Source organism: Podarcis bocagei (genome assembly GCF_964188305.1).
Source record: "Podarcis bocagei genome assembly, chromosome: 16".
Taxonomy (NCBI): domain Eukaryota; kingdom Metazoa; phylum Chordata; class Lepidosauria; order Squamata; family Lacertidae; genus Podarcis; species Podarcis bocagei.
In genome coordinates, this window is record NC_138142.1 from 26024738 (window position 1) to 26267323 (window position 242586).

General features: G+C 46.6%; 10 protein-coding genes and 1 long non-coding RNA gene across 19 annotated transcripts; 5 read left to right on the top strand and 6 right to left on the bottom strand.

The window, feature by feature from the left end:
* The first annotated feature begins 5224 nt into the window (after positions 1 to 5224).
* On the top strand, positions 5225 to 13236 carry LOC308576319 (arylacetamide deacetylase-like 4). The gene is made up of 4 exons (XM_081175557.1): positions 5225 to 5557; positions 9036 to 9252; positions 10514 to 10577; positions 12354 to 13236. The coding sequence occupies exons 1-4, from the start codon at positions 5381 to 5383 to the stop codon at positions 13126 to 13128; spliced, it is 1233 nt and encodes a 410-aa protein (XP_081031683.1). The 5' UTR covers positions 5225 to 5380; the 3' UTR covers positions 13129 to 13236.
* A 9081-nt stretch (positions 13237 to 22317) lies between these two features.
* On the top strand, positions 22318 to 29153 carry LOC308576336 (arylacetamide deacetylase-like 3). 2 transcript variants are annotated; one of them, XM_081175591.1, is made up of 4 exons: positions 22318 to 23016; positions 24194 to 24407; positions 26036 to 26099; positions 27517 to 29153. In XM_081175591.1, exons 1-4 carry the CDS (start codon positions 22840 to 22842, stop codon positions 28289 to 28291), a joined length of 1230 nt encoding a protein of 409 aa, XP_081031717.1. In that variant the 5' UTR covers positions 22318 to 22839; the 3' UTR covers positions 28292 to 29153. The 2 variants fall into 2 exon arrangements, with proteins under 2 accessions (XP_081031717.1, XP_081031718.1); XM_081175592.1 differs by lacking the exon at positions 22318 to 23016 and adding an exon at positions 26254 to 26513 and having other exon boundaries at positions 24344 to 24407.
* A 3167-nt stretch (positions 29154 to 32320) lies between these two features.
* LOC308576324 (arylacetamide deacetylase-like 4) lies at positions 32321 to 167696 on the top strand. Of its 3 annotated transcripts, XM_081175575.1 has the most exons (5): positions 41229 to 42282; positions 43906 to 44122; positions 46626 to 46689; positions 48989 to 49755; positions 167674 to 167696. In XM_081175575.1, exons 1-5 carry the CDS (start codon positions 42085 to 42087, stop codon positions 167679 to 167681), a joined length of 1254 nt encoding a protein of 417 aa, XP_081031701.1. In that variant the 5' UTR covers positions 41229 to 42084; the 3' UTR covers positions 167682 to 167696. The 3 variants fall into 3 exon arrangements, with proteins under 3 accessions (XP_081031702.1, XP_081031701.1, XP_081031700.1); XM_081175576.1 differs by lacking the exons at positions 43906 to 44122; positions 167674 to 167696 and adding an exon at positions 32321 to 34416 and having other exon boundaries at positions 48989 to 49798; XM_081175574.1 differs by lacking the exon at positions 167674 to 167696 and having other exon boundaries at positions 48989 to 49798.
* NAXE (NAD(P)HX epimerase) lies at positions 66441 to 75566 on the top strand. Its single transcript, XM_081175618.1, has 6 exons — positions 66441 to 66648; positions 68031 to 68139; positions 69357 to 69464; positions 70695 to 70808; positions 71914 to 72061; positions 74826 to 75566. The coding sequence occupies exons 1-6, from the start codon at positions 66488 to 66490 to the stop codon at positions 75026 to 75028; spliced, it is 843 nt and encodes a 280-aa protein (XP_081031744.1). The 5' UTR covers positions 66441 to 66487; the 3' UTR covers positions 75029 to 75566.
* Positions 76297 to 81446, bottom strand: GPATCH4 (G-patch domain containing 4). Of its 2 annotated transcripts, XM_081175614.1 has the most exons (8): positions 81303 to 81446; positions 80601 to 80690; positions 80085 to 80158; positions 79525 to 79617; positions 78718 to 78825; positions 78376 to 78482; positions 78152 to 78202; positions 76297 to 77294 (listed from the first exon to the last, which is right to left on the bottom strand). In XM_081175614.1, exons 2-8 carry the CDS (start codon positions 80680 to 80682, stop codon positions 76907 to 76909), a joined length of 903 nt encoding a protein of 300 aa, XP_081031740.1. In that variant the 5' UTR covers positions 80683 to 80690; positions 81303 to 81446; the 3' UTR covers positions 76297 to 76906. The 2 variants fall into 2 exon arrangements, with proteins under 2 accessions (XP_081031740.1, XP_081031741.1); XM_081175615.1 differs by lacking the exon at positions 81303 to 81446 and having other exon boundaries at positions 80601 to 80697.
* Positions 81718 to 88401, bottom strand: LOC308576328 (arylacetamide deacetylase-like 4). Its single transcript, XM_081175581.1, has 4 exons — positions 87632 to 88401; positions 86700 to 86916; positions 85962 to 86025; positions 81718 to 83375 (listed from the first exon to the last, which is right to left on the bottom strand). The coding sequence occupies exons 1-4, from the start codon at positions 87803 to 87805 to the stop codon at positions 82595 to 82597; spliced, it is 1236 nt and encodes a 411-aa protein (XP_081031707.1). The 5' UTR covers positions 87806 to 88401; the 3' UTR covers positions 81718 to 82594.
* On the bottom strand, positions 96212 to 97186 carry LOC308576355. Its single transcript, XR_014003185.1, has 2 exons — positions 96915 to 97186; positions 96212 to 96821 (listed from the first exon to the last, which is right to left on the bottom strand). It is a non-coding gene; the product is annotated as an uncharacterized lncRNA (long non-coding RNA).
* Positions 97851 to 103069, bottom strand: LOC308576326 (arylacetamide deacetylase-like 4). The gene is made up of 4 exons (XM_081175578.1): positions 102690 to 103069; positions 101704 to 101920; positions 100955 to 101018; positions 97851 to 98647 (listed from the first exon to the last, which is right to left on the bottom strand). Exons 1-4 carry the CDS (start codon positions 102864 to 102866, stop codon positions 97867 to 97869), a joined length of 1239 nt encoding a protein of 412 aa, XP_081031704.1. The 5' UTR covers positions 102867 to 103069; the 3' UTR covers positions 97851 to 97866.
* LOC308576327 (arylacetamide deacetylase-like 4) lies at positions 135282 to 162658 on the bottom strand. 2 transcript variants are annotated; one of them, XM_081175579.1, is made up of 4 exons: positions 162370 to 162658; positions 150452 to 150668; positions 149586 to 149649; positions 135282 to 136204 (listed from the first exon to the last, which is right to left on the bottom strand). In XM_081175579.1, exons 1-4 carry the CDS (start codon positions 162544 to 162546, stop codon positions 135424 to 135426), a joined length of 1239 nt encoding a protein of 412 aa, XP_081031705.1. In that variant the 5' UTR covers positions 162547 to 162658; the 3' UTR covers positions 135282 to 135423. The 2 variants fall into 2 exon arrangements, with proteins under 2 accessions (XP_081031705.1, XP_081031706.1); XM_081175580.1 differs by lacking the exons at positions 149586 to 149649; positions 150452 to 150668; positions 162370 to 162658 and adding exons at positions 139546 to 139609; positions 140406 to 140622; positions 145541 to 146716.
* A 1717-nt stretch (positions 167697 to 169413) lies between the features above and the next one.
* TTC24 (tetratricopeptide repeat domain 24) lies at positions 169414 to 189384 on the bottom strand. 2 transcript variants are annotated; one of them, XM_081175538.1, is made up of 12 exons: positions 189235 to 189384; positions 187189 to 187994; positions 182649 to 182864; positions 181092 to 181220; positions 178513 to 178634; positions 176666 to 176785; positions 175815 to 175918; positions 174443 to 174591; positions 173226 to 173367; positions 172667 to 172746; positions 171693 to 171744; positions 169414 to 170487 (listed from the first exon to the last, which is right to left on the bottom strand). In XM_081175538.1, exons 2-12 carry the CDS (start codon positions 187958 to 187960, stop codon positions 170382 to 170384), a joined length of 1992 nt encoding a protein of 663 aa, XP_081031664.1. In that variant the 5' UTR covers positions 187961 to 187994; positions 189235 to 189384; the 3' UTR covers positions 169414 to 170381. The 2 variants fall into 2 exon arrangements, with proteins under 2 accessions (XP_081031664.1, XP_081031663.1); XM_081175537.1 differs by lacking the exon at positions 189235 to 189384 and adding an exon at positions 188430 to 188894.
* Positions 189385 to 190399: 1015 nt separating this feature from the next.
* IQGAP3 (IQ motif containing GTPase activating protein 3) lies at positions 190400 to 232137 on the top strand. 3 transcript variants are annotated; one of them, XM_081175503.1, is made up of 39 exons: positions 190400 to 190655; positions 190857 to 191582; positions 193884 to 193971; positions 194328 to 194484; positions 195857 to 195934; positions 197366 to 197442; positions 197660 to 197727; positions 197916 to 198029; positions 199186 to 199364; positions 199703 to 199790; positions 200672 to 200835; positions 201523 to 201610; positions 202735 to 202898; positions 203584 to 203744; positions 205127 to 205251; positions 206178 to 206341; positions 206525 to 206615; positions 207516 to 207683; positions 207840 to 207982; positions 208558 to 208728; positions 213164 to 213247; positions 213492 to 213563; positions 214506 to 214575; positions 216133 to 216341; positions 217010 to 217162; positions 218214 to 218377; positions 219118 to 219342; positions 219997 to 220137; positions 220561 to 220645; positions 221150 to 221382; positions 222182 to 222314; positions 224278 to 224380; positions 225110 to 225260; positions 226583 to 226670; positions 227037 to 227249; positions 228321 to 228487; positions 229855 to 229947; positions 230361 to 230469; positions 230866 to 232137. In XM_081175503.1, the coding sequence occupies exons 2-39, from the start codon at positions 191216 to 191218 to the stop codon at positions 230977 to 230979; spliced, it is 5262 nt and encodes a 1753-aa protein (XP_081031629.1). In that variant the 5' UTR covers positions 190400 to 190655; positions 190857 to 191215; the 3' UTR covers positions 230980 to 232137. The 3 variants fall into 3 exon arrangements, with proteins under 3 accessions (XP_081031629.1, XP_081031630.1, XP_081031631.1); XM_081175504.1 differs by lacking the exons at positions 190400 to 190655; positions 190857 to 191582; positions 193884 to 193971; positions 194328 to 194484; positions 195857 to 195934 and adding an exon at positions 196375 to 196475; XM_081175505.1 differs by lacking the exons at positions 190400 to 190655; positions 190857 to 191582; positions 193884 to 193971; positions 194328 to 194484; positions 195857 to 195934 and adding an exon at positions 196387 to 196449.
* Positions 232138 to 242586: the final 10449 nt, after the last annotated feature.

Consider the following 242586-nt stretch of genomic DNA (forward strand, 5'->3'; position numbering starts at 1 on the left):
TCTGCTCCTTCTACAGGTTGGGAAAAGCAGGATAGGGGTGGGTAAAAGGTAAAGGGACCCCTGACCATTAGGTCCAGTCATGACCGACTCTGGGGTTCTGGCGCTCATCTCACTTTATTGGCCGAGGGAGCCGGAGTACAGCTTCCGGGTCATGTGGCCAGCATGACTAAGCCGCTTCTGGCGAACCAGAGCAGCGCACGAAAATGCTGTTTACCTTCCCGCTGGAGCTGTACCTATTTATCTACTTGCACTTTGGCGTGCTTTCAAACTGCTAGGTTGGCAGGAGCAGGGACCGAACAACGGGAGCTCACCCTGTCGCGGGATTCGAACCACCCACCTTCTGATTGGCAAGTCCTAGGCTCTGTGGTTTAACCCACAGCGCCACCCGCGTCCCTTACAGAGGGTGGGAGGCTGGCCCAAATCTGAAAACACGATGCTACTGTCCCTTAGAGCAGCTTGTTATTGGTCCTGGGGAAGGCTGAGAGGAGGCGGGGAGGGGAAACGGGGAACTTTCCTTGGGCAAAGCCAGTTTGAAGAAGAGTCCGCCTGCGCCCGGCAGGCAAGGGAAGGGGGTGGGAGTGGAAGCACCCAAACACAGACATGAGGCTTAATTTTTATTATTAGGAGGCATCCGGGGCATAGGAAGAGGGTGTGCGGTGGCGGCAGCCCGCCCTGTGTGTCATCCCTGAGGTGGGGTGACAAAAAGGCACACTGCAGGGGGCTCGCCTTGCTGCCCCATGTGCAGCGGCTTGAGTTGCCACCACTGCCAAAAGCAGATCACCGCGCACGCCCCCCCCAGCTCGCCCTGCCCCCTCCCGGTGCACAGCATGGCTGGTGCTCTGGGCGTCTGTGCAGCTAACTCCACCACTGACTGAAATTGTTGCCCCAAAGCAACGGGCGAGTTTCCAGGTCAGTGTAAAAATGCTCTGAAATGCTGCTGTTTGATTTATTATCCTCTCTTTGAGAGGCCTCTTTCCCTCTCCCCCCACTCTCTATCTCCAAATCCCCGGGCAGGTTGAATCCTAATAGCGAGTTGTCCTACCCAGTACACTTACTCAGAAATGTATCCCATTGGTTTTAGAGTTTACTCACAAGTAAGGGTAAAAGGGTCGCGCTCACATGCACTTAGTTATGTCAGGCATAGGCAACCTCGGCCCTCCAGCTGTTTTGTGAATACAACTCCCATCATCCCTAGCTAACAGGACCAGTGGTCAGGGATGATGGGAACTCTAGTCTCAAAACATCTGGAGGGCCCAGTTTGCCTATGCCCGAGTTATGCTTTACCAGCCTTTTGCTACACTACTCCTTGTCGTCCATACAGGATAATCAAAACAAAAATAACAAGGTAAATTGGCTATAATCCCAGCAATTAATCCGTGTTTTTGTTTTAATTGTGGAGTTATATACAATGGCAAGGGCAATTTTATTCTGGTAAATATACGTTGCTAGAAAGCTAATTACTTTGTACCAGGTTTCCTTTCAACATCTCATTAATTTGACTTTCTGCCTTATTACCTCTGCACCTCTAGGAGCCATATAGCTCCGCTGCTCCTGGGACTTGTTAAGTTGTGGGCGAACATATCCGACAACACAGCAATTCTTCCAAAGCAGCTCTTTATTTGTAAGCTGGAACAGAACTGAACTGAGGAGCTCAAGTCAGCCTGCTTATATAGAGCTCCACTAGAATGCAACAGTAACCATTTTCTGTAACTAGCCAATCACTGAACGTCACTTTCGATCCTTCATTTGCATAACTATCTACAGTATCCCCCTGCTGGCCCAGGGTGAGAACTTCAGTACATAATAGGACTCCCCTCTCCCTTTGGGCGTACTTGTCTGCAGCGGCGGAGGAAGCCCCTCGGGCACCTGGGGTGGCGTGTTCAGGAGCCTGTTTCCTCCCACTCAACCGCCCTACATCTGGGGGAGAGGCAGCGGGCGGACCGTTTGGGCAGCGCAAAGCCTGAGAGATGCATGACTTGGGCGCACTGCAGGTGCCACGATGAGTGCCGCCCGGTATTTTGTCACCCCCTCAGTGGTGACACCTGGGGCGGCTCCTCACCTTCCTTGTCAGCTCCAGGCATCCTGCTGCCACTGGATAGAAAGACGGAGGGGGACAGAAAGAAGCAGCCTGCTGCAGATGGAGGGAAGTGCTGAGGAAGCAGGGGGAAAGGAGAGCAAATGGAGAAAGAGGAGCGGGGTGGGGTTGGGGGGAGGACGAATAAATGCTGGCCTGCAGCTTTATCTTGATCTCAGAATTAACACTGGCAACCTTCCATTTGGATTTCTGCAATGTGTTATGCAAGGAGCTGAATTCTGAAACTTCAGTTAGTACCAATAGTGACTCTTGGGACATAGATTGGCACTTGGCAACAGATCCATATCTCATCTGGGCCTGGCTAGATCCCAGTCTGTTTTCAGGTGTGCATGTCTGATGTGAATGGGCCCACGTGCGGAGTTCCTTCAGGTATCATGGCCCTAATTTGTGAAGGGTATAGATACCCTTGGGACACGGGTGGCGCTGTGGGTTAAACCACAGAGCCGATCAGAAGGTTGGTGGTTTGAATCCCTGAGACAGGGTGAGCTCCCGTTGCGCAGTCCCTGCTCCTGTCAACCTAGCAGTTCGAAAGCACATCAAAGTGCAAATAGATAAATAGGTACCACTCCGGTGGGAAGGTAAACTGTGTTTCCGTGCGCTGCTCTGGTTCACCAGAAGCGGCTTAGTCATGCTGGTCACATGACCCGGTCACACGACCTGTACGCTGGCTCCCTTGACCAGTAAAGCGAGATGAGCGCCGCAACCCCAGAGTCGGCCACGACTAGACCTAATGGTCAGGGGTCCCTTTACCTTTTTTATAGACACCCTTGCCCTTCCCAGCTGGACCTTAGGATGGTGGGTCCTTCTCTGGGAGCCCCCTGCAGATAGGGTGCAGCAGAGGGCTGCCCTGACCACTCACCTCTTAACACCTGCTCTTGATATACTGCTTGCACCTGTTTGTTCACTGACTTATTGGCCTGGATGACATTTCAAGGTTCTCCTTGGCAGCTCAAAGTTTGAATTCAAGTGATCAGAGGATGGTGAGATCCAACGGCATCTTCTTGCTTGTTGGCCTGATATGGAGAGAGCAGCATAATGTCTTGCCTTTTGTGTGTCCGGGTATCTGGGTTTGACTAGAATTCTGTCGAATGTGGGTATAATGAAATGGACCCATTGCACTCCAAAGGACTTGGCTTAGCTTTTTGCACAGATGTTTCTCGTTGCTAAATCTTCAAACTCAAGCAGATATTATGTAGCAACATCTGCCTGGAGTTATGATGTGACAATTTTGGGACTTCACATTGAGAAAGAGAGAGAGAGAGAGGAAGGGAGGGAGGGAGGGAGGGAGGGAGGAAGGGATATTTATTTTTAATATCTTCTGCATATTCAAATTAACTTAATTTATTCTTCCTTTAAATATATACTCTTTTGAAACTGCAGGTTGTAACAATAATCCTGCCAATGTTCTTATCTGTTTACAATGTATCTGTAAATATTCAATAAACCATTTTCATTCTTTTATAAAAAGTTTGTTATCTGGGTTTTTTATTTTTCTGGTAAGTTTTGCCATTTCTGCATATTCCTTAAGTTTTCTGTATCCATTCTTCCTTCGCTGGGACTTCTACTTCTTTCCATTTTGGGGCAAGTAGCATTATTGCTGCTGTAGTAGCATACACAAACAAGTTTCTATATAGTTTAGGTAGTTCTGTCCCGATAATTCCCAAAAGAAAAGCTTCTGGGCTTTTTACAAACATTATTTTAAACATCCTTTTCTATTCATGATATATCATTTCCCAGTAAGCTTTAACCTTACTACAAGACCACCACATGATAAAAAGAACCTTCTTTCTCTTTACATTTCCAACACTTATTTGATTTAGATTTATACATTTTTGCCATTTTTGCCAGTGGTTAGATACCATTGATAGATCGTTTTCTCTTAAACCATAACATGCTATAAATTTTATATCCATATTCCACAATCGTCCCCATGCTTCCATGTCTATATTATGACCAATTTCTATTGCACAATGTATCACTTTCTCACCCTTTGTCTCCCATTCCAATAATATTTTATACATTATAGACAGCACTTTTACATTCCATTCCAACAGGTCTCTCTCCAGTTGTGATATTTGTTCCCCAGTCCCTTGTAGCCTTTCTTTCTTAAATACTCCATTCAAATGATGATATTGTATCCATGTTGTTAGTTTTCCTGATAATTCCTTATTTTTTATAAATTTATACTTTCCTCCCACTTGTTTTAATAATTTTTTGTAAGTTGTCCACCATTCTATCATATTGTAATCCTTTTATGTGAACCGCCCTGAGACCTCTGGGTATAGGGTGGTATATAAATTCAATTATTATTAATAATAATAATATTCTTTTTCTTTATAATTTCCAACATTGAGTGCCAAAGAGGTTCCCCTGTAATAAATGCTTCTATTTATCCCATATTCTATACAATTCCGCCCCCCTAATTATATGATTTATAAATCCTTTATGTACTTTCACCTTTTCATACCGTAATGAAGCATGCCAACCAAAAATATCATCATGGCCTTCTAAGTCTAGAATATGTGAATCCATTCCTTCAACCAAGAAAGTCAGGATGCTTCTATTTTGTATCATTGCAGCAAATAACCAATGGGTCCAACAGCAGAGGAAGCTTTTATAAATAAATGAATGAACTAAATCCCATTGTATTTCAACTCCCCTCTTTGTATCAGTTCAGCAAGAGGCCATCAATGGGTCCAACAGTAGAGGAAGCAGAGGAAGCTTTTATAAGTAAATAAATAAATGGACTTTATAAATGAAAAGAGGAGTTATATGAGCAATAGACTGGATGGGATTGGTTCCCATTCGTCAGCCTGCACAGCGCCAAACCTCTTTCCTCACCACACTGTTCTGGAAAGTTGCAGTGACCCTCCTGTTGGGAGGCTGCCATTGCAGTGTCGTGCCAGCCAGCCCCACCTGCATTGATGTGCCGCCCCTTTTAATTATCCCTGATAAACTCTTCAGGGAGGGAAGAGGCACAATGATTTTGTGTGGGAGGGCAGGCAAACTCCAATGCACGACTTCCCTTGGGAGGAGAAGATAGGCAAATTCACACCCACCAATGCGTATCCACACCCTGTGCGAGGAACAACAGTAGCTTTCAGGAATCCAGGAGAGCTGCAGTGTCTTACTGGATTATTAAACTATTTATTTTCTTCTCAACTGAGAATTATATGGGTTGGCCTAGGGTGTTCTTTTCCGCATGGCATAGATTGTTCTTCCATAAAAGCCACCACCGTTGGCCAAGGCGAAGTCCTTGTCTCTGTGCCTCTGAGTTTAAGGGAAATGGCGTTTGGTGAAACTCTGTGGATGCTGATATTATATACAACTATTTTCATTCATTTCTTGCTGTTAGTGTGGGGAGTTTCTTATCGTCTTACCAGGACCCACCTGCCTCGAGGACTGTCCTATCGCCCAATAATACTGCTTTACGATTTCTTAGTGGGATATGGATTGGCACTAGTAAGTATATTTTATATATATCATGGGGATGAAGACACCTCTATAAAAGGGGCTGCAACCCTTTAGAGTCAATAAAATAATTTAGAATAATTCTTTTTAAAAATGCTCATTAATTTGAAAATATTGAAACCAATCTGATACCCATTCTTGAATTTCTTCTAACTTTTTCATTTTACATGCATTACCAAAAAACACGGTATGTATCTATAAGTACCCCAATTCTCTTGAATGTTTAATTTCCTTAGTGTTGTTGTTTAGTCGTTTAGTCGTGTCCGACTCTTCGTGACCCCATGGACCAGGGCACGCCAGGCACTCCTGTCTTCCACCGCCTCCCGCAGTTTGGTCAGGCTCATGTTTGTAGCTTTGATAACACTGTCCAAACATCTTGTCCTCTGTCGTCCCCTTCCTTAGTGTACTGGCTTCAATAGGAGATAATCATAAAAGTGATTTCCGTTCAAGTAAATTTTGATATCTGGTCCACTTTCCACAGTGTTTTTATCTCCCGCCCTCTGCTACCCACTACTTTCTTTCTCTTATAAAAGAAAATCATCAAGCTTCTTTATTGCTTCCAGTACCTTAACCACATTTTTCATCAGGTTTTCCATGAACAATACCACATCATCCGCAAATGCCCTCCGTTTGTAAGTTTGAAGACTCACTTGGAGGCTTCGTATATCATTTTCTCTAATATCCCCACACAACACTTCTAAAATAAACAATATTGGTGAAAGTAGACAACCTTCTCTTGTTTCCTTGCCAATAATGCATTTTCTTTTTAAATTCTGTTTACTGTTTGCAAATCACTCTGTATATAATGTATTTATTCCTCTCACAAATTTCTCCCTGAACCCCATTTTATCTAGTAATTCCCACCCCCAACTCCAAGAAGCATTACACTGGTCAACAACAAATTTGTTGTCTGCATTTTTTCAGTTGATTTAGGACAAATCTGATGCGCTGAATCCAAAAATCACATTGGTTTTGCTCAATCAGGTCAAATTTTTGAGCTATGGCCACGTGACTTTTTTTATCTTTTTGTTCACATGTACGCTTGTGTGCAGCATTTTAGAAGAAGTTGGTGGGGGTAAAATGCCATGTCGAATAATTGTTTTGATTGGAAATGATTAGTTTAATGACAAGAATTATTCAGGTCCAATAGTTCTGGCTGATTATGTCGAAAAGGGATCAGTTTAAATTCATAAAACCTCGAAATCTTCCATAAATTGGTGCACTGTTGATGTGACTGGGATCAACAGAAAGAACCGGAGCAGCCTCAAGTATCCTGATCTTCAATCAGCACGTCGTCCTGTAGCTCATTGTGATGAAATTCCAGTGCCTATCTTTGGAGAACTTCCTGACATTAGTGACGAAGATGCCTCCAGTGTTGAAGGACATGAAGAAGAAGAAGATGATGCTCCACATCCATTTTCCCAAAAGGAGTTGAATGATCTAGTTCACGACCTCAGCTTGTAAAGGACTCTGCCGAACTGTTGGCATCCAGATTGAAGGAAAAAAACCTCCTCTCTGACAGTGCTTGCATCAGCTTCTTCCGCAACAGGCATCAAGAGTACCTCCATTTTTTCTCAGAAGAGAAAGACGTGGTGTACTGTGCAGATACTGCGCAGCTTCTGCTCAAGCTTGGAGTGCCACAGTACGAACCCAAAGATTGGCAACTGTCCATTGACAGCAGCAAGCGATCACTGAAATGTGTTCTGCTGCACATCGGCAACCAGTTTGCCTCTATACCCTTGGCTCACTCGAGTACACTGAAGGAGAACTATGAAGCGGTGAAGTATGTGCTGGAGAAAATTGGTTATGATCAGCATAAGTGGTTTATTTGTGTTGACCTGAAGATGGTGAACTTTTTGTTGGGACAACAGTCTGGCTTCACCAAGTACCCATGTTTTCTGTGCATGTGGGAAAGTAGGGACCGTGCTCAGCATTACACGAAGAAGGACTAGCCTGTGCGGGAGGAACTGGTACCTTGCAAACAAAGGAACGTCATCAACGACCCTCTGGTGGACAGAGACAGAATACTCTTCCCACCGCTGCACATCAAGCTTGGCTTAATCAAGCAGTTCACCAAGGCTCTGGACAAGGATGGTAACTGCTTCACTTACTTGTGCCAGGCTTTTCCAGGATTGACCACGGAGAAGTTGAAAGCTGGCATCTTTGACAGTCCTCAGATCCATCAGCTCATCGGAGATCCAGAGTTCGGAAACTCAATGAACGAAGTGGAACTGGAAATGTGGAAGGCATTTGTTCTGGTAGTGAAGAACTTTCTTGGCAACAATAAGGCCAGAAACTATGTAGAACTTGTCAACAACATGCTGACTGCTTTCAGAAACCTCGGCTGCAACATGAGTGTCAAGATGCACTGCCTATTTTCACATATGGACCAGTTTCCTGAGAAACTGGGTTCAATGAGTGACGAGCAGGGGGAGAGATTCCATCAGGACATGAAAGAGATGGAGACCAGGTATCAGGGTCGCTGGGACAGTCATGATGGCCGAGTACTGTTGGACTCTGAAGAGAGACCTCCCTGCCGCTGAGCATTCCAGGAGTTCCAAGAAATGGAAGTTTAAGCCCTGAAGTTTGAAAAATGGTGAAGTAAAGCAACATGCAATTTACATGTACTTACCTTTATCAATGCCCACCATTCAGTTTACAGTAAACCTGACCTGATGGAGAGAAATGGATGCCATTTCCTGATTCAGCATTGCAAAAATACCCTAAATCAGCATTGCAAAAATACCCTAAATCAGACAACATTCAAAAAGTAAAAAATTGTTGCCCATTTATAATTACAATTAAGCAAAGTAATAGGTCTATAATTATTGACTTGGGCTGGGTCATGATCTTGTTTTGCTATCAATGTGATATTAGCATACTAGTAATAATATTAATTTTATTATTTGTATCCCGCCCATCTGGTTGGGTTTACCCAGCCACTCTGGGTGGCTTACAGCATATATAAGCATAATAAAACATCAAACATTAACAAACAGAATATCTTTTACAGACTAAAATAAACCTATAAATCAATATATAATAATAATAATAATAATAATAATAATAATAATAATAATAATAATAATAATAATACCCAAATTAAAATAGCTGCCAATCCCAATGAAACATTTAACCAACCCCATCCCAACAAAAACAAAACAGGGGAACTAAAATTAAAGATTTTAAAACTTTATAGCCAGTTGCCACATCCCAAGAGTTGTTCCAGCAATGCCCCTCTGGCCTCCCAGGATCCCCTTTTAGCTGTTCAAGGTGAGTCTGGGCCCTGCCCCCTAGGCCAGGTAGAAATGGGCCTTTCAGCAGGGAATGGTCTTACAAGTATCGTTCTTCCAAGTATTTCTAAAGGCTGGATTAGACAGTCCCAAAATACTTTTTTAAGTATTAAAAAATTGTAAGTGGAAAAATATCTAATGCTAATTATGCATGCTAAATGTTTTGTTTTAAACAGGTAGGAATTCTGGAAAAAATGGGCATCTGCCATAGATATTCCATAATCAGGGCCATGTGCCTATTCATTCCGATAATGAAGGACTCCAAACTGATCATAAAGGACCTGGTTTTTGATGGGGTGCCTGTGAGGGTGTACTGGCCCAAGACATCACCTGCTGGGAACAAGAAAGGAATCATCTTTCTTCATGGAGGTGCTGGGGTGTTTGGAAGCATCCGTAAGTTCTTTGAAATGTGTTTGAAATTGTTAACTGTACAGTAGAACCTCTATTTACAACCGCCACCACTAGCGGACATTCTAAGTTGCGACCAGAAGTAACTGGCGGGTTTGCTGCCGTTCGCGCCTGCACAGAAGCGGGCAATTGTCGCCCGTGCCTGCTCACAATGGCGCCTCTCCCAGCGACCCGTTTCACCATAAGGACGGGTCTCCGGAACAGACTGTGGTCGCTAGTAGAGGTTCCACTGTATTGTCAGAAGAGAATTTGTCATTGTAATTTAATGTAAAGATCCTGAAATGTTTGCCGTGAACGGGGGTGAGGTGGGGGTGATTTGTGCAGCCTATACATGGTTGTTGTTGTTGTTTTCCACAATTAAGTAGCATATATATTTTATGAAATAATAATAATAATAATAATAATAATAATAATAATAATATATTTATACCCCGCCCATCTGGCTGGGTTTCCTTAGCTACTCTGGGCAGCTTCCAATAAAATATTAAAATACAATAGTCCTTCAGATATTAAAAGCTTCCCTAAACAGGGCTGCCTTCAGATGCCTCCAAAAAATCTGGTAGGTGTTTTCTTCCTTTGACATCTGGTGGGAGGGCATTCCACAGGGTGAAGAAGGCCCTCTGCCTGGTTCCCTGTAACTTCACTTCTTGCAGTGAGGGAACTGCAAGAAGGCCCTTGGCGCTGGACCTCAGTGTTGGAGCAGAACGATGGGGCTGGAGACGCTCCTTCAGGTATACTGGACGGAGGCCATTAAGGGCTTTAAAGGTCAGCACCAACACTTTGAATTGTGCTTGGAAACGTACTGGGAGCCAATGTAGGTCTTTCAAGACCGGTGCTATGTGGTCTTGGCGTCTGCCACATTCTGGATTAGTTGTAGTTCCCGGTCACCTTGAAAGGTAGCCCCACGTAGAGCGCATTGCCGTAGTCCAAGCAGGAGATAACTAGAGCATGCACCACTCTGGCGAGACAGGGTCTCAGCCTGCATTCCAGATGGAGCTTGTAAACAGTTGCCCTGGACACAGAATTGACCTGTGCCTCCATGGACATTAAAAACAGACATTTATGATACAGCAATATTAGTCATATCCAGTCCTTTTTTTCTAGAAAGAGAGGTGCCAGTACTCACCATGAAGTTGTTAAGGTAAGTGCCACACTTTTAAACAATAACAAAGAGGTACCGGTTCTAATAGAGCGTAACAAATAATTGCTCACAGCAGGCAGTGTGTGATGTGTTTTTTCCCCCCAGGAACCTCTGAAATGATCTGCCGTTCCATTGCCCACCAAACTGACTCAGTGGTTATGTGTGCTGAGTAAGTATCTTCATGCTTGTTGTAGCAGAAAAAAGAGTACTGTATTTTTCGCCCTATAGGACGCACCTAGTTTTGGGGAGGGGGGGAATAAAGGGAAAAAATTACATCCCCCCGCCGCGGCTTCAGCGCACCCTGCGCACTGGGCAGCAGGCTGCTATCCGCAGCCTAGGGAGCCCTGCGGGAACTCCCGCGGGCTCCCCAGGCTTGCTGATAGCTTCCTGAAGCCTGGAGTGCGCACTGGCCCCTCTCGCTCTCCAAGCTTCAGCAAAAGCCTGCATTCGCCCCATAGGACGCACACAGATTTCCCCTTCATTTTTGGTGGGGAAAAAGTGCGTCCTATAGGGCGGAAAATACGGTATTTCCCCTCAGTTTCTAACTCTTCCACATGAGCCCAGAAAAAAGCTGATTTTGCCAACATAGTGAATTTGCCAACCTTTAGAATGGGTGTTCATCTTTGTATTTTGATTTTTATGCCTTTGGACCCAATCCCTCTGGCTTTAATGATAAGAAGAGCTCTGCTGGATCAGGCCATTAAACTACTTTTACAGAAAACCACCACATCAACCCATAAAAAGCCATTAGGATTCTTCTCCTAAGGCAAAATGGCCCTGTGGTTAAGAGGGAAAGTGCAGCTGGAGTTAAGGTGAACTTCTCTTTGGCAAATAAGCTCAAGCTGTTCCCAACTGTCCCGTCAGCCACACTTACCATCCAATGAGAGCAGCAATGGGCAATGGGAGAAGTGTCATTTGCCAGGGCTTCAGAGCCCTTTACAAGGCAAGCCTTCCTGACAGTAATGGACATCATCTCTCCCAATGGCTGCCCTCACTGCCTTAATGCACCTTTGGTGCATGATCTGAAGCCTCCTGGCCAAGGTGGGTGAACTGGAGTTCTTGGCTTTAAGGCCATATGGTTTAAAGTGGGCAGAAAGAGTGGGAAGCACTGATCTCAGAAAGGCATGGTGAGACATACTGGAGGTGATTCAGAACTGGGGTTGTTTTCCTGGGATGGAAAAGGAAATCAAGGAAACATTCAAAATATAGAAGTTGGTTATATTAGGCATGTCATGTGGAAAGTGGCCTGGGGAAATGTGTTTGTCGCTCTCTCTGACCTCTAGAACATGTGGACATTCAATGAAGCTGAATGCTAGAAGATTCAGATAAAATAAAGTACTTATCCATCCAGTGCAAAGTTAAACTATGGAACTAATTCCCACAGAAAGCAGAGATAGCTTCCAATGTGGATGGCTTTGAAAAGAGATTAAATAACTGGGCAGAGTATAAGGCTACCAGTGGCTCCTAGCTATGCTGGCTATAGTCTGCCTCTATGGTCGGAATCAGATTTGACCAGCGGCCACTGAGAATGGGATGCTGAACTAGCATTATATTTGGGTGCAGAGCATCAGGCACAGGGGCCGAATGCTGCACTCTGGGCCTCTTCATTTCCCCTCTGACCCCAGACCCCACCCCTGCACCATTGCCCCTCTTTTGCACCATCCTTGAGTGGCATCTGACTGGTGTGAATGTGTCTTGCTAGCTTGGTTGGAGAGTAGAGAAAGGTGTGTGGCTGTGTGTAGGAACCAACCTACTTGTCCAGTGGGAAAGTTCGCATTTGCTTTCCATTTTGCTCTCCGGTCCCACCCACAGCTGACATGTGGCCCCCAGGAAGGTTGCATAGAAAGGAATGTGGCCCTAGGGGTGCCACCCTTGCAATATGCCATTGCAGGAAAATGCTGCAAAGTGTATGATGAATGCTGATGACATCTTGCCTTCTCTTTAGGTTTCGTTTAGCTCCTGAGCATCCGTATCCAGTCCCTGTACTGGACTGTTTAACTGCTGTAATATACTTTATGAAAAATGCAAAGGAATACGGAGTGGACCCCAGCCGCATTGCCATTGCTGGGGAGAGTATTGGAGCCACTTTTACTGCAGCCATTTGCCAAGAACTGGTGACCAGAGAGGACCTCCCAAGAGTGCGAGCTCAGGTCCTCATTTACCCATTCCTCCAAGGAATGGACTTCAATCTGCCATCCTATCAGCAAAACCATTCAGTTCCTCCTATGTTCCGGAAAAGAACTGTCAAAGTTGGTTTGACATATCTCACTGGGAAGACAATGAATGTAGATGGAGTTCTGAAAGGCGCCCATGTCCCTCCTGATTTGAGAGAGAAATACCAAAAATGGATAAGTGCTGATAACATTCCAGAAGAATTTAAAGCTAGGGGCTACGTTCCTGTAGCACCTGCTCCATTTTCAGAAGAACTTTATGAACAAGTTAAAAGAGGTAGTGAGACAATGTTTGCCCCCCTTTTAGTGGAGGATGACATAATCCATCAGCTCCCAGAGGCTTTCATTCTAACCTGTGAATATGATGGATTCCGGGATGATGGGCTGTTGTACAAGAAGCGGCTAGAGGACCACGGTGTGCCAGTGACATGGTATCATGTTCAAGATGGATTCCACGGAATAATGGCCTTTGCTGGTTGGGGGCCACTTGAATTCCCAAGCACACAGAAATGTTTGCAGAATGTAATACAGTTCTTAAAAGGTTTATAGAAATGAATGACCTTCTCTGTCTTCCAATGGCTGTCTTCTGCTTCTGTGGAGGGAAATTTTGTTCCTCATTGTGCCAATCCTTAAGTTAAAAGAAAAACTCAGGTCCAAGGATTTGTCAGGCTAATTTATTAAAATCACCATTGTGTTTGTAAGTACATAAGCAAAGCTCTGTTGGACCAGGCCATTGCCCCACTTTGTCCATAATCCTACTCCCACGGAGACCAAGCAGGTGCCTCCTGAGATGCCCACAAACAGGACCTGGGTGCAAGAGAAGTTTCCCTGCTTGTAATTCCTAGCAAAGAGCATTAATACTGCATGCAGTAGTAGAGGGGAAACATACCCATGGCCTCCTCTATGAATTGGCCCAATCCTCCGTTAAAACCGTCCAAATGGGTCACCAACATTGCCTGTTGTGTTTGCTAATTCCAATGAATAACTGTAGTGCCAAAATAATTGGAACATTTTAGAGACTGAGGAGACATCATGCTTGTGACATTTAATTTATCTTATACAGTGGTACCTCAGGTTAAATACTTAATTCGTTCCGGAGGTCCGTTCTTAACCTGAAACTGTTCTTAACCTGAAGCACCACTTTAGCTAATGGGGCCTCCTGCTGCTGCTGCTGCGCCGCCGGGGCCTGATTTCTGTTCTTATCCTGAAGCAAAGTTCTTAACCTGAAGCACTATTTCTGGGTTAGCGAAGTGTAACCTGAAGCGTATGTAACCTGAAGTGTATGTAACCTGAGGTACCACTGTATTTTAAAAACACACAAAATAACAGACTGATGTCAAAACAGAACACCATATCTATCTGTGCAAAGTTACTTCATGACTATCAGTGCTTTTTTCCTGGTAGTACTTAAGGGTGTACACATTACCTGCACATTTTTTTCTTGAAGAAAAACATTGATGGAACTATCCATTCTCCAACCTAGCAGGGCACCGCATTATTATTATTATTTTTAACCAGGCCGCTCATGTATCTCCCAAGAGTGTTTTATTTTTATTTTTTTTAAATGATATTTATTGAGAATTTAAAATTACAGAGAAAAACAAGAGAAAAAGAAAAAAAGGGGGAAAAGGTAGACAAAAATAACAATTGAACAATACAAGTCAATAAAAACCAAAGTCAAAGAAAAAAAACAAACCAAAAACAAAACACACAATACATCAAAATCAAAAAACAAAAATAAACAAAAAATGTAAAAGCAAATCCAATATTCTCAAATCCTTATTTTCCATTAACTTATTTCATCGACCTCCTCACACCTCCCTTTTTTGTATTCTAGTTATTAATTATCTCAGCAAATCCTTTCCATCTTTCACAATATTCTGTCATTAAATTGCCTTAATCTATTTTAACCTTATCTTACCATAAAAAAACCTAAAGCTTAAAACTTAAGTCTTATTTATACCTAGTTCTTTTAAGCATAACATATTCTTGCATAATTCTTTTTAACATTTCTACTAAAGCCAAATAATTTCATTCCAACATTTTTCTAGTACTCATTAATTTTACGGTAATTTCCTAAATAAATTTTTAAAACTTTCTTCCTATCTTCATCCATCGTCTCTTCCCTGGTCTTGGGTTTTGTCAGTCCTTTCTGTCCCATCCATCTAGTCCATCAACCTGGTGACCTTCTATCCGAGGCTCTTAAGTCTTTTCCATGTCCCTTCCGCAGGTCTTCTTCATGTTTGTACCTGTACTTTACTTTGTCTTCTGCTGATCTTATTCTTAAATTCCTTCCTTTCTCTTGGGGAGACTCCCACTTGTCAATATCTTTGTCCCTTCTCGACAAGTCAGCCCATTCTCCATAGTCGACACTGAAATCCATATGATATTTAGAAGCATGTTTCAAAGTCCCTCCAAAGTTAAGGGCCCCCACAACTCCCAACTCCCCCTGGCCCAAAGCCAAATTCGAAAGGTCAAAACATCCCTGCATAGGGGGATCTATCCAGCTTCCCATCTCCAAGCCCAACAGAACTCCATCTCTCCAAATCTGGCTTTCTCCAGATTCATTCGTCAGATCCAACAACTTATGTTCCTGCAGGGCCGCAGCTCTCTCCATTTCAACAACTTGAGGTTCAGGAACAACCTCCTCCTTTATCTTCTTCACCACTTGATCTGCCAAAGCACATTCCTGGATTAATTCCTGAGTAGGTTCTATGTAGGTATTCACTGTTTGTCCAAAATTTCCGACTGCAACAGTCATCAAATCCATCTTCTCATGTAGCTATTCCAGTAAAGCACTTGTCTTGCAAAGAGCAAGCACTATCGCTTGTTCTAGGCACATTCTTGTTCAAGGTCAAAGTCTGGTCCCACGATCTTTAATCTCTACAGCTGCAAAGCTCCCCAGATCAACTCTAATAACAGTTTCACAAGCTCCCTCTAGGGGAAACAATTTCTATTTGCATCCGTCTTTTTAAAAGCAGATCTAGCAACAAAGTTCCATTCCTTTTTCAGATATTTTGTTTCTTTTAAATGCAAGAGGGAACATAGGAATCAATATGTTTCTCTTTTTTAACTATCTGTCAAAAACGTTTGTCCACAGTCAATGAACTTCCCAAAGCGTCCGTCCTGACACCCCACTCCCAGGTTCAAGACGGTGGAAATTTATCTTTCTTTACTCTCTCTTCTGCAGGTTTAAACAGTCTAAAAAGATTCCCCCCTCTTCTCCTGCTTCCAAGGGGGTTTAGTGATTTTAAATGATGAAAAATTAATCCTTTACAGACGACTTTCCAGACTCTAGCTTGCAATGTCTTTGCTTCAATCTATTTACAAAAGCGGAAGGCGGACTTCCTGTTTAGACCTTCCCGCTTCGGTGCCAAATTAAGAAATTTCATAGTCCAATTTTCCGTTCTACTCACAAGCAGTTGTTTAAAATCCAATTGTCCACAGGAGAAAGTCAGCGCTCTCCGGCAACAGCAATGCGGCTTCACTGCGTGAAAAAAGCAGTCGATTCGAAGCACCGCGCCATTCACCCCACGTCGCTCCGGATCCCCAAAACCGGGTTTCCCCGCGAGTAGGGGAGGCCTGAAAGGTGCCAGCCGAATCCCACATCCACAGGCTTCTCCCGCCTGTGGTTTTTAATGGGTCTCCGCCTCGCCGCGGCGGTCCAGACCCTAATTCTCACGAAGCGGATTCCTCCCGATCAGAGGAAATCCGCCATTGCCAGAGGCGCTAACCCGGAAGTCTCCAAGCGTGTTTTAAGTAGTGGGTCCGGCAACTTACTTTACTGCAAGAAGATCTCATCCAAACTACTAACAAACCTGATACCCGAGAGTTGCTCCTGTGAGCTAAAAGATGGGTCAGACGAACAATTTCAGAGGTTAACCCCCCCCCCACAAAGTTCTGTTAAAGGGTAGCTTGGATGAATATTCCCTTTTTTCAAATGCTTTTTATTGATTTTTTCACAAACAAATAAAACTTAATTTTTTACAATCAACATTTTGTGTCGTCTTATTTACACTGCGTAAGTTCACGCCCAGACTTCCTTCCTTCCCTGCTTCGGTTTTCTTAATTCTTAATTCTTCGGTTTTCTTAATTCTTCTCTTGCAGATTCTTATTTACCCTCTATTCACATCACAGGATTTATGTTAACCCTGCTAAAGTTTTTAAACTTCTACAGTTAATTCTTATGTATGCAACAAATTTACTCCACTCTTCTTCAAACTTTGTCCCTTTATGGTCTCGAATTTTATAAGTCATTTTAGCCAATTCTGTATACTCAAAAACTTTGGTTTGCCACTCCATTGCCATTGGGATCTCCTGTGATTTCCATTTTTGAGCCACAAGAATCCTGGCTGCAGCCGTGGCATATTGAAATAGTTTACGATCCTCCTTTTTCACCTCCTCCCCTATTATCCCTAATAAAAAAGCCTCTGGTTTTTTAAGGAATGTATACTTAAAAAGTTTATTCAGGTCATTTTATATTAGATCCCAAAACTCTTCCATCTTTTCACACGTCCACCACGCTTGGATGAATATTCCCAAAAGGGACAGAACCTCCCTCCCTCCCCCACCCTTCCTTTTGCATGTCAAGAGAGGCTGGCATCCTTCCTCATCAGACCCCCTTCACTTGGTCTACCCACTTCCCACACCCCACACTGAGGAGCCGCAGCGCCGCCACCCCCAGAATCCCCCCAAAACCAACCCTGTCACGTGTCAAAGGCAAGGGGTAGACGGGCACCTCCCCAGCCTGCAGCCTCCCTTCCCATCCCCTCTCCCCACCCTGCCCACTGCTGGCACTCAATTCTCACCTACGATGATGCCTTGGTGTCGCTGGCTCTCCTCACATCCCAGGCGGCCTGGGGTCTGCTCTGCCTTTTGGGAGGAAAGGGGGTCTCTTTCAGGGTTCTGACAGACACCCTGCCAGGGGCAGAGGAAAGGGGGTGAGGTGGGGGCGGGCCGACCCCCGGATGTCACCACTGAGGGTGGCTGGACGGTAGTGCACCTGAGCCACACATCCCTTCTGGGAGTGATGCGGTGGCTTGGGCGCCCGCAGGCTCTGCGCTGCCCCAAATGGTCCACCCGCCACCTCCCCCTCAGGTGTAGGGCGGCTGAATGGGAGGAGGCAAGCAGACTCATCGGAGGCCCTGTGGAGCGTCCTGACCCGGCTTGCGCCACCCTGCCCCACGGGCAGCTGCTCCTGGGCGCAAGGCATGTGTGCCACCCCAGGTGCCTGATTGGCTTGCTCCGCCACTGCACCCTGGGAGATCTTGAGCATAAGATCATGGATTGTAGAATTGGGTCATTTAGCCCAACCCCTGCAATGCAGGGATATGCAGTTGGGTCATTCCATGGCCAGTGATCCAGGGACTTTTACCTTACCCTTTTACATTGCTTTCATTTTCAGTTTCCTAAAAGTAGAATAAGAGAAGGTCCCAGATATCTTTTTTTATTTTAAATCCCAGCTCGTTTTGTGAGCTTCTGGGTCATGTGGCCAGCATGACTAAGCCGCTTCTGGCGAACCAGAGCAACGCACGGAAACGCCGTTTACCTTTCCACCAGAGTGGTACCTATTTATCTACTTGCACTTTGACATGCTTTTGAACTGCTAGGTTGGCAGGATCTGTCATATACGATATGACAAACGCTAATCCTAGGTTGGCAGCAGAGTCAGGAACGTTCCCTTCCAGCCTTGCTGGTGCTAGAGAGAGGTTACAGCAATAATGCAAAGCAGGTTGCAGTGTTTTGTACATCTTGCATGCCCATAGCTGTCAACTTACAGATTTGAATATAAGGAACCAGCAGCCTCGAAAATAAGGGATCAGCAGCCAAAATAAGGGATCACAGGTCCCAAAGTAAAGAGCTCAGCTGATAGCAACAGTTCTGCTACTCCTCGTTGCCAAAGTTGCGCTTTGTGCGTGGAGGGAAAGCGGCGGGTTTAACCCTTTGCGTGGAAGCCTGCTCTCATTTCATTTTAAAGCACATAAATATATAACAGTTATCCCCACCTCCTCGCAATCTCCGCTTTTCTTTTTCCCCCAACTGCGATGGATGACGAGAAGGGCAGGATGCCAGCAGCGCAAAAAGCATGGCACAACAAGCAAGCCGCGTGGGAAATGTGACCGGGGGCGGGGGGGAGTGTTTCCAAGCCTCAGCCCCCGCCCCCAAAGCAATCACGGAGAGCGACGGCCGTGAATGAACCGCCACCGCCCCCCCCCAAAAAAACACAGACATTGAGCAGCAGAGGAGAGAGCAGCAGAGGGGAGAGCAGCAGAGCTGGCGCAAGGCCCCAGCCAAGTGGGCAGGGCTCGAGTCACCCGCAGCCCAGAAACTGGACGGGGATGGGAGCAGAGAAGAGAGAGACCCTGTCTGGGCAGAGGCGAGGTCACGTGGCGGGGAGCCGCGCTCACCTCTTGCGAAAGAGAGGGGGCGGCAGAGGGTCTCTCTCTGACGTGTCACACCTCCAACCAAGCTCCCGGAGTGCGCATGGGCGCGCGCCCCCAACACAGTTGGAGCCTCCCTCCTCCCTGGCCGGCAGGGAGGGAGGGAGAGGAGCTGCTTCTTTTGAAACCCGGGAAATTTAAGGGACATTATCAATCTGGGACAGCAGCGGGACATGGCGCTGGGATGAGGGACTGTCCCGCCAACTAAGGGACGCTTGACAGCTATGTGTATGCCTCCTTCCAGCCACTCCTGCTGCTATGCTGGTGCCAAACATATTGCTCTGCTTTCCTTTGGACCATATGAGCAAGGCTGAGAGGTGGATCTTGTTTTCTGGGCAGCCCAGAACCTCCACACACACTGCCTAGGCTTGCGCTCCCGGGAAGTCACTTTAGTGCTGCTGGAAGCCATGGGTGCACAATGACAGGGGTTGCAGTTGAGGGGTTTGGGCAGGACACTTGTTCCTTGTCAGCTTACACTGAAAATGCCAGTAGATAGAAAAAAGGAGTGGTCCCTTTGCCCAGCGACTCCAGCCTCTCAAACCTGAATAGTTTTGCCTTTCTGCTTTTGCCTTTTGTGCTTATGGAATGTCAAGATGAGCTGGGAAGTAGCTCAGTGGCACAGCATGGAGGGCCCACCATGTTGCTGTGATGGGATTTGTGGGAAGGATTCCCTTGCAACTTGTACCACAGGCCAAGTATTCAGGGCATGAAAAGGAAGTATATTGTTGCCAAAAGGAGGATTGACTAAGCATGTGGAGGAGGAGATGACAGGTGCTGAACAAGTGGGCTGTAGCCTCTTCACGTGTCTTAAGGTCTGTTTTGTTTGAGGGGAGGGTGAGTTGCCAAATCACTGAAGTTGCTTCAACGTAAGGAGTTGCATTATGTGACATAGGGCGTAGTGAAGAGATCTGTAACTGGAGGTGTCAGAGACTGTCTACAGCATTTTGCACGATGAATCTGGGGCCTCTTCACATTTTGCATTTCATCTCTGCAGGAAGACATGCCATATTCTTTCCATGGCAACTGGGAGCATAGCTGTCAACTTTCCCCCCTTTTTAAGGGAAATTCCCTTATTCCGAATAGGATCCCTTGCAAGAAAAGGGAGAAGTTGACAGCTATGACTGGGAGCCAGAAATGCCCATGGTGGCTCTGAAGTCAAAATGAAATAAATCTGTGAATTTGATGAAATTCCAAGGCATAACATAGTCTAATCAACAACAGAGCCACCAATTTTTTAAATTTTATTCTTGCAAAATAAATACATTGAGAAACAGAAACTTCAAATATGGGGTGGGGAGTGGGATTCCTGGAAGACTTTGGGCTTTTTCCTTTGGCCTTTGGTGGGTGTCATTTATTTATTTGTTTGAAATATGCATAAAGTACTAAAGATTTGGTGTATGGGGTGTTAGGGGAAGGTTAACACCTCTGGTGGGGACATGTCATGCTCCTTCTGGGGTAGTTTATCCACTTTAGGTCTCTACCCTGCACAGCAATGTTTTCTAGAAGTTGTCAGCATGTGACAGCAACCACTCCCTGGGAAAAGGCTAAACCAGGTGAGGTTAGCCAATGGGTCTCAACCCCTCTGGCAGAGTGAGTGGACGAGACCAACAGTGGGTTCAACAGTCAAGAAGGCTGTAAAGGCACATGCTGTAGAGGGAATGAGGGACAGATAAGGAACTAGGACAGGAGCCTTAGAGAATGTTGGGAAGATAGGGACCTTCAGTCTGGTTTCCCCGAACTCCCCCCCCCCTTAGGCTGTCTGCTGCTTCTGTTTCATTTCATTTGTTCAAATGAAGATATATATTTCTCTTCCCGCTCGTTTCTTCTTTTACTACTAGTGAGTGATTTTAAGGCAAGGGAAGGCACATTGGTGTCATGGCCACTGAGCAGTCTTTAAGTGATGCTCCCTACCACCACTATTGTGGTAAAGGTTGCCATATGTCCAAGAAAACCCAGACATCTCTTTTTCAGGGCCAACATACCCTTCCAAGCATATTTTTATATTTTAAAGGAGATGTCTGGGGTTTTTGGACTCGGGTGGTTCTGGCTCCAGCTACTGTGTACGCCGTGGCTGATGCCAGCCTGAGCTGGGCAATGAGGTGCACAGGGGCAGTGGCGGCAGCCCCGTGCGCCCGCACACCTCTTTCCCTGGCTCAGGCTGGCAGCAGCTCGAGCTGTCCTATTTTTAGCTCTTCAAGATACAGCAAACCATGAGGGGCAGGATTCTGAGGGCTCGCTATTGGAAGTGTCCAGACCCAGCAAACAATCCATATTGCCGTCCCCAAGTGTCACGAGTGGTGCTCCTCAACCATGCTTAGGTATCCCTGCCTTCTGAGGTGTGTCATAGCTGTGATGGCTTTGCCTGTTGCTTCCGCCACCCCAGAACAAGATGGCCGCCCAGGAGGAGACAGGTCAGACTTCTTCTCTGACAGGGCCCAGTGTTCTGAGGCAGGGACTTCTCATTCACCCACATGCTACACGTGGATGAGTAATGCTCCTTTCTGTGTCAACTGAGTTTTTCCTTCTTCTCATGGGTTTACAAAGAGGCAAGGGACTCCTTCCCTCATAGTAAAGACAGAAGGGGGATTTCCTCTTCACAGAAAGCCCATAAGAGAAAGAGTTGGCACCATCCAGGAGACGTACGAGAAGGAGATCATGGCTACCCAGCATGGCCAGTGCTCAAGGATGATGGGAGTTGTAGTTCAAGAACATCTAGGGACCCATGGTTGAGACCCAAAGAACACCGAGGGGCCCAAAGTTCTCCTCCCCCCAAACACTGAAATTGAAGAGTGCTAGTAAGACAATCCTTTCTGATTCAAACAAGGCCTGTCACAAGGGAGCTCTTCTTCTGTGCCCTTTCCCCCACAGCAATGTTGGCTTTCCTTCCTTGCGCTCATCACCTCCACCCTATGGTGTCATGGCATTAGGTGCTGGCCTGCAGCATTATCTTGAGGACTAATCAACACTTGCAACCTTCCATTTGGATTACTGCAACATGTTATGCATGGAGTTGAATTTGGAAATGGTCTGGAATCTTCAGTTAGTACCAATAACAACTGTTGGGACAGAGAGAGAGAGAGAGAGAGAGAGAGAGAGAGAGAGAGAGAGAGAACACCTGAGAATGTGTTCCACATCCATTGAGCTGTATCCAGTTTAGACGAGAATGGGCATGGCTAACTCAGGTCCATAAACTGTATAAGCAGAGGAAGCTTAAATAAATAAATAAATAAATAAATAAATAAATAAATAAATAAACGAACTATATAAATGGAAAGTGGAGCTGTGTGAGCAGCAAACTGATTTCTGCAAGAGCTATAGACTGGGTGGGATTGGCTCCCATTGGTCAGCCTGCACAGCGCCAAACCTCTTTCCTCACCACACTGTTCTGGAAAGTTGCAGTGACCCTCCTGTTGGGAGGATGCCATTGCAGTGTCGTGCCAGCCAGCCCCACTTACATCGATGTGCCGCCCCTTTTAATTATCCCTGATAAACTCCTCAGGGAGGGAAGAGGCACAATGATTTTGTGTGGGAGGGCAGGCAAACTCCTATTTACGACTTCCCTTGGGAGGAGAAGATAGGCAAATTCACACCCACCAACGTGTACCCACACCCTGTGTGAGGAAAAACAGTGTCTTCCAGGAATCCAGGAGAGCTTCAATGTTTTACTACATTACTAAACTATTTGTTTTATTCTCTACTGAGAACTATGTGGGTTGGCCTAGGATGTTTTTCCCCACATGGCATAGGTGGTTCTCTTATAGAACGCACCAGCATTGGCTAAGGTGAAGTCCTTGTCTCTGTGCTTCTGAGCTGAAGGGAAATGGCATTTGGTGGAACTCTGTGGATGCTGATATTATATATGACCATTTTCATTCACTCCTTGCTGTTTGCATGGGGAGCTTATTATCGTCTTACTAGGACCCACCTGCCTCGAGGAATGAACTGCCGTGCATTAGTACTACTCGGTGATTTCTCACTGGGATATGTCATGATACTGGTAAGTTTATTTTACATATATCACGGGGATGAAGGGACACCTCTCTAAAAAGGGCTGCAACATTTGAAATATTTTAGTTTAGAGGAAAGGCGAGCAAGAGGCAACATGATAGAAATTTATTAAATTTTACATAACATGTAAAATTATGACCCTCTCATGAACATATTGAAGCTATGTAAGAGGCAGTGACGGCTGCCAAGTTGAATAGCTTCCAAAGAGGATTAGGCCATGGCTGGTCATCGCTATGTTCTGGCTCTAGAGATGGAGATAGCAATGCTTCTGAACACAAGTTCCTGGAAAACATAGAAAGGGAGAAGGCTCCCGTGCTTGGGTCATGTTTGTGGGTTTCCCATTGGGGCAGCTGGTTGGCCACTGTGAGATGCTGGACTAGATGGGCCCTCGTCCTAATCCACCAGGCCCTGCTTAGGTTCTTGTCCACTCCAATGTATTTATTCTGAGTAGTACTTGCACTGAATACCACCTGTAATGGGAATTGGGGTTGCTTGTGCGTAAACTGCAAACTGCTCCAAGCTAGCCGTATAGCTAAAACTTTCCCTGGTTGACAGCCCTTGAAACACGACTGTCTTAGTCACTGGCAGAATCCGTCAGTGGGCGGGACCTAAATTTCTTCCAACATAAAAGTTGCTTGACTCCAAGTCTCCTCCTAGATTCTCTGCGTGGAAGCCTTCTGCGCAGCGTGGGCGTGCCAAGCGGAGGTCCGGTGCTCTCTCCGCTGATTTCACTGGAAGAGTCTCTGAGCCTCCCCTCCGCCTTACTCTCAGCTTCCCCTTTCTCCCTGGTGTCCCCTGGATTTGTTTCCCCCGTGGAAGCCCTCTCTCTCTCCTTGCTAGTTCCCTCCCCTGCATCACTGGAGCGACTTTCCTCTCCTCTTCCCTCTGATGGCAGTTCCCTGACACCACCCATTCCGTGTGATTCTTAAGGACTACAACAACAAGAAGCGTACAAGGAAAGGGGAGTGGGCAGGGTCTTCACTTCTGTGCTGCCCAGGGTGAACCATTTTCCATCCAAAGAGGAAGGAAAGGATATACGGTTTAGTAGCCTCATATGCCTGGGTTCCATCCCACAGGCAACAGACATATGCCAGAGAGAAAGAGAGAGAGAGAGATAGAAATTATGTAATGCCGATTATAAATGCTAAATGTTTTGGATTAAACAGGTCAGACTTGTGGAAAAACTGGGCATCTGCCATAGATATTCCATTATGAGGTCCATGGGCCAGTTAACGCCATTAATGAAGGACTCAAACTTGATAATAAAAGACCTGGTTTTCGATGGGGTGCCGGTGAGGGTGTTCTGGCCCAGGACACTTGCTGGGAACAGGAAAGGAATCATCTTCATTCATCCAGGTGTTGGAATATTTGGAAGCGTCCGTAAGTTCTGTGAATTGTTTTTGAAATGGTTCATGATGTTCTTTGAGGAGAATCTGGGGTGCTGCTGTAATGTAAAGTTCCTGAAATGTTTGCTATGGAGGGGTGGAGGTTGGTTTCTGCTACCCCATTATTATTATTATTATTATTATTATTATTATTATTATTATTAATCAGTGCTTTTTTTCTGAAAAAATGGTTAGGGGTACTCTCATTTGACTCAAGAAAATCACCATTTTATAGTTCAAAGCGGGGAAGATAAATACAGCAAATGGATAAAAGTACAAAGATTCTCAAAAATGTTTAGGGATATGCGTACCCCTGTGTACCCCCAGAAAAGAGCACTGATTATATTTCTTTTTCTATACTCCCTTGCATGCCATAATAAGAAACAATAACAAACCCTTCCCAACAGACAGTTTACAAGGATGTAGATTGTTTAATTAGCCAAAGGTTTGAGAGAAGAGGAATGCTTTTGTCTGGCACCTAAACATATGTAATAAAAGTGCCAAGTGAGTCTCCCTGGGGACAGCATTCCACAAATGGGGAGCCACCACAGAAAAGGCCCCGTCTCCTGTTGCTGCCCTCTGGGCCTCTCACAGAGGAGACACATGAAGAAGGGCCTCAGATGATGATTGCAGGGTCAAGACTGGTTCATATGGGGTGAGGTGGTCCTTGAGGTATTGTGGTATTGAGCCATTTAAATCTTTATAGGTCAAAAGCAGCACTTTGGAGGCCTGGAAACCAATTGGCAGCCAATGCAGTCGGGCCAGGATTGGCGTTATATGCTGAACCCGTCTTGTGGCCTTGAGCAAATGGGCTGCTGAATTCTCCAGCAGCTGCAGTTTCCAAACTGTAGGCAATTTAAGTTCAATGAACATGGCAAGATAGGATTGCAGGAAATGGTGCTGAGTTCTGTTGTAATTCTTCGCATCTCGGTCAGTGATAAATCCTTATAATGTCAAAGGAGTTTCTCTATGCCTCAAGGGACTTCTATGAAAGGACTTCCAGAGATTATCAGAAATAACAGGGGAGAACAAAATCCACATACTTGTTTTCAGCTAGTGACGCCCCATTTATAAAGGGTTCAATCTAATGTAGATTTTCCAGCGGAGATTCACAATCAAGTGTGTTAAGTTGTGGGCGAACATATCAGACGACACAGCGATTCTTCAAACAGCTCTTGTTTGTTCAGAGGCCAGAACAGAACTGAACTGAAGAGCTCAGTCAGCCTGCTTATATAGAGCTCCAGAACAACGTAACTGTAGCAACTTTCTACAACTATCCAATCACTGAATGTCACTTTCGATCCTTCATTTGCATACAAACTATCCAATCACTGAACGTCACTTTCGATCCTTCATTTGCATAACTATCTACAGTATCCCCCTGCTAGCCCAGGGTGAGAACTTCAGTACATAACAAAGTGTTATATACATTTTGTGACGTAAAAAATTAATTACCATGCCAGAATTAATCATATCTGTTAATTTCAGCAGGTTTACTTTCAGCAGAAGTAATATTGGATTCAACTCACAGTGATTTCAATGTGAATGACCAAGGAATTTTGTAATGCAGTGTAACAAATAATTGCTCACAGCAGGCCGTGTGTGATGTGTCCTTTTTTCCAGGAGTCTCTGAAAGGGCCTGCCGTTCCTTTGCCAAACAATCTGATTCAGTGGTTGTAAGTGTTGAGTAAGTATCTTCATGCTCGTTCTATCAGGAAAAAAGAGCAATTCCCCATAGTTTGCAACCCTTCCTCGCACATGAGCCCAGAGAAAACCTGACAAAGCTTTAAACATAGTGATTTTTGACAACCTGTGGAATGGGTGTTCATTTTTGTATTTAGATTTTTCTGCCTTGGGGCCCACTCCCTCTGAGCATGAGCGCTCTGGCCCAGCATCCTGTTCTCACAGTGGCCAACCAGATGCCCCTATGTGAAGCCTAGAAGAAAGGCGTGAGGCTGAAAGAGGAAGCCAGCGAATCACGCCATGGCTTAAATCGTCCCCGGCCACGCCCCCAAGTGACCCGATTGGCTGCCTGGCAACCTGACATGGCCAGGGTCTCTCCCAGTGGGATGCGGGATGTTAATCCCGCCCCAACGCTGAGGTGAGTGGTTAGGCAGCTGGACCGCAACCTGGCCCCACCAGGAAATGGACCCGATTTCTCATCCCCCTGACCAAGACACTCAGGGAGATCCTGAGATGAAAAATGAAATCAAGGAAGCATTCAGAAGATAGAAGTTTATAATGGCATGGAAGAAGTGGCTAGGGCAGGCATAGGGAAACTCGGCCCTCCAGATGTTTTGGGACTACAACTCCCATGATCCCTAGCTAGCAGGACCAGTGGTCAGGGATGATGGGAACTGTAGTCCCAAAACATCTGGAGGGCCGAGTTTGCCTATGGCTGGGCTAGGGCAAAGTTTTTTTATTGCTCTCTCATAACACTGGAACATGTGGAAAGCTTGAAAGCTGGAAGTTTCAGATAAAAGAAAGTACTCCTTCAAAGAGTTCAAAGTTAAGCTATAGAACTCACTCTTACAGGGGGCAGGGATAACCTCCCACTTGGATGACTTTCAGAAAGGTTTAAGCAAATTTAAGAGTTTAAGGCTACCAGTGGCTTCTAGCCATGATGGCTATAGTCTGTCCGTATGGTCAGAATAAGACTTGCTGGAAATTGCAGGAGGGAAGAGGGCTCTTGTACTCATGTCCTGCTTGGGGAGTTTCTCCAATGATTGACCCCTGGCCACTGAGAATGGGATGCTGAACTAGCATATTCAGGTGGAAAACTTCAGGCACAGGGGCTGAATGCTGCACTCCAGGCCTCTCCATTTCCCTCTCTGAACTCACCCCAGACCCCCCACCATTGCCCCTCTTTTGCACCCTCCTTGAGTGGCATCTGCCTGGCTGGAATGTGTGGCTGTGTGCAGGAGCCAGCCTACTTGTCCAGTGAGAAAGTTTGCATTTGCTTTCCATTTTGGTCTCTGGGGCCCAGAATGTTTCACAGAAAGGAATGTGGCCCTAGAGGTGAAAAGGATTTCCAATTCAAGGGGAAATGCCAAATGCGCTCCAGGAAAATGTTGAATGTTGATGATACCTTATTTTCTCTTTAGGTTTCGTTTAGCTCCTGAGCATCCCTATCCAGTCCCTGTGCTGGACTGTTTAACAGCTACAATACACTTTCTGAAGAATGCAAAGGAATACGGAGTGGACCCCAGCCGCATTGCCATTGTTGGGGAGAGTAGTGGAGGCACATATGCTGCAGCCATTTGTCAAGAACTGGTGACCAGAGAGGACCTCCCAAGAGTGCGAGCTCAGGTCCTCATTTACCCATTCCTCCAAGGAATTGACTTCAATTTGCCATCCTATCAGCAAAACCATTCAGTTCCTCCCTTGTTCCGGAAAAGAGCTGTCAGTCTTGGTTTGACATATCTCACTGGGAAGACAATGAATGTAGATGGAGTTCTGAAAGGCGCCCATGTCCCTCCTGATTTGAGGGAGAAATACCAAAAATGGATCAATGCTGGTAACATTCCGGAAGAATTCAAAGCTAGGGGCTATGTTCCTGTAGAACCTGCTCCATTTTCAGAAGAACTTTATGAACAAGTTAAAAGAGGTAGTGAGACAATGTTTTGCCCCCTTGTAGCAGAGGATGACATAATCCGCCAGCTCCCGGAGACTTTCATTCTAACCTGTGAATATGATGTTCTCCGGGATGATGGGCTGTTATACAAGAAGCGGTTAGAGGACCACGGTGTGCCAGTGACATATCACCATCTTCCAGATGGATTACATGGAATATTGGGCCTTGTTGGTTGGGGGCCACTTGAATTCCCGAGCACACAGAAATGTATGCAGCATGTAGTAGAGTTCTTAAAATGTTTATAGAAATGGCAGTCTTCCACTTCTGTGGAGGGAAATTTTGTTCCTCATTGTGCCAATCCTAAAGTAAAAAGAAAAACTTAGTTCCAAAGTTTTACTTTCTAATTTGTTAAAATCCAAATTTTTACGGTCTAATTTGTTAGAACAGAACACTATTAACAAAATTATCGTGGAAGGAAAAGAAATAGATAATCCGAAAGAAATTAGGAAAGGATTTGTGAATTTTTATAGACAATTATATAAGAAAGCTGGGAAAGATGATGTAAAGAAGTTAGAAGATTTCTTGAGACGAAAAGGGGTGCAACAAATACTGACAGAAAAGAAGGACTGAATGAATGACCTAAATGAAACAGAATAAATTAAAGCTGCAATAAAAGAATTGAAAAGTGGAAAGGCACCAGGACCGGGTGGATTTACAGCAAAATATTTGTGCTGGTCCCAGGGGGTTACCCTGCGGCGTGGTCCGAGTCCAGTCCAAGGTCGAGGGTGTCGTATGGATGCTGTCCATCAAGGCTGAAGCGGGGTCCAAGGCAAGGAGTCGGGTGTGGTCAGGAACTCTGTCAGAAGAGCAGGACAGGGTGCAGGCAGGAACAGGCTAGCAACAACGTTGCTCCTGCAACCTGGGACTGGGGCTGGCCAGCTTTTATCTGCCCCAAGGCATAGGGTGGTCCCGGTCCACAGGTGACTCGCCTCTCCTGGCCTGGAGGCGAGCATTCCTCCTGCGAGAACTTAGTTCCCTCCGCCTCTCTGCCCTGAGCCCCTGCAGCTCAGGAGAGGCTGGAGGGTTACTCGACCGAGAGGCAACCTCACCATCCCCTGATGGGGCTGAGAGTGGAGCACCTGCAGGCAATGGGTTCTCGATCACCTCCGGAGCCAGGGCATATTCAGCTGGTGTCTGCTCCTGAGGATCCGGTACAGGTGAGGGCCCTTCAGGTTCAAGCCCCAGCCCCGGCTCAGCTGGTCCTGGAGGCGGGATTCCTCAGGTTCAGCCTCTGAATCCGATTCCCAGGCCATCACAATATTATAAAGAAATGAAGTACACCCTACTCGTACCGTTGAAAAAAGTGATGAATAATATATTAAGAAAAGGAGAACTACCAGAAACATGGAAAGAAGCATATATTACATTAATACCAAAACAGGATTTGGGCTTAACACAAGTAAAGAATTACAGGCCGATTTCGCTATTAAACAATGATTACAAATTGTTTGCAAGTATATTGGCAAATAGATTGAAAAAAAATATTGAATGAAATAATTCATAAGGATCAAGCAGGTTTTCTACATGGCAGACAGATGAAAGACAATATATGGAATCTCTTAAATATAATTTAGTATCTGACTGCCAGAAATGAAAAACAGGCGATGTTAATTTTTGTGGACACGGAAAAGGCCTTTGATAATATATCTTGGGAATTTATGTTAAAGAATTTGGAGTTAATGGACATTGGACAATTTTTTAAAAAAGGAATAAAAGCGATATACTTTGAAGAAAGAGCAAAATTTATAGTAAATAATATAATAACAGAAAATATTGAGATTACGAAAGGTACAAGACAGGGGTGTCCATTATCACCACTATTATTCATATCAGTACTGGAAGTCTTCCTAAGGACAATAAGGAGCATCTCTTCACAAACTGGTGTTTCTGCCATGTCAGTCCAAAAATCTTCCCACTACAGGCAGCTGCCGAATCCACTCAGTCCAGATAAAATCAAATCAAGGCTTCTGTCCAGCACTTCTCCCAGACCAGATGTCATTCAAACATTTAGCCTTTCCAGGGAAGGTATCACCAGGTAAACCTGGAAGTACAAAAATCAAGAAATAGAATATTAAAGTCTTACCTTCCCCTATGGCTATCTAATTTGATTCAACAAGCTGGTCAGACCCAACTTCTGTTCGTGGCCGCTTGCTGATTTAGAACTGCGTCGCATCTCTCAGCCATAAATCCTGGGCAAACATCCAGCATTCTTTGACGTCTCTCCAGTTGTTAATGAGATGTTGCTTCTGTGGTGATAAGTACTGTATTTTTCGCCCTATAAGATGCACTTTTTTCCCTCCAAAAATGAAGGGGAAATGTGTGTGCGTCCTATGGGGCGAATGCAGGCTTTCGCTGAAGCCTGGAGAGCGAGAGGGGTCGGTGCGCACCGACCCCTCTCACTCTCCAGGCTTCAGGAAACTATCCGCAAGTCTTGCAAGCCCGGCGGGATGTCCCGCGGGCTGGCAAGGCTTGCAGGCAGCAGCCTGCAGCCCAAAAGCTGGGGACAGCGGGGTGACGGAGCGCCGCTACCCCACTATTCCCCGACCTGATCTGGAGGCTGGCAGGGGGGGAGAAGCAAGCTTGCTTCTTCCCCTCCGCCAGCCCCACAAGCTCGGGGGATAGGGGGTGACGGAGCGCCGCCACCCCACTATTCCCCGACCTGATCTGGAGGCTGGCGGGGGGAGAAGCAAGCTTGCTTCTTCCCACCGCCAGCCCCACAAGCTCGGGGGATAGGGGGATGGCGGAGCGCCGCCACCCCGCTATTCCCCGACCTGATCTGGAGGCTGGCGGGGGGGAGAAGCAAGCTTGCTTCTGCCCCCCCACCAGTCCCACAAGCTCGGGGGATAGGGGGGTGACGGAGCGCCGCCACCCCGCTATTCCCCGACCTGATCTGGAGGCTGGCAGGGGGGAGAAGCAAGCTTGCTTCTTCCCCCCCGCCAGCCCCACAAGCTCGGGGGATAGGGGGTGACGGAGCGCCGCCACCCCGCTATTCCCCGACCTGATCTGGAGGCTGGCGGGGGGAGAAGCAAGCTTGCTTCTCCCCCCGCCAGCCCCACAAACTCGGGGGACAGCGGGGCAAGCTGTCCCTGAAGGCAGAAGAGGGAGACGGAGCGCTCCGTGTCCCTCTTCTAGCTTGGGGATGGCTGCGCAAACCTGGGGGGGAAATAATTTTTTTCCCCTTGATTTCCCCCCCAAAAAACTAGGTGCGTCCTATGGGCCGGTGCATCCTATAGGGCGAAAAATACGGTAAATCAAACCGAGGAATATTTCATCCTCTTCCAAGCAAGCCAGAAGTCTTAACTTTCATTGTAAAACCATTTCCACAGAGTTAATAATTATTAGAACCATATTATATCGACAAATGCCAAACTTTCCCAGTCTCATTTGCTTACATAATGTTAAGGAAAAATCTGGGTGTGAGGCTGCTCAGTCACCCAGCTCGTCGGGCAGAGCCAGCGGGTCCCTGCGGAAGGAGTCCAGTCAACCGGAGCAAATAGCTGTAGACCAAAGTTTATTGCACAATAGGTTCAAAGAGCAAATTTTGAACCCCGAGGATGGGCTGACAAAGACTTTTAAAACTTTCCCACCACATCCCAGAATACAGTTCGAAGGGGAGGGGTTAACCTTGGCAAACATGTCAGACAAGTCCTTGGTACAAGATTAGCATAAGCAGACATGGCAGGGCAAGACTCAGGTATAAGATTGGCATAGACAAATATGTCTTAAGTACCCACCACCCAAAAGTACAATAGAAGTTCCTTTGCATGTCTGGAGCCTATGGCGAGTCAGGTGATGAGATTTGGCTTCCTTTGGCTAACAATGAGCCCAGCAATTGTCACCTCTGAGAACTTCCTGGAGTCCTTTTGCAAGGGGAAAATAGCTTTGGAATGGGGGGAACTGGGAAAGGAGATGATTTTATATTATTTTTTAAAGCTAGGTGACTTCCCTGAGCTGTCAAGTTGGAAGGATATATTCAGGCATAATATTTGTAATATTTAACTTTAAAGATGTGCCCCCCCCCCATAATTTCCGTAACACATAATAATCAGGTAGTTGGTCTTTCCAGAGGGGATTTTACCAAGTAATATAGAAAGCAAAATTTGAAAGTGAAACAAAAAAGCCTCGCCCCCCTTTCCATTCTGACAAACCCGCTCCACACAGATGATAATCCTTCTTCCACTCGAATCCTTTTTAGCACCTCAGTGACTGAATTAATTAGCAGAGTAATAATAATAATAATTTATACCCCGCCCTCCTCAGCCAAGACCGGGTTCAGGGTGGCTAACAACCTATAATAAAAACAAGTTGATTGAAATACAACTTAAAAAACAAGATTAAAGTACGACATTAAAAGATTAAAAGATTAAAATGCAGCCTCATCACAGGAGGAGAAAGGAAAAAAAGAAAGAGGGGGAGGGAATAAAATTGATTCCAAGGCAAACGCCAGGCAGAACAACTCTGTCTTACAGGCCCTGCGGAAAGAAATGAGATCCTGCAGGGCCCTGGTCTCATGAGACAGAGCATTCCACCAGCCCGGAGCCAGTGTTGAAAAGGCCCTGGCTCTGGTTGAGGCTAATCTGACTTCCTTAGGGCCTGGGACCTCTAGGGTGTTGCTATTTATGGACCTTAAGGTCCTCCGTGGGGCATACCGGGAGAGGCGGTCCCGTAGGTATGAGGGTCCTAAGCCTGGAAGGGCTTTAAAGGTCAAAACCAGCACCTTAAATCTGACCCTGTACTCCACCGGGAGCCAGTGCAGCTGGAAAAGCACTGGGTGAATATGCTCCCATGGCAGAGACCCCGTGAGGAGCCTTGCTGCAGCATTCTGCACCCGCTGGAGTTTCTGGGACAGTTTCAAGGGCAGCCCCGCATAGAGCGAATTACAGTAGTCAAGCCCGCTGACCATCACATGAATCACTGTTTCTCCCTCCTCACTCAGAGCATGTCCAAAACTTAAATCCAATTTCTCATTTTAAGAGATGACTTTGGAGAGTTGTCTAGAAACGCACAGTGCTTTCCATCCAGTGCCCCATGCCCCCTCATTCATTCCAAACTTGGGGCCAGGTGTTGGACAAACGGCGGATGAGACTGCCACCCCTGACCCTGGGGGAGTAGGGAGGCTGATTACTCCCATCTCAGCCTCTGATATCTTGTGCGTACGGCTGTGATGAAATTTCTAGCCGTCTTCCATAGAACCAAGCCGGAAGTAATATTCTGTGTCACTCCTACATCTTATAATCTGCTCTTGTACCTGTTGCGCTTTCTGTTCTGAGACTTTCTAAGCTTTTATTGACCTTGGGCTGGGTGGAGGAATGCTGTCCAATGTCTGTGAATCTGTTAACCGCCTCCATCCCTATTAATCTTCCAGTGTTTCTTGTCCTAGCTGTTCCCCATTCAGTATTTCCCAGCTTATGCTTTCTGAACTATGTCCCTCTGCAAACCACTGTTCCAAATCTATACTGTCCTCCTGCTCCTGGAAAGATTCAGGATCAGGGGGAGGGCGTGGCTCCCACCATTCCTCCTCTGTGCAGCCCTCCTCAACACGGTCCCTGACAGGTGGTCACCTTTGATATTGTAGAGCAGTGATGGCCAAACCTGGCCCTCCAGCTGTTTTGGGACTACAACTCTCATCATCCCTAGGTAACAGGACCAGTGGTCAGGGATGATGGGAACTGTAGTCCCAAAACAGCTGGAGGGCCAAGTTTGGCCATCACTGTTGTAGAGGGTCACAATGCTGGAACTGTGCATGTCTTGTTTCCCAACACTGCAAGAGAAGGCCATGGAGGTGCATCATGAGAGAGGAGTTGAGGCGTATTTTCAACATTTTTGTTGGGATTCTGTCCTGTCCAGGGGGGTGTTTGTGATGCAGGGGCTGTGATGCAAGCACACCTCAAGCAGCTTTTGTCCATTCTCATTCATGCTACCTATACCAAAGTCACCTATGCAATTGCCCCATGTGTGATGATCACCCCAAACTCCAGCACTGAAATCTCCCAGCAGGAATAGGTGTTTGCAGGCTGGGAACATCCTGATAGCGTGGTCTAGCACCTCACAGAACTGGTCCTTGGTCCATATGTCAGAGCACACAGTGGGAGCATAGATGCTCAAGATGTTAACCAGGAGGTGGTTGAGAGATGAAGGGGAAACAAGCATTCTGAACCCTTGGTCAGTGGTTCTGTCACAGACAGCAAAGAGCTCCCTTTTTTAAGAATAAATTTTATTAGAGTTTATAAAAAGAGATACAAAACTTAAGACCAAATATCTTTTTTATCCAACATTAACCTAAATAAAATAAAAAGAGAGAGAAATAGGAAACGGAAAAGGAAAGGAGGAGAAAAGAAAGGAAGGAGGGGGAATGAGAGAAAACGATTGCGTGGCTATTCCCTCCCCCACCACAGATGGATAAATGAAGACACAGGACACCAGAATTTAGGTTAATGGGCGAAAATGGCCACAACTTTATTGATTACAGCAAGAGTGGTATTGGCTTTAGGCATTGGCCCTACCAGACTAACCGGTCTAACCGGTGAGGGTTAAGCACCAACAGGGGGAGCCACCCGAGATGCATATCCCTAGGCGCTCCCCGAGGGGTTACCACTCGGGGGCGCGCTTTAGGCCCTAGCCTCCGTATGTTTCGGACGAGGCGACGCCCCTCGGAGTCCTTTAACGAACTACTCTCCAAGCCTTGGGGGAGGTGATGGCGCTCCTCCCCCCCGATCTCATCTGCATGACAATACCCCTGCCAATGCCTACCGCCACACGGGCCGCATCAAAGCGGCTCGCCGCCAATACCCTCAGCCTGTAACCAATCCCTAATGCCCTGAAAAATGTCTGCTAACCAGATATTGTTGCCAGCATCAGATAGATGCACGCCATCCCCGCGATAGAGTGGTAAGTTGTCATACTGGATGCACGGGTGCCCAATGACCCGTCCACCTAATGCAACCACTCTACGCGCCACCGAGCACTCCACGATCCTCCTGGCTTTATTCACGGCCACGGGATTCACGCGTCCCGCCAGCATCTCCTTTGCAGCAAAGATGACCAAAATATTGTGATGTTATCGTGGGAGGCTTTCAACCCCTCAAGGTCATTGATAATGTTCCACATTAGGTCCACCCCTTTTCTGTAAGCCAGGTCGTTCTCGCCCAGTTGAATGACCAGAGCGCCGGGAGCGCCTTCTGCCGCGATTTTTCCCGCAACTGCCGGGAAGAATTCTTCCCAGCGCATACCACGCCTAGAGATCCAAGACACTTCGACGTTGCTGGGTAACCGCAGTTCAGCATCCCAGCCCCTGTTCTCTGCACGCTGCTTGGCCCAGTATACTATGCTGTGGCCGATAAACCACAACCGAACCACACCGATACCTGGAATGAGAGAATAAGAGGGCCAGGTCAGGGGAATGTAGATTACTAGTGACAGGTCAGGGGGGAGTTCGGCGTGGGGTTAGGGAAAAAGGCCGGGGGGGTTAGAGAAGCTACCGGATGTAACCCTTGTACGCGTTAGATTTCCAACGCCCCATATCCATTATCCTTTCGGCCGGCAAACCCATGTGGACCGTGGTGGTCGCTGCCCCAATGCGAAAGGAGTGTGCAGCGTACTCCTCCTGTGGAAGACCGATGGCTGCGATCGCTTTGCGCAAGACCCTCGTGAACTGGTGTTTAGATAGGAGGGAACCGTCTGCATGTAAGAAAAAGGGGCCACCGGAATTAGGCCTCACGCGCAGATATTTTGCGCCATCTTTTACCGGGCAAGGACCAGGCTTCTGAGTTGCCTGGAGGCGAATCATAGCCCCCCTGCCGAGCTGGTCGGTCTTAGAGCTGCGGATTTTCAAAATCACGTGGGAGCTGGCTATCGATACGTCCCCCATCAATAGCCCTCTATTTGAACCGGTTGGGCGGTCCTCGCAGACCACCTCTCCGATGCGCAAGGCGCCATAAAATGCAAAGGAAAATGCCGCAGAGAATAACCTGGCTTCGTATTTTGACCAACAGATGGTCCTAAGCTTCATGCGGATTTGTGTGAGAATATCGAGAGTTATGGGCTTTCTCACATCCGGGCCTGGCGGCCGTGACCTGCGCCAGCCCTCCAACATTTTCCGCACCACGAAGTGTGCACAGGGATCAATGGAAAATAGGGCTTTAGAGAAGAAGGATATCGCTGCCGAATGGATATTAAGAGTTTTAGGGGCCCGGCCAAGGTCGCGAAGGTGGACCATATACTCTATGACCTCAGACTTGGAAGGGGCTCTGCCTGGCTTGAATCGCTCCTTTTTCCTGTGAAAAGCTGTGAAATCTAACCAAGCCTTATTGTAAGATCTTAGGGTTGAAGGTGCCAAGGCTGACAATACTCCCTTTATTGCTTCTCGTTGCCAATACTCCAGAGGTGTTCCGGAAACGGTTGCGGCTGCAGCTGCGCATCTGGTGCCAATGAGCGAAAGCGTTCCATCTGGAAACGAGATAGAGCGTCCGCGATGTTGTTATCGATACCTGGGACGAACTTGGCAGAGGCATGGAGATTTAGCTGGAGACAGGAAAGGACAAAATAGCGCAGGAGCGATGCTACTCTGGGAGAATGCGATGACTGCTTGTTGAGAACTAACACCACTGCTCGGTTGTCCGTCCAGAAACACACTCTATGATTCCTGAACTGGTCTGCCCAAATATGGATTGCTACTACAATGGGGAAGAATTCCAGGAATGTCAAATCGCGCAGGATCGGTTTACCTTGCCAAGAGGTGGGCCAATGTTGGGCGCACCACTGACCCCTGAAGTAAACACCAAACCCCCGAGAGCCCGCCGCGTCCGAATGCACCTGAAAGTCAGATCGCAAGGCCATACGGTCCTGCCACAATGAAATGCCGTTATAACCGTCTAGGAAACGCAGCCAGACCTGTAGGTCTGACTTCACCGCCTTAGAGAGGCGTACCCTGTGGTGTGGAGACTGTAGCCCTGCGGACAACTTTGCTAGCTGGCCGCAAAAGGGGCGACCGGGGGAGATCACGCGGCAGGCAAAGTTAAGGTGCCCCAGGAGTGATTGAATTTGCCTCAGGGTTACCTTTTTTAACGGCAGCATCTGATCTATGAGCTATCTAAGGGCGGACAACTTCTCTGCCGGTAGGCGCGAAGTTTGGGCAAGGGTGTCTAATTCGATACCCAGATAGGTCATGGTGGTAACCGGGCCCTCTGTCTTCTTGTTTGCTAAAGGGACCCCCAGTTCGTTTGCAAGGGACTCGAAGGCCTGGAGCAGGGTGCCACAATCGCTCTCGCTACTTGCCACCAAAATAAAATCATCCAAGTAATGCCCCACCCCCTGCATGCCTGTTCTAAATTTTAATGCCCATTCGAGGAAGGTGCTAAAGGTCTCAAAAGCGGCGCAGGCAATCGAGCACCCCATAGGCATCGCCTTGTCGATGAAGTAGGCACCCTGGAATTTAAAACCGAGCCAGCGATAGTCCTTTGGGTGAACGGGAAGAAGGTGGAATGCAGACTCGATGTCGCACTTTGCCATAAAGGCGCCCCTGCCAAATCCCCTAACCAACTTTACTGCTTGATCGAATGACGCATATTTCACCGTGCACATTTCTTGGGGAATGGCGTCATTAACAGAGGCTCCCTTGGGGTATGAAAGGTTATGTATCATACGAAACTCCCCCGGGGCCTTCTTTGGGACAATGCCCAATGGTGAAATATGCAGCTCTTTGATAGGGGGTAATTGAAAGGGCCCAGCGACCCTCCCCGCGGTAATCTCTTTCCGGATCTTTTTAAGGGCGATGTCAGGTCTCTCTAGAACTGATTTTTGGTTTGGAGGGCATCCCGCATTGGGGGTACAAAAAACAGGGATCCTAAAGCCCTGGGAAAACCCTTCATTCAGCATACGGGCAGCTTGTCTATTTGGGTAGAGATCAAGCAGCGCTCTCAACGGCTGTAACTTTATCGGAGAGTGTGCTAGACCTAAAGACCGATTAGTATCGAGACCCAGCAGGCCCTTGGGCGGGTCCTGAAGGTCCGGCGGGGGGACCCCGACTCCCCTGGCTGAGGTGCCCCCTGCCACCACGAAAGGGCTGCTGTTTCCCTTTATAACAGTGAATGGCGGGGTGGCTGCCCAAGCACTTATCGCATTCATGCTAATACTTACATGCGGTGCGCTGACAGGCCCCCTTATTGAAGTCCCAGCAATGTCTCCGGCGTTTTGCCTCCACCTTACCGGATTTAGACTGATCCAGGGGTTTCTTCTCGATATTGGGGCCCACATGCTCCATCCAGCAATTATTGTCCCTTTGGTCCCAGCGTGTGGACGACAGTAGCGAGGCATTCCTCCAGAAGTCCTCATCATACGATATGGCGGCTTCATCTCCCGCCAGCTCCCGCGTCCTCCTGACGTGCGCCAGGTACGACGCAAGGTGCATGCCCCGTTTTGGGTAACAACCTGTCACTACTGCCATAAAAACCTGATAGCCGTTAAGCCAATTCTCAAATGTACGTTCGACTCTGGGTGACCTATATCTTTTCCTACCATAGTATCTCCTTTTCTCCCCTTTTCCCTTAACCTGCACTGGGGGTAGCAGGGAAAACATATCAATGAAGTCACCATTCAGGATCTTATCCCTCTTTCTCTTAGTAAGGTGGTTGCCCGGGACAAAGTCGGTGGCCAAATGAGTAGAGACTTTAACGTCTTCCACTAAAGCCCCGTCTTTCCAATCAAGGGTGCCGTTGAAGGCCTTCCGATGTGAGTTGGCCCTCCTTTCGTGCACCCACAGGGGGACTCCTGTGTCTTCCCCCTCCCCCCAGTACGTCCCCAAAGGCGCGTCACTATCCTCCTCGGAAGAAGAAGTACCTGTCTCCTCGTCGGAATCCGATGTGTCCTGTTTCCTGCTCTTCTTGGACCTGTGCTTCTTCTTCGACTTTCGCTTCCCACTACGTGAACCGGCGTTCCGCGGCGCTGGGTTACCGACCGCCGGGACCGCCTGTTGCGGAGGAAGCTCCTCCTCAGATGTTGACCCGTCCGAAGAACTTTGTTGAGCTGGGTTATCCTGAAAAACACTGGGAACATCTATTACCTCTGGACGGGGCGCAGCACGGGCCGGCACTGAAGGCCCAGCCTTTTTTGTACCAGTCTTAGAATTTTTTTGCGCGGATGCCTTACCCATCTGAGGGCCTGCCTTAGATTTTTGCGCACGCGCAGTCTGCAGGCATGTCTGGGGCCTGCCGGTGGCTTGCTGTTCCGTGCTAGCTGCGCTTGTGGAAGGACCTGCCTGACCCTGCTGGCTGGGAGGAGTATCAGGTATGCAATCCTGAGACACTTCCACTATGTTAGGTGAAGGGGTAATAGGCGACCTGCATTGCGCGTAAAATGATTGAAGTGCGGAAAAGAGCTGTGCCAACGCCTGGGGGTTACAAGGCGCCATTGGCACTAGGGCATTGCCATGCTGAGGCGCTTGAGGATTGCCGTTGCTTTCCATGTTAAAGCAGGATCAGCGGGAGCGTATGTGCGTGTATGTGCGAGAGCGTGTGAGTGTGTGAGGGGATTTGAACCACCAACCTTCTGATCAACAAGTCCTGGCTCTGTGGTTTAACCCACAGCGCCCGCCACCCGCCACTTATTAGGTTCCTGCTTTATTTGATTTCTTTTGTTCTGCTCTGTTCTGTTTTGTTTTGTTTTGTTAATTATTTATTTATTTATTTATTTATCTATTATTGTTGTTGTTATTATTATTATTATTATTAATGTATTATCTCTTTCTTATTTTTTTAATTTTATTTATTTATTTATTTATTTTGCCTTGTGAATTAAACTCCTGAGCAATTAAATCACTTATGCAATTAAATCGCTTGGTTGCTTCTGAAATATAATCCCACTATCTAATTGAAAAACTTCTTTAAATTAGAATTAAATTAGAAAAGTAATTAAGAGGAACAGAGCACTGCCGGTTAAATAAATTTTAGATTAAATGAACACTGGCACGTGAGGCCCTTGATTAAGGCACTGCAAGCCGAGGAAAGAAGCTAATACTTAAAGGGAAGATTTAATTATTGCGTTTTTGTTCTAGCCAAAGGCAGAATCGCAGGCTGCAAAGGAAGGGAATAGTCCCACGGAGCTTCTCTCTACTAAGATGGCGGCCGCCAGGCAAGCCACGTGGTACTCAAAATGGCGCCGGTCGCCTAGCAACGGAGCAGTACGCAATCCGGCAGCACAGCTTCCCACGCACTACCGCCTGTATAAAAATGGCGGCCGTCGACTGGCCAGGAGGGCTGATTAAACGGTCAAAGGCTCGCTACCACGCAACAGCTGTGACTTTACGTAAATTCAATAATCAGGTGGTAAGGGAAAACACGAAGACACAATGCCAAAATACAGCCCCTGCAGCAGCGAACAGAATACCAGCAACCCTGAGATCCCAGCACTGAACCTGCACGCAGCCGCAAACTGCGAACCCACGCCCCCCACGACTGGCTGTATAGGCACTCGCTGAATTAAACTTGAAATTACGGATACGACCTGATCAGATAGATGAAAACTCCGTTTTCCTGGAATCGCAATAACGCCGCGTGGGGAGGGTTGATGAACTGCAGCGAAGTAGGGAGGCTCGGGAGGGAGGCCGCAGAGCGCAATCAGCTGGCCGGCGGGATGCGCGCGCAGCTGGCAGCTCCCGCCGCTGTAGCTGCTGTAGCGGGCTTGCAGGGACAATGGAAGAACCGCTGCTAGCTCACGCCGCTGTAGCTCACACTGCTGAAGCGACCTACGAGAATAAGCCCCCCCCCCAGGCCACCAGCGATTTCTGCCCTCGAACCCTTGCGATGCGAGACGGAAAAACTCTCCGGTAGTGATTTCAGCTCTAATAAAAAAAAGGGCGAGCGGCAGACGAAGATCCTATGAGGCTAAGGCTTGCTGGCAGAAAGGCTCCAGGCTCCACGAGGTGACCAATAGCGCTCCGAAGAATTCCGGTGCACGGAAGGATGCAACCGCGTTGGGAAAGAAGAGAAAAGGGGCGAGCCGAGGGCTGCCCTGACCTTAAATGGCCCATAGAAGGCCCGCCCCCGCCGCCAGCCGATTGGCTGGCGGTGCGTGAGTATGCTAATAAAGGGAATCCCCGGCTCCCGCGAGGCTGGGGCCAGCCCCGCGGGAGTGTGGCGGGGTCGTGAGCCCGCAACCCCACCCCCTCCTGAAATTCGGTAGTGGCATAAGAAGAAACAGATAGAAAAGAACTTAAAAGAGAAAACAGAAAAGATAAAATACAGAAATTTAAAAACTTCCAAGTCTTCAACTGTCCACTATACTGTATATAAACTATAGGTACTTCATTCATGGCAATATGTCACCCAACAAAACCACGTTCTATAACAGAGTATTACCTTCAATCTCCAAATCCATATGTCATTTTTTCTTTTTCATGCAAAAAGTCTATGAGAGTATTCCGATCTTTAGTAAATGTTAACAATGACCTCTCTCTGATTAAACATGTCAATTTTGCCATCTTGGCTAAGTCTGTTAATTTTAACAACCATTCTTCCATGAGAAGACTCAGTCATGTGTCATTCCATCTTTGTGCATACAATAGTCTTCTGCCATAATCATATATTGAAAAAATAGTTATTTTCTAATTGTATATCCCTAAGACCAAGCAGGAAGAGTTCTGGTTTCAGCTGGAACTTAATCTTCATAATTCTCCACATCAATGCATGCATTTGTATCCAATTTTTTTAATTAACTTTTTTACATGTCCACCAAGCATGATAAAATGTTTGTCTCGTTTATATAAGTCACTGCAGCACAATACTGTACTCTGATCTTTTAAACAAGATGCTGGACTGGTGTGAATGCAGGATGACAGCAGGTAGGTATTGCCTTGAAGCAAAGCAGCTCCCTCAGGAGGAGAGGTTGGGCAGATTTACACCAATTAACATACACCCACACCCAGTGATATTCAATTCTTAAGTATTCTCAATTAGGATTTAAGTGGGTTGGCTGGCAATGCTCTCTTGCATGTAACATCGAATGTTGTCCTATAAAAGCCAGGGGCATTAGCTAAGGCGACGTCCTTATGTCTGTGCCTCTGAGAGAAATGGCATTTGGTGGAAGTCTGTGGACACTGATATTATACATGACCATTTTCATTCATTTCTTGCTGTTTGCATGGGGAGCTTATTATCGCCTTATCAGGATGCAGCTGCCTCGAGGAATCAGCTGTCGTGGAAAGTTACTATTTTTCGATTTCTTTCTAGGATATGGACTTATACTGGTAAGGTTTTTTTACATATATCACAGGGATGAGTTAGGTAAAGGTAAAGGGACCCCTAACAGTTAAGTCAGTTAACTGTCAGGACAGTTAAGTCGCAAACGACTCTGGGGCTGCGGTGCTCATCTCACTTTACAGGCCAAGGGAGCCAGCATTTGTCCACAGACAGTTTTTCTGGGTCATGTGGCCAGCATGACTAACCCGCTTCTGGCAAAGCCAGGGCAGTGCACAGAAATGCCATTTACCTTCCCGCTGGAGCAGTACCTATTTATCTACTTGCACTTTAACATGCTTTTGAGAACTGCTAGGTAGGCAGGAGATGGGACCAAACAACAGGAGCTCACCCCGTTGCAGGGCCTAGAACCGTTGACCTTCCGATTAACAAGTCCATGCGGCATGGTGGTTTAAACCACAGCGCCAACCGCTGATGAAGTTACACCCCTATAAAAAGGGCTGCAATGTTTGTAATATTTCTCGAATAGTCTTCAGATAGGCCATTAAGAGGTGACATGATAATATTATGCAAGACAGGGAGAAATTGGATAGAGAAAAGTCCTCCCCCCCCCCTCCTTCTCTCTTGACACTAGAAGTTGTGGAGAATCCACTGGAGTTGAATGTTGGAAGATTCAGGACAGATAGAAGGAAGTACTTCTTCACACCTGACATATTCAAACTATGGAGCTCTCTCACACAGGAGGCAGTGGTGGCTGCCAAATTAAATAGCTTCCAAAAAGGATTAGATAAATTCATGGAAGAGAAGGTATTGGGTGGCTACTAGCCTCCATGGCTAGGCTCTGAACCTGGAAAACATAGGAAGGGAGAGGGCTCTTGTGTTCAGCTTCTGCTTGCGGGTTTCCTATTGGGGCACTTGGTTGGCCACTGTGAGATGCTGGACTAGATAGGACATTGCCCTAATCCAGCAGGCCATATTCATATCCACCTAGGTGGATTTATTCTGAGGAGGACTAGCACCGAACACCACCCACTTAGTGTGGTTTCTCATGGTGTCCATCAAGAAGAAGCATACAAGGAAGTGGAATGGTCAGGGTCTTCACTTCTGTGCTGCTCAGGAAGAATCACTCTCCATCCAAAGAGGAAGGAAAAGAAATAATAATAATAATAATAATAATAATAATAATAATAATAATAATTTTTATTTATTTAAACCCCGCCCTTCCCTGTTCAGAAAACCGGGCTCAGGGCGGCTGACAACAAATTTAAAACACTTAATTGATGCAACAAAAAACAGTATGCAGTGTAGTCACCTCACATGTGGGGATTCCATTCCACAGGTAATAGACATATGTTACACACACACACACACACACACAGAGTGAGGGGGGAAAGTATTTGATCCCCTGCTAAATTTGCCTGTTTGCCCTCTGACGAAGAAATGACCAGTCCATAATTTTAATGGTAGGTTTATTGTAGCTGCGAGAGACAGAACAACAACAGGAAAAACCCCAGAAACCCAGGCAACAAAAGTCAGAGATTATGGACTGGTCATTTCTTCATCAGAGGGCAAATTTAGCAGGGGGGGGGTGTCAAATACTCCCCTCCCCCCCCCTATATATATGAAAAAGATTTGATGCTAATTATCAATGGTAAATGTTTTGGTTCAAACAGGCAGAAATTCTGGAAAAACTGGGCATCTGCCATAGATTTGCCTTACTCAGGGCCGCGTGCCTGTTCATTCCAGTAATGAGGGACCCAAAGCTGATCATAAAGGATCTGGATTTTGATGGAGTGCCAGGGAGGGTGTACTGGCCTAAAACATCACCTGCTGGGAAAAGGAGAGGAATCATCTTTTTTCATGGAGGCTGTGGACTATTTGGAAGCATCCGTAAGTTCTGTGAATTGTTTTTGAAATGGTTCACTATGTTCTTTGAAGAGAATTTGGGGTGCTACTGTAATGTAAAGTTCCTGAAATGTTTGCTATGGAGGGGTGGAGGTGGTTTGTGCTGCCCTCGTATCATTTGAATAAAATATTGCGGGGGGGGCAAGTAAGCCCTGCCCTGCATATTGATCACATGATGTAGTGCACCCACACTATTGGAATGGCAATACCCATCAATTTTGGGGGGACTGGCTCCCCTAAAATATTTTATTGGAGGGCCTGTAGCACCCTGCTTGTGGTTAACGCTTAGCTGGAATGAAATATTCAACGCAGCAATAGAGAAATTAAAATAATAATTTATTTGTCAGACAAATAAATGAGAGACACAGTGGTATATGGATACCAAAGCTCTGCCCACTCCAGCCCTGATGGCCAGCACTTATATTTCCTCAGCCCAGCCCCCTTGCTCCTCCTTTGGCTGCCTCTGTCCAATCAGCCTGGTTGAAATTCCTATTGGCTGTTTGCTAGAACCAATCATAAAAGATACACCCATTTCCTATTACCTTTTATGGGAGACAAAGAGCTATATTTACTTCTATCCATAAATGGCAGACAAGTAGCCATATATCTTACATTTGCCTCGACAAGGCACCTTAATTACCAGATCATCTTTGCCCTATTGCCCTATTCACTCCAAAACAGATGGCTAAAACAGATGGCTCATGGTTTTAAATTTTATCTTAAACAGAGATCTTGGGTTCACCACCTCACACACCATCAATGAAATAAGAATCTAACATTTCTTACTTTCTAAATCCTTTGCATAATTACATTTAAGCCAATATATTTCATACATTAACATATATAGCTTTTTAGAAGGAAAGGAACTTAGTAAAAACAGTTTCCAAAAGCAACCCCTAAAATTTACACCTCCTTTCAAGCCAGCTGCTGTTCCTATTAGCTCTTGGCCTTTAACCTTATGAAAATATGGCTCAAGTCTAATGGGAGGCACCTGGTATTATTTTAACTCTTAATTAGTGTTTTTGCAGCTTGATTGTATTCTGTAATATGTATGGTCAGTATGACCTTTTGCTCCTAGCCTGTAATTTCCTTTTACAACTTTGAGAAGCGTGTCTCCTGCTACTGCTATAAATCAGAGGGGTCTCTGATCAGGAAGACAAACAACTGCCAAAGCACCCAGCCAGCTGCTTTATGCCTGGCATGAAACACACAAACATCTGCAAATATATCTTTTAAGCTCATTTTAAAATACAAGTCTTGATCAGATGCCTCAGGCCGAAGGGACCACAGCCCTTAGGTGTTGGCTCCTAGTCCACTCACCCAGGGTTAGTGCTCCTTTTGAGAACTGAAGATATGGAGGAAACTGCCTTATTCACATATTTACACCGTCAGTCTGCATGGAGGGAGTCCAGATCTTACAGCATGGTCATCTGCAGCACTGGAGTCAAAGCCAGTTGGCGATTGTAGTCCTGAGCCATTTCAGGCTTTATAGGTCAAAACCTGTACTTTGGATTGGGCCCAGAAACAAATTGGCAGTCAATGTAGTTGGGCAGGCATTTTCATTATATACTCAAACTGTCTTACCGCCATGAGCAAGCTGGCTGCTGAATTCTGCATCAGCTGCAGTTTCTGAACAGTAGGTAGTGTAAGTTCAATGAACTTGGCAGAATGGGATTGTAAAAAATTAAAATTAAAAATGAGGCTGAGGCTTCCCGTTGTATGGGTGACCAGTTCTGTGGTAATCCTAGCGTTGTGGCCAACGCTTCATGCGCCAAGGGACTTCTATGAAAAGTATTCCAGAGAAGGTCAGAAATAATGCAGAAAGATGCTCAGAAATGTGGGTTGAGGTCTGTTTGGTTCTGTTCTAATTTTTACCCATTGACACTGCTTGATCTGAGCTACTGATCAGGAGAGAACAAAATCCACATACCGGTAATGGTTTTCAGCTGGCGATGCCCCATTTATCAATGGTTCAGTCCAACTTAGTTTTTCTCAGAGGAAACCCATTAAAGGTGGTTGTTGTTTTCTACAATCAATATTTTTTTAATAAAAAAAAGCAGACCAGAATTAATCATAGCTGTTAATTTCACCAAGTTTACTTTTAGTAGGACTAACACTGGATCCAACTCATAGTGATTTCAATGTGAATTGCTAAGAGCAGGGTTCAGCAAACCTTTTCAGCAGGGGACCGGTGCACTGTCCCTCAGACCTTGTGGGGGGGCCAGACTATATTTTTGGGGGGGGGGATATGAATGAATTCCTATGCCCCACAAATAACCCAGAGATGCATTTTAAATAAAAGCACACATTCTACTCATGTAAAAACATGCTGATTCCCAAACCATCTGCGGGCCGGATCTAGAAAGTGATTGGGCCAGATCCAGCCCCTGGGCCTTAGTTTGCCTACCCATGGCTAAGAGGTTTTGTAATGGAGCCTATCAAATAATCTCTGATAGTGTCTCTCTGTGTGTTTTGTTCTTTTTTCCAGGAACCACTGAAAGGATCTGCCGTGCCATTGCCCACCAAACTGACTCAGTGGTTATGTGTCCTGAGTAAGTATCTTCACTCTTGTTGTAGCAGAAAAAAGAGTAATTCTCCTCAGCTTCTAACTCTTCCTAACACCTGAGCTCAGAGAAAGCCTGATAAAGTTTTAACATAGTGATTTTGCCAACCATTATAATACCTTTGTATTTAGATTTTCATACCTTGGGCCCCAATCCCTCTGGCTTTGAACATCTCTGCTGGAGTAGGCCCAAAGGGCTCAACATGTGATTGTCATGATGGCTAGCCAGGTTGTCAATGAGAAGACCACAAACAGGGCCCGAGCACTAGACCACTACCCCCAGTTGCAATTTACATCAACTGGTATTCAGAAGCATTACTGCCTGTGATAGTGGAGGGCCACCCCCTTGTGACTAGCGGGGGGGGGGGGTTCAGCCAGAACTCACCAGAACTCACTTCTTTGTTGCGTTCTGGCACCTGTTTGGTGTGTTCCAGCAGCTCTGTAGTGTTGCAGTACCCTTGGAAAACCGTATCCTCCATGAGAGGATGGTATTGCTTCTAAATCCATCCCCATTTTAATCTATCACAATTCTCTATATCCTGCCTTTCAGGACACAACTCCTTCCAAGGCAGCACACAACAAACATTAAACTTCATTTGCAGAAACCACCACATCAGCCACACTTACCTTCCCAAGACAGCAGTGGTAAATTGGGAGAAGTGTCATTTGCCAGAACTTCAGAGCCCTTAACAACGCAAGCCTTCCCCACAGTAATGGCCACCATCTCTCTGCCCTTGCTGCCTGAATGCACCGTTGGTGCATGATCTGAAGCCTCCTGGTCAAGATGGGCGAACTCGACTTATTGGTTTTAGAGGCCATAAGGGATACGGTGGGCAGAAAGAGAAGCCTGGTGGAACGGAGAGAACCAGTGGCACACAGTTATCTCAGGAAGGCAAGGTGGGACATTCTGGAGATGGTGTCACCCTGCATGTGAAAAAAGGGCATTGAGTCCAGGAAGCAAGAAATCCCAGAAGAGGCAGACTTCTCCACATAATCATTGTGGGTGGTCATACTGGGTCCCAAGAGGGATTTCGTACTGGGGTTGTGTTCCCATCCTCCTTGTGGCAATCACACAGGGTCCCCAGACGTTTGACGGTCTATTGATCCTTGTGCCACCATTGTGATTGCCTCTTCGCTGCCACCAACCCGTTTCTCTCGGGTACACACGGAGTCCAGACAGTTGTTAACATTAACAAATAATCGAGTTTATTTTATAGGCATGAACAACTAACAACTTCAAACTCATTATCCCACTATCTGACTCCACCTAACAGTTCCTCTCACTCTCTCACAACACAACTTGACCAATCCACAGACCTATCCTCCCTCTTCCTTCTCCAACTCCCAACTCTCAACAACCAACTGACTTCCACACACCTCTGACTCTAACTTTTACTCCTCCCCTCGGGTTCCCACTGGCCAATCACCTCACACACATTTAACCCTTTCCTTATGATCCACCTAGGAGGCAAACGCCACACTCCTGATCAAAACGCTCAGGGAGATCCTGAGATGGAAAATGAAATCAAGGAAGCATCCAAAATAGAGAAGCGTTTTAATGGCATGGAGAAAGCGGCCAGGGGAAAGTTTTTATCCCTCTCTCTTAACTCTAGAACATGTGGACATTCAATGAAGCTGAATGCTGGAAAATTCAGATAAAAGAAAGTATGGCTTTAAAAGAGGGTTAAACAAATGCACACAGTATAAGGCTACGAGTGGCTACTAGCCATGATGGCGATAGTCTGTCTCTGCAGTTGGAGGCAGTGTCCTTCTGAAGAACAGTTGCAGGAAACTGCGGGAGGGGAAAGTACCACTGTACTCATGTCCTGATTGTGAGTTTCTCCAATGATTGACCAGTGGCCACTGAGAACGGGATGCTCAACTAGCATTTTATCTGGGTTCAGAACCTCAAGCACATTGGCTGGATGCTGCACTCCAGGCCTCTCCATTTCTCCCAGTGAACTCACCCCAACCCCCTGCCACACATCATTGCCCCTCTTTTGCACCATCCTTGAGTGGCATCTGCCTGCCTTGCTTGTTTGGGTGGAGGATCGGGAATGGGTGGAGGATAGGGAAGCAGCCCACTTCTCAAATGGGAAAGTTCACATTTGCTTTCCATTTTTGCCTCTTGTCCCATCCACAGTTGGCATGTTGCCCCCTGGAAGGTTACATAGAATGGAAAGTGGCCCTCAGGGTGAGAAAGATTCCCAACCCTTGCAATATGTCATGCAGGAAAATATTCCTTGTTTGTGTTGCTGAATATTGAAGATATCTTGCTTTCTCTTTAGATTTCGTTTAGGTCCTGAGTATCCATTTCCAACCGCAGTACAGGACTGCTGTACTGCTGCAATACACTTTCTGAAGAATGCAGAGGAATACGGAGTGGACCCCAGCCGCATTGCCTTTGCGGGGGAGAGTAGTGGAGGCACTTTTACTGCGGCCGTTTGTCAAGAACTGGTGACCAGAGAGGACCTCCCAAGAGTGCGAGCTCAGGTCCTCATTTACCCATTCCTCCAAGGAATGGACTTCAATTTGCCATCCTATCAGCAAAACCATTCAGTTCCTCCCTTGTTCCGGAAAAGAGCTGTCAGTCTTGGTTTGACATATCTCATTGGGAAGACAATGAATGTAGATGGAATTCTGAAAGGCGCCCATGTCCCTCCTGATTTGAGAGAGAAATACCAAAAATGGATAAGTGCTGATAACATTCCAGAAGAATTTAAAGCTAGGGGCTATGTTCCTGTAGAACCTGCTCCATTTTCAGAAGAACTTTATGAACAAGTTAAAAGAGGTAGTGAGACAATGTTTGCCCCCCTTTTAGTGGAGGATGACATAATCCGCCAGCTCCCAGAGACTTTCATTCTAACCTGTGAATATGATGTTCTCCGGGATGATGGGCTGTTGTACAAGAAGCGGTTAGAGGACAATGGTGTGCCAGTGACATGGTATCATGTTCAAGATGGATTTCATGGAATAATGGCCATGGCTGGTTTGAAGGCAATTGAATTTCCGAGCACACAGAAATGTTTGCAGGGTGTAATACAGTTCTTAAAAGGTTTATAGAAATGAATGATTTTAATAAATTAGACTGAGTAAAACTTTGGATCAGAGTTTTTCTTTTTACTTCAGGATTGTTACAATGAGGAAAAAATATCCTCCCACAAAAGAGGAAGAATCATATCCTCATTTCTCCCTCATTCACTTGAATAAATATCAAATGATATTTGATATGTCATTATAAAATATTGTGGGTCATACCTTGGTTTTTTACCTTGGTTTTTTTTAATCAAATGTTAGTAATACAGTGGTCCCTTGAGTTACAAACACCTCGGGTTACAAACACTTTGGGTTACAGACTCTGCTAACCCGGAAGCAATACCTCGGGTTAAGAACTTTACCTCAGGATGAGAACAGAAATCGTGCAGCGGCAGCGGGAGGCCCCATTAGCTATACTGGTGCTTCAGGTTAAGAACAGTTTCAGGTTAAGAATGGACCTCCAGAACAAATTACCGTAAGTTCGTAGCCAGAGGTACCACTGTACTTGGCCACACCATTTTCCAAAATGCTGTTTCTTTCTCTGATGATGGTTGCTGGTTGCTGTATTCTACCCCCTGGTGTCACATTTTAATTCTCTCTCCTCCCTCCCTCCCTCTGTGTCCTTTGTTACTCCCCCTTGAACATCATTGTGGGTGGGGAACAGAGTTTGGAAGCAGAAAAAAAGAAAAGTAAAACATTACATAGGGACATGTGAGCAGTATTTCACAAACATATCAGCATAAAACAATTAAAAATTAAGTGATTAAAAAATAAAGTAGTAACACGTTATGAATGTAAAAAGTTGTGTGTCCATCTATAATTATCAAAACCATTTCTTAACCCTTCCTTTACGTTAAAAACTGTGTGTGTAGATCCACCCTTAGTTACATCAAAGGAGGCAGTTAGCCTGGAGGGCACCTCGGTGGTATACACTCAGGGTACTGTCAGATACAGCAGTGAACCACTTGGTGTGTAATCTTACAAGACACAGCAGTGATTTTTATTTAACGACTTAAAATATAGAACATCCATGTCCAGCAATGTCGAAACAAAGCTTTATTGCCCCTGAGTCAAATACCCAAATGGCATGCACACACACACACACACACACACACACACACACACCCAGTATTGGTATGAAAGCCCAGTGAGGCCATAAACTTCCACTGCCCCAGATATGGCCACTTCCCAGGCAGGTGCGAGGCCAATTTGGTGTCATGCCAACCCAGGAAAACAACACACCTCCATGTCCCCTACCATACCTTTTTTTCTTTTGTTTAGTCTGTTTTTTATTGTAATGTATTAATAAAGGTCTCAATAAAATCTTATCGGGGGGAAATGATTCCCCATCCTTCCATCTTTCCTCTTGCTCTTTCGAGGAGCAGGCAACACACAGACCACTCCCTCAAAGTCTGCTGCATCAAAGCACCTTTGACTGGAGGACCAACAGCAAGTACTAGGAGTTGCGGCCGGGGAGAGCAAAGTGGAGAAAAATAGCAGATCATATTTTTGGATTCATCAAGGAGGCAGCTTACATTCCAAAGGAGGGAGGTCCCTTGATCCGTTTAGCCAGCATCCCATTGGCCTGATTGAACCCTGCATCAAGGGACCTATCAACTGGGTGTTGTGGCTATCCAATCTTACCCACCCACAACACAGGGTTTGGTTGCCAGGTCCCACTGCAACACGTGCCCTCTTTAAGGGAGGACCTGATTTACCTCTCCAGCATAGATTTGAAGGTAATTTATAAATTTTTGCCAATTTAACCGGGGTTATGTACTACCTATAACACATCTCCATGATATTTCTTTAATAATAGCACATGCAGAAAAAATTGTATCATTTTTCCATAACTTTTCCCACCTCTCAAACCAAATTGCATAGCCCAAATCTTGTCCCCATTTTATCATAAATTCTTTTGTTTGTTCATCTTTTAATTCCCACTCAAGTAACAAATTATACATTTTAGAAAGGTTTTTCTTTGTGTTTTGTAGAATTTCTGGTTGGAATTTAGACTCTTCCTTCAAGAAGCCAATTTTCTTATCATGAGCAAATTTATTGTTTAGTTGGTAGTACTGAAGCCAGCTAGTGCAGTATACTTTTAATTCTTCATACGGTTTAAGTTTTAACTGTCCTCCTTCTTCCTCTATTATCAATTGTCTATATGTTGCTCCAATTTTACCCATATTTTTCTTTTTGAATGAAAGTATATCAAATGGGGCAGCCCACCATGGGGTTTTGAGTTCCAGAAGCCTATGATATTTCCTCCAGACCTTAATTAATGGATTCCTGATAATACGGTTAATAAAACCCTGATGTACTTTTGTCTTGTCTTCCAATAAGTAAGTGTTGTGTATTGAGTCAAAGGATTTTTATCTGTATTATGATTGTCTGTATTTTCATTAGGGTAAAGTAACTGCCTTTTGGTTTCAAAGGGTACAGCTACTATTGGTTCATTTAAGCTGCTGTATTTGGATCCTCTGTCTTATTGGTTTCCTCCAAAAGGCAGGACTGTGATTGCCTGATATTGTTCCCTCCAAAATGTATCCTTTCTAGCTAGTTCCCTGTCCCTATAAATGTAGCTTTCCCCTCCTCAGTCTTCAGTCTTGTTTGCTTTAATAAAGAAGTGTTACTAGAGAACTGTCTCCAGCACATTATGTCAAGAGAGCTGAAATCACAAACCCCACGTCACAACAGTAAGCGTGCCATCCATATCCTATGTCATGCCCCTCAAGGTCTAATATATCGGTATTCTCAAGCCGAATCCACTTCTTAATCCAACAGAGGCAGGCGGCCTCAAAGTAGATCTTCAAATCAGGGAGGCCACTCCCACCCTCCATCTGTAAGTAGTTTGAATCTTATACGAGGTCTTAATGTTTTTAAATTCAGCAATAGCTGTTGCAGGGCGTAGCAGCAACAATCCTTGAGAGGCCCCTGCTTTGATATCGCGGGTTGGAGGGTCCTACAGTGTTAGGATGGCTGGGAGCCCATTTGAGCCCAAGTGCTGTGTTGGGATTTGTGGGCAGGATTCCCTTGCAGCTTGTACCACAGGCCTCATTTGCTGCATCCATCACAAGCATTTCTGTAGGAGTGAGAAAACCGAACATGCCAAGTGGCTTTTTAGATTAGAGCAAAATATATCTGAGGAGGTGGGTGGTAAGAGGTTTAAATGAGCTGATGACAGGAGAGAGAGGAATACTTCTTTCATCATGCTAAAACAGGTTACCCAATGTAAATGATAGAGCAGAAGAAGGGGATTTGGACTTTTAACAAACCATATCATTAATGTAGGAAAAATGTGATATGACCATAATATCAGGGCTGGCAGAAAGCCAATAGCCAAAGTTGACAAATAATAAATCATATAACAATGTGGGTCAATAAAAAGTAAGAAATGAGCAAGCTCTCTGCTTATCTGCTCATCTGCTTTTGTAACTGCAAGCTTCACTTGCACAAAGTAGGCCATGGGTGTCAGACTCAAGGCCCGCGGGCCAAATCCGGCCCGGCAGACCTCCTCATGCGGCCCGTGTAGACACCGCCGGCCGCCAGCGCTTTTTTTTATTCTCGCTTTTTTTAAAAAAAGGAGAAAGCTTGTGTGTATTCATTGAGGGACAGACTGGGGTGGGGCGGGGTGGGGTGGCAGCACCGCACATTCAGAGTAAATTAGGCCGGCCCTGGGGGCGGGCTGATGCTTTTATGTGACTGACTGGCTCGAGGTTGTGCAAACAAGGCTGGGCTTTCCCTCCGCACGAAATCTGGCTGCCGCAGTGCCGCCTCTTTGCTTTATCGCGCAGAAGGCGAAGCGCACGGGAGTCCGGCTCCGAGCAGCAAAGCGGGAAAGGAGGAACGCGCCGTCCCACCCCTTCCCCCCCCCCGGAGAGAAAAATGCCAGACAAGCCATAGTACGTTCCTAAAGGAGGGCTCTCCCCTCCACGCTGCCCAATAGCAAGCCATGACCATTCCTGCTAGCCAATGGTGAGGCGACAGAGGACTTTTCCTTTTCGGGCGGTGGCGTTTTGGCGCGCCAGCCGAGCTGGGGGATCAGAGCGCCGGATTCACGCCTGCTTAGTGGCTCGCTCTGCAGAGCTTTCTCCGAAAAGCAGTTGTTGCGGAGAAAGAGATATCAAGTTATAGGTTCCTCTCTCCGCGCCTCCCCGGTTGGCACCAGCGGCAACCACGTGAAAAAGCGCGCTGGTTTCTAAAGAAGTCTCGTTCCTTCCAAGGCACGTGTTCACTTTTTGCAGAGAGGCAGTTGCAAGGCGAGGAAAGCTCCTGGTAATCATAAAAATCCCATAAGGATAATTAAATTGGGATGGGGAAACTAGCTGGGAATTACATTAGGGCCACGATCCGCAAACCGCTTCCTCCAGAGCAAACAAATAAATCCCAGTGGAACTTCGACCTTGCTTGTCGACATAATAGAGTGGTTACGCCTGTCGCAGGGTCTATTGTTCAAAAAGTGGCAGTTTAAACTATTTGCAGGCTACCGATCCACATCAGCCGCTAACGCAACGTAAGGAGTTTGTGGATTGGTCTGAACATGACCATTTGTGCTCTGCGAGCAACCCCTCGCTGGGGAGAGGCTGTTTAGCCCGGGAAAGACTCTTGCCTTAACCCTTGCAGAGCCGCTGCTAGTCAGCCGTGCTCAACCCTCACTGTCGCCAGATATGGCTGGGAAAGACTCTTGCCTTAACCCTTGCAGAGCCGCTGCTAGTCAGTGCCTGGCAGTGCCGGGCTAGATGGACCAATGGTCCGAATCGAATTGTTACAATACTGATGAGACAAATACACCAGTCGATGGCAAGCCTTTATTCTGAATGTGGCGGTGATTTGGAATCACTACCCTGCTCCAGTTTCACCTTGTCAGTCACTAATGTGGATTAAAATGCCACCCACACACGCGAAAGCGCTTTCGTATTGGAAATCAGGCTTTGGTAGTTACAGCACGTTAACGAGTCTTGAGTAAGGTACCAGTACTTACTGCCTGGAATAAAATTGGTGTGATGCATGTGGGTACTGGGAAGACAAAAGCAAAATACTGCTAGATACAGGACTCACAGGATAAATAATAATAATAATAATAATAATAATAATTTATTTATACCCCGCCCATCTGGCTGGGCTTCCCCAGCCACTCTGGGTGGCTTCCAAAAGAATATTAAAATACATCAAACATTAAAAGCTTCCCTAAACAGGGCTGCCTTCAGATGTCTTCTAAAAGCCTGGTAGTTGTTCTTCTCTTTGACATCTGGTGAGAGGGCGTTCCACAGGGAAGGCGCCACTACCGAGAAGGCCCTCTGCCTGGTTCCCTGTAGCTTTGCTTCTCGCAGTGAGGGAACTGCCAGAAGGCCCTCAGTGCTGGACCTCAGTGTCCAGGTAGAACGATGGGGGTGGAGACGCTCCTTCAGATATACTGGGCCGAGGTCGTTTAGGGCTTTAAAGGTCAGCACCAACACTTTGAATTGTGCTCGGAAACGTACTGGGAGCCAATGTAGGTCTTTCAAGACCGGTGTTATATGGTCTCTGCGGCCGCTCCCAGTCACCAGTCTAGCTGCCACATTCTGGATTAGTTGTAGTTTCAGGGTCACCTTCAAAGGTAGCCCCACGTAGAGCACATTGCAGTAATCCAAGCGGGAATTACTTACATTATTACATTATTACAAAAAACAGTAATAATTGAATGCAGTGGCAATAATTTATGATAATAAAGAGTGGACACATAGTCCTACAGATACAACCGGCCCTTTGAGGGTGACCAAACTGCTGATGCGGCCCCCGACGAATTTGAGTTTGACACCCCTGCCCTATGGGCTTGCTTCGCAAGACGAAACGTCTTGCGAGTTCTTGCAAGTTTGTTTCCTTTTTCTTAAAACCGCTAAGCCGTTAATAGCCGCTAAGCCGCTAATAGCCGTGCTTCGCAAGACGAAAAAACCGCAAGACGAAGAGACTCGTCTTGCGAGGCACCACTGTACACACAACTACCAAACCTAATGGGGTGACATACTATATAAGGTTTAAAGTAAATAGTGGGTAAAGGTCTGCAAAATGATGGTGAGGGGAGATATCAACAAAGGCGGGCTAATTGCTAATATGCTTAACTGTTGCATTTAAGAGGCTATAGGTGCGAAAACAATTAACCAATAGAAGTAAAGGGGTGGGTAAGCTAAGAGCTGAGGTGTGCTTAGCAAAATGTATAAAGATGTGGCCGTCATGTCAATCGGGGCTCTCTCCTACTTTGCAGCATATGCTGAGGAGAGGTGCCCATACAGCGCTGTTTGTGAAATAAAGAAGCTTAGTCTTGCCTGGCAAGTGGTGTTTGGCTCCATCTTTTCACAGAATCCATCTGGGAAAAGATCCGAAGGGGCAAATTTGTCAAACAATTAATTTACAGCATATGTTGCCAAAAAGAGTTATAGTTGCAAAATCACTGGAAATGCTTCACCCAAGGAGTTTCATTATGTGACATAGGGCATAGTGAGGAGACCTGTAACTGGAGGCGCGAGAAACTGTCTACAGCATTTTGCAGGATGAATCTGGGACCTCTTCCCATTTTGCATTCCATCTCTACAGGCAAACATGCCATATTCTTTCCATGGCAACTGGGTGCCAGAAACACCCACAGTAGCTCTGCAGTCAAGATGAAATAATTCTGCAAATTTGATGGAATTCCAAGTCATAGTATAATCTAATCAACAACAGAGCTACCCATCTTGCTTTTCTTGCAAAAATAAATAAATAAAACCAATTGAAAAAGCAGAAACCTCAAACACGGGGTGGGGGTTCCCAGAGGATCCCCCCCCTTTGGCCCTTGGTAGGACAATAACATTTGTCATTTATTTATTCATTTGAAATATGTATAAAGTACTAAAGATTGGGTGTATGTGGTGTTAGGGGAGGTTAAGTACCTCTGGTGGGGACGTGTCATGCTCCATGTGTGGCAGTTTATGAGGGCTGCCATACGTCTGAATTTCCCCAGACATTACTGGGATTTCAAAGGCAGAAATGATGTCCGGGGGGGGGGGGGATTTCTGAAATGTGCTGCTTTGTCTTGTATCCTAGGCAAGTTTTTGTTTTTTTTAAAAAAGCTCAACAATAAAATAAACTCAGAAGGAGCAGCTCTCAGCAAAACATTTATTAGATTTCTTAGCTGCCCTTCATAAGATTATCGGGCAGGTCACAACAAGGAAACCTATAATTGTACAATATCAGTTCCTGCCTACTCAAACTGGGATTTATTTTTGTTGCAGCATCTGCTTGTTATTGAAACCTGTGTAACTTTAGCAGACTATTCACAGGTGCTGAAGGACCTAGTCAGAGCTGCCAAGGCATGGGTAGGCAAACTAAGGCCTGGGGGCCAGATCTGGCCCAATCGCCTTCTAAATCCGGCCCACGGACGGTCTGGGAATCAGCATGTTTTTACATGAGTAGAATGTGTGCTTTTATTTAAAATGCATCTCTGGTTTATTTGTGAGGCACAGGAATTCATTCATTTCCCCCCTTTCATAATATAGTCCGGCCCCTCACAAGGTCTGAGGGACAGGGGACCTGCCCCTTGCTGAAAAAGTTTGCTGACCCCTGTGCCAAGGCATCACAAGGAGATCCCTGCCTATGATGGCAGTGAACTGGCATATTTACTGGGCCTAAGGTGCTGCTTCTGCCACCTCATGACAAGATGGCCGCCCAGGAGGGGACAGGTCAGACCCCAATGGCTTCTTCTCTGACAGGGCCCAGTGTTTTGAGCCAAGGACTTCTCATTCACCCACTTATGCTACACGTGAATAAGGAATGCTTCTTTCTGTGTCAACTGAGTTTTTTCTTCTTCTCATGGGTAAAGCCAGCATTTACAAAGAGGTAAAGGACTCACTCCCTCATAGTAAAGACAAAAGGGGGATGTCCTCTTCATATGGGAAAGAGTTGGCATCATCCAGAAGGCATATGAGAAGGAGATCATGACTACCCAGCATGGCCAGTGCTCAAGGATGATGGGAGTTGTAGTTCAAGAACATCTAGGGACCCAAAGTTGAGACCCAAAGAACACCAAGGGGCCAAAAGTTCTCCTTCCCCCAAACACTGAAATTGAAGAGTGCTGGTAAAACAATCCTCTCTGATTCAAGCAAGGCCCATCACAAGTGAGCTCTTCTTCTGTGCCCTTTCCCCCACAGAAATGTTGGCTTTCCATCCTTGCCCTCATCACCTCCACCCTATGGTGTCATGGCATTAGGTGGTGGCCTGCAGCATTATCTTGAGGACAAATCAACACTTGCAACCTTTCGTTTGGATTACTGCAACATGTTATGCATGGAGTTGAATTTGGAAATGGTCTGGAAAGGTCAATTAGTGCCAGCAATGACTGTTGGGACATACCGTAGATTGGCACGTGACAACATAACAATATCTAATCCATGTCCCAACCTCTTCAGTAGATCCCATTCTGTCAAATGTAATTGTTTATGGAAATCCAAAGGGCTTGGTTTAGCTTATTGCACACATGCTCCTCATTGCTAAATATTCAAACTCAAGCAGATATCATGCAACAACATCTGCCTGGAGTTATGCTACAACTATTATTGTAATTCACATTGAGAGAGAGAATCAGAGAATGTGTTCCACATCCATTGAGCTGTATCCAATGTTAGTCCAACTCAGACATGACCGATAGGGTTCCTATAGCTCCTGCTCCATTTTCAAAAGACCTTTATGAACATGTTAAAAAAGGTACTGAGGCAATGTTTGCCCCCCTTCTAGCAGAGGATGACATATGCCACCAGCTCCCGGAGACTTTCATTCTTGTACAAGAAGCAGCTAGAGGGCAACAGTGTGCCAGTGACATGGTTTCATGTTCAAGATGGATTCCATGGAATAATGGGCATTGTTTGTTGTTGGCCACTTGAATTTATGAACACACAGAAATGTTTGCAGATTGTAATATAGTTCTTAAAGTGTTTATAGAAATGAATGACTTTCTTTGTCTTCTTATGGCAGTCTTCCCCTTATGTGGGGGAATCCCCCCCCCCAAATTGTGCCAATCCTGGTTAAAGGTAAAACCCTGATCCAAAGTTTTACTCAGTCATCTTTCTCCACAAAGCAATAGCTTAACTCCTCAAGAGTGCACTTAATCCTATGGGTGTATGGGTGCATAACCGAAAGTGGATGTGGAGAGTGCTTTTTTTAAAGGAAAAAATGGTGCTGGCACTCACCATGAAGTTGTTACAGTAAATGCCAAACTTTTAATACTGGGGGAGGTGCCAGTACTGCATACTCTTGAGTGCCAACATTAAAAAAAAGCACTGGATGTGGGGAAATGGATTTATCAGTTCACATTTCAACTCCAAACCATTCTTAGTGATCTCTCTCTTCCACTTCATGTGTATTATTCATTTGGGGGATATTCTCTGTATGTAAAAGTAAAAAAAGGGGGGGGGATATAAGAGCAGTTAAAATACCCCAGCCCAAAATCATGTACTGATTCTCAGGAGCTGGTCCTACACTTGAGTAGGACCCTGGCAGAGACACATGCTCTCCCTCCTGGTCATTTGTTCGGGAGCTTCAAAAGCTTTCTTCTGCCCGAACATCACAGCGACCGATGCCAACAGACATTGGCACACTTAGGGATCTGCAGAGTCTTCACAGCTTGCGTAACAGAACTCAGCAACTCAGCATTTTGGCTAATCTACGTTTATTTACATATAAACACACGCGGAGCACTGCAACATGGCTCCCTCTCTCCCTAGCATCAGACAGCAAAGAGAAAGAACAAAGGACAATAGTTCCACTTCACGGAACACAGTTACACAAACATCCTGTCTCCGTCACTTCCCACTCTGTGGAGTCAAAACATACACCGTCATGTGATAGACAAAAATCCCATGACTGCAATCATGGAGCAAGAATTCTAACATCCTCCCCATTTCATGCACTGTGTTGCAGTCATCAATGTAACTGCAACAACCATACAGATGTCATACACACAGTATACCCCTGTATCACCCGTTCCACCCTTGGAACTACCTGCAACTGGATTGGCCTTGGGCCTTGTCACGGCTAAAATGGCTGCTGTTTCTTTAATGCGAATAAAGCTGGGTCAGCATGACTCAGCGGCCTGAAGCAGGTTGTATATATAAGTGAGAAATGTTAGTTTGTGCTGAGGCTGGTGTTTGGGTTGGTTGGTGTGTGTTGGTGTGTATAGTTGTTCAGTCGGTTTTGCACAAAGACGTTTAAGAATAAAACTCTGCAAGAATATTCTCGTGGACTCTTTTATGCCGACAAGGGTCCGAGGACCAGGCTGAGGAGACAAAGGGAGGTCAGAACTCTTTCCTCCTTTTTGCTTTTTACAAACACTGACAGGCCTTACCATCTTGCACTGTTGATTAGTCTTGGTGTCATTGCCCTTCTGACTATCAGGAAGCCTGGCTTTGTTGGGATTCAAACCCTAGCCTCGTTCCTCTCTGAGGAATCAGTGTTGGCACACACGGCCTCTGGACGTGGTCCAGCTTCCTTCTCCAAGGAAACAGTGTCTAACCTTACAGCCTTTGGGCGTGGTTTTCCGTCCCTCGAGGACAAACTCTGTACCCCTTTCAAGACTCCGGGCTTCAAGACCTGTGTCGAGCCACTAACCACAGCTAAATCTGCAACAGCTGTGTTAGCAAACTCCTGGGCATACCTGGTGGGCTTCTCACCCTTCGTAGCTCCTCCTGATCTGTGCATCTGGCGTATCTCCTCCACTGTATCAGTGGAACTCACCTCAGTGCACCTGCTGTTTATAACAGCAACAGACTTAGTATCTAAGTCTCCAGCAATGGGGTAACCTAGGAAAATACACACATTTCAGCAAGTTGTATGTGGATTGGCCGAGCTCTGCTACATACTATAGTATTTATTTGTCTGTGTCTCTGTTACTTGCTGGCAGGCTCTGTAGGAATAGTGAGAGAGATTTGATTAATGGCTTTGTAAAGAGAGTGTACAGTTCTATGTGTTTATTACTGCTTATTTTAATAAACACAAGTTGTAGTATTCATGTTGTTTTCCTTCATTGTCTGGAAGACAATGTCCAGTCTTCAAACGGCTTCCATGATTTGCGTACTCTGCTAGGCTCGTGCTGAGGAAGTGTGTGGGCACAGAGATTTATTAGCAGTCTTCGCTTGTAATAAAACTCTCATAGGTTCTATGCGTGAAAACAGCATATAGTGATATTAATCCCTGTCCACAAATATACTTATGAGGACATGAAAGTCAACTGGGTTTTTAATATTCAAACGAGGAAACTTAACTGTGGTTTGGCACAAAGTCTGGGCAGCAAAAGCAGGACTTGGTGCCATGCTCTATAATCAGTTCGCAATTCAGAAACCATGGTGTGAAGCACATTTCTAAACCAGTGTTTCCCAACCTTTTTTGGGCAAAGGCACACTTGTTTGATGAAAAAAATCTCGAGGCACACCACCATTACAGCCCCGTGACGTCAGCGCGCAGCGTCACGCCGGGAGGGACGCACGAAAGTGTAAGTTTCATTTTTTTCCCCTCCCCCTTGCCGGGGAACCTCCAAGCTTTGGGGGTGGGGGGGGAGGAGGCAGCAAAGTGAGGCAGGAAGGAGAGCGCGGCTTGGCTGGGTGAGCTTTGGCAGGGGCAGGGAATGAGAGCCGCGAGGCGGGCGCTGCGGATGGAGGCGCTGCCCGCCGAGCTCGCAGGCAGCCAGGCAGGCAGATGGCGAGAGCCCCGCGCTGGGCAGCCTCTCCTCGCCGCCGCCGCCCCGCCTCTCGCCGCCCGACTCGCCCGCCTCCCTCCAGGCAACATCTCGCGGCACACCAGGCAACATCTCGCGGCACACTAGTGTGCCGCGGAACAGTGGTTGGGAAACACTGTTCTAAACCATGGTCCATGCTGACTATAGTGTGGCACACCGAGATTGGCAAGCTAAGGTTTACAAAACATGATTTGGGTTGGCTGATTTTCAGTGCCTGGGAAGCCTCGCCTGCAACACTTCCAAAAAGGGGCTTTTCAGGCACTGTTTATCAGCACATAAATACAGATACTGCTTACCTGAAAAAGTGTGCATGCACACAAAAGCTTATACCAGAACAAACTTTTTTGTTGTTTAGTCATCTTAGTCGTGTTCGACTCTCTGTGACCCCATGAACCAGAGCATGCCTTGGAGAAACTCACTTTCCTCTCAAAGCTTTTCCTTTTTTATGTCCATGGAGTTTTCTTGGCAGAATACTGAAGTGGTTTGCAAGTTCCTTCTCCAGGTGGATCACATTTAGTCTAAACTCTCAGCTATGACCTGTCCATCTTGGGTGGCCCTGCATGGCATAGCTCATACCTTCTCTGAGTTATTCAAGCCCCTTCAACACGACAAGGCAGTGATCCATGAAGGGGAGAACAAACTTAGTTGGTCTATAAGGTGCTACTGGACAATTTATTTTTTTATTTTATTTTTTATTTCTACCACGGCAGACCAACATGGCTACATACCTGAATCTATTTATCAGCAGGTCATCAGTGCCTGCAAAGCCCCTTTTCATCCAAGCCCCACCTTTACCTACTTCACACCCGATGGCTTCTATGTCATCAGATGTAGGGCAGTTGGTCATGGCTCGGCCAAAACAGCCTGGAGGACCTAGTTAGGACTGGGCGAGTGCCCTCCCCAAGCCACTAGCCCCAGCAGGAGTGGTCCTTAGTGAGCTGAAGGGTCTTTTTGCCATCAGCGAGTGCGTTGTTGCTGCCTCAATAGTCTTTATTGGAGGTTTGTCTCTTTTGCCAGCAGCTGCAATTCCCTCTCAGGTGCTTGAGCATTTTATGAGGAGAAAAGGCTGCCAGCCTGATGGGGCCTTCGGGGTCACTTTCACTCTCCGAGGCTGGACCGCTTGTATTCCCTTGGTGGCCCTCTCTGGTTGGAGGCTTTGAAGGCCCACATTCAGGAGAGCTCGTTGTGGGGCCGGACCACTCTTCTGGGCTTGCAGGAGGACCAGAAGGCCTGATCTCAGGAGAGTCCCCATTCCCAGCAAGACTTGGAGAACCAGAGCCACCAACCCACCCTTCAAGTGCTGCACTGTAGTCAGGGGAACTGGCGGCGTCCCTCTCCAATCTTGAGGGACCACTTTCGAAACCTAAGGAGCATTCGCTTAAGGAGCTGATGTGCCTAAAGGCTGAGGGCTCAAGGTGCTCCAAGGAACCTTTCACCACCAGAGAAGCTGAGGAGGCGCTCCCGTGTCCAGAGCGCGATGGACTGGTGCTGTCTGAGGTGGTGGTGGATTCTGATTCTGAAGAACTGTTGTACTGAAAGCCAGGAGAACTGGCCGATTCCGTGGAGGGTGAGAGACTTGTGTAGTCATAGAAGGAGGCGCTGCTGTATCCAGACGGCTGCCTCGCTGGAGGGAAAGAAGGCACTGGCTGGGCTGCTCTCCGCAGTTCCTTTTTCTCCTTGAGATGGTTCTGCATCTCCCTCTGTGGTGTGCCTACATGGGCAAAGGAACCAATTGATTAGGGAAGTAAAAATATGGTTAGCCAAGGGAGAGGAAATGCAGGGAGGAGGAGGGGTGGGGTGGGGACATGCACAAATACATGCATGGGAGAACTTGGGGGGTGTCGTGGGTCTAGACCAAAGGCCCCTGTTTTATCCAGCATCCCATTTCAAGCAGTGGCAAGGCAAGAAGGTGATAAACCATGGGTAGGCAAACTAAGGCCCGAGGGCCGGATCCAACCCAATAGCCTTCTAAATCCGGCCCACGGACGTTCTGGGAATCTGTGTTTTTACATAAGTAGAATGTGCCCTTTTATTTAAAATGCCTCTCTGGGTTATTTGTGGGGCATAGGAATTTGTTCAATTTCCCCCCCAAAATATAGTCCGGCCCCCCACAAGGTCTGAGGGACAGTGGACCGGCCCCCTGCTGAAAAAGCTTGCTGACCCCTGTGATAGACCATCCTCCTCTAAAAATGGAGGTCCTATTCTTGGGTATCATGGCTAATGGCTGCTGATTCCACCATGATTCCACCCTCACCCGACATTTTATTCCCAGCCAGAGGTGTCTGGCAATCCCACGAGCAGCCCATGAAAGCAACCGCCCTCCCCAGGAAGTGTGTGTGTGCTTGTAGGTGCTCAGCACAAACACACACTGGTTTTGCTTAGGTGTGCTCCACTCGCCCTCCAAAGTCACAGAAGACACAGGTGGACAGGAATGCAGCTACGTCTGTGCCTTGGGCCTGAAATCCAGGCCTTGCTCTGTGCAGGGGCTCACAAATGGCAACCCAAAGAGTGGCAGGTGATAGGAGCAGCGACAAACAGGTCTGGGATTGGTGCATGTGTGTCTCTATGGGCATCTCATTGCCCATCGGAATGAAGCTGGTCTCCGCTGCATGATTCCATTTTTACTTTAAAAACCAAAACATCTTTTTTAGCCAGTAGACAGCCAGCTGGACATGCACATGGTTGCATTACCCTCATTTTATTACTTATACTTTATATTTTAAAATGTTATTATTTCCTACAACCAAATACTGTAGTCCTTTCCCCCAAGTAAAGGTGATCAGCAGCAGGGCAGCAGAAGCAAACCCCAATTTATTCGTTGGATATAATTGTGCTACGAGTTAAAAATGTGGAACTGCACATGCTCAGAGTATGCCTTTACATCCCCATCAGAATGCAGTGTCTACTGGTGAATTCTCAGGAGGGTATGAAAATGTGCTGAGGTGGGGTGTGGGGTAGACCAGATCAGGACTTCCCCACCCCTCTATCTTTCCCTAGCTGCACCACCATTGGGGCAGCTGGGCAGGTTACTTAATACAGGGAGGGCCATGCAGTGAGCCAGTGTGGTGTAATGGTTAGAACATGGGTAGGCAAACTAAGGCCTGGGGGCCGGATCCGGCCCAATTGCCTTCTAAATCTGGCCTGCGGATGATCCAGGAATCAGTGTGTTTTTACATAAGTAGAATGTGCCCTTTTATTTAAAATGCCTCTCTGGGTTATTTGTGGGGCTAGCCTGGTGTTTTTACATGAATAGAATGTGTGCTTTTATTTAAAATGCATCTCTGGGTTACAGTGGTACCTCGGGTTACAGATGCTTCAGGTTACAGACTCCGCTACCCCAGAAATAGTACCTCGGGTTAAGAACTTTGCTTCAGGATGAGAACAGAAACCGTGTGGCGGCAGCGGGAGGCCCCATTAGCTAAAGTGGTGCTTCAGGTTAAGAACAGTTTCAGGTTAAGAACGGACCTCCAGAACAAATTACGGTAAGTTCTCAACCCGAGTTACCACTGTATTTGTGGGGCATAGGAATTTGTTCAATTTATTTTTTTCAAAATATAGTCCGGCCGCCCACAAGGTCTGAGGGACAGCGGACCGGCCCCCTGCTGAAAACGTTTGCTGACCCCTGGGTTAGAATATCGGACTAGGACCTGGGAAACAAGTGTTCAAATCCTCACTTGGCCATAGAGCTCCCTGGGTGACCTTGGGCCAGTCATTTCCTCCGAGTCTAACCCTTACAGGGTTGTTGAGGGGATTAACTGAGGAGGGGGGAAGACCAATGGACTCATTAGCAGGTTTTGAGTAAACATTTACAAATAAGAAAATTTATATAAATTATAAGATTAAATATAAAAAATGAACCGAAAGGAAATAAGCAGGATTTGATATTGTGTTAAAATAAACAAGAAAAGGAGGTTGAGGGAAGTCTGGGGGAGGAGGGGAGGGGAGGGGAGGGACGGGACAATTTGGGATTGGTGAATTTATGATATATGTTATAATGTAATTTGGGGGAAGGAAAATGTAATAAAAATTATTTACAAAAAAAATTAAAAAATTGAGGGGGGGACGGACCATGTATACTCAGTGCTGAATGACTCAATAGGCAGACCAAAGAAGTGCTTAGGGCAATGAGAAAAGTTAAGGACACCCTCCAAAAATGAGTACATTTTTTAAAAAGTATCAAATCAGCCATTATGTGGAAAACCAGAACTTTGCTAGATTTCCTTATCCTCTGCTGCACACCCGTTCCCCATTTCCTGTTCTTTTAGTTACTTATACCCACCTAAAGAAAGGGTCATGCTACTGATATAGGTAGAAAAAATATTTTTGGGAATTATTATTTTTTAACCATTTAGTACATGGTAGGGTTGCAACCCTAGTATACTGGGGGTCACCCTAATCTTTTCTGTGATTAGGGTATTACTCCATATGCACCCACTTAACCACTTGGATTGGCGAAAATGGCACTGTTGCAGATACCACCTAATACCCATTCCGCCTTTCTTTGTAAGCTCCCTGCCTATTGACATCACCTTCACTTCCCTGTACTCTTTTTGGCGCCTGCTAGAAAAGAGTTTTGTTTAGGCAAGACTGCCTAGGTGTTTAGAAATTTGGTGTGAGATTCAACCCGTGGCTATTTCAGCTTCTCCAAAGTCAAAATTATTAGTAGCAGTATTTTTATTATTGATAGTTTCATTGTCCCATCTTTATTTGTAAACCACTTTGAGGGTTTAAGAAAACACCAATGAAGCGGTGTTTAAATTTTATAAAACAAAGTTCTCACTCTGGCCTTGTATATACACCACCATGAGCTTTTTGGAGAAAAGGGTGGAGAGATAAATAAAGAAGCTAGATTGAATTTCCCATTCCGGCTCGGACTCTGCTGGGGGGCCGAGATTTATTCAATCCAGCAGGAGGAGCAGCAGCAGCAACAGGGCCGGAGAGAGGGCGGCGCTTGGCAGCGGCAAGCCAGAGCGGCCCAGCGAGCGCGGCTAGGCTTCCCTCTCTGTCGGGGCGAATGTCCTCCGGGCTGCGGCGGGCGGCTCTGCTGGGATTCGGCCTGCTCCTCTGCAGAGCGGCTCGAGCGGGGCGCTGCCCGGCCCCGCGTTGGCCGCCTTCGCCCGGAGCCATGCAGAGCGCGGCGGCGTCTGGGGCCGCGCAGGGACCCAAGTACCTCGGGTGAGACTGGAGGGGAGAGCCGGGGCCCAGCGGCTTTTTCCTGGAGGGCCGGGTTCGAGCCGCGGCCCTGCGTACCTCTCGGACTGGTTCGGAGGACCGTCCTGGAAAAAATCCCGGGGAGGGAAGGGAGAGCTAGCAGGAGAAGCAGCAGCACGCGCTTTCGGTTCAAGGGGGATGAAGCGGTTTCGGTTCAAGGGGGATGAAGGCCTGGGGGTGATTTGCAAAGACCTCGTCAGTGGACACGGAAGGAGGCCGAGGTTGAGCCCCACCCGCCGCCGCCACCTGTGCTCAGCTTCAGGATTCCGGAGTGCAACTTGTAAAGGACTGGCAGTGCCCTCGAGCATGCACAGAGCGCACTTCCTGGCTGCAGCCTCGCTCATCCGATTAGCGAGGCTGTGACATCAAGGACCAGGGAATCCTCCATACCTGCCCGCCTCCTGTCCCCCCAAAACAGTACTTCTGTCTTGTCAGGATTCAACCTCAATCTGTTAGCCACCATCCATCCTCCAACCGCCTCCAGACACTCACACAGGACCTTCACCGCCTTCACTGGTTCTGATTTAAAAGAGAGGTAGAGCTGGGTATCATCCGCATACTGATGAACACCCAGCCCAAACCTCCTGATGATCTCTCCCAGTGGCTGCATGTAAATGTTGAAAAGCATGGGGGAGAGGACAGAACCCTGAGGCACCCCACAAGTGAGAGCCCAGGGGTCTGAACACTCCTGGCCATGTCGCCAGCACCTGCCTAAAAGTTGTTATGTGTGATGTGTCGCCAAGGGGGTTTAAAAAAGGATAAAGGGGACCCCTGACCATTGGGTCCAGTCATGACCGACTCTGAGGTTGCGGCACTCATCTCGCTTTATTGGCTGAGGGAGCTGGCGTACAGCTTCCAGGTCATGTGGCCAGCCTGACTAAGCCGCTTCTGGCAAACCAGAGCAGCACACGGTTTAGGATCCCACTTTAAACCGTCATGGCTTCTCCCAAAGAATCTTGGGAGTTGTTAGAATAGTTATTCCCTTCCCAGAGCTGCTGTTCCCAGAGTTCCCTGGGAAGAGAAATGGGATGTTAAACAGACCTGTTCTGTGAGGGGAATAGGGGGTCTGCCAGCAACTCTCAGCACCCATAACAAACTACACTTCCCAGGTTTCTTAGTGGGAGGCCATGTCTGTTTAAAGTGGTACGATTCTGCTTTATATGTATAGTACAGATGAGACCTGCCCCTTCCCTCTGCCTCTGCCTGACCTTCTTCATAAAGCTGTTGTGTACAGGAAAGGTGTGTGGATAAAGGATGAAAGTGGGGATACAAGACTTAAACGTATCTCAGGCAAAAAAAATACGAGGATAATGTTGTGCTAAGAGATTCTGTCTTCTCCTGGTCAGCCAGAAGGAAGCTCAAGCCATAGACCAAGAACTGTTTGATGAGTACAAATTCAGCGTCGATCAGCTGATGGAGCTGGCTGGGTTGAGCTGCGCCACAGCCATTGCAAAGGTAGGGGTTGCGGGCATAAAGAACAAGTCGAATGGTGCCGAAAGCTGGGGCTGAAGGGATGGCCGTGCCTGAGAATGACCTGTGGAACTACTTGCTGCAGGATGCTGCAGAACAGGGATGGGGAAACCTATGATCCTCTGCGTGTTCTCAGACTACAACTCCCACCATCCTTGGCCATTGGCCTTTCAGGATGGAGCTGATAGGAGTTGGGCTCAAAAAACCTGTGGAGGGCCACATTAGGGTGAAAGGGGCACAGCACCACCAACCTCAGCCTGTGCTCTGCCAGCCCCCATTTGCCTGCCTTCTTAGTTACAATGGTCCCAGGGGAAGCCGTGGCTGTCACCTTCCTCCTCTGTAGTCCCAGTGCTGCTTTTGTAGAATTCAACCGCGAGGCGGATGGAGACGAAAGTGGAATTAGCTGGCTCCATGCGCCTTTGGCTCTGGTTCTGACTGCTGTTGGGTTCCTTGGCTTCCACCCCACCAGCCCCATTGCCCTTCCCAGTTTATCCCATACTTCCTCCACAGAGATTCCTGATGCATCTTTGTGAACTCATAAGGACTAGAAGAATGCACTTAAAAAAATAAAATAAAAGTGAGGTGCTTGAGATACTGAATTCTCCATCAGATGATGATGATAATAGTAATTCATTTCTTATACCACACCCATCTGACTGGGGTGCCCCAGTCACTCTGGGTAGCTTCAAACAAAAATACCAATTAAATTGGTGCTAACCTTTAAAGTCCTAAACGGCCTTTGCCCTGTATACCTGAAGGAGCGTCTCCGCCGCCATCATTCAGCCTGGACACTGAGGTCCAGCTCTGAGGGTCTTCTGGCGGTTCCCTCACTGTGAGGTTACAGGGAACCCACCAGAGGGGGTAGTGGCACCCACCCTGTAGAATGCACTCCCATCAGATGTGAAAGAGATAACCAATTACATGACTTTCCAAAGACATCTGAAGGCAGCCCTGTATTGGGAAGTTTTTGATGCATGATGTTTAAGCTGTGTTTTTATATTATGTTTGAAGCCGCCCAGTGACCAGGGAAACCTAGCCAGATGGGTGTCCTGTTGTTGTTATTAAACAAAGCAACAACGAAAAAGTCAAACAAATGAGAATAATACTTCAATTGATACTTCTATCCACGGGTTATTTGCATCATCACAGAATTCATCTCTTCACAGAAAACACTTATGTTTGTCTTCTCCTTTTCCCACAAGGCCTACCCAGTCGGCTCCACCATTAACCAGCCAACCGTCCTGATTGTTTGTGGCCCTGGAAACAACGGAGGAGACGGCCTAGTTTGCGCCCGGCACCTGAAAATGTTTGTGAGTGTCCTGCTCCTTTATCCTTCAGTAGAAATCTAGGGGCCTGTCTGCAAACGGTGCTTCATTCTTACGCAGAATTGGGCTGGGGGTTGAGCTCGTGGATGTGGTTAATGTGGCATGTAATGTAGGAACTGGCTGTTTTCAGTGGAGATAAGAAAAGCCTGCTAGATCAGGAAAATGGCCACCTGCTCCAGTATCCTGTTCTCACAGTGGCCTGTAGGAAACCCACAAGCAGGACCCAAGTACAAGAGCCCTCTCCCGTCCTGTGGTTTCCAGCAACTGGTATTCAGAAACATTACTGCCTCTGACCATGGAGGCAGAGTGTAGCTTTGGTGGCTAGTAGCCATTGATAACCTGAAAGGACATGTTCAGAAACATAGCTCTCTTAGATGATCTAGTGATAAGTCAGTCGACCTTCTACAGCCCTACAAATCACATTTTCTTGCTACGGTACAAGTATTCTACTGGCAGTTGACTGTGACACTATTCCTTCCCCCAGAGAATTCTGGGAGCTGTAGTTTGTTAAGAGAGTGAGAATTAGGAGATTGCTATTCCCCACAGAGAGCTACAATTCTCAATCCATATTCACAGGAACTCTTAAGAACTGTTGCTCTCTGGGGTGAAAAGGGTTCTCCTAACAACTCAGTACCCTTAATGAATTACACATCCCAGAATTCCTTGGGGGAAGCCATGACTATGTAAAGTATCATAGTGCTTAATATGCATTGTCGGATGTGGCCAAAGTATGGACTGTTCAAATCCAATGGTTTGTTGTCCATTAAGTGTCACCACCTTGGGGAGGTGACTAGTGACGTCCCTGCAGATGCTCTCAGTGATCAAGCTACGATACCAGGTGTCAGATGGCTCCTGAGGTAGCTTGGACCTAAGTTGTTTGGGGCTTTGTCAATCAATACAGTTGTGCAAATCTTCGTAATTTGCGTTGAGGACCTCTTCAGGTTATAACCCAGGATACAGTGGTACCTCGGGTTAAGAACTTAATTTGTTCTGGAGGTCTGTTCTTAACCTGAAACTGTTCTTAACCTGAGGTAACACTTTAGCTAATGGTGCCTCCCGCTGCCGCGCAATTTCTGTTCTCATCCTGAAGCAAAGTTCTTAACCCGAGGTACTATTTCTGGGTTAGCGGAGTCTGTAACCTGAAGCGTCTGTAACCCGAGGTAGCACTGTATAAATGTTCCAGATAAATAAATGAATATCATGTCTCTCTTGCAGGGCTATGAGCCAACACTGTTTTACCCTAAACGCCCCAACAAGCCACTTTTTGAAGGTTTAACCACGCAGTGCAAGAAAATGGACATCCCGTTCCTTTCGGAGTTCCCATCAGAAGTAGGTAGACCACCACCTCTAAAACCCAGAAGAATAGGTGTTGGATCAGGTTAAGAAACACCATGAACCCACATCTTTATGGGCAGTAGCCAAAATATTAAGGTCAGCAAATAGGGGAAATAAACTGGAATGCAATGTAAACTTGAGGTGGGGAACCCCGAGACTAGCTTTGTGGGCCCATATGGAACTTACAGGGAATGAAACTCCAACTTGATTGGTATGATATACAGTGGTACCTCGGGTTAAGTACTTAATTCGTTCCGGAGGTCCGTTCTTAACCTGAAACTGTTCTTAACCTGAAGCACCACTTTAGCTGCGCTGCCGGAGCACAATTTCTGTTCTTATCCTGAAGCAAAATTCTTAACCTGAAGCACTATTTCTGGGTTAGCGGAGTCTGTAACCTGAAGCGTATGTAACCCGAGGTACCATGTACTGCTGGCTCAACTAATAGTGCCAGATATATGCAAGAAATGATTTATGTGTGCTGTTGGTAGTTTGTGACTCTGTGCAGGTCAGTTGAGGAGTGACTAGGTTATCAACCTCACAAGTGGGGAAGAAGGCAAATGTCATCCCTATCAGGAAAGGTTTAAAGCTCTCTGCCTACACCAATGTGTGTCTTAACTTTTCATTCCTTTTTTCCTGCTACTGTCAAAATTGGTTGGGTTTGGCAGGAGGGGGTAGGTCTGATCTGCGCCTGGGGTGGGTGTCACAGAATGTGAAGGTCAAGAGTTGAAATTATATTTACGATTCGGCAAAATCTGTATTAAGCCACCTATATAACCTCCTTGATTCTAGCCACATTTCACACACCTATCGGCTCGTTTGTAGCCCTACTTCCCATGTTCCTGTGATTTTTTTTCTTTGTCTGGAATGTTTCCTTGAACTCTTGTTAGTGCCACCTGGTATTCTGGAGGATAGAGGTTTGGGGGAGTTGCACAGAAACTAGACTACTCTCCAAAAGCTAAATTTGCATTGACTTTTTGGACCACTTTTGTGTTTTGTCTCGTCACACACATACTGTTATCTGAATGAGAATTTGGCCTTTGAGGCCATTGGTCACAGCCCATGTGTTATACTAACCTGTTGCCTCTCGTTTCATTGGCAGGCTGCATTCATTGACGAGCTCTATGGCCTGGTGGTGGATGCCATTTTTGGGTTCAGCTTCCAAGGGACTGTGCGAGAGCCCTTTGGCACCATCCTGAGCACTCTGGAGAAGGTCACTGTCCCCATTGTGAGCATCGATATCCCTTCTGGTATGTTGGGCCAAGGATGCTCTCTGAGCTGGGTACCCAAATATTCTTTCAGCTTCCGTGTAATGTAGCACATGGATTTCTTTTTTGCATGCTCCATCTCCAGCCCCCCCTTCAAACTCTGTAGCCAAGACTGAGCCCAAAGGAAGCTGAACTCTTAACCTGCACAAGTTTAGGCAGATTTGAGCTTTGTGTTTTGCAGTAACTCATTTTGTAAATAGAAATAATAATGATACTTTGCATAATGTATATCTAGTTACACAGATAGAAGCAAGGAGTAATTCGCAGCCTTGGGGACTAGAAGCCACCAGCAAGTTTTGTTTTACTTTTTTTAAAAACAGTTCTTAACGAACTCTCCCAGTCCCATATTCTGTGCCTTGTGCATTCAGGGCTGCTTATGGCACTTTGCACCACTCTTTGTGGATGAGTTACCTGGCTTTTATAAAGATTATGCAACCATGTTTGGAATTCTCAGTCGTCAGCGAAGGTTTCCTTAGCCATCGGGCTGCAGCACTTTCATCCCCCTGCCACCATTTTGAAACATTTATTTACAAAATAAATTGGGGGGGGGGGATTAAAGCTTCCAGTCTGCTCTGGGTTTGATGGCAAATGAAACCAATTTTGTTTGGGGTCTCCAATTTGGAGGATGGCCATTTGCTGCTTGAGGGTTGTTGACAATTAATGGATCTAAGTTAGTATTTTTATTTTAGGTAGCTGTATTCTTTGATTGTATATCGAATCTAAATAGTACGGCTTGGGGACTTTTTGGTTTTATTCCAGATTTGTTTTGTTTAGATGCCTTAGGGCATTTTAGAGTATGAATATTTTAATTCAATACAGCAATTGCAGAACGGTGTGCAATTTCATGACACACCCACATGGAACCTTGGTTTGAGCCCTGCCCCCCATCTGAATGCTGTTCCCCAGCTTCCTGGGTGGGACCTAGTTAGCTGCCCTTGCATTTCACATTCCAAAACTGGGGTGGAGAACCTCAGAGAGATAGTTCTTGTATTGCTGATTTCAGGGTGCTAAGCGGTAGTAAGGAATAAATGTTTCTGCAAAATTTGGAGAACATGCTACTACCATTAGGCTGGCTCATGGAAGCACCAGCTGCAACTTCAGAGTAAAAGCAGGCTTTGGGGCTTTATTAAAATGTTTGTATGTTGCTGTGCAGTCATTAATCATAGATTCATATAGAGTTGGAAAGGACCACGAGGATCATCTAGTCCAACCCCCTGCAGTGCAGGAATCTTTTAGAGACCAGAATTTTGAATTCTGCCTCATGATACCGGTTTTGCAGAAATGGGTCCAGCCAGCCGTGGATCAATTTGGCAGCCACTTAACAGTCAGCTGTTGGATTTGTAATTTGGAACATACTGAATTAACCAGGGTTTTCATTTAGACATTGTGACTTTGTATCAAAACTCCCTACGCATTAGATCAGGCATAGGCAAACTCCGGCCCTCCAGATGTTTGGGACTACAATTCCCATCATCCCTAGCTAACAGGACCGGTTGTTAGGGATGATGGGAATTGTAGTCCCAAACATCCGGAGGGCCGGAGTTTGCCTATGCCTGCATTAGATCCTTATTTTAAACATTTGACTCCTCCAGCCCCATTCTTTGTTGTTTCAGTTTCAGTTCTTGTTAAAGAACCTCATTTTTACCCTTCTGTTGAGATCCCACTCACTCAGCCAAGCACAGCCTTTCCCTCCCTACAATACGGAGATAATTCTGACCTACCTTACAAGGTTGTTGTAAGAGAATGTACATGGGAGCAGCTTAAAACATTCAAAAAGCCACTCTATGAATGCTGAGGTGGTGTCAGAGACTTGCTAGACAAGGAGGAGTGGTGGCTACCAGTTGTCCAGGAAGTACCACTGGGGAGGAGGGAGATTTTGAGTTTGACTCAGACTGGTCCACAGAGGGAACCATCAGGAAAGTCTTGGAGCCAGAGAGTAGGGGCGAAGGGGAGAGGCACAGTGTGGGCGCAGACCCTGATAGGGAGAGAGCAGAAGATACATCTTCCGCGTTGCAGGACAGTCCTCTTCCGGCCCCTTCTCCCCCCCCCCCCCCAGCTCAAGAAAGGAGAGCTAAAAAAGAGAAAGGGCAGATAAGAAAAGCTGAATGATGCCAGAAGAATGTACAGAGAGAAACACTTAAAGGACGGGAGGGGTTTCCAGCTTCTGCAACTTTCATACCTTGAGAGCCTTGGTGTCGGGTATCTCTGGTTGCGAAGCAATAAAGTTCTTTGCCTTCAAGCCGCGTGCCTCTTCCTGATTTGCAGCCTGGTCGGCAAGGCTATTCTGGCAACCTGACAGGTGGTAAGCATCTTCCTTCTACGGGAGGCATGGCCAAACTTGGCCCTCCATGTGTTTTGGGACTACAATTCCCATCATCCCTGACCACTGGTCCTGTTAGCTAGGGATGATGGGAGTTGCAGTCCCAAAACATCTGGAAGGCCAAGTTTGGCCATGCCTCTTCTATGGAATAAAGGACTACTTGCACACCAAGGGAGTTACAAAGAAGTTTGATATTGGCTGCTGCGTTGTAGCACATTGATAAACCACATGTCTCTATGTAAACCAACCTTCCTTGACCTGATTCTTCCTAGACGTTTTGGACTGCAACTTCCATCGGTTCCAGCCAGCACACCCCTGGAGTGGGGGCTGATGGGAGTTGTAGTCCAAAGCAGCTGGAGGGCACGCCAAGTTAGGGAAAGTGGCTGTGAACTTATTTCTCAAGCACTTGTCCTTCTTTGATTTCAGGCTGGGACGTGGAGAAAGGGAACCCCGATGGGCTGCAGCCAGACATGCTGATCTCTCTCACTGCACCCAAGAAGGCTGCAAAGCAGTTCACTGGACGCTACCACTTCCTAGGCGGCAGATTCGTGCCTGCAGCGCTGCAGAAGAAGTACTCCCTTAACCTCCCGGAGTACCCAGAGACAGAGTGCGTCCTACGGCTCTCCTAGCCACTGCACCCCAAGCTGGGGAGACATCTGGATCAGAGGAGGAATTGAAATTAGGTTGGGTTAAGGTTTGGTGGTTCATTATTTGGAGTTACAAGTTAGGCCTTAAGAAGTAGCCTTGGATCGTAAGTGGACACACAGCAATTGAGAGCAATATGGGAAGAGATCAGAAGACTTTTGCGACAGCTTTAGACCAAACAAACCAAAAAAGGCTGCCTTCCATCACATTGTAAAGTATGATTAGTGTCTGGGAAAAGGAACAACAGTGCAGATGTGGGGAGCCTTTGGCCTTCCAGATGCTGCTGAACTAGAACTACCACTACCACCTTCCCTGGCCGTCGGCCATGCTGGCTGTGGCTGATGGGAGTTGTAGTTCAGCAACATCTGGAAGGCCCCTTAGGAGAATCTCATTCTTTTCCTTTGTGCAAGGAAGAGACTGTTTTATAGACTGTAACGAACTGAGAGAACTTTCATTTTCCTTCAATAAAAATTGTGTGATTAAAAAACAACTTTGCTTAAAAAAACACACCACCCAACTGTTGTTGTTGTACTTGTGGACATCCTTTAGGGCAGAGCTGGGCAGCCAACTGTGCATGGACCAATCCAGCCCAGCTCCTTAGGTTGGGGCAGCTCCATGGCAGAACTCTACACTTGCTGCACACAAGAAATGGGAGAGCAGAAACACTGGACTTGTGCGTGGAGGAAAGTGCCTCTGCTGGATATTGGCTACACCAAATGTCCCTGTTGGGCTAATGCCCCAATAACCTACTTCTGGGCTTCTTAGCAGCCAATAGATGGCCATTATGAAAAATGGGGGTTGTAGCCAACATTTGTCCCATTCGGAGCAGATTCATTTAAATTAGTAGACTGTTGTGTCTGTTGATCTTACTAGGATTAACACTGGATGGAACCCGTATTCACACGTTTAAAGCACTTTAAACAGTCATGGCTTCCCTCAAAGAATTCTGGGAGTAGTAGGTTGTCAAAGGTACTGCGCGCTGTTAAGAGACCACCATTCCCCTACCAGAGTTCCCATGGAAGAGGGATCGATTGGTTAAACCACTCTGGGAACTGCAGCTCTGGGAAGGGAATCGGTGTCTCCTAACACCCAGCACCCATAAAAAAACCTACAACGTCCATGATTATTTGTGGGGAGCCAGCAGGACTGTATATAGTGGCATTGCAGGGCTTTAACTGTATGATGTGAATGGGACCCATGTTGGGACTTTTGGTGTGATGTAGCAGTGCTGTTTCTTCACCTTCAAGCAAAATTGAGCCATGCACTGTTAAATTTTTAATACCCATTTACCTAACCTCCTAGAGCAGGTTTTGACCAGACCCAGGGGAGGTCTGTTCCCTTTGCAAAAGGGATTCACTGGATACAACCCCCTGCTTCTCTCTGTGTTTTTGCCACCTTACTCCTCCAGCTGCCGATTCTTTACAAGAAAAAAATTAAGCAGCCAGCCTCCACGACACAAAGTGCGCAAATGAGCTTAGGCTAGAGCAGGGGTCAGCAACCTTTTTCAGCCATGGGCCGGTCCACCGTCCCTCAGACCATGTGGTGGGCCAGATTATATTGGGGGGGGGGATGAATTCCCATGCCCCACAAATAACCCAGAGATGCATTTTAAATAAAAACACACATTCTACGCATGTAAAAACATGCTGATTCCCGGACCATCCGAGGGCTGGATTGAGAAGGCGATTGGGCCACATCCGGCCCATAGGCCTTAGGTTGCCTACCCCTGGGCCAGAGGGTGCTGTTGACACAGCAAGTTTCTAATGTGGGACAGCAGCGATGGGATCCAGCAGGAACTGGGCTCTAAGAATTTCAGCGAGCAGAAGACCACCACCACAATTCCCTTTGCTATCATCCCACTTTCATTTTGATTTCCTCTTTGGCTTCCCTCTGTGACTGGCCATTTCTGGCCATTTCTCTGCAATTTCTACCAACGGTCCTTTCTTGCTTTCTCCATCCTCCCGGTGCTTCCTTTTCTTCTTCTTTTTCTTCTTGTTGGGTTTCTCCTCCTCTTGTTCTTCCCGGGGATCCTCATCTACTGTCACTTCCAAGCTCTCATGAATCGCAGCCTCGCCTTCTCGTTCTTTGCGTTTCTTGGCTTTCTTTTGCTGTGGGCTGCTGCCATTCAAGGCAGCCTCAGTTGCCTCCTGCTTTCCTCCCTTTTGCTGGACGTAGCGAGCCAAGAAAGCTTTTTCCTGTTCCTCCAGCCGTGCCAGCTTTGCTGTCATGGTTAAGCCATGCCGAGCCCCTCTGGAGAAAGCACAGAACAGACATTGGGAACGGCAGTAGCAACTCCAGCCACCAAAACATTCTTAAGCTTCTGAACTTTGCTCATGACTTCTCCAGGTTCTCCAACTGGTAGACATGGGCCAAATCTGGCTTGCGGAAAAGTGTCACTTAATCCACCAGTGGCCGGTGTAAGAAAATAGGAGAAGAGCTTCACCTACCCCCATGCACTTAATACCACCCACTGCACATCTAGCTGCAGAGAGGCCTTCATCAACCTGGTGCCACACAGATAATCTGAACTACAACTCCCATCAGCAAAGGGAGGGGGGAAGAAGAGGGTGTAGTAAAAAATATCTGAAGGCCACGGGGTTGGCGAAGGCTGTTCTAAACATGTTATTTATTTCATAATATTTGTATACCACTTGATGGTAAAAACAAAACCTGAAAGTGATTTACAAACAGAATAAAACAATAAAATTATGAGTAGAGCCAGCCATTTAAAACATGCAAACCAGCGGTTAGCTGAGAACAGATTAAAACACATGCAAACATTTTACGTATCTAGGTAGGCTAGTCTAAGCAAATGTGGTTTTAGCAGGCGCCAGAAAAGAGTATAGTGAAAGCGCCCACCTGGTGTCAATAGGAAGAGAGTTCCAAAGTGTAGGTGCTGCCACACTAAAAAAAAATTGATTTCTTACAAATGCAGAATGGGCATTAACGTGAAACCTGTAACTCTGCCAGTTCCGCAGATCAAAGTGGTGGTCAAGTGGGCATATATGAGATATGACGATCTCACAGGTAAACTGGCCCAAGTTGTTAAAACTCAACCCTCCCCATAAAATTGGGGGCGCATCAGCTAACTCTCATACCATACTCACTTATGGGCTGTTCTTCCTCCACAGGCCTGGACCAGCTCTTCATCAGTCAACCTGGGAAAGAGAAAAGCTTGTGTTAAGGAGTGACCAGCCTGCAGCTAAGGAGAATACACACACAGCCCCTCAAGGCAAAAAAAGCGGGGGGAGGGGGGCGGGAAGTGTGGTTAGACCTCTTTGCCAACCAAGTGGATCTAGGCCAACCCAACCCAATCTCAACCCCTGGTTACCTCCTGGCTGTAGATAGGTCCAGTTGCTCATCTTCATCCTCTTTGTCGCTGTCTGAGGAGGAGACGACGTATACAGGCTCTTCTCCACCAGATGTCAATGTAGCTGCCTGGAAGTGGGGCATAGATGGGTCAGAGGTGGCCAAAAATGTATCTTTACTCACTGTTAAGCCACATTCTGAATGGAAATGGCCCTTCCATAGGAGATCCCTTTAAACTGGGAGTGTCTGAGCCCAAAACTTCCTGCATGCAGCGCAGGGGCTCTTCCAGTGAGCTACAAACCATTCCAAACACGCCAAGCCCCACCATCAACACCACAAGTTTGAATCTTTAACATCTCACTACCTTCACAAAGCGCCCATAGACCAAGTTCTTCTCCCCATGTGCTTTACGGGGCTTTTTATTCGTTATCACTCCATCTTGCTCAGATACCTTTTTCACTTTGACACCATCCTAGAGGGGAGGAAGAAGAGGGGCAGCTGTATTCAGAGCTCAAAGCCTGAAAAAGAACAATCACCACATGCTGTTGGGAATAGGCAGTGTGAGGAGGCGCCTCTCTTTGGGGCAGGGGGGCAACTCAGAAACCAGGGGCGGCAGCAGTGGCTGACAGGGAAGAGGGGAGAGGAGGCTGATCAAAAAAGGGCGAGAGGCTGCCAGCTCTGCAGGCAAGGGGTGACATAACTGGGCTCCTGAGGCCCACAGGGGTGATGCAGAAAGAATGTAGTTGGTCAAGGGAGCAGTGGACTCAAAAAAGTTGAAAACCTCTGACCTACTGTACAGTGGTGCCTCGCAAGACGAAATTAATGCGTTCCGCGAGTCTCTTCGTCTAGCGGTTTTTTCGTCTTGCGAAGCAACCCTCTTAGCGGATTAGCGCTATTAAAGGCTTAGCGGCTATTAAAGGCTTAGCGGCTTAGAAAAAGGGGGGGCGGAAAAAAATCGGAACACTCGCAAGACGTTTTCGTCTTGCAAAGCAAGCCCATAGGGAAAATTGTCTTGCGAAGCAGCTCAAAAACGGAAAACCCTTTCGTCTAGCGGGTTTTCCATCTTGCGAGGCATTCGTCTTGTGGGGCACCACTGTATAAGTTTCCACACCATGACAAAACCCTGGGCCTTCCAACAATGCCAAAGCCCAAAGTTGTATGCCCTCGTTACCTGCCCAGTCTCCACAGCAATGTTAGCAGCAGATGAATTGAAGAGGTGGTCCCACCAATGGAAAGTGAATTGCTCAGCTGGGTTGTGGCCCACCTGTGTTGGAATGAAACAGAAGTTATGAGCTGTAGACTCTCCCAAAGTAGTGACAGCAACTTTTGCCCACAAGTTCGCAGGGCCCCAAAGGCTGCCAACACCATATCCCAAACCAAAGAGACGATTACACAGTAGCCCACTGCCTCCCTTTTATGACTCCCTCTCCTGCATTTTGAAGCTATCTGTGTTTTTTAAAATTTTATTCTTGTTTTGGCCAGGAATTCTACACCTATAGACACTTCTCAACCGATTTTAGCTAAAACGAAATATATTCTATGATCAAGCTCCTTATTTAAATCAGTCAAGTGTCCGTTGCCTCTGATGAAGAGTACTTCATACCCATAATATGGAGCACTTTTAAAGACCTTTTTTCCAGCTCCTTCCTTCTCCACTGAACTTGCTGATCAAAGATTCAGCCTCCCTAATCTTTTCTAAACCCACAGGCTCAAGATCATAACCTTCCTTACCCCAGCTGAGTCACACTTGACTTTGACCTTTATGGCTTCAGAGATCCCATTTTCTCGCTTCCCAAGTCCTTTGCCTAAAATAAAGTTTGCGAAGAGTGGAGTCACAGTTAGGAGAAAGAACAAACAGGAGGCAGAGTTCTTTGCAGCCAATGAGTTCCAAATATTATTCCAAAAAAGCAAGCAGCTAGAACAGTGATTAGTATTTAACTGGCACATGGGGTCTGACCATAACGAGAGCTGAGTGCATGCCATAACACTACACACACAGAAAAAGAATATGATACTGGACCGACAAAAGCTTTAAGGTCTTTAGATAAGCACTTTCCTGCTTCTCACCCTGCTAGTGTGTGTGAAGTTGAAACACAGATTTTGACTAGTATTTCTCCGCATCCCACCCCATCCTTTTGCCCCATGCTGTGATGAATCTAAAGTTGCTCCAGTTCTATACATATACATTAATGGGGGGGGGGCTGAATGTATCCAAAAGATCCCCATGAACAAGCCCCACCCACTTACCTTTCTTCCAGCCATGCTTCTTCAGTTGCTTCTCTGCAAATTTCAGCCCTTTGCTTTTATTCTCCTGAGCAGTGTCATTCATGATAGAAGCTGGATAGACACATATGGAACATAAAGAAGCTGTGAAATAAGAGAGTGGCAGACCTGTGTCTAGAAACACGGCACAAAAGGAGGTCTGAATGAGCCCTGACTGGCTGTCCCTCTCCAGGATTTTAGGCAGGGAGTCCTACCCCAGCCCTACTGGGCATGCCAGGGATTGAGCCTTCTGCATGCAAGGCAGATACTGTGCTACTGAGCTACAGCCTTTCCCCAGAAGAAAAAGAAAAATTACAGCCCTCACGGTTCTGAATAAAGGACTGATTTAAAGAGAAGCTGAGGAAGAATGAATCAGACTCTTGGCCCAGCTACCCCAATATTGCCTACACTGACTGGCAGCTGCTCCCCAGGATTTCAGGCAGGGAATTCCCCCCAGTCCTGCCTGGAGCAGCCAACTTGGGACCTTCTGCACGCAAACCAGTTGCTCTACCATAGCCCTACACAAGAAGGAGAATTACTTAGCTCTCAACAACCTTAACCCTGCAGAAGGAAACTCAAACGCTCTCACCAGCGACCCTCCACTCTGCCCAAAGGTGGAATAGCCTCGGACTGCACTCCCGCATCTCTCCAGCAACCCCCGCCCACAATAGAAAGCACCCAGCTCACCAGTCCTCCAGAAAACGAAAAAGCTCCAGTTGCGGATCACTCGGAATTGCGGCGCTTCACTTTTGATGCAGACACGTGATCAACACGGGGGCGGCCATCTTGACCGGAAGTAAGATCCTTCCCCACCCACGCCCTGGCTGCAAAGGATTGTGGGTGAATTGAAGAGAGGGGACCAAACGGACCAGCGAGGAGGGTTAAAGCTGCTTGTTTAGGGGCCGTATTGTATTTAGCGCTGGATTGCTGCGCCGTATTGTATTTAGCGCTGGATTGCTGCGCGTTTAAAGGGTTTTTTAAATAAATGATTTTTGCTAGTGGCTTTTCTCTGATTGGCATTATTAAAAGCTTTATCGCTGTTAGACAGCAGCCCAACCTCTGCAAATATACACCTGTCGGGTGACAGTTGCAAACACAAGCGTTGCTTTTTAACACCTTTATTTTTTATTGTTTCATGAAATCTATATACACCTTGATTGCAAGGGTGAGCCTCAAAGCAGTTTGCAAGAGGAACAAAACAACAAAATTATCAGTAACAACAGCTGTTTAAAAGATTCAGAAAAGAGTAATGAAATCAACAATGAGCTTAAAACATATATCAACATTATTCATACCTGGATAGGCTGGCATTAACAAGAATTTTAGCAGGCACCAAAAAAAGTGTGGTGAGGGACCCTGTTTGCTATCAATAGGCAGGGAGTTCCAAAGTGTGTGTCCTGCCACACTAAAAGTTCGATTTACAAATGTGGAGTGAGTGTTACGAAATGAGTATTTTGCTATAATCTAAGGGTGTAATTAAATGTGTTTATATCACTCCCATGGGCTTAGCTCAGTTTGGCTTAATACACAGAATCGCCTTCTTTATTGCTAAATATATTCAAATATTATGGAGCAACAGTTAATGGAATAAGCTAACCTGGTGACCCGGTAGGATGGCTTTAAGAGGATTAGGCCCAATTCCTGGAGGAGGCGATAGCTATGTTCTTCCTCCACTATTGCAAGCTGTATGCTGCTGAATGCTGCAAAAGTTTTCTTGCACGCAGGTACTGCTTGCTGGCATCACAAGAGGCCTCTGCTTGGTCACTCTGAGAACAGGATGCTGGATGAGGTGGACCAATGGCCTGATCCAGCAGCGCTTTGCTTATGAACTTACAAATGTCATGGTGATTTTAATCAATCAGACTGGGTAGAATTTTGGATATGAGTTTCTCGTATTACTTTAGTATTGGAACAACAGGGGAAGGGGAATGTTCACCCACAACAGGGGAAGGCTGCCAATGGAAGACAAAGACAGTCATTCATTTATATAAACTTTTTAAGAATTGTACCACATGCTGCATACATTTCCTTGAGCTCGGAAATTCAAATGGCCATAAATCAAAAAAGCTCATTGTTGCATGGAATCCATCTGGAAGATGATGATGTGTCACTAGCACACCGTTGTCCTCTAACCGCTTCTTGTACAACAGCCCATCATCCCGGAGAATATCATACTCGCAAGTTAGAAGGAAAGTCTCCGGGAGCTGGCGGATTATGTCATCCTCTGCGTGAAGGGGGGCAAACTTTGTCTCACCAGCTCTTTTAACTTGTTCATAAAGTTCTTCTGAAAATGGGACAGGAGCATTAGGGACATAGCCCCTGGCCTTAAATTCTTCTGGAATGTTATCAACATTGATCCATATTTTGTACTTCTCCCTATAATCAGGAGGGATATGGGCACCTTTTATAACTGGGTCCACATTGATCTCCTTCCCAGTGAGATGTGTCAAACCAAGTTTGATAGCTCGTTTTCTGTACAAGAGAGGAATTGATTGGTTTTGCTGATAGGATGGCAAATCAAAGTCCCCTGATTGTAGAAATGGGTAGATCAGGACCTGAGCTCGCAGTCTTGGGAGGTCCTCTCTGATCACTAGTTCTTGACAAATAGCTGTTGCAAATGTGCCTCCACTACTGTCCCCAACAATGGCAATGCAGTTGGGGTCCACTCCGTATTCTTCTGCATTCTTCAGAAAGTGTATTGTAGCAGTTAAACAGTCCAGCACAGGGACTGGATAGGGATGCTCAGGAGCTAAACGAAACCTAAAGAGAAAACAAGATATCGCCCACATTCAACACCATACACTTCATGGAAAAAGACCATTTTCTGTAATGGCATACTGCAAGTGCTGAGAATCTTTTCCACCCCTAGGGCCACATTCCTTTCCGCGCAACCTTGTGGGGACCACATGCCAGCTACAAGTGGACCTGAGGCAAAAATGGAAATCAAATGCAAACTTTCCCTTTGGACAAATAGGCTGTTTCATTACAACACACCTTTCTCTACCCTCCAGCTCCTTCCTTCTTGCATAAAGGTAAAGGGACCCCTGACCATTAGGTCCAGTCGTGACCGACTCTGGGGTTGCAGCTCTCATCTTGCTTTATTGGCCGAGGGAGCCGGCGTACAGCTTCTGGGTCATGTGGCCTGCATGACTAAGCCACTTCTGGCAAACCAGAGCAGCACACGGAAACGTCGTTTACCTTCCCGCCACAGCGGTACCTATTTATCTACTTGCACTCTGACGTGCTTTCGAACTGCTAGGTTGGCAGGAGCTGGGACCGAGCAACGGGAGCTCACCCCGTCACGGGGATTTGAACCGCCAACCTTCTGATCAGCAATTCCTAGGTTCTGTGGTTTAACCCACAGTGCCACCTGCGTCCACTCCTTCTTGCATACCCCCCATCATTTCTCCGATGAAAATAGGGGCATTCTATTCCATAATGATAATAAATTAGTTATACCCCACCCATCTGACTGGGTTGCCCCCGCCACTCTGGGCAGCTTCTAACATATATAACAACGTAATAAAGCATTAAACATTAAAACACTTCCCTATATAGGGCTGCCTTCAGATGTCATATAATTACTTATCTCTTTGGCTCAGGGGTTGCATAATTCCAAACACTCCCAACATTTCTAAATGAAAATAGGGATGTCCTAAGGAAAAGTGGGACATTCTGGGATCAAATCAGAAACCGGGATGGCTTCTGAAAATTTGGGACACTCACTGCAAATAGGGGCACCTGGAGGGTCTATTCTTGTTTTCCTCTGTCCGTTAGCAGGTTCCTGTAGCATCCTGTGCATCAGTGAAGTTATAATCCCACTACTAGGTATCTACCTGTCCTCCATCCACAGCTCACCTGAGCAGGTTGGCAAGACTCCTAGCAATTGCTAATACCAATGGATACTAGTCACAAGGATGATGTGCCACTATGAGAGGCAGTAATGCTTCTGAATACCAGTTGCTGGAAACTGGACCTGGGGAGAGAGCTCTTCTGCTCAGGTCCTGCTTGTGCGTTTCCCATTTGGGCATCTGGTTTGCCACTGTGAGAACAGGTTGCTGGACTAGATGAGTCCCCTTTGGCCTGATCCAGCAGATTTCTTACTATGTTCAAAGTCAAAGGGATTTGAGCTAGAAATCTAAATACAAAAATGAACACCCATTCTAAATGTTGGCAAAATCACTATGTTTACAACTTTATAAAGCTGGATGACATCTCACCGATTGAACTTGAGTCCCAACAAGACAGAAGTACTGTTTCTGGGGGACGGGCTGGGTGGGTGTGGGGGACTCCCTGGTCCTGAGTGGGGCAACTGTGCCCCTAAAGGACCAGGTGGGCAGCCTGGGAGTCATTCTGGACTAACAGGTGTCCATGGGGGCACAGGTCAGGTCTGTGTCCAGGGAAGCTGTCTACCAACTCCATCTAGTAGGCTGGCTGAGACCCTGCCTGCCTGCACATTGTCTCACCAGGGTGGTACATGCTCTGGTCATCTCTGGCTTTGACTATTGCAATGCGCTGGATGTGGGGCTACTTTTGAAGGTGACTTGGAAAGTACAACTAATCCAGAATGTAGCAGCTAGACTGGTGACTTGGATCAGCCGTCGGGGCCATATAACTCTGATCCTAAAAGAACTACATTGGCTCCCAGTACATTTCAGAGTACAAATCAAAGTGTTGGTGCAGACCTTTAAAGCCCTAAATGGCTTCAGCTCTGTATACCTGAAGGAGCATCTCCACCCCCATCATCCAGCCAGGACATAAGAGATCCAGCTTTGAGGGCCTTCTGGATGTTCCCTTACTGCTAGAACTAAAGCTACAGGGAACCAAGCAGATGGTTTGGTTAGTGGTGTCCACCCCATGGAACACCCTCCTCAGACCCTTCAAGTGAGTCTATTTTCTAGGGACAGTCCCAGATTTACAGAGGCTGTCCCAATTTCTGATTTGATCCTGGAATGGCCCACTTTTCCTTATGATGTCCCTATTTTAATCCGATAAATGTTAAAGAGTATGGTAAGACATCAGCATTTTCATTGGAGAAACATTGGATGCTATGGTAGGAGGTCCCTATTTTCATCGGAGAATTGTTGCTGGGTATGTCAGATGTCAAGGAGATGAGTAACTATGTAACCTTTAGAAGATATTTGAAGGCAGACCTGTTAAGGAAAGCTTTTTAATGTGCAATGTTTTATTACGTTTTTATATATGTTGGAAGCCACCCAGAGTGGCTGGGTGGGGTACAAATAAATAAAATAAAATAAAATAAAATAATTCATTTGGGATCAGGTCTTAGGAAAGGTTAGAAGCTGAGGGGCATTACACGGCTACCAAGAGAGTGAAACCACTTACCCAACACTCACAACCACTGAATCACTTTGGTTGGCCATGAAACGGCAGATCTTTTCAGAGGCTCCTGGAAGAAAGCAAAAGCCCCCCCCCCCAACCTCCATTACAATTTTTCCTGGTCAAGAACACTGATATCATTGTGAGCTGAAGTCTGTGTCAGTCCTACTAAAAGTAAATCTGTTGAAATCAAGAGATCTGCTTATTTATTTATTTTTATGTCATAAAATGTAGATGCCACTTGATTAGAGAAAACAACAACTTTTAATAGAGCTCAGTTGGGAAAAACTCAGTTGAACTCTTTGTAAATCACTAGCTAAAAACCATTCTGTGGGTTTTACTCTCTCCTGATCAGTAACAGAACAAGCAGTGTCAATGGGTAAAAAACAAAACAAAACTTGCACCCACATTTCTGGGCTTCTTTCTAGTTATTTCTGATCATCCCTGGAAGCCATTTCATAGAAGTCCTTTGCGGCATGAAGCAGATAACATCTTCTTTGACATTTTAAGGATATTTCATTGAGTGTGATATAGAACTGGTCACCTTTGTAACAGGGGGCCTCTCAGCCCCATTTTCTTACCACACGATGACATCCTACATTAATCTTAAACTGTCAACAGCAGCAGTACGAAGCACTCCACTTCTATGTAGCAAACATTTTGGGAACTTTACATTAAAGTACCGCCCCAAATTCTCCACAAACCATTTGGTAAACCTTTGTGAGACTGTTTCAAAGAACTTACGGAAGCTTCCAGTGAGTCCAGCGCCTCCATGAAGATAGAGGATTCCTCTCCTGTTCCCAGCAGCTGGTGTCTTGGGCCAGTACACCCTCACTGGCACCCCATCAAAAACCAGGTCCTTACTGATCAACTTTGAGTCCTTCCCTGTTAGTATGGCATTGAACGCAATCCTCCAGATGATGTATCTATGGCAAATGCCCAGTTTTTCCAGAAACAATCCCTGTTTAAATCAAAACATTCACCATACATATATGTACATAAGAATGTAAAAAGAGCCTGTTGGACCTGGCCAATGGCCCATCTAGTCCAGCAGCCTGTTCTCACAGTACCTGTGGGAAACCTTCAAGCAGGATCTGTGCACAGGAACACTCTCCCAGCAAAAGGTATTCAGAAGCATTGGTGCCTGTAGCTTTAGAAGCAGGGTATAGGCATGGAGACTAGCAGCCACCCAAAACCTCCTCCTCACTGAATTTATCTATTCCTCTTTGGAAGCTATTCAACTTTGTTTGATGTATTACAGTATTTTAATATTTTTTTGGAAGCTGCCCAGAGTGGCTGGGGAAGCCCAGCCAGATGGGCAGGGTATAAATAATAAATTATTATTATTATTATCTTGGTAGCCATCACTGCCCCCTGTGAAAGAGACTTCCATAGTTTGAATATGTTTGGTGTCAAGAAGTCCTTTCTTCTATCTGTCCTGAATCTTCCAACATTCAGCTTCAGTGGATCTCCACAAGTTCTAGTGTCATGAGAGAAGGAGAAAAGCTTTTCTCTATCCACTTTCTCCACGCCATCCATAATTTTACAGACCTCCATCATGTCGCCAGTTGCTTGCCTTTTCTCTGAACTAAAAAATCCTGAACATTGTAGCCTTATTGATAAGGAGGGTGGGTCACTCCATCCCTTCGATTGTGATATATTCAAAACAAACTTACCAGTCCAAGTGTATATTCCGTTGCAAAACTGAAAACTCGTAATTTTATGCCCTGGCTGATTCCTGGAGGAATGTGGGTCCTTTTAAAATGATAATAGACTCCCCATGCAAACAGCAAGGAATGAATGAATGAAAATGTATATATCAGCATCCACAGAGTTCCACCAAATGCCATTTCCCTTACACTCAGAAGTGCAGATGTAGGGACTTCGCCTGAGCCGATGCTTTTGTAAGGACTTTGTCTGGGACAATGCTAATTGTATGAGACTAGTCTTCTCCATGTGCAAGAGAGCACCCTCGGCCAACCCACATAGCTTTCAATTGAGAAAATATTTTATTAATCTGTTCAGATTGCAGTCTAGCCTAGATTACTGACTGCTGCGATTGTTCCTCACACAGGGTGTGGCTGTAGCTTCCCATTCCTCCTCCAGAGAGAAGAGGTGCATGGGATTTCCATAGACTCTGAAGGCCAAGCGGATCAGGCCAAGCACCCTTCTCTTATGATAGGCACCACCCTTGCAACACATCTTCATTTTTATGATGCTTCCTCTCCCACACAAAATACTTCAGCATCTTTCATCCCCCATGAATTGGTCAGCTCAGGTGATCAGGGATGGCACATCAATGCAGGTGTGGCCATGGGCGCAGATGCGGAGGAAGGGGCTGCGGTGGGGGCAGACCGCCCGGGTGTCAAGACTGAGGGGGGTGACAAAACGGCACAAAGGCGCAAAAAGTATTCCGCCTTGGCGCTTTCCCCCGCCTTCCCACTCGTCCGCCCGCCCCTCGCGCCTTGTCTAGTCCTTCCTCTCCCTCCTGCGCCCGCCCAGTACGCAGTTCCTACCAGACTCCCCTGCTTTTGCTTTCACGGTGCATCCGCGTGCATGAAAGGGAAAGCAGCGCAGGCCTTGCATCTTGTTTCCTTTTATAGACAGGCAGGTGTCGGGCCGCAGACTAGCCTTGCAAACGGAGAGGAGCTTTCTGCAAACCTCGGGGGACTTTCCATACATCCATACACCCTCCCTCGGGGGCGAAGTTGCCGGCCTCGTTGCCTTAAGGGTTAAAGCTAGAGAGTGCGAGCTGCTAGAGAGAGAGATGCTGGATACTGACTTGGGAAAGGGGGCGCGGCCTCAGAAGAACAGCTGACCCGTCCCCTCTGCCGTCGGATGCTGCGACGAGTCGGGTGAGTGCAAAGCACCTTGGGTTGCAGCAAGCTTTGGGTGTGTTTGGGGGTTTGTGCAATGCAATGCAATGCAATACCCGTGGAATTGGGGTTAGGGGTGGAGAGAGAGCAGGCAGGGAAGCTGTGGGTCGGGGGGGGGGGGTTGCAGCTGATTCATCCTAGTTGCAAAGAAGAGACGAGCTTCTCCCTGAAGGTGCGCCCTCTCTCTCTCTCTCTCTCTCTCTCACACACACACACACGTGCGTCTGCGTGAACACGTGAAGAGCCCTGTAGTTTGATCAGGCCAACGGCCCATCTAGTCCCGCACCCTGTTAGAATCGTAGAATCTTACAGATGGAAGGGGACCCTGAGAGTCATCTAGTCCAACCACTGCAATGCAGGGATCTCAGTATCGTCTCCCCGCGGTGGCCAAGCCTGCAAGAAGGATTGGAGCCCAAAGGCATCTCTCCCCTCCAGCGGCTCCTGGCAACTGGATTCAATTAAGTCAATTAAGTGTAATTAATTCAATTAAGTCAATTAAGTGTAATTAATTAAGTGTAATTAATTCAATTAAGTGTAACAATAATTTAACAACAACTTGGGCAGCTCCCCACAGAATATTTTAAAAAAACCAATGAAACATCAAACATTAAAAGCTTCTCCATACAGGGCTGCCTTCAGATGTCTTGTAAAAGTCAGATACAGTGGTACCTTGGGTTAAAGATGCTTCAGGTTGAGTGTTTTCAGGTTGTGTTACACGGTGACTTGGAAGTAACGGAACGGGTTACTTCCGGGTTTTGCCGCTTGCACATGCGCAGATGCTCAAAATGATGTCATGCACAGAAGTGGCGAATCGCGACCTGTGCAGACGCGGGTTGCGTTCTGCTCAGGATGCAAACGGGGCTCCAGAACGGATCCCATTTGCATCCAGAGGTACCACTGTAGATGTTTATTTCCTTGACATCTGACGGGAGAGCGTTCTACAGGGAGGGCGCCACTACTGAGAAGGCCCTCTGCCTGGTTCCCTGTCATTGAGTTGATATAGAGCATCTATCCTAAACTGTCAGCTTCTCAAAAAGCAGGATCAAGAAGTTTTTAATGTTTGATGTCTTATTACGTTTTTGTATTTTGCTGGAAGCCGCACAAAGTGGCTGGGGAATAATTTATTATTATTATTATTATTATTATTATTATTATTATTATTATTACTACTACTACTACTATTATACCACCTGTTCAGTCTGAAAATTTATTTGTACCAGTGCATTTGGAAGCATCAGAATAACTTGAGGTAATATATTCATACAAAACCTTTGCTCCCAATTCATCCTTTGCAACCCTACCGGCAGAATTTGATCTGAGTCCTGGGATAGCTCAGTTGGTAGAGCATGAGACTCTCGGGGTTGTGGGTTCGAGCCCCACCTTGTCAAAAAGATTCCTGCATTGCAGGGGGCTAGACTAGATGACCCTCTTGGTCCCTTCCAACTCTGTGATTCTATGGTCAATGAACCTCACTTATTTGCAATGAGGGAACCACCACAAATTTTTTTAAAGCAACATTTTATTAGAAGTTCCGCAGCCCACCTTTGCATAATAGGAGTTTGCCTTTGTAAAATTGGAGAGCGAAAGGAGAAGGAATCTCAGGGTGGGAACATGAGCACACGTATACCTGCGCCAAATATGAAATCCAGCATGTGGCCTGCTTGATGTGTGGGGCCCAAAACAAACTGGGAGAGTATTGCCATGGAAGATACCAGGTCCAGAGCCTGAGAGGAGGGAGTGGCATCAGCATGGATGTTGAAGTCCCCCAATACCAATACGTTAGGGAACTCCAAGGCCCAGCCGGCCACTGCCTCCAGTAGGCCTAACAGGGTGGTGAGGCGTTCACAAAGTAAAGGAAGGATTGAACTCTGATTAATAAGAATACACACAGAGGCTTGAACCAGCAAGACTCTGGGAAGGGTGCGTATAATAATCTCTCTCTTTCTGTGTCTCCAGCCCCCGGCCCAGGTCGTTTTATTCACAAAAGAACTTTTTACAGAGTGTTCGTAAGAACCAATCAGATTTCTTCTGAGCATTTCAACAAACCCACGTGGGGAAAAGTTAAACTACCAAAACTTAATTAAGCACGGGGTAAACAAAGAACAGAACTACAAAGGAGAGCATTTGGCACCACCGGAGGTGATAAACAAGCAATATACAGTGGTGCCTCGCAAGACGAAAAGAATCCGTTCTGTGATTCTCTTCGTCTAGCGGTTTTTTCGTTTTGCGAAGCAAGCCCATTGACGGATTAGCGGATTAGCGCTATTAGTGCTATTAGTGGCTTTTAGCGGCTTATCTGCTGATCGGATCAGCTGATAAGCAGGTTAGCGGCTTAGAAAAAGGGGGGAAAGGGGGAAAAAACCAGCAGGAACTCGCAAGACATTGTCGTCTTGCGAAGCAAGCCCATAGGAAATTCGTTTTGCGAAGCACCTCCAAAACGGAAAACTCTTTCGTCTAGCGAGTTTTCCGTCTTGCGAGGCATTCGTCTTGCGGGGCACCACTGTACGTGATAAGGAGGATGGCCAGGAGGACAGCGATCATTATCACCTTCATGTGAGATCTGTTTCCTGGCCCTAAGATTAACATCCTAAGATTAACATATTAGAAAGCTACTTCAAAGAAGCTTGCCCACTATCTTTGATGACCCAGAACGCCTGCCTGGCTGTGTAAGTGACTTGTGAAGAAAGAGAAATGGAACAGGGATGCAGAGGTGCGGATTGATCAAGAATCATATCAAAATAGTTTAAACCCAGTCAACGCAATGCTTTCATTGCTGACACAGATGGCTTACTCTATATTTGTTATAATTCCTCATAGCAATCCTACCTGATCACTACAGGGTGGCTGCTGGTGCGCTAGGTGGCTGGTACACCAGCCAGACAGTCAAGCTCTCCTCGGAACCCCATTAGGCCAACACATTCAGTGCTGGGGATCGATGGCGATGGCAGAGCCCTGAAAGAACAATCTTCCCAGATTAATAATGCAACCCCTCCCCTCCGGCCCACAGTCCGTGACTGGTGGAGGACAGAGAAACCCGGGGGCGCCATCTCTCGTAAGGTAACTGTTTCTCCTTCACACACCCAGGTCTCCATCACACAAGCCAGGTCGGCCCCCTGCGAGGTAAAGAAATCTCGCAAGGTGGCAGTTTTGTTGCCTATAGACCTGGCATTGCACAGCACCAGTGACGGAGGTGAGTAATCCTTGCTCACCCTACCCTCGTCCCTCGGGATGGGGCGCAGATTGGAAGGGGTACGAGCGTATCCTTATCTCAATCCCCTTTGCCTATAAAATCTGCCCCCACTGCCATACCTCCCTCGCCCCTCTACGGTAGCAATCCCACGCCTCATACTAGCCTCCATTGATGGCATTGATGTTGTTCTTTCCCAGCCTAGTTATTCTGCTTATAATATCAACAACTCGATAAACTCTTAATTAGTCGAATAGGACAAACCAGCTAACCATCAGCTACCTCTCTGATTATATGAAAACTATTATATTATTTGTCAACCTATTATTATAATCTTAGACTAACCAATTAATTAAACTGGAGAATAAACCACAAAACATTCCACAGCTAAACAGAACTACCATATAACATACATTCAGGGAAGAAAAACCACCTAAATAGCAGGAAAACAACAATCAAGCATCTAACAGTAGACAAGCAGAACTTAAATATAATCATAAAACAATGGACTATAAAGAACTGAAACAGATGGCAAAGGAAGGGGGGAGGGGAAAAGAAAAGAAAAAATGGTTCTTGTAGCAGACAAGGTTCTTGTAGCATCATGTGCCAGCTCGAGTCTACTCAAATGATCTCCGAATCTGCCAACCTGGACAACCAGGCGACATCGGGGGATGGGCAAAGGAAGGAGGGGCAGGCTCGGTAAATGCCCTGTTCAATGTCGATGCCGTGCCTGATGGTCTCAGGGAACCCTCCCTTGCTGTTGCACTAGCACTTGTAGTGGCAGAGAAAGTGTTCCTCTTAGCATCAGGAGTCCTCAGGTTTCCCCCCGCAGCTGGTGTTCTCAGGGCTACGGGGTGATACTTCCGGGGGGGGGGAGCCTCCGTTACATCATCCTTCTCCATGCCAGGGCGGGAACTGCCAGTGTTGCTGCCTCCAGGACTGACCGTCCCACAGCTGCCACCTGGGTAGGTTCGATCGCGGGTGTCTCGAGACCTGAGAGGTTCAGAATTGGCCTCATCCTAAACTCCAGCTGCCACCTGAAGAACGGATGTCGACTCACCCCCAGGTGGAAGGCCCTCACCACAAAGGCCCCTGAGAGCCTTGGCCTCACATAAGTTCTGTTGGTTACCACCTCTGCTATGGCCAGCTGCCAGCCCTGTGGCTTAACAATCTCTGGTGTCTTGAGAGTGGAACCCCCCCCTCCAACTTCCCTAGGTGCCTTTCAGTTGAGTCATCTGCAGAGTAATATATCTTGACCCAGGCTCCATGCCGAGCATTTAATCAGTTTGTTTCCGTTTAGGAGTACTGCTGGCATGCAGGCAGTTGGATTCACAACTGGGAAGATAGAGGCAAGGTGTACAGGACAGTTGGATCCACAAGCTTAAGAGGGTGGAGGCAAGCCCAAATGGAACACTCTTGTAACATAGCGTCTTTGGTAGCAATAACTGTTCTCCACCTCCCTTAGTTCATATAAAACACAGAATCAAAGCCTGAGTCAGAGTCAGTTCGGAAAAAAGTTCAGAAGATTAATTAAAATTGTTTAGAGTTACGAGTCCGTGAAATAGGCTGGGCGGCGACTGTTAAGCTGTTTGACTTCATGAGATCTGATTTACTGCGCCAATGTCACAAGTTTTCTGATGTAAGATCCCAGGTTGCCAAACACATAAAACATACCCTACTTTCGATAAGAACAGGGTTTCAAAGTTTAAAAAGTGAAAAAGGAGTAGGAGTCCCCAATATATAATTGAGGAGAGCTCTAACAAGCGCATCTTACCTCAGCGCTATCTTCTCCTCTTTACCTTATAACAGGCACTGTATGGAGCAGAAATCTCAGTATGGTGCCTATCTTATTCTGAGATGTGGGCTGAAGAAGTACTAAATACCAGTTTGGGGGCAGCCTGGGCCTATTCATATTTATTTAGGAGTCCCTATATTTTAATGGATTTACACGCATTAGTAACTGTGCATAAGAGTAGAGCATTACCTGTGTTAAGTTGGAAAAGACTTGTTTGTTTATGATCTGGGGTTCAAGGGTGTCAGTGCACTACCAGATTCCCTGCTTATGGAATCGTCCACATGCAGACAGCTCTAATGACAGACACTAGCTGTTATAAATAAAGCCTGATTGGATTTATTCTGATGACTTTTGTAGAGAATACAGAAAAAAGCAATGAACTAGCTGAAAAACTAATTTAATTTTAAGGAAGTCAATCTGTTTCAGGTCGCCTCATCCACCCCTCCCAGACATGCTTCCCTTGTCTCTTTCTCGACAGAGGTCATCATACAGGGCGACCAAAGCAGTTTCTGCGCCAAAACCAGCCCTAAACCCCAATAGAAATGGATCCAGAAAATCAGTTTCTTCCAAAAGCACCTAGAAAAATGACCTTTTAGTAATGAAGTCATACTCTCGCCAGCGGTGCAGGAAGGGGGTGCGGGTCTCCTCAGGTGTCGTCACTGGGGGAGGGGTGACAAAATGCCAAAATATGTGTTTTTAAAATAAAATTTAAAAATTTGGGCTTAAAACGTTTTTTGAAAAAGTAATATTATTTAAAATGAGTTTAATAACTTTGTCTGACAATTAATTAACCTCAACAAGTCATTGAAACCTTTTAGATCAGTCAACAAATGCAACGAAACGTGTCTGAACTCGACGTAGTGGAGAGCGTATGAATAAGGAACGGGAGTGGGTGTTTCTTTCCACCGAAAGCAAAAGGAATTGATTTTGATGATGTGATTCAAAATTTGCAGAGAACAAATTTAGGGGGGAAAGGTTTTAAGTGCTTATGCTCACAATGTTATGTAAACCAGAAAATCTTTAAATCATAACTTTACATCTTACCATTAAACATGTTTTTGTTTTCAAAATGTATTTGGTGACTATTATTGTCATCATTCTTAAGTCAACCTATATTACTAAACACAAATAGAAAAAGAAAAGAAGATGTAATTTTAAAATCATAATATTTTTCATAAATAAATGGCTTCCCTTCTCTTCCATTTTGTACTAATAAACTTGTTGCCTATATTGTCTATTGTCTTTTTATTAACAGTATTGTCTTTTCTATTGTTAACGGAAAAATCCAAGGGCTCCCTTGGACAAAAACAAAGACACCAAAAAGGATAACTTGGAGCAAAACAGCAGCCTGTAGGCTTGGCCTTTATTGAACTGTTGCAACAGGATGTTCCCCTCACTTGCAAGAGAGAGGAAAAGACCCAGAAAGATGGTGTGCAAGACCTTATAAAAACTTTTGAAATTCCCATCCTCTAGGTCAAGCCCACCCCCAGAAACATCATGCATACATTACAGAAGGGGTTGACATCATGCATACATTACAGAAAGGAGGGGTTGAGGGAAGAGTTGTGGTGGTAACCTGAGTGTCCTGTCACCTGGCTTTCCCCCTGCCCATGAGTCACTTCCAGGAGACAAAGGGGAGTTTGCAGTTTCCTGCCCCCAGAGGGAAGATCTGATCATTGTCCTTTGTTTCAGTCCATGCTAAATCCACTCCCATATGCAAGTTCTTTGTGATCCTGATGGTCTTCTGTCTGGGATCATCAGGGTTGACATAGCAACTGGGCAGGGCTCCTGTGGATGTGCTGGGATGGTGAAGGGATTATGGCTGACCAGAACCAAGCCACCCCCCTCTGATAGTCCTTGTCATATGGAGTAAAATAAAAATGGAGCAGTGCAAATCCGATGTATGGTTGATTCTTCTATGAATTTATAACAGAAATGTGGCGTATGTAGTGTGTGAGTGTGAGCGTGTGTGAAGTTTGTACAAACAGAATGATTGGGGTGGGGGGGTTCCTGCTACACTATCAATTTTCCGTTTATATTCAGTGTCTACAGAAATTACTCAAAGGCTGTTACCGTTTTCAGATTGCAACAATTACTTTTTAAATATTCCTTAAAACAATTCCAATTTGAGATAAACTCCTGTTTGGATTTATCTTTAATTCTTTCTGATAAATAGTCTAGCTCCACATGTTCTGTCAGTTTTAGTGTCCAGCCCGATCTAGTAGGTATATATTCACTTTTCTAATGTGTAGCTATTATAACCCTTGCAGCTGTGGTGGCATACAAAAAGATTTTCCTTGTTTTTTTAGGGATATCCAGACCGGTAATGCCCAATAAGAATGATTCCGGTTTTTTCAGAATATTTACTTTTTAAAAAAATTTAAGTTCGAGAGAGATGTCATTCCAAAATGGTTTAATCCCTTTGCATGCCCACCACATATGTAATGTAGTCCCACCAGGTTCTCCGCATCTCCAACAATTCTTAGAGAGGTTTCTATACATCTTAGCAAGTTTAGAGGATGTCAAGTGCCAGCGATAGAAAACTTTTTGGAGGTTTTCCCTTATAGTGCAACCCTTATAGTAAACTTCCAATTAACCCTCTGTAGGAGTGCAAATATCCAGAGTGTGGGGTCAGGTGGGATTACTATGAGGAATTATAAAATATGCATCAAGCCATTGTGTCCACGATGAATGCATTGTGTTGACTGGGTTTGATTCATTGACAATAATTTCTGATCAAATCTCACAACCCTCTGCATCTCTGGCCATTTCCTCTACTGCCCATTTTTCTCTCGTCACAAGTCACATACACAGCCCACTTGCTTAGACAGGCAGGCTTCTGGGTCATCAAAGACAGAGGGCAAGTTTCTTTGATGTAGGATGTTAATCTTAGGGCCAGGAAACAGATCTCACATGAAGGTGATAATGATCGTTGTTGTTGTCCTGGTCATCCTTCTTATCATATGTATTGATTGTTTATCACCTCCGGGGGTGGTGTGCCAAATGTCCTCCTTTGTAGTTCTGTTAATTAGTTTTGGTAGTTTAACTTGTCCCCACGTGGGTTTGTTGAAATGCTCAGAAGAAATCTGATTGGTTCTTACGAACACTCTGTAAAAAGCTCTTTTGTGAATAAAACGACCTGGGGCCGAGGGGGCTGGAGACACAGAGAGACAGAGATTATTATATGCACCCTTCCCAGAGTCTTGCTGGTTCAAGTTCCTGTGTGTATTCTTATTAATCAGAGTTCAATCCTTCCTTTAGTTTGTGAATGCCTCAACCCTCCAAAAGTTTTCGCACTGGGACATCTCTGTATTATGGCCAAGATCTTGAGCCCATCTAATCATAGATTAGGCCAATTCATGGAGGAGGCTATAGGTATATGTCAGGGAACTGCCATCGGAGGAACAGGTGGGGAAAGGGCTCACGGAGGCTGGGAGGGACTCAGCAGCTGAAGCAGGGACCAGCAGGGGGAGAGGTGGGTCTCTGGAGGAAAGTCTCACGGAGGCTGAGAGAGACTCACCAGCTAAAGCAGGAACTAGCAGGGTGAGAGGTGGATCTCTGAGGGAAAGCGAGCAAGAGGGAGGGCTCAGGGACACGTCCAGCGAGAACAGTGGGGAGGTGTCTGAAGCTCCCATAGGGAGACCCATTCCTCGCCGGAAGCTGTCACGCCGCGAGTCCAGAAGACGTGTTTCTGTTAAGGAGCTTTTATGCTGGAAACGCTTCCGAAAGCAACCACTGTCGGAATCTGCAAGTGACTAGAGCAGACATGTCTGAGGAGCTCTGTCACAGACAGAGGTTTGTGGATTTGCACAAACTCTGAGGGACTACGATTTTACGCACAAGCAGCTCATCATCCCATCACAGTATGTTTGCACTATTGTGGGTTGTATGCCGCTGAATACTGCTTGCTAGGACTCACAAATAGGAAGACTTTTCTTGCACCTAAGTACTGTTTGCTGGCATCTCAAGAGGCCTCTGCTTGGTCACTGTGAGAACAGGATGCTGGATGAAGTGGGCCAATGATCTGATCCAGGAAATGACAAAGACGGTCATTTATTTGTATAAAACTTTTAAGAACTGTACCATATGCTGCAAACATTTCTTTGAGCTCGGAAATTCAAATGGCCCCCAACCAAAAATGCTAAGTCCTGCATGGCCTGCATCTGGAAGATGATACCATGTCACTGGCACACCGTTGTCCTCTAGCCGCTTCTTGTACAACAGCCCATCATCCCGGAGAACATCATATTCACAGGTTAGAAGGAAAGTCTCTGGGAGCTGGCGGATTATGTCATCCTCTGCTAGAAGGGGGGCAAACATTGCCTCAAGACCTCTTTTATGTTGTTCATAAAGTTCTTCTGAAAATGGAGCAGGAGCATTAGGGACATAGCCCCTGGCCTTAAATTCTTCTGGAATGTTATCAGCACTGATCCATTTTCGGTATTTCTCCCTCAAATCAGGAGGGATGTGGGCACCTTTTATAAATGGGTCCACATTGTTCTCCTTCCCAGTCATATATGTTGAACCAAATTTAACAACTCGTTTCCTGAACAAGGGAGGAACTGATTGGTTTTGCTGATAGGATGGCAAATTGAAGTCCACTGCTTGTAGAAATGGGTAGATCAGGATCTGAGCTCGCAGTCTTGGGAGGTCCTCTCTGGTCACCAGTTCTTGGCAAATGGCTGCAGCAAAAGTGCCTCCACTACTGTCCCCAGCAATGGCAATGGAGTTGGGGTCCACTCCGTATTCCTCTGCATTCTTCAGAAAGTGTATTGTAGCAGTTAAACAGTCCAGCACAGGGACCGGATAGAGATGCTCAGGAGCTAAACGAAATCTAAAAAGAAAACAAGATATCACCCACACTCAACATCATACACTTCACAGAAAAGGACCGTTTGACTGCATTACATACTGCAAGTGTTGGGAATCTTTTTCACCCCTAGGGCCACATTCCTTTCTGTGCAACCCTGTGGGGGCCTGAGACAAAAATAAAAAGCAAATGCAAACTTTCCCTTTGGAAATCTACACTTGTTCCTACACATAGCCACACACCATTCTCTCCCCTCCAGCTGCTTCCTTCTTGTTTTCCCCTGTCCATATCTGGATCTACACTCACTTTTTAAGTGTTCTTAGAAAGATATTTTAATGTCATTCTAAAATGTAAAGGCATTTGGTTTCTCCTTTGAATCCTTTTCTACAACATATACCAAATTATTTGACAGGAATGACTCTGCACTGCCCCCTGGTGTCATGTTTCAATGGCACATTGTCTAAGTTCTTCAACTGGATATCTTAACCCGTTTAAAACTCATTTTGATTGTTAAAAACCACAACTGTAAATGAGTCCATTAGCAGGTTCCTGTAGCACTGTCCAGCATCCTGTGCATCAGTGAAGTTATAATCCCACTACTAGGTATCTACCTGTCCTCCATCCACAGCTCACCTGAGCAGGTTGGCAAGACTCCTAGCAATTGCTAATACCAATGGATACTAGTCACAAGGATGATGTGCCACTATGAGAGGCAGTAATGCTTCTGAATACCAGTTGCTGGAAACTGGACCTGGGGAGAGAGCTCTTCTGCTCAGGTCCTGCTTGTGCGTTTCCCATTTGGGCATCTGGTTTGCCACTGTGAGAACAGGATGCTGGACTAGATGAGTCCCCTTTGGCCTGATCCAGCAGATTTCTTACTATGTTCAAAGTCAAAGGGATTTGAGCTAGAAATCTAAATACAAAAATGAACACCCATTCTAAATGTTGGCAAAATCACTATGTTTACAACTTTATAAGGCTGGATGACATTTCACTGATTGAACTTGAGTCCCAACAAGACAGAAGTACTGTTTCTGGGGGACAGGCTGGGTGGGTGTGGGGGACTCCCTGGTCCTGAGTGGGGCAACTGTGCCCCTAAAGGACCAGGTGCACAGCCTAGGAGTCATTCTGGACTCACAGGTGTCCATGGGGGCACAGGTCAGGTCTGTGTCCAGGGAAGCTGTCTACAAGCTCCATCTAGTAGGCTGGCTGAGACCCTACCTGCCTGCACATTGTCTCACCAGGGTGGTACATGCTCTGGTCATCTCTGGCTTTGACTATTGCAATGTGCTGGATGTGGGGCTACTTTTGAAGGTGACTTGGAAAGTACAACTAATCCAAAATGTATCAGCAAGACTGGTGAATGGGAGAAGCAGCCAGGACCACATAACACTAGTCCTAAGAAAACTACATTGGCTCCAATGCCATAGTGAGCTCCATGGGGCATGGCAGGTTGCACTTTTTCGGGAAGTGCTGGGCCTGGGGGTGCCCAAGGTGGCACATCCCTCCTGGGCACCCACCAGCTGAGGGGGACATAGTGGGAGTGTGCTGCCCCCATGCTGCTTTTTTGGGCAGCACTGGGCCTGCTGGGCGCACAAGACATGTCCCTTCCAGGGGCCCTCCTTCTGTGGCCAACACATCCCCATTGTTTCTTTCTCAGCCACCAGAGGGTGACGGGGGGGATACAGCAGCTCTGGTGTGCTGTAGGCCAAGCCCCTGGCCGCACTGACTTTCCTAGAGGTGCGCTGGGCTCTTGGGACGCTGGTGTACCAACCCCAAAGGTAAGTGCTTCCTGTGGCAAGTCACCCCGTACACTTCTGCCTAGCTACTCCACTGATTGGCTCCCAATACGTTTCTGTGCACAATTCAAAATGTTGGTGCTGACCTTTAAATCCGTAAACGACTTGGGCCCGGTATACCTGAAGGAGTGTCTCCACCCCCATTGTCCAACCCAGACTCTGAGATCCATCTCCAATGGACTTCTAGTGGTTCCCTCATTGCCAGAGGTGAGGTTACAGGGAACCAGGCAGAGGACCTTTTCCATAATCGCACCCACCCTGTAGAATGCCCTCCCAGCAGATGTCAAGGAGATAAGCACCTATGTAAATTTTAAAATACATATGAAGACACCCCTGATCAGGGAAGTTTTTAGTCTTTGATTATTTATTGTGTTTTTACTATTTTTTTCAGGAGCCGACCTGAGTTGCTAGGGCTTGCCAGATGCGTACCATATAAATTATTATATATATATAATTAATATTCCCTAGGAAAGGTTAGAAACTGAGAGGCATTCCATGTTCTTTCTGATACAATGAGAGTGAAGCCACTTACCCAACAGTCATAACCACTGAATCACTTTGGTGTGCAATGAAACGGCAGACCTTTTCATAGACCTCTGGAAGAAAGCACAAGCCCCACAACCCCTTCATTAAAATTTTTCCTGGTCAAGAACACTGATATCATTGTGAGTTGAATCCAATGTTAGTTCTATTGAAAGTAAAACTGTTGAAATATAGAGATAGATGGATATATCTGCTTATTTATTTATATGTCATAAATTGGATGCGCTTCTTGACTGTAGAAAACAACAATTTTTAATGAATTTCCTCTGGGAAAAACTCAGTTGCATTGAACTCTTTGTAAATGGGGCATCGCTAGCTAAAAACCATTCTGTGAGTTTTACCCTCTCCTGGTCTGTAACAGAGATCAAGCAGTTTCAATGGATAAAAAACAAAAACAAACTTCTACCCGCATTTCTTGGCTTCTTTCCAGTTATTTCTGATCACTTCTGGAAGCACTTACAAAAAAGTCCTTTCGGGCTTGAAGCAGAAACACCTTCTTTGACATTTTAAGGATTTTTCATTGACTGTGATACTAGGAATTAATACAGAACTGGTCACCTTTGTAACAAGAGGTCTCCGCCTGTTTTCTGACCACACAATCCAATCCTACACAAAACTTAAGCTGCCTACAGGAGCAGTACAAACCACTTCCACACCTCACATAGCAAGCATTTCAAGACCTTTACATTAAAGTACCCACTCAAACTATCCTTTTCAAAAACATTCCAGAGAGCTTACGGATGCTTCCAATGAGTCCAGCGCCTCCATGAAGATAGATGATTCCTCTCCTGTTCCCAGCAGCTGGTGTCTTGGGCCAATACACCCTCACTGGCACCCCATCAAAAACAAGGTCCTTTATGATCAACTTTGAGTCCTTCCTTGTTGGTATGGCATCGTACATAACCCTGAGGAAGACATGCTTACGGCAAATGCCCAGTTTTTCCAGAAACGCTCCCTGTTGAAACCAAAACATTCAGCATTTATGATCAGTCTTAGATAATTTTGCATTTTAAAAAAGTGCATACATGCACTGCCTATGGAACAAACCCCTCACTTGTGAGGCACCTACACTGTATATCCTTTCACTCACCACTCTCCACTTAGAGATTGGGATGTTGTGAAGGTATCTATCTATAGATCTAGATATAGGTATACATATATAAACATATATACACATAAGAACGTAAAAAGAGTCTGTTGGACCTGGCCAATGGCACATCTAGTCCAGGAGCCTGTTCCCAGTGCCTGTGGGAAACCTTCAAGCAAGATCTGAACACAGGAGCCCTTTCCCCTTTCCATATCTGGTGTTCAGAAGCATTGCTGCCTCCAGCTCTAGAGGCAGAGCAAAGGCATAGAGGCTAGTAGCAACCCATAGCCTTCTCCTTCGTGAATTTACTGTACCTTTGGAGAGGTATTCAATTTGGCAGCCATCACTGCCCCTTGTGGGAGTGACTTCCATAATTTGAATATGTTCGGTGTGAAGAAGTACTTTCTTCCATCTGTCCTGAATCTTCCAATACTGAGCTTCATTTGATTGTCCACAAGTTCGTGAGAGAGGGAGAAAAACTTTCTCTATCCACTTTCTCCATGTTATGCTAAATTTTATAAACTTCTATCATGTCGCCTATTACTCGCCATTTCTCTAAACTAAAATATTTGAAAGGTGACAGCCCTTCTAGTAGAGGGGCCACCTCATTCCTGTGACATATATAAAATAAACTTACCAGTGCAAATGCATATCCCACTACGAAATCAACAAATATTAAATTTGCACGACCGCTTATTCCTTGAGGCAGGTAGGGCCTGGTAAGACGATAATAAACTCCCCATGCAAGCAGCATGAAGTGAATGAAAATGGTCATATATAATACCAGCATCCACAGGGTTCCACCAAACGCCATTTCCCTTCAACTCAGAAGCACAGAGGTAAAGACTTCGCCTTAGCAATTGCTAAGTGGCTTTTGTACAAGAACAGTCTACAGCATGCAAGAGAACATCCTGTGGCCAGCCCACACAGTTGAGAAGAAAATAAACAGTTTACTAATCAGTTCAGAATTTACAGGCTGTCCATAGCCTCTGAATTTTCATATCCTCTGAAGGATAATCAGATGGGCAAGCACCCTTCTCTTAAGTCAGGTGTTGCCTATGCAACACATCTTCATTTTTGTGGTGCTTGCCCTCCCACACAAAATACTTTGGCATCTTTCATACCTCATGATTCAGAGAGCGCACGTTATCAGGGATGGCACATCAATGTCAGCGTTAACCTCCTGCCAACAGCAGTATCACTGCCCCTATCAGGTCAGTGTGTTGAGCAAAGAGGTTGGCACTGTCCATGCACACAATGGGAGCTAATCCTGCTCTTGCACAGATTTGATTGCTGCACATGCAACTCCACTTTTCATTTCTTTATAAAAAGAGGCAGCATCCAGCTTTTCAGTTTTCTCTGTGGACAGCTGTCAAGCACGGCACAGCTGAGGACTGTGTAACTCTCCTCACTCTTTTTCTTGATGAGGAGCGGGAAATCGTTGAATGGGAATGATTAGGTGTTCTCACACTGTAAGACATTTCCAAAGAAATCTCCCTCTTCTGCCAGGGGCAGGGAGGGTCCCTCCAGCAGCCACCAGAAGTAGAAATCAGCAGGACGTTCTTGGTTTTTCTGAAAGCCACCTGCTTCAGAAATGGGCACATTTATTTTGTCTTCTAAATTGTGATGGAGTTTTGATACAAGCCCTTCTCTTTCCTAACGAACGAGAGGCATTTATTGAAGTTCAAGGACACATTCTAGTCAGAAAACAAAGGAGCCAACGCCTAGGGGCCAAGGGGTGTTTCCCCCACCGGGAAAATATTTGAGGAAGCCTCCCTCCCCCAAAGTTGACAGGCATTGCCATTCAAATGGTCTATATCTTCAAACATTGCCCTGATAAAAATTGGGATGTCCTGTTCATCATCAACAACAACAACAATTTTGTAACAGACACTGCTTCTGCAACACATCTTCATTTTTGTGGTGCTTGCCCTCCCACACAAAATACTTTGGCGTCTTTAATCCCTCGTGATTCAGAGAGCCCAAGTTATCAAGGTTGCGACATCAATGCCAGCGTTGGCATCTTGCCAACAGTGGTGTCACTGCCCTTGCCAGGACAGTCCTTGGAGCATAGAGGACTTTTTTTTATTTTTCTGAAATCCACCTGCATCAGAAATGGGCACCTTTATACTGTCTTCTAAATAGTTTGGGGTTTTTGATTCAAGTCCTTCTCTTTCCTGGCGAACGAGAGGTGTTATGAAGTTCAAGGAAACATTCTAGCTATAAATCAGGAGCCAACTCCTAGGGGCCAAGGGGTGTTCCCCCACTGGAAAAATATTTGAGGGGGCCTCTCTCCCCCAAAGTCAACAGGCATTGCCATTCAAATGGTGTATACCTTTAACCATTTCTCTGATGAAAATTGGGGTGTCCAATTCTATTATTATTATTATTATTATTATTATTATTATTATTATTATTATTATTAATAAGCCAGCCATCTGACTGGGGTGCCTCAGCCACTTTAGGTGGCTTCCAACATAAATAAAAACATAACAAAACATAAAACATTACAAAACTTCCCAAAAACTTGACGGCTGCTGTTGCTGCTCGCGTGAGTGTTGGGAGGACCGCTCCCTTTTCTGCCAACTCCATCTGGCCAGAGGGCAGGGTCTGCACCCACCGCCACAGCATAAGAGGCCTGAGAGAGGCCTCCGGGACACGGCTGCTGCTGCTGCTGCTCGCGTGAGTGTTGGGAGTGAAGGGGTGAAGGTCAGGATGACGAATGGAGAGCCAGACCAGAGCCATTTTTATAAAGAACCTCTGAAGCCATATTATAGAGCCATCTAAAAGCTAAAAGCATAAACCCATTTTAGAAAGCTAAAGACTATTTCTCTTTCTCCTGTTTGCCACTTTGCCACCTTTTGCATAGGCAGCAAGCATGCAAGCTTGTGGTTAGGATATTTTGCAGGTGCAGCTAGCTTGCAAGGATGTGGTTAGGGTAGCTTGCACCTGCAGGAAGTTTGCCAGTTGAGGTTAAGCCATTTCTGAGAAACGACCCCTGACAAAGGCAAGTAGCAGGATGTTTGCTGACCACCAGGCTCCAGATATAACTCTTAAGTGAGAAGGTGCTAACCACAGACCCGCTTCGGTACATTTCTAAGAAGCAGGGGTATTTACTGGAAATAGTAAATAGGTCAACTAGTTTATAAGCCAGCAGCGCCACCTAGTGGAATAGGCAGCTTGAAACCGAACAAGGCGAACGCCAATTCCTATTGGTTGAGCTTCGATAAATATGCATTAGAAGGGGAGTGCCGAGGGGCTGGGCTGTGCTTTGCAGAAAGGTATATAAGTTGCCTACCCCTCAGGCTCGGGGGGCATTTTCTCTTTCTTTTATCTGAATGCACCCATATTTGCTTTTTTGTCTGACAAAAATCCAAATAAAAAAACTTTTTCTTTAAGAAACTTTGCTGCCTGGTTTTTACATTCCTGGTCTGTATTTCTGCAGTCCCTTTCAGGAGGACCGCTCCCTTTTCTGCCAACTCCATCTGGCCAGAGGGCGGGGCCTGCACCCACCGCCACAGCATAAGAGGCCTGAGAGAGGCCTCCGGGACACGGCTGCTGCTGCTGCTGCTCGCGTGAGTGTTGGGAGGACCGCTCCCTTTTCTGCCAACTCCATCCGGCCTAGGGGGCGGGGCCTGCACTACCACTACAGTTTCGAGGCCTGAGCAGCTACCGGCAGCAATGGACAAAATGGTTTTAAATGTTTTAATTGCTTTTAATTTGCAGCACCTTAAATGGTGGTGGTTGTTTTTTATAATATTATATTATTTTATTATTTTATTTTTGCTTGGGGTGGGATAAGCATTTAGTCAGCGCTATTGTTTCTTGCTTTGTTTTGTTTTGTTCTGTTTTGTTTTATTATTATTATTATTCTGTTAAATTATTATATAGTTTGTATTTTGCTTTTTAAGGGGAAGGGTCATGGCTGCCTGGGAGTGGGCCTCAGCCAATAGATTGGGTGGGGCAGGTTCCACAGGGGGGGATGTATTGGGACACCCAATCTCAGTGATCACGGGCAGGAGGAGGAGTTATGCTAAGACCAGACCATGTCATTACCAAGGAGGCAGGTTTAGTCGTTGTTTGAGGACTATCCCTGCCTCCAGGTCTGGTCCTGACCGGAAGGATACAGGAATCAGCAAGGGAAACCCACATGACCTGAAAGTGTTGCTGTGCAATGCCAGGTCAATGATGAATAAAACCACTGCCATCCACGACCTGATTGTGGATGGAATATTTGACCTGGCATGTGTGACAGAGACCTAGTTGGATGAAGCAGATGGGCCTGTCCTTGCCACTGCTTCCCCACCAGGTTTCTCTTACGCACAGCAACCCAGGTCATGTGGGCGGGGGGGGGTTGCAGTGATTTATAGGAAGTCATTAGTCTGCACCAGGCATCCTATTGGGAAGACCCAGTTTTCTGAGTGCGTGTTCTGGAAGTTGGGCAATAGGGGCAGTACAGGATTCCTACTGGTGTACCGACCTCCCCGCTGCACCAAGGATTCCCTGCCCGAGCTGCTTCAGGTCGTGGCGGATATGCTCCTGGAGACACCTAGCTTGGTTGTCCTGGGGGATTTTAACATCCATGCCGACACGACCTTACAAGGGGCCGCTCGGGACTTCGTGGAAAGCATGGCCTCCATGGGGCTGTCCCTGAATAAGTTTGGCCCAACTCATAGCCGTGGACATGCCTTAGACTTGGTGTTCACCTCTATGGATGTTGGTGATCTGACACTAACTAAAAGCGAAACAAAAGAAGTGCCATGGTCAGATCACTTCCTGGTGCAACTGGACTTCTCCGCAACCCTTCCCCTCTGCAGGGAGGTGGGACCGATTCGGATGGTCCGCCCCCGCCACTTAATGGATCCAATTGGCTTCCAGAGAGTGGTAGGGGATGCTTTATCCCAAGTTGATGGCCTTTCAGCTGATTCCCTGGTGGCACGCTGGAATGCGGAGTTAACCAGGGCTATTGACTGTCTGGCTCCGAAGCGCCCTCTCCGATTGCATGGAGCCCGGACAGCCCTGTGGTTTTCCCCGGAGCTGAGGGTGATGAAACAATCGCTGAGACGGCTAAAGCGCCGGTGGTGGAAAACTCATTCTGAATCAGACCGGACACAGGTTAGAGCTCAACGTCGAGCCTACCAAGTGGCAATGGCGACGGCGAAGAGGGCCTTCTTCGCTGCCTCCATTGCATCTGCAGAAAACAGAAGCAGGAGACTTTTTCAGGTGGTTCGCATTCTATCGGAACCACCTGTACCACCGGGGCCTGGTAGGGACCCCAAGATCTCCTGCAATGCTTTTGCAAAGTTTTTTGCAGATAAAATCGCTCAGATTCAGAAGGAGGTAGACTCCACCGTGGGAGCAGGGCCAGGGCGGGAGAGTGCTAGAGCTCTGTCTGGTCCTGTTACATGGGATCAATTCCAATCTGTTACCTCCGAGGATGTGGACAGGCTGCTTGGACAAGTGAAACCGACCACCTGTCTCCTTGATCCTTGCCCATCCTGGCTGATAAAAGCGAGCCAAGAAGGGCTGGGCGATGGGCTCTGCGGGGTGGTGAATGCTTCCCTCTGTGAGGGAGCCTTCCCAGACCCGTTGAAAGAGGCGGTCATTAAACCGCTTCTTAAAAAAACATCTTTAGACCCGGCCAATTTGGCCAACTATCGCCCAGTCTCAAATCTGCCATTCTTGGGCAAGGTGATTGAGCAGGTGGTTGCTGAACAACTCCAAGCACGCCTGGAGGAAACGGACCATTTGGATCCTTTCCAATCGGGATTCAGGCCTCACCATGGGACTGAAACTGCCTTGGTCGCGCTGGTTGATGATCTCCGGCGGGCTAGGGACAAAGGTGAGAGCTGTTTCCTAGTTCTGCTGGATCTCTCAGCGGCCTTTGACACCATCGACCATAACATCCTTCTGGACCGTCTAGAGGGGCTGGGAGCTGGGGGCACTGTCATACAGTGGTTCCGCTCCTTCCTCCTGGGCCGTGTCCAGAAAGTGGTGGTGGGGGATGAGTGTTCAGACCCCTGGGCTCTCACTTGTGGGGTGCCTCAGGGTTCTGTCCTCTCCCCCATGCTTTTTAATATCTATATGAAGCCACTGGGAGAGATCATCAGGGGGTTTGGGCTGGGTGTTCATCAGTATGCAGATGACACCCAGCTCTACCTCTCCTTTAAATCAGAACCAGTGAAGGCGGTGAAGGTCCTGTGTGAGTGCCTGGAGGCGGTTGGAGGATGGATGGCGGCTAACAGATTGAGGTTGAATCCGGACAAGACAGAAGTACTGTTTTGGGGGGACAAGGAGCGGGTTGGTGTGGGGGATTCCCTGGTCTTGAATGGGGTAACTGTGCCCCTGAAGGACCAGGTGCGCAGCCTGGGAGTCATTTTGGACTCACAGCTGTCCATGGAGGCGCAGGTTAACTCTGTGTCCAGGGCAGCTGTCTACCAGCTCCACCTGGTACGCAGGCTAAGACCCTACCTGCCCGCGAACTGTCTCGCCAGAGTGGTGCATGCTCTCGTTATCTCCCGCTTGGACTACTGCAACGCGCTCTATGTGGGGCTACCTTTGAAGGTGACCCGGAAACTGCAATTAATCCAGAATGCGGCAGCTAGACTGGTGACTGGGAGTTGCCGCCGGGACCACATAACACCGGTTCTGAGAGATCTGCATTGGCTCCCAGTATGTTTCCGAGCACGATTCAAAGTGTTGGTGCTGACCTTTAAAGCCCTAAACGGCCTCGGGCCTGTATACCTGAAGGAGCGTCTCCACCCCCATCGTTCAGCCCGGACACTGAGATCCAGCGCCGAGGGCCTTCTGGCGGTTCCCTCATTGCGAGAAGTGAGGCTACAGGGAACCAGACAGAGGGCCTTCTTGGTAGTGGCGCCCGCCCTGTGGAACGCCCTCCCAACAGATGTCAAAGAGATAAATAATTACCTGACATTCAGAAGACATCTTAAGGCAGCCCTGTTCAGGGAAGTTTTTAATATGTAATGCTGTACTGTTTTTAACCCTGATTGGGAGCCGCCCAGAGTGGCTGGGGAAACTCAGCCAGATGGGCGAGGTATAAATAATAAATTATTATTATTATTATTATTATTATTATTATTATTATTATTATTATTATTATTATTATTATTATTATTATAATACATTGCTTGCTTCAGATGTCTTCTAAAGGCTATATAGTTACTTATCCCCTTGGCTCGGGGGTTGCATAACTCTATACCCTCCAACATTTCTCTGGTGAAAATAGGAACTTCCTAAGGAAAAGTGGGACATTCCAGAATCAAATCAGAAACCAGGACGGCTTTTATAAATGCAGGACTGTCCCTGTAAAATAGGTGTGCTTGGAGGGTCTGATTGTGTGCACCCACTGCATCATGTGTCCGATTATGTGGGTTGGAGCTTACTTGCCCCACAATATTTTATTCAAGCTGGTACCTCTGCCAGGAAAAAGTATTCAACAAGGATTTGAAGTATGGCCCTTGTGGCCTGGTGAAAGGGTGGGTGTGCGGACGGGAGGGAGAGGCAAGGGACAGATCTGATTTCACATTGATCTGAGTATTCTTCAAGATGAAAGAACAACCCCCTATAGAACTGCATTCAATGTTTGTTCTACTCAAAGTAGGCCCATTTAAGTGACTAGAGATGACCAGTTGTCAAGAACTACTGGCCAGGCAGGACCTCCCAAGACTGATCCTCATCTACCCATTCCTACACGTACTTCAATTTGCCAACCTGTCAGCAAAACCATTCAGTTCCTCCCTTGTTGAAGAAACAAGCTGTCTGTCAGGAAACTGCCATCGGAACAGGGGCAGGAAACAGAGGAGCAGTTGTGTTACAGGGAGCCTCTGAAAATCTTGTGAAGCAGTTCCTCTTCTGGCGATGAGGAGCTCCTGGCCAAGCTGGCCAGGAGGGAAGCATGCCCCTTCCGTTGCCCACCCTGCGCAGAAGTCTAAAGCGCAAAGAGGGAAGGAAAAGGCTGGGAGTAACGAGACTTTTATGTTGGGGGAGGTCCAGGAAACAACCACTCCCGGATTCTGCTAGCGATTGAGGCAGATATGAACTTTGGGGTTCTGCACTGTAAATAGTTTTGCACCAAAATAAAACCTGTAAAAGACAGGTCGGAGTCCTGCCTGATTACCCGTGAGCAACCACCCTTGCCATCTGACACTGTCAAACTTGGCATAAGATGTCTCACTGAACAGATGGTCAATCTGGATGGAATTATGAAAAGCACCCTTTTCCCAGAAAAGGGAAATACCAGAAAATGGATCAGCCAATAACATTCCAAAATGATTTAAATCTAGGGGCTTTGACTCTACAGCACCTGCTCCATAAATACTTTATGAAATTTGTAAATCAGCTGGTGAAGCAATGTTTGCCCCCCTGTTAGTGGAGGATACCATTATCCGCCAGCTCCCTGAGATTTTCATTTTAACCTGTGAGTATGATGTTCCCCGAGACAACTGTTGTTCAAGAAGCGGCCAGAGGATGGTGGTGTGCTACTGACATGGTGTGTTCCCACTTGTGATTCCTAGCAATTGGCATTCAGAAGCATACAGCCTGCAATAGTGAAGAGAGAACATAACCATAGCCTCCTCCAGGAGAGGTGGGGGCAGGAGGAAGAGGTGTGGAAGCCCTTGACTACACCAGCCTGACTTATCTCTCCCTTCCCTCCTGCATAGGGAAGTTTTTAATATCTAATGCTGTATTGTTTTTAACATTTGATTGGGAGCCGCCCAGAGTGGAGACTCAGCCAGATGGGCGGGGTATATATAATATAATATAATATAATATAATATAATATAATATAATATAATATAATATAATATAATATAATATAATATAATATAATATATTAAATTATTATTATTATATACATTCTTTCCTCATTTCCTGGCTGTTACAGGTTCCTGCAGTTTACTGATTCTCTTCCAAGTCAGTCTCCAACCTGCCACCCGCCCTTCTCCTAGTGCTCACTCATCAAAATCCAGCAACCCACCTCAGTGTCCAGCCAGTCCCTGACAGTTACCGGTAGTCATGATGCCCAATAATGGAACCTCTGGACTTCCCATTTGGGGATGGCACTGTGAACAGCGTCTCTTGTCTCTCTCCAGAATAACAAGCTTTCAAACCACTGACTTACCAGACTGCTTGGATAAAGACTTATTCCTTTTTTTTAATAGAATATTTATTGAGATTATACAAAAAATTACACCTAAAGAAAAAACAAACAAAAACTAACAAACACAAGCTAGCAAGAAAGTTGACAAAAAAGCAACCTAGAAAGAAAGAAGAAAAAAAGAAATAGGAAAAAGAAGAAGAAAAAAGATATTTTAAAAAAGAATAAATCCATTTTTCAGCATCTTTGAACTCATTTGCTTATTTCCTTGACCTCCTCACACCTCCCCTTTTGTATTCCCGTTTTCCAAGTCTTTTCAGCAAATCCTTACCCTCTTTCATTTATCTTTGCTCTATAACTTAACCTATTATAACTATACATTTTCATCCATATAACTATCTATATTTCTGCTTGGATAAAGACTTAAAGCATCAGGTAAATAAAACCTAGATTCTGTTAAACTTCAGTTGCTTATTATCAGTTAGATATTACAGGTTTATAGACTAGATGGTAAATGCTCAGCTTATTTTCAGTTACTTCAATTTATTAACACAGTTGTTGTCATTGCTTAATACATTGGTTTTCAAACAAGGTGGTTGTTTCTGTCAGTTACCAACCTTTTGACCATCCCATTCCTGAGGTACTCTAAATGGACAACAGACACAGGGGATCAGAACACCCCTCTTAAATGGTTTGGGAGTCTTCTCTTTCTAGAAGATCTCTCCCCTCCTGACTGGAATGAGACTTCAGTAGACTGTTACCTCACAGCTTCTACTTCTCTTGGCTCAAACTCAGCACTCCAACTAACTCCTGCCTTAATACTCTTGCAGGACACTCCACACCAGGGGTCAGCAACCTTTTAAAGCCGTGGGCCAGTCCACTGTCCCTCAGACCATGTGGTGGGCCGGACTATATTTTTTTTTGGGGGGGGGGATGAAGTAATTTCTATGCCCCACAAATAATCCAGAGATGCTGTCAGGGAACTGCCATCAGTGCCGGAGGGAGAGAGAGCAAAAGCCAGAGGGATTCCAGAGAGCGTCCAGGGATCAGGAGAAGCAGCCCATCTTCTGGGGAAGAGAATCAGCGTAGCACCAGTGGAGAATTGCCCACGCCCTCCCTGCGCAGAAGGCTTTCGCGCAGAGAGGGTAGGCAGAGACTAGGCGTCAAAGAGCTTCTTTGCTGGAAGAAGTTTAAGAAACGCCCACTGACGGATTCTTCCAGCGATTGAGTCAGCCACGGGTGACTGGCTGTCCAGACAGAAAAGGTTCACTTTGGCAACCCACCCAGGTGTTTTCACCCAGCCGGGGAGATAGACACCTGCTTACGCACGAGCAACCCCTAGAACCATTACAGATGCATTTTAAATAAAAGCAAATATTCTGCTCATGTAAAAACACCAGGCAGGCCCCACAAATAACCCAGAGATGCATTTTAAATAAATAGACACATTCTACTCATGTACAAACACACTGATTCCTGGACCATCTGCGGTCCAGACTGACAAGGCGATTGGGCCGCATCCGGCCCCCAGGCCTTAGGTTGCCTACCCCTGCTCCACACAGCCCTTCGTACTAAGCTCAGAGGCTCCTTTCTCTAGCTTTAGATTATTTTCCTCAGAGTGGATGTTTCTACGCAGAAGGGAATGAAAAAATATTTACTTTCATGTTGACATCATTCACTCTAGTTAGCTATAAGATAGATCTCCTTTCTCCCACACTATTGGGATAAATGGGCCAATAATTTGTTGAAATTTTATTGACCCCCTTTACCTTTTGAAGCTCTTGGGTCAGTAGGGAGCAGCAGAATCTTGGCCACCACCTCTGCCTGCACCTGTACCAGCACCTATTCCCTCGGGACCAGAGGATCAAAAAGAAGAGACGCCATCACAGGACTAACAGACTGATCCAGGATGTCTCTGCAACTTCTTAGTTGGAACATTAATGGCGGGAACTCTCCGGAAAAAAGAAGAAGAATCTTCCATATATTGAAAAAAGAACAATTGGACATTATTTGCCTGCAGGAAACGCATGTGACTAGGCTCCACAGGAAAGTATTAATAAATAAAAGACTAGGCCAAGAATTTATTTCATCGGACAAAGTCAAGAAAAGAGGAGTGGTGATTTATGCAAAGGAGAGCCTGTCACCAAAATTTCTATTTAAAGATGAGCAAGGAAGAATTTTGGCAATTGAGATACAGACCCAAGGAGAAAAATTTTTGATATTAGGAATTTATGCACCAAACGAGGGGAAATCAGAATTTTACAAGAAGCTGCATGAGACAATGCTGGACTATCTGGACTATGCCAACATCATTATGATGAGAGATATGAATGGGGTGGTCTCTACAAACATGGATAAGTCACAAAATCAAAATTTAACAAAAGACGGCAGACTACCTAAAACTTTATTTGAACTAACCGACAGTATGGATTTGATTGATATATGGAGGACAAAGAACCCCTTAGGTAAAGAAGGAACTTTCTTTTCTGAAGCCCACTTGTCATGGACAAGAATCGACCAAATATGGATAACTAGAGGGCTGGCACCGAAGACCAGAAAAGTGGAAATCTGCCCAAAAACTTGCTCCGACCATAATGCTATGAAAATGGAATTGAGACTTACTCCAATCGGCTCCTTCAGATGGAAAATGAATGACACCCTATTAAGAGATCAGGAGACCGTGAAGAAGGCCCAAAAAACTCTAAAAGACTATTTTGAAATAAATTTGAACACCGCGGTGGAAAAGAGAACAATCTGGGACGCAAGTAAAGCGGTTATGAGAGGGTTTCTGATACAACAGAATACGATTAAGAAAAGACTCTGGAATGGAAAAAAGGATAAGATTTTAGAGAAGATAAGAGATGGAGAGAAAAAATTGAGATCAAAACCAAAATCTAAAGAGGTTTTGAGAGAAATTAAATTCCATCAAGCACAATATGCTAAATTGATAAATCAAGAAGTTGAGTGGAAAATTAAACAAATGAAACAAAGATCATTTGAATCAGCGAATAAGTGTGGAAAACTGCTAGCATGGCAGTTGAAAAAGAGACAAAAATTGAATACTGTTACTAATCTAGAGATCGAAAGGAGAAACATTCAGAAACCCGAAGAAATTAGAAAGTGCTTCCAGAGATACTTCAAAAAACTCTACACGCAGGGGCCACAGGAAGAGACTGAGATAGACCAATTCTTAAAAATTAATGGATTATCAAAATTAGCCCAGGAAAAGAGAACAATCCTGAACTGTAAAATAACACAACAGGAAATTGAGGGTGCCATTCAGAATATGCAACTAGGCAAATCTCCAGGCCCAGATGGACTTACCTCCAAGTACTATAAGACATTAAAAGACTACTTGATACAACCACTAATGGAGGTTTGCAACCAGATTATGGAGGGGAAGAAGGCACCGGAATCGTGGAAAGAAGCTTTCATCACATTGATACCTAAACTGGAAACTGAAAAGACTCAACTTAAGAACTACCGTCCCATCTCACTCCTAAATGTGGATTACAAAATTTTTGCAGATATTTTGGCAAGTAGATTTAAAAAAGTGCTAAATGAAGTAATTCATAAGGACCAGGCAGGCTTTCTCCCAGGTAGACATTTGTTTGATAACACCAGGAATATTATTGACATTTTGGAACTTTTGCAAACTAATATTAATACGAAAGCAGTGTTAATCTTTATTGATGCGGAGAAGGCCTTTGACAACATTTCTTGGAAGTTTATGAAGAAAAATTTGGAAGGGATGGGAGTGGGACGGGGGTTTGAAAATGGAATAGAAGCAATTTATTCAGAGCAAAAAGCTAAACTGATAGTGAACAATGTGGTGACAGAAGAGTTTAAAATTGAAAAAGGAACACGACAGGGGTGCCCCCTATCCCCTCTTTTATTTATTTCAGTCCTGGAGGTGCTTTTGAACATGATTAGGGAGGACCGGTTGGTGCAAGGAATACAGGTCGGAGTGAAACAATACAAACTGAAAGCTTTTGCAGATGACTTGGTTTTAACATTACAGGAGCCAGAATCTAGTACAAAAAGAGTTTTAGAACTGATTCATGAGTTTGGTCGGGTGGCGGGATTTAAGTTGAATAAGCAAAAAACCAAGGTTTTGGGAGGAAACTTGACACCTTTAGAAACAGATGGGTTCCAGAAAGAGACAGAGTTAAATGTGGTTAAAAAGGTGAAATACCTAGGGGTTAATTTGTCTGCTAAAAATTTGAATTTATTTAAAGATAATTATGAAAAATGTTGGTCAGAAGTTAAAAAGGATTTAGAAATTTGGTCAAGATTGAAACTTTCCTTGTTGGGTCGAATTGCAGCTATAAAAATGAATGTATTGCCAAAGATGTTGTTTTTGTTTCAAACCCTACAGATTGTGGACAGAGTGGAATGTTTTGGAAAGTGGCAGAAAGATGTTTCTAAGTTTGTCTGGCAGGGCAAAAAGCCCAGGATAAAATTTAAAATTCTAACTGATGCAAAAGAAAGAGGGGGATTTGCCCTGCCGGACTTAAGGTTATATTATGAAGCTGCAGCTTTCTGTTGGATGAAGGATTGGTTACTCTTAGAGAACACTGATGTCCTAGATCTGGAAGGGTTTAATAATTCTTTAGGATGGCATGCATATTTGTGGTACGACAAGGTAAAGACTCTCAAAATGTTCAAAAACCATATTGTCAGAAAAGCAATATTTATTGTCTGGACAAAATACAAAGACTTATTAGAAAACAAGACCCCGAGATGGTTATCACCAATGGAGGCTAAGGCCCGAAAAAACCCCAATATGGAAGCCGGTTGGCCGAAATATTGGGAAATAATAGAAAAAATTGGATATAATTGGAGGCTGCAGAGCTTGGAGAAATTAAAGAATAAGGTGCGAGATTGGTTAGATTACGCTCAAATTCAAGAGGTTTTCAAACTGGACAAAAAAGTAGGGTTCCAGGTGGAAAAATCGAAACTAGAGACAGAATTGCTTGAACCAAAGACTAAGGTACTTTCGAGAATGTATAACTTGCTGCTTAAATGGAACACTCAAGACGAGACAGTCAAATCAGCCATGATAAAATGGGCTCAGGATATTGGGTATAACATTATGTTTGAGGACTGGGAAAGGTTATGGACCACCGGAATGAAATTCACGGCATGTAATGCCCTGAAGGAAAATATTATGAAAATGATATATAGGTGGTACATGACCCCAGTCAAGCTTGCAAAGATATATCACCTGTCTGATAATAAATGTTGGAAATGTAAGGAGGCTGAAGGGACATTCTTTCACCTCTGGTGGACCTGTCCAAAAGTGAAGGCCTTCTGGGAAATGATCTACAATGAGTTAAAAAAGGTATTTAAGTATACCTTTCCCAAGAAACCAGAGGCCTTCCTCCTGGGCATTGTCGGCCAGAAAGTGTTAAAGAAGGATAGAACTTTTTTTATGTATGCAACTACAGCAGCAAGAATACTCATCGCAAAATACTGGAAGACACAAGATTTGCCCACACTGGAAGAGTGGCAGACGCAATTGATGGACTATATGGAACTGGCTGAAATGACGGGCAGAATCCGAGATTTGGGAGAAGAAACAATGGAGGAGGACTGGAAAAAATGTAAGGACTATTTACAAAAACAATATAAGTTGTATGAATGTTAAAATGTTACACAATTCGGAAATTATAGCTTCAGCAATTAGATTTGGGTAATTGGAAATTATGTTTTAGGAAAGAAAAGATTAAAATCTAAGGTAATGCTATGTTTAATTCAAGATATAAATAACAGATGAAAGTATCTTAAATTTAGAGGTATAGTATTTGAAAAGTACAAAATAAGATATGAAACAAGGTAATAATTTGCTGATATATTTATTATAAAGAATGCAGGGTAAGGGAGATGTGAGGAAGTCCGGTTAGTTATATAAAGAATGTTATGAAAGATGGGTTTTTTTCTTTTTTCTTCTTTTCTTTTTCTTTCTTGTTTTTCTATCTTCTTCTTCAATGTATGTTTCTAAATTTGTATCTGGAAATTTAATAAAAATATTTAAAAAAAATAATGAAGCTCTTGGGTCAGTAAACAGCATCGTTCTTGTGAATAGACTTTAGAGAGCAGACTTTACCTGTCGCAATCACACACCGACAGATGCTTGTACATAAGAAAACAGTAAAGCTGGTTGTTGTAGGAAATACTTGGAAGGAAAAGGTATCAAGTTCTAGACTTATGAACTAGACTTGAGAAGAAAAAGGCAGCCCTGCCTGCTCTTTTGTTGTCTCGGGATAGTTTGAAGGTGCTCCCTCATCTTAGACTCCAAGAGAGAAATAGGAGGAGGAAAAGGAAAACAGGCTGTAACCTCAGATGAAGCAGACTAATCAAGGAAGAGATGGAGAAGTCAGCTGAGAGGTTAAAGGCACAGGGATAGTCTGGGGGGCCTCACTCTGCCTTAACCCCATGCAAATGCCTCTTCTGGAATTCCAAGGTGATTTGATAAGGCTAAAAAAGGGAGAAGAAACTAAAGAATTTGTGACAGATTGGTTTCAGTACTTTTGAATAAATGAGCTATTCAGGAAAGATGAAGAGAAAGGATTTGCAGGAGAAGAATCAGAATTTGGGATCTTCTTGGAATGGGAGACCAAAGACAAGTTGGTGAAGAAGGCAATGATTCATTGGGTGTCTTATTTTGGATACAGTATAGAATTATCAGCATGGGAAAAATTATGGAATAACATGATAAAATTCTCATCTTGTTATGCAGTTAGAGAAAACATCCAAAAAATAATCTCTAGATGGCATTTAATGCCCAGCAAACAGGTTAAAATGTAGAAAAGAGGATCCAACTTATGTTGGAAATGTTTAGACAAGGGGAGCTCATTAATCCGCATGTGTTGGCAATGCAAACTTGCAAAAAATAATAATACTGGAGAATGATTTATGAAGAACTGAAGAATATGCTTAAATGTTCCTTCCCCAGGAAGCCAGAAGCATTCCAGTTTGCTATAATAGGACAGGAGATTCCAGATAAAGTAAAAAAACTTCTTCCTTTACGCAACAGCAGGAGCAAGGGTGCTATACGCTAAAATGTGGAAGGAGAGGAAAATCCCAACCAAAGACCAGTGGTTGCTTAAACTAATAGAATATGTAGAATTAGCCACGATGACAGCCAAAATAAGAAATACAAAGAGATAAACAGTATCAAGCGAGTGGGAACAACAAGAGGAATATTTAAATAGAAGCAGTATAAATATAAATTTACAAGTAGAGATAAACATGAACACCAGTAAACACATGAAAACAGTAAACACCAGTAAACAAAGAGCGAAAACATTGCCTCAAGACCTCTTTTATGTTGTTCATAAAGTTCTTCTGAAAATGGGGCAGGAGCTTTAAGGACATAGCCCCAACCTTAAATTCTTCTGGAATGTTATCAGCACTGATCCATTTTCGGTATTTCTCCCGCAAATTAGGAGGGAGAGGAGCGCCTTTTATCCACATTTATCTCCTTCCCAGTGATATATGTCGAACCAAATTTAACAACTCGTTTCCTGAACAAGAGAGGAACTGATTGGTTTTGCTGATAGGATGGCAAATCAAAGTCCATTGTTTGTAGGAATGGGTAGATCAGGATCTGAGCTCGCAGTCATGGGTATATCCTCTCTGGTCACCAGTTCTTGACAAATAGCTGCAGCAAATGTGCCTCCACTACTGTCCCCAGCAATGGCAATGCAGTTGGGGTCCACTCCGTATTCCTCTGCATTCTTCAGAAAGTGTATTGCAGCAGTTCAACAGTCCAGCACAGGAACTGGATAGGCCCCTAGCAACTCCACTTTTCATTTATTTATTTATTTATTTCATTTATTTATAAAAAGAGGCAGCATCCAGGTTTTCAGTTTTCTCTGTGGACAGCTGGTCAAGCATGGCACAGCTAGGCGCCCCCCCAAAAAAAAACCTCCCCACAGAGGCGCCCTTCCCCCGGCTGACATTTCTGCGCGGGGGAAAGGAAGAGGCTTGAGTCCGCTCACCGCTCCAGCGGACTCTACTGTGGAAGCCACACACCGCCACCACAAGCACCAGATCTTCCAATTAGAGATAAAAGCCAAATCAAGCATTTTTTAAAAAAGGAATTAGACGTAAATTGACTGATTTGGTGAAACGGAAGCAAAAAAGGAAGTCGGCTTCTGATTTCTGTGGACAGGCTCTGCAAGGGGATTTTTTTTGTGTGTGAATGGGGAGCAGAGTGGCATTTGCAGCTATGGAGATTTAGTAAAAGTTTAACTTTGGACTTTTGAGACTCTCTTTCCTTTGGATACATACTGAACAGCTGTGTCAAGTTGTCCTTTCGATACAAATTGATTTGTAATTATTTGTTGGGTCTCTGGACCGTAATAAAGATTGATTGGATACAAATTGACATTTGGACAGAATTTGACAGGTTGCTACTTTGGCAGAGTAGAAAGTAAAAAGACTTGGATAAAAGTGTTGTGGAAATACAAGCCCCAATTTTAAACCCTGGAACTTAGTGGCACAAAGCCAAAGCTAAGCAGGAGAACTCTCCATCACACTAGGGGAGAAATTCCCCAAGAAGGAAGGAGAACCTGGAATAGTTTTGGAATTAATATTTAGTGCTTAATGAAGACCAGGGGATTTACGCAATACTACCTGCCAAGAAATAACTTTAATATCTTTGGACATTCTGGATGTACATATTTTAAGCCTAAAGGTTGGAAGATTTGGATTACAATATATAGTTCACTTGGATTTACATTTTGGATTTTAGAAATTTTGGACTTTGGACATTCTGGGCGTATATATTTTAAGCTTAAAGGTTGGAAGATTTGGATTACAATATACAGTTCAAAATAAAAGCATTCAGTTATGGGGAAACTTTCTGGCCTAGAACTGGCTGGTAAACAAGACACAGGAGCTGTCACAAGGAAATCTGCTATTGATAGGAGACGTGCAAGTACACAGGAAGAGACAATGGAAAAAACAGGGGAAACAGAACATACTGACCTTCTCACACAGCAACTTATGGAATTTAGACAGGAGATGGTGCAGTCAATGAAAATTTTGGCTCAACAAGTGCATTTGGATATGGAAAAATCTAATAAATTACTGACAGAACAATTTGGAAAATTAGGTGAGAAGGTCAATGTTATGTTTCCAAGGGGTTGCTCGAGGGCAAGTAGGCAAATACCTCCCTATTCAGCTGTGAAGCCTTACTTTTGCTGCAAAAATAAACTTTATCTGTCCAGAGCGCCACTCTCCCGTGGCTGACTCATTCACTGGCAGAATCCGTGAGTGGGCGGGGCTTAAACTTTCCCCAGCAAAGTAATTACTTGACGCCCAGTCTGCGCCTCCCCTCTCGGTGCAAAACCTTACTGCGCAAGTAGGGTGTGGGTAACGGTGGAACTCTCCCCTCCCCGCTTTACCCAGACAAGGTGTCTCGTCTCCTCCGAACCCTGCAGCTCCTCTCCACTGGAGGCGTGGTTACTCTCCCCTGCCGAGGAGGAGCTGCTTTCTACGACGTTTGGGGGCTCTCTGTAATCCATCCGACTTTTCCTCTCTCCCTCCTGCACCGATGGCAGTTCCCTGACAGTCAATAATTTAGAAACGAAAGTTGATAAGTTAGAAAAAACTATTGAAGAGTTAGGACATTTGAAGGAAGAACGAAAAGCTGTTATGGGGACGGTGGGAGGTCTACAAGAGAAACAAAATGACTTGGAAGATCAAATCCTCCTCTTGCAGTTGAGAGAGAGGGGGGAAACAGTGAGAATAAGAGGCCTACCAGATTCAGAAGCAGACAAGAACTTAGAAACATATGTTACAAAGACAATTGCAGAATGGATGGGGGAGAGGCAAGAGTGGGTGGCAGAAATGACTAAGAGCTGTTTCAGGGTACGGACGAGAGAAAGTTGACAGAGAAGGCAGCCAGGAGATGTATTATTAAAATTTGCTACAAAAAATAAATAAATGGGGGATGCAATTCTTCAGAAAAGTTTTGAGGACAATCTCGTGGTTGCTGGAAAGAAAGTCAATATTTTTCAGGAGATTCCATTTAAACTTAAACTCAGAAGACAAAAATACCGTTTTTTTACAACAGCATTGAGAAGAGTAGACATTAAATATAAATGGGAATACCCAGAGGGGATCTTGTTTACATTTATGAAAAAGATAAATAGGCTGACAACAGAATACCAGGACAAATAATTTTTTGAAAAACACAGAAGAGACCTAAACACTGGACATGACAACCCACTAGCAGAACAAGCAGCTGCTTTGGAGCGGCTTTCACTGGAAGGAGCAACAGGTGGAAAAACAGATATTGTAAGCGACTCTGACAATGGCCAACCTTAAAATACTAAGCTGGAATGTTAACGGTTTGAATAGCAAAGCTAAATGTAACAGAATTGTACATGTAATCTCAAAACAAAAAATGGATATAATTTGTCTTCAGGAAACACATATTGCATACTTTTCTAAATTCTGTTCTTCCTCTGAGTCTGGTAGCCCTCTTATTCTCACTGTTCTTTCCCTCCCTCTCAGCTGCAAACGAAGAATTTGATCTTCCAGATCACTTTGTTTCTCTTGCAGGCCTCCCACCATTCCCATAACAGTTTTCTGTTCCTCCTTCAAATGTCCTATCTCCTCGCTGATTTTTTCCAAATTGTCAACTTTAGTTTCTAAATTATTGACCTTCTCACCCAATTTCCCAAATTGTTCTGTTAGCAATTTATTAGATTTGTCCAAATCTGAATGCACTTGCTGAGCCAAATTTTTCATGGACCGAACCATCTCCTTTCTAAATTCAGTAAATTGCTGTGTGAGAAGGACAGCATGTTCTGCTTTCCCTATTTTTTCTGTTATTGTCTCTTCTTGTACACTTGCACGTCTCCTTTCACTAGTAGCCTTCCTTGTAACAGCACCTGCATCCTGTTTTCCTGCCATATCTAAACTAGAGAGTTTTCCCACAGTTTAATGTCTTAATAATAATAATAATAATAATAATAATAATAATTTATTTATACCCCAGCCACTCTGTGCGGCTTCCAACAAAACACTAAAATACAATAACCTATTAAACATTAAAAGCTTCCCTAAACAGGGCTGCCTTCAGATGTCTTCTAAAAGTTTGGTAGATATTTTTCTCTTTAACATCTGCTGGGAGGGCGGGTGCCACTACTGAGAAGGCCCTCTGTCTGGTTCCCTGTAACTTGGCTTCTCGCAGCGAGGGAACCGCCAGAAGGCCCTCGGCGCTGGACCTCAGTGTCCGGGCAGAACGATGGAGGTGGAGACGCTCCTTCAGGTATACTGGACTGAGGCTGTTTAGGACTTTAAAGGTCAGCACCAACACTTTGAATTGTGCTCGGAAACGTACTGGGAGCCAGTGTAGGTCTTTCAAGACTGGTCTTGGTGGTCAGTGGTGTCAAAAGCTGCTGAGAGATCCAGCAGAACTAGGAAACAGCTCTCACCTTTGTCCCTAACCCGCGACCAAGGCAGTTTCACTCCCATCATGAGGCCTGAATCCCGACTGGAAGGGATCCAAATGGTCCGCTTCTTCCAGGCGTGCCTGAAGTTGTTCAGCAACCACTCGCTCAATCACCTTGCCCAAGAATGGAAGATTTGAGCCTGGGATATTATGATCTGTTCAAGGTCACACCTGTGTTTCTTGGTTCTGCCCAAAAGTGAAAGTATTTTACCACTCCCAGGCTAAACCATAAATTTTTCCTTTACCCCATAAACGTTACCCCCCTCCCTACCAGTCCCTGCCATACAATGAAAAAAACAACAAAAAGATGGGAGAGAGTAAAAAGTCCAATAAACCCATAAAAAACAGGAAATGACTGTTGTTGCTCTCAGACCCCTTGCACCCCAGCCAAATCTTTCTATGTTCAAAATTACATACCCTATATCAAATAGGACATTTCTTACCCAGATCAAAGCCTAGAATTAAACAAAAACCAACAGAAACTATTAATATAGAGTTGTGTACTTCTCTTCAGTAGTTCTTTTCCTTTTCAAAGAGGTGGCGGCAAATAAGAGGTTATCCAAATTTATAATTGTAATTCAAAATATAAATCCAAATGTATTGTTCTCCAATATATTGTAATCCAAGTCTTCCAATTTTAAGGTTTGAGAGATATGCGTCCAATAATATCCAAAATTGTTGGCAGGTAGTATTGCATAAATTCCCCTGGTCTTCAGTAGGTACTGAATATAACTCCAGCTATTCCAGGTTCTCTTTCCTTCTTGGGGAATTTCTTCCCCAATATAATAGAGAGTTCTCCTACTTAGCCTCTGTTTTGTATCACCAAGTTCCAGGGCTTAAAATTAAAGCTTGTATTTCCACAACTCTTTTATACAAGTCTTTTTGCTTTCTACTCTGCCAAAGTACCAATCTGTCAAACTCTGTCCAGCTGTCAAATTGTATCCCACGAGTATCCAAAGGGCAACTTGACACAACTGAAACTAATATGTGTCTAAAAGAAAGAGAGTCTCACTGTTGGGAAAAAGCACCAAGGCAAAAGCCAGCTCCAGATTGCTGGAATGCAAAACAGGATGTTGTGTTTTGCAGATCTACTGTTGGAGAAAAGGTGGAGCCTATTCTCTGTACTGAGCACCGGATGTTAGCTCAGAGTGTCATATGACCTGTGCTGGAAGTACAGGGGAGGAGTGTGAGTCTCTTCTGATGGAGACTAAAGAGTGCAGTCACATTTCTATGTACTGTTGAGTGACAGGAATAAAACATGTAGAGAGGACTCCTGTCTGTCTCATTTCTCCTCCCTGGGAGAATGCAGGGAGGGAGAGAGAAGCAGAGTAGCGGAGGGTGTGTTCTTCACGTCTGATTGATGAGGAGAATCACCGGAGTTATGACCTAGCCTGCCGGGAGACGCAGCGGAGAGGTCATCAAGTATCCAGCTTAATTGCCTCGGGGGAGGCCAGGTACCTCTGACTGTAAGCTGAGATACTAACATATGGCAGCCTTCGGATGGTTGCGATTCATCGGACATCTGCATGAGAGGCTGGTGGAATGTCCTCCTCTGCTCCAAGGGAGAAGGCAAGCGTCTGACAGAAGCCAGAGGCTGAACAGACCCAGAGGAAGGTGTTTTCCAAGCAACGGAGATCAAGGTATGCTGCACATTTCGGGCTAAAAGTGTGAACGCAGGTTGATTAATTCCCTGGTTCATAGGAGCTGCGTTTTGGAAAAACAAAAGCTCCGGAAGGAAAGGCCTGCAGCTTCGAAGCTGAAGCCTGCATTCCACAAATTCCTGTGGTTGATAAGAAGTCCTGAATGCACTCTTGCTACGTAACGGAAAGTTGGAAAGTTACTGGCAGAGGGGCTGGACTGTGAGCCTGGGAAAGCGAAATAAACCCAGAGATTGTTTTGGCTACAAGTTTACGTGCTCTTGGAGGGACTTTCCATAGCTGCCAGGTGCAAAGAGCGTAATCAACTTGCAGTTTGCCTGCCAGAAGGCAGAAAACAACTGTTGGATTTTACAGTTTGTTTGGCAGTGTGAGCTGGAGGCTTGGCTTCAAGATGGATGCCAAGAAGGCAGGAGGTTTGCCTTACCCACCTCCCTTAGACAATGACAATTATTCATCTTGGTCTGTAAAGATGAAGGCCCTGCTGCAGAATCAGAGGCTGTTTGATGTAATTGAAAACCCCATCCCTGCAGCACCAACCGGAGGTTGGGAATCACGGAACGTGAGGGCCAGGACTGCTATAATTCTGTGTGTCTCAGATGAGCAGTTGGTGCATATCCAGAATTTAGAACACGCGAAAGAGGTTTGGGACACGCTGCGTACAATGCATCAGAGAGATGCTGGTTCTTCAGCGTTGCTGTATTTTGAGAAGTTAACCAATCTGAGACTTGCGCCTGATGGAGATGTTCAAGCGCACCTGACAGAAATGAAGTTTCTGCGTCAACAGATGGTGGAACGCAATTTCCGTCTTCAGGAGGAAGTGTTTTGCTTCATGATGATAAACAGCCTTAATCGCACCTACAAGGTTGTTGCCAGTCAGCTTGGTTCCCTACCTGCCGCGCAGCTAACCGCGGAGAGAGTGTGTGCCGTGGTCCTGAACGAACACGACAGACTTGCTGCACTGGAAGTGAAGGACAGGGGGAGGCAAGAACAGAGTTCACATCTTCCCACTGCTGATGCTACTGGAGAGCGAGTTATAGCATTGAGTGCTGTCCGATGCCACAATTGTGGACAGACTGGGCATCTACAGCGAAACTGTAAGAAGCCGCGACAGTCAAAAGGAGCAAAGAACAGCTCTACGAAGCCTGAGGCGTCAGGCAAAAGCCGTACCAAGTACCAGGTGAAACCTGCAAAGGCTATGATGGCGAAAGGAACCACGCCAGATGTTGGGAACGCCTTCGTAATCGACACTGGATGTACAAAACATTTATGCCCGCACCAAGGACTATTTTCGACGTTGAAGAAGCAAAGCTTCACTGTGAAACAGGCCAACGGTCAGGAGTTGGAAGCAACTGGAATTGGGACTGTGTATCTTGAAAGTTTGAACTTGACTATAAGTGATGTTTACCTGGTTCCAGAACTGAAATTTAATCTGCTGAGCGTGTCGCAGATTGCAAAGAAAGGACTGAAACTGTCCTATGATGCTAAAAGCTGCAAGATCTACAAAGATGGAGAACTGTTTCTTACTGCCAAAGAGAAAGATGGACTGTATTTGTTGACTTTTGATCAAAGTGATTACATGAAATGTAATTCTTCTGATTCTAACGTAATCTCTCTTGCAGGTGTGACCAAGAGCGCCCGGAAGGTGCCGAAGGTCGACAGAGCATTTCAGCGGGTGTATGCTGATGTGATTGGTCCTCTAGAACCATCTAGGGGCAGTGCACGATATTACCTTTTGTGTGTGGATTGTTTCACCAATTATTCTTGGGTTTATATGATGGAGAAACCGCAAGAAACTTTAGAAAAGTTTCAGGAGTTTTGTGACAAGGTTAAAAATATGCATGATGCTAACATTGATTGTCTTTTCACAGATGACAAGCAAGTTTTTCTGTTACAGAAGTTTCAGAAGTTCCTGGATGGAAAAGGGATAGACCACAAAGTTGCTGTTTCGACCGAAGCGTGGAACAGGGGGGTCTGTGTTAGGGTGAACAAAGAATTGCAAAAGGGGATGAATGTGCAATTGCTGAGTTCACATTTGCCACATGAATATTGGGCCGAATCTCTAGCGTCCTATCTTCATGTGTGGCTGAGAAAGGTCTCAACAGAGTTGGGATGTTCTCCTTTTGAGAAGCTGTTCAATAGAAAACCTTCTGTTGCCTATTTCAAGGTTTTCGGGTCTCATGTGAGAACAGAAGCTCCAGGTGGAGTAAAGAATGCCAGAGGCATTTTTGTGGGATATGAAAAGGGTCTCTACAGAGTAATTTTGTCTGAATCTGGTCAGGTGATTCTCACAAAGTTCCTAGAGAGTGCTCCAGAGCAAGAGCTGGTAGTAGAACAAACATTCCCCACAGGTGACGATTCAGATGATGATGATGATGGTGATTTTTCTGATGTCACAGATCACAGTGGTACTGATGATGACACTGATAGCTCAGAGAGTTCAGTTGTAACAGTCATTGAGAGAAAATCTCACACAATGGATAGACCTTCACAGGTGAAGGAAGAACCACAGTTAGCCATTGCTACTGGTTCTCAACAGAGTCCAGAGGTTGAACCAGTGAGCACAAAGGATCAGAACCTCATACGCAGGTCTGAGAGAGTTACAAAGGGTGTACCACCAAAGAGGTACTCAAAAGAGTTTGCTAACTTAGCTGTTGCGTGTGTTGCTATTGTTAACAACTCAAAGCAGGTTCAAGTAGTGTCTAAGTCAGAGACAAAGACACAACAGAGAATAGCTAACCAAGGGAATGCAGAAGCACTCATTCCTTGGAAGCCAGACAACCAGAGAGGTACACTGGTGAAACCAGTGGTGGGGAGTTCCAAGGGTGGAACTGAAACAACAGGGGACTGTTATATGTATAACAACTGTTTGTTCTCTTCTCTGGATCATGTTTTGCCAATTGATGCTTTTGGGGGAGGGTGTTGGGAAAAAGCACCAAGGCAAAAGCCAGCTCCAGATTGCTGGAATGCAAAACAGGATGTTGTGTTTTGCAGATCTACTGTTGGAGAAAAGGTGGAGCCTATTCTCTGTACTGAGCACCGGATGTTAGCTCAGAGTGTCATATGACCTGTGCTGGAAGTACAGGGGAGGAGTGTGAGTCTCTTCTGATGGAGACTAAAGAGTGCAGTCACATTTCTATGTACTGTTGAGTGACAGGAATAAAACATGTAGAAAGGACTCCTGTCTGTCTCATTTCTCCTCCCTGGGAGAATGCAGGGAGGGAGAGAGAAGCAGAGTAGCGGAGGGTGTGTTCTTCACGTCTGATTGATGAGGAGAATCGCCGGAGTTATGACCTAGCCTGCCGGGAGACGCAGCGGAGAGGTCATCAAGTATCCAGCTTAATTGCCTCGGGGGAGGCCAGGTACCTCTGACTGTAAGCTGAGATACTAACACTCACAAATGTCAGAATACTACAAAGTCTCCATTAGCTGCAATTACTCTCTGCTCCCATTCACAAAAAGTCCCCTTGCAGAGCTTGCCCACAGAAATCGGAAGCTGACTTCCTTTTTGGCTTCCTTTTTACCAAATCAGCTTGGGGCTGTGCAGCAGAACCATATCTCATCAGTCCCTCACCCTCTTTCGTAGATCCCAGTCTGCTTTCAGGTGTACATATCTGGTGAGAAGAGGTACATATAGAAAGATACTTCAGGTATCATGGCCCTAATTTTGAAGGGTAAATATATTCCCACCCTTCAGTTTCGCTATGATCCTGTCTAATGTTGGTGTAATTAAATGAGTTCATATCATTCGCAAGGGCTTAGATCGGTCTAGTTTATTGCACAGGAGCTCCTCTGTTATTGCTAAATCTTTCAAATATTTTGAAGCAACAGTTAGTCAATGGAATGAGCTAACTTAGTGATCCAGTTGGATAGCTTTAAAAGAGGATCAGGCCAATTCATGGAGGAGGCTATAGGTACTGTCAGAGCTGCTTCAAGATCCTAGCTCACAGAGGATCACGCTAGCCAGCGGTCATTAAGTAAAAGTCTTTATTGAGTTACAGTTTCCATTCCCAAGCTGCTGCGTGCAACTCTACGTCTAATGGCTAGATCGGCGAAGCTCCGTCTGAGTCTCCGCCCCTTGTGCACCAACTTAATATCCTAGCCCTGCTCCACCTTTTCCGCCTGACTGCTCTCCTCTGGGTCCCTCTGCCCCCCGGGGTCTCTTCCTTCCGGGATTCTTCTGACGCCGACCCCCCGGAACTCCCTGTCTCCTTGCGCCGGGCTTTAGGACCTGGCTCCCTTTCCTGGCTGCCTACTGCGTCACTTTCCTGTGCATTTGAACTTGGCGCGCGCGCCCAACCTTCCACTTTCCGTCTGACCGTTTCTTCGCTCCCCGATGGAGGTGTGGCCACTCCTGACTCGTGCCCTCCCCCCTGTTGCGAGCTGCCAGCACTTGATCTCTGGCGCTCTTCCTCTTCCCTGCTCTCTGGCTGTGACGCTGGTCCCGATTTCCAACTGCTCTCCTCGGAGTCCCCTCTGGCCCTATCTTCCTGGGGTGTCCCCCTAGGCTCCCCCCTTGCCCTGACCACTGGTGCTCCTTTCTGTGAATCTTCTGATTCACTGGAAAGACTCGGAGATCTCGGGTCGTCGTCATCACTCATCTTTTCTTCTGCCTCCTCCCCCTCGCTCTCTGTTTCCTCCCTTGCCCTTGCCTCTGCTCCTGAACCCCTGACATCCATCCCCCCCTCGAAGCCCCCCGTTCCCCCCTCCCCTCCTTCCGGTGCGGGAACTGGGTGCTGTTGTGTCAGAGGGACGAACGTCGGATACAGTTCGCTTCCCGTGGCGGGCCTCCATCTGAAGTCTCCCGGTTCTGCCTCCCTGCTCTCGTCGACGATGGTCACCTCCGCTTCCATCTCTGTGCCGCCGTGCTCAAAACCAGGGTCGTCCCCGAAAACGTCCATGTCCGTCTCTCCCTCACTTCCTCCTGGCGGCGTTGCTCGTCCTGGACCTTCCAGCCACTTCTTGCGCCACTGCTCCTCTGGTCTATCGTCCCACCAATACGAGGGTTCTGAGGCAGATCCCGAGGGTGACCCCTCCGGGGAACGGGCGTCTCGTATCGGGTCCTCGTCCGAGTCGAACCCCCGGAACGTGCTGGCAGAAAGCGTTGGCGTGAAAAGCCAGTCGTCGAAAAAGTCTGCTGGCATTGGTCTATGTGGGAAGAGGGCATGAAACTCGTCTTTGAGCAGAGGTTCGTCCAAGGCGTAGCCCGGCACCCAGCTGTTCGCACTGGCCGGGGTGCCCTCCTTGGCGAGAAGGTATTCTACCCCTTCTTCCCCCCATCTGGAGTCCAAAATCTCCGTGACTTCGTTGATGCGTTCCTTCTGTGCCACTCCCGCGTGCCCGGTTCCTTCTCTGAGCGGACTCGGTGCCGTTCCGGGTTCCTGAAACCTGTGCGGTGCCTTGTAGGGAGTGAGCACCGATCTGTGGAACACCGGATGCATTCTGGAACCCTCCGGAAGCGCCAGCCTGAAAGCCACCGGGTTGACCTGCTCTTCGACTTGGTAGGGCCCCAGTTGCTTATGCCCCAGCTTCTTCTTGGCCAACGACCTGGCCGGCACTGCGTGGGCTGCTAACCAGACCCAGTCTCCCACATGGATCTCTTCGCCAACCCTTCTGTGTTTGTCCGCTTGCACCTTGTATGCATGTTTGGCCAGCTCCAGGTGTCGCCGCAGCTGATCGTGGACCTCCTGCAACTCCGACGCGAACGCATCTGCTGTCTGCGGCTCCCCCTCCCCCATCCTTTCCAGTCCCGGGAAGGTTCTGGGGTGCCTCCCGTTGTTAGCGAAGAACGGCGTGACCCCCGTGGACACGTGCTTCGTGTTGTTGTAGGCAAACTCGGCGAGCGGCAGGTAATCCACCCACGTCGCAGGCTGTTGATTCGCATAACATCTCAGGTACTGCTGCATGATGGCATTGACCCGCTCCGCCTGCCCGTTGGTCTGCGGGTGTCTCGCCGACGCCAGGTTGATCTTGACGTTCAGGAAGCCCATCAGCTTCTGCCAGAAATTCGAGATGAACTGTCGCCCCCGGTCGGACAGAATAGACCGTGGCAGACCATGAACCTTGAACACGTGGTCTATGAACAGTTTGGCGGTTTGCTCCGCCGTGGCCACCTTGGCACACGGAATGAAATGTGCCATCTTGGAGAACAAGTCCACCACCAGCAGCACGGCCGTCTTGCCCCTCGAGCTGGGCAGATCCGTGACAAAGTCCAGGGCCACTCTCTCCCATGGTTCGACCGGAGTTTGCAGCGGTTCCAACAGTCCGGCCGGCGGTTTGTGCACCGGTTTGGCCCTCTGGCAGGTGTCACACCTCGCCACGTAGTCCGCGACCTCCCCTCTCATTCCGGGCCACCAGAAGTCCCTGGCGACTAATTCCACCGTCTTCTCCTTGCCAAAGTGCCCGGCAGTGGGCGCGTCGTGCAGCTGCTGCAGTACCTTGGCGCGAAGTTCGTCTCCCGGCACGTAGATGGCCCCTTTACGAATGAGCAATCCATCTCTCAGCTGGAACTTGTCGGTCGCTGCCGTGCCCCTGTGCACCTCTGCCATCTTCGCTTGCGCGAAGGAGTCATCCTGCAACGCTCGCCGCACCGCCTCCAGGTCCACTGTTGCCGCAGCGCACGCCCACACTGTTGGTGCGAAGATGTGCATGGCGGCCGCCGGCTTGGCGTCCTCCAGATATTGTGGCTTACGAGAGAGAGCGTCCGCCATGATGTTGGTGTCCCCCGGGACATACTCTATTCGGAAGTTGAAGTTCGCAAAGAACTCAGCCCAACGTATCTGCCTTTGGTTCAGGAACTGTGCCGTGCGCCAGTGCTCCAGATTCTTGTGGTCCGTGCAGACCTGCACCGTGTGCTTGGCGCCGATCAGGAAGTGTCTCCATGCTTTGAATGCTGCATGAATGGCCAGCAACTCCCTGTCCCAGATGGTGTAGTTCTGTTCGGACTTGCTGAGCTTCCTGGAGTAAAACGCTCCCGGCCGCCAAACCCCCTGCGGGTCTTTCTGCAGCAGGACTGCTCCCACGGCTCTGTCCGAGGCGTCTGTCTCCACCCTCATTGGCCTGCTGGGGTCGACATGCAGCAGCTGCTCTTCCGACGCGAAGAGACGCTTGAGTGCCTGAAAGGACTGCTCCGCCTGCTCTGTCCAGATGAACTTCTTTTTCTTGGAGCTAAGCGTGTCCGTGATGGCCGCTGTCTGCATAGCGAAGCCTTTGATAAACTTGCGATAGAAGTTCGCGAAGCCGACAAACCGTTGGACCTCCTTCCGGTTGCGTGGGCTCTTCCAGTCCAACACCGCTCGAACCTTGGCGCTGTCCATGGCGAGCCCCTTGTCAGACAACTTGTAGCCCAGAAAATCCACCTCCGTCACGTCGAATTGGCACTTCTCCAGCTTGGCGTAGAGCCTATGCTGCTGTAGCCTGCTTAGCACTTCTTTGACGTGTCTGTCATGCTCCTGCTGCGATTCCGAAAAGATCAGGATGTCATCTAAGAAACAGACGCACGTCTTGTAGAGGAGCCCTGCTAACACGTGATGCATGAACGCTTGGAAAACGTGGGAGCCATTTTGCAATCCAAAAGGCATAACTCTATATTCGTAGGTGCCCAGAGGCGTGAACATGGCCGTCTTCCACTCATCCCCTTCCCGCATGCGAATGAGGTTGTACGCCCCTCGCAGGTCTAACTTGGTGAACACGCTGCCCTTCCGTACCTTTGCGAGGAGGTCGTCGATTCGGGGCATGGGGAAGTCCGATGGCTTGGTCACACTGTTTAAGATGCGATAGTCCACCACAAGTCTTTTTTGGGGCGTGTCCCGCTTCTTAACAAAGAATACAGGACTGCCCCCCGCTGCCTTGGACTCCCGGATGAAACCGCGCTCCAAATTATGATCTATGAACTCTTTGAGTTCCTGCAGTTCGTCCTCAGACATGGAATACAGCTTCCCTTTAGGCAGCGCCGCCCCCGGCAGCAGGTCAATTTTGCAGTCATATGGTCTGTGGGGGGGTAGCCTGTCTGCCTCCTTCTCGCAGAAAACCTCCAAAAATTCTGCGTACTTGTGGGGAATCGCTTGCAGCGTGCCTAGCAGCAGCTGTGACTCCTCTTCCTCTCCTTCCTGCCGGGGAACGATGCAGTGTTCAGCACAAAAGGAAGAGCCGAAGGTCAGCTGCCTCTGGTACCAAGCCAGCGTTGGGCTGTGCTTGTCCAGCCAACTCATGCCCAATACAATGGGCGTGTCCGATAGTTGAGTGACGCTGAAGCTGATGATTTCCTTGTGATTCCCAAGGCGCATCACCATTGGTGGCGTCTGCTTCACCACTTGCCCCCCTAGCAGCTCCCTGCCATCCACCGTGACCACCTGCAGGGGCAGCGTGGCCGGCAGCAACTGTATAGCGTGCCGGTCTACAAAGTCCTGCCCTATAAAGTCCGCATTGCTTCCCGAGTCAATGGTGAGCGGCACGTCCATGGTGATTCCATTGGGCAGCTGGAGCGATGCGGTGAGCCTCACTACTGGTTTGGGCGGGAGGGGGTCCATGGGCTGTGAAATTTCCGGGGACTTCTTCACTGACACGTCTGGCTGGGCCCCATTGCCTCTTCCTCCAGCCAGACATCGTCGTTTCCCTGCTGTGGTCCTCCTTGTTGCGTTGCTGCAGTTACCATTGCTGAGGCTGCAGTGTGCTTGTGGAGCCTCCGGGGACACTCTTTCGCCATATGCCCTGGATCCTCGCAGATGTAACACTTCCTGTTCCCTCTAGGAGGCTTCGCTTTCACTGTTGTCGGTGCTAGGGCTCTGGCTGCTGATTGAGCCCCTGCACTTCCAACCTCCATAGGTTCCACCCCTCCTCCTTGTGGAGGCGTGGATTGCGCACGCGCTGCTTCTCTGGGAAGGAAGGAGGAGCCCCTGGCTGGTTCGCGCCCTCCACGCCCTTCGTCCCTGCTCCACGGACGTTCTTCCAGCCGCACCCCCACGGCTAGCGCCCTCTGAACGATCTCCTGCGTGGTCCGGGGTCTCTCCCCCCTCGCAATTTCATCTTTAACAGAGCCGTGCAATCCCTCCCAAAACAGGTCTCTTACAGGAGCCGAATCCCTGTCCCATTCCAGAGCACTGACCAAAGCGAAAAAGCGGGCATGATACTGCCTTACGCTGGCCCTCCCTTGTTTCAGTCCATGTATCTGCTGCCGAGCAAGATCCACGTCAATGCTTGATAAGAAACACCCATCCATCGCTTTAATAAAGGCATCCGCATTTTGGAGCGCCGGATCCTTATCCCTCCACAAATTGCGCAGCCATGCTTTAGCTTCCCCATGCAAATGGGACATGATGAACCCCACCTTCTCTTGCTCATCTCTAAAGTCTTTTTTCAGCAGTTCCAGTGCGCACATTACATCTGCTCTAAAGTTGGGGTACTGCTGCAGGTTCCCATCGAAGTGAGAGACCAGACCGCCTGTTCGTCTCGCCAACCCAATTCCCTCCTGTTTGGGTGTCAGTTGCCCGTGCTTCGTAAGCATGTCCAACCTGACCTGGAGATCCCTGCAGGCGGCAGCTGCCTCCTCCTCTCTCTTCCTGGATGCGAGAGCCTCGGCATTCAGTTGTGACACTGCTTTTCTGAGTTCCTCTATCTGCTGCTCAGCCGTCATGTTGTCTGCCGTTCGTGAGCTAGCTAGTGGGCACCTGCTTCTCTCCTCTCCTCGAGGCTGTAGATGCCCACAATTAGGGGACGGAGCTTACTGTCAGAGCTGCTTCAAGATCCTAGCTCACAGAGGATCACGCTAGCCAGCGGTCATTAAGTAAAAGTCTTTATTGAGTTACAGTTTCCATTCCCAAGCTGCTGCGTGCAACTCTACGTCTAATGGCTAGATCGGCGAAGCTCCGTCTGAGTCTCCGCCCCTTGTGCACCAACTTAATATCCTAGCCCTGCTCCACCTTTTCCGCCTGACTGCTCTCCTCTGGGTCCCTCTGCCCCCCGGGGTCTCTTCCTTCCGGGATTCTTCTGACGCCGACCCCCCGGAACTCCCTGTCTCCTTGCGCCGGGCTTTAGGACCTGGCTCCCTTTCCTGGCTGCCTACTGCGTCACTTTCCTGTGCATTTGAACTTGGCGCGCGCGCCCAACCTTCCACTTTCCGTCTGACCGTTTCTTCGCTCCCCGATGGAGGTGTGGCCACTCCTGACTCGTGCCCTCCCCCCTGTTGCGAGCTGCCAGCGCTTGATCTCTGGCGCTCTTCCTCTTCCCTGCTCTCTGGCTGTGACGCTGGTCCCGATTTCCAACTGCTCTCCTCGGAGTCCCCTCTGGCCCTATCTTCCTGGGGTGTCCCCCTAGGCTCCCCCCTTGCCCTGACCACTGGTGCTCCTTTCTGTGAATCTTCTGATTCACTGGAAAGACTCGGAGATCTCGGGTCGTCGTCATCACTCATCTTTTCTTCTGCCTCCTCCCCCTCGCTCTCTGTTTCCTCCCTTGCCCTTGCCTCTGCTCCTGAACCCCTGACAGGTACGTTTGCACAATTGTAGGCTGTAAGCCACTGAAGAAGAAGAAGAAGAAGAAGAAGAAGAAGAAGAAGAAGAAGAAGAGGAGGAGGAGGAGGAGGAGGAGGAGTAGTAGTTTGGATTTGATATCCCGCCTTTCACTCCCTTTAAGGAGTCTCAAAGCGGCTAACATTCTCCTTTCCCTTCCTCCCCCACAACAAACACTCTGTGGGGTGAGTGGGGCTGAGAGACTTAGGAGAAGTGTGACTGGCCCAAGGTCACCCAGCAGCTGCATGTGGAGGAGTGGAGACGCGAACCCGGTTCCCCAGATTACGAGGCTACCGCTCTTAACCACTACACCACACTGGCTCACTGCATGCTGCTTGCTAGGAATCACAAGTAGGAATAATTTTCTTGCACCCAGGTACTGCTTGCAGGCATCTCAAGAGGCCTCTTTTTGGTCACTGTGAGAACAGGATGCTGGATGAAGTGGGCCAATCCAACAGGGCTTTGCTTAGGTACTTACAGATGTCATGGTGATTTTAATAAATCTGACTGGATAGAATTTTGGATCTGACCTTTTCTTCTTACTTTAGGATTGGGACACTAGGAAAGGGGGATTGTCCCCCCACAGAAAGGGAAGGCTGCCATTGGAAGGCAAAGAAGGTCATTCATCGATATAAACCTTTCAAGAACTGTACCACATGCTGCAAACATTTCTTTGAGCTCGGAAATTCAAGTGGCCCCCAACCCAAATAGCAAATTGTTGAATGGCATGCATCTGTAAGATGATGATGTGTCACTGGCACACCGTTGTCCAATAACCGCTTCTTGTACAACAGCCCATCATCCCGGAGAACATCATACTCGCAAGTTAGAAGGAAAGTCTCCGGGAGCTGGCGGATTATGTCATCCTCCACTAAAAGGGGGGCAAACATTGTCTCAGTACCTCTTTTAAGTTGTTCATAAAGTTCTTCTGAAAATGGAGCAGGTTCTACAGGAACATAGCCCCTAGCTTTAAATTCTTCTGGAATGTTATCAGCACTTATCCATTTTCGGTATTTCTCCCTCAAATCAGGAGGGACATGGGCGCCTTTCAGAACTCCATCTACAATCATTGTCTTCCCAGTGAAATATGTCAAACCAAATTTGATAATTCGTTTCCTGAACAAGGGAGGAACTGAATGGTTTTGCTGATAGGATGGCAAATTGAAGTCCTCTGGTTGTAGGAATGGGTTGATAAGGACCTGAGCTCGCAGTCTTGGGAGGTCCTCTCTGGTCACCAGTTCTTGACAAATAGCTGTTGCAAATGTGCCTCCGCTACTCTCCCCAGCAATGGCAATGCAGTTGGGGTCCACTCCGTATTCCTCTGCATTCTTCAGAAAGTGTATTGTAGCAGTTAAACAGTCCAGCACAGGGACTGGATAAGGATGCTCAGGTGCTAAACGAAATCTAAAGAGAAAACAAGATATTGCCCACACTCAACATCATACACTTCACAGAAAAGGACCGTTTTCCTGCATTACGTATTGCAAGTGCTGGGAATCTTTTTCACCCCTAGGGCCACATTCGTTTCTGTGCAACCTTGTGGGGGCCACATGGCAGCTGTGGGTGGGACCTGAGACAAAAATGGAAAGCAAATGCAAATCTTCCCTTTGGACAAATAGGCTGTTTCATTACAACACACCTTTCTCCACCCTCCATCGGCTTCCTTCTTGCTTTCCTTTGTCCATTAGCAGGCTCCACTGCAGCTCTCCTGATCAAGTTAGCAAGACTCCTAGCAATCACTCATACCAATGGGTACTAGTCACAAGGATGGTGTGCTGCCACCACTATCAGAGGCAGTAATGCTTCTGAATACCAGCTGCTTGAAATTGCAGCTGGGGAGAAAGCTCTTCTGCTCAGGTCTTGCTTTATGACACCAGTCTTAAAATAACTATATTGGATCTGATATAAGAATTAGAGATCCAAGTTGTATATACTGGAAAGTTTGGTGAATGGTCACAAAAATGGGACAGTGAGAAATATTCAAGCATACAATTGGCATTGGAAACCCATGAAATACTCATAATTGTGTACGGAGATGAAGCTATAACTCGAAAGACACTGTATGTGTGGTTTAAGCGTTTCCGTGAAGGGCGGCAAACCACTGAAGATGACCCTCGGTCTGGAAGACCATTGATGAGCAGAATGGCGGCAAATGTCAACAGAGTTTGTGAATTACTGATGTGGGATCGGCGTTTGTCCATCCGAATGATGGCGGAAGAATTGCGTATTCCGCATGAAATCATTACTGGGTTGTCCCACCCTCCATATTCTCCCGATCTAGCCCCAGTTGATTTTTTGCTTTTTCCAAAACTGAAATCTGCTCTGAAAGGGCACGGATTTTCCAACATTTCACACGTCCAAGCTGCTGTGACGAGGGAAGCTGTTGTCAATGGTGCATTGTATCAGAGGGGGCCTACTTTGAAGGCCTGTAAGGTATGGATGAATCCCTAGCCGGAATTAAGATTGCCGGAAGAAATATCAACAACCTCAGATATGCAGATGACACAACCTTGATGGCAGAAAGTGAGGAGGAATTAAAGAACCTTTTATTGAGGTTACAGATAGGTAGCCGTGTTGGTCTGCCATAGTCAAAATAAAAAAATTCCTTCCAGTAGCACCTTAAAGACCAACTAAGTTAGTTCTTGGTATGAGCTTTCGTGTGCATGCACACTTCTTCAGATACCTTTTATTGAGGGTGAAAGAGGAGAGCGCAAAATATGGTCTGAAGCTCAACATCAAAAAAATGAAGATCATGGCCACTGGTCCCATCACCTCCTGGCAAATAGAAGGGGAAGAAATGGAGGCAGTGAGATATTTTACTTTCTTGGGCTCCATGATCACTGCAGATGGCGACAGCAGCCACGAAATTAAAAGACGCCTGCTTCTTGGGAGAAAAGCAATGAAAAACCTAGACAGCATCTTAAAAAGTAGAGACATCACCTTGCCAACAAAGGTCCGTATAGTAAAAGCTATGGTTTTCCCAGTAGTGATGTATGGAAGTGAGAGCTGGACCATAAAGAAGGCTGGTCGCCAAAGAATTGATGCTTTTGAATTATGGTGCTAGAGGAGACTCTTGAGAGTCCCATGGACGAGGTGGTTGGATAGTGTCTTCGAAGCTACCAGCATGAGTTTGACTAAACTGCGGGAGGCAGTGGAAGACAGAAGTGCCTGGCGTGCTCTGGTCCATGGGGTCACAAAGAGTCGGACGCGACTAAACAACAACAAGGTATGTATGTTCAAATATTTCTCGCTGTCCAATTTCTGTGACCATTCACCAAACTTTCTCGTCATGCCTTGTATTTTTATTTTAATAATGTTCAATGTTTCACTTTTTTTCCATTTAAGCTTTGAAAATGAGCAAGACTTTGTGTGTTCTGCGGATATGAGTCTCTGCATCCTACATTGCATTCCATCTTTCCTTATCTAACTCTGAAAGTGGTGTTTATCAGAAATCCTTGGAAGTTTCCTGAAAGATAGATGGAAGAATGTCAATCAAGAGTGATAATGGGCTAGCTTGCCAGGGCAACATGGGACATCCGATACCTAGAATGGTCCAACGACCTAGTCACTTGTGGGCATCCCAAGGTACTAGTGGGGGGGGGGGAGAGAGAGATTGATAGCAGGAAGACTGTGACCTTTCTTGACACACGTGAAGGGGAAGTTTTATGACTCTTAGTGTGCTGTGTTACTATATAAACCAGGAGTCGGCAACGCTTACCGGCCGTGGGCTGAACTACTCCCACAGAGATCGTCCGTGGGACAGACCGGCACAGCGCGACACTGGAAATCGCGTCTGCGCACGTCCACAGTGCCAGAAATCGCGTCTGAGCATGCCCAGATGCTGAAAATTGTGCCTGCACAAAAGCGGTTTTAGGCGTCTGGGCATGCGCAGAAGCGATTTCCAGCACCGCTTGTGAGTCCCCGCACTGCGCTGCGTCGGTTTAGCGCAGTACGCGGGGGACTTGACCAGCAGGCGGCCCGGTTCCGGGGTGGCTCATGGGCCTGTAAAACGGTCTTCGTGGGCTACATCTGGCCCATGGGCTGCACGTTGCCGACCCCTGATATAAGCTTTCGATCTGATGTGCCTCGGACAGACCTTCTTAACGGGCACATTGAATTGAGCTCTGTCCTATTGCAATAGATAAATAAAAACACCAGGTGCCTAACCAAGATGCTGGACCTGAAAATAGTTTTCTGTGATTTAAAAGGTGGTTTCTCACCTGGGTAACGCACAAGGTGGTGTTGAAGTGAATTCTTACCACAGATTCCAGTAGGTTTCCGAGCACAATTCAAAATGTTGGTGCTAACCTTTAAAGCCCTAAACAGCTATGACCCTGTATACCTGAAGGAGCGTTTCCATCCCCATCGTCCAACCCAGCTCCAAAGGATCTTCTGGTAGTTCCCTCATTGTGAAAGGTAACAGGGAACCAAGCAGAGGGCCATTTTGGTAGTTGCACCCGCTCTTTGGAATGCCCCCCCCCCAGCAGATTTCTATGTGATTTTTAAAAGACATCTGAAGGCAGCCCTGTCCAGGGACATTTTTAGTGTTTGGTGTATTGGGTTTTTACTATTTTTTTCATTGGGTGCCACACAGAGTGGCTGAGGCAACCCAGTCAGATGGGCATCATAAAAAGAATTATTATTATCAGCAGCAGCAGCAGCAGCATTCCTCTGGGCACAGGAAAGGTTGGAAGCTGAGAGGCATTACGCATTGTTTCGGATACCAAGAGTGTGAAACCACTTACCCGACATTCACAACCACTGAATCACTTTTGTGGACAATGGAACAGCAGACGTTTTCACAGGCTCCTGGAAGAAAACACAAGCCCCACAACCCCTCCATTACAATTTCCCCTGCTCATTCACACTGAAATCATTGTGAGTTGACACAGGCTTAGTCCTCCTAAAAGTAAATCTGTTGGAATAAAGAGATATAGCTAATTTAGATGAGCTTATTTATTTATTTTTATGTCATAAATTGTATACTGTATGCCACTTGATTGTAGAAAACAACAACTTTTAATGAAGTTCCTCTGGGGAAAACTCAGTTGCATTGAACTCTTTGTAAATGGGGCATTCTGTGGTTTTACCCTCTCCTGATCTGTAGCAGAGATCAAGCAGTTTCAGTGGGTAAAAAACAAAAACAAACTTCCACCTACATTTCTTGGCTTCTTTCCAGTTATTTCTAATCACCTCTTAAAGCCCTTTCATAAAAGTCCCTTGGTACATGAAGCAGAAACACCTTCTTTGACATTTTTAGGATTTTTCATTGACTGTGACACTTGGAATTTTAATTTATATATTTCTACTTATTTATTGAATTTATCTACCGCCCTATACCCGGAGGTCTCAGGGCGGTTCACAGAATTTCAGGGCCGTTCACAGAATTACTACAGAACTGGACGCCTTTGTAGCAGGGGGCCTCAGCCCCGTTTTCTTGCCTCATGGTCCCATCTTGCATTAAACTTAAACTGCCTACAGGGGCAGTACAAACCACCCAAAGCACTCCATAGCAAACATTTCAGGACTTTTATACTAATGTGCCAGCCCAAATTCTCCTCAAACAATGTAGTGAACCATTTTAAGACTCTTTCAAAGAACTTACGGATGCTTCCAATGAGTCCAGCACCTCCATGAAGATAGATGATTCCTCTCCTGTTCCGAGCAGCTGATGTCTTGGGCCAGTACACCCTCACTGGCACTCCATCAAAAACCAGGTCCTTTCTGATCAAGTTTAAGTCCTTCTTTGTAGGTATGGCATCGTACACAGCCCTGCAGATGACATATCTATGGCAAATGCCCAGTTTTTCCAGAAACACTCCCTGTTTAAACCAAAACATTCAGCATTAATGATCAGCCTCAGATAGCTTTGCATATAAAAATCATATTTTGCATATATGCACTGCCTGTGGAATGAACCTCTCATATGTGGGGCAACTACATTGTACAGTGGTACCTTGCTTTACAACCATAATCCATTCCGGAGGTCCGTTTGTAAACCAAAACAGGATTTATTTATTTATTTATTTATTTATTTATTTATTTATTTATTTATACATACCCCGCCGATCTGGCTGGTTTCCCCAGCCACTCTGGGCGGCTTCCAACTGAATATTAAAAACAATACAGCATCAAAATAAAAAAATTCCTTCCTGTAGCACCTTAAAGGCCAACTAAGTTAGTTCTTGGTATAAGCTTTCGTGTGCATGCACACTTCTTCAGATACACTGAAACAGAAGTTGCCAGATCCTTCTATATAGTGAGAAGGTGGGGAGGGGTATTACTCAGAAGGGTGGTGGGAATTGGAGATTGGCAGATAGCTGAGATGAGCCTGTTGACGACTCTTAACGACTGTAATAGGTCTTACAGGAAAAGGCAAGGGGTGAGAAGGTGAGAAATGGCTTAGTCATGTATAATGAGATAAGTACAGCATCAGACATTAAAAACCTCCCTAAAGAGGGCTGCCTTCAGTTGTCTTTTAAAAGTAAAATAGCTGTTTATTGCTTTGACATCTGCTGGGAGGGCATTCCACAGGGCAGGCGCCACTACCGAGAAGGCCCTCTGCCTGGTTCCCTGTAACCTTACTTCTCATAATGAGGGAACCGCCAGAAGGCCCTCGGCGCTGGATCTCAGTGTCCGGGCTGAACGATGGGGGCGGAGATGCTCCTTCAGGTATACAGGACCGAGGCCATTTAGGGCTTTAAAGGTCAGCACCACCACTTTGAATTGTGCTCGGAAACGTACTGGGAGCCAATGCAGATCTCTCAAAACTGGTGTTATGTGGTCCCGGCGGCCACTCCCAGTCAACCAGTCTAGTTGCCGCAGTCTGGATTAATTGCAGTTTCTGGGTCACCTTCAAAGGTAGCCCCACATAGAGCGTGTTGCAGTAGTCCAAGCGGGAGATAACCAGAGCATTCACCACTCTGGCAAGACAGTCTGCGGGCAGGTGGGGTCTTAGCCTGCGTACCAGGTAGAGCTGGTAGACAGCTGCCCTGGACACAGAATTAACCTGTGCCTCCATGGACAGCTGTGAGTCCAAAATGACTCCCAGGCTGCACACCTGGTCCTTCAGGGGCACAGTTACCCCATTCAGGACCAGGGAATCCCCCACACCTGCCTGCCCCCTGTCCCCCAAAAACAGCACTTCTGTCTTGTCAGGATTCAACCTCAATCTGTTAGCCGCCATCCATCCTCCAACCGCTTCCAGGCACTCAAACAGGACCTTCACCGCCTTCACTGGTTCTGATTTAAAAGAGAGGTAGAGCTGGGTGTCATCTGCATACTGATGAACACCCAGCCCAAACCCCCTGATGATCTCTCCCAGCGGCTTCATATAGATATTAAAAAGCATGGGGGAGAGGACGGAACCCTGAGGCACCCCACAACTGAGAGCCCAGGGGTCTGAACACTCATCCCCCACCACCACTTTCTGGACACGGCCCAGGAGGAAGGAGCAGAACCACTTTATGACAGTGCCCCCAGCTCCCAGCCCCTCTAGATTGTCCAGAAGGATGTTATGGTTGATGGTGTCAAAGGCCACTGAGAGATCCAGAAGATCTACAACCTCTCCTGGACAATGACAGTTCCCTTTCTCAAGCTCTGGGAGGAAGACCTTTCATTGCCTACAGACAGCCACCCAATCTTAAACAACTCCTAACCCACAATAATACTACAACCAGACTTAACACAGACACTGGCACCAGAGCCTGCAATAAACCCAGATGCCAACTTTGCTGCCACATACACCCAGACAACACCATTACTGGCCCCAACAACATCACACATACCATCTCGCGACTATTTAATTGCTCATCGTCTAACATTGTGTATGCCATCAAATGCCAACAGTGTCCTTCAGTTCTCTATATTGGACAAACAGGCCAAACCTTACGCCAAAGAATAAACGGACATAAATCTGACATCAAGAATCACAAAACAGAGAAACCAGTAGGAGAACACTTCAATCTCCCAGGACATTCTATACAAGATCTCAAAGTAGCTGTTTTACTACAAAGGAATTTCAGAAATAGACTGGAAAGAGAAGCTGCTGAATTACAACTCATTACCAAACTTAAAACCATGGAAAGACCTGGGCTGAACAAAGACATTGGATTCTTATCTCACTATACATGACTAAACCATTTCTCACCTTCCCACCCCTTGCCTTTTCCTGTAAGACCTATTACAGTCGTTAAGAGTCGTCAAGAGGCTCTCTCAGCTATCTGCCTATCTCCCATTCCCACCACCCTTCTGAGTAACACCCCTCCCCACCTTCTCACTATATAGAAGGATCTGGCAACTTCTGTTTCAGTGTATCTGAAGAAGTGTGCATGCACACGAAAGCTCATACCAAGAACTAACTTAGTTGGTCTTTCACAGGGGGCAGTGATGGCTGCCAAGTTGGATAAGTATCCAAATTCACAAAGGAGAAGGCTAGCTCTTTTCACGTTCTTATGGGGGGGGGCGCTTCATGCCAACCCAAACTCCAAGAGGTGAGTGGTGAATGAAAGGATATACAGTGGTACCTTGGTCTGCATACATATTGGTTTGCATACATTTTGGATTACAAACAAGTCAAACCTGGAAGTGCGTGTCCCGGTTTGCAACCTTTTTTTGGATTACAACCCATTTTTTTGGATTATGAAAAAAAAATTTGGGGAGGCCCTTGTGGCGAAACCGCGCCTTGGGTTACAACCCAAGGGACCGATTCAGATGGTCCGATTCGGATGGTCTGCCCCCGCCACTTAATGGATCCAATTGGCTTCCAGAGAGTGGTAGGGGATGTTTTATCCCAAGTTGATGGCCTTTCAGCTGATTCCCTGGTGGCACGCTGGAATGCGGAGTTAACCAGGGCAATTGACTGTCTGGCTCCGAAGCGCCCTCTCCGATTGCATGGAGCCCGGACAGCCCTGTGGTTTTCCCCGGAGCTGAGGGTGATGAAACAATCGTTGAGACAGCTAGAGCGCCGGTGGCGGAAAACTCATTCTGAATCAGATCGGACACGGGCTACAGCTCAACGTCGAGCCTACCAAGTGGCAATGGCGACGGCGAAGAGGGCCTTCTTCGCCGCCGCCATTGCATCTGCAGAAAACAGAAGCAGGAGACTTTTTCAGGTGGTTCGCAATCTATCGGAACCACCTGTACCACCGGGACCTGTACCACCAAGATCTCCTGCAATGCTTTTGCAAAGTTTTTTTGCAGATAAAGTCGCTCAGATTCAGAGGGAGGTAGACTCCACCGTGGGAGCAGGGCCAGGGCGGGAGAGTGCTAGAGTTCTGTCTAGTCCTGTTACATGGAATCAATTCCAATCTGTTACCTCCGAGGATGTGGACAGGCTGCTTGGACAAGTGAAACCGACCACCTGTCTCCTTGATCCTTGCCCATCCTGGCTGATAAAAGCGAGCTGGGAAGGGCTGGGCGATGGGCTCTGCGGGGTAGTGAATGCTTCCCTCTGTGAGGGAGCCTTCCCAGACCCGCTGAAAGAGGCGGTCATTAAACCGCTTCTTAAAAAAAATCTTTAAACCCAGCCAATTTGGCCAATTATCGCCCGGTCTCAAATTTACTATTCTTGGGCAAGGTGATTGAGCGGGTGGTTGCCAAACAACTCCAAGCACACCTGCAGGATGCGGACCATTTGGATCCCTTCCAATCGGGATTCAGGCCTCACCATGGGACTGAAACTGCCTTGGTCGCACTGGTTGATGATCTCTGGTGGGCTAGGGACAAAGGTGAGAGCTGTTTCCTAGTTCTTTCATCTGATTCCCTGGTGGCCTGCTGGAATGCGGAGTTAACCAGGGCAATTGACTGTCTGGCTCCGAAGCGCCCTCTCCGATTGCATGGAGCCCGGACAGCCCTGTGGTTTTCCCCGGAGCTGAGGGTGATGAAACACTTTAAGGTGCTACTGGAAGGATTTTTTTTATTTTGACTATGGCAGACCGACACGGCTACCTATCTACTACTGGAACCCTGTGAAAGAGACTTCCATAGTTTGAAAATGTCCAGTGCGAACAAGTCGCCTCTTATAGCTTTCCTGAATCTTCCAACATTTACCGTATTTTTCGCCCTATAGGACGCACTTTTCCCCCTCCAAAAATGAAGGGGAAATGTGTGTGCGTCCTATGGGGCGAATGAAGGCTTTCGCTGAAGCCTGGAAAGTGAGAGGTGTCGGTGCGCACCTACCCCTCTCGCTCTCCAGGCTTCAGGAGAGCCGCAGCGCCAGCCCTACAAGGTCGGGGGACAGCGGGGAGGCGGAACGCCGACATCCCGCTGTCTCCCGATGTGGTTTGGAGGCTGACGGCGGGGAGACGCGTGCTTCTCCCCGCCGCCAGCCCCGCAAGCTCCGGGGACAGCTGGGAGGCGCAGCGCGTCTTCCCGCTGTCCCCGGACCTGGTATGCAGGCGGGCGGCAGGGAGAAGAGCGCTTCTCTCCGCTGCCTGCCCTGCAAGCGCCTGGGGGGGGGAATATTTTTTTCCCCCTTTATTTCCCCCTGCCAAAAAAAAAAAAACTTGGTGCGTCCTATGGGGCGAAAAATACAGTAGTTCTAGTGTCATGAGACAGGGAGAAACATTTTTCTCTATCCACTTTCTCCATGACATGCACAAATTTTATAGACTGCTATCATGTCACCTGCAGCTTGCCTTTTCTCTAAACTAATAAATCCCAAACTCTGCAGCCTTTTTAATGGGGGGGGGGGAATATCACCCCAACCCCCTGATTGTGATATATGTAAAACAAACTTACCAGTTCAAGGAGATATCCCAATGCAAAAGAAAAAAAATATAATTTTCTGCCGTGGGTGATTCCTGGAGGAATGTGGGTCCTTGTAAAATGATAATAAACTCCCCGTGCAAACAGCAAGGAGTGAATGAAAATGATCATATATAATAGCAGCATCCACAGAGTTCCACCAAATGCCATTTCCCTTCAGCTCAGAAGCACAGAGGTAGGGACCTCCACTTTGACTGATGCCAAGTGGCTTTTGTAGAAGAACAGTCTACAGCATGTGCAAGAGAACATCCTCGGCCAACCCACATTGCTTTCAATTGAGAAGAAAAAAAAGTAATTTCGTAATCTGTTCAGAGATTGCAGGCTTTCATTCCTGGTTGCTGTGGTTGTTTTTCACACAGGGTGGAGTGTATGTGGAGGTGTGTGTATCTTCCCAACCCCTCCTCCAGAGGGAAGAGGTGCATGTGATTTCCATAACCTCTGAAGGCCAAGCAGGTCACGACAAGCATCCTTCCTTACAAGAGACACTGACTGCTCTCGCAACACGTCTTCATTTTTGTGGTGTTTGCCCTCCCACACAAAATACTGTGGCGTCTTTCATCCCTCGTAATTCAGAGAGCGCACATTATCAGGGACGGCACATCAATGTCAGCGTTAACATCCTGCCAACAGCAGTATCACTGCCCCTGTCAGGACAGTGTGTTGAGCAAAGAGGTTGGCACTGTCCATGCACACAATGGGAGCCAATCCTGCTCTTGCACAAATTTGATTGCTGCACATGCAACTCCACTTTTCATTTCTTTATAAAAAGTGGAAGCATCCAGCTTTTCAGTTTTCTCTGTGGACAGCTGTCAAGCACGGCACAGCTGAGGACTGTGTAACTCTCCTCACTCTTTTTCTTGATGAGGAGAGGGACATCATTGAATGGGAAGGATTAGGTGTTCTCACACTGTAAGACATTTCCAAAGAAATCTCCCTCTTCTGCCAGGGGCAGGGATGGTCCCTCCCAGCAGCCACCAGAAGTAGAAATCAGCAGGACGTACTTGGTTTTTCTGAAAGCCACCTGCTTCAGAAATGGGCACTTTTATTTTTGAGGTGGCAAGAATACACAGATGAATTATACCAGAAAGATATGGATGGCTCGTACACCCCAGGTAGTGTGGTTGCTGACCTTGAGGCAGACATCCTGGAGAGTGAAGTCAAATGGGCCTTAGAAAGCACTTCAAATAACAAGGCCAGTGGAAGTGATGGTATTCCAGCTGAACTATTTAAAATTTTAAAAGATGATGCTGTTAAGGTATTATGATATTATGGAGCGACAGCTAATCAATGGAATTAGCTAACTTGGTGACCTGGTTGGGTAGCTTTAAAAGAGGATCCGGCCAATTCATGGAGGAGGCTCTAGGAATGTTTGCATTATGACAGGTTGTATGCCAATGAATGCTGCTTATGTACTTACAGATGTCATGGTGATTTTAATAAATACGACTGGGTAGAATTGTGGACCTGACCTTTTCTTCTTACTTTAAGACTGGGACAATAGGAAAGGGGGATTGTTCCCCCCACAGAAAGGGAAGGCTGCCATTGGAAGACAAAGAAGGAACTGCCGCAGGGCTGCCTAGGCTGCGGATGTCTTCCTGAAGCCTGGAGAGTGAGAGGGGTCGGTGCGCACCGACCCCTCTCGCTCTCCAAGCTTCAGCGAAAGCCTGCATTCGCCCCATAGGATGCACACAGATTTCCCCTTCATTTTTGGAGGGGAAAAAGTGCGTCCTGTAGGGCGACAAATACGGTATTTAAAATTTTAAAAGATGATGCTGTTAAGGTGCTACACTCAATACGCCAGCAAGTTTGGAAAACTCAGAAGTGGCCAGAGGATTGGAGAAGATCAGTCTACATCCCAATCCCAAAGAAGGGGAGTGCCAAAGAATGCTTCAACTACCACACAATTGCGCTCATTTCACACGCTAGCAAGGTTATGCTTAAAATTCTACAAGGAAGGCTCAAGCAGTATGTGGACCGAGAACTCCCAGAAGTGCAAGCTGGATTTAGAAGAGGCAGAGGAACCAGAGACCAAATTGCAAACATGCGCTGGATTATGGAGAAAGCTAGAGAGTTCCAGAAAGACATCTACTTCTGCTTCATTGACTATGCAAAGGCTTTGACTGTGTCAACCACAGCACACTATGGCAAGTTCTTAAAGAAATGGGAGTGCCTGATCACCTCATCTGTCTCCTGAGGAATCTCTATGTGGGACAAGAAGCTACATTTAGAACTGGATATGGAACAACTGACTGGTTCAAAATTGGGAAAGGAGTACGACAAGGCTGTATATGGTCTCCCTGCTTATTTAACTTATATGCAGAATTCATCATGTGAAAGGCTGGGCTGGATGAATCCCTAGCCGGAATTAAGATTGCCGGAAGAAATATCAACAACCTCAGATATGCAGATGACACAACCTTGATGGCAGAAAGTGAGGAGAAATTAAAGAACCTTTTATTGAGGGTAAAAGAGGAGAGCGCAAAATATGGTCTGAAGCTCAACATCAAAAAAACGAAGATCATGGCCACTGGTCCCATCACCTCCTGGCAAATAGAAGGGGAAGAAATAGAGGCAGTGAGAGATTTTACTTTCTTGGGCTCCATGATCACTGCAGATGGGGACAGCAGCCACGAAATTAAAAGACGCCTGCTTCTTGGGAGAAAAGCAATGACAAACCTAGACAGCATCTTAAAAAGTAGAGACATCACCTTGCCAACAAAGGTCCGTATAGTAAAAGCTATGGTTTTCCCAGTAGTGATGTATGGAAGTGAGAGCTGGACCATAAAGAAGGATGATCGCCAAAGAATTGATGCTTTTGAATTATGGTGCTGGAGGAGACTCTTGAGAGTCCCATGGACTGCAAGAAGATCAAACCGATCCATTCTTAAGGAAATCAGCCCTGAGTGCTCACTGGAAGGACAGATCCTGAAGCTGAGGCTCCAATACTTTGGCCACCTCATGAGAAGAGAGAACTCCCTGGAAAAGACCCTGATGTTGGGAAAGATGGAGGGCAGAAGGAGAAGGGGACGACAGAGGACGAGATGGTTAGATAGTGTCTTTGAAGCTACCAGCATGAGTTTGACCAAACTGCGGGAGGCAGTGGAAGACAGAAGTGCCTGGCGTGCTCTGGTCCATGGGGTCATGAAGAGTCGGACACGACTAAACAACAACAACTGTTTCTGGTGAATGGGGGTCGGGGGAGGTGTGGGGGAAACTGAATGGGGAAACTGTGCCCCTAAAGAACACAGGTCCCAAGTTAGGGGGGGGGAGTTGATAGCAGGAAGACGCCATACTTGTTTTCTATCCAATGACCTATGACCTTTCTTGACGCATGTAAAGGGGAAGTTTTATGACTCTTTGTGTGCTGTGTTACTATATAAGCTTTCGATCTGATGTGCCTCGGACAGACCTTCTTAATGGGCACATTGAACTGAGCTCTGTCCTATTGCAATAGATAAATAAAAACACCAGGTGCCTAACCAAGATGCTGGACCTGAAAATAGTTTTCTGTGATTTAAAAGGTGGTTTCTCTCCTGGGTAACGAACAAGGTGGTGTTGAAGTGAATTCTTACCACAGATCCCAGTAGGTTTCCGAGCACAATTCAAAATGTTGGTGCTAACCTTTAAAGCCCTAAACAGCTATGACCCTGTATACCTGAAGGAGCGTTTCCATCCCCATCGTCCAACCCAGCTCCAAAGGATCTTCTGGTAGTTCCCTCATTGTGAAAGGTAACAGGGAACCAAGCAGAGGGCCGTTTTGGTAGTTGCACCCGCTCTGTGGAATGCCCCCCCCCAGCAGATTTCAAGGAGTTAAACATCTATGTGATTTTTAAAAGACATCTGAAGACAGCCCTGTCCAGGGACGTTTTTAGTGTTTGGTGTATTGGGTTTTTACTATTTTTTTCATTGGGTGCCAATGAATTATGATCATCATCATCATTCCTCTGGACTCAGGAAAGGTTGGAAGCTGAGAGGCATTACGCATTGTTTCGGATACCAAGAGAGTGAAACCACTTACCCGACATTCACAACCACTGAATCACTTTCGTGGACAATGGAACAGCAGACGTTTTCACAGGCTCCTGGAAGAAAACACAAGCCCCACAACCCCTCCATTACAATTTCCCCTGCTCATTCACACTGAAATCATTGTGAGTTGACACAGGCTTAGTCCTCCTAAAAGTAAATCTGTTGGAATAAAGAGATATAGCTAATTTAGATGAGCTTATTTATTTATTTTTATGTCATAAATTGTATACTGTATGCCACTTGATTGTAGAAAACAACAACTTTTAATGAAGTTCCTCTGGGGAAAACTCAGTTGCATTGAACTCTTTGTAAATGGGGCATTCTGTGGTTTTACCCTCTCCTGATCTGTAGCAGAGATCAAGCAGTGTCAGTGGGTAAAAACCAAAACCAAACTTCCACCTACATTTTTTGGCTTCTTTCCAGTTATTTCTGATCTCCTCTTAAAGCCCTTTCATAAAAGTCCCTTGGTACATGAAGCAGAAACACCTTTTTTGACATTTTTAAGATTTTTCATTGACTGTGACACTAGGAATTTTAATTTTAATTTACCGTATATATTTCTACTTATTTATTGAATTTATCTACCGCCCTATACCCGGAGGTCTCAGGGCGGTTCACAGAATTTCAGGGCCGTTCACAGAATTACTACAGGACGCCTTTGTAGCAGGGGGCCTCAGCCCCGTTTTCTTGCCTCATGGTCCCATCTTGCATTAAACTTAAACTGCCTACAGGGGCAGTACAAACCACCTGAAGCCCTCCATAGCAAACATTTCAGGACTTTTATACTAATGTGCCAGCCCAAATTCTCCTCAAACAATGTAGTGAACCATTTTGAGACTCTTTCAAAGAACTTACGGATGCTTCCAATGAGTCCAGTGCCTCCATGAAGATAGATGATTCCTCTCCTGTTCCCAGCAGCTGGTGTCTTGGGCCAGTACACCCTCACTGGCACCCTATCAAAAACCAGGTCCTTTCTGATCAAGTTTAAGTCCTTCTTTGTAGGTATGGCATCGTACACAGCCCTGCAGATGACATATCTATGGCAAATGCCCAGTTTTTCCAGAAACACTCCCTGTTTAAAACAAAACATTCAGCATTAATGATCAGCCTCAGATAGCTTCGCATATAAAAATCATATTTTGCATATATGCACTGCCTGTGGAATGAACCTCTCATATGTGGGGCAACTACATTGTACAGTGGTACCTTGATTTACAACCATAATCCATTCCGGAGGCCCGTTTGTAAACCAAAACAGGTTGTAACTCAAGGCGCGCTTTCACCACAGGGGCCTCCCCAAATTTTTTTTTCATAATCCAAAAAAATGGGTTGTAATCCAAAAAAAGGTTGCAAACCGGGACACACACTTCCAGGTTTGACTTGTTTGTAATCCAAAATATATGCAAACCAATATGTATGCAAACCAAGGTACTACTGTATATAGAATCATAGAATCATAGAATAGAATCATAGAATCATAGAGTTGGAAGAGACCACAAGGGCCATCGAGTCCAACCCCCTGCCAAGCAGGAAACACCATCAGAGCACTCCTGACATATGGTTGTCAAGCCTCTGCTTAAAGACCTCCAAAGAAGGAGACTCCACCACACTCCTTGGCAGCAAATTCCACTGTCAAACAGCTCTTACTGTCAGGAAGTTCTTCCTAATGTTTAGGTGGAATCTTCTTTCTTGTAGTTTGGATCCATTGCTCCGTGTCCGCTTCTCTGGAGCAGCAGAAAACAACCTTTCTCCCTCCTCTATGTGACATCCTTTTATATATTTGAACATGGCTATCATATCACCCCTTAACCTCCTCTTCTCCAGGCTAAACATGCCCAGCTCTCTTAGCCGTTCCTCATAAGGCATCGTTTCCAGGCCTTTGACCATTTTGGTTGCCCTCCTCTGGACACGTTCCAGTTTGTCAGTGTCCTTCTTGAACTGTGGTGCCCAGAACTGGACACAGTACTCCAGGTGAGATCTGACCAGAGCAGAATACAGTGGCACTATTACTTCCCTTGATCTAGATGCTATACTCCTATTGATGCAGCCCAGAATTGCATTGGCTTTTTTAGCTGCCGCGTCACACTGTTGGCTCATGTCAAGTTTGTGGTCAATCAAGACTCCTAGATCCTTTTCACATGTACTGCTCTCAAGCCAGGTGTCCCCCATCTTGTATTTGTGCCTCTCATTTTTTTTTGCCCAAGTGCAATACTTTACATTTCTCCCTGTTAAAATTCATCTTGTTTGTTTTGGCCCAGTTCTCTAATCTGTCAAGCTCGTTTTGAAGTGTGATCCTGTCCTCTGGGGTGTTAGCCACCCCTCCCAATTTGGTGTCATCTGCAAATTTGATCAGGATGCCCTTGAGTCCATCATCCAAGTCGTTGATAAAGATGTTGAGTAAGACCGGGCCCAAGACAGAACCCTGTGGCACCCCACTAATCACTCTTCTCCAGGATGAAGAGGAACCATTGATGAGCACCCTTTGGGTTCGGTCAGTCAGCCAGTTACAAATCCACTGAGTGGTAGCATAGTCAAGACCGCATTTTACCAGCTTCTTTACAAGAATATCATGGGGCACCTTGTCAAATGCCTTGCTGAAATCAAGGTAGGCTACATCCACTGCGTTCCCTTCATCTACCAGGCTTGTAATTCTGTCAAAAAACGAGATCAGGTTAGTCTGACATGACTTGTTTTTCAGAAATCCATGCTGACTATTGGTGATCACAGCATTCCTTTCTAGGTGCTCACAGACTGTTTGCTTAATGATCTGCTCCAGAATCTTCCCTGGTATTGATGTCAGACTGACTGGGCGGTAATTATTTGGGTCCTCTCTTTTCCCCTTTTTGAAAATAGGGACAACATTTGCCCTCCTCCAGTCTGCCGGGACTTTGCCTGTTCTCCAGGAATTCTCAAAGATGACTGCCAGTGGTTCTGAGATCACATCTGCCAGTTCTTTTAATACTCTTGGATGCAGTTCATCTGGCCCTGGAGACTTGAATACATCTAAACTAGCCAAGTATTCTTGTACTATGTCCTTACTTATTCTGGGCTGTGTTTCCTTTGCTGAATCATTTGCTTCAAATTCTTCAGATCGGGCATTGTTTTCTTTATCGGAGAAGACTGAGGCAAAGAAGGCATTGAGGAGTTCAGCCCTTTCTGTGTCCCCTGTTTGCATTTCACCATCTTCTCCTCTGAGTGACCCCACTGTTTCTTTGTTCTTCCTTTTGCTACGAACATACCCATAAAAGCCTTTTTTGTTGCTTTTAACCTCTCTAGCAAGCCTGAGTTCATTCTGTGCTTTAGCTTTTCTGACTTTGTGTCTACACGTGCTGGCTATTTGTTTGAATTCCTCTTTGGTGGTTTCCCCCCTTTTCCATTTTTTGTACACATCCTTTTTTAATCTTAACTCAGTTAAAAGTTCTTTAGATAGCCACCCTGGCTTCTTTAGGCACCTTCCATGTTTCCGTCTCATTGGTATTGCCTGAAGTTGTGCTTTTACTATCTCCCTCTTAACAAACTTCCAGCCATCATGAACTCCCTTTCCTTTTAGTATTACTGTCCATGGGATCTCACCCAGCACTTCCCTAAGTTTTATGAAGTCGGCTTTCTTAAAGTCAAGAAATTGAGTCCTAGTATGCTTGGCTGCTCCTTTCCGCTGTATAGTAAACTTCAGAAGAGCATGATCACTCGCGCCTAATGATCCTTCCACTTCTACCCCACTAACCAGGTCATCAACATTGGTTAGGACCAGATCTAAAATGGCTGCTCCTCTTGTTGCTTCTCCCACTTTCTGGACAATGAAGTTGTCTGCAAGGCCAGTGAGGAATCTATTTGACCTTATGCTCTTGGCTGAGTTTGACATCCAACAAATATCCGGGTAATTGAAGTCCCCCATTACTACTATCTCCCTTCCTTTTGCATGCTTGGCCATCTGTTCCAGGAAGGCATCATCTATGTCCTCCGTTTGGCTTGGGGATCTATAGTAAACTCCCACAATGAGGTCACTGTTATTCTTCTCTCCCTTAATTTTGACCCAAATGCTCTCACTTTGGCTTTGAGGTTCTAAATCTTGGATCTCTTCACAGGTATACACATCCCTGACATATAACACCACTCCTCCTCCTTTCTTGTCTGGTCTGTTTCTCTGAAATAGATTGTATCCCCCTATTATTACATTCCAATCATGGGACTTATCCCACCAGGTTTCAGTGATGCCTATTATGTCATATTTAGTTTGCTGTACCAAGAGCTCAAGCTCATCTTGTTTATTTCCCATGCTTTGCGCATTAGTGTACAGACATTGAAGTCCATTAATCATTCCCCCGTGTCTCTTATTTAAGGATTTTTTCCTCCCACCACTAGGTCTGCGTGCTGTTTGCTCCATTTGGTCTATGACACTTGGATGATCATCTTCATCAATTGATAGACTCCTACCTTCAGGAGCACTGTCTCCCTCCCCCACATTAGTCAGTTTAAAGCCCTCCTGATGAGGTTTCTGAGATTTTTGGCAAAAACATTTCTCCCAACCGTTGTGAGGTGCAGCCCATCGCTTGCCAGAAGTCCATCTTCAAGAAACTGCAGTCCGTGATCTAAGAATCCAAACCGTTCCTGTTTACACCATTTGCGAAGCCAGCTGTTCACTTCCACTATTTTTCCCTCTCTCCCTGGGTGTGATGGCCTGGGATTCCGATTCGGAGGATGAAACAGAGGAATCCCAGCCTGCACAGGAGTCCCCGCCTCCAGGGCCGGCTGAACTGGGGCAAGGCCTAGAGGCTGAAGAGCCTGCACCTGTGGCAGTGCAGCAGGAGCTGGCCCCAGGTGAAGTCCTCCTGGCCCCAGAGGGGCCTGATGACTCAGTGGCCACAGGTGAGCCTCCTCCAGGGCCCAGTAACCCTTCGGCCTCTCCTGATCTGCAGAGGCTTAGGGCAGAGAGGCGAAGGGAACTAGTTGCCCCCAGGAGGAGTGCTCGCCTTAAGGCCAGAGTAGGCGGGGCTCCTGGGGGTCGGGACCGCCCCTGACCTTAGAAGAGGATAAAAGCCCACTCATCCCGGCCCCAGGTTGCGGGAGCAACATCGTTGTTGGCTTCGGACCTTCCTGTGATCCTGATCCTTGCTCGGCCTCCTGTTCCTGACTAACCGGTACTCCTGTTCCCTGCTCGGCTTCCTGTTCCTGACTATCCAGTACTCCTGTTCCCTGCTTGGCCTCCTGTTCCCGACCATCCGGCGTTCCTGTTACCTGCTCAGCCTTCTGTTCCAGCGTTCCTGTTCCCCGCCCGTCTCTCCGCATCGGACCTCGCCCCGCTTCGTGTGGACTCTGCTACACTCACGGTACCTGACCCCCGGGACCAGCACAGTTTGCTCCCGCCCCACCCGCACTCCCCCTTCGTAGGGGTGCGTTCGGGAAGAGCCAGAGGCCATGGAGGACCAGGCGGCTGCACTGGTGACTTTGGCCCAGGAGAACCAGGCCTTGACTCACACCGTGCAGCAGCTCAGTGACGCGGTCGTGGCACTTCAGCAACGCTTAGAAGCCCTACCGGCTCCTGGGGCCGACGCCCCGACTCCTGGCAAGTACCCAGTGGCTTTGCCTGAGAAATTTGATGGAGCCCCGGCCAGCTTTCCTATGTTCCTGGCCCAGGCCAAGCTATATATTCAGGGGCGAGCCCGGAACTTTCCTGACGACCGCACCAAGGTGCACTTTTTGATTAGTTTGTTAAAGGACCAGGCGGCCAAGTGGGCGTTGCCGCTACTCAGGCAAGACTCCCCTTGCTGGCAGACTATACGGGGTTTTGCAATCGTTTGGAGGCCGCGTTCGGCAACCCCCAGAAAGGGAGTCAAGCCAACCGGGCGATTCGGCGGTTGAGACAGGGCAAGTCCACGGTGGCCGCATACACCACAGAATTCCGGCTGCTGGCACAGGACTTGACCTGGAACGACTCGGCTCTCCGGGACCAGTATCTCGAGGGGCTTTCAGATGAGATACTGGACCAGCTGGCCACAATGGAACGCCCCACCACGCTAGACACCCTTATCCAATGGAGTCTACAGATTGACGATCGGCTAGAGGACCGGCGTCAGGCTCGGGACCGCCGGCACCTCCAGTTCTTGGCCCCAGTGTCTACCAGCAGCCCCACGGGCCCAGCTAAGTCATTGGAGGAACCTATGCAGCTTGGGGCAGTGCGGCCACGCCTCTCCCCCGCAGAGAAGTCGCGGCGTCGGGAGGGGAATCTTTGTCTCTATTGTGGCGGAAGCGGACACTATGCAAGGTCCTGTCCTGAGAAACGCCAGCCGCAGGGAAACCACCAAACCCCAGTAGCTGATGGCCCTGGCTACCTGGGGTCCCAAACAGCACAGAATGGGGCCGCACCAATTGAATTACAACACCTTATGGTTCCGGTACATCTATACCCTTCAGGAGGGCCATGGATTCTTACCCATGCGCTGGTAGATTCGGGCGCAACCCGCTCTTATATGGACGCTGCTTTTGCTGCCCAGCATCGGGTGCCACTTCGGAACAAGCCCGAACCGGTGCAGGTGGAGGCAATCGACGGACGGCCCCTGCGTTCGGGTGCCGTCACTCAGGAGACCCAGCCCCTGGTCCTGTGCCTCCAGCAGCACCGTGAGATGCGAACTCTGGATATTGCCTCCATGCCCCGGTTCCCCCTGGTGCTTGGGATGGACTGGCTGGAGGCTCACAATGTGCGGATTGACTGGGTCAAACGGACTGTACACTTCCCAGACCCCAGTTCTCCTGCTGAGACTGAGATGCTAGCAGCTGCGCCCACTGAGGAGGTTGCTGCAACGCTCCCCGCTGAATACCGGGACTATCACGACGTGTTTGAGGAACGGGGGGCAGACCAGCTGCCGCCGCATCGGTCCTTTGACTGTGGCATAGACCTCCAGCCCGGAGCGCCTCTACCGGTGAGTCGCTTATACTCGTTAACCGAGCCAGAGCGCGAGGCTTTACAGGACTTCTTGCGCAAGAACCTGGAGCGTGGGTTCATTAGGCCTTCTACCTCGCCCACTGCTGCGCCAGTGCTCTTTGTTAAAAAGAAATGTGGGGAGCTCCGCCTTTGCCATGATTACCGGGCCCTGAACAAGATCACCATCCCGGACCGGTACCCTTTGCCCCTTATTTCGGAGTTACTGGAGCGGGTGCAAGGGGCGCAGGTGTTCACCAAGCTAGACCTCCGGGGTGCCTACAATTTGATTCGGATCCGCGCCGGGGATGAGTGGAAGACCGCATTTGGGACCCGGTACGGACAGTTCGAATACCTGGTTATGCCCTTTGGTTTGTGCAACGCGCCTGCTGTGTTCCAACGGTACATCAACCACGTGTTCCAGGACTTGCTAGACAAGTACGTGGTGGTGTACTTGGATGACATTCTGGTTTACTCCCGTGACCCGGCGTGCCACGAAGGCCATGTCCGGACCGTGCTGCAGCGCTTGCGCGAGCATCGTCTGTATGCAAAGCTCAGCAAGTGCGAGTTTCATCAGCGGTCAGTGGACTTCCTGGGTCACCGACTCTCACCAGGTGGGGTGCAGATGGATCCTGGGAAGGTGGCAGCGGTTCGAGAATGGGCGGCACCTCGGAACCGCAAGGACCTACAGCGTTTCCTGGGGTTCGCCAACTATTACCGAACCTTCATTGTGGACTATGCTCACCGCACCACCCCGTTGACCCGACTACTGCGCCCCAAGACGTCGTTTTCCTGGGACAAGGAGGCGGAGGAGGCGTTTCAAGGGTTGAAGGCCTGTTTCCAGAGAGCGCCAATCTTGCAACATCCGGATCCTTCTCGACCCTTTGTGGTAGAGACTGACGCCTCCAGTACGGCTCTTGGTGCCGTCTTGTCTCAGCAGCACGGACCGGAAGCGCCACTTTTACCCTGCGCCTTCTATTCCCGCCAGCTCCTCCCAGCGGAGCGTAACTATACTGTGTGGGAGCGGGAACTACTGGCCATCAAGGTAGCCTTTGAGGTCTGGCGCCACCATCTTGAGGGGGCACGACATCCGGTGGAGGTGAGAACCGACCACCGGAACCTGGAGTACCTCCAGACCACCCGCAAGCTGAACCAAAGACAGATCCGGTGGGCGTTGTTCTTTTCCCGGTTCCAGTTTCGGATCCGCTACATCCCTAGCTCTCAGAATCAGAAGGCGGATGCTCTGTCCCGGAAACCTGAAGACAACGCAGACACGGTACAGCAAGCAGAACCCACCACGATTCTACCTCCGGCTGCATTCCTGGCCACCCAGGAGGCGCAGCCACTGCAGGTTCGGGTGCGGGAACAGCAGCGGGTCAACGCTTGGGCCCAGGATCGTCTCCGGGAGCTGGCTGAAGGGTCCAGTCCACAATATCCGGGGCTGGTCCTGCATCAGGGCCTGCTGCTGCACCACGGTCGTCTGTACGTCCCGCCAGGGCCACTACGGCTGGAGGTTCTCCGGATGGCCCATGATGCCCCAGCAGCGGGGCACTTTGGACGGTATCGGACCACCCATTTGGTCAGTCGGGAGTTTTGGTGGCCCCGCCTGAAGGCTGACGTGGCTCGCTATGTTGCTGGTTGTGATGTCTGCCGTCGCGCCAAGGGTCCTACCGGGCGACCCCCCGGCCTACTTCAGCCATTGCCAGTTCCACCGCGCCCTTGGCACACGGTTTCGTTGGACTTTGTAGTGGACTTACCCTCGTCTCGTGGCTGTACCTGCCTTCTGGTTTTCTCCGACCATTTCACCAAGATGGTACACTGCGCTCCCTGTCCATCTGTACCCACAGCCAAGGAAACTGCGCAGCTGTACCTTCAGCATGTCTTCCGCCTGCATGGACTACCTGAGCGCGTGGTGTCCGACCGGGGCGTTCAGTGCACATCCCGGTTCTGGCGAGCATTACACCAGACCCTCGGGACAGAGGTCTGCCTCTCATCAGCCTACCACCCACAGACCGATGGCCAGACGGAACGGGCGAACGCGGTGCTAGAGCAGTACCTCCGGTGTTACTGCAGCTACCAGCAGGATGACTGGGTCGACCACCTGGCATTGGCGGAGTTCGCCTATAACAACGCGGTGAATGCGTCCACCCAGCAGACCCCGTTCCAGGCCAGCTATGGTTATCATCCACGGCTGTTTCCAGAGGTGCTGCCGGCATCCGCGGTCCCGGCAGTGACGGAGTGGCTTCAAGAGCTCCAGTCCCAGCAACAGCTTTTGGTGGAGCAACTGCACCAGGCCAAGGAAGCGTACAAAGCCCAGGCCGACCGCCACCGCCAGGTGGGGCCGGAACTTCGCGTCGGTGACTTGGTTTGGCTCTCCACTCGCCATCTCCACCCCTCTCGACCTTCGCGGAAGTTGGACGCCCGCTTCACCGGCCCGTTCCCTATCGTGGACCAAGTCTCTCCTGTGGCATTCCGTCTCCGGTTACCCGCGACCCTGAAGGTTCACCTGGTCTTCCACAGGTCCCTTTTGAGTCCTGTGGCCCCACCCGACGAGTTCCACCCGAACCGTCCCCAACCGCAGCCAGTGTTGGTTCGGGGAGAGCCTGAGTACGAGGTGGAACGCATCCTGGACTCCCGATACCGCAGGGGAAAGCTACAGTATCTCATTGACTGGAAGGGGTACGGACCGGAGGACCGTTCCTGGGAACCAGCGGCCAACGTCCACGCACCTGCCTGCCTCCGAGAGTTCCATGCGACGTACCCCGACAAGCCGGGTCCAGACCCTCGGTTGAGGGGGGGGCCTGGGAGGGGGGATGGTGTGATGGCCTGGGATTCCGATTCGGAGGATGAAACAGAGGAATCCCAGCCTGCACAGGAGTCCCCGCCTCCAGGGCCGGCTGAACTGGGGCAAGGCCTAGAGGCTGAAGAGCCTGCACCTGTGGCAGTGCAGCAGGAGCTGGCCCCAGGTGAAGTCCTCCTGGCCCCAGAGGGGCCTGATGACTCAGTGGCCACGGGTGAGCCTCCTCCAGGGCCCAGTAACCCTTCGGCCTCTCCTGATCTGCAGAGGCTTAGGGCAGAGAGGCGAAGGGAACTAGTTGCCCCCAGGAGGAGTGCTCGCCTTAAGGCCAGAGTAGGCGGGGCTCCTGGGGGTCGGGACCGCCCCTGACCTTAGAAGAGGATAAAAGCCCACTCATCCCGGCCCCAGGTTGCGGGAGCAACGTCGTTGTTGGCTTCGGACCTTCCTGTGATCCTGATCCTTGCTCAGCCTCCTGTTCCTGACTAACCGGTACTCCTGTTCCCTGCTCGGCTTCCTGTTCCTGACTATCCAGTACTCCTGTTCCCTGCTCGGCCTCCTGTTCCCGACCATCCGGTGTTCCTGTTACCTGCTCAGCCTTCTGTTCCAGCGTTCCTGTTCCCCGCCCGTCTCTCCGCATCGGACCTCGCCCCGCTTCGTGTGGACTCTGCTACACTCACGGTACCTGACCCCCGGGACCAGCACACTGGGCCACGTCGTTCAACTGGGAGGACAGATGAGATGACAATTTGTGCATTTAATTGCTTCAATTTCCTGCCCAGAGCCTCGTAGTCTCTTTTGATCTTCTGGAGGCTATTGCTTGCAGTGTCATTGGTTCCCACATGAACCAAGAGGAAGGGGTATTCGTCAGTGGGTTTTATGATTCCTTGCAGTCGTTCAGTTACATCTTGGATCTTAGCCCCAGGGAGACAGCACACTTCCTGAGACATCTTGTCAGGCCCACAGATCACTGCTTCTGTTCCCCTCAGTAGGGAATCCCCTATCACTACTACACGCCTCCTCTTAGGTTTGGTCGGGGTTCTTCCATGAGCTGTCCATTCCAAGGTTGCCTGCACATTCCCTGAGGACTGACTTTGCTGCTCGTCTTCATATACCTGATCGACTGTAATGAGGGAGAGATCCTCAAATGGAGTCTGCTCTTCGTCTTCCATGCTAGGGGAGAGGACCTCAAAGCGATTGTGTATTTCTAAACAATCAGAGCGAACCCTGGGCCTCCTACTTCTTTGAGTAACGTTTCTCCATATATCTGGCTCCTGTGTTGGTGAACTAGCCTCCTTCTCAGGGGAGTCCCCTGTCTCCTCCTTGGTGGAGACGGTGTGCTCTGTTGCTTCCAAGAAGAGCTCCAGCTCTCTAATTCTTTGGAGCGTAGCTACACGTTCCTCCAGCTGCTGGACTTTGTCTTTTAAGAGGGCAATCAACATGCAATTGCTGCAGGTAAAGCTGCCTGCAACCTTTGGCAAGATGGCAAACATTGCGCAGGAACCGCAGGCGACTGCAGCTGTTTCCTCACCCTCCATCTTGAGAACGTGTCGTTGGGGGTGGCTACAGCGGTCCTCCATTATAAAAAGCATGAAGACAGGACAAATAACTCCCCCCACAAAAAAACCTAGGTCTCCCCCAACAAACGTTTGAGACTAGCTCCCCTAAATCTAAAAGATGGATCAAACCACGCGCCGCTGCCCTGCAAGCTCTGATAAGCTCCTCCCACAGCTAATCGCCTGCCTCAACAGAAACCCTGCCCCCTCTGACCTTTGCACAGGGAGAACAGCTAATCAGCCACAAAGAAACACACACACACCAGAAAACCCTTTTTGCTCCTTCTTCAACTGCTGCCCTGCAAGCTCATCTTTTCATTCACCACTCATGTTATGTACTGAGTTGAATAGGATCCAAACTGCAGCAGTCTGATTAGTCCTAGAACAATAGGATCCAAAATGCAGCAGTCTGATTGGTCCTAGAACAATAGGATTCAGAATGCAGCAGTCTGATTGGTCCTAGAACAATGCAGCAGTATGATTGGTTGGCAGGAACCACCTGATCCTGCTCCAGATAGAAGTGAATCCACAACCTGATTGGCTTACAGTAGAATTCCGGAATTAGCCAATCATGTGCAGCCCATTGTGTAAATAATGTATATAAAGCAGATACTGTGAGGGGACTTTCATTCATTCCTCCTCACCACTATGAGCTGAATAAAGAGCATGAAATCACTTTGCGACTCTGAGTATATTGCAACTCACTTCTTGGAATTTGGGCTGGCATGAAACTCTCTCTCTCTCTCTCTCTCTCTCTCTCTCTCTCTCTCTCTCCCTCCCTTTCTCTCCCTCTCTCCATAAGAATATAAAAAGAGCCTGTCGGTCCCGGCCAATGGCCCATCTAGTCCAGCAGATTATTCCTCACAGTGCCTGTGGGAAACCTTCAAGCAGGATCTGAGCCCAGGAGCCCTGTCCCCTATCTGGTGTACAGAAGCATTGCTGCCTTGAGCTGTAGTGGCAGAGCAAAGCCATGCTGGCTAGCAGCCATCCATAGCCCTCTCTTTCGTTAATTTGCCTTTGGATTCACAGTGCTTTTTTCTGGCGGGGGACACAGGGGTACGCATACCCCTAAACATTTTGTGAATCTTTGTACTTTTGTCCATTTTCTGTATTTATTTTTCCTGATTTGAACTATTACACGGTGATTTTCTTGAGTCAAAATGAGAGTTTTCTAAACATTTTTATTTTTTTTTAGAAAAAAGCACTGGCCATCACTGCCCCCTGTGAAAGAGACTTCCATAGTTTGAAAATGTCCAGTGCGAACAAGTCCCCTCTTATAGCTTTCCTGAATCTTCCAACATTTAGTTCTAGTGTCATGAGACAGGGAGAAACATTTTTCTCTATCCACTTTCTCCATGACATGCACAAATTTTATAGACTGCTATCGTGTCACCTGCAGCTTGCCTTTTCTCTAAACTAAAAAATCCCAAACACTGCAGCCTTTTTTAATGGGGGGGGGGAGTATCACCCCAACCCCTTGATTGTGATATATGTAAAACAAACTTACCAGTTCAAGGAGATATCCCAATGCAAAAGATAAAAAATATAATTTTCTGCCGTGGGTGATTCCTGGAGGAATGTGGGTCCTTGTAAAATGATAATAAACTCCCCGTGCAAACAGCAAGGAGTGAATGAAAATGATCATATATAATAGCAGCATCCACAGAGTTCCACCAAATGCCATTTCCCTTCAGCTCAGAAGCACAGAGGTAGGGACCTCCCCTTTGACCGATGCCAAGTGGCTTTTGTACAAGTCTCCAGCATATGCAAGAGAACATCCTCAGCCAAGAAGAGGTGCATGGGATTTCTATACTTTGAAGGCCAATCAGATCAGGGCATGCATCCTTCTTTTATCTAAAATATTTTCCCTGCAACACGCCTTCACAAATTGTTCTTCACAAATTGTTCTCATTAAAACGTTCTTCAACGCATCTTCACAAAGCGTTCTCATACTTTGGCCTCTTTCATCCCTCATGATTCAGAGAGCCCAGGTTCTCATGGATGACACATTCATGCCAGTGTTGATTTCCTGCCAACAGCAGTATCACTGCCCTTGCCAGGACATTGTGGTGACAAAAGAGGTAATAATAATAATAATTTATTTATACCCCAGCCATCTGGCTGGGTTTCCCCAGCCACTCTGGGGGGCTTCCAACAAAGTATTAAAATACAGTGGTCTGTTAAACATTAAAAGCTTCCCTAAACAGGGCTGCCTTCAGATGTCTTGTAAGTCTGGTAGTTGTTATTCTATTTGACATCTGGTGGGAGGCCTTCTGCCTGGTTCTCTGTAACTTGGCTTCTCGCAGTGAGAGTATTGCCAGAAGGCCCTTGGTGCGGGACCTCAGCAGAACGATGGGGGTGGAGACGTTCCTTCAGGTATTCTGGGCCGAGGCCATTTAGGGCTTTACAGGTCAGCACCAACGCTTTGAATTGTGCTCGGAAATGTACTGGGAACCAATGTAGATCTTTCAAAACCGGTGTTATCTGGTCTCGGCGGCCACTCCCAGTCACCAGTCTAGCTGCTGCATTCTGGATTAGTTGTAGTTCCTGGGTCACCTTCTGTAGCAGGAACCCCCCACCCCACCCCAATCATTCTGTTTGTACAAACTTCACACACACTCACACTCACACATTACATACGCCACATTTCTGTTATAAATTCATAGAAAAATCAACCATACATCGGATTTGCACTGTTCCATTTTTATTTTACTCCATATGACAAGGACTATCAAAGGGGGGTGGCTTGGTTCTGGTCAGCCATAATCCCTTCACCATCCCAGCACATCCACAGGAGCCCTGCCCAGTTGCTATGTCAACCCTGATGATCCCAGACAGAAGACTATCAGGATCACAAAGAACTTGCATATGGGAGTGGATTCAGCATGGACTGAAACAAAGGACAATGATCAGATCTTCCCTCTGGGGGCAGGAAACTGCCAACTCCCCTTTGTCTCCTGGAAGTGACTCATGGGGAGGGGGAAAGCCAGGTGACAGGACACTCAGGTTACCACCACAACTCCTCCCTCAACCCCTCCTTTCTGTAATGTATGCATGATGTCAACCCCTTCTGTAATGTATGCATGATGTCTTGCACACCATCTTTCTGGGTCTTTCCTCTCTCCTGCAAGTGAGGGGAACACCCTGTTGCAACAGTTCAATAAAGGCCAAGCCTACAGGCTGCTGTTTTGCTCCAAGTTATCCTGGTTGGTGTCTTTGTTTTTGTCCAAGGGAGCCCTCGGATTTTTCCGGTAACACTTCAAAGGTAGCCCCACATAGAGAGCATTGCAGTAATCCAAGCGAGATATAACTAGAGCATGCACCACTCTGGCAATACAGTCCACGGGCAGATAGGGTCTCAGCCTGTGTACCAGATGGAGCTGGTAAACAGCTGCCCTGGACACAGAATTGACCTTCACCTCCATGGACAGCTGTGAGTCCAAAATGACTCCCAGGCTGCACACCTGGTCCTTCAGGGGCACAATTACCTCATTCAGGACCAGGGCATCCTCCACACCTGCCCGCCTCCTGTCCGCCAGAAACAGTACTTCTGTCTTGTCAGGATTCAGCCTCAATCTGTTAGCCGCCATCCATCCTCCAACCACCTCCAGACACTCACACAGGACCTTCACCACCTTCACTGGTTCTGATTTGAAAGAGAGGTAGAGCTGGATATCATCCGCATATTGATGAACACCCAACCCAAACACCCTGATGATCTCTCCCAGTGGCTGCATGTAGATGTTGAAAAGCATGGGGGAGAGGACAGAACCCTAAGGCACCCCACAAGTGAGGGCCCAGGGGTCTGAACACTCATCCCCCACCACCACTTTCTGAACACGGCCCAGGAGTAAGGAGCGAAACCACTGTATAACAGTGCCCCCAGCTCCCAGCCCCTCTAGACAGTCCAGAAAGATGTTATGGTCGATGGTATCAAAACCGCTGAGAGATCCAGCAGAACTAGGAAACGTCTCTCACCTTTCTTCCTAGCCTGCCAGAGATCATCAACCAGCGTGACCAAGGCAGTTTCAGTCCCATGATGAGGCCTGAATCCTGAATGGAAGGGATCCAAAATGGTCCACTCCTTGCAGGCATGCCTGGAGTTGTTTAGCAACCACTCACTCAATCACCTTGCCCAAGAATGGAAGACTTGAGACTGGGCGATAGTTGGCCATATTGGCTGGGTCTAGAGATGTTTGTTTAAGAAGCAGTTTAATGACCGCCTCTGTCAGCAGATCTGGGAAGGCTCCCTCACAGAGAGAAGCATTCACCCCCACCCCCCTGCAAAGCCTATCATCCAGCCCTTCCCGGCTAGCTTTTATAAGCCAGGATGGGCAAGGACTCACTCGTCCAAGCAGCCTGTCCACATCTTCGGAGGTAACAGATTGGAATTGATCCCATGCAACTTGATAGACAGGGTTCTAGCACTCTCCCGTCCCAGCCCTGCTCCCACGGTGGAGTCTACCTCTTCCCGAATCTGAGTGACTTTATCTACAAAAAACAAAATCATTGCAGGAGATCATGTGGCCTGTAATGGGCCCTGATGGAGCAGGTGGTTCTGCTAAATTGCGAACCACCTGAAATAGTCTCTTACTGCTGTTTATTTTCTCCATGCAATAGAGGTGGTGAAGAAAGTCTTCTTCGCCGTCGCTATCGCCACTTGGTAGGCTCAACATTGAGCTCTAACTCGTGTCCGGTCAGCTTCAGAATGAATTATCCGCCACCGGCACGCTACCCGTCTGAGCGATTGTTTCATTGCCCTCAGTTAACTCCACATTCCAGCGGGCCACCAGGGAATCAACTGAAAGGCCATCAACATGGGACAAAGCATCCCCTACCACTCTTTGGAAACCATTTGGATCCATTAAGTGGCGGGGGAGGACCATCTGAATCGGTCCCACCTCCCTGCTGAGGGGAAGGGTCGCGGAGAAGTCCAGTTGCACCAGGAAGTGATCTGACCATGACACTTCTTTAGTTTCACTTTTACTTAGTGTCAGATCACCAACATCCATAGAGGTGAACACCAGGTCTAAGGCATGTCTGCAACTATGAGTTGGGCCAGACTTATTCAGGGACTTATTCAGGGACAGCCCCATGGAGGCCATGCTTTCCACGAAGTCCCGAGCGGCCCCTTGTAAGGTCGTGTTGGCGTGGATGTTAAAATCCCCTAGGACAACCAAACTAGGTGTCTCCAGAAGAACATCTGCCACGACCTGCAGCTCGGGCAGGGAATCCTTGGTGCAGCAGAGAGGTCAGTACACCAAAAGGAATCCTGTACTGCCCCTATTGCCCAACTTCCAGAACATGCACTCAGAGAACTGGGTCTTTCCAATAGGATGGCTGGTGCAAACTAATGACTTCCTAAAAATCACTGCAACCCCCCCCCCACCCACAAGGCCTGGGTTGCTGTGTGTAAGAGAAACCTGGTGGACAAGCAGTGGCAAGGACAGGCCCATCTGCTTTATCCAACCAAGTCTCTGTTACACATGTCATGTCAAGTCCTCCATTCATAATCAAGTCATGGATGGCAGTGGTCTTGTGAATCATTGACCTGGCATTGCACAGCAGCACCTTCATGTCATGTGGGTATCCCTTGCTGATTCCAGTATCCGTCTGGACAAGACCAGACCCGGAGGCAGGGATAGTCCTCAAATAACGACTAAACCTGCCTCCTTGGTATTGACATGATCTGGTCTTAGCGTAACTCCAGTGATCACTGAGATTGGTTGTCCCAGTGCATCCCCCCCCCCGGAATGTATCAATGACAGATGGACATCTATCTCCCTGATACAGTGGTGCCCCGCAAGACGAATGCCTCGCAAGACGGAAAACTCGCTAGACGAAAGGGTTTTCCGTTTTTGAGCTGCTTCGCAAGATGAATTTCCCTATGGGCTTGCTTCGCAAGACGAAAACGTCTTGCAAGTTTGTTTCCTTTTTCTTAACACCGTTAATACAGTTGCGACTTGACTTCGAGGAGCAACTCATAGAACGCAGTGTACATAGTAGCCTTTTTTGAGGTTTTTAAAGACTTTGGTGATTTTTGAAGCTTTTCCAAAACTTCTTTTGCAGCCATTTGGTAAGTTAAGCTTTTAAAACTTTTTGGGGGGGGTTTTGGGTTGGGGTGTTTGGAATTCAAGGACTTGGTGTTGGGAAGGGGTTTGCAAGAATCTGGAAGCTTGTGTGTGTGTTTTTCTGCATTTTTATGATTTTCTGTGACCATTGGGCCACTCTGCTGTTTTTTTAAAAAAAAATTCTGGATTTGAATTTCTGTGTGCTGGGTGGCTGGGGGAACAGTTGGGGAGGGGTTTGCAAGAATCTGGAAGCTTGTGGTTTTTTTCCTGCATTTTTATGATTTTCTGCGACCATTCTGTTTTTAAAAAAAAAATTCTGGGTTTGAATTTTGAAATGCTCTTTACAGTATGTGTGACTTTAAAGAGCACTTAATAAACTCTTGTTGTACCAAATTTGGCTTTGTTTGGACTTTTTTTGACCATAGGAACGCATTAATTGATTTTAAATGCATTCCTATGGGAAACCGTGCTTCGCAAGACGAAAAATTCGCTAGACGAAAAAATTCGCGGAATGAATTAATTTCGTCTTGCGAGGCACCACTGTACTTTCATTTTAAGCTGCAAGTATTATGTTCTCCGGGACGATGGGCTGTTGTTAAAGAAGTGACCAGAGGTCAATGGAGTGACATGGTATCATGTTCAAGATGGATTCCATGGAATAATGGCCATGGCTGGTTGGTGGGCAATTGAATTTCCAAGCACAAATAAATGTTTGCAGCATGTAACACAGTTCTTATAAGATTTATAGAAATGAATGACAATCTTTGTCTTCCAACAACAGTCTTCCCCTTCAGTCCCTGCTCTTCAGCCATACAGTAAAAATAAAAACATGGATCCAAAATCTAACCTAGTATAATTTACTAAAAACATCTGTTAGTACATAAGCAAAGCCCTGCTGGAACAGGCCATTGGCCCACCTCATCCAGCATCCTATTCTCACAGTGACCAAGGAGAGGCCTCTTGAAATGCCTGTAAGCAGTACCTGGATGCAAGAAAACTCTTCCCACTTGTTATTGCTAGCAACCGGTGTTCAGAGGCATGCAGCTTGCAATAGTTGGGGGAGAACAGCCTCCTCCAGGAATTTGCCTAATCCTCTTCTAAAGCCATCCAACTGGGTCATCAAGTTGGCTCCTTCCAACTGCCGCTCCACAATGTATTATTAATATTAATTATTTAGCAATAGGGCAGGATCTCCTGTGCAATAAGATAAACCGAGTAATAAGAACTCAGTTAATTACACCAACATTAGATGGGATTATAGTGAAACCCAAGGGTGGGGATATAAAATATTCCCCACCTTCAGTAATACTCCCTGTCTTAATAGCTCCTTTGTTTTACAGAGAGGGATTGAGAAATGCAAGAAAATGGCAAAATAGCTGGAAGGTGTGTGTGTGCCTGGAAGCATGTGCCCTCTCCTGTGTTGCTGTTTTTGCTGCTTTTTTTTGTAACACCCCTCCCCCCAAAAAATCCCCATCAGCATCAATAACCTCCCTCTTTTTTCAGAGTCTCCTAATTCTATAAGGAGGGATGTAAAGAAACCCTGAAATCGCAAAGTGTCTTCTGTGTTTTTCTCTCCTTCCACCCTAACATCCCTCCCTCCTCTTCTCTGCTACCTCCCCCCCCCCCGCACCAATCCCCCTTCTCCTTAACAGTCACCCAGCTTTATGGGACAGGGAGAATGTCTGCAGGTGTGTCCTGTGCTGTGCGCTTCATGCTTTCTTTCCCACCCCCCAATAACAAAATATTTCTGCTTCTGTTCTTAATCTTGTTTTGCCCTCTTCACCCCAATGTGGACTCTAATTTCGGGAAAGGCAGGCTGGGGCTGTCTTGTTGGGTGTGTCAGCCTTGCCCCACAGGGCAGTGCTGTTGCTTGAGTTCCCATTGGATTGATAGCTGCTTCTGCAGGAGAACTTCCTGCTTTGTTGTGCCTTGTGTGTTTAGTGCAGAGCTTTCCAAACTTTTCATGTTGGCGACACACTTTTTAGGGATGCATCATTTCATGCCACAGTACTGTAATTCAGTTTTACTAGCAAACCAGAGGTTAAACTCATCCCTTTCCGGCCCTGAGAGAAGGGCATTCACGTGACACACCTACACACTGCAGCCGACACACTAACATGTCATGACACGCGGTTTGGAAAGCTCTGATTGCGTGCTATTGTGTGTATGTTATCACAAGGATATCCCATCTTTTCTACAGGGAGCTCAAGGTGGTGTACGTGGTTCTTTCCCCTCCACCTCTATTTGCACAACCACCCTGTGAGGTAGGCCAGGCTGAGAGGCAGTGACTGGCCTGAAAGATCACAACCAGTGAGCTTCATAGCTTAGTGGAGGATTTGAAGCACTTGAATTGTGCTAGCCCCCCGGTTGGTTTGAACATTATTCCTTTACTTCAGTTTTTCCAACTCTTCAAAACACAGCAACCAGAGCTCTTTGCTCTTTTGCAAAGCCACACATTTAGACAGAGATGGAGGCATCTGTAAGAGATTTAATTTACTCCATAGCCCATACTTGGGCAATATTAGCAGCAACCCAATTGTTTCAGACATCTTTGATGTGTGTTTCGTAACATGCATTCCATCCAGGTGTTTGGTAACAAATTTGGGCTTATGCAATTTTCTTATGGGCACATGAGATACATGTATATGGAAAGGAGATTACTTGTGTGAAGTGACACTAGTGTAGCAGGATGTATTATTACAAAAAAAAGAAGATTTGAAAATGATATGGTCCAGGGCATAAGTTCACAAACACTCGCAGAATCTCACCCAGTGTGCGCTTGCTTCTAGGAAGGCACACAATAGCAATCATACTTTGTGCTTTGTTCCCCTTGCTGGTCTAAACTGGTGAGTCAGTTTTTTTCTGTAAGGGCAATATGCCATCCTCTCTTGTAGCAAGCACTCACGCTTGTCCCTTTCAAGTTCTTCCATCATGTGTCTATCTAGAGCCATAGGTGCGGCCCCTTAAAGAAATCCAATTAGTGGTTTATCCATGAAGCACAGTTGCATTACAGATTCAGTAATGCAAGTTCTGGAGGGTTTGTGATGTGCTGATATGTAATTTTGATCATCTCATTAAACACACAATACTTTATAAGAAATTTTGTGCACATATCTAGTAGTGAGCCAGTTGGATCTGTGGTCTAACAAGGCAGTTTCCAATGCGACTAAACTGGTGTTATCAGAGCACCAATGATGTTGAGGGACCCAATTAATCCTGGGGTGGCCTTCATGCCTTGTGCGTGAACTTCCCAGAAGCACTCGGCCAGCCAGTGCTGAGAACAGGATGCCGGACTGGGTGGTCCCACTTTGGCCAGGCCCGGAAGAGCACTTGTGTTCCTCAAAAAAGCGGTGTGCCACAGTTTACAAATGGTGGTTTGGACCTGAAGAGCATCAAGACCCTTCTAAAGCTCCCACCGGACAGTCAATTCAGCAGCAAGACACACCTGTCACATCAGAGCACATATTATGGACTTGAACCTGTTCCCCCATCCTTGCTGGCGGCGAGGCTCCAAACTTTGGCTGGCAAAGGGTCTGGCAGGAGTTGGTGCAGCCCTGGAAAGAAAAGAGAAGAAGCGAGTTCCAAAACTGCTCTGTGGACCACCACAGCAGGGGTCCTCGAGGGAAGGGAAGGGCCACAGCTCAGTGGTAGAGTCTCTGCTTTGCATACAGAAGGTCCCAGTTCAATCCTTGTCATCTCCAGGAAAACTAGGATAAGAGAGGCTCTTGCCTGAAACCCTGGACAGCCACTGCTGCCAGTCAGTGCAACTTCAATCCATGCTGCTTTTTTAAAAAATGGGTTTGGTAGAGCCAATTTTTGCCACATGACTCAAATTGATTCATAAATAAATAAATTGGTATGTATTTCACCAATCCCAAAGTTTGAGAGTCAGTAACCCAAATATTGTAAAGGTGGTTGTAAACAACCCCATTGAAATAGACAAGAGCGATTATGCAGACGTCGTTGCTGATTGTGAAGAGGCCCAGAAAATGTAGGTCCACCACTGAGGTGAGGTGGCCGCCTCTGTGGACAGGATCCACAGAGGCAGCAGATCCGACCTCCAAGGAATGCATCACCCGCTGCTGCTGCCACAGTGGCAGCAACTGCTGCAATGCACTCCTTGGAGGCTGGATCTGCCTTCTCTTTGGCAACCCCCCCCCCATGCTATGCCACAGTGGCATCATGGCAAATAGGAGCCACTGCTGGTCTCCTCCCACCCTTGCTTCCAGTGAAGATCTTTATTCCCCCTTTGTTCCTGATGTAGAGCTTCACTCACCCCTTCTTCCATGGCTGGCGGAGGGAGGGAGGGGGGAGGCACCATTTTGTGGTTCGCCTTAGGTGCCAAAATGTGTTTGGCTGGTAAGGCGGGTCACTGGGTGGACAGTGCCTTGAGCTTCCGCCCTGTACATGAAAAGAAGTGTCTCCACCCCAATCATTCAGCCCAGACACTCAAGCCCAGCTCTGAGGGCCTTCTGGCGGTTCCCTCATTGTGAGAAGTGAGATTACAGGGAACCAAGCAGAGGGACTTCTTGGTAGTGGCGCCCACACTGTGGAATGCCCTCCTATAAGATGTCAAGGAAATAAACAACTATCTGACTTTTAAAAGACACCTGAAGGCAGCCCTGTACAGGGAAGTTTTTTACTGTGGTCTTATAATTTGTTGGAAGCCGCTCAGCGTTGCTGGGGCAACCCGGCCAGATGGGTAGCGTATAAATAAATAAATTATTATCCTTATTATACATCGTGTGAACCAACCTACCTCTCCAAGACCCTTGCTCTCAGTTGACCAGACTCACACTCGTGGGGACCTGCTGGGTGTGACATAAAAACAGCAGCATAAACCAGAGTTTAGGGCAGTGTTTCTCAAATGGACTGTGGAATGGCCTTGCCACATCCAAAGTACTGTGGCAAATACTCCCAACAATTTCCAAACCATATGTTTAAAGCACTATGGTGCCAATTTCAACAGCTGTGGCTTCCTGCAAAGAATTCTGGGAGCTGTACTTTGTTGAGGGTGTTGAGAGTTATTAGGAGGCCAACATTCCCCCTCACAGAGCTACAATTCCCAGAGTTCCCTGAGAATATCAGATATGGATGGTAACCCCACCCTTAGCAAACTACAGCTCCCAGGATTATTTGAGGGGAAGCCATGGCTGTTTAAAGTGGTATCCTAGTGCTTTAAATGTATGGTGTGAATATGGCCTATGTTAGTAAATTGCAAGCTGGTTATGCCAAACTCTACCTCCACCACCATTTTGTGACTCGTGGTCTACAGTAATTTCCAGACCTCTCTCAAGTGAGCCCTAGGGACAGAAGGTCTCAGAACCTTTGAATTAGGGGAAAGCCATGACAGGCCATGCTGTTTGTCCTACTTAGAAATATTCACTTTGGGAAGGCAAGATTTTTCTGCAACAGGCCTCCTCAGTTTCTGACCCAAGCAAGCCATCTCCCAGAACCACCCACTAACAGTAGCTTGGTCTTAATCTGGATTGAGCTTCAGGACAGATGAAAGAAAGGCTTTCCTTCAAAATTTGGTTAAGGTTTTGCTCAGTGCTATTTTTTTTAGCAAAAGAGGTGCCAGATCTCACCATGAACACCTCCCTTTGTTCTCTTATAATGACAATGGCACCCACCTGAGAGGTGCCAGAACTGAGTTCCGGCGAGTTCTGTCTGAAAAAAAGCCCTGGTTTTGCCCCTTCTGAGCAAGAGCCCTGCAGACACCACTGTACTTACTTAGTTGTGAATTGTGGGACTTCCTGTTCTGTAAGCAGTTGTGGCAGGAGGGATCCAGGTGCAGAAAAGCATTGAGATTGCTAGAAAAGAATAAAGGATGTCACTGAGATCTGATTTCCAGAATCACTGTTTCCTCCTCTGTTTTTTTAAATTTTACAAACGCACAACATTTGGAAGGGAGAATGTGGGTGGAAATGCTCATGGAAAACAGGCCTTCTCCTTCCCCAAATCATTCTTGCCTTGGGTTGACTCCACTTACTCAGAGCAGACTCAATGAAAATTGATGGGTCCAACTAACTTGTCCATTGAGCTCAATGGGTCTACTCTGAGTATGACTTAACACTCAGCCATGGTTTGGTGCAGAGGCAGGGTGATGGCAGATCAGATGAAGAGTAAGGGAATTTGTTGCTATTTATTTATTGCAAAAAAGGTAAATAAATGTTCTAAACTATTAAAGGAAAAGATGTTTTGAACACCTTCCTTTTTTGAAATTAAGGGCATGTGCAGATATACCCAGTGCCAGCACCTTTTGGGGAGCAGCTATTGCTTCTGAGCTGACCTGTTAGCCTGTGTCTGGTTGCGATAGGCAGAAGTCCCCATGGGCTGCTTGGTGTCTTCAGTGCTACTGCTGACAAACATGGCACGTCCGTTCGGAATTCCAGGAGTGGAGATCCTGTCTCCATGTGTTGCAGCAACCAACACTACAGGAAGATAAAGCGTTGAGAGGCAAAGTGGTTGAGAGGCAAAGCTGCAGATGCATCACCAATGTTATGGTGCCCATGAAAGGTCTCAGTAAATACCCCCTCAAAACACAATGCATGAAGGACTGTTTTCTCTTCCTGCTCAGTTCCTGTTTGCATTGACTCAGACTATCCCATGTTGAACAAGCTCCCTTTAAACATACCCTCATTTCATTGGAAGCCAGGACCTCCCTTTGATCTGAATGGAGGGTATGTGCAAAGAGCTGCTCTCTGTGAGCCCATGTAGCACAGCTAATGCGGGTGCCTTTTCCCATTGATGGGGGGGGACATACCCACACCATTTTGTGGTGCTGTCTCTCTTTCTGCTCTTTTAGATGTGACAGTAATTTTGCGTTTTGCCACACCACCACTGCAGACATTTTGTGACAGCACTTGCTCAAAAATCCACTGTCCTCAAAAGGTTGATGACCTGTGATCTACCTATTTCACCTCAACTGCAAGTTCAACATTTCACCACCAAATTTGGTTCTTGTCTTCACACATCACACTAAGTCAAGGTTTGTACTAACCACAGTTTGAGCTTCCATATTCACCACAGGCCAACCATGGTTAAGAGCTGCTCAGCATAACCATCTCGAGCTGCAGTTACCTCTGCAGGTTGAGGAAAACCCAAAACTATAAGTCTGTCAGTCCCAGGCAGATCTACACTATACATTTAAAGCACATCCAATGTACATTTAAAGCATGTGATGTCCCCCAAAGAGCCCTGGGAACTGTAGTTTGCCCTTCACAGAGCTACGGTTCCCAGCACCCTTAACAAAGGACATTTCCCATGATTATTTGAGGGAGGTTGTGTGCTTTAAATGTGCATCTGATGTGCTTTAGATTGTGTGGTGTGGATCTGCATCACACCAAACCACGGTTGGCACAAACCTTGGTTGGCAAGCCTTACATAGCAAGTCATGGTTTCTTATTCATAAGCATGGTTTGGCCTGATGTCTCCATCTCTGTACCAGGGGGGAAAAATTGCACCATGCAGGGAAGACTGCAGGACCAGAAGTAGAAAGGGGGTTACCTGATGCTCCATGGGCAGCCTGCTGTGGTTTCAGATGGCTGCTATGAGGGACTACCATTTCCCCCCACTGAGAAGATCTCTGGTTCCATGGGGCCAGTGCAGACTGCTCTTCTATGGGCTGCGCCTGGTGGCATTGTTGTGTGACAGAGCTGCAAAGAGTCACGAAACAGAGGTGTGATATTCAGACAATACAGATGTTCATTCTGAGCCTGTGATGGTGCCTGTGTGTGACCATCTTCTTTTAATCTGGGGGTTGTAAGCTCAGGATTTCTTAAAGATCAGCAGTGACCAAACAGTGTTCATGTGTTATTTCTAATAAAATATTTGGAATGTATTTTTAATTGACTTTGAGATAATATACATTAAATGAAAAAGATAAACACAATGCAACGAGAAAATGTTAAACATCCTCCCTTCTCTTGCCAGAAACCAGGAAAGTATTCTTGTCCATACTCTATTGTAAGATCTTCAGTCATGCTCATTTACTGCCTATTATTGTTTTCCCTTCAACAGGGAGCTTGAACATCATATCATCCTAGCCTATGTCACCTAAAGGAACGTAGTTTTAACAAAGGGAAAGCTATCAGGAAGTACTGAAGCAAATGGCATGAGACTCGCCCACACTCCCACTTGTCCTGTGCTTTCTAGGCATGGGACAATCACTTTTTAATTAATTTATTTTAATTTATTAAATTTGTGTACTGCCCTTCACCCGTAGATCTCAGGGTGGTTCGCAACATAAAAATACCAGATGAAAACGCAAAATACATAATGGAAACAAGAACACATGGAATAAAATCAAACCCTGAGGAACACCACACCAAAGGCTCCATGGGGCCAAAGAACCGTCCCCAAGCAGCTTCCTCTGGAAATGTCTCTCCAAGGAGTACTGGAACCACCGCAAAGCAGTGCCACTCCCCCCTCAACTCAGACAGACTTTGCCCCGCCACTTCCCCCCAGACAACCTGCTCTTTGGCACTAAATTGGAACCAACGGCAGTCTGCGGAAAACTCAATTCAGTGCTAAACCATGGCGTTCCCAGGGCAGTACTGGTGGGGCAAATGGATGTGTGAATAAGCCCATGGCGTTCTCCATTCTGGACATGTTAATATGTGTAAAAAATGGCCACCTAGTGGCATAGAAAGTGTCTGTTTCTTTCCCCTCTTCAGTACTGCTACCTCGTGGGCTGTTCTCCATAAATCATAAATCTGGTCCTATTATCTTGTAATTTTTGCCAAGTTATTCAATCCACTTATTATTTCAATAATTTATATCCTCTCTCATCTCTGGAAATCAGTCCAGGGAGAGAGAGACAGTAAGGAGACGAGAACTTGGACAGAGGCACCATAACATGCACCTTTCCCTTACTTACGATTCGCTGGCGCGGCACAGTGTGGGAGGGAGGCTCTCATTCTTACGATGCGGCAACAGAGCAAATCGAACCTGGCTTGAGGTCTGTGATGTAGGAAGCTGTTTCTGAGCAGAGAGAGAAACGGTCATAGCCAGGGTCCTCATGGATAATCTGGCCCTGGCTTCCCTAACTTCATACCCTCCAGATGTTTTAGACATCATCCCATGCTGGTCAACCCAGATGGTAGTCAGAGTCCAGCATCTTTGGAGGGCACCAGGCTGGGAGGAAGCTGATTTAGCCCAACCCCCTGACTTAAAAAAAAATACTTCAACAAGTTTCAATTATTTTTCTCACTAGGAGGAAGTGAAACAGCAGAAGTATAGTTTTGCGCTGTTATTTTCTTCTTACCTGGCTGTTCTCCCTCTGTGTAACATGTTAGAAGATTCTAGCACAGCTGTTAAAACAGATGTGGACTGCTATAAACATGTGGGAGACTTCAGTCTGTATCTGGGTCCCATGTGATCCTTCCCCCCCCCCAATTTTTTTTAACTTGCCTCAAAGAACCGACATGGTTCTCTCATCATGCTTGATGTTTATATTATGTTTTTGAGCATGCTGTAAGCTGCCCAGAGTGGTTGGGGAAACCCAGCCAGAGGGATGGGGTATATAATAATAATAATAATAATAATAATAATAATAATAATAATAATAATAATAATAATAATAAATAACAACAACAACCTTTCCTCATCAGTAATTAATGTTTGTGAACATTCCGTGACATTGCAAATGCTTGTCCAATGGTAGGTAGGGCAGGGGCTCACATGTTTAATGCCAACAAAATGGCACAAGGCGGCAGGCAGGGAACTCACCATGGAAGCAGACTGAAGAATCCCCCCACCATGGAAGAAATTGCTGTTCATAGACAGTTTGTTCTGGAGGGCATCTGTAAGTTTGTTCACAATTCGCTCCTGGGCTGTTCCTGAGACATCCTGGCATTAAAGAAAAGATATACAGTGGTACCTCAGGTTAAGTACTTAATTCGTTCCAGAGGTCCGTTCTTAACCTGAAACTGTTCTTAACCTGAAGCACCACTTTAGCTAATGGGGCCTCCTGCTGCCGCTGCGCCGCCAAAGCCCGATTTCTTTTCTTATCCTGAAGCAAAGTTCTTAACCTGAAGCACTATTTCTGGGTTAGCGGAGTGTGTAACCTGAAGCGTATGTAACCTGAAGCATATGTAACCCGAGGTACCACTGTATGTAATAGGTTCAGTGAAGTTAGTGCGGATTCACAATTTTCTTTAGTTAATCAACAAACTAGCCAGTGTATTAGAGCTATGGAGCCTTGGTGTAGGTTCACTGGTTGTTCTTTTCAGGTTTCTAAGATGAAAAGGCATGGTTTTCTCTAAAAGGGGTGAAAGCTTACAAGTTTATAACTGCTTGTTGTTAGAAGCAAATACCACCTCAAGGATCTGGGTCTCACATCTACTGATCTTTGAAATGAGGGCAATAACAGGCAACAACCATTGTTCACCTCAGGCAAATTTGCAACAGACATAGGACACTTCCAGATGATCTGTGTATCATTTCTCCTGATTTTCTTTGTGTAGAGGTTACAAGAAATTGCATCAACGCAAGTGCTGTCGCACACTTTCCAGCCAATTTCCCCAACACTTTCCTCATCACTACAAGTCTGATCTTCTGGGGAAGCAAGTTTGTTGTGCATGACATCCCATGTCCCACATGGTCTTGTTGGAGGCACTGCCACTAAGGACTGTTTGGCTGGCACTGACCTGTGACAGAGCCCTTTCCATAGTGGTTCCTCATTTATGGAATGCCTTCCCTGGTGAGGTGCATCTTGTCTTCCTCACTGTTAAATTTCAGGAGAAATTTAGAAATATTCCTGTTCACCTAGGCATTTGGCAGCTGAAAGACACCATTCCTGGCCCCCTGAGGCCATGGAGTGAGACAATGTTTTTAACTGTTTTTAGAATGTTTTAAAACTGTTTTTAGATTTTATTTTGTGATGCTGCGGGTGGCACTGTGGTCTAAACCACTGAGCCTCTCGGGCTTGCCAATCAGAAGGTTGGCGGTTCAAATCCCCACGATGGGGTGAGCTCCCGTTGTTCGGTTCCAGCTCCTGCCAACCAAGCAGAAATCACCCCAAAAAGTGCAAGTAAATAAACAGGTACCACTTCGGTGGGAAGGTAAACGGTGATTCCATGTGCTGCTCTGGTTTCGATGTTCCGTTGTGCCAGAAGCAGCTTAGTCATGCTGGCCACATGACCCGGAAAAACTGTCTGCAGAGCGGACAAACGTCGGCTCCCTCAGCCTGTAAAGCGAGATGAGTGCCGCAACCCCAGAGTCGTTTGTGACTGGACTTAACTGTCAGGGGTCCTTTACCTTTTTTATTTTTAATAATTGCTCTGTCCACCGCCCTGCACTCCTTCAGGAGCAAGCAGGGGATATAAATCAATTATGTAATTAAATCTGAAAAATAGCCAACCATAATTGCGCAACCTGAATTTGCCAGTATGTGACTGAATCCCACCCAAAAAAGAGCGACAGTCTGGAAATGCCATCAGTTAGTCCAAATTCCTAAATTCTGAATCCACATTGATCAAGTCCATTAAACAGCATGTCAGCAACAGGTTCATTTTGTATAATCAAAATACAGGCTGAATTTTAAACACAGAACCAGCTACTGCAACAAGCCTTACCTGGCATTTAGAGAGCAAGGTAAGTGCCTCTTTGTAATACAAAATGGCTTTGCCAGGGTCCCTCAGGTGAGCGTGTGATGCCCCAAGCCCTTCGTAAGCTTGCCATTGGCCTGGAAGGTCATCTGTGCAGAAAAGGAAGAGAAGGGGTTGGAGAGAAGCAGAGCAGGGTTCAGTCTGAAGAACAGACAAATGAGCCCCCTATTATTCATTTTGTTTTACTTATAAAAAATATTTTGATACTGCTCTTTGTAAAAAATATCAAAGCAGAAATAGACTATTGTGGAAGAATGAACTCTTAATTGCCTGCACAGATCCAGTGGCATAGAAGAGTTTTCAGCAGATGTTTAAAAGTTGATACTGAAGGTGCTGTCTGAATCTCTATTTTTAAAAAACAACAAGATTTTATTAAAGCTTTTTCAGAATACAATAAGGTGGGGGGGAACTAATCTAAATAAAAACAAAAACAGAGAGGGAACAAGAGAAAAGCAAAGGGGGGGACAAAAGGGAAAGGGAAAACAGAAAAGAGAAGAAAAATAAAAAAGGACTTCTGATTTTCTGCTTGTCAGTTACATAAAATAAATTATTCAAAATATTCACTCTAGAATGACACTGAACTGATGTACTTTCTGTTAGGCAATATTTCCACAATCTTCCAACGTAAACAGATCAATTCATTTTCCTTTTTACACAAGAAGTCCAAAAGGGGTTCTATCTATCTATCTATCTATCTATCTATCTATCTATCTATCTATCTATTTCTTTTTAAATGTCAGCAATAGCTTTTATCTAACCAAACATACCAGCTTTGTCTCCAATAACTTCAACAACCATTCCTCCATATTTAACAATAATAAGTCTTTCCATCTTTGTCCACAAGAGACTCTCTTCTGTGATCCTATAGTTCTTTACTTATTATGTATTCATCAGTTTGCACCCAGTTCCATATCTTCTGTTCTCATTTCCTGTTGTATTTGTCATGGTTGATCCCTGGCTGAATCTCTATCAGAAGAGTACTCCACAGGGGTGGACCGATGACACAAAAGGCTCAGGTTCCTGTTGCCGTCAAATGAGCCTTGCCAACTCAGGGAATTACAAACGGCACTCCTGCAGATTACTTCAATGAATGAGCTGGGACATCAGGGTTAAAGCGGTCCCTGAGGTATTCTGGACCTAAGAGGTTTAGGGCTTTGTAAATGAATGCAAGGACCATAAACCTGGCTCAGTAACAAATAGGCAGCTAGTCACAGCAGTTACATGTCTAAGTTCTGGAGCTCAGCTGCTAATGGGTTGGCTGGGATAATGGCCACACAGCCACTTGTTCTGTTGTCTGTAGGGTTGGGGGAGAAATGAGAGTCAGTTCACATTTAAAGCAAATTATCATTTTCCAAAACAGCATGCAAACCGAAACACAGCTAGCCTTTGAAATTCTTCCTTATCTGAATTTTGTGATGCAGCTCTCCTGCTAAACAATTGGTTCCAAAAGAATCCACGTTTTAAGGGAAAGCATAAAAATTGGGATATTTGTGAAAATACCACGCACAAATGCAAGATTGCGGGGGGGGGGGGAAATAGCATATGTCAATACTGCACATAGGTGTTTATTAAGAGAAATTTGCACCAAAATGCTGGTGAATTTTCATGAGGATTTTTTATATATATAAAAAAACCCATTGCAAATTGCTGAACAATGTGAAGGGCAACGGAACATGAAAACCATTCAAACTTGAATGACAGTAAGTGAACACATGGTTATCAAATGCCACAGTGGGACGGCAAAAGTGTAATATATATAGTTACTCCTCTGATGTATTGTGTTCCTAACCAGAGTTCTGCTGCCAGTCACGACATGTATCTTAAGTTTAAGAAACTATCAGAAGCCAGATTCCCTGTCAACAGCTCCCCCAGCTACTTCCAGGAAGAATGCAGCCTAGGGGCTTTGGCCCTTTAGGTTGGCCTTAGGTAAGGTGAACAGAAACACAAAAGTGAAAGGAAGTGCCCCATGGACAGAGGCACTTGTTACTGGCTGCCAGTTCTTTGCTGGACCCAATTCAGGGTGCTCGCATTACTAATCAAAGCCCTAAATGACTTAGGCACCAAATATCCGAAGGACCGCCTCCTTCCCTACAGACCCTCCCAGGTATTAAGAGCAACAGAGAGGGTCCTCTTAATAGTTCCATCACCCTGATAGGTTTAGGGGGTGGCTGCTGGAAGAGGCCTTCTCTGCCACGGCCTCTAAATTGTGGAACTCTCCACAGAGTTGCGTCTCACCTCTTCACTATCTGGCCTCTTTAGGCTGGCCTTTGACACCTGAGATGTGTGTCTTCAGGGTGCTCCCTATTTTTCTGAATATATTATGTTTTAATTGTTTTTCATTCTGAATTGTAAATTGTTGTAACCTGCCCTGGGATTTGCTGTTGTAGGGTGGTGATAAATCTAATAATAATACATGAGTTTGGACCTGCCTTCACTGCTTTTTACAAAACAGTTACAACCCCCTTTGGCCTTGGTGATGCAGGGTGGGAAAACACTTTCCCTGGATCTCTCTTCCATCTTTCCCGTCTCCACACCTCATTTCTCACCTGAGTCCTTGAAGGCTTGGAGCGCATGAAGATAGTGTTCCCCAGCAGCTTCGTGGTCATCCAATTGGCTCAGCGCATAGGCTAAGTTGCCAAAACACTGTCCCTGAGCTCTCCTGTTTCCCAGGGCACCTGCACAAAAATATCCACAAATTGTGGGTTCCATGAAGCGTTCCACCTATTGCTGAACAATTTTTTTTTTCACAGGCCCCACTCTTGTGCCTCACACAGAGAGATTGGGGAGGGGGAGCAAAGTGTTCCCTTTCACTTGACATCTGGGCCAGGAAAAAGCTTCACCTGGTGGGTTTTTGCCTGTCACTCTGTTGTAAAATACACAGGAGGTGATAATGTTCAATCCAAGATGTGTAATTAAAAAGGGTAAAGGGACCCCTGACCATTAGGTCCAGTCGTGACCGACTCTGGGGTTGCGGCACTCATCTCACTTTATTGGCCGAGGGAGCTGGCGTACAGCTGGTCATGTGGCCAGCATGACTAAGCTGCTTCTGGCGAACCAGAGCACTGCACGGAAATGCCATTTACCTTCCCGCCGGAGCGGTACCTATTTATCTACTTGCACTTTGACGTGCTTTCGAATTGCTAGGTTGGCAGGAGCTGGGACCAAGCAACAGGAGCTCACCCCGTTGCGGGGATCTGAACCACCGACTTTCTGATCGACAAGTCCTAGGCTCTGTGATTTAACCCACAGCGCCACCCGCGTCCCAATGTGTAGTTAGGCAGCTAGTAAAAGGATTGTTGAACAGGGACTGAATTTTGAGGCACAGCCATTTTTGTTTTCAAAAGAACTGCCCAGTTTTCTGACATCACCATCATATTAAGTTCCACCAGTGTACATGGGGCCTTAAAGAGCTTTGTTGGCAAAAATCAACGAGTCCCTGCTTCAAAGGAGCTTACAATCTAAAACAGACAACTGGGAAAACAACAGCAGTAGTGAGGAGGAGATCAACTTGAAAAAGAATAATGCTGCAAATATGAGGGGACAGCGCTCACCAACCTGGTGCTCTCCATATGTTTTGGACTACAACTCCCATAAGCTGCAGTCAGCAAGGTCATGCTGACTGGGCTAATGGGAGTTGTAGTCCAAAATGGCCATGCTGGCTAGGGCTGATAGGAGTTGTAGACAGAAACATCTGGTGGGCACCAGGTTGGCAAAGGCTGGTGAACAGATATATTTTTCTTCTTTTTACTTATGCTATCTTTTATTCACTCCCTACTTGCCCAAGAGGTTAAGGCTGGCTCATGTCCTTCTAGAATTCAGAGGCTCCTTGTTTATGTAGTGCTGTTTTGTTGCTTTCAGTAAACAGATCTCCCCACTGAGGATAGCATTCCATGCATTTGATGCCCAAAGTTCATGGTGCAATAAATCTTTACTGATTACAAGGCTCTTTAAAAAATATTAAGTGTTACTTTATCTCAGATTTCACCACTGTACCCCTTTTTGTCTCTTGTTTTCTACATCACTTTGTGTGCTTCTTGTCAGACCCCATCTGGGCGTTTGGACAAGTGACCTGGGCCAGTTTGGTGTCCTCTACAGCAACTTACTGTGTAGTGAGGCGGCCCTCCGGTGAAACCCCAGAGCCTTCCGGAAGTTCCCAAGGGTGTTATGGGCAGCCCCAAGGTTCTGAAGGACGACTGCTTCTTCACACCGGCCGTCAGCATCGTTTTGGCAGAGTGGAAGAGCTCTCTCAAAGCTTTCCGCTGCTAAGGAGAAGATCTTGAGCTGGGAGAAGCAGAGCCCAATGTCATTATAGAGTTTTCCTGGGGTGGGGAGAGCAGGAGAGAGAGAGAGAGAGAGAGAGAGAGAGAGAGAGAGAGAGAGAGAGAGAGAGAGAGGAAAAACAGCATACATTGATAAATATATGAATCAATTCAACATTAAAATAGTTTTATAGGTTTCAGGGGTTCCATCTGAATGATGCCAATGGTTCCCTTTCAAAAAGTGATCCTGTACCTGTGAGGGCAGAATGTGTAAGAGGGAATCTGGTGAACAGGTCCAACTAATTCCTTTGTTAAGGTAATGGCCCTTGCTGGTCAGTTAAGTGTCATGATTTACATGTCCAAAGACATGTTGTCATAGAGACAAATGGGTGGGCCTCTTCCCACCTCACCTGATTCCTAGGTAATACATTAAGGTTGCCAGGTCAGGAGCATCTCAGCCCCTGATATCTCAGGGCCCAAACCTGAGACCTAGGGGAGGTTCCTGGTGAGGTCACAGAGGCTGACCTTGGAGATGCAGGTTAATTGGTAGAGAGGGAGTGGAGGAAGGCAGACCATCCAGAAGGTCTATACCTTCTGCCAGCTCCTGCCGTTCTGGAGCTTGTAATCTGCATGCATAGTCATTACACACACACAAGAGTGTATGGCAATTTAAATTTGTATTTCTTTTTTTCCTTTTTTCTCTTGTTGGGGGTGGGTGGGTGTAATGGATATTTGGTTGGGGATTAATTTTAGTATAATTGTTCTGTTTTTGTTTTCTGTTGTTTTATTGGTTCTGTATAGTTTGTGTTTTGTTTTTAAGGGGCGGGATCAGGGCTGCCTGGGAGTGAGGCCCCAGCCAACACGATGGCTGGGACAAGTTCCACGGGGGGGGGGGAGCACTGGGACATCCGATCTCGGTGATCATGGGCAGGAGGCGGAGTTACGCTAAGACCAGACCATGTCATTACCGAGGAGGCAGGTTTAGTCGTTGTTTGAAGACTATCCCTGCCTCCGGGTCTGGCCTTGACCAGATGGATACTGGAATCAACAGGGGAAACCCATATAACCTGAAGGTGTTGCTGTGTAATGCCAGGTCAATGATGAATAAAACCACTGCCATCCACGACCTGATTGTGGATGGAGGATTTGACCTGGCTTGTGTGACAGAGACCTGGTTGAATGAGGCAGATGGGCCTGTCCTTGCTGCCGCTTGCCCACCAGGTTTCTCTTACGCACAGCAACCCAGGTCATGTGGGCGGGGAGGGGGGGTTGCAGTGATTTTTAGGAAGTCATTAGTTTGCATCAGGCGTCCTACTGGGAAGACCCAGTTTTCTGAGTGCATGTTCTGGAAGTTGGGCAATAGGGGCAGTACAGGATTCCTTTTGGTGTACCGACCTCCCCGCTGCACCAAGGATTCCCTGTCCGAGCTGCTTCAGGTCGTGGCGGATGTTCTCCTGGAGACACCTAGTTTGGTTGTCCTAGGGGATTTTAACATCCATGCCGACACGACCTTACAAGGGGCCGCTCGGGACTTCGTGGAAAGCATGGCCTCCATGGGGCTGTCCCTGAATAAGTTGGGCCCAACTCATAGTCATGGACATGCCTTAGACCTGGTATTCACCTCTAGTGACGTGGGTGATCTGACACTAAGTAAAAGTGAAACCAAAGAAGTGCCATGGTCAGATCACTTCCTGGTGCAACTGGACTTCTCCGCGACCCTTCCCCTCTGCAGGGAGGTGGGACCAATTTGGATGGTCCGCCCCCGCCACTTAATGGATCCAAATGGTTTCCAGAGAGTGGTAGGGGATGCTTTGTCCCATGTTGATGGCCTTTCAGCTGATTCCCTGGTGGCCCGCTGGAATGCGGAGTTAACCAGGGCTATCGACTGTGTGGCTCCGAAGCGCCCTCTCCGATTGCATGGAGCCCGGACAGCCCCGTGGTTTTCTTCGGAGCTGAGGGCGATGAAACAATCGCTGAGACGGCTAGAGCGTCGGTGGCAGAAAACTCACTCCGAATCTGACCGGACACAGGTTAGAGCTCAACGTCGAGCCTACCAAGTGGCGATAGCGACGGCAAAGAAGACTTTCTTCACCGCCTCTATTGCATCTGCAGAAAATAGTAGCAGGAGACTCTTTCAGGTGGTCCGCAATTTAACGGAACCACCTTTACCACCGGGGCCTTGTAAAGACCCCAAGATCTCCTGCAACGATTTTGCAAAGTTTTTTGCAGATAAAATCACTCATATTCGGAAGGAGCTAGACACCACCGTGGGAGCAGGGCTGGGGCGGGAGAGTGCTAGAGCCCTGTCTGGTCAAGTTGCATGGAATCAATTTCAATCCGTTACCCCCGAGGATGTGGACAGGCTGCTTGGACGCGTGAAACCAACCACCTGTCTCCTTGATCCTTGCCCATCCTGGCTAATAAAAGCAAGCCGGGAAGGGCTGGGCGATGGGCTCTGCCGGGTGGTGAATGCTTCCCTCTGTGAGGGAACATTCCCAGATCCGCTGAAAGAGGCGGTCATTAAACCGCTTCTTAAAAAAACATCTTTAGACCCGGCCAGTATGGCCAACTATCGCCCAGTCTCAAATCTTCCATTCTTGGGCAAGGTGATTGAGCGTGTGGTTGCTGAACAACTCCAGGCACGCCTGGAGGATGCGGACCATTTGGATCCCTTCCAATCAGGGTTCAGGCCCCATCATGGGACTGAAACTGTCTTGGTCGCACTGGTTGATGATCTCCGGCGAGCTAGGGACAAAGGTGAGAGTTGTTTCCTAGTTCTGCTGGATCTCTCAGCGGCCTTTGATACAATTGACCATAACATCCTTCTGGACCGTCTAGAGGGGTTAGGAGCTGGGGGCACTGTTATACAGTGGTTTCGCTCCTTCCTCCTGGGCCGTGTTCAGAAAGTGGTGGTGGGGGATGAGTGTTCAGACCCTTGGGCCCTCACTTGTGGGGTGCCTCAGGGTTCCGTCCTCTCCCCCATGCTTTTTAACATCTATATGAAGCCGCTGGGAGAGATCATCAGGGGGTTTGGACTGGGTGTCCATCAATATGCAGATGATACCCAGCTCTACCTTTCTTTCAAATCAGAACCAGTGAAGGCGGTGAAGGTCCTGTGTGAGTGCCTGGAGGCGGTTGGAGGATGGATGGCGGCTAATGGATTGAAGTTGAATCCTGACAAGACAGAAGTACTGTTTTTGGGGGACAGGGGGCGGGCTGGTGTGGAGGACTCCCTGGTCCTGAATAGGGTAACTGTGCCCCTGAAGGACCAGGTGCGTAGCCTGGGAGTCATTTTGGACTCACAGCTGTCCATGGAGGCGCAGGTCAATTCTGTATCCAGGGCAGCTGTCTACCAACTCCACCTGGTACGCAGGCTGAGACCCTACCTGCCCGCGGACTGTCTGGCCAGAGTGGTGCATGCTCTAGTTATCTCCCGCTTGGACTACTGCAATGCGCTCTACGTGGGGCTACCTTTGAAGGTGACTCGGAAACTACAGCTAATCCAGAATGCGGCAGCTAGACTGGTGACTGGGGGTGGCCGCCGAGACCACATAACACCGGTCTTGAAAGACCTACATTGGCTCCCAGTACGTTTCCGAGCACAATTCAAAGTGCTGGTGTTGACCTTTAAAGCCCTAAACGGCTTCGGCCCAGTATACCTGAAGGAGCGTCTCCACCCCCATCGTTCTGCCCGGACACTGAGGTCCAGCGCCGAAGGCCTTCTGGCGGTTCCCTCATTGCGAGAAGCGAAGCTACAGGGAACCAGGCAGAGGGCCTTTTCGGTGGTGGCGCCCGCCCTGTGGAATGCCCTCCCATCGGATGTCAAGGCGATGGACAACTACCTGACATTCAGAAGACATCTTAAGGCGGCCCTATTCAGGGAAGCTTTTAATGTATGATATTTTAGTGTTTTTTGGTTTCTGTGGAAGCCGCCCAGAGTGGCTGGGGAAACCCAGCCAGATGGGTGGGGTATAAATAATAAATTATTATTATTATTATTATTATTATTATTATTATTATTATTATTATTATTATTCAAAACCTTGACTCACCACCTGGAAGAGGCCAGGCAAATGCAACCCTATTATTATTATTATTATTATTATTATTATTATTATTATTATTATTAAATTTGTATACCAGCCTTTAGCAGCAGGTCCCAGTGCAGTTACAATACAAGCGCAAATCACAATATAAAAACATAAAATACATAATAAAAACAACAACCACCACCCAATAATCCCCCACTCCCCAACAAATTTTAAAAGGGCATTGGATGTCAATCAGCCACAAGACTGGTTAAAAGAGGAACATTTTTGCCTATGGTACACAGGCATCATGTAGCTGACCCAAACTCTTCCTTTCAGGGTCCCTTAAGACATACCCAGCAGAGCTTTGTTTGAGAGACGCTCACACAGCAAGCGGCACTCGTTCAACACCTTGACAATGTCGCTGGCGCCATACTCTCCGCTCTGAAGCATATAGTTGCTGGCTTTGCTGAGGGCCACTGCGGCAGCTTCTAGGCTCTCGACTTCCACGTAGGCCCGGCCGGCTTCCTGGAAGCACTGGGCGGCCCGCGAAGGGTCTTCCATGCCCAGGTAGCAGTAGCCCATCTTCATGTAGGTGCTGGCCTCGCTGCCGGCCTGGACCGAGTGGTAGTGATCCTGGGCCTTGCGGAAAGACTCCAAGGCCTTGGGGAAATCCCGCAGGCCTTCGTGGGCTGCCCCAACGTTGAAGAAAAGGTCCCCGAGATGCTCCCCGGCTTCCCCTTCCTCAGAGTGGGATTTGAGGAGGAACTCCAGGCCCTTCTCCGGCTTCCCGGCTTCCACGTAGGCTGCACCCAGGTTGAAAGCGCACACCTTCCGGGCCTGGGCACTTGAGGTTTCCAAGGAGAGGGCAAAGGCCTTCTTGAAGCATGATAAGGCCTCTCCAACAGCACCAAGCTGCAGGGCCTGGTGGCCAGCTTTGGTGAGATCTTCAATCTTGGCTTCTTTCCTCAAGGGCACCTCGCCTTCCTTCTCAGGTTCCCCGGGTGCCTCTGCCTCTGCCTTTCCTTTCCATTTCTTCTTTTTCTTGTTGGGCACCTTAGAGCCCTGCCGTCCGCATTCTTCTGGGCTGAGCTGTGCCTCCAGTACAGAGGATTCCTCCAGAGCCATCAGTGGTTGCTGCTCAGCTGGTGGGAGTCCATTTCTAGGGGAAACAGGAGCAAGGAAGAGCATCACATGGAGAACATCCAGTAAAGCGGAAACCTTGTCATCGTTTCATGCAATACACCACATGTTTCAAAATCAGCTCAGGAGGTTTAAAAAGAGAGAGAGAGGGTGCATAGCATCTTCCGGAGACCTGGATGGATGCAAAAACAAATTGTAGGGATAACTTGATGTGAGAAAGCAATTGGGAAGAAGGGAGAGGAGAGATAACAAGAGGAAATTGGGTGAGTGTTGGCTTCAGCTGTTGAATTTATTCCTGTTTTGCAGCCGTGAAAGAAAGAAACAGGAGCCCCTGTGCAAGAAGAAGAAGAAGAAGAAGAAGAAGAAGAAGAAGAAGAAGAAGAAGAAGAAGAAGAGTTGGTAACTAATTTATTTAAACACATGCCTACAATAATAATAAAGGTCTATGACTCACCGAGATGAAAGTCAGTAATATTTTTCTAGTGAACGCTGACGATCTCGGGTAGGATTTGTGGAGCTACAGATCACTTTTGCAAATGCTGTCAAATGTCAGCATCACGCAGGAAAGTTCATTTGGTGAAATTTTCAAGGGTTTCTTATTTAAAATACTTTTTTTATGCCCATGCTTTCTTCGTAGAGTACAACAAACGTTTTTCAAGGTCATGTACATATATAGCTTTCAGACGTGCAATTTGATGGAGGCCTTTTGTAGGAAAATGTAAGAAATTGTCACCATGCCAATCTCCCAGTCCCTGCAGAGCAAACTCTGGCCTCCCTCCCTCCTTCCCATGATGGCTTGCGAGGATTCAAGTTTCTTTTCAGTATGCCTGAGACATGCTGACTCTCTCCATGACAACCAGCTCTAACAACTGAGGACCCACATCTCTCTCTCTCTCTCTTCCCTAGGTTATCTGTGATGGTATTTGCATGCAGCCAGTCTCCTGTTGCTTTTTAAAGACACAGGTACATTCTTATGAGGTGCACAGACTTATGTGCCTGGCAGAAGCATGCAAGTGTAAACAGAGAATTGGCCAGACCCCCGGGGGAGGGGGAATCTACCTATTCATTTTGGCGTGTTTATTTGGATTAAGCCTTGGTTCTAAAACCAGTGTCTTAGACCTTAAGAAGACATCTGAAGGCAGCCCTGTTGGAATTCACCCAGAGTGGCTGGGGCAACCTGGTTTGATGGGTGGGGTACAAATAAATTATTATTATTATTATTATTATTATTATTATTATTATTATTATTATTATTATACCTCTTTGGTCACATCTCCTGCTGTATGATTTGGCTTCTTTTGTTTGAGGACCCGGATGCAGGGAATGCTACTTTAGCTCTTACATTTTGGGGTCTTGGGGACTTCCAGGGTGCAGCCTGAGCTCTCTTGTCTCAGGCTGTGTAAGCAGAAAGCACTGGTGGCAGCCTATTACTGGCTTTTATCGACAGCATCCGCTCCCCCTTTCTGTGTGTGTGTGGGGGGTGCTCTGCCTTGGTACCCCCAGGTGCGCGACTGAGGTCAGGTGTTTGTGTTTTGGAGTCCCAGGGGGAGGAACTGTACAGCAATGTGCCCACATTTGCTCCCATCTAGACTTAGAAGGTAGGGCTGCAGGTGGCGCTGTGGGTAAAACCTCAGTGCCTAGGACTTGCCGATCGTATGGTCAGCGGTTCGAATCCCCGCGGCGGGGTGAGCTCCCGTCGTTCGGTCCCAGCTCCTGCCCACCTAGCAGTTCGAAAGCACTCTTAAGTGCAAGTAGATAAATAGGTACCGCTTTATAGCGGGAAGGTAAACGGCGTTTCCGTGTGCTGCGCTGGTGCTGGCTCGCCAGCTGCAGCTTCGTCCCGCTGGCCATGTGACCCAGAAGTGTCTTCAGACGGCACCGGCTCACGGCCTCTAGAGCGAGATGAGCACGCAACCCTGGAGTAGGACACAACTGGCCCGTACGGGCAGGGGTACCTTTACCTTTAGACTTAGAAGGTAAACTTTTTGCAAAGCACCTCCTAACAAAAACTACCAGCAATCATGGGTGTAGCCAGGGGGAGCAGTTGCCCCCTCTAAATCAAGTAAATAAATAAAAATACTCAACTAACTGACCAACTGAGTGGCAGATAGCTCTGCCCTCCTGCTAACAAAAGTCCTCTCTGCAATACCAGCGCCCATACCAGCGATGCTCAAAAGATTTGACACGGCATACAAGGAAAGGGGTTTTTGTGTGATTCATGTAAGGTTTATGCAAATATGATTTGTGCAAACCACAGACCAATCTGCGAAGTCCCTTCCAACGCTACAATTCTGATTCTGTGAAATGAACGAACCGCAGAGGGTCCCTAAATTTATGATTAAAATGACCCAGCAGAAGGTTGTTCACGCGGAGGGGACGGAAGAGCTGCGTTTGTGCAGGGATAGCAAAGCGTGCAGTCCTGGCACCGTGCCCTCAGAACTTGCAGCCGTGCCCTCAGAAACCTAGGCTAGAATGCACTGGGCATTTGTACTAAGGAGGGTGTCGCTTCTCGATCTCGTGGCTGAGATCAAAGTGAAGTATCTGGGTTGTTGTTGTTTTTTACAGTTTAACATTTTGTTCACATCTGGAGAATATACCAGATATTAAAGAAATGTTTGAAACTGGGAGGTGGATTTGTGGCTTGCTCCACACACTGAACCGGGCATTGCAGTGTTTCCAGGTACAGTGCCGTTTCTTAATTTTGGTTTAAAAACAGGTGAGTGAGTTTCTTGTTTTCACAAGTGTTATGCAGAGTTGTTCTTATTTTTAAAAAAGTTGTGGGGTGAACGTAGGGATTAGATTGGTAATTGACACCTTTTCCTTTTCCCCCCTCGTGTTGGAATTTTAGCAAGCAGTCCCTCCTTTGCTTTCTTCTTTACAGATGCATATAAAGATAGCGAGGACTGAAAATGGGGACTTCAGACCACGAAAGCGTATGCGACAATAAATTTACTAGCGTGATCTTCTTTGCCGTTTTTACTTCTTCTCCAGCAGGCCTGACTTTTTGAAGAACCTCTCTCTTTTAATCAGCCCATTTGAAAAGAAAAATAACACCAAGCACGATTATGCGCGCAAAAAGGAACTGAAAATACTGGAAGAAATACTCGTGGCTGTAGCGAAAGGACCCACATAAATCCGTTTGTCTCTGACAAACAAGCAACCAGAGTCTTGCTGCGCCTTAGGTGGCCCTCCGGATAGTTTGAGGACTGCAGCTCCCATCAGCCCCAGCCAGCATGCCCAATGGGTAGGGATGATGGGAGTTGTAGTCCAGCAGCTGTTGGAGCCCCGCAGCGGGTTCCCTGGTTTCTGGAAACTGGGGAGCTCGAACACGCTTTGCTCCTCCTCGCTTCCCCAGCTCTCCCTGCAAACTCCGCCCGGGAAGGCGTACAAAGCATCCCGCAATGCAACTGCCTTGGCTGGGCTCACCAAGGAAACTACAGGTCCCAGGATCCTCCGCGGCGGCCTCAGCTGGAAAGAGAAGGAAGGGAGGCGGCGGGAGATTCAAACTTCCAGCGCGGAGCTTGCTTGGCTCCCCCAGAGGAAGCGGAGCCGTCGGAGATGGAGCAGACCCACCAGCGCGCGGGGGGCGGGCAGGCCCGACCCACCTGTGAGTTGCCCGTCGGGGTTGGGTTGGGCTGGGCTAGTGGGGGTCGGGCGCACAAGCCCAGAGAGTCGAAGGTGGGGGACCCGGGGAGGGGAATGTGGCACAGATATCTATTTGTCTGACTGCATTTCAAATTATGTCGCTTTTTTCTTTTGCATCCCTGGTGAGTGATTTAGGTGCAATCCAAACACTCTTTGAAGTCATTATGAAATAAGAACTATGATTCAATGAATTCAAGACAAGGAAACGAGATCCATACTTAGACCACACCTTTGTGGGTGGGATCCACCGAAACGCGACGAGCTTTCAATCTGCCCAGAGCTATTTATCGGACGAAATATGACATAAAAGGGGAAGAGCAAGGGCGGGGGACTTATTTAACCTGAAATATCTATCTTGGACCTGAGCCCCTGAGTTTGACCTCATGGCTGCAATACTCAGCCTAATTTAAAAAAGGTCTCCAAAGTCTCCCTGTGACAGGGAGGAGGTGCAGTTGAAGTTAGTAAGGCTTTACTTCTGAGTAAATGTGCCTAAGGCAGTTCTGGGGGAGCCACAGGGATATGCCCCTGTTCCAGGTGCAACATATTTGCTTACCATGTAATTCTATCCAGGCATATCTCTTTGGAAGCAAGTTCCGTTTTGTTCAATGGGACTTACTGCCAGCTTAGTGTGTGCAGCCATCTGCATCTCAAAATACTTTGCATTCCACCATTTGCAGATTTTTCTTCATTTCTCTTGGTATGTATCATAACTTAGAAAAGGTGAATGAGATTGGAAGTTTATTTTTATTGTAAAATCAGCCCTTAATAACATTAAGCAGCTGTTAAAACCTGTTTAGCTCCCCATATTGAAATTTTGGGCTGTTGATTTTTACCCATGGACTCCTTGGTCCCCCTCACCACAAAATCTCTGCCTGTGGACCAGCAGAAAAGCAAATAACTTTGCTGTGTACTCAGAGGAATTAGTTGCTTACCTTAATTGGATTGACAAGCATAATTATCATAATAAATAATATGAAGCTACCTTATACTGAGTCAGACCAATGGTCCACCTAGCTAGTATTGTCTACCCTGACTGGCAGCAGTTCAAGCAGGGATCTGTCTCTTTTCTTTTTGCAGGGGTGGGGGGAGATACAGTGCATGGTTTGGCCACTGTAGGAAAGGATGCCAGACGAAATGGATGTTGGATGTGATCCTATCAGGCAATTCTTCCATTGATATTTATCCACTCTCACCCAACTGCCTATGAAGCAATGTTTTGTTAACTTTCCTCTTAAAGCAGCAGGGTGTGTGTGAAAGAGAGCGTAAGCTCACAGACACACCACACATACCCCTCCTACCCTGCAAAATATCTGTTTACATGCTTTCAAAAGAACCGTTAGGAATGAAGTGAGTGCCTGTGAAATGCCTTGCCAGTTTGGCAGCGAGGCTACAGTTTGAAGTGAGTGAGTCATAACATTGACTGGAGCTGTTTGACCTATGCTTCTGTTTTCTTTTTCTTTCTTTTTTTCTCTTAATGGGCTCCTTTCCATTCTGGAGGAATGATTTCCTACCTTCTCCAGACCTGTACAGTATTTGCTTTGTATGCCAACAGGACAGAGGCTGTATATACGGTAGTGTTGCTGTTAGAGCACAGCTAAGCTCAAAGTTGGTGGGCAGGAAGCTGTTTCTTGAGACATTCTCTAAACAACTCTAAATGTCCAGAGCTGGTTAGGCTCAAATCTTTTCATGGGAGATAATATTAATCCCTGGTAAGTTATCTTTTACTAGCAGTCTGGCTGGTAATAACGAGGTACAGTGCTGGAAAAGCCTGGAGGGTGCTTCTTTGAAAAAAATAGGTACAATAAAATCTGGCCAATAGCACTTGTTGAAACTATTAAAATAAAATTGGCATAAGGTTTGAAGCATAAAAAACTGTTTTACAACTGATTATGCACAGCTCCGTTATGCACATGGCTAAAAATGAAAACAGCGGACTCCCTTCACAGTATACAACTTTGTGGTTAGCAGAATACACTGTTTATCGCCTCCTATACAAACATTTACTTTTGGTGTCAGCGTGGAATATTCTACTTTAGTGTTATGAAATGTTGTAAGAATCTCATTCATATATAGAGAGAGATATTCTAGGCCCTTTAGAGCTTTAAATGGCCAGGACCAGCTCCTTGAATTGATTCCAGGGGCAAAGTAGCAACCAGAGGCTGCTATGAGATTGATCCTACGTCACCAATCAATGCCAGTCAGATCTCTGAAAACCTCAGTTTGAACTGAGTGTGCAAATAGCAGTTTTGCTTGCTTTCCCCAGATGAGCGCCTTACAGCGGATGAAATGGATGAGAAGAGGCACCAGAACATCGCCTACCAGTATCTCTGTCATCTAGAAGAAGCCAAGCGGTGAGGGTGCTTGTGGTCGGGTGAGGGTCTAAGAGGGCCTAGATCAGGTCCTTGAGGGAGCTTTGTAGTCAAGTGGGGATTTGAATCCAGGTCTGAGGTTTCGTAACTATTACACTGCCGTACCCTGTAGGACAAGGCACACTAGACTGGATGGGCCTGCATTGGTCTAATCCAGAAGAGCTTTCCTTATGTTCTTCTGCCACTATTGCTTGGGGGGCATGGGGTGGGGTCTGGAAGGATCCCGAAACGGCTTTTGAAGGCACAAGGGGACAGCCATTGAATAAATCAGGCCACCTCTGGGCATGCGTGCTGGGGAAACAAAAGGCATCCTTTCCATTGCTCTCTGCATATTTCAGCTGGATGGAGGGCTGCTTGAAGGAGGATCTGGCCTCACCAACCGAACTGGAGGAGAGTTTGCGGAATGGGGTCACTCTGGCCAAGCTGGGCCATTTCTTTGCACCTGACGTGTGTCCCTTGAGGAAGATTTATGACCTTGACCAGGCCCGTTTCAAGGTGAGTGTCTTCCCTTTGCTGATGCTCAGCTCATGACCATTTTGCCTCTCTGGGGCTGGTGGGAACTGTAGTCCAAAACATCTGCAGGGCACCAAAGACTGGGCTAGATTGAGTAATGGTGGGACTCTGCGTCAGGCAGCTTTAGCTTTGATTTTGATCAGGAGTTTACAGTTTTTTCTTTGGCTCTGATGGGTCATGTAGTTGCCAGTATCTTCAGTTCCTCCTGCTGCACCTCTGCAGCACACCAGTCTCTTGCTTTCTCCTCTCTATCCTCCACCACTCAGCTCCGAGGTTGGAGATGGAAAGGGTAGGGGGCTTGTTGGGTTATTGTTGCCCCCCCCCCAGTCCAAAGCTTTCCAGCTGCCTTGGTTATGAAGCTGGGCTCAGTCATACTTATTACTGGAGGGTAGTGTGCCCCTTGCCCCAGAGAGCGAAAATGTGGACCCTCTTTTTATTTATTTCTATTTTATAAGCTTTTTTTGTCCAACCCTTCATCATAAGGTCTCAGGGCATGATACAGTGATAGAAAATTATTTTTAAAGTTACAGCTACAAAAGACACACAACCATTATTAATGGAACAGAATAAAAATTCAGCAAACGAGGTGGGTCCGCAAACATACAAATCTGATCTATTTCAGAGGCATAAAATCTGAAATACTTTCAAAGGAGAGGCATCAAAATCGAACATTGAAAAGCTGCAGTAATCAAAATAATGGAAGAAGTTGGCATGGAAGTAGCTATTTACCTCTCATTCCATGTAAAATACATTAATAGAGATTGGTGGTTCTGCCGCAGTTCACTTTTCCTTATAGTGGGCAAAATTTCAGGAGGCAGAGCAATGCACAGCAAGTAATAGCAAACTCACAGTAAATATCCTGTCTTCAGTCCTATCAGATACCACAGAGTCAGTGGTCAAAATTAGTCAGGTGCCAGGCATGTTTCATGACTTGAACAGGTCCAATTGCGACCATGTGGAGATCTCTGGATGCCAGGCTGGCAACTGGGGAAAGCAAAATGCCACTTACAGAAAGATCTGGACCATTTTCCTTGAAGCTTGAATTAGTTTTATTCTGGATTGTTTTATTTGATGATTTAACGTGTTGTAAACAGCTTTGAGATTTGTTCTTTAAAATATAAAGCGGTATAGAAATTGAAATAATAACAATATTAATAATAACAAGTCGGGGGGAGGGGAACGGTGCTTAGGTATTCCATTGTGGCAACCACAGCCTAGGCTTAAGGCACCATTTGGCAATTACATTATATATCTGAGTTTCTAACACTGCACACAGTAAAGTGCAGAGAGATGGCCCTGGGGTTTGGTTCTCAGGCTGCCCCGAATGAAGTGCTTCTTCTTTCCTTCATTCTAGGCCTGCGGGCTGCACTTCCGACACACGGACAACATCAACCGCTGGCGGGATGCCATGAGCCACATAGGATTGCCCACGGTAATGGATTCACCTTCTAGTCTCTTGGTACCTAGAAATATTGCGTTAATCCAGCAGCTGGGAAGCTCCAGCCCGCAAGCCCAACATGACAGAAGTTAATAAAATTACGCATGCCATGGATAGAGATAAGTTTTGTCCCTCTGTCGTGTAACACTAGGACTCATGGGCATCCAATGACTCTGAATGTTGGAAGATGCAAGGCAGATAAAAGACAGTCCTCCTTCTATGAAACTTGCTCCCACAGGAGGCAGGGATTGTCATGAGACAAAGGTTCTTGAGAGCAAAAGAAGCAGTAAGGCCTACAAGGCCTACACAGTCATTCAAGCCTAAGCCTGCTAACAGCAAACTGCTAAGTCACTGTGACTCGGGTGATGACTCATTCTCCCTATAAAAGTAGCCCGTCTCTCCATGGGCCTCAGTCAGAGAGCTGTATGGATTGTGTATGGAGTAGTCTGTGGAATAGTGCTGTTGTTGCTATGAAAAGCTAAGGCAGACACAGTTGCTCTGGGACTCTAGTAAATCACTAAGACTGTGCCTCTGTCTATGCTCTTTAACTATGCTGTTTCTGAACAAGTTTATTTTCTTCAGGAAAGTTTCATTCTGTTTATAAAGAAGACTCTGCGTCGATTCCTGTACTGTTGCGCCACAGTGATGGTCATCAACCTGGATGGCTTTAAAAAAGGATTAGACAAATACATGGAGGAAAAGCTACCAATGGTTACTAGCCAGGATGGCTATGCTCTGCCTCCACAGTTTATTTTTGGTGTCAGCGTGGAATATTCTACTTTATGCATGTATGATGTTATGAAATCATACATCCAGAGTCGGATGCTGTAAATGCTTCCAAATACCAGTTGCAGGAAACCACTGTAGGGGAGAGGGCTCTTGGGCATGGGTTTCCCATTGGGGCACCTGGTTGGCCACTGTGAGAATAGAATGCTGGACTAGATGGGCCATTGGCCCAATTCAGCCAATTCTTATGCTCTGGCTAGTCTCCGCATTTGGCCCAAGAAGTGGGCAATTTTGGCCAAGTCATGCCCACCTGCGCTATACCTGTTGTACATATATGACATCAGGTGTTGGGCAGGTCAAGATGCACCCAGCCCATCTGTCAAACTTGACTCATGGGAGGTTGGCAGAGATAAGGATTTGGTTCGCTGGCTGGAACCAGTTCCTCACCCCCATATTACTCCTGTGAATAGTAAATGTAGCTGTGTTGGGCCCTATGAAATAATTCCAAAATCTATACTAGCGCAGTTTTTTTTAATTTCCGCCAACCTAAATATTAGCAAAAATAAAGTGCAGCCTCTTGAATCCTCCAGAGCTCTTCATCAATCTTTGTGATATTTTGGTTGCCCTAATAAAAAAGGCATTTCCCTGATGGGTGTTCTGAAGTTAAGCCTTTGAAATTCTACTTCTGTTTTTCAACAGATCTTTCACCCTGAAACAACAGACATCTATGACAAAAAGAACATGCCTCGTGTGGTGTATTGTATTCATGCTTTGAGGTAAGGAGGGACAACCTTCGTACGGAGGCTGGAATTCTGACTGTTCTCCCTCCCATACCATGGATTGCAGCACAAGTCTTTTGTGGCTCCTCAAGAGTAGTGGAAGTTGGTTCTTTATTTCCCCTTCTTTTTTTGCTGTGAGCATGTTTTGGAGTCTCTTGGGTCCTTTGTGTGTGCACAAGCAAATCCAGATTTTTTTGTGTGTCTTCCCTCCTAGTTTATACCTCTTTAAACTTGGGCTGGCTCCCCAGATCCAGGATTTGTATGGGAAAGTCAAATTCACAGGTAAGAAGGGGAGTTGGGTGTTTCCCTTGTTGACACTTAGTTTGTGTGTTATGGAGCAGATGGAGGACAGCTGCTGACCCTGTGTTTGTTTTCTGTTCACCTGGAAATCCCAGCCCAAGCATTGTGCTCTTTGTGGCTGCTGCTAAATGAGTGTGGCGTATTGAACCTTTTCTCTTTCCCTATCCTAGAGGAGGAAATAAATCACATGAAACGTGAGCTGGAGAAATATGGTCTGCAGCTTCCATCCTTCAGCAAGATTGGTGGGATCCTTGCTAACGAGCTCTCGGTGGACGAGGCTGCAGGTAGATAACATTTGTGGAGGAGGAGAGGCCATTTGTGAGAACCCAATGGAATGGCCATGTTCAGGGGCAGTATATCTCTCTGTACCAAGTGCCAGGGAGAGCTCCTGCCTTCATGCCCTGCTTGCGGGCTTCTCAGAGGCAAGCAGCCAAGCGCTGTTGGAAACAGGATACTGGGCAAGGTGAACCTTTGGTCTAACCCTGCTGAGTTCCCATTGCCCTGTGCCAGAAAATTGTTCCTCTGAACCAGCAGGGGAGAAATCAAGAAAAGAACAGGTGGCCCAGAGGGATAGCCAGATATAATGGACTGGTTGGATGCAGAGGAATAGTGGGAGGAACCAACTGGGGAACCCCAAAAGAAGAAGGCTCAGAGCTCAGGGATTGATGATGGGACGGCGATAAGTGATCAGAGGGAGAAGACTGGAAGGAGGTGTCGGAAGCTGAAGAGGTGACAGGGTTTAGTTGAGCAGGAAGAGGCTGTGGCAGAGAGCAGTCCAGAATTGGAGGCAGAAGTGGAGACTGGAGAGGAGAGAGGCCAAGAGGCAGAGGTGGGTCAGGCTGGTGAAGAGGCACGGGTATCTCCCCCTCCTGCTGCAACAAGCTCCCCTCCCTCTGATCTCCCAGAACCAGGAGGTATGCGGTGGGAGGAGCAAAGGCAAGAATGTAGACAAAGTCTCCCAGTTGCTTGGGAAACACCCTGGAGACAAGAATTAGCCAACTGTGGGGAGATGGGGAGCTTTGGCCTCGGCAACTGCTTCATGGGAGCAAGACCTGAGTTGCTGTGCTCATTAGACCCGACACTCCTGTGCAAATCCTGTTTTGCCAATAAAGAGTTAACCCCAGCTTGCTCAGTATGATTTACTGCTGGCTTTCTCATGTCGCCATATTAGGCCACATCTACACCACACATTTAAGGTACATGGCTTCCCCCATCCTGTGGGAGTGTCTGCAAAAGTGCACCGAACCTCCTGATTGTTCTATTCCAACTGCAGTAATGAACTCCACACAGCCGTTGTACTTTGTTTCTTTGTTCTTCGTTGTTTTTAAAGCAGGTTCCAAGATGGAAACTCTGCTATGTCACTGTGGGGCGGAGGGCGTTTGGCGTTTGTGTCTTTGCTGCCTAACACTGGACTTTGCCTTTCTTATTCCCACCCCCTAGTCCACGCTGCAGTCCTGGCCATCAACAAAGCAGTGGAAAAGGGGGTTGTGGAGGAGACTGTCCTGGTCTTGCACAACCCCAATGCCATGCTCTCCAGCCTTCGGGAGGGCTTCGGGGCCATCTACCAGGAAGTTCTCTACCTGGCCAAGGCAGAGAAAGCCAAAAATGGGAAGAACCAGGTAAGCAAAGGTTGTCTGAGGTGGAGGTGGTCACACTGATGCATTTCGGATAAATGTAGTGGTGAAAGTGGTGGTTTTTGAAGAAATCTCTGAGCTGTTTACAATATCATAAAAATATCACTATATACTATATATATACAAATATATATATTCAATCAACGTCCACAATTTAGAGCCCCACAGAATGCTTGGCTAGAAGAGATGCTCTTAAAACAGACTTTGCCAATCTAGGGCTCTCCAGATGTTTGGGACTACAACTCCCATCAGCCCCAGCCAGCACAGTCTGGAGGGCAACAGATTGAAACCAAAAGTGTTGCCTTTTTCTTCCGCACACTCAGCCTCTACAAGAAATCCCCGATGGCGAAGATATTTATGATCGGTGCCTGACCCAGGCCGAGATACAAAGCAGCATCAACAACGCAAATGGTAAGCAGAACGGCAGCCTCTCTGCCCTACTCAGGGAGACCTCTTTGGAGTTCAGCAATTCAGTCTAGATATGGCGCTTAAACATGATTTGCCCTAAAGCAGCATTGGCTCACCTGTGACCTTTGGGGTGTTTTTGGACCACAATTCCCCACCTTGGGACAGTCACAGGTTCCCCATCCTCTCCCAACTATTCTTGAGAGCCCAAATAGTGGAGGCCGAGCCATTGTGGCTAGTTGCCATTGATACCCTTCTTCTCCGTGAATTTGACTAATCCACTTTTAAAGCCGTCCAAGCTGGTGACCATCGCTGCCTCCTGAAGGAGCGAGTTCCATAGATTAACTGTGCACCGTGGGGAGAAAAGAAAAACTGTCTGTCCTGAATCTTCCAGCGTTCAGCTTTGTTGGATGTGCATGAGTTCTAGTGTTATGACAGAGGGAGAAAACCTTTTTCTCTATCCACTTTCTCTGCCAGCTTCTGCCATGTCCCAAATTTGGACCCATATCTCTGTAATGACAGGTGAAGTTTTATTGTACTCAAAGGCCTGTACAGGCAGCCCTCAATTTGCATGCAGCTGATGCCCGCATGACCGCGCACACGAGCCATGTTCATCACTGGATGAAGGGGAAATGGCCTTCAGTGCGCGATGACCTGGAATGTAACCCACTGCTTGTATTCTGAGAGGCAGCCACTTGTAGGGGTCTTTTTTTTTTTTTAGCACTGCAAAGACCCTACAAACAGGAGGTCCCCGGTCCCCCCCCCCCCGGGGATTAAGCATCGGTGCTGTACCACTGCGCTATGGCCCTGAGAAGAGGGAGAAGCGATTTGCTTTTCGATACATAAGCACTCTTCACAATTACTTTTTATTTTCTGAAAACATATAGCGAAAGGTGCTCTGGAGCTGGTGGACGATGCCCTTGAGGAACAGGATCCCCAGGGGTTGTACTGCGCTTTGCAGGATCCTGCCCTGGCTTTGAGGAACCTGCGGCGAGAGAATGTGGACTGGTACTTGGATCAGCTGAGCACTGACCGGGAGCAGAAGGCTCTGGTAAGGCTCATTTGGCTTGGTGGGAAGGAGGAGGAGGAGAAGGGCACTTCTGTGAATCAGAACTATTCCCCCCCCCCAGCTGATTGGTCACAATGCACACGGCAGGATATATAAAGTACTATAGATTCTAATTCATTGTTTTGTTATCCCTGGTATACGTCATTATTAACAGTGGTCCTGTGACCTTCCATAACAAGTTTCTCCTTTAATTCATGTAATGCTCTGGAAATTCTGTATCTGATATATTGTAAAGGCCTCTGACTATGTACAAAGAAGTTGATTGACAGTTCCCAAGGACAGAAGCATTCTTGTTCTGGACACATCTCTAAAGATGTTTGCAGGCTCCTTCTCCACGTTCGAGGAAGAAGCCCTTTCTGGAGTACAAACAACTGGGGACTTTAGCTCAAATGTTGTGCTAAGATAGCCTTTGCCAAGCTGGTGCTCTCCAGAGGTTTGGGGCTACCTGGGGCTGATGGGAGTTGTAGTGGGAAACCTCTGGAGGGCACCAGGTCGGCGAAGGCTGTTGGAAGAGCCTTTTCTTGTTACAATTCTGGCTCCGTTGCAGAGGCCAGGCTACCGTTGGGCTTCCGTGCAATGCCTTAAGCTGTCCAGTTGCAGTGAGATTTTCCAGCTAATCACGCTCCGTATTAGCTTGCATTTAAGCCATCCTTTTGCCCTTTTTCTCAGGAGCTGGGCTACGTGGACTTGCTTGAGCAAGAGGAAATCCAAGCTGGGCTTTACGTGGCCAACGAGAGAGGAGATCAAGAACGTGCTGGTGAGTGAAGATCTGCCCTTAGGACTGAGGGCTAGTGAGTGGGCCTTGGGGGTTTAGGCATATTCAGAATTCTTCTTTGTGTTGTGCCTCAAATGATTGATATCTGTCACTTGGGAAATTGCCAGAAACCATTCATTACTGGGAGAACTTGCTGTCTGGCCTATACTTTATTTGTAACATGCAGAATAATTATTAGTGTATTCATTTGTTTAGGGATGGCGTGGTAATGAACCTTAGGCCTGTGGGGTTGTTATGCATGGTAGGGGATACTCTGTCGCTGAGCTGTGATTGGTGGATGGCTCAAGAACCCAATATACTCTGTGCATACCATGTGTGGCAGCCTAGCTGTGGGGTGCTGTGCGCTCATCAGCCCCCCTGGTTTTGCTACCCACCTAGGAGCAGATTTTGTCGTCAAGCACCAGGTTGAGGAGCATTACCAGAGATCTGAACACACTTTTGTGAGTCACGTACTGAGCAGGATGGGCCCTTGGCCTGATCGAGTAGGTTCTCCTGGTGTTCTTTTTTAAATTATTATTATTTAAAAGTTTATTGGGTACGGCAAAGATTTGCCAGAATACAAGTAACCATGAACACTGCGTGCTAGAGAGTTGCAGCATTCCCCCAGTAGCTGACCAGTACTGTACTCATTATGGCAGGAAGTAGACAGAATTATTGGCTGTGCAGCTTGAATAATCTCTCTGCTGTCATTGCAATTCTTTGACAACTGCTTGAAACTGTCTCTTCACAAGGCATTTTTGGTCGCAGGGGGTACATTAACAGAGGACCTGCAAAGCCTTTACTTTACCTGTGCCAGGTTAGTGGCAGAAAAATATGTTAGAAATTGCAGAGAAGATGCAAAGTTCCACTGGAAGACTATGAAGAGGGGGGAGAAATTTGCTCCATATATTTTCAATGTTTAGATTTCAGTGAGGATCATTTCAAGACTCATGGTTGTACCCAATTTAAGTTGTGTTTTAAAAGTTTTTAAAATTGTGACAAAGTAACAATTCCATTGCAACTATCTAACCTCCCAAAATTTCAACACCTCTTGCAATGGTTTGACTCCTTTCCGTTTTAATAATCCTGGCGTTCTTATGTGCTTATCTCACCCTATTAATGCACAGTGACACAGGCCGTGAGCCGTATCAACGCCTCCATTCGGAAAGGGGTAGCAGAGGAGACTGTGCGCTCCCTGGCAGACCCCGAGGCTCAGCTGCCGGATGTTTTCCTCTTTGCCGCGGGGCTCTATCAGCGAGAGTTGTCTGCCCTACAGCGGCAGCACCCACAGGTGAGTAAAACACCAGGGGCCTTTCCTTGCACAACAGCCCTGCAGTGCTGGTAGTCCACAATAGAAAGTGTCCTTTCATATTGTATCACAGTATGGTATGCTGGCCTGACAGCCATGGACAGAAAAAGTCTCTACAGAGGGTGGTGAATACAGCACATGATATCATGGGCTGTCCCTTGAGTCCTCTAGATGACATCGCAAGGGATCGTTGCCTTAGGAGAGTGAGAAAATTTCTCAGGGATGACTCACACCCCGGCCATCACGTCTTTAATCTTCTACCCTCGGGCAGGAGATATAGAAGTATAATCAGCCGTACCAACAGGCTAAAAAAATAGCTTCTATCTGTGGGCTGTTAGGCTGTTGAATGGAAAATAACATAGCGAAATTGATTTGCAAGGTGGTGTGTTGTTCGATAAGAGATTGAGTGTTTTTGGGGGGGAGGCTTGATTAATTTCATTGTACACCCAAGATGAAAGCAGCTTGCTCATTTCCCTGGTGGACCCCCCCCCCCTTAACTTTCTAAAGCCCAGGAGCCCTGAGACCATCGCGCCCTGAGTTTCCCAGGCAGCTCCCTTTTCTGAAGGATCCCCCCGCCAAACAATTTCAGGAAACACACAGCATTAAAAAAAAAATCCACAAAAAACTATTGCATTTAATCCTTTGTGAATCTCCTTTTTTTCTGCAGGGGGAGCTGGTTCAAGAGGAGCTGTTTGTTGCTGTGGAGATGCTTTCGGCAGTGGCGCTGGTCAACCAGGCCCTGAAGGACGGAGACGCCTCCAGCTTCTGGAGGAGCTTGGTCAGCCCTGCTTTGGGCCTGTCAGAGATAGAGGAGAGCAATGCGCAGCGGTAAACCCACTTCCCCCAAAATCTCTTCTCTGTCACGCTCAGCACTCTGATACCACTTTAAACAGCCTTGGCTTCCCCCAAAGAATTCTGGGAGCTTTAGTCTGTTAAGAGTACTGAGAGTTCCCCTCACAGAGCTTCAATTCCCATAATTCCTTGGGAAGAGGGATTGACTGTTAAACCACTCTGGAAATTGTAGCTCTGTAGATCTTGAGGCACAGGCTGGTCCGAAGATCTGCAGGCTTTTAAATATCTTAGCCAGCACAATCCCTGGTACTCAAAGGTATTCTGAGCATAGAAGTTTTATTCTTAGCTGCCATGGTTAATAAAGCATAGTTCTATCAACCATTATCCAGTTCAGAACACATCTTTACCACGAGCCCCAGTTCAGACAACACACTGAGCCAAACCGTGGCTTAGCCCCTGGTAGCACAGCAGGAAGGAAATGGAGTAAAACAGCTTCAGTCTCCTCTCTGGAAACTTGTATGTTCATGCTAAACCATGGTGTGGCTTAGTACTGCATATGAAACGGGTCAGTAAGAGGCAACAGAAGGCATATGGGTTTGCATTCAGTTTCTACATTTTGTCTAGAAACATTCTGTTTGGCTGCCCGCTGCTGCATCTTGTTGCTGCTTTGCCTAGTTGCTATATTAGTCTGAATGCTTGTGTCATATGTTTTCTGGATTTCAGAATGTGGAAATTCTTATTTAAGTCACTGATTTCAATTAGCTTTTTCATCTTGGTGATTTTAAATCAGTGACTCTGATTCATCTAAATTGATTCATCTGCTTTCAAGCACTATCAACTGGGGCCCTTCTCCATGTGCCCTCTCCATGGGAGGTCAGGAGAGTGGAAAAACAAGAGCAAGTCTTTTCAGTGGTGGCTCCCCATTTGTGGAATGTTCTCCCCAGAGAGGCTTACCTGGTACCATCATTACTTACTTAACTTTATCCACCAGGCAGAAACATTTATTTTCCCTCAAGCCTTTGGCTTGTAATTATCTGTGGCCTCCTTGAGTGGGTGGGGTGTTTTAATCCTGCCTTTTGAAAAATATGAATGTGTTATAGATTTTTCTCTGTTTTATGCTGGCTTTAATGTACATGTTATTTAGCTGTTATTTTATCTGTAAGTCACCATGAGACTTGGGGTATTAATAAATATCATCATTATAATTCTGTAAGTTGTAATTTTACAACCAGAAACTTGTCCTTAAAAACAACAAGGCAGCTTGAAAGTGATATGCCCAATATTCCTTTCTGCACCTCCAAAGAATCGCTTCCTATAAACTACCTGCCATGTGCACAAAGCTGGGGAATAGCTGCTTTTTTTTTCTAAAAGGGGTGATGCAAAGACGATGTCTTGCTTTTTTGTTTTAAATTTCTCAGTTATTTTGACGACTTGTCACAATGGAAGCACCGATCTCGGGACACAAAGTATGACTTCCTGAGCTGGAACGACATCCAGGCTTCAGTGAATAATGTGAATGCCTCTGCCCAAGAAGAAAATAATAGTAAGACACCTTTCACTTTTCAAAACATTTTCAGTTCTGATTTTAGTGATGTGAATGTGAAACAGGCACTGGAGGCCCTTTAGGGAAGTTCTGCAACTCAGTGGTAGAGCATCTGCTTTGCATACAGAAGGTCCCAGGTTCAATCCCCAGTATCTTCAGGTTTAGCTGGGAAAAGACTCCTGCCTGAATCCATGGAAAGCCATTGCAGTCAGTGGCCAGGTTTGCATGACACTCTAAACCGTAGTTAGACTCAAACTTAGCCAAGCTAACCTATGGTTTAAATGAGAATGCACAGCAAAGTAGTACATGCTGCTGAAAACCTGGCCGCTCTGCTGCTAGCGAAAGCGAAGCCATAGTCTGACTTAGGACAGCATCACAAGCCTGCCTTCGGATGTATTGCTAAGCCAAACCATGGCTTGTTTCTCAGCAGGATCAGGCTTAGAGCACAGCACCCATGATTTCAGCGGTGTACACCAGCTTGTTGTGTGTTCACATTCAAACCATAGTTCCAGTTGGTTTAGAGTGGCATGCAGATGAGCCCAGTATGGACAACTGATGGTCTGCCTCAGCATAAGGCAGCTTCCTGTGTTCCTAAACCCAGCCCTCAGAGGCTTTCCATACAGCACCCAGCTTAACCCCAGTTTCCCCACTGCCACCACCTGCAAATTATGTACACTGGCTGCTTTCTCTCAACTCAGACACAGCCAAAGGGTTGCAGTCTAGCAACATCTGGAGAGCCAGAGATTCCATAGTTGGTGCTTGTGGAAGTCCTCTGGGACAGGTTTAAAGGGCTTGGAAAAGCACATTGAAAGCCCAAAGATCAGCGCTTAATACGTCAAATGTAGGCCTATAGACTACTCCATCTTTGAACTGAGCTTGGTCAAGACGTTTTCCCGGTTCTCCTGAAATCTCCTTTTCGTCCCCAGAAATCCTTGCCGTCCGACTGATCAACGAGGCTCTGGAGCAGAGCAGCCCAGAGAAAACCCTCAGAGCCCTGCTGCTTCCTTCTTCCGGCCTCTGCGATGTGACGCTCCCCGTTGCTAAGCGTTACCATGATGTTTTGACCCGCATGCGGAAGCAGAAGGCCCAGGTAGGAGAGGAAGGAAGAGGAGAATGAAGTTCAGGTTCCAGGGCGGTGGGGTAGGCAACCACACTAACTTCTTACAGAACTGTGAGACTTCATTGTAGAAGTTCATTTCCAGAAGCCTGATGGAGACTATTATGGCTTCAGAATGAGACAATTCTGTGATCATTTTTATCTTTCCTATCTTAGATGACAGGGGACACCGGAGCTATGCTGTGGTGGGAAGAAATCCAGGAGGGCGTCTCCAAAGCTAACCACGACACTGAAGCTGCAAAGAGAAGTATGTTCACTGTCTGGATCTTCCTGGCTCAATTGGAACTGCAGGACCTAAAGGGTGGTCCTGTCTGCTACCATTTAGGGTGCCATGAGGAGGCCTGAGCAAAGCGGGTGGGAGAAGGCTCAGGAACAAGAAAGCCTGGGCAAACTCACATTTTGCTCCCACAAGGTGTTACGACAGCCACCTTGAAAGACGATTAGACACATTCAGGCAGCTATGGTGGCTTTACTCAGCCTCCTTTGTCAGAGGCCATATGCCCAGGGGTGGGGAACCTTCAGTCTGCAAGCTAATCTTGGCCTGCCAGTGGGTTAAATCTGTCTGCCACAAGTTTTTCCCCATACCACATCCACTTGATCAAGTGTGAAGGGAAAGAGAGAAAAAGAGGTGTGTTTTGCAAGCAAAGGCAGCTTAAAGGACTTTGCAAAAGTGCCCTTTGAAAGAGGAGGTGGAGGCTGCTTCAGTGGGTGCTTTTGCAAGTCTCCCCAGTCTCCTCTTTTAAACACTGGTTTAAACAGGAAGACTCACAAAGCCGTGGGTATGATTTTGACAGGTGGGCAACCTTGCTTACCTGTCAGTCATGTGATATCATGATGATAACATGTGATTGGCAGGTTAGCACCTCCCACCCATCTTTCATATACGGCCTGTTCTGCTGAAAAAGGATCTGGCGCTCGGACCAAAAAATGTTCTCTACCCCTGCTGTACGCCTCAGAATACCAGTTTCTTGCCATCACCGGTGGGGAGAGTTGGGTCCTGCTCATACACTACCCTGGATCTTTTTATGAAGTGTGATTTTGAGAAATGTTTTAAATAAGTACACTGAAGTAGTCAGGTTTCTAGTCCCTGTGGGGTGAACCTGGACCAATGCTTCAAAATCTTTTCCCTTTGCCATCTGTCCCACAGTGGCTCTTGGCACCGCTGCCATCAATCAAGCCATCAAGGAAGGGAACGCGGCACAGACAGTCAGGGTCCTGCGCAATCCGGACGTCTCTATCTGTGGTGTGGCAATGGAGTGTGCTGCCTCCTACCAGGCCCAGCTGAGTGCTCTCATGGCTTCTAAAAAAGCCCCAGGTAAAGCGAGATATGTGTGTCACTCCCCTCACCCCCATTTTTTTGTCATCAACTCTTGAATTCAAGGATTTGAAAACTTGCACTTTCTTACAACAGTGTCTCTGTGGGGTCTTTAATTCTAACTTTCTTTTCGTTTTTTAAAAACGTAACCTGCAGGGAACTCCAAACTACCTTGGGTCCGGCACAAGCTGAAGGATGGGGCAGAGTATTACTTCAGCCTGCAGACCTTTGAAGGCTCCTGGGACCAGCCTCGCCCCTGTGCCCTCAATGCGGAGCATCTCAGCCGGGAGGAAATCCAGGTCTCTCTCTCTCTCTTTGTACCTGTGAGCTAGGAAGCAGAACGGAGGAGTGAGAGGCTCTGTATCGGCCACTCGGGTGGGGCAGCTTTTCCCACCTGCCGTGCCCCATCCTCCAACTCAAAAGGGAGCTGCTGCCAGAAGGACAACTGTGAGGGATGAGAGCTGTTTTGGGGGTGTCTGGGTTTGCCATCAGGAGGTGGCTGGTTTCAGCTGCCTTGCCCCACCCTCCAGCCCCATAGCAACCTTCTGAAGGGAGGTGCTTAATGCCTATTCTGATTTGACCTACTAGCAAGCTGTATGTTTGGTTAAGTGTGTGTGTGCAATGCTAAATAAACTGCAGGAGCCTTTGGTCCAATCCAGTTGGCCTCTACAGGGATAGTAGAACCTCCATGTCCAGGGGCAGTCTAGCTCTGAATACCAATTGCTGGGAATTGCAAGTAGGGAGAGCAGGCTTCTCATTGGGGCGCATCTGATTCAGAGCAGAGGGCTCGACCAGGTGGAGCCCCTTTAGCCTGATCCAGCAACCAAGCTCTTATGATGATCTTCTGACCCCATGCATCTCTCTGTGCCTACAGTCCACTGTTGCCCGGGTCACAGCTGCCCATGATCGGGAGCGTCTGTGGGAATCGAGCACCTCGCTGGTTGTGAAGCTGCAGGCCCGGATGAGGGGCTTCCTGGCCCGGCAGGAATTTGCAACCCAGCGGAGCTTGTGGTGCAAGCAGGTGCCAGCCGCTCTCAAGATCCAGGTAGGAGGATGCAGCTGCCCTGAGCCTAGACTTTTAAGAATTGTCCTTTTCATTGTGTCCCCCCCCCAATATATATATATATATATATATATGCAGGTTTTGGTGTCTTCGGGTGTCTTCCCGTGTAAGAGTTGGGGTGTCTAGGCGACGTTTCGACGAGGTCTCACTCGTCATCTTCAGGCTGGTGCTTTCGGCTTCTTGTTACTAGAACAGAGCAGGATCTCAGTGTTTGAGTTCCTATAAATACTGTTGAGGGGGTGTGGTGTATAGCCTCCAACGTTCTGGGCAGAGAGGGAGTTCCCAGGTTAGTGTGCCTTTTCTTCTTTTGTTCCTTAATTACTTGAGGGATATCTTGAGTGATTTCTTGAGTGATATTCTGAGTACCACTTAGGAGGGTCATTAGGTGTGGATTAGTTGCTAAAGCTTTTGTGTCTTGACCTCTTGAGCTTGTGAAAAGTTTTTCTGAGAAGATGGCTGTACTGCACTTAGTTGTGCTCTGGCTTGGCTTCGTGTATAGGGGCGAGCTGTGGTTTTGTGCCCTGTGCCAGCCAGATCTGTGTAGGGATTGCAGGGGGGTGCAGCATCCGGAGGTGCCACTATGGTTTGGCTACTGGATGGTGTCTGTACTTTATCTGTGGAGAGGGTCTGGGTTTGGGTCTGGTGTGGTTGATTGGAGATGGCGTTCTGTGTGCCTCTGGTTCTGGTGTCAGTTTTTGTGGGGAGGGCTAATTTCCAGATGTCTGGCAGGCAGGACGTGTCGTCACGCTTGTTCATGTTGTGAGGGTGTTTCTCTATCTCGATGGCTTCCATGATTATTCTCTTGTGGTGATGTTCCATGTTAAAGAGCAATTTGGAATCTGCAAAATTAATTTCGTGTCCTGTTTCTTTCATGTGTTGGTAAAGAGAGGAAGTTTTTTCTTCTTTTTTGACGGCATTCTTGTGTTCTGCGATACGTGCATTTATTCGTCTGTTTGTTTGTCCAATGTACGTGGCTGGGCAGACTTTGCAGGGTATTTCATAGACCCCTTGGTTTTCTAACTGGATTTTATCTTTTGGGTTTCTGAGGATATTGGCTATTTTTTGGTTGGTGCAAAAGGCTGTTTTGATATTGTGTTTATGGAGGATTTTGCTAATTTTATCTGTAGTGCCCTTGATATAAGGAAGGTATGTTGGTATCCGTTGGACACACTATCTACCGGAATGGCTGATGGCTCCCTAGGACACACTATCTACCGGAAAAAAACACACACCAACCGCTACTTACATGCACAATCACACCACCACCCTGCACAAATAAACTCCGTAGCCAAGACTCTCATCTCCAGAACCAAACGCCTGGCTGACAAGGACCACTTGACAACTGAGTTACAGAATCTCTCAAATGTGTTAATCGCCAACGGATACCAACAAAACAGGGTTACGAAGCTAATCCAAAAAGAAACACCCCCCAAAAACCAAGACACAGAAGAAAACAATGGCATGGCCCTCCTTCCTTATATCAAGGGCACTACAGATAAAATTAGCAAAATCCTCCATAAACACAATATCAAAACAGCCTTTTGCACCAACCAAAAAATAGCCAATATCCTCAGAAACCCAAAAGATAAAATCCAGTTAGAAAACCAAGGGGTCTATGAAATACCCTGCAAAGTCTGCCCAGCCACGTACATTGGACAAACAAACAGACGAATAAATGCACGTATCGCAGAACACAAGAATGCCGTCAAAAAAGAAGAAAAAACTTCCTCTCTTTACCAACACATGAAAGAAACAGGACACGAAATTAATTTTGCAGATTCCAAATTGCTCTTTAACATGGAACATCACCACAAGAGAATAATCATGGAAGCCATCGAGATAGAGAAACACCCTCACAACATGAACAAGCGTGACGACACGTCCCGCCTGCCAGACATCTGGAAATTAGCCCTCCCCACAAAAACTGACACCAGAACCAGAGGCACACAGAACGCCATCTCCAATCAACCACACCAGACCCAAACCCAGACCCTCTCCACAGATAAAGTACAGACACCATCCAGTAGCCAAACCATAGTGGCACCTCCGGATGCTGCACCCCCCTGCAATCCCTACACAGATCTGGCTGGCACAGGGCACAAAACCACAGCTCGCCCCTATACACGAAGCCAAGCCAGAGCACAACTAAGTGCAGTACAGCCATCTTCTCAGAAAAACTTTTCACAAGCTCAAGAGGTCAAGACACAAAAGCTTTAGCAACTAATCCACACCTAATGACCCTCCTAAGTGGTACTCAGAATATCACTCAAGAAATCACTCAAGATATCCCTCAAGTAATTAAGGAACAAAAGAAGAAAAGGCACACTAACCTGGGAACTCCCTCTCTGCCCAGAACGTTGGAGGCTATACACCACACCCCCTCAACAGTATTTATAGGAACTCAAACACTGAGATCCTGCTCTGTTCTAGTAACAAGAAGCCGAAAGCACCAGCCTGAAGATGACGAGTGAGACCTCGTCGAAACGTCGCCTAGACACCCCAACTCTTACACGGGAAGACACCCGAAGACACCAAAACCTGCATTCCTGTACCCGTGAAAATCTACGAAAGCAAATATATATATATATATATATATATATATATATATATATATATATATATATATATATATATATAATCTGTAATTTTGATGGCTTTATGTTGCATATTTTTCAGATAATAATAGTAAAGGTTTTAATTTATATAAAATCAAAAGTACAAAAAAGCATAATCAAAGCTATGCACAAGGCATAGGAGCAGTACAAAAGTTTGCATTTCCGGGGAAAAAACCAGAGAGAAAATAATGCAGAAAAATAAAAGAAGCAAAATACAACAAAAGCCAAATTTCACAATTTGGTGGGAGAAAAGAGTTTTTGTATATCTGAATTTGATACAGAAGAAATGAAATCCCACCAAATGGTGTAGAAATGTTCCAGGTCTTCCTTACCCGTAGAAAGGCGTGATTTGTAAATTATTTTCTCTGCAGTAGCCAGAGCCGACATATTCTTGCACCCCAATGGGAGGTTGAAGCCCCATCATGTCTTCCATTCCCTTACCAAAGAACTTCTTGCTGCAGGCATACATCATACTTTAAAGTTGTTCTTCCCCTGTGATGGGGCAGCTGATGTGGGTGTAGCAAATAATTGGAAACCCCACCTTTGTATCTCATCTCTGCCCTGAGCTCACACCTGTGCTGTGGGGGCAATGATATGGCTCAGGAGCAGAACACCTACTTGGCATGCAGAATGCCCTGGGCTCGATTTCTAGTGCTTATCAATATTGTTATTATTTAAAGGTTCAGGTCAGAGGGGTTATGAAGGCCCTCCTCTACATTGGAGAGTCTTTGTCAGCCAGCACAGCCAATTACTGGGCTCTATGGACAAGAAGTCTGACTCAGGAACATGGGAATTACCTGACAGGCGCAAGGGTGGCTGGCCTTCAGTCTGGGGGCCTGCTCTGGATCTCTGAGCAAAATTTGCTGCCTCGATACCCCACTAGTTTGGGTGGGCCAAAAGGAAAATTAGACGAGGGCAAAGTGATGCAAGATTGGTCAAATGACCAGGGAAGTGGGCATTCATCTGTTGCTTGGAGAGGGGGGCGATCATGTCCTCTCCTCAGTGCTCAGTTTGTTCAATTTAAGAGTTTCTCTGTGTGGTGACTGCCCAGAGTTCCAGGAGCAAAGTATAAAAGGGTGCTGGCGGTTAATAGCTAGCGGCTGGCTACCTGCCCAGGATATTTCGCAGAACTTGCCCAAGGTGTTTCTCGTGGCATAGATAAGAAGGTGCTGATAGAATCTCAGTAGGTTGGTAAGTTTAAAAGTAGAAAAGTGAGAAAAAGGAAAATTTAGTCCTGCTATCTGCAGTGCTCCGAAGCCTGCTTGCTAAGCCTTCGCCATCTTGGAACCACCACCCCCCCTCAGAGGATCTGCACAGATCCACTGGGGGGGGGGGAGAGACTGTCCTGTGGGTGTGAGGAGAGTGTGGGGTGACCACACCTGCTGTTGGCCACACCTGCAGATGACCTGCATCCACCAGGGTGCAGGTGGCATTCAGACCAGAAAAAGTTAGCCACCCCTGTTGTACAGTGCCTTGTTGCGACATTTACATGAAGCACCTTTGAGTGTTTGTAACAGGTGCATAAATCCTGGGTATTATGGGGGAGGCTGCCAGCCCAGAGGTGGAGGAACCTGCTGTTTGCGGAGTGGGGTCCTTAGGTTAGATGCTCCAATATCACAGCTGGGAAGAGCTGCAGCTCAGGGGTGGAGCAGTTTGGATCCGGGGTTTGCGTTCCTGGGCTCCGGGTAGCATTGGGCTAGAGCAGAAAATTTGACTTAAGGCCATCATGCAGTGGCTGGGACCAGATTTGTATCCAGGGCCCTTTTCAGCCCTAAACCAGTTCCCATGCTGTCTCCTCACAGGCTTACTGGCGTGGGTACCAGCAACGGAGGCGTTACCTGGAAAGGCTGCGGCATTTCCAGAAGAACACAGGTGCTGTCATCAAGGTATCTATTTTATTCCTATCCTTAAAGCCCACCTTTTGCTGTCACCAGCACCAGTATTTTATGGGCCATGAAACAAACAATAAACCACCAGATCAGTTGCATGCCTGTCCATGTTTATTTGTTAACAAAATAAATCAGGTTAAGGGGAGAGATACTTTTGAGGGGGGGTTGCCTTTCTTTTTCTTTGACTCATCAGCCAAAAATGGTCTTGTCACACCTGTGCTGTTCCTACTGCTGTGTTCAGATTCAAGCCTGGGTACGGATGTGGCGAATACGCAGGCGATATCAACAGAGATTGGCCTACTTCAGGAAGAATGTGAGTAGCTTGTGTTTTTCCCCCACCCACCCACCTATGCACAACAGCACTGCAAAATTGCCTTGCTGGGTCGCACCAAACCCATTTTTAACCATAGTCAACCAGGTGCTCCAAGGTAGTTAGTGGTGGTATAGCGGTTATTATAGTTGTTGTTGTTGTTTTTATTATTATTAAAATTTTGTATACTGCCCTTCATCCAAAGATCTCAGGGCAGTTCACAGCCTAAAAATACAGAATAAAACCACAAAGTACATAATTAAAAACAAGAACGAAACCAATAATCCCTCCTCCCACAAACACATTTAAAAGGCCGTGGAATATTAATTACAGTGGTGCCCCGCAAGACGAATGCCTCGCAAGACGGAAAACTCGCTAGACAAAAGAGTTTTCTGTTTTGGAGGTGCTTCGCAAAATGAATTTCCTATGGGCTTGCTTCGCAAGACAACAATGTCTTGCGAGTTCCTGCGGGGTTTTTTCCCTCCCCCCCCCCTTTTTCTAAGCCGCTAAGCCGCTTATCAGCTGATCCGATCAGCAGATAAGCTGCTAAAAGCCGCTAATAGCGCTAATCCGCTAATCCGTCAATGGGCTTGCTTCGCAAGACGGAAAAAGCGCTAGACGAAGAGAATCACAGAACGGATTCTTTTCGTCTTGCGAGGCACCATTGTAGCCAAAGGCTTTGTTGAAGAAGAATGTTTTTACCCGGCGCCACAGATGCATAACGAAGGTGCCAGATGCCGGATGAGTATTTTATAATAATGTTTTTAAATGCTGAAAGCTGCCTTGAATCCCCACTTGGGAAAAAGTAGGGATCTAAATGCATTAAATAAATAATAAATATACCCACTGTGATTTTGCAACTGCTGTTTGCCACCAGGGTGTTTTCGTACCCCTTCCCTGCTCCCGAATTCCAACCACTTCCCCTCTTTTGACATCCCTCGACAGGTCAAGGCCGTAATCAAAATCCAGGCATTTCTACGAGCTAACAAGGCACGAGAAGATTACAGGATGTTGGGTAAGTACCTGGGTTTCATGCAACCTGAGTTTGCAAACTGGCCTGATTGCAATGTAACACTAAGCCAAGGTTTGTTCAACAAACCATGAGTTAATCACAAGTTGTCAAACAGACCATTGAACGTACCATTGCTTGGTTTTCCCCCTTCCCCAAGGTTTGGCTTATTCAGCAGCTGCTCTTGCCTTCATCCTTTGTAGCTTGGTGAACATCTGAGGTGGGGCAGCCAAACAAAACCACGGCTGTGCTGAGTACACATGTAACACCAAGCCATAGTTAAAGCAAACCAAGGTTTGTAAGAGAAACTATGGCTTCAGGTAATGGTTTGTTGGCAGCAAACAAACGATAGCAAAACCGCTGAGCAGGGGGGTGAACTTTGAACTCAAAGCCCTAGTTAGCTCCATCAGGCTGTTAGGGGCCAATTGTGCCCACCTGTCCCATACTGGTTGGTACATGTCAGGCATGGGAAAGCAGAAGACGTTTGCTCCTAATTCCTTTTTTGAATTAAAAAAGCATCAGCTTTTTGATGCAAATGAATTCTTCCTTTGAACCTTCAGCTTGAATTTAAGAAATGCAAAGGAAAAATGCTCCTTTGCTATTCAAAAGATTCTGCAGGGGCTTCCTGTCAGAACCAGTCAGCTTACAGCAAGCTCTGTTGAGACTGGTTGAACTGCAGAGTTAACCCACTGGGAACTGCGTAGTACAGCTGACCCCAGCACAAAGCAGGGCTTGTTGGGTCCCCTGACTTCATGGTGACACCAGGCCTTTGGCAGATTGGTGGACTCAGCCGCTTGACAAAATGGGGGAGGTAGTGAAGTGCAGGATCAGGCCTGCTGGCTGGATTCTGTTCCCCACTCCTGTTTTGGGTGATCAAATAAACCATAATTTAACAAATCCTAACTTAGCACAGGCTTGGCCAGTGTGTCTGCATTTAGGTAATAACTTTAAAATTCAAAATTGGCAGGATTCTGCTCCAAAGGGTGGAGTCTTTATCTATGGCTTCAAAACTCTCTACTTACACAGACATGTGATATTATTCTTGGCATTTGTTTTTAAAATCTATTGATACTTTTAAATACTTACCTTCATAACTTACTATTTTTAAACTCTGGTTTTATTGCTATTTTTCAATGACTATTTCATACAGCTTTGTGTAAAGTGCTTGAGATTTCTTATAAATAGTATATCAACCTTGTTATTTATTACTGTTGTTATTATTATTATTTTCAAGCAAACCTCTCCCTGGCTCCTAAACAACCTTGGAAGTCCATACTGAGCCTTGACTAATATCCAATGAATATTATTCAATTGGCCAGGATTTGGTGTGTGTTGATGTTGGTTTGGCTCAGCTGATTAACAATGTGTGTAGTTCAGCGGCTTCAGTATTGGATCTAAGGAAGCTTCACATTTCAGTATTTTTGTTGTTATTCTAACCATCTTCCAGGCTTTTTGTACATAGCTAAGTGTCTTACCAGGATGTGGAGAACTTGCTTTCATGTGATGTACTTGGACAAGAGGTCTTACTCTGAAACCAACCGGCCTCTTTCTCTTTCGTGCTAGTACACAGTGGGAAGCCACCTCTCAGCATCGTCCGGCGTTTTGCCCACCTGCTAGAACGCAGCCAGCGGGACTACTGGGAGGAACTGGAGCTGCTGGATCTCCAGGAGACTGTGGTGAGGGGAATCCGCTTCAATCAGCAGCTGGAGAGCGACCTCAACCTCATGGATATCAAGATTGGATTGCTGGTCAAGAACAGGATCACCCTCCAGGTCAGAAGGGAGCAGCAGATCCAGGGCTGGTGCCAATTGTCAGGGGCCCTTGGCACGGTGCCTCCAGGGGGCCCCACCCCAATGTGGCTGCCCCTTCCTTTTTTATGCAGCCACTACTGCCAGAGCAGTGGCAGCCACACCATTTATCCCCCTCCTCACTGGGGCTCCAGGTGGCATTTAGATCTACGTGGTGGGACAGTTTACTTAGGGTGAGCTAAAGTGGCAAGTGGCCACCAAGGATGGGAACCAAGCTAGGCACCCATCCAGAAGCAGCATCACTACCCACCCACCTCTTAAAGGGCCATCTGGGCTCCTCCAGTGCCAGGCTTCCTCCTTTGCTCAGCCCTTCTGCCCCTTGCTTTTCTGTTGGGGGGTGGCTTTTGTGACCTCCAAGGACATTCTCTAGAGTAGCCTTTGCCAATCTGGTGCCCTCCGGGTGTTTTGGAGGGCACCAGGTTGGCAAAGTCCATGTTAGCTTCTCAAAGAAGCTGTTGCCATTTAATCCATGATCTTGCTGACCAACCTGTTTGCAGCCTGATTTCTCTGCCATCCAGGGGGATGTAGCCTTGAGTTCAGTAAGAGGCGAGTTCGTTTGTTGTCGGTGCTCTGCAAACAAGGGAGGAATGCTTTGTGTGTGTCTATCAGTCGTCAACTCTTCCCCTTGGCAGGAGGTGGTCTCTCACTGCAAGAAGCTGACGAAGAAGAACAAGGAGCAACTCTCTGATCTGATGGGCCGGAGCAAAGAGCAAGGGCTGAAGTCCCTCAGCAGGGAGAAGCGGAAGATCCTGGAGGCATATCAGCACCTCTTCTACCAACTGCAGGTTAGCTGGCGTCTTCCTACACAATACCCATGGCAAAAATTAGTACTGTTTTTTTTTTTATTTATTTCATAAAATTTATGTACCATGTGATAATAAAAAACCAGCAACCTCAAAAGCAGTTGGGGTCTGTGACTAATAAGGTGAGGCAAGCTAGCTTTAGGTCTGCACAGGGTGATCGCATCATATGCCCATTTAACTTGTGGAAGTTCAACCAGGGGCAAAGAGAGCTTTTACACTCTGCCTTGCTTGCACACCAGCTCCAGAAGCCCCGGGATGCTCACATGGGGGTGGTGCCAAGGCTCTGAATATTCATGTTTTTGCATATATACAGAACCCTTGGAACCGAAACCCCGCATGAGATGCGATCGTAGTGTACTCAAATCCCCAAAGCTGTCTTTACACTGTTAGCCTTTCTTCACTTTTTGTGATAAAAAGGTACTTGTTTTTGTTTTGCAGCCTCCTTAATAAAATATTTGCATTTATTTCCCTGTGCAGCCTGTTAAAAGGGAGCTTTGGCCCTGAATCAGGTACCTCATTGCTTGGTTATCTGCTACTGAGCAATTTGTGGGCTTGGGGCTCCAACAACAAGGAGTGAACTGTTAGGCTTGTTTCTGGGCATCCTTGGAATTCACGAACACAAGAGCCATCATGCTCCTCACTCAGGATTTGAATGACTGCAGGCGGTGACGGCAGCGCTACCCAGCAGGGTTGGTTTTCCTTGGACATCGTTTTGAGCTTTAAAGTCTCACCCTCACTTATTCTGTACGAGTTTGCCTTGCACGGGACAACATTTTGGTCCCTACTGCCAAACTGAGGGGTAGAGAAAAACCCTTCTCCGTTACATTACACCAAACACTTCTTCATAGTTAAACTATGGAACTCTCTCCCACAGGAGGCACCAATGGCCAGCAGCCTAGAAGTCTTTCAAAGAGGACTGAGCAAATTTATGCAGGGAAAGGCACTCTATGGCTACTAGCCACAATCAGCTTCCACAGTCAGAGGCAATAAGGCTGAAGCAGATTTTTGCATATGAAAATGTCTCTCCTCCCAGACCCACCCGGTTTATTTGGCCCGGCTGATCATGCAGATGCCGCAGAACAAGTCCACAAAGTTCATGGAGTCTGTGGTCTTCACCCTGTACAATTACGCCTCCAACGCCAGAGAAGCCTACCTCCTGCTCCAGCTCTTCAGGAGTGCCTTGCAAGAGGAGATTGAGTGAGTATCCTGTTTCTTGGTCCTGCGTTTTCTCCCTTCTCCCCTTAAGGCTTCTGCCTTCCTTGTCCTGGTTGCTGACAGCATTCTCACCTTAGTAAAGATGTCAGCCTCCCTTTCCTAGGAACTGAGTCAGACCACAGATCCATCTAGTCCCAGTATTCCCTGCCCTCAGTGGCAGCGGCTCTCTGGCATCCCAGGCAGAGGGTCTTATCCTATCACCTCATCCCTTTTTAACTAGCGATGATGAAGAGGACTCTGTATGAGGTGCTGGTTTTGTCTTCTAACTGGTTATTTCCGAGTGGCTTGTCACTCTGCCACATCGCCACATCATTCGCAGTGGCCTGATTTAGTTTATTGTTGCTCTGAATATGCAGTAGAATGACCTGTCCTTTGTGGAGGCTCCCTGGTGTGTCTCCGAGTGAGTCACTGCTCTGGTGGAACCTGGGAACCCAACCAGATCACTAGTATGCAGAAATATAGACAGGGGGACTAAATTGTTTCTCTTGCTAGCTCCAAAAGTAGACCTTTTTTCCAGGTGTAAAAAGGGCATCAGACGTCAATCAGCCAAAGAGGAACGTTTTCTCCTGGTGCCTAAAGGTGTATAATGAAGGTGCCAGCCCAAACTCCCTGGGGAGAGCATTCCACAAACAGGGAGCCACCACAGAAAAAGCTTGTGCTTTGAGTACTGTGCTCATGTTGCATTGCAGCTCAACTGCTCCTGTCATGCTGCATTCTTGCAGGTCGAAAGTCGATCAAATCCGTGACATCCTCACGGGGAATCCGACGGTTATCCGCCTGGTGGTGAGCTTCTACCGCAATGCCCGTGGGCAGAATGCCTTGCGCCAGATCTTGGAGGGCTCCGTGCAAGAGGTTCTGCAGAACAAGACCCTGAGCATCCGTACCAGCCCTGTGGAAATCTACAGAGGGTGGATCAACCAGATGGAGTCTCAGAGTGGGCAGAAAAGGTCAGGAGGAATGTCTGTATGTGTTTTTGTATCTTCAATTCGGCCTCATTAAAAAAGAAAACATTGAGCTGCGTGACTCTTCACAAACAGGTCAATATTGACAGAAGCCTAATATGGCATGATCTAACTTAAAACTTCTTCAAACATAGGCGTTTCGCAGGCCGAAAACTGTTTTATTTCAGAAGCCTGCCTAGGCTTATAATTTGTTTTTGTAGTTTGACTGATTCTTATCTGTGTTATCCTTTATGTATATTTGCTTTTCAGTAGGTTTTGTGGATTTTAACTTCATTTTTATCCATAATTTTATGGTTTACATCGCTTTAGAGAGCTCCTAGATTAAAAAGTGTATGAACTTATTTAGATAAAGAAAGAAAATCTTCCTGCAAAAGTCAAATGATGTTTTGGGAAGGAGGGGTTGAGGGCTTCTCTCCTCCTCCCCAGACTGAGGGGGAGGTCAGAGGAAGGAAGTGGTTGAATTGAGGGTGGGTTACAACAATTACAAGGTCCCCTGGTGAGCTTTGTGGCCTAGTGTGGGATCTGAGCTCCCAGGTCTAATGTGCAACCCTGAAAAATGGGCATTTCAACTCATGTCTTTCTTGTTGTTGGTTGGTTGGTTTTGGATGAGGCCTGGAATGCATTTGTGTGTTTCCACAGCAATCTCCCGTACGATGTCAGCCCTGAGCAAGCCCTGGGTCACCCTGAGGTGCAGAGGAGGTTGGACATTTCCATCCGCAATCTCCTGGCGGTGACGGACAAGTTCCTCTCGGCCATTACATCTTCTGTGGACCAAATTCCGTATGAATTTATTGTTTTTCGTGTGTGTTTTTATGATTCACTTTGCTCGGTCATCACAGGGGAAAACAAGATGGCCGCCCAGCTTTCCATCCCATCTTAGAAATCCAGCCACCTTTCGCTGCTTCCCTTCCTTGAGTTTCTGCGTCATACAAGCCACCAGCCTTACACCCCTCACCTTGCAGGCATTCTCCTCCCTTCTCCGCTCCTCACAACCCCCCACATCCCATGCTTATGCTTTCTGTAAACCTAGTGCTAGAATTTGTCTTTAAGGCATAGAATTCATCTGAGCTCCCCAGGTGCAGAAGAAGTACTGAGGAGATAAATCAGGGTCTTGTATCCCTATGAAAATGACAGTATAATGGAATATGAGCTATAGTTTTCACCATAACAGGCACCTTGCTCTCCCTCTGCCCTCCCCTTTAGTTATGGGATGCGCTACATTGCCAAAGTCTTGAAGACGTCCTTACAAGAGAAGTTTCCGAATTCTACAGAGGACGAGATCTACAAGGTGGGCATATTTATGGCCTTGAGGGACGGATGGCCATAATCAGCGGGACAAGAGTTCGAGTTGCCGTTTCTGGGGCACTTTAGCGTGGGCCAAACGCTTGCTGCAGCTGTGCCAGGAAGTGACTTTAAGATGGCTGCCACACTAGCCATTTTGTATTCTTCTGGCCCCCGGCTTCTCGAAGGCAGGACTTGGGTCTAAGATTTATAATACTACATTATGAGTACTGCCTGTTGTTCTGTTTTTAATCATTCCTTTAAAGGGCAAGGAGAAATGGCGGGAATCAAGGACTCGACAAAGAGGCTGAGAGAAAGAAGATGTACCGATGTAATCCTGGCATTTTGGCAGAAAGAAATGGCCCCCCCCACGCCATAGTATAATACGTTAAACAAATATTATCAGTTATTCAATTCTGCTTGGGATGGAAGCTTTAAAATGTTGGGCTCTAACGAAGGTGACCCTGCTCAATTGTAAATGTTTAACACAGTCGGCCAACCCCTCTCCTAGGTTGTTGGGAACCTGCTCTACTACCGTTTCATGAACCCGGCTGTGGTGGCCCCTGATGGCTTTGATATTGTAGACATCTCGGCTGGGGTAGCGCTCCACCCCGACCACAGGCGCAACCTGGGCTCCATTGCGAAGGTCTTGCAGCACGCCGCTGCCAACCAACTCTTTGAAGGGGAAAACAGCCACTTGCGGGTGGTGAACCAGTACCTAGAGGAAACCCACCTTAAATTCAGGTTGGTTTGAAGAACTGCTGAGTGGAATGAGGCCTGGAAACAATGGGCACCTCTCTGCTTGGCCCTTGGGGCTCTCACAGGCCTTGTTTCACACCCTCCTTGGGTGCTTTTGCCTGACTAGAATGTGCTCTTGAACTGTGATCCTATCTCTTGCTTGGCTGGAAGGAGGATAGAGAGTTGTAGGTGTGTGGCGTGGAGTCCCAGGTTCAGCCCCCAGTGGTCGGCCTGAGAGAGACTCCTGCCTGAAACCTTGGAGAGCTGCTGCCAGTCAGTGCAGAAAATACTCAGCTAGATGGACCCAATGGTCTGACTCAGTCTAAGGCAGCTTCCTATGTTCTTATTAATCAATTTCCTTAAGATATTTGGAAGTTAAAACTGAACATACAAAAGCTTTACTGGCTAGCTTTGTACTAATTTTTTCTCTCTTGGCCTTTATGTTTCCATCTGTAAAATGGGAGTATCAGTCAGTTACATTGCAACTGATCCCTGTGCTTCTCTGCTACGCGGCTTTTTTGTTTTGCTGGTTGATTGATTAGAAAAAGAGAAAAAGAAAAGAGTAGATCCTGCAAATCTCAAGTCTTCCCACCTTTACCTTAAGCCACTAATATGTTACGTCAGACTACTAAAGAATCAAATGTATGGACTTTTATGCATGACTGCATTGAATTAAAGGCATCATGGAGAGTGTCAGGCCTCCAAATATTCTAGCCTTGAAGGAAACGACCTGATTTGAGCATGAGTGTGTGGAGAGTGGGACACCCTTCATGGTTTGATTTGGTTTTTCATTCTGACCTTCTAGAAGATTCATCAGTGCTGCCTGTTCTGTCCCTGAACCAGAAGAGAGGTTTAATGTCGACAAGTATTCAGAGATGGTGGCCATCACAAAGCCAGTGGTCTACATAACAGTTGGGGAGCTAATTAACACACATAAGGTGAGGGGGTGAAATTAAACTTACTTACTTACTTTGCCAAACCTTTATTAGGTATTACAAATATAGGCCATCATAAAACATCCATATATATAAAATTTTAAAAGATATACAAATAAACAGCCATGTAAAAATAGGTAATAACGAGGATTTTTATGGAGTTTTTTCCTGCTAAATAGTGCCATTCATCACTCTTATCTATTGATAGAGTCACCCTTGCAGTTACTTCCGGGTTAATGTCAGACACATAGAATCTGATATTTTCATTGTGCCGTGATGCTAGACTACCCAAAAAAGGGGATATCGCACGTGTTTGCTTAGCTGGTTGCACAATGGACAGTAGAAAAGGATATGTTCTACTGTGTCTGGCACATTCAAAACACATCTGCAATGCCTATCATTTCTGGGGATGTTTCAATATCTGCCCTTGACAAAAGTTGAGGGGGAAATGTTCAGTCGGGTGAACATAAAGGCCCTGCGTTGGACTGGAATCATTATTTTTGAAATATAAGTGGCCCTGTTATCTGTTGGATTTAAATGATAAAACTTGGGGAAGCAAATTCTTTTTACAGCTGACTCGATGTTTTGTTTTTCAATGTCCCTTAATCTGATTTGAATATTACGATAAATATATTGCTCACTTGAATTATACTAGAGTTCCAAGTCAATACCAATAGATCTGATTTTGCTATGTAAGAATTGGAACCATCTGGATTTATAAGAGTCCTTAAATAAGTCAGAAAGCAGACTTGAATGCTGGCAACAGAAATGGCAATGCAACCAGTACTTTCTAGTGATAGCCGCTACCCAATATTCCATCATGTGTATACCTAGTTCTGCACACATTGTCTCATAGTTGATTGAACTCGGGGGGGGCAGAATACGTCTCAAGAAACTTGAGTGTATCATTTCTAAATCACTATAATATACCTGGCCAAAGGTCTGTTTTATGCCAGGTCTCTCTCTCTCTCTCTCTCTCTCTCTCTCTCTCTCTCTCTCTCTGTGTGTGTGTGTGTGTGTCTTTGTCTTTTTGTAGGCCTTCCACAAGATGGTTTATGGGTGGGATGTGTGTGGGTAGTACCACTCACTTTGGGAACCACTGATCCAAACTATGAACGATGAAGTTATTAACAAATGGTTCACAGAAAACACTAAGCCAGACAGTGGTTCTCAACCTTGGGTCCCCAGATGTTTTTGGCCTACAACTCCCATGATCCCTAGCTCACAGGACCAGTGGTCAGGGATGATGGGAGTTGTAGGCCAAAAACATCTGGGGACCCAAGGTTGAGAAGGGCTGGAACTTTAGAAGGAACATTCAAACCTGTGGGTTTATGGAGTAAAGATCGCGGCAACAGTGCTCCTGCCTGGTTCTGATGCTACTGTGCTACCCGAATGAGCCACAATTTTATTGTTCTTGATTTGCCACTCATAAACCATGATCCTGGGTTCAGATATTACCTTAAACCAAACCATGGTTTAGTGTCTGGTAGCCCAGTAGCAACAGCACTGGGGGAAGAATGATGTGGCTGTGGTCTTCACTCTGGGAACCTTCAGGTTTACTTGTTCACACTAAGCTATCATTTTCTGGGGATATTAGTAATTAACTGTGCCATTGATGCGCTGTCATAGCACCCTCTTGTGGCAATGAGTTCAGTTGGCTACCTTATTCTTCTTGATTAATTTTTCTCTCACTTCCCCACTTCCATTTTTGTTTTAACTCCTGTTCCCTTTTTAAACTGGATTTTTACATCTGTTTTTAAAATACAGTAGCATTTTATATTTATATTGGTTAATTGGTGCTTTCAGCATTCTGAATCATTTATTTTATTCTGGTGTCCTTGTATGTTTCTTTGAATGCATTTTTGGCAGAAAAGCAGCCTAAGATATTTATGCACATAAATAAACAAGCAATGCATTTATGGCCTTTTTTCCTCTGCCCATCTCTCTGCCTTTGGTAATTTGATAGTTGCTGCTGGAGCACCAGCGTTCCATGGCTCCTGATCCTCAAGACCCTCTACACGAACTTCTAGAAGACCTTGGAGGGTTGCCCACCATCCAGTCTCTAATGGGTAAAGCACAGCACAAATTTCAACTTGACAAATTTCATTTTCCAGAGGGATAGTTGTGCTAGTCTCTCTTGCAGGAAAAGCGACGAGAGTGACTTGTGGGACCTTAAAGACTAACACATTTATTGTGGCATAAACTTCCATGAATCATAGACCCACTTCATCAGATGCATGTTGCCAGAATGATAACCCAGTTAACACTCCTAAGAATGTGGGGGAATTGGCAATAGAAGTGCTGTCTTGAGCAGTCCCTGTGATAGGAGGGGGAGAGATCACTGATAAGGACTGGGTAGGGAAGTAAAAGAATAAAGTATAGTTCAATTCTTCAGGCTTACCCACAACCCTTCCTGAACATTGAGGCCCCTGTCTATTTATTTGCACGCATGAGTAAAGACTTACTTTTCATTTGTAAAAATATTTCTTTCTTGCAGTATTTGTGGCCAATATCAGGTGGAATATGCTATTCGCTGTCTGTTGATCTGTCCTTTATATGGGAATCCAAGAGAGATTTCTGAAACCTTTGCTGACATACTGAAGCAGGAATGCCTTGGTAGAAACAAAGTGGCTCTTTTTTGCACTGGCAGCAAAAAAAGACGAGAAGGAAAGAGTTAGATTATATTGCTATGAATTGTTTTGGAGATGCTGAGGTTTAATCTGAAGCTGAGATAGCTAGTGGTACTTCTGGTTTTTCTTATTTTATATTATTGATGTTTGTTTTATTATTATTTGCAGGCGACAGTGTGGGAAATGGAGCCAATGGGACTTCGGAGCAAACTCTGACTCAGCTCGCCAAGACGGAAATTTCACTCATCCTTGGCAACAAATTTGCTGTGGCGGCGGCCAATATTGAGGGGGGAAAGGATACGGAAAGCTTGTTGTTGAGGTGGGTGGATGACTGCATTGTAACAGGCCTACCCTGGCTTTCGGGGTACAAATGCTATCTGAGGACTCAGCAACATGAGGCTGTTTCTATATCTTAAAGATATAGTTTTAGGTGTATCAATTATAGCAAAAGCCTTTTTGAAAAGGATGATGATGCATAACCACTCTGGGCTCATACAGGAAGAATAGTTAGAATTGCAATGAATAACAACCACTAAGAAAGTGACCAGAGTAAACAATGGACACGCCCACATTTAAAGACCTGAAACCTTTCGAATATTAAATAATGTCAGAGACAGGGCAGAGTGCATCACTATCATTTTTGTAACTGGCAGAAAATTACAAGCAAACCCGCCCAAACAGAAAAAATGGTGTTTGCCTGTGAATTGACTTCCTGGGCAAGATATATAATCTAGGTGCTCCCAGGAAGCTGCCTAAATTTGAGCTGGGTGAGAGCCAAAATCCCATGCCTAAGATCCTGGTTCTTGTTCCAACAACCCAGTGTGAAATTTTGCCTAAAGAAGAGATGTCCTTGCCCAGGTGCCTGTCAATCCTATTTTGCTGTGAATGTAAGATGCTTTAGACTGAGTCAGCTCATTGGTCCATTAAGCTCAGTACTGCTTTGCCCAACCTAGTGTTGTCTAGATGTTTTGGACCACAACTCCCCTTCACTTCAGCTAGCAAAGCCATAGTCCAGTGTGTAGGCCAAGTTGGCTGGGGCTGATAGAACTTGTAGTTCAAAACATCTGGAGAGTATGATATTGGTGGAAGCTGGTCAACGCTGATAGTAGTGGCTCAGCCAAAGGAATATTTTTCAGCCCTTATTTCCATGGTAGTTTTAACTGGAAATTCCAACAACTGAACCTGGGCATGCAAAGCAGACCCTCGCCTCCTGTTTGCTGAGGTTTCGTAGAGATCTCCAGCTAGAATGATAAAGCAACTATCCTGCATTACAGCACAGTAATTGTATGGGGGTGGGAGAGCTGAAAGGAATGCCGAGATATTTCATCAGGAGGCTTAGTTTGGTCAGAATCAAGTATACACTTCCAGAGTTAACGCTGAATACATTACACCTGGTAAATGAGCTACAAAAGCCGCTAGAGGGCCATGAAAATTTGTTTTCTGAGCTTTTTAGACTCGGCTGCCCATGTACTGTCTGAAAGCAAAGGGACACATTGGTTGCCAGATGTGATCCCCCCTCCAGCTCTCTTACCCCTCCCCCACTATTGGTTTAGGAAATGCTCGGGGGAGGTGGGGCAAGTGAAAATGTCCTTTCTCTGCAGATACCAAAACTGGATCACTATCTTCTTTTGTCTTTTAAAGCACTAAGCAGATGCTGGTTGATGTGATCCAGTTCCAACCTGGCGATTCTCTTGTGGAGATACTGCAGACGAAGGCATCAGAGGATCAGGTAAGTCCATTCTGTAACATAGGTCCCTGCTGTTTACTGCAGAAAATGGAAGGCACAGCCGAAAGGTTTTTAAGTTGTTAAAAACAAAATCAATTTCTGGATGGATAAATATTTGCAAGTAAATCTTGAGTGTATGCAGTTGGGGAGAAAAAAAATGTTGTACCAGGCTATCTGAATGATCATGAGACCATTTCTCACTCTTAGTAAGTGAAATTCAGCATGTAATGATTGGCCATCGATGCAGCTTTAAAGCTAATAAAAGCCATCATGCAGGACATCGGCAAGGCACCACTCTCCCTTCCCACCTACTGTGAAATATTTTCACTTTAGTAGAAAAGCATGAGCCAGTCTTCTCTTTCTCTCCAGGAAGCCCTCCACCACCACCTTATGAAGAGAAGGGCCTTATGCAACACCCAAGCCCCAGAAAAGCTGAGATGCAACCACACTCTGGTCAGTAACAGCCACCTCTCAATAGCAGAGAAGCAGCGGATCATCCTCAAGAATCTGCGGCGTCTTGAGAGCCTGGGCATGGTGGACTCTGCCAACCAGTACCAGGACATCATCAATGAGATGGCCAAGGTATGCAGGGCTCTGTGCCTGAGAAATCTCAAGGGAAGAACGAGACAATGAGCAGCGAATGGAGAAGATGTACCATGCATCACAAGGGGCAAAATATTTTTTATTGCTGGGATGGATCTATAGCTATCTGCCTTCACCTACCTGGTACCCTCAAGTTGTTTGGAACTGCAAGTCCCTGTCAGCACAGCCATATAATGCTGTGGCTGATGGGAGTTGTAGTCCAAACCATCTGGAGGGTGCTCATTAGATCTCTTTTTAGCCAAAACAGCAGGGCGGTCCACCTTGGGGGAAGGGCTTTGGCTTGGTGGGCAAACATCTACTTTTCTTGCTGAAAGTCCCAGGTTCAATTCGTGGCAGCATCTCCAAGTGAGACTTGGAAACAGCATTCAAAACTCCTATTATTCTAAGCGCGTTTTGCGACAGGGAATTTCATTAGCGCGAGCCATTTCTGAGCTCTGGGCACAGTACTGAGTCTAAGATTTCAGATTAAAACTTGCCACTGCTGGTAGAAAAGGAGGATCTATTTCTGCCTCCCCACTTCCAGTCACTCTCTGAAGACTAGAGGAGGGCCCTTCGTAAGAATATTAGGGGGCAGGCAGGGGAAGTATGGCTTCGTCTTCAGATGAGGACCATGTGAAAAGTGAACATAAGATTTCAGCTGCAGTTCATTCATTTTCACCTTTGCATTCTTGTTTTTTAAAAAGTGCACCTAGGCACCCCATTGCAGCGCCCATAACCTAGGCTTAAGGTGCCATTTAGTTCCTAGATTTCATATCTCAGTTTCTAACATTGCTTGGAAATACTCCCTGCCTGAAACCCTGGAGAGCTGCTGCCAGCCAGTGTAGACAGTACTGAGCTAGAAGGGCCAATGGGCTGACTACGTCAAAGGCAGCTATAAAATAACAATAACCCCAGTAAGGACAGCAAAGAAGATTAAGGAACAGAACTGGGAGGAAAATGAATGCAGCATAACAAGGAGGGGAAGAAATAATTGCTCTGTATGCTTCCAACGGTCTCAGCTTACGCTGGGCCAAATCTCCTTTGCACATACCCTGCCCTTCTTGCCCATAGGACATCCGCAACCAGAGGAAGTACCGACAACAGCGCAAGATGGAGCTGGCCAAGCTGCGCCAGACTCTGCACAGCCTCAGCACCAAGAGGATGTTTTTTGAGGAGCAGGTCGACTACTACAGCCAGTACATCCGGACGTGTCTGGACAACCTGGCAGCTACAAACAAGTAAGCCTGGTATTAATCTCAGACTTGTAACTGATGCACCTGAGCCAGAAATTGTGTATGTGTGCGCGGGCTGTAGCTCAGGGCTTGTTCTCCGCTTGCATCAGGTCCCTGGCAAAATGTGGTGTGGCCAAGGGTATCTATGCCCTGGTAACCTCCATGTTGGATTACTGCAATGGGGCTTCCTTAAGGATTTTGCTTTTAGGTAATTACCACTCTGTCCTTCTTGGCACCTTCATTTTCTATCATCTATTTTTTTTTAATTCTGTGAAAATCCCTGAGATCTTCTGATGAAGGGCACAATATAAATTTAATCAATAAAATGAAATGAATAAATCTCACTTCCATCTGAATTCAGTTGTTCATGCTACCTACACTCATACATTCTGGCCAGGCCAAAGCACTTGAGGGGAGGGCTCAAAGCAGGGCGAGTTTGGTGGTGGTGGGGTGGCTGGAGAGAATCCTTAGGGCTGGATAGAGCTCTTTGGAGGGCCAATTGTGGCACTTGGGCCTGAAGTTACTTTCCCCCTCCCCCTGCTGTATACAGTCATACCTTGGTTCTCTAACAGAATGTGTTCTGGGAGTCCATTTATCCCCCGATACCATTCGAAAACCAAGGCGCGGCTTCCAATTGGCTGCAGGAGTGTCCTGCAGCCAATCGGAAGCCGTGGCGGACATTCAGCTTCCAAAAATCGTTCAAAAACAAGAACACTCACTTCCATATTTCAATTGTTCGGGAGCCGATTTGTTCAGGAGCCAAGGTGTTTGAGATCCAAGGTCCGACTGTATATCCTTGCCAAAAAGTTTTCTTTGTATATTTTTCCTGCTGCTTTTATCGTATGGTTTTTATAATTTTATAATCCTGTATATGTGAGCCTAGCAGTTTGAAAGCACATCAAAGTGCAAGTAGATAAATAGGTACCGCTCTGACGGGAAGGTAAACGGCGTTTTCATGCGCTGCTCTGGTTCGCCAGAAGTGGCTTAGTCATGCTGGCCACATGACCTGGAAGCTGTATGCCGGCTCCCTCGGCCAGTAAAGCGAGATGAGCGCCGCAACCCCAGAGTCGGCCACGACTGGACCTAATGGTCAGGGGTCCCTTTACCTTTTACCTTTATATGTGAGAAAGAGTGTGTGTGAGGGTGGGGGGGTGGCCTGCATGAACCTCCCCCCAGGGGTTGGCCAAGGGTGTGGGTGACCGTCTGGCCTAAAAGGACTAGCCAGCCCTGGGCTACACCAGCAGTTGAGGCATTCTCTGGCTCAGCTTGTGTTCAGTAAAGAGGGCAAGTAGATGGGCAGAGTCGGAAGGGACCATTAGGGTTGTTAAAAAGGCCCTGTCTACAAACACCATTCATATCCCTTTCTTTTACAGGCCCAGCAAGAAACAGGCAACCTTGCATTACACGGCAGCCCGCCTCTTTGAGAAAGGTGTTTTGCTGGAGATTGAAGACCTGCCAGCCAGCCAGTAAGTCCAGGCGCCTCCTGCCCGCTCCAGTTCCATCCAATCGAAACTACAGCTCCTTTCTCCATGCTCTCAGGCTTTTGGAACTAGCCTCTCCCCAGAGTGTTGGTTCTTGAAATTGGCTGCCAGCTCGTTTGCGTGGTCTGCTAGTGTGAGCCGTCCAAGGTCGACCCGGCAAGCTTGCACTAAATCAGAGTTTCTGTTCCATATGGAAGGGCTTTAGCTCAGTGGCGGAGCATACATTTGGTGGCCGAGTTTGATTTGTTCACTGCTGAAAGCCAAACCACTAGCCACTATTCCATGCTGTCACTTGGTACCAAGAATTATCCCATGATCCTGACCTCCAGTTGCCCTCTTTCTCCCCTATGGTTTTAAAATTGCCATCATTTCCCCCCCCCTCCTCCCTCTTTTCCCAGACTCAGGAATGTGATATTTGAAATAATCCCTTGCGGTGAAGCTGGCAAGTTCCAGGTGAAGGCAAAATTTATGGGAGTTGACATGGAGAAATTTCAGCTCCACTACCAGGTAAGGAGCTGGCAGAGCTGTCCTTTTGCTCAAATTATAGCATTGCCAGTGTGCAATTCTAGGTCCACAAGGGCAGTTCCATTCTTATGTTTATTTCCAAGGAGCTCAAGGTAGTGTGCTTTATTGCTATTATAATTAATTTATTAATCCCCTTCTAAATCTCAAGGCAATTTAAAACATTTTAAAAGACTGAAATCAGCAAATAAACAAAAAAGCAGACTGAAACACACAACAACATCTGGGTAGGCTTGTTGAAACAAACAATTTTTTTAGCAGGAGCCAAAGAGTACAGTGAAGGTGCCTGCCTTGTATCAATAGGCAGGGAGTTCCATAGGGCAGACGCTACCACACTTAAATGCGGCTGACTTTCCTCTCTCCATACCTGCTCTTTCTCAGGACCTCCTCCAGCTCCAGTATGATGGTGTCGCCATCATGAAAATGTTTGACAAAGCCAGAATCAACGTCAACCTCCTGATCTTCCTCCTCAACAAGAAGTTTTTCAAGAAATAACTGAAGGCCTGAGGGTCAGATGGGCACCAATGTCTTCTAGGGGTGGCTCGGTGGTACCAAAGAGACAGTGGTGCTCACAGTGCTTTTGTCTTGAACCGCAAGCAAGCCCACGATAATCAACTCAAAATTCCTGATTCTGGCTTAATTCTCAGTGGGGTGGTAGTCAACCTGCATCCGGGCTGGACCACTTCAGAAAGACAGGACTGGAGGCTTCTCTGCACAAATTTTTGTTTTCTTTTAATCCTGGCATGTAGAATGCTTGCATCTCAGGGAGAAGCCTAAGCTGGAACTGTTGTCTCTGGGATCGTTTACAATGTGCTGGGAATTTGCTTGTACAGTGGGGTCTTCCATAATAATGTGGGACCCCATGTACAGTCACTAGATGCAAGTATTTTTAAAGTCACAAAGGCTGGATTTATCAGAGAAGAGAGGGGGATATTTATGCTGTGCCAGCCTTCCTCAACCTGATGCCCTCCAGATGTTTTGGTCCACAGCTCCCATCGGCCCTAGCCAGTCCATGCTGGGATCAATAGTCCAAAGCATCTGGAGTGCACCAGATTGGAGAAAAGCATGCTCTGCAATCCTTCAACAGGCAGTCTCTGATGAAGAGTCAACCATACACTCCCTAATTAGTGATGGGTGGAAATTTTACACACCAGGAAAATTTCACTCCTATTCTGCTTTGTTTTTCTGTGTCTCTGATTTCTACTGATTCCATATGTGTCCGTGTTACTTCCTTCTTTGATGCAACTACAACAGAAAATAAGTTCCAATAGACTTGACATTAGAGATACCAAAGACCCTCAACTGTTGTTTTTTTAAAATTCCAGTGTGCTTTTTAAAAAAAGGTATTTATATCAGTGCATTTTTTAAAATAATGCTTGGAATGCTATTGCAAAAATACTGAAAACTAAGGGCCCCTGTCTGATCTCTGGAAATACAAGTATTGACCGGCAAATGTTTAATTATGATATCTAGTTTGCATTAATGCTGTCAGCTGCTGGGTTATATCATTATTGCTGCTTTAAGATATATTCCACCATTCAGAAACATTTAGATTTGTTTTATGTAATTGCTGAACTAGTGGAAGTCTAGTGGGCTTTTTTAAAAGTTATATATTCAAGGGATTTGAAAATAAATAAATAGAATTGTATTTAATTTGTGGGTCATAATTCATTCTTAATAGAGTTTCAAAGATGAGTGCTTGGGACAGCCTTTGTCAACCTGGTTCCCTCCAGATGCTTCTGACGACAACTCCCATTGAACCCAGCTGGCATGGCCATTTTGGACCACAATTATTTATTGGTAGCATTTACCCCAGAGAGTGAAAAGGTTCCTTCTGAATATGAAGGGTTCAGTCTGCCTCTTGAGTGTTACTTAGTTCAGCCTTCACCAAATGTCTTCATTCCAGGTGCTTTAGACTTCACCAAATGTCTTCATTTCAGGTGCTTTAGACTACAAAGCCCATCAGCAGCTACAGCTGTGCTGGCTGGGGCTGATGGGAATTATAGTCAGTGATGGAGCTAGATCAGTGGTTAATAATAATAATAATAATTTATTTATTTATACCCCGCTCATCTGGCTAGGCTTCCCCAGCCACTCTGGGCAGCTTCCAACAAAATATTAAAATACCATAATACAACAGTGTGGCAGGAGAGGATGGCAAGTGTGGTGTAAAGATTCAGGGACAACCAAAGAAACATGAAGACATTTCAGTGCAATATGGTATAGTATAGTATAAAAAATATATATATTTATTTTTTAATTTGCAGAATATGGATAGCTATCTCTTCAAAATGAGAGCAAGAGCATCAAGTGATATTGAGGACAATCCTAGTTATGTTTTGCAGTGTTGTTCTTATCAATAAAAAAATAGGTGTGGCATGAGCAAGTTTTTATTCTGAAAATGTGGCCCAGAGAAACCACTGAGCTAGATAAATTTAGACCAAAGACTTAACTGCTTCACATAGCCATCTAAAGACAATTACGGTAACATGTTTTCCTCCCACCTCTATCCCATGCTTTCCAACTGCTTCTATATTCCTGTGATGGGGGGGACGGGACCCAAACAAAAGCCACTTTCGTTAACTGTGATTGAAATGCAGATTTGCATTTTAAAAACTCACTTCTCCCCTAATACTAAATTCACCACTTAGACATGCTAATCGTTCTGGTACATAAATGCCTTAAATAAATAAATGTATTTGCTTTGGGATAAAGTGTCATTTGGTGTAGAAAATGATTGAATCCTTTTAAAGGGAGAGAAACAAGCAGCATCTGTAACCATTTGTGGGCCACCCGACCTGCCTAGCCCTACCCATTAGGGCCATAGCTCAGTTTCAGAGCAGCTGCTTTGTGTGCAGAAGCTCCCAGGCTCAATCCCTACTGGTGATGTCCCCTGCTTGAAACCCTGGAGAGCTGCTGCCAGTCAGTGCAGACAATGCTGAGCTAGATGAACCCAATAGTCTGACTCTGTATAAGTCTGACTCCTGTGTTTCCTACGAGCAATAACACAGTTTTGTTGAAACACAACTCATCAGTGCCAAAACAGAAAATTGGCTCTGTTTCACCTCAGATTTAGAAAAGTGGCCTCTATTACAAGCACAGGCGATAGATGGAAAAACACCCGTTCCAAATAAGAGTTGCAGAGAAGGCTGCTCCACTAGGTGGCATCATTATCCAGGGAACCAGAGGCAAAGGGGACCGGTAATCGCTGGCAGGGTTGGCATCCGTTTTCTCCCAGTCGGCAGCTGATGTTGGAGGTCAAAAGGGCACCCTGCTTCAAACAGGAAAGAGGCGAGGATGGTGAGTGATGGATTTTTCAACCCCCGTTTTAGAAAAAAGTTTGCATCCCAAGGCAGCTTTGAGGCACAGCCTGTGTCCAGCCTTCCCCCAGCTGAGTGCCTTCCAGATGTTCGGGATGACAGGTCCCATCAGCGCCAGCCAGCACCCCGCTGGGGGGAGGCTGGTTTTGCCTGTAACTTAGCAGTTGTCCATAGTGAATTTCCCAGGTTATGAACAGCCAGGGCTGGGAACTACTCTCCTCTGAGACCCCAGAGAGCTGCAGGCAGCAAGAGCCAACAAAATTGGGTAAGATGGCTTAATGCAACCTTCACCAACCTGGAAGCTTCCAAATGTTTGGGACCACAGCTCCCATCAGCTCTCTTGGGATGCAGCAGCGCAAGTACCCAGAACTCTGTGCTGGGCAAAAGGAAGAGTTTGGTGTAACCTGAAGCCTTGCAGATTCCCACACTAGTATATGTTGTTCCCAAACTATTTCAAAACAACATTTGGTGTGTGTGCGCGCATGAATAACGCTTTTGTTTGCACATGCTAAAAGATGCGTTGAAGCTGTGCTGATGGGGCTCACCTGGCGCCTTCATTACATATCTTTAGGCACCTGGTGAAAACGTTCCTCTTCAGCCAGGTGTTGGGCTGATTAATGTTCTGTGGCCTTTTAAATGAGGGAGGTCATTGGTTTCTTATGCTTTTATTATGTATTTTGTTATTTCATTTTGTATTTTTATGTTGTGAACCGCCTTGTGATCTTCAGATGGAGTGGTATACGAATGTAAATAATAATAATACTTATTATCCTTAGGAAGCAGTTTCTTCCCCAGCTACAGGGTTGGGAAAACCTGATGCCCTCATTGGACTCCAGCTCCCATAAGCCTCAGCCAGAATGGCCAACAGCCAGGAATTATGGGAGCTGTAGTCCAGCAACATCAGGTCCCCAGTCCTGCCCTGCTCCCTTCCTGGTCTGAGGAGAGACAGTGCTGAATCTTCTGCTGCTGGCATTTTGTGCTGTTTTTTGCCGCACTCATTTTCTCTAGATGTTCTTGGACTCCAGTTTCCTGCTAGCATGGCAAGCAGTCAGGAGTTATTGGAGCAGCAGTCCAGCAACGGCTGGAGGACACCAGGTTCTCCATCCCTGAAACAAAGGTGTTGCCCACCTGTGGATTTTGCAAGATGGCAGATTGGATGTGCTTCCTGCACCAAGCTCTGCTTTATCCCTACCATGTACCCTGTCACGCTCCTTCCTACATGCTGTGGATGTTTTCCTGCCGCTATCTACTTCTTACCTTCCTGACCACTGTCCACTCCCCACTTTGCACTTTTGGAAACGTCTGAAATTAGTGGTGTGGTCCCATGTTTAGAAACCACCAATTGGATCGTATTGCTAACTCAGCTTCCTGCCCTCCTGAGGTGGCCCTTTCGCCACCCTCGCAGGCATCCCATTCAGAGATATCTCCCCAAACAAGAGAGACATACACTTCCCTTAGCAACCGTGTTCCTCTTCCATGGTTGCCCTGCCTGACTCCCTCCTCCCCCCCATCTTGTCTCATTATTTATCATAATTGTCTGTGTGAGCATAAAGTATGTTAAATGAACTGACAGATTGGGGATGGAATGGAATCAGAAATATAGGATATGTGGGGGGGGGGGGGAGTGTGGGGTTGGGGAGGAGAGAGACAACCCACATGGCCAGGTGAATGAACAGAGGTGTTTTGAAACTGGAGTTTGTGTGAGCTTATTGTTTCAGTCCATCCATATTTTCAAGTGAAATAGTGCAGTTTTATTTAAAATAAATAAATAATGAAAACAGTGTTCTACCAATATTGTGTTATTTGGGGACCCCTTGAAATGCTGTCAAAAGTTCAAGGTGTGCCAAAGGGCAGGTGTTTCTTCGTGGCTAAGGCCACCAATACATTTAAAGTGCCATGAGGCTATTTTAAACAGTCATGGCTTCCCTGCCCCCCCAAATTCAGGGAGCCATAATCTGTTAAGGGTGCTGAGAGGAGGCCCCTATTCCCCTCACAGAACTACAATTCCCAGAGCGGCTTAACAGTCCAATCCCTCTTCATGGGGAACTTCATAGGAATTGTAGCTCAACAACAACTGTCCTCACTTGCGATTCTCAGTGACTGGCATTCAAAGGCACACTGTGGTTAGTCTGTTTTGGAGCCTTGAACCTGTTTTGGTTTATGGTTTTGTTTGGGAAAGAGCCATAGCTCAGTGGTGAACGTTCCACATTCAATCCCTGACATCTCCGGGAAGGGTTGAGAGAAACTTCTACCTTAAATCCTGGAGAGCCACACTGCCTGCCAGAGTAGACAATACAGAGCTAGATGGTATGACTCGGTATAAGGCAACTCCTTGTGTTCCTATAGTGCTGGTTTTTGTGGTTTTATTGTAGGAGCCAGTGTGGTGTAGTGGTTAAGAGCAGTAGTCTCGTAATCTGGGGAACCGGGTTCGCGTCTCCACTCCTCCACATGCAGCTGCTGGGTGACCTTGGGCCAGTCACACTTCTTTGAAGTCTCTCAGCCCCACTCACCTCACAGAGTGTTTGTTGTGGAGGAGGAAGGGAAAGGAGAATGTTAGCCGCTTTGAGACTCCTTAGGGTAGTGATAAAGCAGGGTATCAAATCCAAACTCCTCTTCTTCTTCTTCTTCTTCATTGATAATATGGAAAGTTTACTATTATTGTAATTATATTCAGTCATTGGTATTAAAAAAAAGTATATATTTTTAATGTAATCTGTTTTGAGGGTCACTTCTACTGAAAAGTGGTACATAAACACATTTAATTACAACAACAACAATAATGATAATTCTGCTTCCGACCATGGAGGCAAAGCATAGCCACCGTGACTCAGTAGCTGCTGATAGCCTTGTCCTCCCTGAATTTGTCCAATACTCTTTTAAAGCCATCCATGTTGGTGACTATCACTGCCTCCTGTGGAAAGGAGTTCCATAGTTCATCTATGCACTGGGTGAAGAAGTCCTTCCTTTTATCTGTCCTGAGTCTTCCAACACTCTGCTTCCTTGGATGTCCAAGGGGTGGAATCTTTTGCCTATCCACTTTCCCCACATCATTTTTGGTTGTATCTGAACAAGGTAGGCCTGTCTAGCCTCCCACAGTGGCCAACTGGACCCAGGTGGGAAATCCACTGAAGGCAATGCATAGCCAACCTGGCGAGTAGCCACTGATAGCCTTCTCCTTCTCCATGAATTTCTCTAAGACCTCTTTTAAGGCCATCCAAGTTGGTGGCCATCGTCGCACCCAGTGGGGATGTTTTGTTTGTGATGCTGCTTCCTCATGATGGTGGTGATTGTGGTGGCGGCGGCGGCCTCCTTTTGGGAAGCAGGTTCGCATGAAAGCAGGGAATCGAATGTTTTGCCAACTGTCTGCACTGTGTTGTTGCTGTTGCGTTTGTGTGTTTTCTCCTGTTGCTATGGAAATTCTAAGGGAGAGAAGCCAGGAGATCAGGCGGGTGGGCAGGCAGGGAGGGGGGAGGGGAGGTAATGGGTGGAAAAGGAGCTGATGATTAAAATAGATGTTTTGAATTAAGGATATGTAACTGTGCTTTAAACCAAGGCTAGACAACGCAGTGCCCTCCAGATGTCATTGGACTCCAACTCCCATCAGCCCCAGCCAGCATGTTCAATGGTCAGGGATGAAGGTAGCTGGAGTCCAGCAATAATAGACAAAGGGGCCACAGGTTAGCCACCCTGCTTTTAAATCCATATATACATGTGTGAGAGAAACTTTCTCATGAGAGATGGTGGGTGGGGTGTCAGACCAGCACTACCTAACATCAAATCCCCCGTCCAGCCATGAAGGGGATGGGCCATTCAGCCTAGCCTACCTCACATGCCTGTTGTGAGACAAAGGGAGGACATTGTTGCTGTCTCACTGTGCTCCTTGGAAGACATGAAGGGAAAAACATATTATGTGTCACTAAGGGGACCTAAATAGAGAAATAAATAGGAAATCAATGTGGAGGCCTTTATTACATAATTTCACCCCCTTATAGCAAGGGACCTCCCTTTGTAGGAAATACACCAGGGATTAGGAACCTCATGCCGGGGGGAGTGGTAAATGTGGCCCTTCAGTCTTCTCAATCGGGCCCCCAGAATTCTCCATGGGTAGCTCCTCCTCCACCACACCCCCTCTGCACAGGCCATATCCCATGCCAACTCTGCTTCCTAACCTCCTTGAAAGTTCTGGTCTGGCCAGAATGTGCCCTGAATTCGGATGATGCCCCACGATTGCCTGGATGGCAGACAGAGAGGGCTGTGTGTGTGTTTGTGTGTGTGTGGAAACTAGCTTATCGCACCAAGGTCAAAAATGTGCTGCTGCTCCCCTTTTGCCTCTGGCCTCTTTGGCCATGTAACCCAGAAGGCCACCTGAAAGGAAATGTGCTCCTCAGGCTCAAAATGGCTGCCTGTTTCTGCAATAAACGTTAGGCTGGACCTCCTGACGACATGAGCAGTTGGGATAGGGAAGCAGGCTGGTCTCTCCTTTGTTAGAGGCTTTTAAGCTTGAAGTCTTCCTAGCCACCTATTGGGGATGCTGCAGGAGGCGCCTTCCTGCATCAGCAGAGGGTTGCACTAATGGCCTTGGAGAGACCTTCCACCTCTGTGACCCCATGGAGCCGTTCTAGCTTTGGCCACCAGAACCCTGAAGGGCAGAGGATCTCCGTCCTGCCAAAACACTTAGTGCCCATCAAAGTACAGAAGGCAGAAGCCAGGCCTCGGCCACAGTCCTTCTGGGGTATTTTCCTCCCTTGAGGTGTCTAAAATGGTATCAGGCACTCCTTGGCCAGAGGCAAACTTGGGGGCTGTTTCTCTGCCTGGCAGGGCCCAGGGTGGCTGGCTTTCCTCTTTGCCCTTCATGCCCTCCTCCTGCTTCCTCGCCCTTCATTTCTCCTTCACAGATCTCTAGTCCTTGGAGATGTGTCCTCTGATCATTCTGAGTCTGCGCTGCAGATTCCCATCCTCTCTTTCCACACACACACACACACACACACACACACACACGCCCCAACTTCTCTTCTCCAGCAGTTAGATGTTAAGCTTGGCCTAGTTTTTCCTTCCTTTTTCTCTGGCTTCGCTGTTGCAATTGGGGCATGAGCTGATTCAAAGCACATTTGCATTGTTTTAAATCCAGACTAACGCAGCACCATCTTGTTGAGTCAACTGAGAGAGAATGAGTCTTCCCACACCCTTTGGGGCTCCTGTCACCTGCTTTGGGGCAGGGAAGATTATTGATATTTATTTTAAAATTGATATTTATATATAAAATATAAACAAGGGAGGGGAAACGCAGGTCCAAGCCCTCTCTATCTGGCCCTCAGGACTCTCACCTCTTTTGTCCTACTTTGGGTGGTATGTGACACACACACACCCATGTTGGTGTCTTGCTAAAACTGGACTCTGCATTCAACTACTTTCCTGGCTGTCCAGAAATCAGCCGAGGGTTGAGTGAGCCGTTATGCCCCCACCAGGCCTTACATACTCTTTAAATTACATACTTAAATACCGGTACATATTTTATCTCAAGGCATGCATTTCTAAATATGTATTTCTAGGATAATATATATCTTTTAATGTGCTTTGGTATGTTTTTTGAACCTGGAACTGCACTGCAAAATTTGGAGAATTGCAAAATCTGAAGGATTATTATGATCTGACCCATCAGTTAGTCCAGGAGATGTGGATCAGGTGAGTTGGCTTTAAAATGTGAGCCAAAGGAAAATCTCCTCCATCCCTCAGTGATACCTGTTTACCTGTCACAGCTTTCCCCAAAGAACCGACTTCCGAAATGTTGGGATCGTTATTTTGTGAAGGACCCAAGAATTCTGTTCTTAGCTTCTACTCTATTGTTTTTAAATCTGGTTCAAAACAAACTTAAGTATCAGTGCTCATATTAAAATGAATGTGAAATGGGGTTGACATTCCCCATATTTAGACCCAAAGGAGAGCAAGGTCCTCTGAGGGTAAGGCTGCAGTTGCATGTTGCTTTGATCTCCAATGGCCTCTCCAAGTAAGGCTGGGAGAGACACACACACCTGCCTGAAAACCCCAGAAAGCTGCAGCCAATCACTGTGGACAATACTGAATCAGATGGGCCAATGGTCAGACTTGGTTTAATAAGGTAGCTTCTTACGCTGCAATGCCTGTGTCAGGGATGGGGCGCCTGTGGCCCTCCAGATGTTACTGAACTGCAACTCCCATCAGTCTCTTCCTACACGGCCAATGGCCATGGCCAATTGGCCATGTTGGCAGGGGCTGATGGGAGTTGTAGTCCCAACAACATCTGGAAGGCCACAGGTTCCACACCCCTGGCATGTATAGATACCAATGCAAGTTCTGCATTGACTGAAAGAAAAAGAACTTGGTGAGCCTCATTCTGACTGCAAGAAGAAGTTGCGTTTGCCATGTGAGACCCCTTCCCCTCCCACAATAATTACCGGGGGCTGTCTGGCTTCTCCTTCAGCCCCTCAACACCAGTGCCTAGAACAATTTCATTTGTTAGATGGCAAACCTTCTTAAAATTAATGAACATAAGGTTGTCATGGTTGCCAAGGTGACGACACGTCGCCTTGGCAACCGCGGCGATGCAGAGCTGGCAGAGTTTAATAAAGGGTCACGTTAGCAAACACGGGGGAGAAGCAAGAATATTTTTTTGAAGGGGGGGACGAAAGAGGCGGCGGTGGAGAGAAGGAGTCAGCTCCCACCCACGGGATAGCGGCAGCCGGCCCAAGGCCTGTAACTCTCCAATGCCCTCCTACGTTTAAGCTGGCCCTCTGGCCACAGTGAGGGTGGGAAGTTGGGAGAACATGGGAAAAGTGCAAAGCAGGAGGCTTGCTCCACATTCAAGCTTCCCTCTGGGGCCAACCAGTGGGTAGAGGTAGCCTTGTCCAACCTGGCGCCCAGATGTTTTGGGCTAAAACTCCCATCAGCCACAGCCACCACAGCCATATCATTACTGATTATTATTATGTATTCATTAATTAATTTTATTGCCTACCCTTCACCAGCCAGATCCTTCGGCAGGGTTACGGCCATTTATGGTTCCGTTGTAGTCCAAACATCTGGAGAACACCAGGTTAGTGAATGTGGTGTTTATGTATCTTTGCAGGTGAGCTGAGGAAGGTGTGCATGTATATATTGGGGGAGTCTGTCTATCTATCTAAACAACTGCAGCATCCCCCTCATTTGAGTGCTCTATATTACTTTGCATCTGCACAGTCCTGTGTATTGACATCAATAAAAGGCTTTCCCCCCAAGCCTAACTCTAACTGGGGGAGAGTGTTTTCTTTTTGGGGGGGTCACAGCTGGAGTGGGGAAAGGGTGTGAGAGAATATGGCCCTGCCCATGGGCATGTTTGGCCCCACCCATTCTGGGTTCCTCACCCCTTATCAGGCTGCTGGGTTGTACAAAGTGTACAAATGCTTATCATAAACAGGTTGTTTTGAAAATCACACTTAGATGTTTTTGCCTGTGAAGATTTTCCATAATTTTTAACCTTCACACAAACAACTGAACCCCCATCGCCAAAAAATAAAAGGAGGAAGGGAAAAAAGAACAAACAAAAAGATCAATACTGTTTGTTACAATGCATGTTACACATTAAAAAGAAGAAGAAGTAAGATTCAGAATATACTAACTGCAGGCATCTGCTTAGAATTATTTAAACCCTATTCAGAGTATGTTTCTCTAGTGCCTGTCTGACATTATTTCCTTACTCTAATAATTCCATCTTCCTTCCATCATGGAACCAAAGGCAGCATGGGACATGGGGTGGGTGGCCTTGAATGTCTTGAATGCCCATACCCAGGGACCATTCGTTTTTTCCAGCATGCTCAAGATGTGGACCCCATTTTGCCTGTAAACTATAATAACTTTATTTCAATAATAATAATAATAATAATAATAATAATAATAATAATAATAGATAATAGATAATAATTGATATACCACTTGATTATCCTGCTTTTCAGGAAAACATCCACACAAAGGAGGTACAACTAAACAACACACAATGGCAACATTTGACAGATGAATGCCTCTGTAATGGCTTCATCCCAACATCCTAAAGTTCCCCAATTAAAATGGTGCAGGGAGTGAGTGTGTGTGTGTGTGTGTGTGTGTGTGTGTGTGTGTGTGTGTGTGTGTATGAGAGAGAGAGAGAGAAAGAGAGACTTTCAAGCATAATGGCCAATGACTTTTCTTTTAAGATCAGTCTGTTGAACTTCTGTGACATCACAGCTACTCTACCAATGGCTGCTGATCGGTTAACTTGTAGGCCTATAAGCTGCCTCTCATGCAGCTTGTTCTGGTGGAAGCGGAAGGTTGTCAAGGCAGATGTCCTGATGGAGCACTCCTGGGTGCTGCTGACAGATCTTTCACTATAATTAAGCAGACAGGAAGCCAAAAATAACACAGAGAGCTATGAAATGTGGGCAGGATATTTAAGGGGAAAGAAGCATTCTCTGGGGAGCAGCATCCTTGTCTGTTTACTCCCTACTACTAATGAGTCAGAACCATCTTTCAGCTGAAAGGACTTACACATCATTGCTATGCCATGGACCAGCCTTCCCCATCCTGATGCGGGACTACAGTTCCCATCAGCCCCCGCCAACACAGCTGTCTGGACTAAAGTTCCTCAGCCTACGTCAGCATCACCATAAAGGTAAAGGGACCCCTGACTGTTAGGTCCAGTCGCGGACGACTCTGGGGTTGCGGCGCTCATCTTGCTTTACTGGCCGAGGGAGCCGGCGTTTGTCCGCAGACAGCTTCCAGGTCATGTGGCCAGCAT

What these genes read in the sequence shown, in the direction of transcription:
- LOC308576319 (XM_081175557.1), top strand. Translation starts at nt 5,381, where the DNA reads ATGGCGTTTGGTGAAACTCTGTGGATGCTGATATTATATACAACTATT. An exon ending in TGGGATATGGATTGGCACTA is followed by an intron (nt 5,558 to 9,035) that starts GTAAGTATATTT and finishes TGTTTTAAACAG; the next exon opens with GTAGGAATTCTGGAAAAAAT. An exon ending in TGGGGTGTTTGGAAGCATCC is followed by an intron (nt 9,253 to 10,513) that starts GTAAGTTCTTTG and finishes TTTTCCCCCCAG; the next exon opens with GAACCTCTGAAATGATCTGC.
- LOC308576336 (XM_081175591.1), top strand. Translation starts at nt 22,840, where the DNA reads ATGGCATTTGGTGGAACTCTGTGGATGCTGATATTATATATGACCATT. An exon ending in TGGGATATGTCATGATACTG is followed by an intron (nt 23,017 to 24,193) that starts GTAAGTTTATTT and finishes TGGATTAAACAG; the next exon opens with GTCAGACTTGTGGAAAAACT. An exon ending in TGGAATATTTGGAAGCGTCC is followed by an intron (nt 24,408 to 26,035) that starts GTAAGTTCTGTG and finishes CCTTTTTTCCAG; the next exon opens with GAGTCTCTGAAAGGGCCTGC.
- LOC308576324 (XM_081175575.1), top strand. Translation starts at nt 42,085, where the DNA reads ATGTCTGTGCCTCTGAGAGAAATGGCATTTGGTGGAAGTCTGTGGACA. An exon ending in TAGGATATGGACTTATACTG is followed by an intron (nt 42,283 to 43,905) that starts GTAAGGTTTTTT and finishes TGGTTCAAACAG; the next exon opens with GCAGAAATTCTGGAAAAACT. An exon ending in TGGACTATTTGGAAGCATCC is followed by an intron (nt 44,123 to 46,625) that starts GTAAGTTCTGTG and finishes TCTTTTTTCCAG; the next exon opens with GAACCACTGAAAGGATCTGC.
- NAXE (XM_081175618.1), top strand. Translation starts at nt 66,488, where the DNA reads ATGTCCTCCGGGCTGCGGCGGGCGGCTCTGCTGGGATTCGGCCTGCTC. An exon ending in TTTCGGAGTTCCCATCAGAA is followed by an intron (nt 70,809 to 71,913) that starts GTAGGTAGACCA and finishes TTTCATTGGCAG; the next exon opens with GCTGCATTCATTGACGAGCT. An exon ending in GAGCATCGATATCCCTTCTG is followed by an intron (nt 72,062 to 74,825) that starts GTATGTTGGGCC and finishes CTTTGATTTCAG; the next exon opens with GCTGGGACGTGGAGAAAGGG.
- GPATCH4 (XM_081175614.1), bottom strand. Translation starts at nt 80,682, where the DNA reads ATGAATGACACTGCTCAGGAGAATAAAAGCAAAGGGCTGAAATTTGCA. An exon ending in TTGCTGTGGAGACTGGGCAG is followed by an intron (nt 78,826 to 79,524) that starts GTAACGAGGGCA and finishes CCTCCCCTCTAG; the next exon opens with GATGGTGTCAAAGTGAAAAA. An exon ending in GACCTATCTACAGCCAGGAG is followed by an intron (nt 78,203 to 78,375) that starts GTAACCAGGGGT and finishes TCTCTTTCCCAG; the next exon opens with GTTGACTGATGAAGAGCTGG.
- LOC308576328 (XM_081175581.1), bottom strand. Translation starts at nt 87,805, where the DNA reads ATGGCATTTGGTGGAACTCTGTGGATGCTGATATATACATTTTCATTC. An exon ending in CGGAATATACACTTGGACTG is followed by an intron (nt 86,917 to 87,631) that starts GTAAGTTTGTTT and finishes TGATTTAAACAG; the next exon opens with GGATTGTTTCTGGAAAAACT. An exon ending in TGGACTCACTGGAAGCTTCC is followed by an intron (nt 86,026 to 86,699) that starts GTAAGTTCTTTG and finishes GCTTTCTTCCAG; the next exon opens with GAGCCTCTGAAAAGATCTGC.
- LOC308576326 (XM_081175578.1), bottom strand. Translation starts at nt 102,866, where the DNA reads ATGGCGTTTGGTGGAACCCTGTGGATGCTGGTATTATATATGACCATT. An exon ending in TGGACTCATTGGAAGCATCC is followed by an intron (nt 101,019 to 101,703) that starts GTAAGCTCTCTG and finishes GCTTTCTTCCAG; the next exon opens with AGGTCTATGAAAAGGTCTGC. An exon ending in TCAGTGGTTATGACTGTTGG is followed by an intron (nt 98,648 to 100,954) that starts GTAAGTGGCTTC and finishes TTTTCTTTTTAG; the next exon opens with ATTTCGTTTAGCTCCTGAGC.
- LOC308576327 (XM_081175579.1), bottom strand. Translation starts at nt 162,546, where the DNA reads ATGGCATTTGGTGGAACTCTGTGGATGCTGCTATTATATATGATCATT. An exon ending in TGGGATATCTCCTTGAACTG is followed by an intron (nt 150,669 to 162,369) that starts GTAAGTTTGTTT and finishes TGTTTTAAACAG; the next exon opens with GGAGTGTTTCTGGAAAAACT. An exon ending in TGGACTCATTGGAAGCATCC is followed by an intron (nt 149,650 to 150,451) that starts GTAAGTTCTTTG and finishes GTTTTCTTCCAG; the next exon opens with GAGCCTGTGAAAACGTCTGC.
- TTC24 (XM_081175538.1), bottom strand. Translation starts at nt 187,960, where the DNA reads ATGGCTCTGGAGGAATCCTCTGTACTGGAGGCACAGCTCAGCCCAGAA. An exon ending in GGCTGCCCATGGAGCATCAG is followed by an intron (nt 173,368 to 174,442) that starts GTAACCCCCTTT and finishes ATCTTCCTGTAG; the next exon opens with TGTTGGTTGCTGCAACACAT. An exon ending in AACCAGACACAGGCTAACAG is followed by an intron (nt 172,747 to 173,225) that starts GTCAGCTCAGAA and finishes ATTCTTTTCTAG; the next exon opens with CAATCTCAATGCTTTTCTGC.
- IQGAP3 (XM_081175503.1), top strand. Translation starts at nt 191,216, where the DNA reads ATGGGTAGGGATGATGGGAGTTGTAGTCCAGCAGCTGTTGGAGCCCCG. An exon ending in TTGACCAGGCCCGTTTCAAG is followed by an intron (nt 194,485 to 195,856) that starts GTGAGTGTCTTC and finishes CCTTCATTCTAG; the next exon opens with GCCTGCGGGCTGCACTTCCG. An exon ending in CAGCATCAACAACGCAAATG is followed by an intron (nt 199,791 to 200,671) that starts GTAAGCAGAACG and finishes GAAAACATATAG; the next exon opens with CGAAAGGTGCTCTGGAGCTG.